The sequence below is a fragment of the Myotis myotis genome, unplaced genomic scaffold, assembly GCF_014108235.1.
Source record: "Myotis myotis isolate mMyoMyo1 unplaced genomic scaffold, mMyoMyo1.p scaffold_m19_p_16, whole genome shotgun sequence".
NCBI classification, from domain to species: domain Eukaryota; kingdom Metazoa; phylum Chordata; class Mammalia; order Chiroptera; family Vespertilionidae; genus Myotis; species Myotis myotis.
The window spans coordinates 27,466,692-27,754,137 of NW_023416320.1; the positions used below are offsets into that span (position 1 = coordinate 27,466,692).

Below are 287,446 nucleotides of genomic sequence, written 5' to 3' on the forward strand. Positions count from 1 at the left end.
ACGTCATGCTAATGGCTTTCTCACATTTCCTTAATGATGTTATAATCACCTATGGAAATACAGAAGCCATTTCCCATCTGCTCAACACAAACATGTTGCCTCCTGTTTTGCGTTTCCTCACAGTGACATTCAGGACTTCTCCGGTTTTCCGGACAGTCTTCAGTCCTGAAGTAAAAGTTGTTTTTTTTTTTTTTGTTTCTCCTTAGGTTGTGCTAAGGAGGGCCTCATACGTAAATCCTGGGCTGGCACCTCCTTGGAGATTGAAAACAACAATGATTAGTAGAGAGGTCTGGGGTTAAACCCAGTGCTCAGTGTGCCTCAGCTTTTATAATGCCCTCCCAAGATGTTCCTCCCAATGTGCTTTCCTCTCCTGGACAGGGCCCCTCTTCTCTACTGACAACCAGGGGCCAGCTCTCAGATTTACTCTATCTTTTTCCTATTCTTTATGAGAAAATCTGAAACGAGAAAGCAGGGTTTGTTTGTTGTTAGTTCATCCTCACCTGAGGATATTTTCCCCCCATTGATTTTTAGAGAGAGTGGAAGAGAGGGAGGGGAGAGAGAGAGAGAAACATTGATGTGAGAGAGACACATCGACAGGTTGCCTTGCTTAGCAGGGCTCCAACTGGGGCTGCACGTACCCTGGGTCTTTCCCTGAAATTCTGACTAGGAAGTCTAGGTTCCACTGCACTCAGATATCACACAGGTACACTAAACTCACTGCCCTCCTCTAGAGTGGCTTCTGCTCCGGGGCCCCTGTTCAGTGGCCACAATTCACTTTGTTGCGCAAGCATTAAACCCGGAGTCACACTCAACTCTCCCACCCCCCTCACTACCTTCTCACCCACACAGCTTCCACCTTGAACCAGTTACCTAAGTTCTGCCATTTCCTTATGGTTCAAATTTATCAAGCATTTTTATTTGTAGTGGCACTATCTTTATTTAAGCAACAATAACCATGTTACCCGAATTAATACAACGACTTCCAAGTCAGTGTCCTTGTCTTTAATGCCGCTGCCTTCCATCATTGTCTCCATGAGGCATCAGCTTGTGCACGTAGTTTGGTGATCCCACTGCCCAGCAACCTTAGTATCGTTTCATGGGCCACTGTTCTTTCACCCACCCTGTCCATCATCCATTTCCCCTATTTCTGGTAATAGTGCCTGACTTTCCTTGGGGAACCTCCTCACAGCCCCCCATGACTCCTTCATTTGCTTTGAATTCTGGCCATTCCTCTCCATCTTCTTCTGTTAAGCTACCTCTAGGACTGAGAGATAAGAGAATGGGGTGCCTCTGGCATGGTGATTTTAAAACCAGGTTGGCTATTGTCTAATATGTACATACATGTGGATTACTTTTACTTAAAGTACATTCCCAAAGAATAAAATTAATTTAAACCTTTATATATCTATTTTAAATACTATATGTCTTTTTGTTATTGAGTAGTAAGAGGTCTTTATCTATTCCTGATACTAGACTCTTACCAAATAAATGATTTGCAAATATTTCCTCCCATTCTGTAGGTTGCCTTTTAACTTTCTCTATAGCCATTTTTTAAGCACAAAATTTTTTAATTATGATACAGTCCAACATATATATTTTTCTTTTGTTGCTTGTGCTTTTGACGTCACATCTAAAAAACTTTGACCTAATCAAAAATCATGAAGATTTAAGCCCATGTTTTGTCCAAGAGTTTTATAGATTTTAGTTCTTACATTTAGGTTTTTTATCCATTTTCAGTTAATTTGTATATATGGTATGTGGGGGGGGGGGGCGGGGGCGGGGGCAGTTCAACTTCATTCTTTGGCAGATCGATATTCCCCACCATTTGTTGAAAAAGGATTCTTTCCCCATTGAAGTGTCTTGACATCCTTGTACAAAATTAATTGACCATAAATATATAGCTTTATTTCTAGACTCTCATTTTTTTTCCATTTACCTATATGTCTATTCTTTTTTTTTTTTTTTAAATATATTTTATTGATTTTCCACAGAGAGGAAGGGAGAGAGATAGAGAGTTAGAAACATCGATGAGAGAGAAACATCAATCAGCTGCCTCCCGCAAGTCCCCCACTGGGGACGTGCCCGCAACCCAGGTACATGCCCTTGACCGGAATCGAACCTGGGGCCTTTCAGTCCACAGGCCGATGCTCTATCCACTGAGCCAAACCAGTTTCGGCTATATGTCTATTCTTATGACTGTACCTCACAGTCTGGTTTACAGTAGCTTTTTAAAAAAATATATTTTATTAATTTTTATTTTATTTTATTTTATTTTTACAGAGAGGAAGGGAGAGGGATAGAGAGTTAGAAACACCGATGAGAGAGAAACATTGATCAGCTGCCTCCTGCACACCTCCTACTGGGGATGTGCCCGCAACCCAGGTACATGCCCTTGACCGGAATCGAACCGGGACCTTTCAGTCTGCAGGCCAACGCTCTATCCACTGGGCCCAACTGGTTATGGCTTACTGTAGCTTTTTAGAAAGTTTTGAAATTGGGAAATATTGAGTCTTCCAACTTTGTTCATCTTTTCTAAGATGACTTTGGCTATCTGGATCCTTTACATTTGCATATGAATTTTAGGATCAGCTTGTAAATGTGTGCAAATAAATCAGTTGGATTTTGAAAGGGATAGCATTGAATCTAGAGATCAATTTGGAGAGTATTGCCATCTTAATAATATTAAGTCTATCAATTCATAAACATGCAATATTTTCCCATTTATTTAATTGCTATTTTTACAATAATGTTCTGTAGTTTTCAGTGTACTTGCATTTCTTCTGTTAAATTTATTCTTAAGAACTTTGTTATTATTGACTAGAGGCCCAGTGCACAGATTTGTGCACATTGAAAGTAAATTAATTAGAAGGTGGCTGGTGGGGTGGGACTGGGCGAGATGGGCTGGACACACCTTGGAGCCAACCTCCCGGGGTCCCTCCCCGGCTGGCCGCAGCTGGGTGGCACCGGGGCTCAAAGGGCATCTGTGGGGTGAGCAGGGTCCCTCCAGCAGGTGGGGGTCTCTTGGCCTAGCCTGTGGGGATCAGGCGGAAATGAGCAGTTCAATATCCCCCCGAGGGGTCCCGGAGTGCGAGAGGGCACTCTGCAAAGTTGCTGTCACTCAGCAGCTCCTGCATTGAACATCTGCCCCCTGTGGCAGGTGCACATCATAGCTACCAGCTGGTCATCCAGTTGGCTGGTCGCTTAGGCTTTTATATATATAGATGACATTATAAATGGAATATTTTCCTTAAATTTTCCTTCATTACTCTTGTATAGAAATAAAATTGAGTTTTTAAAAATTGACCTTGTGACCTATAATCTTGCTGAAATCATTTATTAGCTCTAGGTCTTTTTAGTTGTTTTTGAAATATTAAGTTGTAGGTATCTAGCATGCTGTTGAAAACAAAGGTCCAAGGCTCAGGATAGTCTGGGATGGGTTTGGGAGTTCTTGGCATTCATGAGAGTAATTCACTGGAGTAGATAAGATAGAGCAGAAGGTTTTGTACAGTGAGAAGAGAAGACTGTGCCAGACCCTCAGAAAACACCAACAGGCAGAGGAAAAGAACTCTAAAAAAACAAAAATGTTATTTTCATCTAACAAGGTTATAAATTTAAAGATTTCCCCCCAGAAGTCTTGTATATGATGGGACAAAAGTGGTTTACAGTTGTGCATACACAAAACAAAGAGTTTATTCTTAATTATTACTTATTAATTATTGTATTATTTTCCATATGAACAATTGTAAACTGGCTTTTGCCCCATCCTGTATGTTTCTCTTGATTCTAGTAAATTTAGATGAAGAGTCCTCATATGAACTTTCATCTTAGCACTTCCTTTTTTAAAATAATATATAAAAGTATTTAGATAAATTGCTAAATATTTTTAAAACTAATTTTACTTTCCATAATATTATTCATTATTGATGGTTACTGTGAACATTTTAGGTTAAACTTGGGGGTTGAGGTCATATAGCTATTGATCTTTTTAAATATCTATAACCAAATTTTTAAGATAATTGAAAACTGAAAATATCATACTAGAATTGTTTTTGAGGCCAAATTTAACAAAATAATGTAATTAATGTCATATTTACAAAAAGGTAGAAGAATTTGGAAGTATCTACCACCATTTCCTCTTGATATTTTTCATACTTGACATTCCTTTTACCCCGACAGAGCAGGCTCACATCTGCTGTGTGTTTTGCTGTTATTGATATGGATGCTCCAAAGTCAACAGGTGTTTTCAGAGGGCAGAGTCTTTTGTATTTCTTTTGGATGTGTTCTAATGCAGGATAAAAACATGTTTGGCTGATCTGACCATGGCTAGAAGATGCCTGAGTCCCTGTTGCCAAGGAATTCTCCATCACAGTTTGTCTATACAATTCATCAAACCCTAATCCTAACACTAACCCTAACCAAAATCCTAACCCAAATCCTAAACTCTAACCTTCCTCCTCATCCTAAATAAATATCTAACCTAAACCTAACCTTGATCCTAACTGTAAACAAAACCCTAACCTAATCACTAATGCTAACTCTAATCCAAAGCTTACATCTAACTTCAGCCCTAACACACACACTAAAATATGTAATCCTAACTCTAACTTTCTAACTATAACCATAATTCTAACCCATACCCTATTCCAAACTTTAACCATGATACATTAAACCTATCCCTAATCTTTTATTTTTATCCTCACCCAAGGGTATGTTTATTGATTTGAGAGGGAGAGAGAGAGATCAATCAGTTGCCTCCCATACTCACCCTAGGGGATTGAACCCTCAATCTAGATATGTGTCCTGATGGGGAATCAAACCTGCAACTTTTTGGTTTACAGTATGATGCTCCAACTAACTGAGCCACCTGGTCAGGGCTATCCCTAACCTTAATCATCAATCTAAACCAAATCCTTAACTGTAACCCTAACCCTAAGACTAATTCTAAACATTTACCCTAACCCTAAAACTACACTTAACACTAACCTTAGTTTCTAATCCTAATCCTAAACCTAATTCTAACTCTAAATTTGAAGTTTGAATATATATTGCTGTGTGTAAGCATAATTTCAAAGCATGATATTTATATTGTTCATTTTAGAAAGGTCAGCCAATTTATTTATTTCTTCCATGAGCCAGTCATATTGAAAGTGAAAATCCTAGATCTACATAAAAATAAACAATTAAAATATTCAACTATATTAATACCTGTATATTCACTGAAATAATTTCTTGTGCTTAATTACCTATTTATTTAAAAACAAACATGTTTGGATTTTTTGCTACCTAAAGCTTAATTGCTCTAAAATCTTAATTTAAGTTGTAGATTATATTACTGTATTACTATTCCAAAGTCATTGAAGAAGATCTTTCCAAAGCAGGAAAATATTTTTGGTGAATTGCTAAAAGTAAAATATGGTCTATTCACAAAAAATGATTAGGGAAACTGAAGCATTTTTCTCCTACTCCAATTGGCCATCCCCCTTTGCAAGCTCAGCACCCTAACTCCCCCTTTTCACATCAGAAATTATTTTACTGAAATGCTCAATGACAAATTGGTTTTTCTTTTATAAACATAATAAAAAACTTACAACCTTCTTATAAATATCAAAATTAGAATGTATTTAAAAGCCCAGTTCATAGGCTCTGGCCAAGAGTTCTGCTGCGAGAACTAAGAGCACTGGGCCACTCTCCCTGGATATTTGAGCCAAATTGAGGCCAGTCCACACAAAACTAGATGGGGCAGGACACTAACACACTTATGGTGAGCAAAGATCAAATCAAGGGACATTTATCGGGGATAAGAGGTGACATAATCTATAGAATAATTTGAAGAGAGGGAAATGTTCTTGAGGTTTTTAGATTACCCTTTATGAAGTTTGGAGGATAAAGGAGTTTGGACTAAAAAAGGAAGAGAGTTCTAGCATTTTGGGATATATTTCAGCAAAAGGCAGGCCATACTTCCAAATTTGCTATTTATTTTTGCTGTGATCAGGACTATCCCTATCTGGGCGCCTTTAGAACAAATCAACAGAGAGAGAAAACAGCCCCTTGTGCTCAATGCTGCCTTTGGCGAGCAACCTCTTCGTCCTCCTGGCTGCCTCTTCCTAAGCCATGGCAGTCCACCCACAGCTCTGCCAAGTTCCCTCCCTCAGCTACTCTCACTCCCACCCAACCTAATCAGCTCTCTATACTGGGGCAGGGCAGCCTTTTGTCCAAGGATCATCAGGACGGTGGCCTCCATCCACTGTCTCTCCTCCCATTCTCCCTTGCAGGTGACACCTACAACACCCCTGGGGCTTTAAATGGAGTCCTGAGCCTTGCCATCTCTTGGTCTTAGTGACCTCTCTTAGTGTCTTAGTGACTAGCTCTGTCACCACCCATGCCAGTCTGGCGGTTTACACCTCTTGGAACTTTAACATGCCTCAGAATTACTTTGATGTTCAGAAAAGGTCTGTTTTAGCTAATCTCTCACCCAGCTGAATTGTGCAATTTGACTGAGTTGGTTGGGGATTATCTCTGATTGCTTACGTTAGAGAAAGTAGATCACAGAGTCGTAGGAAAAATCTATCCTTGTGGGGTGGGAACTGAGAGCCTCAGATTCCACCGCTACCACTAGTTAAGGGCTTCTTGGTTGGAAACCAAAGCCTTTACCGATTAAAATCATAAACACCACAATGAGGTTGCCAGTGTTCTTTAAGTGTGACCCAGATCCCTACCAGGGATAGTGTTCAAGCACACTTGCACCTTGTGTCTCCATGCTGTGTTTTGATTTCACGAACATGGCCCAGCAGGCATATTCCATGCTGTCACGTCCCTTCTGCCCTTTCCAAATATAGGACGCCCCACTCCCTGCCTCACTCTACTTTCTGCACTGAGAACAGAGACCCTCTGGTCTCCACAAGTTCAGACAGAGTCAGGCAAGGGGGGAAAACAGGCGGACTATCTGGCTGTCCTCTGATGTTAGAGAGAGCCCTAGCTGGTTTGGCTCCATGGATAGAGCATCAGCCTATGGACTGAAGGATTCTGGGTTTGATTCCAGTCAAGGGCACATGCCCGGGTTGCAGCTTGATCCCCGGTAGGGAGCATGCAGAAGGCAGTCGATCAATGATTCTCTCTCATCATTGATGTTTCTATCTCCCTTTCCTTTCCTCTCTGAAATTAATAAAAATATATTTTAAAAAATGATGAGAGAGGATCATTGATTGGCTGCCTACTGCATGCCCCACACTGGGGATCGAGCCCATAACCCGGGCATGTGCCCTGACCAGGAATTGAACTGTGATCTCTTGGTTCATAGCTCAACAATCAACCACTGAGGTACACCAGCAGGGCTGACTTGTAGTGACTTTTGGAAAAATAAGAAAAGACTGTGGAGAGTCTACTGAGAAACTACTGGACTGAATTTCCTTATCGATAATTCTTATCAGTCAATGAGGCCACTGCTCCCCTGACAGAGCTGAGTATTTTCAGGGAATGCCTTTTCTTTTTCGTCTTGTGGAGATATATATATATATGCAGGTATTTAAATATATGTATTTCCCAGTTATTTTATTTTGTGAAATAACTAAATAATAGGAGGAAGTCAATTAGCATTGTCTTAAACCATACCTAAAATATATTTCTGAGCCCCAAGTGTTCCCATCATTGGTGAGCTGTCCCAGCCCTTGGAAGTGGAATGGAAGGAAGGAAGAAAAAGAAAGGAATAAATCCAAACTGCCCTCAGAGAGCCTTAGTCACAGTTTAACCAGCCGCTGTTACAGACAACCGCCCCGCGAGCAGCTTTGATGTGGAGTTACTCATTCTGGTGGTTGCTGTATTTACTTTTGGGAACTGTGTTCCCTCCAAAGGGTAGCTAAGGATACAACAGAATGACTTGAAGATTTACCTTGTTTAGGTAGATGTTTGGTTTGAAAACTGCCAAAGTTAACATACGGGTGAGTATAATCAGTGATGGCGAACCTTTTGAGCTCGGCGTGTCAGCATTTTGAAAAACCCTAACTTAACTCTGGTGCCGTGTCACATATAGAAATTTTTTGATATTTGCAACCATAGTAAAACAAAGACTTACATTTTTGATATTTATTTTTTATATTTAAATGCCATTTAACAAAGAAAAATCAACCAAAAAAACGAGTGTCATAGGTTCGCCATCACTGGTATAAGTGCACAGAAAGTACCAATCCCGGTGAGCTTTACAGGGGCCTTGCTTTCCTTTGAGTGTTTTGCATCCATCGTCTCATTGAATCTCATCGCAATCAAATGAAGCAAGCACCATTATTACCTACTGCAGAGATGAATGGAATTTGCCCATCATCACATACATTAACAGCAGGGCCAAGGTTTGAGATCAGACTTTTAAATTTGAGGTTAGATTTTTAAACATTGTTACATAAATAATGTTGTTCTCTCACTGGCTCCTTTACCCCTGTGTTTATAATGCTTTATTTATTTATTTTGTTAATCCTCACCCAAGGATTCTTTTCCATTGTTTTGTTTTTGTGTTTTTTTTTTTTGTTTTTGTTTTTTTGCTGTGTTTTGTTTTGTTTTGTTGAGAGAGAGTGGAAGGGAGAGAAAGAGATAGGAAGAAACATCGATGTAAGGGAGACACATCAATTAACTGAGTTACATGCCCTTGACCAGAATCAAACCTGGGACCCTTGAGTTCGTGGGCTGACGTTCTATCCATTGAGCCAAACTGGCTAGGGCATAATGCATTATTTATTGAAACTGGAATGCACAGGAACTGAGTTGCTTCTTACTAAACATGATCTTGGTATAGGAATTATGGATAGAGGGTTGAAAACCATCCCCTGTCTCCATCTATAGCCGAGATGCCAACATTCCACCCTTCCAGATCTCCCATCTTGACTTGAATAGCACATAACGGGAATTACAGGAGCCAGTTCTCCCACATTAACCCTGCTTCCTCTGCTCCTCCAGTTACAATCTGTCCTGTTGGTGCAGATCATTCTTCAGGTGTTTTCCGTCATCCATATTTCTCTGGTCTACTCCCTTTGTGCTTAAATTCCCACAAGTGGAATTGCTGGGTCATAAGGCAGTTCCATTTTTAATTTTTTTGAAGTAACTCCATACTGCTTTCCACAGTGGCTGCACCTCTGCATTCCTGGCCAACACTGCTATTTGTTGATTTATTGATGGTAGCCATTCTGACAGGTCTGAGGTGATATCTCATTGTGGTTTTACTTTGCATTTCTCTGATGATTAGTGATGATGAGCATTATTTCATATGTCTATTGACCATCTATCTGTATGTCCTCTTTGGAGAAGTGTGTGTTTAGATCTTTTGCCCATTTTTTAATTGGATTGCTTTTTTGGGGGGAGGGGGCGAGTTTTATAAGTTCTTCATAAATATTGGATATGAACCCCTTGTATCATTGGCAAATAGGTTCTCCCATACAGGGGGTTGTCTTTTCATTTTCTGATGGTTTCATCTGTGGTACAAAAACTCTTTAGTTTGATGTAGTCCCATTTGTATATATTTTTCTTTTGATTCCTTGCCCAAGGAGATATGAAATTATTTTAACGATGATCATAAACCTGCCCATATTAAAATGAAAAAAATTTAAATTAGGAAATACTAAACATCATTTAAATTGTATTTGAAAACCTACAGGAAAGAGTGTGTTTCAACAAGCAAAAAAACACACCTTTACAAATAGGTCCTCCAACCCCCAGTTTTTTTCTCCTAATAATTAGTCGTATTGCTTGGTGCCATCATATGTAAACACAAATCCAAGCTGAGCCCTGAGACTGAAACTGCGTGGCAGTGATTGGTTATGAGGCTGTTAGCCTCATGACCTGGGAAAAATAAAAATATACTATGTATGACAAAAAGCAATCAAAAACAAAAATTATTATATTGAATAGAATTCATAAATCTCCAAAATGTCTGAGGTTTAAAGACCTGCAAATCCTACTTTAAAAAACACAAGATATGCCCAGCCAGACTGACTCAGTGGTTGAATATAGACCTATGAACCAGGAGGTCACGATTCAATTCCTGGTCAGGGCTTGATCCCCAGTGTGGGGTGTGCAGGAGGCAGCCGATCAATGATTCTCTCTCTTCATTGATGTTTCTATCTCTCTCTCCCTCTAGGAAATCAATAAAAATATATTTAAAAATAAAATAAAAAACACAAGATAGCCATATGAATTTATTCAGTCTACCTACCAAAGCTCTCCTGCCTTCAAGTAGTTTCCTCTGGTGTGATTAAAGTATGTAAGTATCCTTGGCATCTAATGGAGTCCTGCCAAGAAGGGCAGCAGTTTCTTATAAAGGCTAACTAATAAATTACCAAACCTGATTACTAAAGATGAGAAGTAAATTAAAAAAATAAACCAATAAACTTTTTAAATGAACCAATAAAATCTCACTGTATTTGATTGTAAATTAATTCAATTAAATTTACAATGCCCAGGTTTTATTCCTGGAAGGGAAAAAGTCTGTGAAGAAATTTCATGTATCACATTATCTGGAACTATTAAAAAATATTTTGCTCATCCTATTCCCATATTTTCCATTTAGTGATTGTAAACATAGTGGATACTTCCTACCGTAGAATACTATGACTGATATTATGCCAAATGATGTGTATGTGTGTGTTGGGGGTAGGAAGGAGATACATGTATCTAGCTTGGTAGTAAATTGCACTTCAAAGACAAACTAGACAATGCAAGGATTTTTACCCTCACCAAGTATGCTGAAAAATAGATGAAGTAACTTTGCTCTTTTCAGAGAAGCCTGGAAAGGTTTAACCTTGTACAAGGTCATCTGAAAAGCTGAACTGACTAGGACTAAGATGGGATTCTAGGACCAAAGATCCTTAGGTTCAATATTTAGCTCAGGACTCCGGGACAGTTCCCATACTATCCCAAGGTTATCCACAGCCCAAAAATCTACAAAAAGAGTTGGACCTACTCTAGGAATGGGTTCGAGAGTATAGGGTTTTTGTTTTGTGAGTTTATCTTCCATATTAGACTTCTGTTTGTACATTAAATGATAGCATGAGGTTTATTTATTTTTAAAAATTACAATTCCTCAATAGTAGAAGATAATACAAATAAAAATGAAGTTGGTTCAAAACACTATGTTCAATATATAATATTACTGTAATATGTAGGCTTTTAATGTAAAAGTTAGTTTGTAAATGATTTCTATTTTTGTTTCTAATGTAATAACAATTGACTGGATATGTGTGATTTGGTATATACAAAAATAGACATAGATGTATATCCTACTTAATTTACCAGTGATCATATTGACAACTATTGTAACAATACAGAAAAACAAACAAACATACAAATTGTTGAATTCTGTCCTGGTCTCAGTTATTTATTTGTTTGTTTCTATAGCTATTGACTTGTAATTGCATTTTTCCTTTCAAAGCTTAAAAAGAAATAAACACCTCCAAAGTTTTCCTGGCTAATTCTCAGTAGATTCCAGAAGGTCTGATTGTATCCTTGACCTCAAAGGTCATCTGAATACTGGCAGTAAATCCTTCTTTCTTTCTTTCTTTCTTTTTTTTTGGGGGGGGGGGGGTGTTGAGGCAATTAAAATCTATGAACATGTCCCCGTGGTACTAATTGAATTAAAAACTGCCTTCACTTATTGTCATATTGAGTGTGACTATGATAAAGACGGCCCATTTTCCCTCACTGATTTTTTTTCTCTCTAGAGAATATAAAACAATCTAGAGATTGTTTCTCTTTTCCAGTGGGAGACGTTACAGCTATGTATAGATGGGCAATGTAAAACTGAATGAAATCCTGACTAAATGTCTAGCGCCACCTATTGATTATCAAGTAAACATTGACTCTTGATGACTTGATATTTCCACTGAAGAAGTGGAAGTGCTTTTGATAATTCTTTTTTTATTTTCGATTCATATGTACATATGCATACTTTATGATGACTATTATATTTAAATATGATGATGATAATCATAATCATTACATTTTTCTAAGTTATGGTTTGTATTATTCAGTTTACAATTCCATCAAAGCAGCACATGCAGTGACAGTCTACTTTTCAAAAGTAAAACAAAAAAAAGTAGAAAGATTCTGGAGTACAAGGAAGAAAAATAACATGACATCTTCACATTTTGTTTTGTAGACTTGTCTAGAAATGCACATGGTCACTCACAACACAGAGTATCCTGACTATGCACTCACTATGTCTTTGGAAACAGCCTTTGGATTTTATCCCCCTGATTTTTAAGAGTTTGAAATAATAGTTATTTAAATTCAATTCCTTATCTGTGTTAAAGAATAGATGGGCCACAAATATGCTGAAACAACTGGATTTCCACATGCAAAAGGATAAAGTTGAACTTTACTTCATACTATAACAACTCAAAATGTGGTATATGCATACAATAGAAGAGTATGAATAAATCATGAGAGCATTATGCTAAGTGAAATAAACCAATTGCAAAAAGACAATTAAAAGGTAGCCAAATTCATGGACTGAAAGTAAAATGATGGTTGCCAGAGGCTGGGGGGAGGAGAATTGGGATGTTGTTTAATTGCTACAGAATTTCAGTTTTGCAAGATAAAGAGTTCTGGATATTAGCTCAGTGGTTCTCAACCTTCCTAATGCTGCGACCCTTTAATACAGTCCCTCATGTTGTGGTGATCCCCAACCATAAAATTATTTTCGTTGCTATGAAAATTTAGTAATTTTGCTACTGTTATGAATCATAATGTAAATATCTGATCTGCAGGATGTATTTTCATTGTTACAAATTCAACATAATTAAAGCATAGTGATTAATCACGAAAACATTATGTAATTATATATGTGTTTTCCGATGGTCTTAGGCGACCCCTGTGAAAGGGTCGTTCGACTCCCAAAGGGGTCGCGACCCACAGGTTGAGAACTGCTGTATTAGTTAAATGATAATGTCAATGTACTTAATGCCATTGAACTATTTAACACTACTGAGTATTTAAACATGGTTAAAATGGTAAATTTTATGTTTGTTTTTTTTTTTTAAAAAGTAAATGGGTCAATACTATATTCACCATCATTAACTTGTGAGATTGATTAAAAAATAAAGAAAATTCTAAGAAATGGATCAAACAAATATGAAAGCTAGAATTACAATGATAAAATTCATAAAAGAAAACACAGGCGTAAGTCTTCACAATCTTGAATTAGGCCATTGCTTCTTAGATATGACACCCAAAGCAGGAGCAGCCAATGAAAAAGTAGACAAAATGGACTTCAAAATGTAAAACTTTTGTGCTTCCAAAGACTCCATCAAGAGAGTGAAAAGACAACCAGGGAGGAAGCATTTGCAAATAATACATCTGATAAGGGACTTGTACTAGAATATAAAAAGAATTCTTGCTATGGGGGAAAAAAGAGGAACAACTGTAATAATCTGAACAATAAAGATTTATTAAAAAAAAGAATTCTTACACTCAATAAAAAGACAATCCAATTTCAAGGTGGGCCTAAGAGTCTAAATAAACATTTCTCCAAGGAAGATATAGAAATCACCAATAAGCAATGAAAAAAAATGCCATTCAGGAAATGCAAATCAAAATAACAATTGAGATACCATTCTTACCCATTAGGATGGTCATAATAAAAAAGATTGGTAATTCCAGGTATTGGCAAGGGTGTGGATAAATTGAACCCACATATATTGCTGGTAGGATTTTAAAATGGTGCCGCCACTTTGAAAAAACAGTTTGGCAGTTCCTCAAATGGTGAAACATAAAGTTACCTTGTGGTCTCACAATTCCACCCCAATAGAACTGAAAATGCGAGTCTGCACAAAAACCTGAATACAAATGTTCCTAGCAGCATTACTCATAATAGCAAAAAAAAGTGGAATCAAACCAAATGCCTATCAACTGATGACAAATGGGTAAATAAAATGTGGTATACCCATACAACGGGATATTATTCAGCTAGAGAAAGAAATGAAGAACTGATATATGCTGCAACCTGGATGAACCTTGAAAACATCTTGCTAACTAGAGAAGCCCATCATAAAAGACCAGATGGTGTATGCTTTCATTTATATGAAGTGTCCAAAACTGGAAAAACTATAGAGACAGAATGTACATGAATGATTTCCTAGGACTATGGAGGTCTGGGGGGCAATGAGTAGTGAATACTAACGATTTCTTTCAAAGGGGATGAAAACATTTTAAAATTGATTGTGGTTATAGTTACAGATATCTGTAAATATACTGAAAGCCATTGAATTGTACATTTTAAAAAGGTGAATTGTGTGATATGTGAACTATATCTCAAAAAGAGCTGTCAGTAAAAAAAGAAAAAAGAAAGTAAGTGGGTCAATACTATATTCACCATCATTAACTTGTGAGATTGATTAAAATAAAGGTTTAGAATGGGCCAAACTAGAAAGAGAAATTATGAACACCCTGAATGGTATTTAAGTATATAAAATGATTAGAGTTTAGATTAAATTAATGTGAGGTTACTATTAATGTGTTTTATAGATTGAACATTTATTTTGGCACAGTAAATAATTTCCACTAAGATTGAAAATAGACACACTGGCCCTAGGCGGTTTCGCCCAGTGGATAGAGCGTCAGCCTGCAGACTGAAGGGTCCCAGGTTCCATTCAGGTCAGGGCACATGCCCAGGTTGCAGGCTTGATCCCCAGTGTGGGGCATGCAGGAAGCAGCCATTCAATGATTCTCCCTCATCATTGATATTTCTATCTCTCCCTCTCCCTCCCTCTCTGAAATCAATAAAAATAAATTATAAAAAAAGAAAATAGACACATTTGTTCTTATAATTATTTATTTTCCGTACTCATTTTTTACAAGCAAGATGAATAAGTGTCTCAAATCTAGAAACTGTCCCCCAGCTATGACTACTGCCCTTCTTCCTGGGATTGTCTTTTATATATGTAAATTTCCTAAATACACAAGCTGTATTTTCATTCAATCTGTGAAAAATACCCCTAGGTAAACTCATTTAAAAAGTGACTTCTTCTGCATTAGAAACTTAAAAAATCCCAAAGGCAAGAAGGCTTTGCCAAGTCTGGGTCTTAAGAACCAACCAGGTGAGAATTTCCTCAATTGCTTGGTAAACATGCTATTCACGGAAGTTATCTTAAACCAACCACAGCCCCAGGTGATATTTTTGCATACTAGAATATAGAGGGTTAGAAAAATTCTACCTCCCAACTTCATCAGAGAGGTGGGAGTTGAGAATCTCATTGCCATATGGTGAATTCCAGAACTCAAGAATGTGAATATTGAGAGGCACCCCTCACATTTTATGGAAGAAGTGAGTTGATTAGTCAAAAGCCATACAGCTAACTCAGGCTCAGTTGTGGCAGAATTGGGTTGATTTGGCGCCATTGAATTACATGCAACAGCCATCCACCATTAGGTGGAACCTTGAATCTCAATTGTAAATATAAGGAGGGTGACCCAGAGAAAAATGGAGGAAAATAGTGGATGAGAAAGGGGTCATTGCAGAGATGTGTGTGTTTTTTTTAATTTTTCTTTGCCATAGCTCTTCTATATTCATCCACCTAAATTTAAAGTTCAATAGTTTCTAGGAGATTTCATGCTCTCAAAATATTATGCATGCATGTCAGTAAAAAAGCTTAATGCTGTATTTGTAGAGTTGACTACTAGTGTATCTCCTGTACTTGTTGGGTGCTTGTGGCTCCCTATTAAGATTTTCCTAAATATTGAGATTTTTCAACAAAACAATTTCATAAGATAGTTCTCTCTCTCTCTCTCTCTCTCTCTCTCTCTCTCTCTCTCTCTCTCTCTCTCTCTCTCTCTCCCCCTTCCTACTTCTGGATCTGGAAATTGGCCAGCAAGATTATTTATGGCTCTTAGTTCATAACACACCTTAATAATAAACAGGAGCAGTTCGCCTTTGTTTTCCAATTTCAACAGTACAGTAGTTAAAAATTGGCTCCCTTCAGAAAACTCTTTCTCTGAGTCTAATGTGCTATGCCATGTGTATACATGATTAACCAGTACAATACGTACAGCAAAGAAACCAAGTGAGAGATTTATTGATTCTGGCAGAAACAAATTGAAAAGTAACCTTGAACACTTTGTGAAGTCCATAATGAGTTCCACAAATCAACTTTGGAGCCAGTTTAGCATGTCCGTTTAGTTAAGGCAAAGAGCCTGTGTTTGATCTCACTTAATAAACTAATCCCAGTGTAAAACAGTGGATCAAAATGATAACATTCTAAAATTCAAAGTTGTTTTTTTTTTAACCAAGAGAAATGAGTTTATTTCAAATGGATTAATGGTGCTGGTAAAAGATGACATTTTGTTTGAAATTCGGGGGTATCTTCTAACGAATACTTTGTGATAGATTTTGGGATGAATGAGTGTCCCCATTTCAGAGCTGATTCCAAGCAAACTTGATGACTTGGTCCTTCTAGAAATCTCCAGTGAGTCAAAATTTGAATTGGGACTATGAAGTAGACCATAGAATTATTTGGTGTGGTTGATATTATTAAACAGAATTCTGTTCTACTAATATTCACCCCATTTGAGTTAAATATGTTACCTGACAGTATTAAGAGGCTATATCTTCTGAAATTAAGTGTAAGCTTAACAAAATCTGAATAATCAGAACAGCACAGAGAATAATAATTATGTAACCCTCCTCCACCAATTAGCTTCCTGAAATTAGAAATGGATTAACTGTCTGTATATAAGCACATATAAATAATTAGGATAGTAGAGACATAATTTTAAACTCATTTTTTTTGTTGGTTAGTTTGCTTTGTTTGGGAACCATATGGTGAATTCCAGAATCCAGAATGTGAATATGTGAACTTTTTGTTTATGGTAGGAATTATCTGATTCTATGGAAGTAAAGAATTTCATTTTTATGGGAAGACCAATTTCAGTTAAAGTGGCTAAAAGGTAGATCATCCATTTGGTTATCCAGAAATCTGATTTTTTGATGAGGTTGCAGCCCCTTTTTTGTCTGGCCAAAAATAAAAATGAGTAAGATCTCCAAAGTGTGGGGTAATTAAAAAAAGAAGGAAAAATAAGTAAAAGTTCTTCTTTCTGACTACAATAAACTACTTGTTTTGGTTAGGGGATGCAGATTTCAAAACTGAATAGTAAGCCCATGGTTTTGCTTACCAGTAGAATTCATTTTCTCTTCCAACGAAGGTTTTCAAACAGAAAACTTGCCACAATTTTAGAAAAATATTTCTCTTTGAGGCAGGAAGAACAAAAAAGATGTTCGAACAGCAGCTGGTAAAAGCATTTGTTCACCCTCTAGCTAGTAGACTGATGCCTCGCTTTACAATGAATCGACAGTGTTTTTGCACCCAAGTAGAATTCGCTAGGGATTTTCATGTTATGGTATGTTGCTACAGAAACTAGTGCTTAAATTTGGAAACATTCGGGTTAATACAGTGTTCAATTTGTGGAGAAATAACAATTGTCTTTGTAATTTTGACTCCTCAGGCACCCAAAGAAAGCACAGAATATGGTGATATGCCTTTTACTAGTAAACCATTTGTAAAGTTATTTCACTTCGTATGTAAAAAAAAAATGAATTACTCATTACTGATGATAATTTTCTCCTACACAAATATCTTTTAAACTCACTTAAACCACAACCTTACTTAATATCATTGAACATTATGCAAAATTTTTCTGAAATATTTCATCAAGTCCCAAAATGAATAAGTGAGATATAATATCTGTTAAAAATACACTAACATTAGTTAGTTAGTATTAGAGAAACAAAGGAGGGTTACATGTGAACATTTTCTTCTCATTCCTACAATTACTTAAGTGTCTTTTTAAGTTTAATTAAGGTAAACTCATCTTTCTTTTTAAAAATTTTATCAGTATTCCTGCCACAAATCTTAATTGTCATTTAATCTTAATAAGACTGAGAGAGAGAGAGTAAAAACTCATTTTTACCCATTTCAGACAGGAAGGTGGGAAGAGAGGAAATATCTAATTTAGGATTCTAAAGTAGATTTGTATAATGCTTTAAACAAAAGCTCTTTCAATAGTGCCCATGAATTCAACTCGAAAATAAGACATAAATTAGTAGATAAAGTTTAAAATCAAACTTGCCGGTGTTAAAATTATCCCATGGCTAATCATAAATCAATTAGTTTATGTGCTAGCACATTTTTCTATTAACTACTCTGGAGAGTAGATAATCCATTTACTGCTAATGTGGAAATGTGCCTGAGTGGAGGAAGGGGAGGAAGAGGGAATGATAGCTTGATTGGTGTTATCTAAAAGTGACTGCATCTTCCAACCAATTTTTAATTTCAAACAAACTTTTAATATCTGGGTCTTTTCTAGATTGTCTCTGATTTCTATTTTTTTAAATAACAGCTTTGTTGAGATTTCATTTACATACAATATAATTCATCCATTTAAGTGTATAATTCAGTGGTTTTTAGTAAATTTAGAGTTGTGCAATCATCAGCACAATCAAGTTAACAACATTTTCATTAACCTGAAAAGTAACCCCATACCTTTTAGCCATCACGTCACCCTGGCTCCTCTATACCCACACCACCTCTAAGCAATTAATAACTACTTTCTATCTATAGGTTTACCTATTCTAGACATTTCCTATAAGTTAAATCATGCAACTTGTGGTCCTTTGTGATTAGCTTTTTTCACTTAGTATGATGTGTTTTCAAGGTTTAACATCTAATTAAAAAACAAACACTTGCATTTGGGAATGATTTCAAACTTACCAAGAGTTACTAAAATAAAAATTGTACCAAAAAAATCTACACATCCCTTATCCATATTCATCTATTGTTAATTAAACATCTAAACGTTTTCAATGTCTTTTGCTGCAGCAATAAAATATTGTTTAATTAGATTTACATAATAAATGGTATGCTTATAAATAATTTGTATTGCCATTTTGAATTCTTCTTAAAATTACTTAAAGCCCAGGGGTTAATTCTGTGGGAGAAGGTATTTGATATAGACCAGATGATTTTTTATGTGTCCAGCAATGCATGAAATCTTAAGAGCTAGCAACTTAAGTGAACTGAAATAAACACACAGGAAACAGTCCTTTTCCACCATTCTTATAACATTGGAACAATAATCAGTTAGTATTTATTAAGCACCTTACTTTGTGTCCCAAAATGATATAAACAGGTACAAAGTGGTATAAAGAAGAATATAGCAGGAGGTCAATTTTAACAAAAATAAACAACTACAATATACTGTGGCCTGGACTGTTAATAAAATTATGGAAACTAGATATTAAATGCATAGTTAATTCTTTTCTGGAGGAAGACACTATGAGAGTCACAGAAGGAGATGTATCTCAAGAAAGCTTTGAGTCATAATTTTTGCCCTTTGGTGAAAGGCATTAAAGATGGTGCAGGCTAAATCTGTTTTGTGAAACAAAGTGATAAGATGAAGTTAAGATCCTTTCCTTTGAAAAAAAAATTTTTTTTGGATAAATAATCAGAGGCTAAGAACTTAAGATAGTTTTTGCTTATTTGCTTTGTCAACAGGTAAGTTGACACAACAGGAATCCCCAGTTTTGGGGTGCAGTGAAGAAGGAAACTTTATTCGGCACAAGACAGCTCAAATGTGGTACAAAAAGACTATGAGAACAGCACCGCTATGGAACAGTTCAGTAATGTTACAGCTCAGTGATGATACAGCAACAGCTGTGGTACAGCATAGCTGTGAGGTGGCCCTGGGTCGATGGCTCTCCAGCTAGTCAGAGAGGAGCTGATTTACAGAGAGGGAAATTGCTACCCCCATTCCTGACTGGCTCATCCTCATGCAAATGAGGATCCCAAGTCCTCACAGTTTGATTGGTCCAAAAAGCACTGTCCTGATTGGTCAGAATGGAACCACTCTGATTGGTCAGTGAAGATGCAAAAGGTGTGGGGGAGTTACCTGCACAGCTCTGATTGCATGGGGAAAGTCTCAGTCCTACTGATTGAAGCACAATTACAGAAACTTTTTTATGAGGTCTGGTTCGGACAACAGGAATAGTGCAGGTAGGCAATTCAGTGCAGGCTTCTCCCTGAAGTGTAGTTTCTGTGAGAGAGAAACCACTGCTAGGCTCTGCTTTTAAATTGGAGCCCAGTTAGCCTCCAGGAGCCCTTCTTGGTAGGTATTTCCTTTCTCAGGATCCGCAGCTTTTTTAGAAATAATAGCATTCAGTGTACTGTAAATTTAAATTGGCATACAGTACAGTTTTCCTCTATGGTGCAACAATTCTATTGTATATCATTAACAATTTACTATTTTTAACATGTTAAAGCAATGTTTGCCAGGACCACTAAGATGCTTGTGATACAGATTCCCAGAGCCTTCTCCAGACTGAGTAGAATCTTGTGAGGAGTTTGGGAAACTGCTTGGAGCATGCTCTCCTAAGAGTTTATGATAATAAACTAAATTTAGGATAATGTTATTTGTTATTCAAAGTTAGTCTATGGACATAGAAAGTACCACTGCAAAAATACTGACTAGCCCGGTGGGGTGTGGCTCAGTGGTTGAGAGTTGACCTATGAACCAGGAGGTCATGGTTCCTCCTGGTCACAGAACATACAGGGGATTGAGTGCTTGATCCCCAGGAGGGGGCGAGCAGGAGTCAGCCAATCAATAATTCTCTCTCATCATTGATGTTTCTATCTCTCTCTCCCTCTCCCTTCTTCTCTGAAATCAATAAAAAAATATTTTTAAAAAAATGAATAAAAAGCACATTGTCCTAAGTCCAAGCCAGGCCAGAATGTTCATAGTAACCTAAGGAAACTAGAGTCCTCCAAGCTTTGGAGGAACAATACAATGGCTAATAGGAAGGGGAAGAATCAGGCTTTTTGCAGAAAAATGGGAATGAAAGGAATTTTTGGCACAGAATTCCAAATGTCCTTACAAAGTTAGAAGTTAGATGAGTTGGGGATGGGTATGAAGAGAGTTTGACCAAAAAGTCTGATCTCATTGGGAAGACAACAGGCGCCTGGAGTGAGCCGACACCATTCACAAAGCAGCACACTTCCGCGTGTGCTGGCAGAGCTCTAAATGCTGTAGGTGAAAGACTACATCCTTTAGCTTTGGCTTCTGGCACCAGAGCCCCCAAACTAACTATTAGAAACTTCAGTTTCTTCACTGGTAAACGAAAACATATTTATGATGTGTAGGAATAGCTGAGGTTAATAATATAGGAATATAGGTTTAAATTTTTGTCTCATGAATAACCTCCTTGTTCACCAGTCAATATGTCAATAAATGGCTTTCTGTTGATGGAGTGCCTGTGAATGGTAGAAGTTTTCATCTATCGTCAGTTTGATATCTCCTTTACAAAAAATAAATAAATAGGAACATAAAATGAAAATGAAAAGAGGGCTGCTGTTTTAAGGCTCTGCTCTTTCTGCAAGAGGCTGAGACTGAGGCCTGGGCCCTGAGGGTGGGACTGCCTACTGCCTGTCTGTGCTGGCCTGCAGCAGAGGTAGAGAAACTGCAAGTAAATAGGTTGGAACTTTGGGACCAATTTGAGAATAATTTGATGTCTGCTGAAGCTTCTAAAAAATGGAAGCTTGTATTTTGCACAAAATACAATTTTTTTTATTTTTTTAGTGATTTGGGGTTTTTTTTTCTGTATTTTAAGTTTCATTCTGTGACAGATTGGAAATATCTGACCTTTCTCCACAGACAGTTTGAGAAGCCCTACCTTAAAGAAAATTTCATTTTTATCAGCACTTCAATGTATCACGTAGGAGTCATTTTCTCCCTAGAAATAGTGACCTGAGCATAGAGAGAGGGGGGTGGGGAAGAGACAAGGGCGCCTGCCCTCAGATCTCCCCATTGTTTGCCATGGGCGTAGGGACCTTTCTTAGTCAACCTGCAGGTGGCTTGACAGAGATTCCTTCTTCCCAGCTCCTGGCTCCAGGTGATAGCTGTGGTCTCATCCCCTCAGCAAACACCTTCAAAGAGCTGGCGGTAGATATGAAGTGGGCAGGAAGATTGGCTCTTTCCAAACAGAGGGAGATTGTGGAGGGAGAGTAGGTGAAAATCATATTCTTAATCACAAACAAACACAATTAACTGGCAACTGGATTAAGATATCTAATCAGTCAAAATTATTTAGAGGCTCTTATAACCATCACCCTTCTTTTGGAAAGTCTTAGTTACACTGTGAGATAATACTGTTAATGAAACACATGTCCATAGGGAACATTCCTCCTCTTAAAGTGACATAATGAAGCTTCAATAAAACCTCTAAGAGGGAAGGGTGTTTTGTTTTTAAAGAAAGGACATGAAAATGCATAGTAAAAAACTATCCAGCAGTCAAAAGTGTCCCCAGTTTTGGTCCATCTGAAGACATAGGGGAAATCCTTTAAGGTGCTCAGTTTCAGGCGATCTTTCATTCATTCAACCAATCTGTTGCGCCCTTATGACATAACAATCACTAACTGTTCTGGGCACAGGGATACAGCAATGCACGTCACAGAAAATGGAAGCTAGCATTTTAATGAGGAGAGGGCTAGACAGTAAACAAACACAAAATATGATGACTGCTAATAATGAGGGCTTTAAGAAATTATTAAGCAGGTGACAAGTTTGTGAGGGAGGTGGCAGACATTGGCTATTTTAGGTAGGGTGGTCTCTCTGAGTAGGTGTCATAGAATGAGGGAGCTAGCCATAAAAAAAATATTGGGGACCTTGGTTCTATGCAGAGGAAAGAGAATATATGCTTTGAAGGGGAAGGAGCTCAGCATGTTTTAGGAATATCCAGAGGCCAATTGTTGAGAACATAGTGATGGAGACAAAGAATACTGAGAGATGGGAGTAAATTAAGCCAGTTTATGTGGGACCACATGGGCTACCATAATGGATAGGATATTTGCATATGATTGAACTACAATTGGTGATTATAGGTTATGCATGTGAATCAGAAATGTTCACTATTAAGATATAGTCAAATCAAATGCTAGGCAAAATGTTGGAGTTTATTTACATTAAGCCCTGGTCTGGTAGCTCAATTAGTTAGAGCATTGTCCCTGATACGCCAAGATTTGGGGTTTGATCCCTGGTTAGGGCACCTAGAAGAATCAACGAATGAATGCATATATAAATGGAACAACAAATGAATGTTTCTCTCTCCCACTCAAAAAGCAATTTAAAAATTTTTAAAAAAATATTTACATTGATTAACTTTATAGATAGCTATTATAATTCACTTGTTAAATAGAATAAAATAAGAATTGGCAAAATCAAATTAGCAAAGGCCCTTCAACTATTGAAGACTTAATCTGCTAAAAAATTAAAGCTTCAATTTGAACAACTATCCTAAAACCAAATTGATCTGTTAGGTCTGTTTTGTAGGTTTTACTACATACAATGACCAATCCAGCTGATGCATACACACATGATTCCTATTTGTTAAATCATGCATGCTTGCAGCCTTTACTTAACCAGAGGTTGCTCCTTCTAGCTCTGGGATGTTTTATCATCCCCTTCTCTGAAGAACGGACCCCGTAAGAATTTTCTCCTTCAGTTTTCTAAAGGGAGAAAAGATTTGCCAAGGAGAGAAGAGCCTGGGATGTGCCCTGGGTTGTCTATTGCAAATGAACTTTACCTGTTCACTGTTAGGGTGGCAGAGGCTGCCTGCAGCGCATCCCCTGAGCTACGCTGAGAGAGAGGAGTCCTGGAAGATGCAGTTCAGGTAGGAGCTGAGCCTGATTTGGAGGCTCACGGGCTGGTCTTCATTTTAATATAGTTCCACTGGACTTTCTTTTCCTCTCTCACCCTGAAGATGGAAATGACTCATGGGAACTCAGTGATGCATAGAAGCAGTGTAAATTAGATTGGCCAACCTCTGCACTTTGGGCAAGTCATGAAATCTGATGTTATGCATTATTATTTTTTTTTTGGTGGGGGGAGGTTTAAGATCATGGAGAGTAATTTGTGTGTGGGTGTGGCTGACAGAGGGGAGAGGCAATACATTTATGAAGTATTTCCTCAAAGTTGCCACAAATTCTATGAACACTACTGGAAAATATTATTTGATACTTATTTATATTTCTTTCTTATACCTGGAGTGAAAGAAATACTGGTTTTGCTTTAGCCATAACTGAAACCCAAGGAACATTTTTTATTTGTTTTAAATGCACTATCTTATAATTTCAAAAGTATAGGCAGTCCCATACAAAACAAACAAAAATAATACCTTGTGATTTTGTTTTTAATTTATTCTCGAGGACTTTTCTAATAAGTAAAGAGAGTAAATAAGAAAACTTTGATATTTTAGTTTACGGTTACATTTTATACTTAAAATAATTTTAGAATAAATTTAAACAAGTAAGTATTTCCGTCCCTTGCTTCCAAACATGGAAAACATGGAGTGCTGGGGAGATCTGCACAGAGGTAGCAGTGTGCCTGGGAGCCCAGAAAAGGGGACCCCAGAGCAGGCAGGTAGCAGCTGGAAGACTGATTCCAGTGAGCAAATATGTGGACATAGTGAGGGTAACGAGAGCCAGGCTTCTTATGTTAGAAAAGGGATTTACAAACATGGAAAGGTAGCAGGCTAGCAAGAACCTGAGATGTTGGGTTGGAGTTATCATCAATTAACTCATAACTTTAATAGTTTTTAGAAGTAAATATAGAAATAGTTATAGATATAGGTGTGTCTCTGTACATGCACAATGTATGCATGTTTCCTAGCTCCGTCTGCTGAGGGTATCTAGGAGTGATGGTACCCCAGTGTTGATGAGAACCCACATCTTGGTTTCTAAAGGTCATCTTTCACTAAATGATCCTCTTGATTCCTTGGAAAAATCACTGAATCAGGGCACAGACACAAACAGTACAAGATGAGCCTGGAATATTATGTTAGTGCCAAAAAGAAAGGAATAATCAAAGAATGATAGGACATCCAGACACACATACTCATACACACACACTAGCACACTTTTTAAAAAAACATATTTTATTGATGTTTTACAGAGAGGAAGGGAGAGGGATAGAGAGCTAGAAACATCGATGAGAAAGATGAGAGAGAAACATCGATCAGCTGCCTCCTGCACGCCCCCTACTGGGGATGTGCCCGCAACCAAGGTACATGCCCTTGACTGGAATCAAACCTGGGACCCTTCAGTCCGCAGGCTGATGCTCTATCCACTGAGCCAAACCGGTTAGGGCATCACTAACCCACTTTTATTCGGCATTTTTACTTTGCAAACGTCTTTGTAATTTTTTACTCACTTCTTTATCTGGAAAATTTAGGAAGAGGTCAGATCTTTTCCCCTTCAATTTTAAAGAAAATAATTTTTTAAGAGAATGAGGCAGTTTAAGTGACTACAGTTTACCTGGTACCAAATTATTGAATAACCAAGACTAGAATTTAGAATCTTTTCATTATACTGCACTGAAAGATCGAGGCAAGGTTTGTGTATCTTGGATTACTCTTCCTTTAAATACATGTGTACCTGACACAGTATCGAAATTAAAGGTTGTTTCCATGACTTTAGAAGAAGAATCTAGTTCTAGTCCTACCTAGGAAAGTGCTGATTGCAAGGTGTCTGCATTGCAAAGGTTTTTCTAGTGGAATACCGAATGTTTTACAATTCAGTGTATTTTTTCCTTTTCAGACTTAACATTGGTTTAGAAGACTGACACGTAAAACAAAAAGTTTTTTTTACCAACAAAGTAAAAATGTTCACATTCAAATGCAATTAGAAAATGCACAGTAGTGTATAGGCCTCTCTGAAAGCTTTTGCTAATGCAAGGAACAATTTTTATTAAAGCATGACATTAGTTATTGCTAGTTATAAATAGATGCCACAATATTATCAAATTCCATTAATTTTTTTTCTTGAGAACATTTGTTTAGTTGTTACAATGCATTTACCTTCAGTAGTAGGGTAGCTTTTTTCTTATTTATTCACCCAAGATATTCTCAGATACTAGCATGCATTAATTTAAATTTCATTTTATTATTAAATACCTTATGCGCCAGCCCCTACTCTAAGCAGCTCATGAACAATTAACTCATTTTATCCTCATAAAACTCTCTGAGGTCATTTCTATAATTATCCCCCTCTTTACACAGTGAGTCCAGAGACATGAAGCAGTATGTTCAGGGATGCACAGCTGGCAAAATCCAGGCTGCACAGAGCCTCGGACTTACAGATGCTGGAGAATTATCTGTCGATTAAATGAATAGAGTATTCTCTTGTCTCTTAGACTGATTTGGAAGCACTAAGTGAATTATCCAATTGCTCTGTGCCTTAATTTTCCACTTTGTAAAAAAAAAAAAAAAGCATTGATAATATTTGCCACCCATTTCTCTTCTAAACAACAGTAAGAATGGAGGGAATTACTTTACCTAGCTGCTATGTGTATGTTTTTATGCCTTAAAGCAGTGGTTCTCAACCTTCTGGCCCTTTAAATATAGTTCCTCATGTTGTGACCCCAACCATAGAATTATTTTCGTTGTTACTTCATAACTGTAATGTTGCTACTGTTATGAATCGTAATGTAAATATCTGATATGCAGGATGGTCTTAGGTGACCCCTGTGAAAGGGTCGTTTGACCGCCAAAGGGGTCGCGACCCACAGGTTGAGAACCACTGCCCTAGAAAGTCATAAGACTCCAGGTCTTCAGATAAATCCTTGAAATGTGATCTAATAAAAATACCTAGTTGTAGATCTCTGAAATGAAAATGCTTTCTTGTTACAGCGCTGCATCACTGATGTTAAATATTTTATCATGACCTGGTTAGGGATAGCTCTAGCAATTTCTGTTCTAAGGATCCTTAATCTAGCTCTATCACTGTCTTTGTTTATTGACTACAAATTCCAGCAGGTTCTTCATTAGCTATAGACATGGCATGGAAAGAAATTCAAAACAGGACTCACTCCAGTTACCAGCAAGGACAAACAGGTGGCCCAAGTAAACAAGTCACCAATCTTTTTCAGGCTCAATCTCCCCTTTTGAAAATTGAGGATAATAGCAAAGGCTGCCTACCTCCAGGGCTACCGTGAAGATCAGACCAGTTAATGTATGTTGAAAATGCTTTGTAAACTGTACTCTATGATTATGAAGAAATTAATATTAAAGATGCTGGTGTTTAAAAATCCCCAAAGATAGAAATTTACTTATGCATTATATCTACACACAAAATTTTCAATGTTGTTTCTTGGCCTGGAGTTCCATGCCGAATGAGTTCAGAAAAGCAATAGGACTTAATCCTCAGAAGAGGTGGGTTTCAGGTGCTTAATGGTTGGAGGCTGAACTCCTGGTGAAGGAGAGGGTGAGAGAGAAAGTGCAGGCCTCAAGTCAGATGATCACATGGCCTGCACAGATGTGTCTGGGATGAAAACTGAGTCTTTGCTGAGGTTTATAGAGAAAATTCTTAGTGCCTTGCCTTGAGGGAGATGACCATATGACTCTATCAAAAAGGTCAACCATTATAGTATCCATAAACATTTATTGAATACCAACAGACTGCTGAAGGAATATAAAGATGAAATGGCCCTAACCGGTTTGGCTCAATGGATAGAGCGTCGGCCTGCGGACTCAAGGGTCTCAGGTTCGATTCCGGCCAAGGGCATGTACCTTGGTTGCAGGCACATACCCAGTAGGGAGTGTGAAGGAGGCAGCTGATCGCTATTTCTCTCTCATCGATGTTTCTAACTCTCTATCCCTCTCCCTTCCTCTCTGTAAGAAATCAATAAAATATATTTTAAAAAAGGTGAAATGAACCAAAGGCCCTGTGTTGCTGTTAAAGAGTATTGACAAAGTTGTTAGCAAGGTCCAAGGAATGGACAGAGAGGAAAATTCAGGTTAATAGAGGTCAACTGAAGAATGACTGCAAAGAAATCCAGCAAGGATGCCTAGCATTTTCTCTCCTGTTATGTGAAAGCAAATTCAGGTACTTTTAAAAAACCTGATATATGTTTGTGACTAAAGCAGCACAGAGCTGTCAGGAGTGGTCTGTCCTGTGATCTATTAACTTTGATCACTTCCATGGTCACAGAATGCACACCTTGCCCTAAGCAACCCCTGGCAAAATCCAGCCCTGCTGACTTGGGAAACTTGGCAAGCCAGAGTTCTTGGGGTGGCAAGGCAACCTATTACATCTACTAGAAAAAATATCTCAAAGAGCTTGACCTACTGATGTCAGCATCACCTTTACATGCGGGGGTGGGGGTGGAACAGGCCTTAGAACACCCAGCTGGAAGTGAAAAAGTCAGGGAGGCGCTGCATTGTACATTCCTCCGAGGCAGGAGCCGTGTCTGCTCTCCTTCGGGTGGGAGTGCAAGTGGACATGCTACTGATAAGAGGCTGTCTGGTCAGTTGAGAACACAACTCTACAGGGGAAGCCTGGCCTATTCCAGGGTGTGAATAAGGTGAGAGTCGGAGGTTAGCAGAACTGGGTGCATGGAAGCCATGACGTTATTGAATTTCTCTGTGAAGTGACAAGGCAGATGTGAAGGGACTGGGCTGGGCAGTGTGTGTGTCATTTGTCTCAGGGAATGAACTGGCTGCTTCTCCCTTACACCCAAGGCTCCCCCATCTCACACACACACACACACACACACACACACACACACACACACACACACACACACACACGAGTCAGAGGTTCCCAGAGTCAGAAAATAAAGGGAAGGAGCCCACACTTCAACCCGGGACCACAGCGGGGACTGGGGGGCGGGTATCTAAGAAACACCCCCGCGGAGGACAAGTTCTTTGCAGGGAAGTGGACCGGGAACAGCACATTTCCTGCTTTGCCTGTGCAAACCCCAGGCGGGGCCAAGCGGGAACAGGGTTACGGTCCAGTTGTCGCCCGCTGCCAGGAAGGGGTCCGGGGTGGCCTGGAAGGGTTGGCGAACTGGAGAGAGATGCAGGGGGCAGAGAGTGAGAGAGGGAGTGAACCCTGGACGCACGCCTGCCTCCCACCCTCTTTCGGAACAAGTGTCCCCAAAGACCCTCTAGCCGAGGCCCCTTTTCTGCTCGGGCGGGAGAAGCCAGCCGCTGCAGCAGAAGGGCAGAGCCGAGGCGCCAGGTGCGAGGGACGCGGGGATCGGACGCTCAGGGCCTTCCGGGGTGGGGGTGAGGGTGCTGAGCCACGTCGGAGCGGGCGGTCGCGATCTACCCCACCACTCCTTCCTCCTCACCTCTCAAGACCTCCGATCTGGCTTCCCGGACCCACGGGGGACTGGCCCAGGGACGGGGAGGAGACGCAAAAGGTATCCAGAGGCGCGGTGCGAATGGACGGCGTCCGGCTGCGCGGTCCTACCTGAGCTGTGCGGAGCCCCGACCGCACTCCGATGCGCCCCGCTTCGCGATCGGCTCCCGGAGGCCGCCGAGGGCGCGCGATTTATAAGTGCAAAGGTCTTATTGTTGTTCTTTGTCCAAAGCACATCATTGTTTATTGGAGGCCGCCCCGGCGTTTCCCCGGGGTTGGCGGCGCGCACTCCCCTCCCCGCCTCCACGGACTTACTCCTCAGGGCCAACCCGCATACATCTGGGTGCCCAGGGCCATTCCTATGGGCATAAGTGCCCCGGGTCTGGCTCCCGCTTCCTGAGCATCTAAAACACAGAAGCCTGCAGGAAGTCACCCAGCCTTTGCCTGGTCACTCAGGGGCCCAGGAAAAGCGCGGGTTTAACTCCGGGTCGGAGCCACAGCTCCTCACCTACCCGGGCGATTTCTGCGCTTGCAGGCCAGGCTCCCCAGTGGTAACGGGCACAATTCCTTGCCGCGCTAGTCGCTTCTTCACCCAGCTTTTGGAGCCTCAGGTGTGGCCTGGGCACCTTGAGCGCGATTAGTAGCCAGGAGCCCAGAAATCCTAGACTGTGCAATGCGAATGCACCCGGGTGTACAAGGCTCTTACTCGCGAAAGTTGCTTGAATCACCCCCTCCCTCCTGCTCCCCCACCCCCCCACCCCCGCCTGTAAATCTCTCGTGTTGAGAAAAGCAAGGCTTGCAGGAAGCCGCTCCGGATGTTTGCTGCGTTTCATGTGGCATTTGTGGCTGGCTCCGATAACGTCCTAGGCTCCACTTCCAACACCGCATTTAGAGACGGAAATAGGAGAGTCCACACAGGGGGGCTGGTTTGCGGTGCCGCAGCCCCCAACACCCTCCCCCCTAAATGTATGACACATGAATGATCAGTACGAGAAATTGGATCTAGGTAACGGTATGTAACATGGATTAGTCTTGGAAAGGCATCCTCATATCTTCCTGGCAACTGGGAGTAAATCGCTGCTTTATAACGCTCCGGGGAAATGCTATAAGAAGTAGGGGGAGGGGCGCTCACAGCTGAAGCTCCAACAGCGTGGGTGCAGTACTCTCACCTGGTTCTCAGCCATTTTGCCCAACAAAAACCAGCAGTGAGTCTTCAGGCACAAGTGCACATAATCATGGGGAGCCCCAGGTTTTCTTCGCGGGCAGTTTATCCACGCTCTTGGCACGTCTCCGTGCAAAGGAGTGCGGGAGGTAGAACCCGAGGATGAAGAAACTGCACAAGGGCCAATCGGTGCATATGCATTTTTGGACTCACACCTAGACTGTGTTCTCATTTTATTTTTTATGGAATCCGTCGAATAGATGTGACCGATAAAACGGATTCTGGAGTGGGCACTGTTTTTGTTTAGTGTTTAATCTTTATTCTAAGATAATACTTATTAATTCATAAAAAAACCACTTTGCACTAATAGAAAATTCTACATTGACATCTTTGAAAGGACCTTTATGACTATCTAGAAAATTAGAGAAGATCGCCCAGGAAACATCAAGGAGCAAGGCACTGGGGGATTGATTTGTTCTCTATATTCCTATCATTTCCTTACTTATATAACCAGTTGCAAGGCAATTATGCTTCATTTTCATGTTCCCCCATTTTTCCCCAGAAATAAATAAAGCTTTAAAGGAAAAGTATGTAATCGGTTAAATTTAAGTCACCCATCATCTCCCTAAGATTTTCTTAAGTAGATTAATTATTTTTTCTTGTCTGAACATGAGAGATCCAGGAACTAGAAATACTCTCTCGATTTGTCCCCAGAAGGAAGACTGGTTGCTACAGGTAAGGGGGGAGGAGGGGAGAAGGGGGAGGAGGTAGGGCAGACTGCACAAATCCTCACACAGTGAAAGCTGGCTTAAAATAAGTGTGTGGGACTTTTTCGGAGACCTGGCAATGTCTGTTTCCAAAGCTCTGTGTTTCTTTATTTTTATGGACGCCACTAAGAAGCAGGCTTGACCGATTACTCTGTCATGGTAATAGCACACAAAAAGCTGCAGCATTTACTTCCCAGGTCCTGACGGAAACCCTAGTGTTTCATTACCCCTTCACAATAAACAAAACAAAACAAAAAATCTGTTCGTGAGATTTGATGCATTGATTTCTTTGCAACGTTATCTAATTATGCAAAAGCTGTTTCCTTCTTTCTTTGCCTTAGAAAACAACACAAATACACAAATACAACGTAGTGACTAGGAATTCCAAGTCTGAAGGCAGACTACCGGAGAGGAACTCTCCTCCCCAATGCTGTGACCTCAGGCAAGTTCCTGAACCTCTCTGTGCCTCATGGGGTTATGAGGATAATTTGCTGTTTGGATGGCTCTAAGAAGAGTGTGACATGTGCCATATATGAGTGCAATATAAGGGCTTGTTCAAAAATTCCACTGGAAAGTTTTCTCAGATTTAAACACAAATTTAACAGCCATTCAGATTTTCATTTCTGTCTGCAGAAGCATATAAGAATTTTTAATACCTCCAGCAAAACGACCTTACACAGCCCCTAAGAGCTACAGTTATTTTGCCACTCAAAAGGATGGCTGTCTTTCCTCTACAGATGGGCATTTAGGTAAATATTGTGGTTTCTTTTTTATCACATTTTAGAAATCAGAACTAAGTCTTACCAATTTTACTGGATACACATGAGAAGACTTTGTTTACTCTACATTCATGTACACATTTCCAGTGGTTGGTTCTCCTTATGCACAAAGGCTTTAAGTTCGTCTGGATGACGGGATATTGGCTACAGAATGTCATTCCATATCTAACCTTGTTTTAAAAATTAAAATTTTACCTCGGACATAACATTTTGAATATAATACACCAAGCAAGTTGAGTCCTTTGGGAAAAGAATCTATTTTTTTTTTTTTATCAACAGTGTCTATTTCATTGGATAAAACGCATTTGAAAAAGACACCTGTGGGCTCCTTGGTAGAAGCGAGGTCCCCCACCACTGAAACAGCTTGGCTCCTGTAATCAAGAGTGGGTGCTTAGTGTGTTGATCCAAATTACTGTGCCCAATTACTTCTACCCAGCACCCCTGAAGGTTTAGCAAGAATCCCCCTTTCTGGGTCTGCGAGGTCGTGGCTCCAGCCAGTTTTCCCCGCAGGCAGGTGTAGGTTTGTGGGTGCGGGGATTGGGGAGGGGAAAAGGGCGGTTGTGGATTGAGCTGGGACTGGGGACTCGGAGGGCCGGCTGGGCGTGGGCCTAACGACTATGGACCGGCCCGCCCCCGCTGCTCTATTGGCCACAGCGGTGCAGAAAAGGCCCCGCAGCCCGGGGGTGGCCGCAGTGTCATCGGGCCGGCGGGGGCGCTGGCTGCGCGGTGGGCTGGGACTGGCCTGGAACGCCGGTGGCGGGTTCGGGCCCGAGAGACTCCAGCAGCCCGCGTGGCATCTCCCTCTCTCGCTCCCCACCCCCTCCCCCCCGCATCGGGGGAGGCGGCGTGTCTGGCCGAGAGTTGTGGGGCGCGGAGCAGGGCTGGAGCGCCATGAGCAGCCCGGATGCGGGGTACGCCAGTGACGACCAGAGCCAGAGCCGGATCGCGCTGCCCGCGGTGATGGCCGGGCTGGGCCCCTGCTCCTGGGCCGAGTCGCTGAGTCCCCTCGGGGACGTGAAGGTGAAGGGCGAGGCGGCGGCGAGCGGCGGGGCGCCGGCCGGGGCCGCGGGCCGGGGCAAGGGCGAGTCTCGCATTCGGCGGCCGATGAACGCCTTCATGGTGTGGGCGAAGGACGAGCGCAAGCGCCTGGCGCAGCAGAACCCCGACCTGCACAACGCCGAGCTGAGCAAGATGCTGGGTGAGTCCGACCCCGCGGCCCTGGGGAGTGAGGACCGCGGACCTGCTGGCTGGACCCGAAAAGGGTGCGGGTCCTGCGCCCGAGGCCGGCGGCGCACGGCGCCAGCCCTTCCCTAGGGCCGTCCGTCCTCCTCCCGTCGCGCTCCTCCGGGCTTTTCCACGGGCCCCCAGCCTCGGCCCTCCGGGTCCCAATTACTTGGGTGAACGGAGCGCGGGTACCAGGGCCCTGGAGAGGCGGCCTCCCGCGCATCCCAGGGATGGCGAGGGCACCCCTGGCGTCCAGCGGGGCTGACCCTTTCCTGGGGAGACTTTTTCCCGTTCCTCCAACGACCGGGCGTGGATGAGCCGGGCAGCCGCTCCCCGGAGGCTGAAATCGGGGGTGAGGGGGGATGGGGGTGCCCTTAGAAGACCCGAGATCTCTTGTATTCCCCAAGTGCTCGGATCCCGCCCCACCTCCGGAGCCCATACTTTCACTTTTCCCTTGGCCCCTTACCCCTCCAGCTGCACAGTTCAAGGTCGGAGAGGGGGGGTCGGGGGGCCCGGGAGAGGGAACTCGCGTAGTGAGCCCCGCGCTCCTCTCCCCCTCCCCACGACCCCGCAGGCAAGTCGTGGAAAGCGCTGACGCTGGCGGAGAAGCGGCCCTTCGTGGAGGAGGCCGAGCGGCTGCGCGTGCAGCACATGCAGGACCACCCCAACTACAAGTACCGGCCGCGGCGGCGCAAGCAGGTGAAGCGGCTGAAGCGGGTGGAGGGCGGCTTCCTGCACGGCCTCGCCGAGCCGCCGGCGGCCGCGCTGGGCCCCGAGGGCGGCCGCGGGGCCATGGACGGCCTGGGCCTGCCCTTCCCCGACCAGGGCTTCCCCGCGGGCGCGCCGCTGCTGCCCCCGCACATGGGCGGTCACTACCGCGACTGCCAGGGCCTGGGAGCGGCCCCGCTCGACGGCTACCCGCTGCCCACGCCCGACACGTCTCCCCTGGACGGCGTGGACCCGGATCCGGCCTTCTTCGCCGCGCCGCTGCCCGGGGACTGTCCGGCGGCCGCGGGTCCCTACAGCTACGCGCCGGCCTCGGACTACGCGGGGCCCCCGGAGCCGCCCGGCGGCCCGATGCACTCCCGGCTCGGCCCGGAGCCCGCTGGCCCCGCCATGCCGGGCCTCCTAGCGCCCCCCAGCGCCCTGCACATGTACTACGGCGCCATGGGCTCGCCCGCGGCCGGCAGCGGGCGCGGCTTCCAGATGCCACCGCAGCAGCACCCGCCGGGCCCCGGGCAGCCGTCGCCCCCGCCCGAGGCGTTGTCCTGCCGGGACGGGGCGGACCCCAGCCAGCCCGCCGAGCTCCTCGGGGAGATGGACCGCACGGAGTTTGAACAGTACCTGCACTACGTGTGCAAGCCCGAGATGGGGCTCCCTTACCAGGGACACGACTCGGGCGTGAACCTCCCTGACGGCCACGGGGCCATTTCCTCCGTGGTGTCCGATGCCAGCTCTGCGGTATATTACTGCAACTACCCTGACGTTTGACGGGCTCCGATTCAAGCCAGCCTGCAGGCCAGAAGCACAAACAGTGTTCCACACTTCCTGGAGGAGCTAAGGAAATCCTTAGCCTCATGTTGTTGTGTTTTGAAGTTGCCTTGGCATATAATTTATGGTAATTTATTTTGTCTGACACTTGAACAGTTGGGGGAGAAGAAAAAAATGTGAGGTTGTATGTTTAAGATTTGTTCCCACAGAGTCATTGCCAAAACCCTGTTTCCCAAGTTCAAGTTTACCAGTTTTGATTTGTCCCAGAACCACTTGCTCCATTTCCTGAAATGTTATTGATCACAGAAATTTTGTCTCGGGTGTCATTTTTCAATCTTAAAATAAAATAAAGCCTGGAATCCTACTTTTTTTCACTTTGCTAGTGCCTCTGTTGCAAACGCCATTTCTTGAGACCAAGGTTAGCTATTACTAGGACTAGACATGTTAATGGTGACATTTAGCACACAGTTACTGTAAATTTCTCATTCTCTTACAAGAGTAGCCCTAACCAACTTCAAAGAGAAGCCCTAAAAATGAACGTTAGGATATCCAAATCTGATGTTTTTGCTAGGAAAAGAACCCTTACTGAATGAACCTATTTCAAAAGTGATCATAGTCTTTAAAAAATAATGGTTAATCTTAACACTTTAAATACTTTCAATTTTAATGTATCACTTTTGGTTACTGGAGAGAACAGTCAAGTAATTTTGGTTTTCTAGTTCGGTTTTCTATATTTTTTGAACTGCTTAAAGAGGCTTTTGTTTTGTTTTTTTCTTGTCATCTGTATTTCACCAATAGTGTTTATATTTCCTCTCTACAATGAACTTGCTTTTAATAATCCTCACAAATCTACACCTTGGGAAGTAGTGTTACTGGACTGAAAATAATTTGAAGGAGTCACAGGAATAAAATGTGTATTTTGATCTCACATATTTTTTTTCATCTTCACTCAAGGACTTGTTTTGATTTTTAGAGAGAGAAAGGGAGAGAGGGAAACATCAATTGGTTGCCTCCGGCACCTGAGTGCAACTTATATATGTGCCCTGACCCTGCAACCGTTTGGGATGCTGCTCCAACCAACTGAGCCACCCTGCCAGGGCTTGACCTTAACTTTTAATGAACCTTACCATCTATCATTTCATTAGGATATTTTGATATTACAGGTTAACTGCATGTGTGGCCAATTACATTTGTTGGCACCTGCAGTGAACGTTGGAGGGATCCAGGGATGACTTGTATGTAGTGTACTGCCCTAGGACATCACTGCGCGGCCATTCTAGAGAGGAAACTGAGTCACGGGTGTGCAGTGCGGGCTCAGCCCTGCTATGTGCTGCAGCACAGATTGCAGTGTCCCTTTCCATCACATTTTACAGACTGAGACATAAATGGAAACAGATGACTTGTCATGGGCACTTGCTGTGCCAGGGGTGTTGTCCTTGCCATTTTGTACTGAGTCGGAGCCTGATCAATCCCGTGAGCTTATTCTCCCCATTTTGCAAGTGAGGAAAGGAGACACTGAGCCCTTGTCTGCCACACCTATGGTAAAAATTTGGTGTTTAAGTTCCTACAACCTTTGTTCTGTTTTCCTTTGTACCAGGGTATGTCCTTGGGCAATGAGAGAACTTACATTCTGGTGGTGAGAAACTATAACTTTCCACACTAATAACTTTCTAAGATAAAAGGAAGGAGAAAGAGGATAGCTTGAAGCATTTATGTTAAAAAGGGATACTCAGTTGAAATGGTTGGCTAGATTCTCTTGAGGAATGGCAGGGTATATGTTTTGTAGAAAAGGTTCCTGCAAACATTTTGTCTCGGGTGTCATTTTTCAATCTTAAAAAATAAATAAAATCTGGACTTCTACTTTTTCACTTTGCTAGTAGTGCCTCTGTCACAAACACCATTTCTTGAGACCAATGTTAACTATTAATAGGACTAGACATGTTAATGGTGACATTTAGCACAGTTACTGTAAATTTCTCATTCTCTTATAAGAGTAGGCCTAACCGAATTCAAAGAGAAGCCCTAAAAATGAACATTAGGGTGTCCAAGTCTGATATAATGCTTGGAACAGAAAGTTTCAGGGAGGAAAGGTAAGTCTTTTTTTTTGTTTTTACCTCTAGTGCTCTACCCTTTTCCACATGTTTTCTTTCTCTGACCCCAGACAGGTTCTGCTTCCAGCCTGAGTACCTTCTCCCAGATGCCTCAAGAGGCCTCACTTGCTCAGGTTCAAGGCTGAGTCACCAGTTCAGATCACACCGGATATTTTAGAGCATACTTAATTGTCCCAATGAGATTCAGTTGTATCTTTGGCTGCCACCTCTAAACAAAATTAATAGGGAAAAGGAAAGAAAGAGTGCTTAGGTGGAAGAATCCAAAGTCCCGTTAAGTTACATTCTTAAGTACTCACTAGGGACAGGTGGGAAAATAACAGCCAACATGTTAAGCATTCCCAATGCCTTTCACCCCAATGTAGGGGAATTAGTCTTTCCAATAAGTAGGGGGAGTGGGGGCTGCAGGAACACCCAGCCCACTCAGACTCAGATGAAGTGATCTCGGGTATTAGCTAAAGTTAGCTTTTGTTTTACTTTGGAAGCAAACACACAAAAGATAATATTGCTTCCCTCCCCCATCTCTGCTTCTGAGAGGCTTTAGAAGTATGTCAGGTGATAAAAACCCAGGGCAGCTCTCACTTAAGTTTTAGGCAGGACAGGAGCTCCCACCTGTCCCTATCCCAGGGCATTTCTTATTTGAATTCACCTTATATGAGGGAAGCTAGGAATTCCCTCCTGGGAGAATGCACACATATACTTGCACAATATTTCATGAATTTTAGGTAATTCATTACCCCTTGTCACTCCTTCAAGCATTGTAGGAATCTGAAGCCCTTGGATTTGGAAGCCCTAACAGTGAGGGTTTGTTGGGAAGCATGACACCCAAGTATCAAAAAGGCAATTTCCTATATTTAAAACCACACAGGGGTAGCTCAAGAACTCGCTCAAGTAATTCAGTTCTCCCTTTTTGAGACGTGAATCAAGGAAGACGGGGAGTAGTATGTCCCTCTCTCTAAGTGTAAAGGAAACCCAAGAGGCCCTGCCAAGATGAATAGATGGTCTTTTCCTGTGTGCAGTTGTGGTGGTGGTGGTAGCTAGTCTCCAAGATTGGCCCCATGAACCAGACCTTGGGTATTTACATCCTTGTGTAAACTCCTCCCACGCTGAATCTGGGTCGGTCTTGTGATTCTAACTCAATAGAACTCAGTGGAAGTGATGCGGTGCCAGCGCCCGGGCCCAACTCTTAGAAAGACTCAGCAGATTTCCTTTCTTGTACTCCTGGGAACCCTGAGCTATCCTGCAAATGGTCCAGTTACCAAGGTGGGGAGACGATGTGGAGAGGCCACTGTGACTCCCTGAAAAGAGAGAGGGCTCAGCCTTCCTGACTCCCACCTGCTGCCTGCCCGCCTACCACCATCTGACAGGAACTCAAGAGAGGCCAGAAGAATAAATGCCCAAAGGAGCTGTGGCAATTCACAGGTGGGAAAGATTAAAGAAAAAAAAAAAAAGATAGTTGTTGTAAGCCACTGAATTTGGGGGTGTTTTGTTATATAGCAATGGATTATTGAAACAGTTGTTCTCCTTAAATAAGCCCTTTATATGTTTAAGTATAAGGATGTGGGCACTGATGGAAAGGGGCTTTGGGGCCTGTCAGAGATACCAATGTAGTTTTTATGTGAAGGACAGAATGTAAAACTTGGGACTCAGGTTATATCATTAAATGCATAGACTCCTCTTTCCTCAAGCAGACAGATCACAGATAAAGTGATCACAGATACCGAGTGGTTTTTAAAAGTATTAAATTTGCCTTATTTTTAATGGTTTTATTTTTTATTTAGGGAACAAATAAAGAATACATTGCCCCCCTCCCCGCCCCATCTCTACTTCTGAGATATACTTTTGTTGTGTGACAGAAGGTGGGGTCCAGCCCTTTCATGGACTGAGATATCCTGACTCGATGAAAGCACAGTGTTTACACCTGTTTGAATGACCCAGAACAGTCAGGAAAAGGGCATTTTCCTTCCCACCAAGCCAGTGACTACTTCTCTATTAAAGCTACCAGGGTGGGTCTGGTAAATTACAAATAAATTTGTAAGTTACTTATGGAAGCGGCTGAGAGAGGATATCACAATGAAATTGTACCTTAGATTTATTATTATCTCTGAATATGACTGTGCTTTTGAATTATACTGCAGAAGACACCAGCTCCCTCTTTACATTTGTGCTGGTACCAGGAAAGGCACATTGAGTTGAGCACCTTGCTTGTCTCTCGGCACCTCAGCGGTTCCTGAAGTTCTCGGAGAAATCAGGAGTTCCTGAGTTGCCTCTCTTCTCCTTGAGACAGTTGCCAGCGGCTGTTACTCCTTTCTCTTAAAGAACGGGCCAGAACATCGAATTTAGCAAAAGAATCGGAGCAATGAGAATGACTGCATAATGCCACCGCGGCGCTATGCCAAAAGAGGAGAAGCCTTTGCGTTTTGAGTCAGAAATTCATCTGGCTCAGCAGCTTAGCTTTGTGGGTTTGGAGAAATTACTCATATTTTTCTAAACAGTCTTCTCATCTGTAAAAAAGTAGGGATGATGATAAAAGCCCTGACTCTCTCACTGGATGGTTGTAGGGGTTCAAAGAGATTGTGCTTAAAGGATTGCTTCAGTGCCCCAGCAATTGCTCTCTCCCCTTTGATTTTATGTATCTCTATGCACACACAGCAGACGTGGGTGGTTTAATTTCGTTATTCCATTGGGAAAGAGAAGACAACAGTATCTTGGTACTTGGATTAGTGGACTGAACATTTTATTAGCCTTGTAAGATTGTCCATATTAGCAGGAAACACAGACTGTCTGTGGACGAGATGGTCTCTTTGATTACAAAATAAGTCTAGAAATAACTGTAACTTAAAAGAATTTCATATCAAACGCCTCAATTCACACAAAATCCCTTTTACATGAAAATTTCAAGGTCTTTATACAGAGACAGTTAATTGGGACTCACTGAATGTGATATCAAGTCTGCTAACATTCTCTTTTCAGTCCAGTCTTTTTTCTGTTTTTCTCTTTCTTTCTTTCTTTCTTTCTTTCTTTCTTTCTTTCTTTCTTTCTTTCTTTCTTTCTTCCTTTCTTTCTTAATGAACAAAGTTGGAATTCTTGAGGGGGAATAACCAAAGTGGAATGGGGGAGGACAGGAAGTTATGAAATCATCTCTAGCTTGATATTCAGGTTTTTCAGTCATTCAGTCCTCAGAAGTCAATGGTAGAAGGATGAAGAGAAAACAATTCTGAGATATCTCTGAACTGAAGAAACAATTTTACAGTTGTTCCCAATTAGTGGGTTCTTCTGCTTATTTTAATAAACCTGTTTGGACATTTAAAAGCAATAGTAGGAATTGAAGGTGTACACACATACTACAAATATGAAACTGAAAAGGGCTTAGTGAGGTTGCGGGAGGGGGGGGGAATAAGAAAGAAGAAAATAAAAAATCAAGTTTGTAGTTTCAGTAAAGAGACTGTAGGTATGGAAAGTGTATAATTTTTATTTATTCATTTAAAAATAATTTTAAAAATTTAAATGATGCGCACACACAAAAAGGTAACATTGAAGAGGGGCTTGTGATATAAACTAAGAGTTGTAGCCAGATTCAACCCTCCCCACCTCCAGCCCATTCCCCAGGTCAGTCAATCCTTTTTTTTTTTTTTAAGTTCTATTGGCTGTTATCTACATTAACAACTTTCTTCCTCCGGCAGCTAATTAATATGCCTGAGCAGCTAATTCTGTTTATCAGTTTTGAGCATTGACTTCTTGCTATAATCACTAAGCATTTCCTGTGCTCCTCTATCTACCGAAGGTAGTTTAATCCTTATTTCCGCATCTTCTATGGATTATCATTGCCTTTTCAAGTACTAATATTACACACCCCTTTTCTTCATCCATCGCCAAGGCGAGTCTTTCCTCCACTGTGAGAAGGTGAGGATATTGGTGCCCCCATCTTCCCCAGGGCACACTCCTCTATTTTGAGAATGTGGCTTTTTAAATACATTTTTTTTTTCCGGCAGAGGGTGGGTAACAGCTGAAATACTGATGCACGCCTTATGTGGAAAGATATTTTTACAGCATTTCAATCAATACCAGACAACCGCGATTGCTTACTACCGTGGTTGGAATTTTAAATCCACTCACTTCTTACAGCCACCAGTTAAAAGAAATACTATCCCTAACGCTTTACACAAAGAAAAAACAACATTGTGTAAAGGACTAACTCTAAGCTCAGCGGTCGGTTTCCACCCGCCCCCACCTCTCCCTCCAGGCTCTCCCTGGTCCCGGGGAGACCAAGCCACTGCCCCCCCTTCTCGGGCACCGCGGAGCAGGAGAGGCGCTGGAGGCCGAGCGCGCCGCGCTCCTCCCGCCAGGAACCCGCACTGCAGCTGCTATTCATTCGGAGGAACATTGTAACAACACTTTGCAAGGATTTTAGCTTAGATACTTAAAAGATCTTTTAAAAGATCTAAAGTTTGGTGTAAATAATCATAAAAAAAAGAAACCGTGTGTCAAGGAGAGCCTGGCCACCCGCGTAACAAGGACGAAAAGACTGCGACGCCGCGCGTTCGTTTCGGGCGCTGGGTGCCCGCCTGGCGCCGGGACACGCGGCCTGAAACCCATCGGGCTGGGAGGTGAGAGCGGGGCTTCCCTGTTGAACTCGTCCCGGAGCCCGCCGGCCCTCGGAGAAGTCAGACGGTTCAAACGTGACGTCCCGGACTGACTTTCCTCCGAGGAGGGGAGGGGATTTGGGTCTCGGAGGCTTCTTTTCTGCAGGGGAGGGAATGAAAGCCTATAAACACGGGCTGAACTTCAATGAACGAGTGGCAGCGGGTCGCGATGCTCGGCGCCTGGGTTCTCGATGGGCCCCGTCGGTGCAGAGAAAGCCCAGCGGCCCATGGGTGCCCGCAGTGTCACTGGGCCGGCGGGGGCGCTGGCCACTCGGTGAGCAGGGCCGGGCTAGGGACGCGGGTGGCGGGTTGGGGCCCAAGGGACTCGAGCAGCCCCCGTGGCATCTCCTTCCCTCGCTCCCCATCCCCTCCTCTTCCCTTCCCCTCTTCTCCTCCCCCCGGGTTGGGGAGGCTCCCGGGAAGGGCTGGAGCGCCACGGGCAGCGGGATGCGGGGTACGCCAGTGGCCATCAGAGCCAGACCCGGAGCGCGCTGCCCGCGGCGGGGGCCGGGCTGGGCATCTGTCCCTGGACTGAGTCGCTGTGTCCCCTCGGGGACAGGAAGGTGAAGGGCGAGGCGGCGGCGAGCAGCGGGCCGCGGGCGGGGCCCAGGGCGAGTCTGGCACTCGGCATCGTCAAGGTGTGGCCGAGGCGGAGCGCGGGCGGCTGGTGTGGGGAATGTGCCCCCTGAGCCCGGAGCCCCGAGAGACGGAGCGCGGGGGGCGGGGGAGGCGCCGAGAACCCGGGGGGATGTGGGAGGGGGGCTCCCGCAGGGGAGAGGCGGAACCTCGGGAAAATTCGCGCTGGCGGGCCAGCGGCTGCATCTGGGGCCTCGCTGGGGGAGTTTCACCCCTGGGGGAACAATTCACCGGCAGGTGCAGAAGGGCCTTGGGGCCGGGAGATGAAATTAAACAGAAAGGTTCCCGACCACACGGTTGGTTAAGCATCCCCAGGTGTAAATGATAAGGAACACGACGTGAGAAAAGCCTTGGGAAAGGTTTTCAAGGTGTCGTCTAATCAGGGACGCCTCTCCAAGAGTGAAAACTCGGGAATGTTCTTATTCCAAGTTGGAAAAAAACAGTTGATTTCTCCTTCGTTTCTCAGGTAAGAAACCAAGTGACTTACTGCAGATAAAAGCGTTCGTTATTAAAGGAGCTGGAAATGCAGGCAACAGCAAGCCAGAAGGCTGTAGTCTTGAGTTTTTTGGGTTTTTCTTTAATGCTAAAGTTGGTGTTAGAAAAGAGGGAGATGGTGACTTCTGGTTGTGGTGAGTTCAAGCTTCTGACTCTTGCCATGTTTTAAATTGAGGGAGAGTTGGCTTTTTGTTTAAAGAAGGAATAAAATTGGCAGCCTTTATCTTCTTTAAATATAAAACCATTTGTCTTCGTAAATAGCTTTATTAACATTTTTAAATGTCATATTTTCATAAAAATGTAAGCAACACATTAAGGGAAAACTAAGTATTCCCCCCAAGGCCTCACCCCACCCCCAGTCTGAACTTCAGGCTAGTGACTGCTTACAAATCCGGTTTTCCCTTGGACGCATTTTCTCCGCATCTACAATCACAAAGAGGGTAGGGTTTTCTCTCTTCACCCCAACAGTGGGATCCCATCTCCCCTGCTCTGCTGCAGCTTGCCTTTCAGTTAACAGTGTCTAGTTGGCTCTTGTATTCCTAGAAGATGAACCTCTATTAACCTGGTTAGGGGTCCTCTTCACTCTTTGGTGGGGTCAGTTCTACTTGGTCCCATCTCCAGTCCAATGTAAATCTTTCTTCTTGACTTAATCTTTTCAGGTTCAGTTAAGAGTCCTTAAGACTCATGCAACTCCCCTCCCCCTTTTTTTCCACCCGAGAAGTAAAGGAGCAGAAACTGCGCATCCTAAGTGCAATCTTTTACAAGCCCAGTTCTTCCTGTACCGCGGACAGAAAACTCCGCAGGCGACACTCTCTAGGGGACTCTCCCTGAGTTGCCCACCTTCCTGGGGCAGGTGTTGGCCTACCGGGACCGGATGCCTCCTTGGCACTTCCAGGTCCCTATATTACAAGAAGCTGATTCCGTCTAGCTGATTCCGTCTAGGTGCTGAAATCTGCCCAGTCATCACTGGATGATGGAGTCACTGGTGATCCTGTTCTGGCACTAGGTTAATATTAACCTCGACTATCACACTGCCTTAATTTGGACGTTAAAATGTGCTCCTGGCCGGTTTGTGAGGTCTCTGAGCTCTGAGACTTGGAAAGCGACTAGATCCCTAGCCAAGCGGAGGTGGCGCTGCGCATGGCCCCTGCTGGACCAGACCAGGGGCAGAGACCGGTACCCCTCACCCCCATTGTCCCAAGCCACAGGCGGCCGCTTGGCCACAGATGGCCTGGGCCTGCACTAGGACTAGGGCTTTCCCGCGGGCCTGTCACTGCTGTCCTGCAGGTGAGTGTCCACCACCGCGACTGTCAGGGCCTGGGAGTGACCCCCCCATCCGCCCACTCAACCGCTACCCATGCCCCCACGGGGGACACGTCCCTCTGGATTGTGTGCAGCCAGATCCCCACTTCTTTGCTGCGCCTCTCAGCTGGTTGGGGACTGTTCGGCAGCCGGCCCCTACACCCCTCTGACTACGCAGTGGGGAAGGGGGGGCTGGAGTGGCCCGCTGGCCCCTGGCACCCGGGCTAGGCCCCCAGCTGGTGGACCCGCCCACCTCTCCCCATGCCCGCAATGCGGGGGTCTCCTGGCGCCCCCCCCCAGCGTCCTGCACATGCACTAATGCTCTATGTGCTCCCCTGTGGCTGGTGTTGGGGTGCAGCTTCCAAATGCAACCTCAGCAGCTCCCACCTGTCCCTGTTCCGGGGCAGCAGCCCCCACCCGAGGCGCCGGCGACTCAGGGAACGGTGGGACCTAAGCCAGTTGTGCTCTCAAGACAGCTCAGCTGGGGGTGTTGGCTTGAACCCCTCGCCTCTGTCCTCGTGAGTTCCATAGCCAGTTTACCCTGTATCACTATAATTGGCACACTAGATAAAACTTCCCTTTCTCCTCACGAACATGCATCCCAGTAGGAACAACTGGTACCATGGTTAACATCTCAAAGAAGGCAAAGCAAAAATGTGCTCTGCTTAAGTATATGTAAAGCCCATCTTTTTTCATTTTGTATATTCTACTTTTACAGTAAGGTTGAATTCTTTTTATAAAGTGAAAAATTCATGAACCGTGCTAGAAAGCACTTTTTTTCTCCTGACTTTTTAAAAATATATATATTTTATTAATTATTTTACAGAGAGGAAGGGAGAGGGATAGAGAGAAATGTGGACCAGCTGCCTCCTGCACACCCCCTATTGGGGATGTACCCGCAACCAAGGTACATGCCCTTGACTGGAATCAAACCTGGGACCCTTCAGTCTGCAGGCCAACGCTCTATTCCCTGAGCCAAACCGGTTAGGGTTCTCCTGACTTTCTGATGGTGCCTCTCGTTGGCCAAACCTAACCATAAAACTAGAGGACAGGGAGCCGTGGATGCTGCCACAGGGAAGAGGATGGAGAGAAGTCCAGGCTTCCTCATCAGCAGCTACTCAGGTGGCAGTTCAGCACAGCCCTTCAGACTTCACTGAATGAACCTGACTGCCATACTATGCGTCTGAAATGTAATTGATGGTAAGAAGGAATCTTAACTGCTGATCTTCTCAATCTCAGACATTTTGCCCATGATGGGGAGAGCCTAGAGGCCACCCAGTGGAGCATGGGAATGAAGCCATTGTGGTGGGTGGTAGAGCAGGGACATGAGAGAACCTGGAACCCGGGTGACAGTATCAGAGCCTGTGAATCAAGGCTCCTGGGAGGTGAGCCATATCTCTGAATTCTTCAGTTATGTGAGTGTATGCAAGTCATTTACTGTTTACACCCCTTCAAATTGATTTTCCTCTTACTTGAAACACAGGGACTCATAACAGATAACCAGAGAAAGAGCTGGCTGTAGTCATGATTGCTAATTGCTTTGGTTGTGAGAGGGAAATACCCAATGTGGGGTGTCCTGGAACCGGCAGCATTTGCATTGCCTCAATTCCGGTCTAGAACAGTACTTTTGGAACTTGAATGTGTGTGAAGCATCTTGGGGATCTTGCTAAAATGAAAATTCTGGCAGAGGAGGGCCAAGATTCTAACAAATTCCCAGAGGAGGCAGAGACTACACCTTGAGTGCCAGACCCTAGATCCCTTATCCACGCTGACTTCTTAGGCACTGCCCTTGGCCTAAAACACCCCCAGGTTAGGAACAAACACCAAAGAGTAATTTCAGAAGAGCCACTGGTCTAGACAGTTTTGGGTCATTTTTTCCTGCCAGCCACGTCTGCCCTGCTTTTCACCTCCACACAGCCCGACCTCTCAACTTGTCTTAGCTATCTTGCTTTTCTCTAAAGTCCTGTAAATGCTCAAGTTAGAACCACAGGTGTGATAGCACTAGGAAATGATGATGCCGGCTGAGAGGAGGAACTGGGGAGATGAACAGGAAGTATCTGGAGCCCCAAAGCTGAGAACTTGATGGACTTGAGGAGGAATAGCCCCAGTGTTGGCGCCAGGGAAAAGCCGTTGCCCCCAGTGCCCACTCACTGGGCGTTTCCACTGATCTCACCCCAACTTCATTTTTGTTTAATGTTTTACAAATCTATTTCTTGTTTGCTTGTCTCTCTTATTAGATTACAGTTAGGCATTTCTTGTAATACAACGTATTAGTATTAGATACCTTCTGAGTTTTATGAGTCTCTCCACCTTCTATGAGCCAGTGATTCTCTAAACAAGCTGCACACTACAATCAGTTAAAAAAAAAAAAAAAGCCTGAGGCCTGTCTCCCTCTAAAAGATTCTGATTTACTTGGTTTGGTTTGCAGTCAAGGTGATTGGTCTCCTAAGGTGATTTGAATTGCAGCCATTAAGTAGATGGACATATGACTTCACAGTTGAGAACTGAGAAGTCAGTTATGTTTTATTTCATCAAATGTTTATTGAGCATCTATTATATGCCAGATACTATATTGCTTCCACTGATACACAAGGCACAGTCCCTGTTCTCAAGGAGCCTGTGGTTTTATATGAGGAATAGGCATGCAGATGAATAATCATTAATGTGTGGTCAGTGCAATAAAACACAAAAAGTATTATTATCTGGCAGAAAGCACAGTGATAGATTCTGTGTGAAGGGGCATGGGATAAACATAATAATAGTTGACATTTATCAAGTACTTACTATGGATCCAGAAGGCCCCAGAGAAGTGCTGATGTTTTACCTGAGGCCTAGAAGGGGAAGGAGAGAGCCAAGTGGGGAAAACAGGTGGGGGATGGGGAAGGTAGTTCTGAGCTGAAGTTGATGGAGATGGGGGTGAACGGGTGAAGAGACTAAGGGAGGTTACTCCTGGTTTCTTTGTAAAGTCAGGGTGGAGTCATGACCTCAGAGAGGATAGTGGAGGGAGATGGAGGGGTGGAGTCCCTGACTAGAGAAGAGGAGCTCCAGGCAGAGAGGGCTTGGTACACTGTTGAAGGCCTAGATGAACTTGGGTTTCATAGATTGGTTTTGATCTTCAGGATCGCATACTCAGCAGCTCCAATGTCGAAATAGAGAGATGGGACTGTGGAAATGAGATTTTGGCTCAAGAGTTTAATGGAGATGGGTTTGAAGGAAATACGGTCTGGAGAGAACTGTTAGGCTTGGAAAAAACTGGGGGGAGAAACTGGGCTGGAAAGAATTCATCAGAGGGGGATTTCAGAGATGAAACTGGTCAGGGTGATGATAATGTACAGGTGTGGGTTGGGTAGCGTCTGCTGAAGAGGGGCATGAAGGGAAAGGTCACTAGAATTGTGCAGCCAGGAGACATGGTGTGGATTCCCCATGTGGATGCTGAAACCCCCGCAGTGGGAGGAGAGGAGGGAAGGAAGACTGCAATGCTCTTTGGGCATATTTTATGAGACATGCTGCTAGCGGGAGTGGATTCTATCAACTCATTCAGGAGAGGAAGGAGGGAGAGTTAGAGCAGGAGCAAGGGGCATGCCACAAAATACAGCACCGGTGAAACAGGAAAATCCCACTCAGAACGGAAAATATTGAGGAAGAAGTGGCAGAAATTCCTAGTGGTGAAAGTTTTGTGTATTCTTCTGCAAACCTGGAGATGGATTTTCTTAGCTTAGGGGTAAAAGCTCTAGAATTTGGAAATTTTGTTGCCGGTAACAGCAGCGGAAGGCCAAGGAAGAGATTGTCTCTTATCAATTTTGTCATCAATGGTAGGGTTTACAGATAAGTGTCATTAGCAATGCCCTGTGTCTGAGAACTTCCTGTTTAAATTGTTCTTGGTTGCTAGGAGCTACATTTTAAAAATCATTAAGAAAACATCCCCCCGCCCCCCCCCCCCGCCCCCCCCTCCAGTGAGCTCAAATTGATATCTTGAGACAAAGCCCCATTCACCTGGCATTAGAGTTCTACTCAGCCTGGAAGGGTCCCTGACTTCCCTCATTTGACCTTCTCCTACCTTCCCCCAGATCCTAGAGCTCCTTTTTTCCTAATAGTGAGCAATACTGATTAGGCGCCTTATCCGATGGCAAAAGGACAACGCCCCTTGTCAGGAGGGGCCCTATCAGACCCAAGGTGGAACTTCATCTGGTGGCTGGCTTCTTCAGAATTTCCGGTGAGGGGAGAGAGCTGCCCCTGGACATGGGAACATGGGTGCTGGGGTCCTCCTAGAACCCTCCTTTTCCAGAGAACATTATCTCCCAAAATACCGCAATAGAGACTCTGCGCCCCCAACGGAGAGAGATAGAGCTGCCCAAAGACCTCCAGAGAGAGAATTCCTGTTCCCCCAATCCACAGCTGGGGAGCATCCACACACCTTCTGCAGCCAGGCGCTTGTGGGAAGACAGGAGTCAGTCTCCCTTAGGAATTCATTACTAAGGGCTGAGACATACATGTTCGCAGCGGAAGGGAGGCCTTCCCCTTCCCAAGTGGGCTCTACATCCTGTTCCCCTAACACCACTCAGGAGCGTCCCCAAAGGGGAAGATGGAGTTCTCGTGCCCCCCACCCCTCTCTGGACTGTCCCCCCGCTGTGTCATTGGGTGGGTTGCCAATTAACAGGTCCTAAGACTATGTGGGGCAGATGGACTCTTTTTCCCTTGAGGGAGTCCTGGGTCCAGCTATATATAGTGAGGCCCCGCACACCCTCTCTCATTACTCATTTAGTTTGGCCCGGGTTTAAAGCATGAACAATCTCTTCCAGGCACTCCCTGTTTTCACTTCCCTCTGACCAGAGGGCCCCTCCTCTCGTCTGACCTGTGGGGGTCAACATCCTTTCTAGTTGGCCCACCCCACTTCCTCCCTCAGGCTGGGCTCCAGGCTTGTTTTCCAGCTCCAGGGGTTTCTGGAGATGTGCTTCCTCTGCCCCCTCCATCATCACATGAAACATACTGGACTCAGGGTCTTGAGTTATTGCAGATTTGGAAGCAGACAGCTCAGTGTGAACCTTGGGAAGAAACATTACGGGAGAGGGGGGACTTGAAAACATCTATGAAGGTAGGCGAAAGGGGGCTGCCCTAAGTAGGGAAGGCACAGGAGCCCCCATGTTCATCACAGTGGGAGGACCAGCCTGAGGTTTCAGGGAGGGATTCTGAGATGCTCAGAGGAGAGCTAATGAAAGCAGCATGATATGGGGGGTCAGGCATGGGCCACACAGGCTGAGAAACCTGAGTTTGCTCTCCAGGGAGACCACCAGTGACTCTAAACCTTGGGCCCTCACCCGACCACTCAAAACGTCTGTTTCCTCATCTATAAAATGTGGGTCATAATAACTACCTGCAGAGTCATTGCAAGGATTAGAAATATTTGTGCAGTGCCTAGCTGAGTGGTGGTATTAGGAGGAAATCTGTGCTCCTCTAAACTGGTATTTCCAGGGGTGTGTGTGTGCCCAGAGAGCGTCTGTCCAGCCTGAGCCTGTAGAGTAACCAGTTTACTGACCAGTCACTGGGACATAAACACCAAATGGTTTTGTGCTTTTAAGTATGGCTTTAACTAGGCTCTCTTTAATTTTCCTGTCTTGCTCTTTTTTAAAAAAAACATTATACAAGTGTAGTTTTTTAAAATATATATTTATTGATTTTAGAGAGGAAGGGAGAGGGAGAGAGAGAGAGAAACATCAATGATGAGAGAGAGTCATTGATTGGCTGCTCCCTACACTCCCTGGACTGGGGATCAAGCCTGCAACCCGGGCATGTGCCCTGACTGGGAATCAAACCAGTGACTTCTCAGCTCATGGGACAATGCTCAACCAACTGAGCCACACCAGCCAAGGCAATATAATTATATTTTGCATTTCAAATTGTTGCTACTTTATAGGAATATAGTTGATTTTTTAAAAAATTAATCATATCTTGTGGCTTTGTAATCTTATTAGTTCTAGGAGGGTGTGTTTTTTTGTAGATTATTTCAGATTTTGTTTATAAACAGTTATGTTCTCTGTGAATAAAGATAGCTTTATTTCTTTTTTCAAATGTGCATGCCTTTTTTTGTTTTCTTATCTTACTGCATTGGCTAAGACTTTCTCTATGTGTTGAAAAGGAGAAGCATCTAAGAGTCTTTCTTCTTTCTCTTGTGATGTGACTCTTGGGCAAGTCCCCTTCCAAGAGGGAAAATGGATATTTTGTTTCTAGGACCTGCCTCCATTACATCCCACTTAGTTTGAAAAGGGAGTAGAATGAATTTTGGTGGTTTGGGAGCTGAAAAAGAGAATGATTCAGCAGTTGTTATGGCTCTTTACCCTGGAATGGACTTCCAGTGATTACGGGTCCCTAATGGATAGACCCTAAATATGTCTTTGGGACAGCTGGGCTCAGAGGAGAATGGTCAGTCCTCTTGTAACTAAGGGGATTGGGTGGTTAGGCTACAACATGGTAAATATAGCTAGAAACTCTTTGAATCAGGCGTGCCTTTGAAGAAATGGAGGTATAGAGGGGCAGTATTTACCTTCCAAATCCCTGCCAGCCTAGGCTAGGAAATCGGGCAAGTCAGCCTTTGTTTCAGAAATAGAGAGGACAGCAGTTCATGGCCATCCTGGGTGGCAGAATATGATAATCCCAGTGGCAGTGGTTGAAAGACCCCAGGTCCCTTGTTCACTTAGTAGGGGATGTCCAAAGGCTCTTTCTTGGGACTGCAAAAGAGCCTGAAGTTCTTGGGTGATCCACAAAAGGGAAAGAGAGAACCCCTCAGAGGGTGAAATTATTCTTCCTACCACTCTCAGACATTGGGAGTTGAATTGGGTTTAATTTAATTGGGGAAATAAATGAAAAGTACTTGAATTTCAAGTGTTAAGGGGTGTTTATATTGCTTCCAATGAGTTGAAGTCAGATTATAGAAGCTTTTGAACATCAGGCTGAAGTGGTTGAACTGGATTTTCTATAGGCAAAGCAGAATCATTAAATGTTTTTGAAAAATAAAACAATGGGTATGCAAAGTACCCCCATGAGCAACTGTATACTCAGGCGTAGTGTGTGAAGAAGCATGGAGGCTAAGACAGGCAAGTCGAATGCTCAATGACAAGTCAATTAGTCTGTTTGGAGTAGAGTAGAAAGTAAGATATAAAGCACTAGGAAAGAAAAAGCCCTGAGCAACACTTCTTAAAGATAGCTTTTCCACAATTGGTTAAAAACAATTCAAGGATCAGAACATATTTCCACTCTTTTTCTTATCAGACTAAAATTCATTTCAGGGGATATTTCTTAGCATTATTAGGGAATAGGCTTATTGTTTACCCAGAGGTTGGCAGCCCATTTACCACAGAGAACCTATTTAAGAACTCATGGTCTTGGGCTCTTTTCCAAGACATTGTAAAATTGTTTGATAGTGTCTGATTTACACTAAAGCTGTTATTGCAGTTTAGAAACAAAATTTATCCTGTACACACTCTGTTTAAAACAAAATTTTCTCTTTAGTTAAGCATTAATAAAGAATGCAAAAATATGCATTTCATAGCATTAGTTAGATGAAAATGGAACCTGCAGTGTTAGATGAAAATGGAACCTGCAGTGTTTAATTATGAAGTTCATGGCAGAAGGAGGCACAAATCAAATATACATCTGAAAGTGTAATTTGCTTATGTCTTGAGTGACTTAATGAAGGTGGTGGTCAGTTCTCAAGAATATGGTGAGCATGAAACTAGCCACATCCAAGCCAGTAGAAATATTGGAGACACTTTCTCACTATAATTCTGCACACCCCCCCCCCCCCATATGATTGGAAGGAAACACTTCCTTGGGGAAGGTAGGAAAGAACTACACTATATGTCCAATATTCTGATTTTTTTGAGGGGATTGACCTGGTACTGGTTTCTGTCTTGCCTGCATCTGAGTACTGACAGGAAAAATCTCAGGTCAAGAGAACTGAGATAAAGATGGAGATACAAATTCACATGCAAGCACCCACATAACCCCCTCCAGAGTGAATGGGAAAAATACTCCAAATCCAAACTTCTCACTGGGGAGAGAAAGAGTTGGATTATGTGTCCAATGTTCCAACTTTTATGGGAACTGAAGTACTGGCTTGTTTCGCCTGTCTTGGAGCACTGAGGGGCCCAGTGTACTTTAGATGCCAGAGGGTCACCAGGAACCAAGGTAAAGATGTAGACCAGGACACAGTCACCTACCAGAGATCCTGCACCAGCTCAGTACAATGCCATCGGCAAGGCTCCCAGGCCATGGCTTACCTCTGGACAAGGAAAGAGGAGACTGAAACTAACACCTAATATTCAGACTTTTTAGTGGCTGCCTGAGACTGACTTTATTTTTGAGTCTCGGAATCCATATGAAACCTCGAATGCTATAGATGTCCGGAGGCTACTAAGAACAACAACAGCAACAAAACACCACCACCAACAACAAACAAACAAAGAGCTGAAGTTTTGCCACTGCTTCAAAAAATTCATTGCATAGCAGACCGACAGCAGAGGGAGCAAGAGATTATGAACTCCTGGGGGGAAAAAACCTGGAAAATTCCTGTAACTGGGAATTTACAAACACAAGTCCACAGAAGAGGCTACACAGAGCAGGCTTAAGAGGCCTCCAGTCTTTTTTTTGTCCAATAGTTCTGGCTAGAACGGCCAGTGCTATCTTATATAATAAAAGGCTAATATGCAAATAGACCAAATGGCGGAACAACGGAACAACTGGTCACTATGACGTGCACTGACCACCAGGAGGCATTCACGGAACATGGTGGGCATTGGCCGTGGCTGGATGGTGGAGCAGGTGAGCGGGGGCACCAGACCAAGGCAGGGTGCTGGTCACTGTCATCAGGGTGAACCTCTGGTGGTTACTGAAAATTCTTTGCTCCTGTGCCCCATGGTCCCACCCGGTGCTCGCACCTGCTGCCGGTGCCAGAGGTGCCACTCGCACCCACTGCTGGCACTGGCCCTGCTCGCACCCGCAGCCGGTACCGAAGCTGCCACTCACACCCGCTGCTTGCACTCACTGTAGGCACCCAGCGCTGGTCCTGATCGCTTGACGCCATCAGCGGGTGTGAGCGGGGCTGGTGCCTTTAGCACTTGGGAGCAGCAGCAACGGGAGTGGGACTGCCGGCAGAGAGGGAACCGGGGGCAACAGCAGGAGGGGCCGGGCAGGGGCGCAGAGGATGGGCTGAGACCCACCCCTGTGCCCACCACAGCCTCATGGCCCACAGTTCCTTTCAAGGTGCACAAATTTGTGCACTGGGTCCCTAGTTTATAATAATAAAGGCATAATATGCTAATTAGACCAGATGTCCTTCTTTCTGGACAAAACCGCAGCGGGTGGGGGCCACCGCAGATGTGGCACAGGCCCCCGGCCATGGCGGCAGTGGGTGGGGATGGTGGCAGAGGCCCCTAGCTGCAGTGGCAGCAGATGGGGGGTGGGGCCAAGGCCCTTGCATGAATTTTGTGCACTGGGCCTCTAGTGTTAAATAGAATTAGAGAAAGTGGTCATCCTTGCCCTATTCCTGGTCTTAGAGAAAAAGTCTTGAGTCTTTCACCATTGAGTACAATGTTTGCTGTAGATTTCTCATTATAGGTTTTATTATTTTAAGCTTATTTTCTTTTATTTCTATTTTGTTGAGTGTCTGTGTCTAGAAAGTGTGTTGGATTTTGTCAAATGCTATTTTTTTGCATCAATTGAGATAATGATTTTTATTTTTTTATTTTGTTGAAGTGGCATATTATATTGATGATATGTCAAACTATCCTTGTATTCCAGGAATAAATTTGGTCATGGTATAGCGTATCTTTTCAATATGCTGCTGAATTCTGTTTGCTGGTATTTTGTTGATAATTTTTTATATCAATATTTATAAAGAATGCCCTAGCTGGTTTGGCTCACTGGATAGAGCATCGGACTTTGGACTGAAGGGTCCCAGGTTCGATTCCAATCAAGGGCATGTACGTTGGTTGTGGGCACATCCCCAGGAGGCAGCTGATCAATGTTTCTCTCTCATCGATGTTTCTAACTCTCTATCCCTCTCCCTTCCTCTCTGTAAAAAAGCAATAAAATATATTTTTTAAAAAATATTTATAAAGAATATTGGTCTATAGTTTTCTTTAAAAATATTTTTATTGATTTCAGAGAGGAAGAGAGAGGGTTAGAGAGAATGAAACATCAATGATGAGAGAGAATCATTGATTGGCTGCCTTCTGCATGGCCCACACTGGGGATCAAGCCCGCAACCCAGGCATGTGCCCTAAGTAGGAATTGAACCAGTGACCTCTTAGTCCATTTGTTGACACTCAATCACTGAGCCACATTGGCCAGTCCCATATGAATTTTAAAATGAGCTTGCAAATTTCTTCAAACTAGCCATTGGGGATTTTGATTGCGATTTCTTTGGATGGGGATCCCAAAGTCTATGGGTTTATTTGGGAAGAATTAATACTTTAAAACTATTTAGTCTTCCATACCATGAACAAGATATATCTCTCAATTTATTTTAAGTATTCTTTAATTTCTATCAGCAATACTTCCTAGTGGGTAAAGTACAAGTCTTTCACATGTTTTATCAGATTCAGATTTATCTGCAAGTATTTCATATTTTTGATGTTATTGTGATTTTTACAAATTTTATTTTCTTATTTTCTATTGCTAGTATGTAGGAATACAATTTATTTTTGTATATTGATTTTGTAAACTGAAATCTGGCTAAACTCACTTATTGGTTTTCTCAGTTTTTCTGTAAATTCTGTCAGATTCTCTACATAAATGATTATGTCATCTGTGAATAAAGGAAATTGTACTTTTCTTTTTCTAATCTGGATGACTTTTATTTTTTTTTTCTTGCCTGATTGCTCTGGCTAGAACCTCAAGTATAATGTTGAATGGAAGTAGTGAGTGCAAACATTCTTGTCTTGTTTCTGACCTTAGACGACAAGCATTCTGACTTTCACCATCAAGCAGGTCATTCTGAAGTCCTTCCAACGGCTTCCTCCTTCTCATGTCTGGGCTGTTGTTCAGATCACCTATGCTTGACCTCTCCATATTGCAGAAAAAAAACCTGAATTTTTATTCTTTGTAACTAGGTAGTGATTTATGACTACTTTCATAATGAACTTTTTGTTCCCTTAAAGTCGCAAAATTCTAGAATTCAAGCTATCACTTGTCTTTTGATATAAAGAGTATCTTCTAAGTTTGAAGAACTCAGGAGTTTTCAAAGCACGATGTCACATTAAGACAAAATTTCCAAATATAAAGTGATCAGAAACACTAACAAAAATATTGCTGCCTAATATAATCCTATTTATTCAATTGGACATGACTTTATTGAGTTGTCTCATGTACAAGATACTGTTCTAGGAGAAGGAATAGACATATTTATTTTCATGGCTCCTAGAGAGGTTAGACATTATCTAGAGTAGTAATACATTTAAACTGGTTCTGCATTTCCTTGAGACTTAAACTCCAACTGCTGCCCATGGGAATTGTGTCTGGGGCAGGAAATGAAGCAAGAGCCTTGATAGAGAGCGGAACTTCCTCTAAGGCTACCTGCTGTGTTTGGCTCATTAAACTGCCTGGTATATTAGGCCAAGACCGGAGATAGCTATAAAATCATACAATCCCTGGGATGTTTTACCTTTCAGCATTGTAGGTTGGGGCACATATGCCCACTGCATTGGCAACTTTTGTCACTCACCTCACAGGCATGTTTTATTATAACATGATGCTAAGTGCTTTCAGCATTTTGGTCCAGTTAATCTCATCACTGGATAGACATTTTGTGCCTTTCTAGAAAACATTTTTAACTAGTCCCTAGTGAATAGATCATAAGGCAAAATCTGGATGTTTCAAGCATTAAAAGGAAAATTTAGTTAAGGGAAGAATAGTGATCGTTAGTTCTAATCTAATTATAGTTTCCAAATATAAGTTGATGACCAATGTCATATACCTTTTTAACACAGTCCCAATATTGATCCTTACTGAAACGAGTTTTTAAAAAGAGAAACTAGAAGTTTTCGTATATTAAATGGAAATAAGTCAACTTAGTAAAATGTAAGTAAGGCCAAGTGTGAATAACAATATTATGGTTTTTCATGCAAACAAACTATGTTGATTAATGCTTCTTATTTTTTTAAATTGAGAATTGCTAAAATATCTTAGAATACCCATTTTCTAGTGTAGAATGAAAAACATTTATGGGTTTTCATGATTCAGTTTAAAGCAAAGGGAAATGTGTTTCAGACATTTTCCTTAAACATTCTCCTCTGGACAGGAAGTGGGCAGTGTCAACTGAAAATGTGTCCATCAGGTGGGAAGAAAACTTGCCAGTGAGACAAAAATCTATGTCCCCTACTTGATGTGTTTTCTTCTTCTTTGATATTACTTTCTTAAAACTAAACCAAAGCTCAGTGACAGTTTAATATCAGAGAGAAAGCAGGTCAAACTACAGCTTACAGTGGTTAGAGAGAGGATTGGATGCTGAGGGCTGGCCCTTTAAGCCCTTCTGACAGATAAGATCTTGAAGAGCTGCCTTTCTATAGAAATGACAGACAGTCTCATCTTTAGGAGCAAAGGTCAAGCTCTGTTGTTCATTCATTGGGTGCCTTTCGGTAAATCTCATCTGAACTTTTCTAACTTTATAACGGAGATAATACTATTGAAATTTCTGTAACACTAAAATGAGCTAATTTATTGAAAATTTTCTTAAATTCTCAAAAAATACTGTACACATATAAGACAGTGGTATGAAAACCATCTTAATAGGAATGTCTTTATATTCTATTTGATAACAATACCCATATTTGCAAACATGTCATATAAATTCAGGTCTCTGAAAGCAATACATTATATGAGGAACACAATTTGGGTGTTTTATTTGCATTTCTTTGGATTCTTTTTTTTCATTTTTTAATTAAAAAAAAGATTTTAAATATAATAATGTTACTCTTTGCATTCTTAATTCTGTTTTTTTATTATGAGTTTCTTTTTTTATTGTTAAAAATACCATTCATTAAATAGATAATTATTTATTACTTATGTGTAAGGTACTTTTTGGAGCACACAAAAATGCTAAAACACTGTTCCAGTCCTCACTGAGTTTATACTGTTCTCATTGTCTTGGAAATTTACATTTTAGTATCATTAGACTGATTTGTGGATTTCATAGGTATGCTTCCTGAAATCATTCCTTGTGCAAAATTGATCATCACTTGAGTGTCAGCAGAGATTTTCAATGTAACAACTTTCCTCAGATAACATAATGCGTTTCTCAGAAAGGAAGTTCAAAAGGACCATTTCTGTTAGATTGCTGACCTTGACCTCCTGTGGCCAAAAATCCTGTTTCCCTGTGTTTTTAAAGGAAACACGTTTGAGAAAAGCTCCCAATCCCAGATTTGGTGGTTTTCCTTAAAGCCTGTTTGGAGAGACAACAATGGAATTCTGGGAGAGATCTGACATAAGCGGATTCATCTGATCCCTCTCAGGAGAGAAAAGTGTTTGTTTACTTTGCTCACAGCACTATATTTCTATGCATGTGCTATTATTAGAGTACTTTGAAGTAGAGAAGTCATATGTCATAGACCTTGTGATTAAAAACTTTAAGACTGTTTATCTGCTGTGTATGTCGAGTACATAGAAAAGAAGAAACACCTGTTTCTTGAAAATGTTCTCTGAAGATTAAGCCGCTGAAGTTTGCAGTTTTGATTCTCTATGCAATGTCATATTTGTTTATTTTACATCATATGATGCTTTTCAAATAGATGATTATAAAAAGGCAAATCTGATTGCATTGGGAACCCAGGAGAGTTATATAGAAAAGTGTGTGGCACCTAGAAACTGCGTCGAACTAGAACTTAACTCGGAATAATGCCTTCCCTGGCTATATATATTGTGAACATCAAATGGATAAGCCGTATGAAATTGCTTTTAGAGCATAGCTATTGAAAAACTAAAACATTTCTTATTTATTGGACTGAAACATCACTTACTTATTTTTAAAGATCTTTAAAAAATGTTAAGCTCTGGTGTGGGGAGGGTCTTGGTTGGAAGTGGAGGGATTGAGCAAAATATGAAAAAAAAGAGAACGCATGGACATGGACTTTTAATTCTTAAAAAAAAGAAAAAAATGTTAAACAGAAAAGCATAAAAATTAAAAGAAAATAATATGCAAGCTCATTGTTTTTATGCCATAGCAATATATCCTTGATGGTTTTATACATAAACTTATATTTCATTTTAAGTCGCTGCGTACAATTTCCTTGTGTGAAAGGGAAATATACGTCCTGTATTAATAGACATTTTATTAATTTTGTTAGACTATTAAAAAGTAAAAGCTGCAATGAGCATTGATGTTACATATTCTTTTACTCATTCTCAAATATCCTTTTATGAAGGCAAAGTGTGTGAAACAAGAGGAAAGACTCACACAAGATGATGTGCAGTTAAAGTTGTGTGCTAATTACACTTCACATGAGGCCAGGAGAGGACATCATTTCAAAGTTGTAAAAGACTTCTGTCTCCAGGACAAGAGAGTAGACAACCTTTTCCCTATTCTTCTTGCTAACTAAAAGCACTGAACATTAAATACAAAATAAATAAAAGAAGATGTTAAAAGATGAAGAACAGAAAGTAGACTGACTGGGGACCTTAGGACCTAGGCTTTGTTTTGTCTTATGTATTCCAGACAGAACATTAGAGAAACTGGCAACTTGGAAATATCAATAGACATAGACTAAAAAGCCTCAAGCCTGGCCTGCTTGAGTGATTGAGTGTTGACCTATGAACTGGGAGGTCACCATTGGATTCCAGATCAAAGTACATGCCCGGGTTGCCAGCTTGATCACCAGTGTGGGGCATGTGAAAGCCAGCCAATCAATGATTCTCTTTTATCATTGACTAGAGGCCTGGTACATGAATTTGTGCATGGGTGGGGTCTGGCCAGCCCACCCCCATTGGGCCAATCAGACTGGGCCAGTTGGGGGAAGGGGCCGTGGGCAGTTGGCCGGGCGGCCCTGCCCCTGATCGAACTCCCAGTCAAGCCCCCGGTTGAGGGGACAATTTGCATATTAGCCTTTTATTATATAGGATGTTTCTTTCTCTCTCTCTCTCTCTCTCTCTCCATTTTTATTTAAAAGAAAAGTTTGCACTTTCTGGCAAAAAACCCCCCAAAACACAACAAAACAAAACAAGAAAAGGACACCCAGCAAGAAAATTTTAGATAATATCTGCTCTACTCCAGACAAACACCACAGAAAAAAAACTGTGGTCTTATCTTTCCTCCGTTGTGCTCAAGCCAAGGCCAAGACTTCAATCCTTGCCATGTAGTAACAGGGTGCTCCCACCCCACTCACATAGCTTCAGTGAAGGCTGAGTGGGGAGTGGGGACTTTCACTCCCCCCACTCTGCACTGTCAGTAGAGGCAACATAGAATGACTGAACTTCCACCTTCCCCTCTTGCTGGGGTGGTGTCAGAGGAAGCCAAGAGAGAACCAGGGCTCTCACTACTGCTGGGTAGTAATGAGGTCATCCTCTACAGTGTACATGGGGAGCAGTAATGAAGAGCTCTTCTCTCGGGGTCTCAACAAAGGCCAAGTAGAAAACCTGGTATTAATGAGTGGTACCTGGTATTAATGAGTGGTACCTTCCTTCTTTTACCAGAGTGGTATCAAAGGAGACATGCTAAAACATAAGATTTAAGTAAGATGTGGGCTCTGTAATGTAATACCCCAAATGACCAGATTTATCTGAATATCACTCATCATAGCAAACAGACAATCAAGAAACCTTAACTAGAATAAAAGCAGCAATTAATGAAGGAAAAACTGAGGTGATACAGATATTAGAAATATCTAATAGAAATTTCATTCTATTATTTTTAAAAAAATATTTTTATTGATGTTAGAGGGGGAGAGAGAGATAGAAACATCAATGATGAAAGAGAATCAATGTTTGACTATCTCCTGCATGCCCCACAACCCGGGCATGTGCCCTGACCTAGAATCTAACCGGGACCTCCTGGTTCATAGATTGGTGCTCAACCACTGAGCATGCTGGCTGGGCTAACAGGAATTTTAAAGCAGCCATCATAAATATGCTTCAATGAGAAGCTATAAACACACTTGAAACAAAAAATATAGAAGGTCTCAGCAAAGACATAAAAAAAAATAAGAAATAGAAGATACAAAGAAGAAACAACTTGAAGTTTTGGAATTGAGAAATATGGTAACCAAAAAAACAAAATACAAAAAACAAACTTAATGGATGTAATCAACAGCAGAATGGGGAATACATGTGAAGAAATCTACGCATTTGAAGACAGAACAATGGAAATTATTTAATCCGAGCAACAAAGAAAAACATACTTTAAAAAATGAGCAGGGCTTCAGTGGTATTTGGGACTATAATAAAGATCTAACATTCATGACATCAAAATCCCAAAGTGATAGAGAAACTAGGTGAGGTTGAAAAGTATTAAAAAAAAATAGCTGAATGCCCTGACCGGTTTGGCTCGGTGGATAGAGCTTTGGCCTGCGGACTGAAGGGTCCCAGGTTTGATTCCAGTCAGGGGCATGTACCTTGGTTGCGGGCACATCCCCGATAGGGGGTGTGCAGGAGGCAGCTGATCGATGTTTCTCTCTCATCAATGTTTCTAACTCTCTATCCCCCTCCCTTCCTCTCTGTAAAAAATCAATAAAATATATTTAAAATAAATAAATAAATAAATATTAAAAAAAAAATAGCTGAAAATCCCCCAAATTTGGCCAAAGACATACACCTATAAATTAGAGGGGCTGAGCAATTCACAAACAGAATAAGCTCAAATATTTCTGTGCCAAGACACACCATAGTCAAAGTTCTGAAAACTTAAAAACAAACAAACAAAAAAATTGAAAACAGGCAGAGAGAAATGCTACATTACCTACTACAGGAGAAAAGCAATCCAGATGATGGTGGATTTCTCATTAGAAACAATGGAGGCCAAAAAGAAGTGGCACATTTTCAAGAGCTGAAAGAAAAGAACCCAGAATTCTATATCCAGTGAACATATCCTTCAGGAATGAAGGGGAAGACACGGGGCAAGCCACTGTGCCCAAGAATGGAGAGAAAGACAGATGACTACATAGTCACAGCTCCCCAGGAGCACTGACTTCGGAGCTGAGCCAGGAACACCTGAAATATAATTAGCAAATTGCTGGAGGCTCAGTGTGGACAATTCGGAGAGTTATAAACTTCAGGGAGACCCACAATTTTGTGAGATTTACCTCTAGGAGCTTGGTCAGATTCTCACAATCCAAGAAATAACTCCCCTGTGCTTCTGTCAGGGAAAGGGGGAAAGGAACCATTTAGAGCTACACCGGTTCTGCTTAGCAAGGCCTGCCCTCAGGGAAAACCAGTTAACTAGAACCTAACCTGTTGGGGCATTATCAGAGGCTGACTGACAAGAGCAGGGGTGGGGAACTTTTTTCCGCCAAGGGCTATTTGGATATTTATAACATCATTTGCTCAATATAATTCACTTAATATAAAGTCATGTTGCTATGAGAAAAGCTCCTAGATTTATTGAATTTTGAGTCCCACCTGATCTTGTCTTGGGAGGGCCAGACCAAATGATTTCTTGGGCCCAAACATTCCCCACCCTTGGACTAGAGGAAGTGATATACTGAAAGAAATGCTAGAGATAAAAAACACTCTAATAGAAATGAAGAATGCCTTTGATGGGTTTATTAGCAGATTAGATAAGATCAAGGGGAGTATCTACTCTGAGTTAGAAGATACTGTATATCAATAGAACCTTAGAAAACAAAAAGGAAAGAAAAAAAGATTGAAAAACAACCCATACAAGTCTGTCCCATGTGCCTCAGTGGTTGAGCTTTGACCCATGAATCAAGAAGTAACTGGTTCAATTCCTGGTCAGGGCACATGCCCGGGTTTCAGGCTTGATTCCCCAGTAGGGGGCATGCAGGAGGCAGCCAATCCATGTTTCTATCTCTTCCCCTCCGTTCCCCTCTCTCTATACTGAAAAAATGACAAACTAATAGAGAACATAGCACAGATTACTAAAAATTCAAAGATAAAGATGGTCAGTCATATATGTACAAGGAAGTACATTGCAGTACAGTGGGGCCTTGACTTAGGAGTTTAATTTGTTCCGTGATGGAGCTTGTAATTCAAATTACTCGTATGTCAAATCATTAAAGTGAATGAGTGAGACACGTGATGCTGGGCTGATGTTGTGGCATTCACTGTGACGTTCGCTGAGCCAACTAGCAGTGGGGTATCTGAAGCTGGCTCGTAACCCGAATTTTAGCTCACAACTCAAAGCAAAAAATCGGCCGAGAGATGGCTCGTATCTCGAAAAACTCCTTAGTCGGGACACTCGTAAGTCAAGGCCCCACTGTATTCCTGGTAATGACATAAAAATCAAAAACAGTTTAATTCTCAATAGGAGTCTGACTGAATTGTGTCCATGCAGTTACTATTAAAAGAGAACAAGATAGACATCTGCAGTGACATGAACAGATGCCCTGGATATAAAAGTGAAAAAAAAAAAAGAGATGTAAACTACTATGGACAATGTGACTATAATTTGGTGCAAAATTAAAATTAATTAAAAATTAATCATATAGATGATTGATACATAATGTAGATAAATAGATTAATAATCTAATATAATATGGCAAACTCAGGAAGAATATGGGCAAAACTTTTAACATTGTTTTTTTCTGAAAAGGATATATGTTTTACAAATTTTATACATCAATACATTTAAAATAAATATACTTTTTTAACATCTCCACATTTGCATTAAAAATTAAATTATGCTAGAATTAGCTTATTAGCAGTATTTATGCTGAATAATATAAATATGTATTTCTATCTAACATCTTATTGCATGCAGATATCTCACCATTTTGGGGCAAGGCAGCTGGATTGAGAGAAAATGTAAAACATGTCAGTTACATGTTTATTGTTTATTATTATTTTAAAATATTTTAAAATTGATTTCAGAGAGGAAGGGAGAGGGAGAGGGAGATTGAAATATCAATGATGAGAGAGAATCATTGATTGGCTGCCTCCTGCAGGCCCTCTACTGGGGATCAAGCCTGAAACCTGGGCATGTGCCCTTGACCAGAATGGAACCTGAGACCCTTCAGTCTGCAGGCCAACACTCTATCCACTGAGACAAACCGGGTAGGACTACACGTTTGATTTTAAATTCATACATCATGAAAGTCAGGGCAAAATATATATATATATGGAACACATTGTACTTTTTCTTTCTTTTTAAAATCTATGTAGTCCCAGAGACTTTTTAAAAATAATTCATATAGTTCCCAAAGTGGTAACTTGTATCTTTTTAAGTTTTCTGCATTGTTTAAATTTTTAAAAATCAATAATATTAATTAATTCACTAGTTAATTAATCAATCTACTCATCAATCCATCGCCTATCCATTCATCCACCGACCCATCTATTCACCCATCTATCCATAATTCCATCCATTCATCCTATCATATCCAAGCACGTTTAGCAAGTGCCCCTTCTCAGACATTTGTGTTTGCCATGCATATTACAGCTCACATTTAATTTAGCTTAGCTTGGAACAAGAAGAAGGATGCCCACATGTTTTTTCCTCCTTCTAGTTGACCATTTATTTAAAAACACACCAACAAAACATACAGAGTCTGGTCCCAGGCTTCTTGGACACACCATCTGGCTTGGCTTCCCTTGGCTCTGGCCTTTGTCTGCCCTGTACATGACAGATTAGTGGGGACATCCTTTATAGTAGGAAATGGAGGTCAATAAAATTTGCACCAGGCTTTCCAATTTTGTATCATCCTAGTCAGGACATCCCAAAATAAAATTTGTTTCAAAAATAGATCTAGGAGAAGAAAAAGTCAGGACTGAAAACAAACAATTAATCCTCTTATGTCATTGATTCTGTGAGAAAACCAGATTTTTTTTTTTAAAAAAAGGAGTTTCTTGTTCAGGTGCAATGATTTTGCTCGTAGAAAAAAAAAAAAAAAAGCAAGACCAAAATAGTGCAGTCAAAGGGTCTAGTGTGATAAATGATACTATAGACCAAAACAGGAAGTTGTTTAATGGAAGGGGATCATTGACCCCAGAGGCTGAGACATGAGTAGATCCTTGGATGCAAAGGTTTTTGCATTTGGGAAGTGCTGTATTGGTGCTTCATCGATCAGAATAGAATTGTGTACCATGTACTGTTTTGTGGCTTATCTGCCAGGTGAAGAGATAGAGCATCCCCAATGTTGAATGACAAAGCATTCCAAGGTTGTTATGCAAGGAAGAGAAACACATTAGTTCCTATTCTAATATCCGTACTTCCTTATACACATATTTTTGTGTGTGCATGAACATGTCCATGAAGTTTAGTACTATAGGGATTTTAGTTGATTTTATGAGAAATTGGATAGACACCCTAAATCAATCTAAATTTTTTCTTGCTATAATATTAAAAAAATAATAGTTTCATCATTGAAAAATATATGTACATATTCTGTTTTTACAAACTTTTGGGGAATGTATAGTCAAAGGGTATAGGTTCAAAAGGCAGAAAAAAATTACTTCTTTATACTCCATAGTTATTTCTTCTTATAGTGCTAATCTGGAAAAATGTCAATCTAGAGAAGTTTCAGAGAATTTGTCTCAATGCCAAGAAAAACTTACCCTTAAAAAAATTCTCTTCATATAGCAAAGAGAATTGGTTATTTTAAATCCATACTCTGATATATCAGGCAAAATTCAGAAGTCCTGAAGTAGTGGAGGAAACTCCTGGAACGCTCAAATGGAATTCTGTAACCCGTTCAAGGTAGCCAGTAAGTGGTAGAGCTGATTTCACACCAGGTAACACCAACCACCAAATAACGTTCAAATGCGCTCTTTACGTAAGACCCACAAGCTTATTTATGAGTCTGTTGACTTACTCTCCTCTGACCCTTGCTGTCTGTTTTGACTGACTCAGGTGCAGCTGTAACTCACATAGAGAGCAAGGAAATGATTCCAGCACTGGGGACTGAGGGTCCTTGGGAGAGAAGAGGGTTGTTTTGTTTGGTTCTATGGTAGTTGTTTTCCTGGGATAGGCCCTTGTCAACACTTTCAAACACACAGAGGCTGCTTCCTCTCAGTCGGTCCCTGAGAAGGCCCTCCCTTTCCACCCTGTTTCTCTGGGGCTGTGGACAGAGCCTTTGCCGGAGGGTGGGGGGAGGGAACGGGCATCTCTGAGGACCTGCCCTGCCCAAGGAGAGACAGCAGGACAGATGGCGGTGGACACGTAGAGGGCACTTTGTAGGGATGCTGGCCCCGTGCAGGCTTCCTGAGCTGCAGTCCCGTGTCCCTGCCCTGCCAGGGCAGCCCTGGGGAGTCTGATGACTTGGCCTGGGACCAGTGGGCCCGTAGCCAAAGGGCAGTAAATCAAAGTGAAAAAGAGGTGATATTTTCAAAGCAAACAAGGTTTTTGTTTGTTTGTTTTGGAGGGTAGAGAGAAATAAGTTATTGTAATGGTAAAAGGGTAGATATAGAACAACACTGCCATGGAGCAGTTTCAAGATATTTGTTTGGAAAAGCCCTTTCTTTAATGAGTATGCTCTATTCTTATTAAGTAAGATTCACAATCTTTTTCCAAATGGGGATGGGGAGTGTGTAAATTTTGGCTTTACCTTGAAATTTGTAATCCAGTGTTAGTGAGGTTCTTAGCGTTTTAAAATAAACAGAGTAGTTTTGTCCATAATCTCCACAGGGGGTTGAAATGTTTTCTGTGTAAAATTTCTGGCTCCAAATCTTTCTCTCTTATCCTGATTCAAGTCCTATTTCTTCTGTCCTCGGTCAGCTTTTTCACCTGGACACTCAAACATGAAAAAGTGTTTATAAATTCTCACCTCCTGCAATTAGCTGAAAATGGCTCTGTGTCTGCAGAGAAAGGCTCTTGGGAAAGTCAGAACTGGGCCTCAGCAAGCAATATTATGTGTGCAGAATGCTGGGGACACATAGGCATTCATTTGTTGAGGTGAGAGCTTTAATCGTTTTTACTTATAAGTGTAAAAAGTTTCAGGACTATAAAAATGAAAAAGATGCCCTAGTTGGTTTGGCTCAGTGGATAGAGTGTTGGCCTGTGCACCAAAGGGTCCTGGGTTCCATTCCAGTCAAGGGCATGTAACTCGGTTGCAGGTTTCTCCCCGGCCAAGTCCCTGGTCAGGGCTTGTGCAGGAGGCAACCAATCCATGTGTTTCTCTCACATCAATATTTCTATCTTTCCCTCTCTCTTCCACTCTCTCTAAAAATCAATGGAAAAATATCTCCCTCAGGTGAGAATGAAAAAGAAAAGAAAAAGAATAATATCATGAGCTTCCACTCACCACCCTAATCTATAATAATAAAAGCATAATATGCTAATTAGACCAGACATCCTTCTGGATGACCTTCTGGACAAAACTGGGGCTGTGCGGGAAGCCTGGGTCCTGGGTGCCGGAGGGAAGCTGGTGTGGGCAGCCAGGGGAAGGAAGGTCTACTCTTGCACGAATTTTGTGCATTGGGCCTCTAGTTAAGAAATAAGACATTATACTTTATAAGGGGAAAGAACGAAGTCACTAAAGCATATACTGAAAACAATGTATGACAGTGAGAAGGATGCTAGCTTTATTGTTCCTTTAAACTTTATCAGCAACATTTATTGAGCTCTTGTTTGTGCTGGGCACTGAGACTGGAGAGGAAAGATACCCTTGCTGACTCTGATATGACGGAAGACTTACAAGAAAAGAAGAAACACAACAACATAATACTCTCTGAATGCTATGGCAGATAGAAGCTCTGGAAACTGGGACCACAAAGGAAAATTAACTAAGAGTGGAAGGTGGGGATGGGAGTGGGTGGTCAGTAAAGGCTTCTCAGGGAATGTGATCCTTCAGCTGCTCTGGACGGAGAGGGCAGAGGGGCTCACCCAGGAGAGGAAGGGTGGGTCGGACAAGGGAAGCAGCATTTGCAGAGACTCCGAGGTGGGCCAAGCACTTGCACACAGGGCAGCTGCTGAAACTTTCCTTGGCTGGAGTAGGCTGTGCTAAGAGCTGGGACTTTTTGGAGGGGTTCAAGTGATCATATCGGCTTGTTAGAATAGGCACTCTGCTCAGAGACTAAGGTGGCCTGGAAGTGCTGAGGAGGGCTTCAGCGGCTCTGTGAAATTGTATGCAATATGGTGTGTGTGTGCGTGTGTGTTCCCCTGGGAAAGACCAGCTCTTTCCTTCCATCCTAAACTGTTGCATAACTCTCAGAAGGGGTGAAGACCTCTACTGAGACAGAAGGGGGCTGTCAGATGGGAAGGTTATTGCAATAACTGAGATGACAAGCAACGAAGCCCTGGACTGAGAAAGTTTCCCTAGGGATGGAAGGCAAGGGCAATTTCAGGAATGATGGAGAGATGGTGGTGACAGGATCTGTTATCTGATAGATTTGCAGGGGGAAGAGGAGGGAGCAGTCCAAGCTTCTCAAACTGTAATGTTCCCTGGGTGATCTGGGGATGCTGCTAATATGTAGATTCTGACTTGTAGGTCTGGGAGGAGCCAGAGCTCTCACATCAGTAAAAGTGATGTGATACTGTGCTCAGGGATTATGTTTTGGGTAGCAAGGGAGGAACTAACATACTCTAGGTCCAGGATTTTCAACCTCATTTAAAATTTTTTTCCTTTTATTAATTTCAGAGAGGAAGGGAGAGGGAGAGATAGAAACATCAATGATGAGAGAGAATCACAGATCAGCTGCCTCCTGCAAGCCCCTCACTGGGGATCTAGCCCGAAACTGAACCCATGACCTCCTGGTTCGTAGGTTGATGATCAACCACTGAGCCATGCTGGTTGGGCTCAACCTCAGTTTTTGACATTTTGGATCACGTAACTTTCTGTTATGGGGTGGGTGGGAGACATCCTGTGTATTGTAGGACATATAGCAGCATCCCCAGATGGCAATATCAACCCAGTGGAACAGCCAAAAATGTCTCCAGACAGTACCAAATTGGGGGGAGGGGGACATGCAGGTGGTGGTGGGGGCACTGCTCTCCAGTGGTTCATAGCCCTGCTAAATATTAAAATCATCTGGGCTACTTTAGGAATGATCAATACCTGGCCTTGCCCAGACTGATTATATTCTAATCCCTGGTGGGGGCAGAGGACGATGACCCCAGCAGCTTTAGGAAAGGTCTGCTGGTTTGAGGCTGCAGCACCTGGCCTGGTGGCAGAGCTGTGCCTTGATCAGGAAACTGCCCGAGAGCAATGTGGGTGGGGAGGCAGAGGTAGGGGTAAAGATAAGACTCCAGATTTAAATGTTCAGGAACTTGATGTGCCTGGAGGTCATTTAGATGGAGATGCTCACTTCCGATTTTCTTGGTCACTGACGAGGGTGGAGAAGTTGAATAATTGTGTCAACAGCTAGGGAGCGACAGAACCTGGATTCCACTCCAGTAAAAGTGTAGAAAAAAAGCATATTTTTCTATACGTTTACTTCTAACCTATTTATACTTTGTTGTTTTCTACTTGTTCTATTGATTTTTTGTTTATTTCTCTCTGGTTTTATTTGAGCACATTTTTTGTTATCCCATTTTATCTTTTTTTCATTTAAGTAACTCATGCTTCAAAATTTTATTTAGTTGTGACCTTAGGGTTTATAATATACATTTAGAAATAATTTAAGTTTGTCTTAAAAATAATGGTAATATTATTCAATGCGGTATAAGGAACTTATATAACAGTATATCCTCAATTCCTGGTTACTATAGCCTTTGTGCTATTGTTGTCATACATTTTACCTTTATGCAAGTCTTCAATACAGAATGCATTATTATAATTACTCAAACATTAAGTTTCCTTTTAGAGCAATTACAATAAAAACTTTTATTTTAATTCACATTTTCTATTATATCTAATTCTATTCATTTCTTTTTGCAGATCTGAGTTTCTGACCTATATTATATTCCTTCTGACTGAAGAGCTTCTTTAAACATTTCTTATAGAGTTGGATGCTGGCAATGGTTTGGACTACTGCTAACTCGCTGTCTCCCCCTTTCTGCAGCCCCCAGGGTTTCAAATTCTTTCTGCTTTTACACTTGGCCTTTAGCAATTCGTTAAATATTTATAGCTGAATTTTCTTATTGGCTTATAATGGCCTGTGATGACATCTGCCCTAGCTAAGGAAAAGCTCGAGTTCCGCTTCTTCTTGCCAGCACCTGTCTCTTTGAGGATTTCTTGTTAGATGTTTGATCTTCTGACCTTAGTTCTCTAAGAGGTTCAAGAAAAGTCATTGATTTGCAGTTTGTCCATCATTTTTCTTGTTATAAGGGTGGCTTTCTAGCTCTCTACATCTCCTTGCTGAATCTGGAAATTCAAATAATCTGTTTCTTAAATTCCTACATTTCTTCTCTTCCTCCGCCCCCAATATTCCTGATCTTTTAAAGTGCTGCCCTGCCTTTCATGATTGTTTATATTCCTTCTTTCATCTACAATAAGTTTAAGTGTATCTTTTTACTAGTGTATTTCAGATTTTTCTATTTCCTCTCATTCTTGAGTGCTAATTCTTCCTGTATTGATTCTGCCCATCTTTCATGCTGGCCCTCATATAGTTTAGATGGTGCTCGCATATCGAGTTTTAATTATTTTTAATTTAATATATACTAGTATATACTGATTTCAGAGAGGAAGGGAGAGGGAGAGAGAGATAGAAACAGCAGTGATGAGAGAGATTCATTGATTGGTTGCTTCCTGCACACACCCCGCTGGGGATCCAGCCCACAACTCAGGCATGTGCCCTGGCTGGGAATCGAACTATGACCTCCTGATTCATAGGTCAATGCTCAACCACTGAGCCACACTGGCAGGGCACATGTAGAGTTTTGATTATGTCACTTTGAATTTTGATTTATGGTTGGCTGGGCTGTCCTTCTTATATGCCCAGGGTTGTGCAAGTATTCCTATGAATCAGGGTCTCAACTATCCTGGCCAGTCTTTGTGTTTGATTCCCATGTTGTGGTTCCTGTCTGCTGTAGGTGATATACTAGTAAGTTCACATCTGCACATGATATAGTCTGAGGGTGTGCATTCTTGCAGGTTATTTATTTATTTTTTTAATGCAAGGTACCTATAGACTGAAAGTTTCCTTGATTCTCTCTAGGACCAGTGAACAGAATTTTCTTGCATGCTTTTCAGTTCTTCAACACATTTGCGTATTGAGCAGGTGACTCAGTCCAATTTCCTTCTCTCTTCTCTGCTGCTCCCCTGGGCATTAAAATTCCAGCGTTCGGGCCAAATCTGAAATCCCTGTTGAATCCCTCTGTTTGGAGTCTTCTCTTAATTTCTGAAGCCTAGGGATTTCCATCACCCATTGTTAACAAAATGTGATATTGTATACTACAATTCAATCATGATTATTTAAACTTACATCGAAGACTCATGCCTGTTCTTGCGTTTGAAAGGCCTCATTTGGTCGTGGCTGGCTGGAGGAAGGAAACAGATATCTGAGTAGCTAGGAAGGCAGCATCACCTGACATCTGCAGGATGTAGGGCCCAGCTGTGGACCAAGCAGGCCAGAGTGACCAGGGCGTCATGCTAGCCGCAGCCTTTTAAGATTATGAGGTAGCTGCTTGGCCAGCAAAATTGAGCATTCCCTCCTTCATCATAGATGCCCACCATTAAATCCAGGACTCCTTAAAGATAATTCCAAAATCGTGAGCAGAAGAAAAGGGAATATTTATATTTCAAATCTACAACTATGGATGAAAGAAGGTATTTTTAAAATGTTCTCTTTATGTGGCTCATGAAACATGTATTTTTTTCTGGGCCATTAATCAAATAGGTGTGGTGTTACATTCATTGAATTCACAGTGATGAACAGAAAGAAAGGGCCAGTCTGACTTTAATTTGAGACATGACGAGAAAAAAGGATTTGCTGTGCAGATCATGAGAGTGACACACATACTCTAGGCTCGCACGTGCTCTTAGGACCTGCTTCTCCGTAAGTGCCTCCTCCTTTTGGTTTGCCATCCAGATGCACTGATGCTTGTGCACCACAAGATGGAGCCTTCAAAGCAGTTTATTTCCTAGTGTTTTCAGTCCATTTCCTTCCCCTTTGGAAAGTGAAGGTCCGGGTTTGTGAGTGTTTGGGACAGGAAACAGAATATGCAGGCCTTGCGGGGAGCTAGAGCATTGTTCTCATTGTTACACTGAAAGCCAATCTGTCATTGACTCTATCCTGATTAACCTTGTATGAGTATTTCCATGGAGACACACAAGGCATGCTTAGCAGGTGTGTGGATGACACAAAGCCGGGGAGGATAATTGGTGCATTTGGATAATATTATAAAAATTGTAAAATGTGCAGTGGACTGCAATCTACAAGATGAACGTGAACAGGGATAAATGTACAAGTTTACCTTTGACCGAGTAGTCAAAAGGCCATTGGTCAGTGAAAGAGGAGATCTGAATATGTGTCCCAGATAATACTAACATGACCAGGATGACTGTGATGATTACAGCCCTGCCATCTAACACAGGGCTACTCAAGGTGTGGCCTACGGACCACCAGTTGCTTGTTGATGACTGTGCTCCTGCCAGGGTGTCAATGAACTTCAGCACAAAGCACATTGCTTAGTAAAGACAAACAACCAAAACTTTCCTGGTGAAGGAAGCAGGCCATCAACCTACCTACCAGCATGAACACTTCTTGAAGGCCTCCGTCCCCCTTTGGAGCGGCATTGAATTTTAAAGGTTCCTTGTGTCAGTACTAAGTACTTAATGTTAATTTGCTAAGTACTTTAAATGCATCATCATATTTGTATAGTGCAGTGGTTCTCAACCTTCTGGCCCTTTAAATACAGTTCCTCATGTTGTGACCCAACCATAAAATTATTTTCGTTGCGACTTCATAACTGTAATGTTGCTACTGTTATGAATCGTAATGTAAATATCTGATATGCAGGATGGTCTTAGGCGACCCCTGTGAAAGGGTCGTTCGACAGCCAAAGGGGTCGCGACCCACAGGTTGAGAACCGCTGGTATAGAGGCATAGTGTAGTTAGGGCCAGTGTAGTTAGTGGAATGTAAGTGCAGACACGTGGACCAAACTGCCTCCATTTCCTCCTGTGATGGATGATAACAATAAAGGGTTTCATAAAGGGTTTTTGTGGTAGATGATGCAGGTAAAGTTCATGTCCTGATTCCTGGCACATGGTCTGAGTTTAGGACCTGGAAGTGAGTGTTAGTGTGTGTCTCCTTAACACCTCTTTGAGGAAAACACTGTTGTCATCCCTTTGTTTGTAGATGAGCTGAGCTAAGTTTCAGCCATTCTTAATAGGATCCTGTGCTCATGCAATTTCTAAGTGCCAGAGGCCAGACTTAAAACCAAGGATTTTCTGACTCTAAATTGCAAACAAATGCTTATCCATGATAGCACAGGGCTAGTTCCTGGTTGGACTAGACAATAGACTTTTAATTTTTTTGACTGAAGCTCTATGGTGATCATAACCTGGTAGATACACACACACATACACAACCTGAAACAAAAGTTCCATGAAATAATACGTACCCTTCATAAATGCAGTGCACTCTGATATTTTCTATTCTATTTCATTTTAAAAGGAAAAGCTGGTGGTGTCCTATTGAATTGATTTCATGGCCCACGAATGAGCTGTAACCCACAACTTGAAGACACTGTACCAGCAATTTCTATGGACTCTTTAGTTCTAATGTTCTCTGATTCTCCTAAAAACACAAAAACACAGACAAGAGCCTTCAAACCCAATTTTCTTCGTTCAGAACCTGAACCATGTTCAGAGAAAGATCATCAAGGTAGGGAAGGTTCTGGAATTATTGGAGGAGCCAAGCATGTTTAATCTGATTTTGAAGGAGAAGCGTTTCTGAACTGATTTTACAAATTAAGCATAGCATGACCACTAGTCTCTAAGGTGGGAGCATTATTCTTCAGGACCGAATGTCTTGTCTGATGCATTATCTTACAGAAAGCTCAATTCTATTAGGTTTTCAGGTTTTGGTGTGTGAAGGGAGTACCTTGCAGAATGATTGTTCCTCCACTTCCCTCATGTGAAAGGCCGGCAGGAAACCGCCCCTCCCAGGGAAAGCAGAGGAGCTCTCAGGCTTGGTGTTGGCAAGACTTTTGCACGGCTTCAAAGTGATTTCCAAGGGGGGTGCGAATCGCCAGCCCGGGCTGTGCCTTGGAACACAGACGTTCGTCTGCCTAGAGATGGCCCGGCCTTGTGGGAAAGCCCCCTGTGCCTGAGCCGCTGGAGCGGGAGGAAGCACTTGTTCAGTTGTTTACCTCCCTTCTGGGCTCCAGCTGAGAGCTGGGCTCCGTGTGAGTCAGGTCGGGAGGGAGTGCAAGGCTGGAGCAGTTCCTCCCAGGTTTCCACTGGGGCCTCCAACTGCCTGTAGCTGGAATTCCCCCTGAAAGGGGGTTACAACAATAGAGGTTTGCACTATTGCTGCTGGGGAGGGCACTGCATTGCAACCAGTAGCAGCAGATTTGTCGGTAGTTTATTAAATTCAGGAAGGAAGGGGAAGAGAGGTGTCAAGAATGACTCAAAGGTTGCGTGGCTGGGAAACCTGGGAGCAAAACAGGACCACGGAAACAAAAGGGTCCCAACTGAAGTGGTATACATGGCGGGGAGAAGGGTTGGATGCTTCTGAGGATACTGTGTTTGTGGCTTAGAGTCACAGCCATGTTCATGGATGTTTGAAATGAAGCTGGAGTCGTTAAGAGCATATTGATCTTGCTGCTCAATTGTTTACTATCCAGTGTTATAACCAGATACTTGGATCAAAATTAGATTCTAATTGAGAGTCAAGTGTTGGAATGTCACTGTCGTCCTGGGTAACATTCACTCCTTTGTTATCTGTTGGCATCTCAGATTGAGCTTAACTTTTAGAATGCAAGGAACACATTTATTTTGGGGGGTTCTTTAAGGAGGCTTAAACAGGTCAATTCTGATTTCTCAGATGAGTAGAGTCCAGCAGCACCCAGTTATTCTAAATACAGTATCTAGTTGTTTGAAGTGAGCTGAAAGGAGGGGGTGCTGAGGCAGAGGAAGGTTTGTGCACCTTGGGCCTCAGGTTGGAGTGGGGAGAGATGAACTGAGAAACAGGAGGATGAAAGAGCAGCAGTTAATATGTACCAGGTGCTCACTACGCACTGGGTGGTATAAAAAGCATATATATATATATTTTTTATTGATTTCAGGGAGGAAGGAAGAAAGAGAGAGAGATAGAAACATCAATGATGAGAGAGAATCACTGATGGGCTGCCTCCTGCACGCCCCCTACTAGAGATCGAGCCCACAACCTGGGCATGTGCCCTGACCTGGAATCGAACCGGGACCTCCCAATTCATAGGTTGACACTCAACTACTGAGCAACACCGGCCTGAGTGGTATTCTTAGCCCTATATGTAATCATCTAATTTGCTCTTCAACAAGCCAACTAAATAATACCCAGTTATTAATGCCCTCCTTTATAATAAAGGAAACGAAAGCACAGAGAGGCGAGCAGGTTTGCCCAAGGCTGCAGAGCTGGGATGGCCTGGCCATGGAGCCGCACCCAGAGCATCCCTAAGGAGGCATTGTCCCTGCCTGGCGTGATAAGGTAGAGGAGACAGAAGCTGGAGAAAGTGTTTTCTAGGAGCTAGTGTTGCTTTGAGTGCCCAGGTGATAACATGTAATCCAATATCAGGGAGAGAGACATTCTCCTGTCATTTTCCAAAACCATAGGGAAGTCTGGGGCTTCTGGTGGCTTCCACAGTTTTGTGATGGGTCTGAAGTAGGGACTGCAATGTTTTCTGTTTATATTGCACATTGCATGATTCTTTATTGTGACACCCATTGAGAATCTGACTTAGTTGTCTGGTGATGTTGCTGTTTTTTAAAGACAGAAGTTATGCTTTATATAAGAGCACACTGAAGCGTTTTACTGGAAACTTTTTCAAATATTCATTAAACTACTAACTCTAATTCAGTGACAATCTAGTAGGCATACACTCCTTTTTTTTTTTTAAGAAGATGTAAAATAGATAAATAGATGAATAAATAAATACACAAATAAAAGTATGTTCGGTAGCTAGTATTTATTAAAATATCCTTCAGAACACTTCTGGAGGATAGGTCAGGAATATTTTCTTCATTCCATAGTTCCTGGGACAGTTTGGACAAGGTAGAAATAAAATCAGTTGCCTACCTGCATATCAACAGAAAAACTAGCCATTTGGAGATTACATTCCTCTAAATAATGTAGAAGAATATTGTTTCAGGCAGAGCTAAATGCTCCACATGAAATAAATCAGGGTGACATGCTATACAGTGACTGGGGGAGGGTGAGCCAACCTTAGCCAGGGTGGCCTTAGAAGGCTTCTGAGTGACATCAGAGCTGAGACTTAAATGAGGACAAAACAAGGCCAGTGGGTGTTTATTTGTAGCACTGGCACTGTTTGAAACAATGTCACCTGAGAAATTACATTGTCTACCGTGTTTAATTGCAGCACCTATCACACTGTCTGGCAGATAATAGGGATGTAGTAGTATTATTGAATGAAAGAAAAAGCATGCTAGGTGTAGGAAAGTCTCTCCAACCCAGCCCCCTGCCTCTGCAGGCGAGGTAACAGACACCCAGTGGAGGTGAACAGACTTCCAGCAGGAATGGGACCAGTCCCAGGTTTCTGGCTGATGGGCCCCTGATTTTTCCCCTGCACTATCCTGCCCTCTGCTGCTTAATTTGTCAAGAACCTGTAAGTGTTTTAAAAAGCACAGATTCTTCCAGATAGAATTTCTTGCTTTCTGGATTTCCCATTCTAAGGTCATATTTGAAAAATCTTTGCTTCTTGTGCAAACCAACTAAAAAAAAAAGAAAGAAAGAAAAGAAAATGTATTTTCTGCATCAAGGAAAAAACCAAACAACAGAAACAAAGGGACACAAGGAAACTCTGGGAGGTGCTGGATATATCTGTTACCTTGATTGGGGTGATGGTATGACAGATGCTTGCACATGTGCAAATTCACCAAACTGTACACATTACACATGTGCAGTTCCCTGTATGTCAATTACACCTCCATAAAACTGTTAAATAAACACAAAACAATGTGAGACCTTTAACCTGGGTTTCTGGTGACCAAAATGAAGCGAAGGATGATGACAAGTGATTTGAGACATTTTCACCCCCTGGAGCCCCCCCATCCTGGGCTGCTGGCAGTGCTCAGAGCTTAGCTTAGCCTGGCCTGCATAGGCACTTCTGTGGTTTTGAGAGAGTAAGTGAAGAGTAGAAACAATATGTGCATGTTGATAATCACCTAGTACAAAAGATAATTGGCTCACGAACACTTAGAAGTCAGAGGGTTTTCTGTTGGTTTGTTTGCAGGCTCACGTCTTAAATGCATCTAAACAGATGTCTGTTGAATTTAACAATGTACTTGTCATGGGACCATGACCTCCACTGCATGGCATCTGACTGAACTGAAACATACTTTTCATGAAAAATACTCAAAATACCAAAATAAGGTAAACAGCTCATCTGTTTGTATGTCAAATATTTATATGCCACAAAAGATCTATTGATTAGAATGAGAACAAAATGGGATTTTTTGGTCCATTAATAAAATGTAATTTTATTTATTATAGGTTATTAGAAATTATAGGGAACTGGAGAGATAAGGGAACACAGTTATATGTGCTATACTCTCTGTTTCTTTATCAGAATAAGATGAATTCACTCACCAATGCATAATAACAATCATGAACCTCAGACTAGCTCTATTCTTTGCCAGTGGGTGGTTTGGGAGTTACGTGAAGTGTTTGTTGTTGTTACAGGTAATACAGGTGACAACGCAAACATCGCTTTTCCCTTTGACCAGCACACACAGAAGCCAGGCCGACTCCTAAGCCGCATTTGAGCGACAGGCTCCCAGCAATGCCAGGTTCTTCGCTCTGATTATCCTAAACTTGAGTCCTCTGGAGTAAGCCATTCTGGAAGCATCTGAGGAATTTCTATATGCGTTTTAGAAATTACAGGTAAATTATATGCTTTTTTCCCCTCCTTGCCTTTATTATTGGGAGTGGTAATTACAATTTTTAAGTTTTATAATTAGGTTTCTAAGGGAGAACACTTAACTTTTATTTAAATGTGGAAGATTGCTTAATGGTGCGGAAAACATGCCAGAGATGGCAAAGAAAGCAGAAAAGGCCTGAGCTAAATACTTTTTAGTCTTGGTTACTATGGGGAAGGTGAGTGAACTTATGTTTCTTGCACTGGCATTTTTGCAGGTGTTTCTAAGATATTCTAGGTTTGAGAGGTTGTTTGGACAATTGTCCTCAAGTTCCATAGCCATGGGCCATACTCAGACTTGGGACTTGATCCTTAAAGCCGTGGGGGAGACCTGGAGGGTGTTAGGCAGAGGACTAGTATGATCAGTCTTAGATTTTAGAAATCATAACGGACAGGTTTTTACTATGGGGGCCAACAGGGGAGCGGCTGGCTCACGCTGGGGCAGGACCAGACAGATGCCTGAACGCCAGCTGGGAGGCTATTGAGACAGGCTGATATGAGATGACTTTTAGGGGTGAGAAGGGCCAGATCAAAGAATATGAAAAGAATATTCAGAGCATGAGGTGGTGTGGGACTGTATGTAGGGACTCAGTCCCCAAATTGGAGAGGAGGAGTTTAACATAGTTCTGTGGTTTCTAACTTGAATGACAATTTCTCATGTTCACTTAGTCACCTTAAAGCTGCTAACACATTCCTACTCTACAGACGGGCAAGTTCAGAGCAGCATCACTGGGGCATCATAGCAGGAACACGGGATGAGGAGCCAGAGGGTGTGGCGTGGGTCTGAGCTGGTACCCGGCTCCTCCCATGTGTGTGCTCAGCACTCCCTCACTCTATAAGCTAGTGCTCCATGTATGTTAGTTATTAGCGTGGATTTCTTTTCTTACCAGTTCAAGTGGAAGTTCATTTTCATTTTAAGTCAGTAGGTGTTCTGACTGCTGTGGAGCTGGCCAGAGCATTAGGGGACCACCAAGTCCTGGCTCATGTCAGAGGTGAGATAGGCCAGAACTCTTAGCGTGGGCGCCAAAAGAGTGCAGGTGGGAGCCTTGGTCCTAATCCACTTGTGCTGTGTTCAGTGAGCAGAATGCACTGGTCCCTAAGGTTTCTGCCTGGAGGCAGGAGTGTGTGGTGGCTCAGAATGCCTGCTCCAAGTCCTTCACGTGTGAGTGTTCTTTCACCTCCCTTCCTGTTTCCAAAATCTGTATATTGGAAATGATAACGGTAGGGCTGGGTGCAGACACTCTATACAGTGCCTAGTATGTTGTGAGCACTCAATATGTAAAACAATAGATGTTATGTGTTCTGAGCCTGACATGCTGACATGGTGCAGGGAGACCGCCATGGCGGTTGCACATTTGGTGTCATCTCTATGTGGGTGGCATTTGGTGGCTTTATGTGGGGCTAGAAGTGGAGCTTCCAGTTGTAGTGGAGTCAGAGGCTTCCAGTGGAGATACAGGCAGTGGCTGCTCTCGTGGTCCCCTCAGCATTGAAGACAGGGCCACTTGGCAGCCTCAGGAGGTGTGATACACTGTTTTGATGCTGGAGAGATCACAGCTGATTGGGGAGGGATATGCAGCAGAACTGCTTGGCCAGTAGGTGGCGTCACTAGGTGAGCTGTGTTACCCTGGGAGACGTGGCTCCTCAGAAAGGGTCTGTCCATCTGGCCCCACAGACTGAAAACCAGCCTGAGCAAAAGCTTCTGGTAATTTGAAATTAATGGCATAATATTTCCACAGGGACATATTATGAAATCACTTTCTTCTTGTTGGCTAACCAGAATTTCTATACTTAACATTGTTATTATAGATTCTGAGTAAACTCAAAGTGCTTGTTTAAATTACTTGCCATTGGCACCATAGCAATAGGGGTTTAGTTTCTGTTTGTATTTACTTTATTTAGTACCTTAGAATCATTTAATAGCAACACACTACCAAGGCCAGACAACACCCTTGGAAACTAGGAAACACAATGAAGACCTGGCCATTACCACGGCTCAAGGGTTCCTCAGGGTAAGGAATTGCTAGAGTAGTTTGGCAGGCATGACTTCACTGATCAGTCCTATCGAAAACACAGCTGGTCTGCTCTAAAAATAATAAATTATGGCCTTTCAGGTGATTAATTGGCACAATGTATAAATTCTGGTCATTGGATTATTTTATTCCTGTTGAATTACTTAGTCACGAAAAACATTTTAGTAACTAAACAGGAAAAAAGATCAACAGCAAATATCATTGCTAGAACATTCTACTTTCTATGCATGGTTGATGAATGCCATATTCCAAATAATTATATATTCTGATAATATGAATTAATATCATGATATCATGATAGAACAACTCTACTCAGATAATGAAAATCTACTCAAATACATGAAAATAAGTTTGTTTTTTCTCTGAGAAGGTATTTCAAATTTTTATAGCATTTCAAGGATATTGATATAAATATCACTTATCACAAAAAAGTACTGTGGCTACAGAAAATATGTAGATGGGTTGAATGAATGGATGGTCCCCTAACTTGTCCAGAGAAATATGAGATGCTAATAGTTAATATTAAGTAATCAAAAATGAATCTGCCTAAAACACTTGGCAGCTATTCTATTACTCAAATGATTCAAAACCCAGAATTTCAAATTTCTTGTCTTAGTTATGTTCATATGTGAAACCAGTGAATAGGAATGTAACATTTTTCATTAAGGAAGTGGAGACTGAATGATCATTGCTGTTTTAAAGAAAATTGCAGGATTCATATCTGAAGTTATCTGATGTTTCAGAAAAGGCATTCCTGAACATACTGAAATGATAACATTTGTCTATGATTTATAAACAAGTCTCTGAAATAAGTTAAAAGAAATAGTTTTAAGTAATATTAGGCTTGGTGAAGGGTTACTATAAATTTATAATGATCATCTAAAATTGCTTTCTTTCTTTGTTTTGCCATGTTATCAGAGCCAGGTGCAATTGGATTTCATGCTGTATTTATTGTGTTTAACCTGGTACAACAGGGCTATGGATGATAGGCAGTGTTTGCTGACCACTTTTTTTGGCTCCTGCATGCCCTGTGTCAAAACCCTCTCTCCCTCCTGTCCTGTCTCCTTGTCTCAGGCTGGGAGCCCAGGCCCACGTTTCCAGGCAGTCCACAGCAGGGAGTCTGTACTCTCTAAGACAGGGGTCCTCAAACTACGGCTCGTGGGCCACATGCAAATACAAATATTGTATTTGTTCCCATTTTGTTTTTTTACTTCAAAATAAGATATGTGTAGTGTGCATAGGAATTTGTTCATAGTTTTTTTTTTAACTATAGTCCGGACCTCCAACCATCTGAGGGACAGTGAACTGGCCCCCTGTTTAAAAAGTTTGAGGACCCCTGCTCTAAGATGTCAATATGAATTGATCAAAAAGCATTTCCATGGATGCTTTTTTAGGTGGCATCTTCTTCAACATTGAAGAGCAAAGCAGTTTTGCAAAGGTCTTTGAAGGTCCCCAGGGGAGTTCTGGCAAGGATGCAAGGCCAGGCATACCCCTTCTAATTCTACAGAATTTTCCCTGAATGGGTGATGCAGGGGCTGGCCCACCAGGCAAGCCATACGGAGGCACCTTTCACCGAGGCCCCTGGTGTCCCAGTAGTAATCGTGGTTTTGTTCCTATAAGTGCACACCCGACTTTCTGCTCTTTAGTCTTACCACTCTGATCGGGAAGGAAATCGAATCTAAAGAAAGAGGAAAACATAATTAGTTGTTCCTTAAGGCCCAGAACAGAAGGGTCCGGTTCTGGCTCCTGTGGGGCTTCCTAAGGTCTGAGGTTGGGAACATGCTGAGAGGGAGGAGATCCAGGGCCGCTTGTCCCTCAGTCATAACGGGTAGCTGGATTCCTGAGACACGCTCCTCCCAAAGAGAATGGCAGTGCAGAGTGTCACTTAACACCCTAGGTCACCATTTCCATGATGTGTTGCAGATAAAATACCTTTCTTACAGGGTTCCTTGATATTTAAGAGCCCAGCACATTTTAAATGCCTCACAAGTGTCAGTTATTATTATCATTATTACTGACACCCAAATCTTCACTTCCTGGCACCAAGTCCCATACAAATGGAAATAGCAAGAAAGAATTGATCTCTAAGCAGTAATACTGATTACTCCCGTAGAAATATGAGTGAACTCATCCCATGAGGAACTCCATCAAGTTAGGTTGATGAGAGAGGTTTGGTGGCCCAGGGCTTTCTGCACAGAAATGAACTCCTAGAACATTTCAGACCAGGTCTCCTGCGGGTGGGGCTTCGTCCCTGTCTTGGTGTTGGTGATGCCAGGAATGTCAGGACTGGTCAGCGCAGGGAACAGGTATCATTGGAGAGATTTAAAGCAGTGATCCTCAATCTCTGTTGTTCTCCCCATAAGAGAGGGACGTAGAGAGACTTGGATGCCTTCGGAGGGCCCTGAGCTTGCCCCCAGCTTTCTAGAGGTGGGCCAGGATGCTGAAGCTTCACTATAGGTCCTCTGCGTTCCTCTTTCCAATCACTCAGAGGACAGGTCACATTTTTTTTTTTTTTTAGGTTGGGTTCTCTGAGATGAGTGATGCCCTTTTCCGAGGCAAAGCCCCACCGTCTCCTCCTGGGGGAGGACTGGCCAGAGCAGGTGCTTGTCAGATCAAAGCCATTCACCTGGAGGAACTCCACCCATGGCTGCTTTCTTCTGGCTTTTTCTTCTTCAGAGTTGTCTTAGCACAGTCCCTTTTCTCCTGTTTGAGCTGTGGTTTGTAACCTGAGTTGGACCCACAAAAGCTGTGGAGGTTGGGGGGTACAAAGAACCAGTGCTGCCCTAACCGGTTTGGCTCAGTGGCTAGAGTGTCGGCCTGCGGACTGAAGGGTCCCAGGTTCGATTCCGGGCAAGGGCATGTACCTTGGTTGCAGGCACATCTCCAGTGGGGCATGTGCAGGAGGCAGCTGATTGATGTCTCTCTCTCATCGATGTTTCTAACTCTCTATCCCTCTCCCTTCCTCTCTGTAAAAAATCAATAAAATATATTTAAAAAAAGAAAAAAAAAGAACCAGTGCTGAGCTCAGAGCCACTTCTATTTCCCTGGACCCTGGGCCTCGGTCCCATTGTTCCAAAGAAAGAAAGGGATAAGATACGAGATTTACTGCTGACAAATTATTTACACAGGGCTCCAAACAGCAACCTCTTCCAGCCACAGGGACAAGACAACCTTACAGAGTGTGCTTAATTAACTAACAGAGTAGGAAGGTTCTCAGGACCTGAGGCCACTGTGGGGAGTGCAGGCCGAGGCAAATGGTGGCTGTGAATTCCTCAAAGCCTCACCCTGGTCTGACCTGAGTTCGAGGCCAGGGAATGACCAATTCTCCTGCTAGTGGTGGCTGCAGCTCTAGACCCATCTCAGCTTGGGTGTTCCTTGAATTTCTTATAGTTGATTTGAATACTTAAATCCCTGTAGCTCAAACAGCATTCTGACTTTGCTTCTCCAAAAATAAGCACTTAAGTAAAAGAAACAACAACACAATATAGGCAATTATTTTATCTCCTTAGAGTTAAATGGCTGTTTGACAAATTTTGTCAAACCTTCCTTTAGTCACAGAATGTACTATTGTTATTCATCAGTTAAGGTCTTTGGACATAGAGAGGGATGCCCACACTTTCATTATATTCTGGCAAAAGGGCCAATTTAATGCGAGCACCATTATCTCAGCAATATTTTACAGCCTCGGATCCAAATATCTTTCAGGAGACCACAAAAAGCTTTATTTTTACAGCATAACTCAAAGCTGACCCAGGTCGCAGGCATTTCACTTATTGTCAAGAGGCTTCCTGAGGGAAAGTAAAATGAAAATATAGGCATGCAGACGTCCATAACTTAAATTTTTAACAGGTGGGATGGAGAAGACAAAATGTTCCTACTGGTTTTGAGGTAATTATTTTTAGTGTAATGGTCTTTGACTGCAATAAGCAGTGGGAAGCTAGACCTCATTTTGTATATTCAGGAATAAAAATACCACCCTGTGTGGGAGAAAGATCAATGATAAGCTCATGGATGTGAGAATGTTTCATAAAATGTTGTGGTCCTCTGAAGCATTTCTGTCAAATCTTTAGGAGAGATGTTTGTGGTCGGTGTGATCTCATTATATTAGGCATTGCCCAAATACCCACACATACATTGCATGTATGTGGGTATTGGGGGTGGGGGAGGTGGAGGGAATTGTTTCTAGCCTAATGCCTGGCAGGTAGTAGGTGGTACTCTCAGGTCATTTTGGCTGAACATAACTGAAACATAACATATAGACTTGACTATGTTTCTTTCTTATTAAAATGTGAAAGTATAGTCCAGGTCTGATATAGTTCATCTGCAATGCCGAGACCCAAGATTCCTCCATCTTTTCACTCTGCTGTGAATGGGTACCATTCTCAAGGTCATCCTGTGGTCCTAGACGGTTGCAGGAGTTCCAGCCATTGAACCACATTTTAGGAAAGAAAAGAGGAAGAAGGGCTTGGAAAAAAAGGAGCCCTTCCCTGTTCAGGAGTCTTTCTGAAAGAACCATATAATCCTACTGCTTCCAGGTCGGTGGTTAGAACAGTGACATGGTCAAGGTGGCTGCAACAGAGACTAGAAAAATTTGCTTAGCTTACAAAAAAAGTCATAAACCTTTACTAAAAGGAAGTAAATATTAGATTTTAAGATAGAGCTAGCAATCCTTTGTATATGGCTCAAAAAATACTTGTTGAATGGAACTGGATCCATTGGCCAGAACTGGTGCACATGAGACATTTTGTTGATTGATATCGCTGTAGGAAGCTTCTATACCTCACGCTTTGATTCATATGGGAGTTAGGAAAGAGAGCACTGGTTCTGGACACATGTTGGACTGGCCTGGACTTACTGTGTGCAAGGACGTTAAAACCCTTGTGCTCTTTTATCCTTCAGGAAGTTGGGAGTGAAGATGAAGAGCGTGAGACAAATACTTCAAGTTCCTTAAGATGAAAATCTAGTGTTCTGATGATGAGTGAGAAGGAGCAGAGGATAGCTCCTTTCCTTTGTATAGCCAATACCTGGGATGAAACCTAGGGAAGACTCCTGATTCCTCATCAATTCAGAAGTCATTGACATTAGCAGTGGCTCCACCATTTATTTTCTGTGTGACAGAGGATAAGTTATTCAACAATACTAAGCCTCAGTTTCCTCATCTTTAAACTGGGGACCATAAACATTCTTACTTTCTGGACTGTTAGGAGAATTAAGAAAAAAATGAATGTAAGAGTGCCTGGCACATATTAAGTACATGGTAAACATTAACTGTAATTATCAATAATGCAAAGAGCAGAACCAAAATCCTAACAGGTGGAAAATTCATTGACCCAAATGCCTTTATTCCTGGGTTGTCTTGAGGGAGGCAAGAGGAAACCTGGTACATATCACAATATTAATCCTCATGGAATGTTGCCATCATTTTTCAGAAAACAATTTGCTAAGTACGTATATAGTGTTCTGGGTATCTTTTGTTACATATAGTTTGGACTATTTATCAAAATGTTCTTAGCTATTTTTCAAACAAATACGCAAACACACAACATACCTTTTCACAGAAACCTAAAGGCCAAAACATGTTGAAAAGGAAAATGGGCCGTTGCGATCTAGATTAAATAATATGTGCTTATTCACAAATTCTGTTTTCACCCTGCTCGACACCATTTTAAAATAGAAACCAGAAAGAATGCCATTAGGCCCAACAGAAATCTAAATATAACTGAAGTTTGGAAGTGACTCATGATGTGAGTCTAGGAGAGAAGGATTCCTTTGAAACTTGTGCTGCCGCTAATGCTGCTGCTGGAAATAGTACCTCCTCAGCCTCCTGTGGCCTCGACAGGTTGAGTGGCAGCTGTCTCTGTATTATGGAGGACATTTGTTGCTTTGTTTGTCAGCCCTCTATTCTCCCCTTTCTGCCTGTTGAGGCTGTCCCTTCCCTGAGAGAAGGGTTAGACTGTGGGAGCTTTGTGGAACATGCACACCACCCCCTCCCACCCCACCTTTCTTTGTTGGGGTGCTAATTCCTCACTCTCATTTCTGTCTCTCTGTAAACCTCATTTGCTGGTCTAATTGTCCCAGGGCGGTCTCTGCATTTCCACAGCACACATCACACTTGTGATTACTTGGTTAGAGCAGATCTTCCCTGGGAATTCTGGGTCACAGGGACTGTGTCTTCCTGTTCATGGCTGTGTCCCAGGCCCAGACTGATGCTGGACACATAATAGTTGCTTAATAAATATTTTTCACTGTCTGAGAGATGTAGCCCCTCCCCACCCATTACACTGAGCAGGTAGGTTCCCAGGACTCAGAGCCTCTGAATAGTTGCCTTTATGGAACTGCAGCTGTTAGGCCTGAAGGGCCGGTAAGATAAATTAGTTTACCCCATCCTTTTTTTTCTCTTTCTCTTTTTTCTTCTTTTTTTTCTTTATTGATTAAGGTATTACATATGTGTCCTTATCCCCCATTGCCTCCCCCCCTCCCACTCAAGCCCTCTCTCCCCTGGTGTCTGTGTCCACTGGTTATACTTATATGCATGCATAGAAGTCCTTTGGTTGATCTCTCCCTTTTACCCCCACCCTCCACTACCTTCCCTCTGAGGTTTGATGGTCTGATCGATGCTTCTCTGTCTCTGGATCTGTTTTTGTTCATCAGTTTATGTTGTTCATTATATTCCATAAATGAATGAGATCATGTGATATTTATCTTTCTCTGACTGGCTTATTTCGCTTAGCATGATGCTCTCCAGTACCATCCACACTGTTGCAAATGGTAAGAATTCCTTCCTTTTTTACTGCAGTGTAGTAATTCCATTGTGTAGATATACCACAGTTTTCTAATCCACTCATCTGCTGATGGGCACTTAGGCTGTTTCCAAATCTTAGGTATGGTGAATTGTGCTGTTATGAACATTGGGGTGCATATATCCTTTGATCCTCACCTGAATCTATATTTCCATTGATTTTTGGAGAGTGGAAGGGATAGGGAGAAATATATAGAGAGAAACATCAATGTGAGAGAGACACATTAGTTGGTTGCTTCTCACACATGCCGTGACCAAGGCCAGGGATAGAGCCTGCAACTGAGGTATGTGCCCTTCACTAGAATCAAACCCCAGACCCTTCAGTCCATGGGCTGATGCTCTATTCACTGAGCAAAACAAGCTAGGGCTAGCCCATCCTTTTTCAGATGAGGCAATGGTACTAGTTTGCTAGGTCTGCCAAACAGAATACCATAAACTGGGTGGTTTAGACAATAAACATTTATTGTCTCACAATTCTGGAGACTAGAACTCTGAGATCAAGGTGTCGGTAGGGCTGGTTCCTTCTGAGGGTTGTGAGGGAAGGATCCTGTCTCTCTCCTACCTTCTGGTGTTTGCTGGCAATCTTTGGCATTCCTTGGCTTGAAGAAGCATCACCCCATCTCTGCCTTCATCTTCACATGATGTTCTCCCTGAGGGCATGTCAGTGTCCAAATTTCCCCTTTTTACAAGAATACCAATCATATTGGGTTAGGGCCTACTGAAAGGACCTCATTTTTTTCACTTGATCATTTGCAAAGATCTTGCTTCCAAGTAAAGTTACATTCACAGGTACTGAGGTTAGGACTTAAACATCTTGGGGCAGGGCAGGATTTAGCCAATAACAATGACTAAATTCATAACACATTGTCCTCTCTACAAAAAGATGATGATAATTACCCAACATTTTTAGAACATAAGGGTTGCGTTATTTTCCCAGGTCTAGTCTTGCTGTCTTTTGTGAGCAAAAACCTTAAGACAGAGGACAACCTGGTTCACAGATTAAGAGGTTGGTTTGCTCAGGTAATGGCGCTTGCTTGCTAAGTTTGGAAAATTGTCTCCATATGATGTTTTGTACAGACTGACATTAGACCCACTTGGCATATCCAAGAAGCACAGTCACAGGAGTTCATTTATTCTCGTGAGTCAATAAACAATTATTTTAAGAAAGTGACTTTGTCAACAATTTAATGAAAGTCACCCACCGTTTGAAATTAGAAGTAACACAAATTTTGCCACCTATTAGCAGTGTGGCCCTAAGCAAGTAATGTAACTGGCTGGACATCCATGCATATCCATAAAGTTCTGGCACTGGCTTAGGTAACCTCAAAGGACCCTTCTGGCTGGAACCTTTTGGGAATTACGTGGTTCTTTTAGTGTGGAAAACAGAGAAAAATCTTCTAAGGAATTGGACCGTGCAAGTATAAAAAGGAATCAGTTGTTGAAGCACTTTTTCCATTCATTCTCATCAGTAGATATGAGGTGGTTCTAGTCTCAGCACAGAAGAAAGAGGTTTGATCCCTGCCTTCATCAACTTTTACGTGCTCAGTGTCTACTCCTTATATGCTATGGACCAGCATGTAGCACTCATGTTAACGGGAGCTATTCCCCTTGTCACCCCAGTGGTCACACTCTGGTGGGTTTGTGGCATCAGAATTCAAAGAGGTTGAATGTATCATTTTCACCCTCAAAATAACATGTTTTTTGAAGAGCTATTTCTATGAGTGCCTGACAACATATTTAAGAACCAAATCAGAGTTTTAATTATTTGGTACTTGTACAGCTGAGCCTCTGGCTGTATTTGCTCACTCTTTATAATCTTGGCATCAAAACTTCTGCTAATAATAGCATCTTTACTATAAATAGAGATTTTCAGATGCCCGTCCTTCTATTGTACTGCCTCTTACAATGCTCAATGTGTGTTAATTCTTTTTCTTTATTTTGTCATAAAACTGTGACCCTTGATTGTAGGGAGGATACAAAATAGACCAGATGCCTTAAACATGTTTGGATAAATCAGTCATCACCTTCTTTTTTCCAAGAAAAACGAGGGAGAGTAGTTTGAGTGAGGCGTAGACTCTACTTTCCATTCAGTCTTTCCAAAGCAAACAGAAAAAAAGAAAAGAAAAAAGAACGTCTGCTAATTGTGCTGTCTCAGTTGTGTGGTATTTGGTTTTAAGGATGCAACCCTCATTAATATGAATAAAGAAGGAGGTAAAATTGTCAGTGTTTTTTCTCATTTAATATTGAGACCAAAAATAACCTCTCACACACAAAAATAACCCCAGGAGAAAGAGAATTGATTAATAAACTTACTTCCAGTTTAATGATTGAGAGGAATATAGATTTGATATGAAGCTAGGGAGACAGCTCTCAGTATAATAGCCTTTCCCTGAAATTTAAAAATACTCAGATTTACATTTAAATGGCATGTGATTTCAGAACTTTGCTTTTTACCAAAAAAAGTCTCAACAATGTTACAATGAGGCAGAGTGGATTTGCAGCATTATCACAATCGAGTCAGTTACCAAAGTATTTTATCTCAACATTCTGTAGTCTGTTATGTATCGGTCCCTAGGTTAGGTGTTGAGCATACATGGTATCATTTAAAGCAAAAAAAAAAAAAAAAAAAAGAAAAGAAAAAGAAAAGAGAGAAAAAGACTTATGAGATTGGAAAAATGTCAATTTATAGATGAAAATAATGTCAAATTCATCCAAATATGAAATCGCATAGTTGGGATTCCAGCATGGAGCAGGACCATTTGCGTCAGACCCTGAGCTCTTTCCAAAAGTCTGGGTTTCTATTACTAGGGCCTGATTTATGCAAATGCTGTTGTCACACAGCTTCCCAGGTGTGAGATTCAGGTGAATACAAAGGCCTTGTTATGGCATCATTTTTTTTTTTTTTTTATTGCTTAAAGTATTACAAAGGGTATTACATATGTGTCCATTTTATCCCCCCGCCCTAGACAGTCCCCTAGCCTCCCCTATCCCCCAATGTCTTATGTCCACTGGTTATGGCATCATTACTCTAAGCCAGGCCAGGACTGGTGGGTTTAGGATTGGAAATACTAGGCACTAAGGGGCATGCAGAGATGAAGGAAACACAGTTCCTCAGAGTGCTTTTTGGAGGATCCTGAAAGTGCACGCTATCATTATGATAAAAAAGGATAGCCCAGCTGGTGCGGCTCAGTAGTTGAGTGTCGACCTATAAACCAGGAGGTCATGGTTCGATTCCTGGTCAGGGGACATGCCCAGGTTGCAGGCTCCATCCCCAATTAGGGGGCATGCAGGAGGCAGCCCATTGATGATTCTCTCTCATCACTGATGTTTCTATCTCTCCCTCTCCCTTCCTCTCTGAAATAAAAATATATTTAAAAAAGAGCGAGAGAGAATAAAAGTGCCATGAAAAAGTCTATGAGTAGAATATAATGAGCAACATAAACTGATGAACAAAAATAGAACCAGAGACATAGAAGTATTGAACAGACTGTCCAACCTATGAGGGAAGGCGGGGGGCGAGGGGGTAAGAGATCAACAGAAGGACTTGTATGCATGTATGTGAGCATAACCAATGGACACAGACATGGGGGGTGAGAGCATGTGCTGGGGGGTGGGAGTGGCCGGGGAGAGGTCAATGGGGGAAAAAGGAGACTCATGTAATGTTTTAAATAATAAAGAATTTAAATTAAAATAAAAAGTCTATGAAATAATGCTATGAGGAGCTTAAGAAGAGAGAGATCCTGATATGCAAAAGGTGTTCTGATCTCTAATCTACATGATTATTGAGGGAGGTGGCTGTATCACTGAGTGAGAGGATGTGGAAAGACCTGTTGGAGGAAGGGGCACATGGAATGGGCCTGAAGGATGGTTAAGGTAAGAAGAAATTTGGGTGAGAGATGGCATTTCGAGAGAGAATGGGAAGACAGTGGGGTAAAAGTGGAAGAGTAGCTTTGGTAGAGTAGCTTTGTTTAGAACAAATATTGGGAAATGCAACCCTAAGTTTTTAAGATTGGGGTCTGGGAGCCGGTCTCATGCTCTCTAAGAAGCCTAGGAATGGGCTTGAGTGTGTCTATGAAGTTTTATTTGTATGTCTATGTTTCAGTTTTCTATTGCTGCATAGTAGACTACACCAAAGCTATTTATTTAAAAAAAAACTGACTTAAAACAACAACTTACTATTTCTTGTGATTTTGCAATCTGGGCTAGTTCAGCCAGAAACTAGAAATTTGCCATAAACCTCAGCCAGGTGTTTGGGGCCTATTTCAGGCCTCCATTGTATTTAGTGTCTGCCCTCCCACCAAGAGTTTGAAGTAACAGCCAATCTCATCAAGGGGTTCCCCATCAAAGGCTACCTTTGCAGATATTTCCACAATTCACATGGAAACTCCTGTTGCTGTCTGTATAGAACTTATACAAAGGAGTAGACATCTTGAGGACCAGTCTAACTCACCATAAGTAAGAACTTTCTTATATCTGGAGCTAACTATGGGCTTTGTCCTAAACTAAGGAGTCCTCCACTTTTAGATGAATTAAAGTAGTGGATGCAGAGCTGTAACTCAGGGATTCTGCCAAAGCAACTCCTTCATTCTAAGACTATTACACTAGATGATGGTTTTATGATGACTTGGAATTTACGGGTCCTGAAGTAGTTGTTCCCTAATGTAACAAAGCTATTGAGATGGAGAAAAACCAATGAAGTGTCTGAAAAACAGTGCACTTCCTAACTGGAAATGCCCATTCCCATAGAACCGTGATTAACTGACGAGAGAGTAGTTCTTCCTCACCTGAGGGTGTGAGCAGAGAGAAGGAAAACATCACTTTTTCAATCACTCTTTGCTGCTTTAGGAAGCGCCCAGCCTGTGTGCTATTTACATGTCCTGAGGAGGAAAAGAATGAATGAATATGTATGTCATTCTTACCACTCATTAATGCTGGCAATGAGTCTTGCAACAGCTACTTGCTTAACAGCTTCATTAGCAGCTACGGAGGGTATGTTTCAGTTGCTTTTGCATTACTTAATGGTAACCTAATTCACACTGCGTTTCTTCTCATGCTTTAAAGACATTCCTCAAAAGTATGCTAGATATCAGAAAAGTCACTGACAGCTATGCTAAAAAAAGGATGCCCTGTGGGTCACAGTGAAGAGATTCTAAACTACAGGTTCCCATTTTAATTTGGGATCAGAGTGCAATTGATCATCTTCGTTGCAGACATGTAACAGTTGTTCACATTCTAAACTGCAGGGAAAGTTTTAGAAGTCTGGAAGTGAAAACACTGGGAAGTGATTTATTTTAGGGCAGGAGCTAATCTCTTTCCACTTTGGGTCCGGAAATTCATGGGCTCAGTTTCCTAGATAAGACTCCCTACAGCAGGGCCAACAGGGATGTGGTGGGGAGGCAATCCTAGGTGTGGCTGGTGTTATCAATAGCCCAAGGTTAAATGTGATAGACACTGATTGATCAGAATATGCTTTAGATTACTTATTATTTCTAGTTTCCCTAACTACTATTCTACAGTTTTAAATATGAAATGATAACTTCTTTAAGTAAGAGAAAGTTATCTAAGACAAAAGATTGCTTACATTTGGTAAGAAATGTCAATCATTTATGTGGGACTTCCATGGAAGGAGGAAAATGATAAATACTAGAAGTAACAAATCCTCATTCAGAGTTTATAGTCTATGTGGTTTCCCATGATGAATAAATGAATTGTGCTTATGCAATTTTGAGAATGGTGTTTAAATTCACATTCCTTTCTTAAATATGTTATGAATCAGTCACATGTGTTATGGATTGCTCGTTAATAATAAAATGACTAACATGATTTCTTACTAGTGTTACACTACTTTATTTCATTTAATCCTCAAAAGTAATATTGAAAGATATATACTATGGTAACCTCCCTATATTGTAGATGAGGAAATGGAGACTTAGGCTGTATAATTACCCAGGCCACACAGCTCGAAAGTGTAAATAAAGGTGGGGCTCAAATCCAGGTGTGTCCATTGTCAAACCATCCTTATTTTTTTTTTTTTAAAATATATTTTATTGATTTCTTACAGAGAGGAAGGGAGAGGGATAGAGAGTTAGAAACATTGATGAGAGAGAAACATCGATCAGCTGCCTTTTGCACACCCCCTCCTGGGGATGTGCCCGCAACCAAGGTACATGCCCTTGACCGGAATCAAACCTGGGACCTTTCAGTCTGCAGGCCGACGCTCTATCCACTGAGCCAAACTGGTTAGGGCAAAAACCATCCCTTTAATTAATGTGCTCCAATGGCTTTTCTTTTTTTTTTTCTTTCTTTTTTTTTTATTATTAGTTAAGGTATTACAAATGTGTCCTCATCCCCCCCATTAACCCCCAACCTCCCCCCCACACACACTCATGCTCCCATCCCCCTGTTGTCCATGTCCATTGGTATGGCTTATATACATGTATACAAGTCCTTCGGTTGATCTCTTCCCCTTACCCCCGCCCTCCCCTACTTTCCTTCTGGGGATTGATAGCCTGATTGCTGTTTCTCAGTCTTTGAGTCTTTCCCTTTTCATCAGTCTATGTTGTTCTCTATAATCCACAAATGAGTGAGATCATGTGGTATTTATCTTTCTCTGACTGGCTTATTTCACTTAGCATAATGCTCTCCAGTTCCATCCATGCTGTTGCAAAAGGCAAGAGTTCCTTTTTTTTTTACCGCAGCATAATATTCCATTGTGTATATGTACCACAGTTTTCTAATCCACTCATCTGCTGATGGGCACTTAGGCTGTTTCCAAATCTTAGCTATGGTGAATTGTGCTGCTATGAACATAGGGGTGCATATATCCTTTCTGATTGGCGTTTCTGGTTTCTTGGGATATATTCCTAGTAGTGGGATCACTGGGTCAAATGGGAGTTCCATTTTTAGTCTTCTGAGGTAGCTCCATACTGTTCTCCACAGTGGCTGCACCAGTCTGCATTCCCACCAGCAGTGCAGAAGGGTTCCTTTTTCTCCACATCCTCTCCAACACTTGTTGTTTGTTGATTTGTTGATGATAGCCATTCTGACAGGTGTGAGATGATAACGCATCGTCGTTTTGATTTGCATCTCTCGTATAATTAGTGACTTTGAGCAGGTTTTCATATGTCTTTCGGCCTTCTGTATGTCCTCTTTTGAAAAGTGTCTATCTAGGTCCGTTGCCCATTTTTTTATTGGATTGTTTATCTTCCTTTTGTTAAGTTTCATGAGATCCCTGTAAATGTTGGAAATTAAACCCTTATCGGTGGTATCATTGGCAAATATGTTCTCCCATGTAGTGGGTCTTCTTGTTGTTTTGTTGATGGTTTCCTTTGCTGTGCAAAAGCTTTTTATTTTGATGTAGTCCCATTTGTTTATTTTCTCTTTAGTTTCCATTGCCCTAGGAGCATTATCAGAGAAGAAATTTCTTCGGCATATGTTTGCGATTTCGCTGCCTGTGGATTCCTCTAGTATTTTTATGGTTTCCCGTCTTACGTTTAAGTCTTTTATCCATTTTGAGTTTATTTTTGTGTATGGTGTGAGTTGGTGATCTAGTTTCATCCTTTTGCATGTATCTGTCCAATTTTCCCAACACCATTTATTGAAAAGACTGTCTTGACTCCATTGTATGTTCTTGCCTCCTTTGTCGAATATTAATTGGGCATAGTGGTTTGGGTTGATTTCTGGGGTCTCTATTCTATTCCATTGATCTATATGTCTGTTCTTGTGCCAGTACCAAGCTGTTTTAAGAACAGTGGCTTTGTAATACAGTTTGATATCTGGTATTGAGATCCCACCTACTTTGTTCTTTCTGAGGATTGTTGCAGCTATTCGGGGTCTTTTTTTATTCCAGATGAATTTTTGGAACGTTCGTTCTAGATCTGTGAAATATGCTGTTGGTAATTTAATGGGGATTGCATTGAATCTATAAATTGCTTTGGGTAGTATGGACATTTTGATGATGTTGATTCTACCAATCCACGAACACGGTATATTCTTCCATCTGTTTATGTCTTCCTCTATCTCTTTTTTCAGTGTCCTGTAGTTTTCAGCATATAAGTCTTTTACCTCCTTAGTTAAGTTTATTCCTAGGTATTTTAATTTTTTTGGTGCAATGGTAAATGGGATTGCTTCTGTAGTTTCACGTTCTGTAAGTTCACTATTGGTGTAAAGAAATGCCATGGATTTCTTAGCATTAATTTTGTATCCTGCTACATTGCCGAATTCATTTATTAAGTCTAATAATTTTTTGATGGAGTCTTTAGGGTTCTGTATGTACAGTATCATGTCATCTGCAAATAAGGACAGTTTTACTTCTTCTTTTCCAATCTGGATGCCTTTTATTTCTTCTTCGTGTCTGATCGCAATGGCTAGTACTTCCAGTACTATGTTGAACAGGAGTGGTGAGAGGGGGCATCCCTGTCTTGTTCCTGTTTTTAGGGGGAATGGTTCCAATGGCTTTTCATGTGGTGCCTTGGTAACCTCAGACTTGGACAAATTCCTGATGAGAAGCTTGGTAGACATTTTCAGAAAGAAGATGGAAATGTGAGAAGCATTTTCTAATTACAGAGTAAGACATGGCTTAGAGGGATTGATTCATTTCTTAAAGAATATGAGCTGACAAAAATTAGTTGAAAATTTACAACTAATTTCATTTCTTTTACCTCTGATTTTTTGCTCTGGGAGTAAAATATTTTAATATTTCTCACAAGGGTGACGTGCTGCTTTTCAAATAAAATTATCTTATTTTTTTTTTTTTAAATGAGCTGTTGTGTTCTTTCATGCAGTTTATCAAAGGAAGGACTCCAGCATTTGCTAAGCACGAAACACTGTGCTAAGCAAGTCCCTTGATTTAATTCTCACCAGCACTGTGTCAGCAGGGTATTAGTGTAGCCATTTTTCAGCTGAGGGAACAGTTTCAGGGAAAGCGAAGTGCCTTCACAGAAGTGGTAAATACTGTAAGCCACAGGGCTGGGATTCCAACTCATGTCTGCCTCGGGCCCTTCTTAGAAATAGATTTATTGTCCTTTGAAAAGTGAGAGGAATAAAACCATTTCCCCAAATAAGCAGATTCTTCATTACCCTTACAGTTCTCAGTTCCAGGGCTGTATTCCTAAGGTTGGATGTGTCGTCCATGTGAGTTCCAATTCATGTTTGAAAAAGCTGCATCAGTGTGTTGTTTCAAGAACTGCCAATCTAATCAGCAGAGCTTTTGTCTAGGAAGCTGAAATCAGGGGCCTGAAGGGCCCAGATTTCCACTCTGTGTTATCTCAGTAGACACACAGCTGTAAATCAGCAGCTGCAGACAGGCTCCTTTGATGATTCTCAACATTTCCCTCCAAATGAGGGAGAAAACTAAGCAAACTGATGAGGAGCCTAGTCCAAGAAGCTAAAATGTAGGATCAATTCTGAAAGCTCAAAAGCAGGGAGGTATTAATGACTCACCTACCTGGGCAGATCTGCTCCTCCCTTGCCACTCTGGCTAAGGAAGGCTTTGGTGCCTGGTGGCATTTTGTTATCCTTTGTTAGTGTGGGGCATTGGGGACGACTGAGCTATAGGAATGAGTCCTGATATTCTTTTTAAGGTCCGGGTCAAGGAGAAGTTCTGAGTCAGGTTCTTTAAAACACCCGGCCCCATAAATCGGTTCAGACCCTGAATCAAAGCCTAGGATGGATCCAAAGTAGCTGAAGCCACAATGGGATGGTCGGAACTTAAATGTGTTTGCCAAGTATCAGGAGCTGCTGCTTTGTCCTGCTCACTCCCCACTTAGGCAAGCTTGGGTCTTTCTACCCCACTGCATACCCTGGTGTTCCCTAGCCCCAGAGTCTAGGTTCCTCATTTCTGCAACAGAGCTGCCATGCCCACCTAGTTCTCTCCGAGCTTGTCTCCAGAATGCTTAGAGGCAGTGTGTCTTCTGGGGAGTGTGGTGCTCTGCCGCATCCATCTCCTCACAGTGTACCCGGGTCAGGAGACATCATCTGCTTGGACGTGGAGAGCCCAGAATCAGGCGCTCACATTCTCCGACAAAGGTGCTGTAGAAATGGCATAGGCAGCGGGAAAAGCAAGGGTTTCAGCCAGACGGACACGACTGAACTATTTTAACTCCAACCCACAAGTCTCCGTGTCTTCATATGTAGGAAACGGCGAATAACTGCTGTGTAGGGTTGTTTATTGTAAGGTCAGAGTCAATGTATATAAAGTATCAGGGGTAATGTCTGGCAAGTATTAGCCATTTCATAACTGGTGGTGTTTATTATGCCTTTCAGTGAACTATTTGGACTTTGGAAAGAAAAATCTAAGTAGAGATTCTTAAGCCTCTGGATGCTTTGTAAAAGTGGCAATCATTGATCAGACCCTCAGCATAGGATGTTTTCTTCGTGAAAACAAAGTAGGACTCAAGTTCTCCTGCACCAGCCCACTGGTGATCTTTGGAGAATGCCTATCTTGGTTTTGATTAGATCTCACCTTTCTGAGGTATTTTATAGATAGATCTGACAAAGAAGAGAACATTTTCCCTCTAGCACTGTACCTGGGCATTGCAGCCAGCGAAGGCCAGGAGACCCTTGGAACCTATTGGAAGGTTGAAAATTTAGGCACAAGAACTAGAAGGATTGACAGATCATGAAGGTTTGTTAGACAGCAGAATGGTTTTACAAATGAAGTGCCTGAAGTCAAGACTCTCCGGCCATCTAAAATTAGACTGGATGAACCCTGGAGAATGAGCTATGCTGGCAGGGAAATGAGCAAGGTGGCCTAAGGACTTTTTCCATTTCTAATTTCATGTCTAATCTCTTCCTCTATCTCTCTTTTGTGTGTTTTCTCATGTATTTTTTTCTTTAGCCTTCTTGGAATTTTTTAGATATATTTATAGATTCTACTTAAAAAGCGTAAAATTACAACAAAAGTGCCATTTCATACACTGTTGAGTTTAGTGCATTTTAAATCCTGTCTTGCAGATTTCTTCTCCTACAAAGCGAAGCTGTCCAATCACGTTGCCTTATGTCTGTTGCTATTTTTGAATTACATTTACGGCAGAGTTAATCCATCTTTGATAAGGAATTTAATATTCATTGGCAGGTCAACTTGTGACTGTATGTTGTGAATACAGCTGCAAGTTATAGAACATTTTTCATTTAAGTTATTCCCTTGGGGTAGAAAAGCCAATCCAAATGCAGAAGAATACTTCATGCTATAAGATTAAAGAAGCAATCTTACAGAAACAATGCATCCATGGTGGGTAATACTATCAGGATGGAATGTTCTGAAAGAGTGTAGGTGGCTTTGGACAGATGGAAGGGAGCTGGGTGTGAAAGAGCAAAAGCGAGATTGGAGAAGCCATAGGAGAGGCCACCGCGGATTAAGAGGGACCCAGAGAAAGTTAATCATGGCGCTGAGGGTCAGAGTTAGGCCCAGAATCCGGACTGGTGCAGGAAGTGTTGTTTGAAGATTAGAGCAAGCAGTTGGGCTGGAGTTTAGGAAAGCAGCTTCAGTGTTTGGATCTCAGCACAGTGGGAAGCAGGACCCAAAAGAAGGAAGTGGATCACAGGCATTGGCAACAGAAAAGGCTCTGGACACTAAACTGACATTTCAGTTTAGCCTGGAGTTTTATACTTGTCATGTGAGGTCAGTAGCTGGTGTCAGTTGCCTGAAGGTGCCGGTGTAGCTAAGTGAGAATATTCAGGGGAAAGGTTATTGGGTCAAATTTATAGAAGGAAAGATCGTGGTTGACCTGATTACATATCCAGACACAGGTCTACCTTGGTTTCAGGATCCCTTGACTTTCAGCTTTTATTCAGATACTGGATCTTCCATCAGGGAAGTAAATGAAAGGAAATGAAACCAACACTTCTAGGATGTCTACTACTTAAAAAGTTTTTGGCTAGGCACTTTGTATATGCTACACATTGAGCTGTTAGAGCAGCCCATGAGACAGTTATTTTTACCTTTTCTTTTTTTTTTTTTACAGAAGATGTGGAGGCTCAGATAGATAAGTAACTCACCCTGGTGCACTCAGTTACTAAGTGGTGGCCTACAGATGCACTTCCAGCTTTGCAGGATTCTAAAGTCCCCACCCTTTTCACTCCACCAGGCTGCCTCCTACAGATGCCCAGTGACTCCAGGGACTGGGCCTGGCACACAGCAGCTTTCAGTAAATTGCATGCATTAGGTCCTGCTGACTTCCTCCCTCCCTGCATCTCTCTCTCTCTCTCTCTCTCTCTCTCTCTCTCTCTCTCTCTCTCTCTCTCCCTCCTACTAATCTCTTAAATCCATTCTTCCAATTTTTCCCCAATTAAAAAAAAAAGCTATTCTTTAAGAGCAGTTTTATGCTCACAGCAAAGCTGAGCAGATATTTCCTATTATTATTAGAGTAACTACCAAACAGGGCTCTGGCCTCCCCTCCTGCTGTTCGAACGCCCATGCGCCTCACAGCAGGTGAGCGATCTCTCTAAAATGTAAATCAGATTTCCTCGCCAGAATAAAATCCAAAATCCTTACCAGGGTTTAGAGAGCCCTAAACAACCTGGTCTCTTCCTATTCCTCTGATGTTATCTTTCGTCACTCTCCACTTTGTTCATATTTTTAAGCAATGCTAGTCACATTCCCTGTCTCAGGACCTTTGCAAACGGGCGGTTGCTTTTGTTTGGAATACATTTCTTCTATATCTTTAAATAGTTTTTGATTCTTCGGATTTAAGTTTCACCTTAAATATCACCTCCTCAGTGAGGACTTCCCTGAGAAATTGAGTGGACCTCATCACTTTCTACTAAATTATACTGTTTTAGTTTTTTCAAATCTTAAATTATCTTATTTACTATCTTATTTTTTTTATGCTCTCTGTAATTTTGTCCATTAGCTTAAAAATATTAAATTGTTTGGGGTGACATTGGTCAACATGAACATATAGGTTTCATGTGTGGGTTTCTATGTTACAAGCTCTGTATATTGCACTCCGTGCCCACTACCCAAAGTCACATCTTCTCCTGTCAACTTATATTAATGTCCATTAGCTTTTATGGTATAAAACATCACCCTAAACATAGTGGCTAAAACAAACATTTATTGAGCTTATACTTCTTTGGGTGAGCCAAGCAGATGGGGCTCAGATGGATGATCTTTGGTGTTAGGCAGGTTTTACTTATGCGTCTGCGATCAGGTAGGTGGCTCTGTTTCTGAGGGTTGGCCAGCTGTTAGCTGGGGTAAATCAGACACATGGAGTAAGTTTTTTTTCATCAACTAGCAGGCCAGACAAGGCTTATCTATAATAATAAAAGCGTAATATGCTAATTAGACTGGATGGCCAAACAGCAGAATGACCGTCCGGACGACCTTCCGAATGACCTTCTGGACAAAGTCAGGCACCATGGCTGCGAGGGCTGAGGCAGCCACTGAGGCTGTGAGTGCCGAGCCCCTTGCATGAATTTCATGCATCGGGCCTCTAGTTCATGAATAATAGAGGATTCTTAGGAGGACAGAGTATACCCATCCTCTTGAGGCAGGTTTAATTTTGTTGCTGGCATAATATCCCCTCTGCCTCATTCTATTGGTCAAAGCAGTCAAAATTCAGGGAGTAGGGGAGAAAAAAAACCAGATATCACCTCTTGATGGTTGGAGCTACAGATTACATAGTAAAGGGGTTTGCAGGGAATTGCAGTCATTTTTGCAAATCACCCTGTTTGAGTTTGGGAGATTATTCACCTTATGAATCTTCATAGGCCAAATACTATTTCTTCCTGAAGGAGCCAAATAAGCTACATATTTTCTTTCCATTTTTCCCCAAATGAGGGCACAGGTACTAGTGTAGGTTGGAGGTGGGCAAGGTGAAACAGCAGGCTCCCTGTGAAATTGATTTTCTGGTTAGGGTGACAGCAAAGGGGAATAGCTAGGTTGATCTTATTTGAAGTATAATCGTGTTCCTGGTAGAAAAGTGGCAAGGGTGCAAACTTTCACACCATGGGCTCTGGGTGTACAGGTGATTCCTCGTCAGGCCAGTTCTATGAAAGTTTTTATGTTGTTCCTAGAATCTTACATCTGAGCCTTATTCTTTAGAACTTTCAAAGATTCTGTGAGCCATTCACTTTTCTTTTAATAGACTCCTTTTTTTATGTAACCTCCCAGAGTCAGACAAGGTTGCTTGCCATAAAGAGTTCTATTTCAGCAGCTGGTATCAGGAATGGGGTTAATTTTTCTCATTAGAAGAGTTAGGTGGTTGCCCGATTAGTCCAGTTGCTCACATAGCTATCAGGACTCTTCTTCTATTTTTCTTTTCTTTTCTTTTCTTTTCTTTTCTTTTCTTTTCTTTTCTTTTCTTTTTTCTTTTCTCTTCTCTTCTCTTCTTTTCTCTTCCCCTTCCTTCCTTCCTTCCTTCCTTCCTTCCTTCCTTCCTTCCTTCCTTCCTTCCTTCCTTTCTTTCTTTCTTTCTTTCTTTCTTTCTTAATTTCAGAGAGGAAGGGAGAGGGAGAGAGAGACAGAAACATCAAAACATCAATGTTGAGAGAGAATCTTGATCAGCTGCCTTCTGCAAGCCCCCTGCTGGGGGTTGAGCCCCAAATCCAGGCAGTGCCCTGACCGGGAATTGAACTGTGACTTCTGGTTCATAGGTCCACTATCAACAAATGAGCCACACTGGCCAGGCTCTCCTATCTCTCTACTTGGCCATCCTTAGTGTGTTAGTTAACCTTTTATCTTCATACTTGTTGCCTCTTAGTAGTTCCATGTGTTAATCCCATATTCCAGGCATGAAGGCAGAAAAAGGGGTGGCACCATGTGTGTCTCTTATCAAGAAAGCAAAAGTTTCCAGAAGTGCTCCTTCAGAGCTCTCTTACATTGTCTTGGCCTAAACAAGATCACTTAGACTACTGACGTAGAGATTGGGAGGTGAGTACTTGGCTCTCTAACCTCTCTGAGGAAGGTATACAGGGAGAAAACTTGAGAATGTGTGTCAAATAAGGTATGAGTGGTGCCTATTGCATTATTAGTTTCCCCTTTATTTTTTATTTTTAGATATATTTTTATTGATTTCAGAGAGGAAGGGAGAGAGGAGAGAGAGATAGAAACATCAATGAGGAGAGAGAATCATTGATCAGCTGCCTCCTGCATGCATCCTACTGGGGATGGAGCCCGTAACCTGAGCATGTGCACTTGACCAGAATCAAACCCAGGACCCTTCAGTCTGCAGGCTGACACTCCATCCACCAAGCCAAACCAGCTAGGGCTTTAGTTTACCCTTTAGAAGGATGGTTCCTGTAGGGCAGAGATTGTGCTTCATTTGTGCTGTCTCTGTGGAGCCTAGAACAGTGCTTGGGAAATATCTTTTGCTTTCATTACAGACCACCATTTTATTCCAAGCCAATTCTTAAAGATTTGTTTCCATGCTGCATTTCTTTCCCCAGTCTTTTCCTTTTTCATCCTCTGTGTACATTTACTGAATGCTGCTAGTAGAATATCATCTTAAATACCATTTTTGTCTTGTCCTTTTCTTTCTCCAAAATCTGTGTTAGTTCTGTTGTGGTAAATCTCAGTCTCTCAGGCTGGGATTCAACTCATCCCATTAGCTGTCCATTACCTCCCCCACATCAGCAATTTGATTTGTAATCACTCACCAATCCAGCTAATCTCGTGGCCATCTGGCATGTGCTGCCATATCCACTATATGCAGAGTGATAGGCTGCAGGGCTCATTGGGGCAGAGGCAGAAGGCTGTAATGTGAAGGGAGTAAGTGAGACCAGATATAGTGAAGACCCTCAACATAGGATGGGCTGCCATGCTGCTCTGTTGGAAGGGATAGGGACATCATTATTGACTTTGAACCTGTGTTTAGTCTGCAGTCTCATCTGTGGAACTCACGTTAGGCCAGCGGTTCTCAACCTGTGGGTCGCGACCCCTTTGGGGGTCGAATGACCCTTTCACAGGGGTTGCCTAAGACCATCGGAAAACATATATATAATTACATATTGTTTTTGTGACTAATCACTATGCTTTAATTATGTTCAATTTGTAACAGTGAAATTGGGGGTCACCATAACATGAGGAACTGTATTAAAGGGTCGCGGCATTAGGAAGGTTGAGAACCACTGCATTAGGCAGTGGGTCTGACCAAGTTAAAGTCGGAAGGGGTAGCTCAATCTAATCAGTTTTCCCCTCTCCCTTTTATTAATATCAGAAATGAAGGTTTTATGCATTGCTTGCACGGTGACATTAATAATTGTTTTTATGCATTTTTGTTTTAAGTCATGTAAAAAAAACCTGGAGTTTTGGACAAAAATGATAACAATACTGGTTTTTATATAATTTACCTTTTACCCATTTACCTTTACCTGAAGCTATTTACCTTTACCAGAGGTCTTGCTTTCTTCATATTGATTACTTCACTTCATTGGGTGGTGTCTAGTAGTCTTTCATTTCTATGCTAAGAACTTCTTTTATAATTTCTTACAGAACAGGTCTACTGGTAATGAACTCCCTGACTTTTTTTTTATGTGGTAATGTCTTAATTTCCCCCTCATTTTTGAAGGACAGTTTTGCCAGATAGAGAAGTCTTGATTGAGGTTTTTTTCTTTTAGCACTTTCAATGTATCACCCTGCCTTCTGGCCTCCAAGATTTCTGATGAGAAATCAGCTGATAATCTTATTAACAATTCCTGTATGTAAAAAATTACCTCTCATTTATTGCCTCCCAATTTGGAGGTGGTAATGAGACCATTCATGCCTAGTGCTAGGCTGTAATCATAAATTTCTTTACTTACTTAACAGCCATGTCTTTGTGTAGGTAGTTATTATTATGAATGGAGGGTTGTATCATATTTAAATACTATTGTTTCTTGTATCTATACCTCCCCTGTTCTTTCTTTCCTCCCTTCCTTCCTTCCTTCCTTCCTGCCTTCCTTCTGTTTTTCCCCTTCTGTCTCTCTCCCCTCGTTCCTTCCTTCCCTCCCTCCTGCCCTTCCTTTTTTACTATTTTTTTAACGTTTGAATGGGTGACTTATTACAAAGTCAGTATTTATGAGGCAAAGTATATAATTTCATAATCATTTTTTGTGTGTGATCTGTTTGGAGACAACATTTGGTAACATATTTGCACCTGATCCTTCCTTCCTGAAGGGCCTCTTACCTTGTTCTTGTGATTCAGAAAGAAGGCAGGAAGCTTGGTTCGAAATCAGATGAGGTGAGGTATCTGCAAATCCGATTAGGCTACAGGTAGCCATCAGGAGCAGCAGGTGTCATCTGGGGACTTCATGGAAAGTCCTAGAACATGTTCAAATTCCCATCATGATTAAGCAAAGCAATGGAAGAGTGCTGTGTATGCAGAAGTGTAAAATTCCTTCATGTCCTCATGCTCTGCCTCTCTCATTTGTCCTGTGTTATGCTGAGCAGTGACTTTGTTCACCATTCCAGCCATTTTCATTAGAACTACACTGATGAGGTAATAAGGAGTGCTTACATTAAAAACAAAAAGGCTTAGGTCCTTTGCTTATTTAATGACTACCATGAGCAAATGTTACTCAGAATTACTTTTCATAGAATGATAAACTGTCAAACTATTTCATTTTTGGCAGCATAACAATTTTTTCTCTTCAACATAAATAAGTGAGGACTTAAGGTTGTCTGGGAGAGAAATGTTTATAAATTGGCAAAGTGTTTTCTCCTGAGAATGACACTAGGTAAGAAAGATAATACAAGGGACCCTCTAATTAGGCAGATTTCAGAACTGTGGAGCATGCTAGAAACTGATTTGTTTCTGGCTGTGGTCCCCTTTAAGGTGAATCCTGTCTGGTGATTAACATCACCTTGAATTAAATTAATTGGCTGTACTAAAGCCCTGAGTGGATGCACTAACAATAAACCCAAAGACATTCATTTCTTTGCAAGAAATGAGCAGGTTACATATCCAGGAACCGTCATGTGAATTATAAAAACAACTAAAAACATCTTTTTTTTTTTTTAAATAAGGAAGTTTCAAGTTCTGGTAAGTACAAAATTATTTGAAATCTTTATTTTGAAAATAAGCTATGCTTAGCTAAACTTTATTTTATATCTAGATTGCATATTTGTGTTCTATCTTTAACCATTAGAAAAGGAAGAAATATTCCTAATACCTAAATATACCACAAACCTTCACAATATGCTGATATTGAAGTAGAAGGGAACCTCACTCTCAGGAAATGAAGAAATTCTAGTGTAATAAAATATGAGTAACATTTTCTTTTTACTGATTATAAAATCACTATTTACTGATTAGAGAAATCTGTGCAACACATTATAAAGAAAGCTGCTTATAATTCAACAATGCTTCGACTACCATAGGGGACTCTTGTGTTTCCTTTCTGAACTCCCACCCCTCAGTTCCACTGCATGGTTATGATAATCTGTGAAATGAACCAATTTTTCTTGCAACATTAAATCTCTGAAATGCCATAGCACTAATACTATGAATATACCATTCTTCTTATTTTGTTTCCTGTTATTCTTCTTTCTAAATTCCTACTTCATGGTAGAAAATTACATTTAAGTTACAATTAGTGAAATGATGCATGGCTATTGTAAGTCTGCCATTTGTTTTGTCAAATGAGTAGCGTAGAGAAGGTACAACTCTCTTGGTAGAGGCAACCACTGCGTTTATCTCAGAGCAGCACAGATAGTTGAGACCAATCATGAACCCAGGGAACCAAAGGGTGGTTAAAAAAACCTCCTCAATCTTAAGAAGCAATACATGTACAACTATTCATGATAGTTCATGGTCTGACTTTAGGCACTGAAGAGAATGAATGGAAGAGGAGAATCTATTGGTGCAAGCTGCCAAATCATTAGAAGCAGATTTCAATATAATTTGGGCTGGAAGCAGGACAGTTTGTTACTTCTAGGGAAGTCAGGGGCGAGGAAAGTGATGGGCCTAAAATTCTACAGTTTCTCTTGTTACCTATTTCCTCTTCTCCTTCAGCCTAACCTGCTGGGAGAATTAGACTGCTTTAGGCTATGGAGTGTTTTTATTCCCTAGAAATCCCTTAAGTATATTACTGCCACATCCCAATATCAGAGGGATAGAAAAAACCTTATTATTTAAGACATATGTAAAGAAACATTTAAAAATTCATCCAAATTCTGATTCATTTTTATTACTGGTTTTAGAGATGGAGAGAGAAAGGGATGGAGAGAGAGAGAGAGAGAGAGAGAGAGAGAGAGAGAGAGAGAGAGAGAGAGAGATAGATTTGTTTTCCACTTATTTATGCATTAATTGGTTGTTTCTTATATGTGCTCTGACCCAGGATTGAACCTGCAACCTTGGCATATTGGGACAGCTCTCCCTTCATGCATCAGACTCAAAACCAGTGTTCAGGGCTGGGCAGCGGTGGGATAGGAATGATGGGGGCCATCCTTCTTTCCAATTATCCTTATCTTCCATGTTCTCCTTCCTGGTCCCAGCACAAAATCTCCTTTCTCTTTTTCAGTCAGCCCTCCACACACAAACACACCAACAAACCAAAACCCTTAGCCTATCAGCTCACATAACTGTGTTCCCATCATGATCACCAGGTCAACAGCTCTCCAAATAGTGAGATCCGTCAGAAAGCTATTGAAATGAAAAGCCTCACTGTACTTACACATAAATATAATTTTCCAAAATTAGGAGAAAAATGTATTTCAAACACTATTCATGAAAAATGTGTAAGTAAACCAACCTAAAAAGTAATTGGAGACAAGGAGTTCTGGAGTCTTTTATTTAAGTATTGAAGGAATTCCTCCCTCTTATGGTTAGTGAGGGCACGGAGATTAAGCAGGCGCTCAAGGTCAGACCACAGTTTATGAGCAGAGGATGAGAAGAGGCTGCAGTTTTGCTGACTCCACGGCAAAGCTGGATTCCCCAATCCTGATCCGCATGCCTGCTGCAGCTGCCTTTACTGTCCTAAGTACCATAATTACTTTAAACCCTGTGGGGAGGCAGAAGGGGAGACACCTAATTTATAGGTTGATCTTTACGTTCATTTTCCTAAGTTACATATAAGTAAGATTTACAACTGATACTGGATAATCTTAGATGACAACTTGCAAACATTTAGATAGGTGATTTGGGCCAGATTTATTATAGCTCATTTATAATTACAAACATGCTGTTGTCACCTCTATAATACTGATCACATTTATTTAGTGTGTTTAATTTGTCTTCAAGGCTGTAGAGTTTTTTTTGTGTTTTTTTTTTACCACGTCAAAAGACACTAATGATTATATTGATTTAAAACAATAGAAAATACCCATATATGCTACAAATGGAAAACAAGCCCCCAAACAGATAAACCCTTCCACAAGAAGCTTACTTGTCAATCAGATTCTCAGAGATTGGCTGACAATGGCTTAGAAATTCCTTCCGGAAGTTTTCATTTGAGAACCAGTAGTGGGAGCAGTACTGATCGCACCACTTTTAGCTGTCATTCAAAACACAGTTATTTACTGCAGTTTCTCCAAGTAGGATTAGTGATGTATTAGATAATTTTCCTGCATTCTACAATCTGTAATAGAAACATTTTACACAGTCTTAATGTGGCTATTTAAGGATTTATGTGATACTAGATTTATGTGATTCTAGAATTTAATGTCAGAAAACATTTTCCTCCAGATGAACTCATTTGGTTCCCTCCAACAGACAACTGAACTTTATAAATCTTTCCTATTTCCCCTCTTTTCCTTAACTGTGAGGGCATGCAGAACTAATTTTCTCACTGGATGGTTTCTACTTTGTGTCTCTTTATTTTTTTAATTGTTCAAGAATACCTGTTAATTTTAAAGATTCATAAAATTTAGCAATGTATAAAAAACCCCATTAATATTATCCCGAGCACTGCCACCCATAGATAACTGTCATAAATAATGGGCTGTGCATACTTTTAGACTTTTTCTACTAGTATAATAAATACAGGGGTGGGCAAAAGTAGGTTTATAGGTATGAGTACACAAAACAAAGTCTGCTCTTGTATAATCATTCATTTATAAGTTATTATATTATTATTAACCCACATTTGCCCACCTTTGATGGACAAGTTGAACGTCAGTATCCATGAGGAGATTGGTTCCAGGAACACCGCAGATAAGAAAATCCATGGATGTTCAAGTCCCATATATAAAATGTTATAGTATTTGCATATAACCTATGTGCATTCTCCCTTATACTTTAAATTACCTCGAGATGATTATACCCGACACAATGTAAATGCTATATAAGTAGTTATTATACTGTATTGTTTAGGAAATAATGACAAGGAAAAAAGTCTGTACATATTCAGTAGAGATGCAACCATTGTAGGCCTAACTACATAGTACACATAAGCAAAAATGTAACTTTTTTCCCCCCTGAATATCTCCATCTTCAGTTGGTTTTATCTACAGATGTGAAATCCATGTATAGGGAGGGCTGTTCAATACACTAGCAACGTCATAGCATATGTATTTTACAAACTGCGTGTTCACTTAGCAATGGGTCATGATCGTTTTTCTATGCCAATAAATACAGATCTACAAAGTCATGTGTAATGGTTGCCTAGCTTTCCATTGCATGAGCGCATATATCATAATTTATTTACCTAGTCACTTCTTAGTGTCTTTAGGTTGTTTTTATCTTTAAATGAGAAATATCATTATTTAACTGTTTCATTTGTGTCCTTTTACTATTAGGCCCTTAAAATTATCTTTCAAAACAGGCAGGTGTAATGAATGAATAAATGAATGAACGAAATCCTGGGAAAAGCCTGGATATCTACAACTATACTTAGTTTGCATTAACATGATCATTATCATGTATTCTTTATGGTGCTGTTATTCTGGAGATGAATAATTTTCTTCCCTATCTAGGTCTTGGCCAAAATGAGTGAAACGCCTTCCTCCAGTTTCTCCATGATCCATCCGACTTCTTCTGAAGGTCAGGTTCCTTCTCTTCGCCACCTGAGCGTCACTCACCCCGTGGTGGCCAAAAGGATCAGCTTCTACAAGAGCGGAGACCCGCAGTTTGGTGGGGTCAGCGTGGTGGTCAACCCTCGGTCCTTTAAGACGTTCGATGCTTTGCTGGATAGCTTGTCCAGAAAGGTGCCTCTGCCTTTCGGGGTGAGGAACGTCAGCACCCCTGGGGGAAGGCACGGCATCACGTGCCTGGAGCAGCTGGAGGACGGCCAGTCGTACCTGTGCTCGCACAGCCGGAGGGTGCAGCCCGTGGACCTGGACAAGGCCCGCCGGCGCCCGCGGCCCTGGCACAGCAGCCTGGCGCTCAGCGCGCATGCGCACCGCCTCCCCGCCGCCGCCGCTCCCGGCATGCTGCGCGCCCTGCGCCGGCTGCCGGTGTTCCGGAACGGGGACCCGGGCGCTGGGTGCGTGGTCCTTCTGAGCAGGAGGGTCACCCAGAGCTTCGAGGCCTTTCTGCAGCACCTGGCGGAGGTCATGCGGTGCCGCGTGACCAGGCTGTACTCCACGGATGGCAGGAAGGTAAGGGTCTGGCAGCTCCTCATGCTTAGCTCGTCCCGCGGGAAAGAAGGCTTAGGTGCCCGCGTGTGCGTGTGAGCTCCACCCTCGTGGGCGGTTGCTTTTTCTCCCCGGGAGGGTGGTTTTTCTCCCGTGCTCCCTCCCCTTGTCTGCCTTCCCTGAGCGCTGAGTTATGTAATGTGTTGGCATAGATTCTCATCCGACAGTATATTTACTTTATTTTTTTAATTGATTTCAGAGAGGAAGGGAGAGGGAGAGAGAGAGAGAAACATCAATGGTGAGAGAGAATCATTGATTGGCTGCCTCCTGCACACCCCACACCAGGGATAGAACCTGCTACCCAGGTTCTATGCTCTGACTGGGAATTGAGCCGTGACCTCCTGGTTCATAGGTCAATGCTCAACCACTGAGGCACGTGGCCAGGCTGACAATATTTCTTTTTTTTTTTTTTTTTTAAATATATTTTATTGATTTTTTACAGAGAGGAAGGGAGAGGGATAGAGAGTCAGAAACATCGATGAGAGAGAAACATCGATCAGCTGCCTCCTGCACACCCCCTACCGGGGATGTGCCTGCAACCAAGGTAAATGCCCTTGACCGGAATCGAACCTGGGACCCTTCAGTCCGCAGGCCGATGCCCTATCTACTGAGCCAAACCGGTTAGGGCTGACAATATTTCTTAAAAAGGAGTCCTCCAGAGATGTATTCTGTTAGGGAGAGAAAGACTTTTCCTGGGATCCCTGCTGAGGGGGCCAGGGGAGAGTTTCCCCTGCAGCTGCCCCTGTGTCCACAAGAGGCAGGGTAGACATTTGGCTACAGCTGGGTACTTTGGTGGGGGAGGCAGGGGCAGTATTGCATACCTTTTAAAGATTTATTTAGCTTGAGGGAAGACAGGTCTGTCTTTTTCCAGCTCAGGAAGGGTGTTGGTTTAACTGCCACCACCCACACTTTGGTATTTCGTTATTTTGCATACATCATTGGTACCTAACAAATATTTGGTAATTATCTCTTTCAAGCCCAGAGGTTGTTGAATTGATTCAGTCCATTGTACAGTTATCCTATGGAAAGAACAAAACTGCATGTTACTTATGTAAGGACCATACCTCTTTGGTTTCTTCTAGGTTCCCAGTCTCCAGGCCGTGATTGCGAGCCCGGGAGTTGTGGTGGCAGCAGGGAGGGAGCCATTTAAACCAGGAAATTATGACATCCAGAAGTACTTGCTGCCTGCTAGATTACCAGGGATCTCTCGTCGTGTGTACCCCAAGGGAAATACTAGGTCAGAAAGCAAAAAAAGTAAGTCACTTAAATATACAGCATTTCTGTTTAGCACTGAGATTTTTTAGCTCAACAACAGCAGCAACAACAACAAAAAATCCTTGCTTAAATGGCCAATTTTCTTCATCACAGAAGAAAAAATGGGATAAAAAACATTCTAAACTGAAACTGATTATATTTATAGTTGGAGAGTTTCATAAAAAGCTATCTCATTTTTTTAAAAAGATTTTTTCCAAATCAATCTGTGATATTTCTGTTTAAATTGAATTGATGAGGTATGGGTTTCTTTCATATAATACCTAGATTTAAAAAAATCAAAATGCCAGCAGTTCTTTATTTGGCGAGGAAGTCTCTGGAATATGTAGGTGACATCTCTGGTGGTTGCAAGTTTCTCTTAATTATATCATGCAGAGCTCAGTAGGTTAGTTGAGTGACTATATTTTTAAAAATCTCTAACTACATGCATTCTTTACTTATTGAAGGAAAAAACACAGGCCCTTAGATTCACATTTTGTTTATTTAAAGCAAAGGTTTATGTAGCCACTTCATGCTTGCTAACAATAATCTAGGTTGATAATTTCTTAGGAAATACTGCACAATGTGGATAGGGGAGGAGGAGGGCCTCTTGATGCTAAGGAGTGTGGGATAGGCTGTAAATTCCCTATGCAGGCATGGCTAATTTCATTATTCATTGTGCTAAGTATTTTAGCTCTCTGCTAGAGTATTGGTTGCCATTTATACTTAAATTTTAATTGGAGATGGATAAGTACTATTAATCCTCTACTTACTACTAAAGTGGATGAAATTCATCCGTTATTTATTGTTGTTTTTTAGTTATCTTATCTATGTATATAAAAGCCTAAGTGACTGAAAGACCGAACCACTGGTTGACCAGTTGTTACGACGTGCACTGATCACCAGGGGGCAGACACTCAACACAGGAGCTGCCCCCTGGTGGTCAGTATGTTCCCACAGCCAACCTCCCATGGCCGGCTGGCCAATCTCTCGTGGTCTCTCCCCCCAGCCGGCTGCGGTCCCTTCCCCTGGCCAGCCAACCTCCCACGGTCCCTCCACCCAGCCAGCCGGCTCCTCCTCTGCATCAGCCCCGATCACCAGCTATGTTGACAGGCAGCACCTGTGCACAAATTCATGCACAGGGCCTCTAGTTTTATATATAATCTCAATAGATAATTATTAATGTTTCTGTTTTGTACACATTAGCTGCTGAGTATTCATTATGTATACAGTACTACTATTTACCTTGGTCATTTTGCTAAACTGATTTTATTATTTTGTGTTTGATATAGGTTGTTGAGTATGATTTTTGATGGTTTCAGGGAATCTGAGGGCTTCCTTAAGTTTTACTTTAAAAAATTATGAGTTAGACATTTTCACTTAAAATTTTGGTAAAAGTACAGAGGGATAAGAGAAAATATTTCTAGGTTTATATTTTGAAAAGTTAAGGGTATTTAATTGATGGCAAGCATGTAAAAATCCATACAAATCACTAATAAGATTTGATTTAGTATGAGAAGCATGAATGCTAAGGTTGTTTCTAGAAATACACATTATAAAGATAATGAGATATCTGGGCCTTATCTCTAGCTCTTTTTTGTGCCCTATCTTAAATCAGATTCACTGATTATACAAAGTGAATGCTAAATTAATAATTATTATTTGATTAAGGTAGCCTTTAAATTATAAAAATGCTTTAGTTTTCAAAGTGCTATAAATGCCTCTCTTGGATATGCACAAATGGGAAAATAAATACCACCATAAATTATTACTTGCTTTGTTTGAATGAGCAGCACTTGGGTAGACTCCAATTTCAGTACTGGTAAAGAAAATCAAACAACAAAAGTAAAGGCCACAAAAATCTATTTTTGCTAGAATACTTGGCAATTTCTGCTTTATACTTTCCTTTTTAAAATTGCCTTATTCAACTGAAAATTAAAGTTCTATGAATTTCCTCATTGGATTATGATTAAGGTTCTTTTTAAAAGAAAAATTTGTAGAAATATACCAGATATTACAGTGAACTCAAATAACCAGTGAATACATAGAGATGAGAAACATATTAATGATATCTTACTATGAAATTTAGAAAAATTATATTTTTCATACTAATTATTTCCTTTTTCCTTTTCTTCTTCCTTTGCTGCCTCTTCTATTGGATATATGTACTTATAACTCCTCTATCTTCCACATTATATTTTGATGCGGGCCATCTTGTACTCTTAAAATCTTGAAAGTGAGCACACTTATGCCTTCAAGCCCAAGGTCTCAGATTTATTCTGCTGCTTCTGACAAAATGCATAATAATAATTGCTACTCAGACCATTCCTTTGCTCCTGAACATTACTTGGCCTTAGAAAAAAAGAATTCTCAGAATTTATTGATATATCCTTCTGAAGATGATGTTGAGAAATCAATTATTTTTAATCAAGATGGCACTATGACAGTTGAGATGAAAGTTCGATTCAAGATAAAAGAAGAGGAAACCATAAAATGGACAACCAGTGTCAGTAGAGCTGGTCTTTCTAATAATCATGAAAAGAGTGATATAAACAGTTTTCCAGGAAGAACAGATGATCTGAAATCTGGTTTAAAGATTGCAGCATGTTCATTGTCTGCAGATGTCTCACCTTTGGAGAAAAGCAATAATCAAGAGGACAGTTTAGCAGAGGAGATAAAAACTCAAATGACAGATCAAGGGGTTGAAACTTATATTTCTAACTGTGAGAATTCTGCTATGGACACAAATGCCACCCAGGGAACTCAGGATCAAGCAGAACATCATTTTTATAGGCCCCCTACACCTGGACCAAAGAGAATGAGACAAAAGAAATCTGTGATAGGGAGTGTGACCTTAGTATCTGAAACTGAAGTTCAAGAAAAAATGATTGGACAATTTTCTTATAGTGAAGAAAGGAAAGATGGAGAAAACAAATCTGAGTATCACATGTTTACACATTCTTGCAGTAAAATGTCATCAGTATCTAACAAACCAGTACTTATTCAGATAGATAACAATGAGCAGATGGAGTCATCTTCAGGAAAAAAGGAAAGCAGACAACTCAAATCAAGTTCAGTAAGTGCTGGTGTTATAGAAATTACAAGTCAGAAGATGTTAGAGATGTCCCATAATCATGGCTTTCCACACACTATACCAAAAAACGTAGTTGTGGAGGAAGATATAGTTGATAATGTAACACCAGACAACAAAACTAGTTTGAAGAACTCGAGAACTTATGGTAACACCAATGATAGTTTCTGTCCTATTTTAGCAGATGCAGCGCCTTCTTCAAGTACAAATTCTGAAACTGACAAATATATTTCTGAGACCCCAGCTTCAGTAGGATCCTCTACTGTCACCAGAAGAATTGACAGACTAATTAATAAATTTTCTCAGTGCAGTTTAACAAAACTTCGAGAAAATGAAAAGCAGATTTCATCATCTGTTGCCAGCAAAAAGATGATATCTCAGCAGCAAGTGAAAAGTTATAGGCATCAGGATGGAGAGACTGCAACTAAAGGAATCCCTAGTAAGAAAATAAACACAAGAGGTAGAATTGCACAGGAAACCATATTGCAAGATTCACACAGTCCCATTGAAGGAGGGCTACTTTGTGAGGAAGACCTTCATGCAAGTGATAGGGTAATTGAAACAAGTTATTTTTGTTCCAAAAGTAATCTCAATCCTGTGAATTCTAAGAATTTCCAAAAAAATAAATTAAATATTATTCAGAATCCTAAGGTTCAAGGACTTAGAGCCAAAAGAAAATCCAGACCCTTAAACAAAGTAAACTTAGGAGGCCCTGCAAAAAAAGAAGTTGGTCAAGGAGATAAAGCATTTCCCCATAATAAACTCAGATATTGCAAAAATACTTTTGAAAATCAAAATTTATTTCATGTGGTTAACTTTCTTGAGCAAAACCCCAGTGCTTTTTGCAGACAACAGGCTCAAGCAGAAATAGCATCTTGGTATTTGAGAGGAATGGAAAAGAAGAGTTTAGTTTCAAAAGTTAATAATTCACATATAACTTTAAAAAGCCAGAAAAAACAAAAAGGGGCTAAGTCAAAATCAGGAACTATTGTAAGTAAACAACGTGCTACAACAAGGGTAAATTCCTTACCATCTTTGAAAAACACTGTTTTTCCTGAGGATATTACCCATCATTCAGTTCAAAATTATATACAGAGATGGTTGCAGAACATAAATCCGCATTCAGCTTTGCAACCTAAAAAATCAGCACCAATATGCAAAAAGGAAAGGTGTGTGGTAAGTTGTAACAATGGTTTTGCAGGAAATAATTATCACACAAGTTCTGAAAAAGGAAATAACTGTGTCATGAAGAGTAATAAGCTCATAACTAAAAATGATAGTTTGACAGGAGATAATCTAGATAAAGAGGTAGGTAAATCTTTTGACAAAGATAACAGTGAAGAACTTACTGAAGATCTCCATGAGAGCCAGGTTGAATCTCTGAATGATGCTTACTTGCTTTCCCTGCATGAATGTTGTACTTCGTCACAGTCAACTATTGATGATCATAATACTAAAAGTCAAGGATCTATTGAAAAGTCAGGACATTGTTTACCAAGCCTTGTTTACCAAGAAATAAACCTAGCTACAAAAGGGCAAAGTGTAGAGGCTGCCATCCAAGTAGGTCCAATGGAAGAGGCCAGTCCAAAAGACCTCTTTCTAGTACTTTTGCTTCGCCAACTGCAAGCTTTAGTTTCCAGTATTCACCAGACCCAGAATGGTATTGTTCAAGTGCCAGGTTCACTTGTAGATGTGCCTTCCCATTACCCAATATGTGATTCATCCACTAATGTCCTTCTAGCTTGGCTCTTGGTGCTAAACCTAAAGGGAAGTGTGAATAGCCTCTGTCAAGGTGATGCCCACAAGACTACCAACAGAACTTCAGAAATACTTGCCTTGTTGGAGGTTCTAAAGCACGTTGCCATCACAGAGGAAGCTGATGACTTGAAGGCTGCTGTTGCCAATTTAGTGGAGTCAACTACAAATCCCCTTGGACTCACTGAGACAGGACAAGACCTGGTTCCAGTAGGTCTTTCTGCAAATTGTTCCACACCTAACATTCAGAGAGTTTCTAAGTGGATTGAAAATGAAAAAGCACAGAAAATCTTCTCTTTAAATGCCAGTGAGGACTGTGCTTCTGAAGTTTGTCTTTCAGAGGTGACTTACTCTCCATGTGAAATGTGCACTGTGAGTAACATTTATCCTCCAAAAGAGACCTGTAACCTCAGAGACGTTTTTTCCTATAGTGATGGCTGTACCATGGATCAGACCTCTATGAATCAGGCTTGTTTCCCAAGAAAGGTCTGTTCACTTACTGATGCAGTATCTTCCCATAAGGTTTGTGCTCATGAGGAAAAACATACTTTTGAGACAGCTTGCCCAGTTGATGGGGCCTACATTCCCATCAAAGTCTGCAATACCAGTGACTTTTTAAATTTCAAAGAAATCACATATACTGATAATTTGGAATTCACTGAAGAGGTAGAAAGAGTTGATGATGTTAAGAAAGACCTAAATATTTTGGCAGACCCTGGGTATAAACATGGCTTTAATGTATTGGTGCCACACCAAAATAGCAATTTGGGCCATTATGGTGTTTCCCTAAATGCAACTGAACCAGAATTTGATAAGGAACATAGTGCTCTAGGTGAATCTAGAGGTTGTTTATTAAAAAAGTCTCAGGATAAAAATTTATATACATCCTTTGAAAAGGAAGAATCAAAGACTTCTGAAGAATTGGGTTCAATAACCGAAAGCATAACATCAAATGAAAGACACATTTCAGAACTGGAATCCTTTGAAGAATTAGAAAAGCAGGACATTGATATCTTTAATAGAAAGCTAAATACTGGAGAGCAAACCACTGAAGAATTGATCCAAAAAGAGTTAGAGACTAGTAAAAATCTGGAGTTAATAGAAGTCTCTAGCAGGAACATTGTGGAAGAAGAAAGAAGGAATGGTGTAATTTGTAAGGCAAACAGTAGAGGGATGGCACCACCACCATCTTTAGTATTTTGCTCTGCTCCTGAAAAGGAACTCAATGAGGGAGAAACTAATATGAGGGTAAAAATGATGGTGAAAAGCATGGAAATTGGAAGTTGTTCAGAGTCCCCTCTTGATTTTAAAAACGGCTTCAAGAGAACAGTGACTTCTGATTGGTCAGACTATACACAAGACAGTGAGAATGATCAGTCATGGAAAACATCCAGTGGTGGCTCCAATGACAATGGTGAGGAGATTGCTCAAGAGAAAGAATATAATAAAGGACTTGTTAAGAGAACAATAGAAAAACTTTATGGTAAAGTGGAGATTGTTAAACCATCTTTTTTCCCTGGGCCTCCGCACAGATCTCAGGTTTGTCCTTACAATTCTGTGGAATTTCAGTGTGCTAGAAAAGCAGGTCTTTATGATTCTGAAGGTCAGTCATTTGGCTCTTCTGGACAGGTATCCAGAGGTTCATCTAAGTTGCAGAAATTTCAGGAGGGAAGACAAGATAAATGTGACTTTAATGACATGAAGGCCAATTATCATGGGGGAGACATTGTAGAACATAGCACAAAACAAAATGATCATAACATAATCCTCAGGGACAGAGAGGAAGGAGTACTGATTGACAAGGGCAAGTGGCTCCTGAAAGAAAATCATTTACTAAGAGTATCATCTCCTGAAAATTCTGGCATATGTGGCAATGTAGATACTATATCAGTGGATACTCTACTTGGGAATAGTAATGAGATACCATACTCACACTTTGGAAATTTGGCCCCAAACGCAAACATGGCTGAACTCTCCTCTTCAGAATTGGAGGAACTGGCTCAACCCCTTGAATTGAAATGCAATTATTTTAACATGCCTCATTGTAGTGACTCTGAGCCTTTTCAGGAGGATTTGCTAGATGTTCAAAATAAAACTTGTCCTAAGGAGAAAATACGAAATCATCATGCAGAGGAGAAGGGTAATCATAGGTCAGAAAGAGTATGCACCTCTGTTACTCATGTCTTTACTGCTGCCAACAAAGTCCATCCTGCCTCTGATGATACTATTAAACACCAGCCATTGCCTAGAAATAATAATACTCATGGTGCACTTCAGGATGGTGACTCTTTGGATAAACTCTATGCCCTTTGTGGTCAACATTGCCCAATACTAACAGTTATTATCCAACCTATAAATGAGGAAGATCGAGGATTTGCATATTGCAAAGATTCTGATATTGAAAATTCCTTGGACAACTATTTATGGATGAAAACACACCCCTGTTTCCTAGAGTCAAACAAGACCATGTTCAGAAATAAGAAAGAAAGTAGTAGAAAGGCATTTATTGATAAAGCCATTGGTGATATATTTGATCGACTTTATTTCAATAGCACATTTGACTTGGTGGATAAGAGAAGAAAATTAAAAAGAATTAACTTCTTGGACTTAGAGGAAGAAAATAAGTTAAACAGATTTCAATTATATTTAAAGAAAAGGTTTTGTGTGAATTTCTTACACACATTACTGTTAGTTGTGGGTGATGTGAACTCAAATACACAAGGTCCCAACAATCAGACAAACGAAATATTTGAAGTAGTTGATGAGAATAACAACTTATTAAACAACAGATTCCAGAGCTCAAGGACAAATCTGAACCAAGTAATAAGAGAAAATATCAACTATTATTTCTTCTTTGAAATGTTCAAGTCTACTTGCGACATCCTTAAATATTAGCAACAGAAATGTATTAAAAATATTTTATGGTTTTGAGGGTGAAATTTTTTTCATTTGGGAAGAGGAAAACCAACTAAATTAAATAATTTTGAAAGCAGGAACAGAAAGACTTACAATTTCAATATCACCACTGCTTTTCTGCATCATGAGTTGTTTTTTTTTCCTTGTAGTAAGATGGTGTACATGGGATGGGTATGGATTAGATAACCTCCAAGAATTTCCTACTTCTTCAAAATGATAATCCAATTTGACATATCATTCCTCTGTTCTTCATTTTTCAGACTCAGTTTCTATTCTATTATTTCAGAAGTGTGTGTCTTTCTGATAATGTATAATTTTGTCTCTTTGATTTTTCTCCTAGGATATTATAAATGCCCTAAATATAAGAATTATATCTTTTTTTAATGTTGTCACTCAGTGCAAAATGTATTGGTGAATAAATATATTAGACATAGTCTTAAAGCACTTCATTTATTACTGATTTGATAAAAGTTTGATTGTAAGATCTCCACAACAATCTCTAACGTTTCTTGTGCCAAATGTGTTGAATTTAGTTTTCCTCAGAACATCTGTTAAATGAACTTGTAAGCATTTCTGTGGAACAGGATTCACCATTTTTCTTCACGATTAGGAAAAGATGTTCTACTAAGCTGTCTCTCCAGTACTTTGCCTATAGATTATATTCTTTTAAATATTAGTAAAATGTCAAGAGATTCAAATAGGTCATACAAAATGGAAAATTTTAAGGCATACTCTGTGAAGAAAAATTGAAGGAACTGGAACGATTTAACTTGGAAAAGAAAAGAGGTGATTTTAGAGGTGACTAAACTTTTCAGAATTGGAAAAGTACTTCTGTGAAGAGGAACTTGACAGAATTCTTTCTGTGTTAACCTGCATTAATAAAAAATTATATATAAATAAAAACATGTTGCCCAGAGGATAAATTCAACTAGACTATGAACCATAAATTCTCTGCTTTGAATATCATGATATTTTGCCTGGGACTTAATCCAGGAACCTTTTAAGATCCCTTCTTCTTCTTCACTATATGATGGTATAGAAATGAGTCTCATAAAATGTTGAAGTTGTGTCTCTTGTCTGGAACTGACTCAAAGTAGAATGATTAATGTTTTGTGGAGTCACATGTAGAGGTGCTAAAATAACAAATTTGGTATTAAGAAACTAAAAGGTAATTGATTTTATGGAGAATACCTTTGGTCAGTTGAACATGAGTAATAAATCCATAAAAAAATTATGAGTTGCTATTTATTTCACCAGATGAAGACTGCCTCTACATAGAGTATGGTTTTTCTACATTGTGATACATATTTCTAATTGAAAGGTGAAAGCTTAATGTTATATAAGCTGCTATATTGAGCAATGAGTACTTTTGGTGAAATTGTGGAGAAATAATAGGGGAGAAGAGTTAACATTCATTTTGTGTCTACTGTTTACCAAGGACTATGATAGTCTTACAGATTTATTATATGTAGTCTTTCCTTGTAAAGGCACTGTTGGCTTTGATACTACCTTTTTGCAGATGAAACAACCTAGAAGCGGGGAGCCATAGTACTTTTGTCAGGGTGCACAGTAGGCATCATGTCAGGATTAGAACCCAGTCATTCATTCTTGAAAACATGCTGTTTTTTGCTGCATCTTTATTCTTTATATGAGGTAGATGGGATAAAATGAATAAAAAATTATGTAGTACTTTTCCTGGAGCAAAGAGACAAGGAAATTAACTTTGTCTTTAACTTGGAAAGAATGTGTTATGTAGATGTATCAAGAAGATTGGGGAAATCGCTCATAACAACCAGGAGTTTTTAGAAAATTTGGCATGGTAGCATATGGTTTTTAGTACTACTACATCAAACAATGGCCTAGGTAGCCCAGATGATATTGAGAAAAAGAAGTTGGGAATAATAAGCACCTAGTGAATGTGTGTTGATTGGACAAGAAGTGCTTTTGAATGCTTTTTCTTTACGTCTTACTAACTTTGGATACATACATGTGGAAGGATATGCAAAGAGGCTGAGGGGTAGATCTAAGTTTCTTGTATTTTATGAAGCAATATTTCAATCACCTTAAAAATGTCTGTGGAAGTGATTTTTTCCTTTTAAACATTCAAAAGCTGTGTGGTTTTTTTTTTTTTTAATTTTCACAATGATTGTATTATTAAAAAATCTTGTAACATCGTGAAATTCAGAAGACTAAATGAAACGTTAGAGGAAATTTAAGAATGTCACACAGACCTGGCTTTTGCTTTAGAGATATAGTGCCTCAGGGCTGAGGAAGCGATGCTAGCCTATTTATTGTGTTCAGGGGAATATAGTGGATTTCAGGATCTTGGGTCCTCAAGTGCAGGGGTGCAATTACAGTTCATGCCCACCAGGTGTCAGCTGTGCTGTGTGGCCAGAGCACAGGCTCCCCCAGAAGGAGGCCTGCAGGACTGAAGGGAGTGCCTCAGTCATTAGGGCCATCTCAGGGCTGCTTGCTCCTGCTTCAGAGAAAGCAGAGGACCCAGTTGTGCAGGCATCCCTAAGTCTTAAACTCAGAAGGTATAGCGGTGTTAACAACTAATGGAAATACGCTGTTAGTAGCCAGGAGCTAGCGTTCAAAAGGGAATAAGGAGAAAAATGCCAGCTATTAAGAATCCTGAGTTTACCCCCAGGAAAGCTGAATGTGGGAATAATGGGAGAAACCAGAAATCCTAACTTAAGTTGCAATTAAGTTAATGAGTGATTGGCTTAGTGGGGGAGGGGTTATTTTCACACGAAGCTTTCAGGTGTTTCACCTCCTAAACCTTTCAGTGACACAAAACATGGCCCCTGTTCCAGGTTAAATTTGAGGTCTCCATGCCACTTTGCGTGTTTGTAGTAGTCATTCGGTTAGTTTTCCATCTATAACATAGGGCCACCACTTTAACATCCTTATGAGGAGCTACCTTTATAAGGTTACTGGGAGAGGTTCACTCGAGAGAATGATTTTAAAGCTCTTAGCAAGGAGCTTGCCACATAGTGCTGAATATATTTGAGCTGTTTTTTTTAAAGCCATTAGTACTAGTGTCTTTGATATGCTTTGAAAAAGTTGGTGTTTGTCTAATCAAGAATTATTTCGCTCTCATGGGTATTCAGAAACATAAAATAGATATAATTTCAACATCTATTCCTATGACCCTTTATAAAAGTAAAGGTGACTAACAATTTGAGTCCTGCTTGGTGCCAAAATTATGCTAGGTGCTGTATGTATACTGTCTTAGTCCTCACAATAAACCCCTCAGATGGGCAGTAGTATCTCTAGCGTAGTTAGAGGAGACTGAGACTCATGGGACCCAAGAAAGGAGCACTTTTCCTTCTGTATCTGTATAGGCATACCTCGTTTTATTGTGCTTTGTGGATACATTTTAGATCAATTGAAGGTTTGTCTGTCAGCATCATTTTCCCAATAGGTTCAGATGATGGTCAGCATTTTTTAGCAATAAGGTATTTTCTAATTAAAGTATGTACATTGTTTTTTTAAAGACATAATGCTATTACACACTAGACTACAGCATAGTGTAAACAAAACTGTTATATGCACTGGGAAACCAAAAATTTGTGTGACTCTATTATCATTCATTTTTTTGCAGTAGTCTGGAACTGTTCCTGCGATGTCGCCTGTACTATTTCATCCTCACAAATAGCCCAGAGCTTTGTGGATATGCTGTAAACATCTCTACTTTAAAAACATAAAAATACTTTGTATTGCCTGTTTATTGAGGCTAAATGGGGTTTTGTAACTGCCCAGAGTAGCATAATAAATCAAAATTATTATAATGTAAAGTAGAATACTTTTTCCATACAGGATATAATATAAACACATGCCAAGTATTTTATTTAACTCATTAACTAGGGAACCAGTAATATATTACAGTGGACTCAAAGAAGAATTTAAAGTATCAAACAAAAATAGTGAGAAAAAGAATGCCAAAATGAATATGGGTCTGTCTAGGACAGTAATTAATTGCATTCCATTGGACACAACTAATTTATATTTCTATGGACAAGAGTAATTTACATTACTATTTTTTTTTTTTTTACAGTTTACAGGATTGTAAGATAATTAAGATAATGGAAGGCATATATCCCTGAGACTACTTGGTAAGGCATTTCAGTAATTTTTTTGGTCCATTTCAAGGTGTTTCATAATTTTTCCACACAGAAAAGTAGCACACAGTTTATGACTAGAAATTTTTTTGAAAATTAAACAATAAACAACAAAACCTCTAAGAGGGAGTCTTGGTATATTTGATGGTTTAAGGCAGATCTGTTCATCCTGTAATTCTGGAAATAAGCAGTAAACAATCCCCAGCATAGATTTTAAGGCAATATGTAGTGATAGGTGTTAATGATTAGAATTCTTCTCAAAGGGCATGAACATTAGCAGCCTTTTTTCTATGCATACATATTTTCAATTATCAATTTTTATATTCTGATTCATACACAGAGATTACCATAACAATAACAGCAACAACAAAAACAATAAAGGTGGATGGAGTAAAAAAAAAAAAAGAACCAGTCATGTAACTGCTTTTTTTCTTGAGAATAGTTCTTTTTCTTTTTTTTTTTTTTATTGCTTAAAGTATTACAAAGGGTATTACATATGTGTCCATTTTATCCCCCCGCCCTAGACAGTCCCCTAGCCTCCCCTATCCCCCAATGTCTTATGTCCACTGGTTATGCTTCTATGCATGCATACAAGTCCTTTAGTTGATCTCTTACCCCCCTACCTTCTGCCCCGCAACCCTCCCCGGCCTTCCTGCTGCAGTTTGACAATCTGTTTGAGGCAGCTCTGCCTCTGTATCTATTATTGTTCAAAAGTTTATAATGGTCTCTATTATCCATGAATGAGTGAGATCATGTGGTATTTTTCCTTCATTGACTGGCTTATTTCACTTCGCATAATGCTCTCCAGTTCCATCCATGACGTTGCAAATGGTAAGAGTTCCTTCCTTTTTAGAGCAGCATAGTATTCCATCGTGTAGATGTACCACAGTTTTCTAATCCATTCATCTACTGATGGGCACTTAGGCTGTTTCCAGATCTTAGCTATGGTGAATTGTGCTGCTATGAACATAGGGGTGCATATATCCTTTCTGATTGGTGTTTCTGGTTTCTTGGGATATATGCCTAGAAGTGGGATCACAGGGTCAAATGGGAATTCCATTTTCAGTTTTTTAAGGAAACTCCATACTGTCTTCCATAGTGGCTGCACCAGTCTGCATTCCCACCAGCAGTGCACAAGTGTTCCTTTTTCTCCACATCCTCTCCAGCACTTGTCGTTTGTTGATTTGTTGATGATAGCCAGTCTGACAGGTGTGAGATGGTACCACATTGTTGTTTTGATTTGCATCTCTCGGATGATTAGTGACTTTGAGCATGTTTTCATATGTCTCTTGGCTTTCTGAATGTCCTCTTTTGAAAGGTGTCTATTTAGGTCCTTTGCCCATTTTTTGATTGGATTGTTTATCTTCCTTTTGTTAAGTTGTATGAGTTCCCTATAAATTTTGGAGATTAGGCCCTTATCAGATATGACATTGGCAAATATGTTTTCCCACACAGTGGGTTTTCTCGTTGTTTTGTTGATGGTTTCTTTTGCTGTGCAGAAGCTTTTTATTTTGATGTAGTCCCATTTGTTCATTTTCTCTTTCGTTTCAAGTGCCCTAGGAGCTGTATCAGTGAAGAAATTGCTTCGGCATATGTCTGAGATTTTGTTGCCTTTGGATTCTTCTAGAATTTTTATGGTTTCCTGTCGTACATTTAAGTCCTTTATCCATTTTGAGTTTATTTTTGTGTATGGTGTAAGTTGGTGGTCTAGTTTCATTTTATTGCATATATCTGTCCAATTTTCCCAACACCATTTATTGAAGAGACTATCTGGCTCCATTGTATGTTCTTGCCTCCTTTGTCAAATATTAATTGAGCATATTGGTTCGGGCCGATTTCTGGGCTCTCTATTCTATTCCATTGATCTATATGCCTATTCATGTGCCAGTACCAGGCAGTTTTGAGAACAGTGGCTTTGTAATACATCTTGATATCTGGTATTGAGATCCCACCTACTTTGGTCTTTTTCAGGATTGCTGCAGCTATTCGGGGTCTTTTTTTATTCCAGATGAATTTTTGGAGAGTTCGTTCTAGATCTCTGAAGTATGCCGTTGGTATTTTAATGGGAAGTGCGTTGAATTTATAGATTGCTTTGGGTAGTATGGACATTTTAATGATGTTGATTCTACCAATCCATGAACACGGTATGTTCTTCCATCTGTTTATGTCTTCCTCTATATCTTTTTTCAACGTCCTGTAGTTTTCTGAGTAGAGGTCTTTTACCTCTTTAGTTAAGTTTATTCCTAGGTAGCTTAATTTTTTTGGTGCGATGGTAAACGGGATTGTTTTTATAATCTCTCTTTCTGAAAGTTCACTATTGGTGTATAGAAATGCCTCGGATTTCTTGGGGTTAATTTTGTATCCTGCTACATTGCCAAATTCATGTATTAAGTCCAGTAGCTTTTTGATGGAGTCTCTAGGGTTTTGTATGTATAATATCATGTCATCTGCAAATAAGGACAGTTTTACTTCCTTTTTTCCAATTTGGATGCCTTTTATTTCTTCTTCTTGCTGAATTGCAATGGCTAACACTTCCAGTACTATGTTGAACAGGAGTGGTGAGAGGGGGCATCCCTGTCTTGTTCCTGTTCTTAGGGGAAATGGTGTTAGTTTTTGTCCATTGAGTATGATGTTGGCTGTGGGCCTGTCATATATGGCTTTTATTATGTTGAGGTATGATCCTTCTACTCCCACCTTGCTGAGAGCTTTTATCAAAAATGGGTGTTGAATTTTGTCAAATGCTTTTTCTGCATCAATTGATATGACCATGTGGTTTTTTTCTTTCAATTTGTTTATGTGATGTATCACGTTTATTGATTTGCGGATATTGTACCATCCTTGCATCCCTGGGATAAATCCTACTTGGTCATGGTGTATGATCTTTCTGATGTACTGCTGGATCCGATTTGCTAAGATTTTGTTGAGGATTTTGGCTTCTATGTTCATGAGGGATATTGGCCTGTAATTCTCTTTCATTGTGTTGTCTTTACCTGGTTTTGGTATTAGGGTGATGCTGGCTTCATAGAATGAGCTTGGAAGTGTTCCTTCCTCTTGAATTTTTTGTAGTAGTCTGAGGAGGATAGGTTTTAGTTCTTCCTTGAATGTTTGGTAAAACTCCCCTGTGAAGCCGTCTGGTGCTGGGCTTTTGTTTGCTGGAAGCTTTTTGATGACTGCTTCAATTTCTTCCATAGTTATTGGCCTGTTGAGATTTTTAGATTCTTCCTGATTGAGTTTTGGAATGTTGTATTTTTCTAGGAATTTGTCCATTTCCTCCAGGTTGTCTAGTTTGTTGGAGTAGAGCTGTCCATAGTATTTTTTAACAATCATTTGTATTTCTGTGGGGTCTGTTGTTATTTCACCTCTATCGTTTCTGATTTTGTTTATTTGGGTCCTCTCTCTTTGCTTCTTGGTGAGTCTGGCTAGAGGTTTGTCAATCTTGTTTATCCTTTCAAAGAACCAGCTCTTGGTTTCATTGATTTTCTGTATTGTTTTTTTGGTCTCTATGTCATTTATTTCTGCTCTAATCTTTATTATCTCCTTCCTTCTGCTCACTCTGGGGTTTTCTTGTTGCTCTCTTTCTAATTCTTTGAGTTGTAGAGTTAGATGATTTACTACCATTTTTTCTTGTTTTTTGAGATAGGCCTGTAGAGCTATAAACTTCCCTCTCAGGACTGCTTTCATTGTGTCCCATAGGTTTTGGATTGTTGTGTTTTCATTGTCATTAGTTTCCAGGATGTTTCGAATTTCTTCTTTGATTTCATTGGTAACCCAATCAATATTTAATAGCATGCTATTCAGCTTCCAGGTGTTTGAGTATTTTGGGTTGTTTTTATTGTAGTTTATTTCTAATATTATGCCATCGTGGTCTGCAAAGACGCTTTTTATGATTTCAATTTTCTTGAATTTGGGGATACTTTGCTTGTGACCCAATATATGGTCTATTTTTGAATATGTCATATGAGCATTTGATTAGAATGTATATTCCCTGGCTTTCAGGTGAAGTGTTCTGAAGATGTCTATTAAGTCCATCTGATCTAGTGAGTCATTTAGGATTGCTGTATCTTTGCTGATTATTTGTCTAGAGGACTTATCCAGTGCTGTCAGTGGTGTATTAAAGTCCCCTACTATGATTGTATTGTTGTCGATCTCTCCTTTGATATCTTCCAGGAGTTTTTTTATGAATTTGGGTGCTCCTGCATTGGGTGCATATATGTTTACCAGGGTTATATCTTCTTGTTGTATTGAACCCTTTAGTATTATGAAGTGGCCTTCCTTATCTCTTGTTATGGCCTTCACTTTGAGGTCTATTTTGTCCGATATAAGTATTGCTACCCCAGCTTTCTTTTCCTTTCCATTTGCCTGAAAGATATTTTTCCATCCTTTCACTTTCAGTCTGTGTGAGTCCCTTCTAATGAGGTGGGTTTCTTGTAGACAGCAGATGTATGGGTCATGTTTTTTTATCCATTCAGCCACTCGATGTCTTTTGTTTGGAGCATTTAGTCCGTTTACATTTAAAGTTATTATTGAAAGGTACTTGTTTGGAGGCATTTCTGTTTTTGTGTGGCTGTTTTCTTTCTGAGCTTTTTATTTCTTATTTTTATACCAGTCCCTTTAGCATTCCTTGCATTGCTGGCTTGGTGGTGATAAACTCCCTTAGCCTTTTTTTGTCTGTGAAGCTTCTTATTTCCCCTTCAAGTTTGAATGATAGCCTTGCTGGATAGAGTATTCTTGGATTCAGTCCTTTGCTTTGCATCACTTTGTAAATTTCTGTCCATTCTTTTCTGGCCTGATGTGTTTCTGTTGAGAAATCATTTGACAATCTAATGGGAGATCCCTTGTATGTAACTTTCCGTCTCTCTCTTGCAGCCTGTAAGATTCTCTCTTTGTCCTGAACATTTGCCATGGTAATTATGATGTGTCTTGGTGTGGGTCTTTTTGGGTTTACCTTGTTTGGGACTCTCTGGGCTTGTGTGACTTTTTTCTTCCCCACCTCAGGGAAGTTTTCTGATATTATTTCTTCTAATAGGTTTTCTAATCCTTGTTCATGCTTCTGTTGTTCTGGTACCCCTATTATTCGTATGTTGTTTCATTTCATGTTGTCCCAAAGCTCCCTTAGGCTCTCCTCCTGTCTTTTCATTTTTTTCTCCAATTGCAGTACGTTTTGGGTGTGTTTTGCTTCCTTGTCTTCTAAATCACTAATTCGGTCCTCCGCTTCTCCTAGTCTACTGTTGATACTTTCAATGGAGTTTTTCATTGCAGCTATATCACTCTTCATTTCTTCTTGTGTCTTACTTAAGTTGTTGATTTTTTCATCTGTTTCTTCTAGCTTCTTCCATATGTTATCGATTTTTTCATCTGTTTCTTCTTGCTTCTTGCAGAGGTTGTCGATTTTTTCCTCCATCCGGTTTATGCACTCTAGGACCCTTATTCTGAATTCTTTATCTGTCATGTTGCATGCCTCTGTATTACTTAGCTGCTTTTCTGGAGAGTCCTCCTTCTCTTTCCTTTGGGGGTTTCTTTGTCTACCCATGTTTGATCTCACTGACATATCTAGACGTTGAGTTGTTCAGTGGCTGCTCCCTTGGTGGCAGTGACTCCTTAGTCTGCGGTTGCTCTTCGGACGGTTGCGGTAGCAGCTGCTCTTCAGTTGGCAGCAGCTCCTCTGGTGGGTGCTGTTCACAGCTGTGGTGGCTCTTCTGGCTGGTGGGGCGAGGTTTCACGTACAGCTGCTGTTCCTCAGCAGAGGGTGTGGTGCTCAGGAGGTTGCTGTTGCTTGGATCTGCTGTGTTGATTTAAAGGCACAAAATACAACACAACAAGGCACCACGTACCAGGCACTATACACAAATATATTCACGATATTAATATCCCCAAATAAAGGTGACCACCTGAATTAAGAGAATTAGGGGATAAGGAAGAAGGAAGAGAAAAAGAGAAAAGAGAAAAAAGAAAAGAAAATTAGGGACCAAAAAAAGGAGTGCAAAAATGAAATTGGGAAAAAGGAGGGGGGAAAATAAAAGCGAGAAAAGAAAAGAAAAGAAAAAAAAAGAGCGAAAAGAGAGAATGAAGTGGAAGAGACTTTTTTATATGAGGAGAATACTCCTATAGAACAGCCATTAATCCCAACAAATTCCAGCAACAGCTCCCTGGAGATGAATGCAAACTAGAAACAACCAATAATATAACGATGAAAATAGAATGGAGAACACTAATCTCAAAATAAAATAAAGAGAAAATAAAATGGCACTTTAAAAAAAAATGGTAGCAGTAATAATACTGGTTAAAAATAAGAAGGTAGTAATTAAAAGGGTAAAATCAGGTGATGGAAAAAAGAAGAAAAAAAAAGAAGAAGAAAAAAAGAAAAAAAAGAAAAAAAAAAGAAAAAAATTGGTTTCTTAGTTAAAAGGTGAAAAAAGAAAAAAAAAAATATTGCAGTAGTGAAGGTCCTTCGGTTCTTCTATTCTTCAGTGTGGCTCGCCTTAGACCTGCCAGGTATTCAGGAGAGTGTTGAGTTTCCCTGCGATACACTGTTCCTCTGTGTTGTAAACCACAGTCCTTATTTTAAAGCAAGCCGCATTTGTTTCCCAGACTGCCTTATTTTGTGTTTAGCAAAGAGTCAGTTTGTGGGTCAGCCTCTGGGTGGCAGTGTTCTGGGGTTGGCCTCTGAGGCTATAGGGCCTCTCTGTCCAGTGGAAGTTCACTGCCCAGAGCTGGCTGCGTAAGAGTTACCAGTGCTGTGTTGTTGCGGGGATTCGAGAATAGTTCTTATCTTTTGCAAGATTAGCCCCCCCTCCCCAGCTTTATTGAGCTATAAATGGCATATAGCATTGTTTAAGTTTAAGGTGTACAAGGTGATCATCTGATACACACATAATAGGAGATGTTTTTCACAATAAGGTTAGGTAATAAATCTTTCATCTCACATAATTACTATTTTGTTGGTATGGTTAGAACATAATATACTTCGATAACAACTTTTAAGTATACAATATAGTATTGTTAACTATGGTCAACCATGCTGTGTATAAGATTTCAGAATTATTTTATCTTATAACTGAAAGTTTTACCCTTTGACCAACATCTCCCCATTTCACCCACTCTTCAACTCCTGGCAACCACCATTATACTCTCTGTCTTTATGAGTTTGATGTTTGTAGATTCCACCTATAAGTGAGATAATTTATCTTCTGGTTTATTTCATTTAACATATTGCCCTCAAGGTCCATCCAAGTTGTTGCAAATGGCAGGATTTCCTTCTTTTTTTTTATGGTTGAATAATATTCCATTACAATTATATACAAACATACATATCACATTTTCTTTATTTGTTGATTAACACTTAGGTTGTTTCCATGTCTTGGCTGTTGTGAATGATGCTGGAATGAACACCATGGGAGTGCAGATATCTTTTTGAGACGATTATTCCATCTCTTTTGCATACATACCCAGAAATGAGATTGCTGCACATATGGCAGTTCTATTTTCAATATTTTGAGGATCCTCCATACTGTGTTCCATAATGGTGCTACCAATTTACATTCCCACCAACAGTGTACCAGGGCTACGGGTTCTCACCATGGGTGCATACAGGGCAGTAGAGGTTGGTGCTATAGTAGGCAGTTAGAGTGCAAGTGCAAAGCCAGAGGCATTGGCCTTGAGGGAACACAGTGGTGAGAGTTAGCTTCACGGGTCTAGGTAGCATCTTGCACTCATGCAGCCTCAGAAAACTAGGCATGAGCTGCTGGTGTGAATCCCAGCCTCCAGCAGGTGTGGGTAGGAGGGAGTGGGATGGGAATCCGGTGGCTGGTATCTTTGAATTTGAATACCTGTGTGGTAAAAACTGGTGAAATCAGCTGGGGAACTGTGGCTGCTGTGCTGACTATTGTTTTTTTTAGTGGTGAGAACTGTTGGGGTCCTCTGAGAGCACGTCACTTGGAACCAGGAATGTTCCTGCTGTGTGGTTTATACTGGGAACCCCTGCTCGTCTGCCCTGTCCCTGGACCTCTCTGTACGATTCAGCTTTGCCAGTCTCTGGGTGGGGTGAACCTGAGTGGGTCTTTCATGTGGTTTCCCGAAAGGCTGAGACAGCTGTTTGTTCACCCCTCTTTCCCATTCCCAGTGAGGGGAACTCTTTTTAGCTGGGGAGTCCCCCCTTGGTGCTGAGCTGTGCTGGGCTGGGTGATGAAATGATGTAGGGCAAATGAAGCTGTTCTTCTTCCCTTTTTTGTGTGTTTGTTCTCAGGGGTTTTGTTCCACTCTCTTGCTGAAGTTTCCTTAGTGGACTCCTGAGCTCTCCAAGAGCTTTTTTTGCTCATGGCTATCTGTCTAATTGTTGATCTCTGTTGGGGGGGATGGTGACTGGGGTCTCCTATACCACCATCGCAGTGATATCTCTCTTGTAAGACTCATATTGATGAGTGGCTAGAATCTACTGGCTACTATCTAAATAAACTGCCTAAAGTTCAGATGAATCAATATAAACAAGTTAGTTAAAATAGGATGTTAGATTCATTGAGAAACATGACTTGTGCATCACAGGAATTCCACGTATTATATTAGGATGATAATGGCTACTGAGAAATAAGTGACATTAAATACTATATATTCATGTAACATATCCCATTTGGTCTTAGTAATGTATTATAGAAAATCTAAAATAATAATTCCCTGTCATTTATATGATATAGGGAATTCTTTTAGACTCACATTCAAGTATACAACTATTAGTGGGAATTCTCAGTCAAAAGATAAAGTTATTATGTAAAGAATGACTTGCATCAACAGAAAACTCTCTAGATACGTACTTTTGTGCTTTTGCTTACTTTCTTCTTGTTAACCCTTTGTATACACCAGGGGTCCTCAAACTTTTTAAACAGGCGGCCAGTTCACTGTCCCTCAGACCGTTGGAGGGCCAGACTATAGTTTTAAAAAAAACTATGAACAAATTCCTGTGCACACTGCACATATCTTATTTTGAAGTAAAAAAACAAAACGGGAACAAATACAATATTTGTATTTGCATGTGGCCCGCAGGCCGTAGTTTGAGGCCTCCTGGTATACACCAATGTGTACATTGAACTCTGTCATATGTTTCATAGAACTTATCTTTGTCTCTCTCCTTCCCAGAATGTCTGGTGTAGAATAGCATTATGGGGATTCAGTCTGGTGCTCTATTTCTTCAGGAGGCTACTATTGATCTCAGTTGGATATGCCCTGTTTGGCTGTCCACCACACATAATTATAATGTAAGCCTTGACCTGGTCAATAAATTGGCTTACCATGATGTATATCTGGTTGATACGACATATGTGAGGTGATATGGAATGTTTTGATAGGACTGATTTAACCTTGTGTGCTCTTGAGTGGGATAGGAATAGTGTCTACAATGACTGCCTAATTGGCAGACAGCTGCAGACATCTGCAGACAGCTGGCCTACTAGTTGAAGGCATTAAGAACTGAAACCAGAGAGTGGGCCTGTACTGGCATGTTGTCCAGATCAGAATGATAGTGTGGTCTGAGTCTCCCACATGGACCAAGTCAACACTGATTCCCACTGCCCGATGCTATGTGGGCTCCCCTTCCCTTCTCTGCTGCTCCCTTTGGGGGACCCCTGTGTGGGGCTGAGACCCATTCTCTCAGGGCGGGGGCTGCACTGCTGTGCCTTCCCTCTGGCTTCACCGACTCCATCTTCTCAGTGCTGCCCTCTCACAGTATTTCAGATCAGCTATTTTTCAAGTTGAATCTTCTGCAGTTTGGCCACAAGTCTGTTCCGGTGCTGGGTGCAAGCGGAAGGAATGTCCTGAGACTGCAGCCATCTTGACTCCTCTCCCCTCCAGCACTGTTTTTATTTGTTGATTGATGATACATTTACTTAACATGTTTTGAACTCAGTTACTTCATATGTTAATTAAGGGTACTTAAAACAATAAATGAATAAATGGTAACAGATGACTCCTCGAATGCCTTCTAACATCTCTGATTCCAGTTTTTATGCTTATGTAAATTTTTGGATATTTTACTTTGATTTGGAAAATAAATATCTGAACTCAAATGATCTTGAGAGGTGTAATTCTGAATGCACAATTACATGTCAGAGCTAAGAATATTGGTGATATTTTGTCAAAATGCTTTCAAAAACTTAAGAGAAGTTATATTAGTGAGTATCTTGGAATCCAGGATGACCAACTAACAATGACAGGATAATGGTCTCTTTCTTACTTTATTATTAAAGATCCTGTAGGAAATATTCCCAGAGTCATATTGTAGGATGTAGTAATATTATTGAGTATTTAAACAACAGTCTAACTCTGTATTATAGACTTTTCCAGAGGAGGTGGAGAAGAGTGAATTATGTCTGTCCTGAACTCTCCTAGGTTATGATGACCTGCTCTTCTGAGTCTTCCATTTTATAAGTTGCTGTAACGCTGTGTGTTATTTGTGCTGCTGTAGGTGGTAACTGGAAAGTTTCCATAACCACCAGTGACTTGCCAAATGCAGGAACCAGCTCACAGGTTTATATTATACTATATGGACAGCGAAGAAGCTCAGCCCCCATATATCTTTATGGAACAGATGGAGCTCGATTTCAGGATGGCCATGAAGACATATTTACTGTAAGTAATAAAATCAAGTAAAACTTGATGATATAACTGATACAGTTAGTACTTTGGAATGAATGCAATCTATTGAATTTGGCACATTCCATTATGACTACATGTGTCCTGTAGGCAATCAATCAAAAATAATTCATGGCAGTTTTGCTCAATCATGCTTAAGCATATTAAACACAAATAAAACTGCAATACAACAAGAAAATACTAGGTAGCTAACATTTATTGTTTTTTATACTTGTGGTCAAGAGCAAGGGCTTATGCCTTTCTGGCTGAGGCTTTAACCGACAAGACTCTCAGCCATGGTAAAAAAGAGAAAAGTAAAATTGTCAAATAAAGGAGGGCAACAAAGCTGTCATCAAGTTATTAATTCATAGCTAGGCATATTGAGATCAAGAGCAAGGGAGAAACAGGAGGCAAAGAGAAACAGGTATCAAAGAAACAGGTAGCAGGAGAGACTAGTATTATGTTGTTAAACTAAAGTCAGAAAGATTAGTATGAAAGGCAAGACTTGAAATGAGTCAAGCACCTTGCACTTTATATATGTTTAATAAATATCTGTTGAATGAATGGATGCATAGAGGGACTGTTTTGAACTGGGTAGAGATAGAGAAGTCCCTGCCCCTGGTTTTTGATTGATCTGTCCTCATGCAAATGAGGACTCCAAATCCTCACAGTTTGATTGGTCCAAAAGACACTGTCCTGATTGGTCAGAATCGAGCTGCTCTGGTTGGTTGGAGCTATTTAGCTCTAAAGGGATAGGGAAAGCCTTAGCCCTATTGGTTAAAATAGGCTTCCAGGAACTCCTTTATAAGGGTTGGCTCAGATGGCAGAAACAGCATGCAGGTAGGCAGGTCAGTGCAGAGTAAGGCAGTTTAATGCAGAGTCAGGCAGTTCAATGCAGATTTCACCCTGAAGTGCAGCTTATATGAGAGACCCCCTGTGTAGAAGTGGCTGCTAGGCTCTGTTTTTAAATTTGAGCTCAGTTATCCACCAGCAGCCCTTCTTAGTAGGTGTCTTTGTTCTCAGGGTTCAAAAAGTACATTCAGATTTTATGGAATTACATCTAAAATTCCCCTATGAGTTATGTTTTCATTGAATTCCCTCAGTTTTTGTATTTTTTAAAAATCATCTCAAGGTATTTAAAAATATCTCTTGCATTTTTTTTTGATTTATGGCTTACTTAAAAGTATGTTAATTTTCACTGTTTGTGTGGATTTTTCAGTTTTTCTTCTTGTATTGATTTTTAGTTTCATTCCATTGTAATTAGAAAAGATAGATGATTTCAGTTATTTTTAATTTTCAAAACTTGTTCTTGTGACATAACATATAGTTTATCTGGAGAATGTTGCATGTACACTTGAGAAACTATATTCTGCTGTTGTTGAGTGGAATGTTTTGTACATGTCTGTGAGACTTAGTTGATGTTGTTCAAGTCCTCTTTTTTCCTTATTGATCTCCTATCTAGTTCTATCCATTATTCAAAGTGGGATTCTGCAGTCTCTAACTATAATTGTAGACTATTTCTCCATTTAGTTTGGTCAATTTTTGCCTCATACATTTTGATGCTCTGTCATTAGGTTCATACATGTTTATAATTCTTATATCTTCTTGATGGATTGACCCCTTTATCAATATATAATGTCCTAAGATTAGCTGTTTTTAATGGGATTTTGTAAAATTGCATTGAAAGATGTTCTCATGATTACTTTGTAGATCACGGTTGGAGACATTGGTACACTCTTTAAAATTCGTATTGGTCACACAAACTCTGGAATCTCCCCTTCTTGGCACTGTAAACAGGTAAAAACATATCAACACTCCTATCCTTTTCAAAGACTTTGCAAATTCTATTCAGGAATCAAACCTCAAGGGAACATTTCATGCCTATTATGAGTTGATGGAGTCAAACCTGGACCTTTTTAGTCAGTGTAATCCTTAAGGTGGTAGTATCACATGCCCTTGTTAGTAATTTAATTCCTAATTAATTAAGGGTAGCACCTCAACTAATAAATCCTCTCATTTCTTTGCAAAGAGAAGAAAATACTTGGGACTATGGAATAACACACTGCTTCTTGACATTGTTGCATTAGTAACTAGGTGGATTATCTGCTTCAGTAGAGTTGTAAAATTAGAACATTAATGTTGGCGAAATAATAATCTATTAGACCTTGACTTCCAGCTCTCAAATTTAGTCTGCTCATGCTAATCAAGATAATGCCCCCTGAATACTTTTAAGAGCAAAAGTCCCCACAGAAAACAACAACAAAGAACCTGTTTACATTTTACTTTAAAAATTTTACTTATTAGCATGATTGCCAATAAATGCAAATCTTGAGAACTGGAAATCATACAACTTGTCATTCATTTTTATATATGGTGTATTTCTATCTCTTGCTATTTCAAAAACAAATGATCTTTAAACAAGTTCTTAAAATGCAAAGAACATCTAATCAGACTCCTGATATTCTTGGCGAACTTGTTCAGTAGTTTTATAATGTGAGAAAAATAAATGAAAAATTATGTAAGATGAACATATTTTTTAATCCATTAGTGGAAATATATAGTCGTTAATAATGCCACCTTCTTTGCATCAAGTCATGAAAAATCTTGAGGCAGAATGAAGAAAAAAAATGAAACTCATAAAAGAAAATACAGAGTGTTGAAATTTGATTTCAAAATTCAAAATTACTGCCCGGCTTCAGTATAAAATAATTCTCTCTTTTATACTATGTAGAGCTTTTAAAGGATGATATTCAAATTAATAAGTGATTATATGTAATAATATCTTTTTATTTTCTCTCCTAATTAACTAACTTATGAAAATGATCATCAATCCCTCTGCCATCTCATTTGATCTATAACCAATAAACAATATTATATCCATTTTGAAGCTGGAATGCTAATACAGTGGTTGTTATCTGAAAAAGTTTGTATAATATCGCACAGGAAAAACAAAAAAATTAGGCTGCTGAAAATTCCTATTGTCTTTCTCTTTATGGCAAGTTCTTTCTCACTGCAAGGTAACTTGTTTGCCTGAGGTTTACCTCACCTGTCTTTGAGTACCAATGAAGAAGAGAGATATTCTTGATTCAAAGTTTTGTTCTGAGTGCATAAAACCTGTATATAATTTACTCATTATTTCAAATTAAGATGCTAGATAATTGGCTGGGAATTTCTGTTCAATTCTTATAATACAGTTTAGAAGCTTGAAATTTAAAATTTTAAGTAAGCCAACTTGTGTTTCTAACTTGAAGGGACTTGAATTAAAAGACAGTCCATTATAGCAATAATGATACAATATTTTCACAGCACATAAAATATTCACAATGCTCCTAGGACCTTAATCTTGATTCTTTCATGTATAGATAAGGAAGAGTACAAAAAAAAACGTTTCAATTGGTGATTTATTTTGTGTATTTCTCAATCTTCTTAAGCTTTAATTAAAATAATCAAATCAAACACTAGTGGCAGCAGTAGCAGCTTTGCAAGCCAGTGGTAATTCTGTGTGGTTCTTTGAGAGCCTTTCTAAAAGTATGATTACATCATAATTACACCTCACGTAAATTTATTAATGTAAATTTCTGTACCTTACCAAGACCCACAGAATTAGTTTAGGTCTTGAAAATCTACCTTTATAACAACATGATTTCTTAAACACATTAAGTAGAAAATCTCTGATTTAAGACATTTTATTTTATTTTATTTTATTTTATTTTTATTTAAGACATTTTAAAGATTAATTTAACAAATAACAATAACAATAATAGTACCCTACTATGAAATGCTAGATTTTAGAATTAGAAAACATAATTTCTACTTTTTGATGATTTTGGACATTTATTAACATCTTTGATTAACTACAGGATAAATGATTATATATAGTATGGTATAATAGGTGCTCAAATAAATAATTATTGCTTGAATTTCATTCATTGCTAAGACCCCAGAGAAGTAACTACCAGTTCAAATCTGTAGTGCATGAAATCCGAGCTCATGCTAATATTTTATAAAAATCACTTTAAAATAAAAATGTATTCTTAAATATTTTTACAAGTAATATTGTTGCTTTTGTAGATACAATTGTGGGACATGAATTCTGGAAAAAAGTTTTATATACCTGTACAACGATGGTTGGCACGAGATCAAGAGGATGGGGAAATCTGTCGAGAATTTCCTGTTTTAAACAAAGGACAACCCACTCTTCCAGGTAGGAAAAATACAACTCCAGGTAGCACAAAAAAACACTTGTTTCCCTAACTGCTGAAGGACAGGGGACTTGATAAATCCATATTGAGTAAATGAATAAATGAATGAATGAATAAGGAATTGCTAATTTCTTATCTCTGCTGGTGGTATATTTTTTAGTTGTTTCATATACTGGCAGTCAGAAATAGGTTTCTTCTCAACAGTTAACCTTGTAGGAAGGTCAGCTGAAATGCCTCTTAATCAAAACAAGAAAATGAATTGTGAGAGGGTCATGAGAAATTGAATGTCCAATGAATTTATTCCAGGACTAAGAAATGCAACTCAATGTATGCTTTTCCCACCAGGCTCTACCTTATTTTTGAAAATTTATCTGTTTGATTAGGAAATGAAAACAGAACTGCTCAATAACTTTGTAAGCATTTGATCAAAGGCAAAGGTGTGTTCAAGCCTTGTGTATATGTGGCTGAGAAGTAGGCTCTGCTCAGGGTTAGACTATCACAGCTCGACTGCCACAAGGATTCAGGGTGATTGTCTATGGCAGCTATTTGCTATTGTGTCTGCTGGTCTCTACTTTAGAAAAGAATAGGAAAAGGGTAAATGAGAATTATTAAATGGGAAATTGAAAAAAAAACACAGATTTTTCTCCGATCTAGAATATTTTCTACTAAAAATATGATATCTTAGTTTTCTAAAGAAAGAAATGATAATGAATATTATGTGAAGATTAGCAAGAGCTACACAATGCCATAGATCTAATGTTATGCTTAGGTACATAACTTGGGTATTGTTTTTAGGGAACATAGGTTGGTAAAACATTTGCAGATACTGATGATTCCTTTGTGGTTTTTAAATAAGGTGCATTAAACTGTTAAGTTGCTGAAGTTAAAATATTTTTGAAGTGATATGAATAGTTCCAGTTGCTACAAAGTGAAGGCTATGTATGAGCACTGTTCTCATCACTCCTAAGTATTCTCAACATTCTTTCTCATCAGCCCATTCTCTTCCCTAAGAGGTATTTGCTAGGTTCCCTGTTCCTATCCACTGTTAGTAATGATGCAGAGGTTACTTTTTGCTTCTTTGTTTCATTTTAATTGTATAATTCTGATCAAAAGAAGGCATATTCTACAAATACTTAATGATTTCCATTGTCTTCCCTATAGTACTTGGTACAATGGTTGATTAATGAAAAAAAAATTGTTTTAATTATTTTTAGTTTTTCCTCTTGGCTTGGAGAAACTTCTCAAGTGGTATCTCTCATGTGCTATCTATATCATCTCATATGCTATTTATAAATTTGGTAGGCCTTTAGTTATCTAGGTCAGTGGTAGATATAGCAAATGATGGCTGACAGCCATATTTTTGCCCAAAATTCTAGCAGAGATTGGTGCTGTGTATGAAATGATGTCATTATACATACAGTAAGGAAAGGTTGAATCAGTGTCTCCCCCCCCCCCCCCATATTGTATACTTTTGAGTCTATAAAGAAGTAGAATAGTATTTGTCATTTAAGGTAAAAGGAAGTCTAAAAGTGTTTGCCTGGTTAACCTGAAAAATATGTTTTAATTATGGAATTGTTTTCCTGAAGACAATAAGGGTTGCTAAGAAAACCAGGGAAAAAGTGGGCTCTCTCAGGCTGTGCAAGGTATTTTTTAAATTTTTTTTAATTGTAATGAACACATTATAATAAATAACTCATTTCTCCTGAGGACAGTCCTTATTAAGAACAGAATGTTCTGGTATATGTCAGATTGCTCCCCTTTCTCCTCTTCCTAAGGAAAGAAACAGGAGGAAATTTTTCTCTGATATTTACTGTCAGAATCTAGTTGAGCTCCTGGAGACAAAACTCACAAAAGTATGACTGGGTGCCCCTGGAGTTTTAAACACTCAGACTTGTCAGCAATGAGCCTCCAACAGTTGTTAATTACAGTTCAGATTTTCCTACCCCAGCAATGGTTCCTGTGGCAGTTTCTGCCTGTAAGTCTCTGCTACCAGGTGGGAGATAACAGAGGGTGAAAAAGAAAAAAAAATGGTAAAATCACTGCCACATCTTGGTACTTTAAATACTGGTCTTCTTCGCCAATCTCCGTGCTACTCTTTATTTTCAAAGTCTTCATATAGCTGTTCCATGCATTCTGTCAAGATTTTATAGCTGTATTCAGTGGGAAAGACTGGGTGGAGTGTGTCACTCTATCTTACCTGAAACTGGAACTCTTGATCATATATATGTATATGTATTATAATTTTTCTATCATAAAAGTAATGCTTGGCATAAGAAGCTTATTTTTCTTTTGTTGTCAGTGACAGTATATGAAGTGCATGTGGCAACGGGTGAGCTTTGGAATGCTGGGACAGTAGCAAATGTCTACATATCAATCTATGGGAAAAAGGGAGATACAGGATCCAGACAACTATTTCGATCGAAGAGCTCCATCAGTTTTTTAAGAGGACAAGTAAGTGATGAAAAGTCCTTTGTCTGGTTTAAAAAAAAATTTGGTAAGAACACACAAAATGTACCAGCTTAACTATTGCAAGTGCACAGTTCAGTAGTGTTAAGTATGCAGTCAAACCTCAGTTCTCAAATGTCTCCCATCTTGAACAATTTGGTTCTCAATCAAGTTGTTTACGGAAAAAATGTCTCGTATGTCTAACAAAACTTCAGTTCTTGACCCAGCAACCCTTTCATATTGATACCTGTATGATCAATCACGTCTCTCTCAGATGACAAAGGAGAGAATGCACGAGTATGAGTCAGTTTACTGCTAAACCTCATGTTGTTATCTCAGGAAATTGTGCTGTGAATATTTATTGAGAAATATCACCCTGACAAAGAACTAGCAGACTGTTCAGTGGCAATGCAATGTTTCACTTCAGGCAAGTGTTAAAATGTAGGCAAAACCAAACATCATTGGATAGGTTTTTAGTGAGACAGAGGCTCAGTGATCCTGAAGTAAGTTCTAGTGCAGCAAAGAGACAAAAGAGGGAAAGAATCCCAGAGAACAGCTAGTGACTTTTTACAGCCAATAGACATAGGGGCTTCTCTTCCCAACTCTGGGACTCTGGGCTTGGGGGTCTGGTGTGGTGCTGGGACCCCTTGCTCCTCAGGTGGCCTCCACAGAGACGATCTCCCTCCTGATTAGAAAAACAGCACAGGTGGATGTCGGACCAGCCCGGTCCGCACCTCCACCTTTCTTACCAATCTCAACGTGCTTTGAAAAATATGTTTGTAGGGAGACCCAATGTATGCTTTTGTAATGAAAAATTGGTAGTGAAAAGGAGTTGGGTATATTAGAAAATTGTTTATCACGTTCTATAAGTTAATATTATTGTTTTACTTTAAACATATTTGAATATTTACTGAATGAACCTAATTCTTTTCACAATTTTTACTATATCTAAATTTATACTCTTGTTAGAAATCAGACTCATAGTCTAGATCTAACTATACTTGTTTGATTTGTTGTAGACTGACACCTTCTTCCTAGAAGCTGTGCACCTTGGGGATTTATACAAAATTGTCATAGGACACGATGGGCTTGGCCCAGGTAAGAATCTTCCATAGGTCTGCTTCCATTATACTCATATGAAACTCTGTACAAATTTAGAGAATAATTATAGAAAACTTTTAATAGGCTGGTGTTTAAGTATTGACTGTCTGAAATTAAAATAGTGTCCACAGATATTCTTTAAATTTAAAGTAGATATATTTTTCATTGAAATAAGATAGGCTTGACTAAGTAGCTGTTCTGCCTAGAATGCTAGGAAATGTGATGCATAAATATTGGGGGAGTTTTGGATTAAATGCTATGGCAGTGGAAACATCTCAGCATGCTACTGGTGGATACAGCAGCAGTGACAGTCCATGAAGCACAAGCTCTAGTGCCAAGAGTGGCACGTTAGGGAGACTGTCCTGGCAGCAAGGTCTCAGCTGTATTTTCTGCTGCCATTTGTGTCTGCTTCTTCCTCAGTTTTCCCATCAGTGCTGAGAGGTGACCCACTTCTTCCCAATGAAGTAATTTTCTTCTAGTGTATGAAATAACCATATAAGATAAACAAAATCCTTTAACAAAAGGCAAGAGTATTAATGTGCATATACCACAAAAATGATAAAAAAAAAATAAACTTTTTCTTAAAAGTATCAATGTATAATTTTCAAAATGTTAAGAACAAAGTTCTCAGAGTCTCCAGAATGTCTGCAGCATAGCTGGAGACTGAGGTTCCTTCCTCCCAGCCAGGGACCAGATTTACAGCTAAAATACTTCACGATCAACTTGAAAAACCAGGTGAAGTGCAGCTGCCTAGACATATTATACATAAGGACCACTGAAGAAACCATGTAGAGACTAGTAAGAGGAGGGGAGTCTCAGAGAGGGGCAGCACCCCTCGAAAAGCTGTGGCAGCCCTCAGCCCCTGTGACATCTGCTGCAAAGGTCCCTCCCCTTGCGAGTGTGGGGTCTCAACTCCACTCAGGGATCCCAACCCCAGAGCAGGAGAGACAGGAAGAAGAGCCCACATGGTGGCATCTTTAGGGTTTTCTATGTACAAAATCATGTCATCTACAGATAGAGACAGTTTTACTTCCTCCTTTCAATTTGTATGCCTGTTACTTTTTCTTCTTGTCTGATGGCTGTGACTAAGACTGCCAGTACTATGTTGAATAAGGGTGATGTTCCTGTCTTTCAGGGAAACATATTGGTTTTGGCCCATGGAGTATGATGTTGGCTGTAGGTTTTTCATATATGGCCTTTATTATGTTGAGATATGATCTCTCTATTCCCACTTTGCTGAGAGTTTTGTCAATGTAAGAATCATTCAAACCTGTGAAGAATTTTTTGTGAGTTTATTTGAGCCAAACTGTTGACAATGGCCAGGAAGCAAAATCTCAACAAATTGAGAGAATGCTCCGGAAAATGGCACTTTTGCCCCTGATTTTATACATTACAACCCAAAGATGAAATGTATGTGGGTTACATGAAATCCATTGGTGATAGATTAGGGAGATGGGAGGAAGCAAAGTGAGGAAGCCTCTGGGATTGGATAAAAAGTAAAATGATAGACACATGCTTCTTTTACAATAGGTGGGTACAGGATAGTTAACGGTTGACAGTTAATGAAGGGTATTTGTGAGCTTTGCAGAGCAGTACCTATGCTTTGAGGGGTCTGGAGAAAGGAAAATTACTTTGACATTCCAAAGATATGTTATAGATGCAGAAAGACAATAGACAGGCTCAGTTAAGGTAATGATTGACCTTTGTCAGGGAAGATGTCGGTCTAGGACATGACTAAGAGCCATGATTTGCTTTTAGTTAAAAAGTTTTAATTTCAGCCCATCTGTTGTGGTTACTTTAGGTCTCTGAGTTTGCAAGGCCACCGCACAGGCCCTCCCTGAGCTAGCCAGGTTAACATGTGGCCCCTTTTAGTCCACAGACATATTTTGGAAATAGTTCAGATATATACTCTTTGGGAGATGCCAGGTCCAGGATTATAAATGCAGTTTATGAAATCAAGAGCAATTGCAGAATTGTTCTATTTTTAACTGTTAGGAAAAACATATTGAAGTAGGTAACAAAACACGAGGCCTTGAAATATACTGTGTTTTTGTTACATGTGTAAGAAATAGTTTTAAATGCTTTTTCAAGCTTCTCTTATGTCTTGCTTTATTTGAAGTATGAAAGCTTAAAGGTTCCCAAAGCCTTTATGTATGTCTGGAAACTAGAACCTCTTTCTCAAAACTTCACGTAAAACCTGAACCATACATACTCACACCACGTTTGTTTTTTTTTGTTTTTTAATTTGTGTATAGGAAATGGCTGGTTTCTTGATGATGTTGTAATCAGTGATCCCACAACCAATCATGAATATGTCTTCTTCTGCCACAGGTTTGTAGATGTGCTTTTACATTGACTAAATTCATTTCACATTAGTTCCAAGTTCTAGAGAAATGGATAATTTATTCAATTATTCCTGGTTAATAGTGCTTTGCTGGGTAACTTTTTGGAACATTAATTTTAGGTACTATTTCTTCTATTTAGAAAGATATCCATTATGTTTATCATTATTCCTGATGATATAAATTTAAATATTTCTTGGGAAATTAAGATAGATTTTAAAAATATAATTTCTCTCTAATAAGGAGAATGAAAGTCCGTTAAGAAAACTTATTCCCATTGGATTAGATCCCAAATTAGGTTAAAAAATAGATGTATAAAATAAATGTCGTATGTGGCTTTTTATACAAAAACTAGGGACCCAGTGCACGGATTCATGCACCTTGAAAGGAACTATGGGCTGCAAGGCTGTGGTAGGCACAGGGGTAGGTCTCGGCCCATTCTCCATGCCCCCTCCTGACCCCTCCCACCATGGCCTCTGGTCCCCTGTCTGCAGGCAGCCCTACTCCCACTGCTGCCACTCCCATACGCTGACTGTGCCGGCCCTGGCTCGCACCTGCTGACAGCACGGAGTGATTGGGGCTGGCACCAGCAGTGGGTGTGAGTGGGGCCGGCACTGTCAGTGGGTGTGAGCAGCGGCTGCTGCCCTGATCGCCCCTCAGGAGCAGGAGGAGGTGGAGAAGCCCTCAGGGGAGATCAGGGCCAGCAGCTGCCGTTTGCATTCACTGATGGCACCAAGTGATTGGGACTGGTGCCAGGCACCGGCAGTGGGTGCAAGCGGGGCCAGCACTGGTAGTGGGTGCAAGCGGGGTTGGCGTTGGCAGTGGGTGCAAGCGGGGTTGGCGCTGGCAGTGGGTGCGAGCGGGGTCGGCGCTGGCAGTGGGTGTGAGTGGCAGCTCCAGAGCTGGCAGCGGGTGCAAGCGGGGCCAGCACTGGCAGCAGATGCGAGTGCCAGGCGGGACTGTGGTGCACGGAAGCAAAGAATTTTCAGTAACCACCAGAGGCTTGCCGCAATGACAGTAACCAGTGCCCTGGCTTGGTCTGGCGCCCCTGTTCACCTGCTCCACCATCCTGCCATGGCCAACACCTGCCATGTTCTGCACATGCCCCCTGGTGGTCAGCACATGTCACAGCAACCAGTTGTTCGGTTGTTCTGGTTGTTACGCCGTTCATTCTATTTGCATATTAGCCTTTTATTATATAGGATGATATGCTGACCCACTGTCATCAGGCCTTGATTTTTGGGTTATTTTCCCAATAGTGATGATAGATTTGCTCTTTCTTTCGACATTTTCCTGTCTCTTTTCCCGTGGAACCAGTAACAGCCATTTATAAAATAACTGATACGGTTTGTACTCTAATTGGTGGCCAGAGAACAGGATAAAATAATTGGTCTAGTGGATGTAAAATGTATGACCTAGACAGACTGATTGAATAATGCACCTGTGAATTAGGAGAAACATATTTCATCCTTACCTGCTAGTAGCTTCTCCTACTTCACCTGTACTCTCAGTCATTTTAAGCATTTCCTTTTCCATTTTTTACTCTGCTTTTACCAACTGGATACCTATGGCTTTTTTTAATGTCCATTATCCATTATTTCTGACTGGGCTAGATAATTGCCCACGGTTAGTGTAAATATAAAGCCAGAATATACTAAGTACACTTTCTTTCCACAGATGGCTGGATCAAGGGGAAGATGATGGTAAAATTGTCAGAGAACTCTATGCCAGGGATAACAATATCATCTCTGCAAGTGAGTGTCATGTACACACATTTCTTGAAGAGCTCTATTCTATGATGATTGAGGAAGGCATGGCACTGCTGAAATTAATGGCCCTTTCTTTCCTTTATATCCTCAGGGCAGAAGCTAGAACGTAATAGAAAGGAAACAGTAAGATTTTACTTTTGGCTTTAAAAATTATTTGGTAGAGTGTTCAAATAGCTAATTGATGTGTTAAAAGAAAACAGTACATAATGTTTAGTAAGGGGTGTTTCTTAGTAATGTTCTTCTCTTTGTCTTTCATATTGATATTTTTTTTGGTTTTTTTTTCCTATTTAGTGGGCTGCAGAAAGCTGGAAGTTTATGAAGGGAAATACTCTTCAATTCTACAACAAGCTTACGGGAGGGTTTGTCCGTCTGCATCCAGATGGCATAGTTGATGCAGTTGGAGAGAAGACAGACAAATATGGTAAAATCACTGGGCAAAGCATGTGGTGCTGTGGCAGTTTTGGGAGCTGGAAAAAGGCAGATTTCTAGACCTAGTTTAATTTACAGTTTTGCTTCTTTTTCAGATGTCTTTATACCAGTATTGGGTCATTTAAATAATTCACTATCTGCATTAATACAAATGATCAATAGATGACAGGCTTTAAATCTGGGCAGAAAATGTCATTGACCAGAACATTACACCATGAAAATCATATTTGATATTACTAAATTGAAGATTAAAATGTAGGCAATTAACATTATAATTGTTCATAGAAAGCCACAGTGTAGCTCTTACACAGTGTGGCCATTTAAGGAATTAAGTTGGTTCTACTCAATACTGAGTGCCTATCCTGTTCAAAACATAATGTTAAATAATTTGACGGCCACAGAAATAACTAAGATAGTATTCTGAATTCCAGAGATTCAAAATGTAATGAGGAAGACAAAATTTAATAACATCCCACACCTTATAATGTCCAGGATTACCTAGAAATATGCATCAACATGATTTAATTTTATGAAGATCCTTAAGATGAATTTTATTAAGTAGACAAAAATAAGTTAGAGCTTAATTAGGCAGAAAGCCTTCCATTTGGAGTGATTTTTTGAACTAATATGCAAGTCCTTCACTTTTGGAAATATAACTTTAAATTAATATAAGAGAATTTCAATATACAGTGAAATCCTTTTAAAATTTGGAATAGTAGAATTAATCTCTTCATCAGACCTGATTCTTAACTAAAAACTTTTGCCAATGAATTAATTGAAATAAAAATATAAAGGTAGCCCTAGTTGGTTTGGGTCAGTGGATAGAGTGCCAGCCTGAGGACTGAAGGGTCCCAGGTTTGATTCCGTCAAGGGCGCATGCCCGGGTTGCAGGCTCGCTCCTCAGTAGGGGGCATGCAAGAGGCAGCTAATCAATGATTCTCTCGCATCATTGATGTCTCAGTCTCTCTCTCCCTCTCCCTTCCTCTCTGAAACCAATAAAAATATGTTTAAAAATATATAAAGATAGAATTCATTCATTGCACTTGTTAACTCTAGATGAATATACACATATAAGGTGAATAAGTAAAGCAAATATATAAATAATTCCATGTTAAAAATTAGGATTTAGGGAACCTAAATCACACAATAACTACCATAATTCTGCTTCATTTGTTATATGTTGACTAAGCTCAAAGTTTTGAGTTAATACAAAATGGGCTATATTGACAGTGGTGAAGAAGGAAAGATTGGTTTATTTTATTTTTATTTTTAAAATGTATTCTTATTGATTTCAGAGAGGGAGAGGGAGAGAGAGAGATTGAAACATCAGTGATGAGAATCATTGATTGGCTGCCTCCTGCATGCCCCCTAGTGGGGATTGAGCGCACAACCCAGGCATGTGCCCTGATGGGGAATTGAACCTTGACCTCCTGGTTCATAAGTTGACACCAGCCTGGCAGATTACTTTATTTTAGAAAATCTAACTTTGTAACCATGAAACCATTTTATAGATATTATATGATGTACATTGCATATTTTATATTAGATACATTATTTTATATTATGTATAAATATTTATATGCACATACACACCACACAGACAAACCTCAGCAACTCATTAGGAAATGAAATAAGTCATGGCTCAAGAAATCACCTACTTTAAAATCATGTTATGGGAGAGAACTTAGTGATGAACTAAAAGAAGGGGGTTGAACTCAAAGGAATGGTTAAAACTTGGGGCTTACATAGCATTTTAAAAAGAACAATAATTTTATAGAGAAGTGACAAGACAAAGGAAAAGGTCTTTGAGGTCCTAGGGGCTGCCAACTCTGGGAAGGATGTATCTGGGGAAGCTAATGCGAGGTAAGAGCTAATTAGTGAGACTTGTGTCATCTCTTTCTCAGTGCCACGTGTCTCCAGTCATAAGATTGTTATCCCCTTCTTGTTGGAGAAGTGGGGTTGGGAGATACCTTCACAAAATAAATCTATGTTCTGCTTTTAGGCTGATAGAGTGGGGGACAAGGAGTTCATACTGTGTCTTTTCTTTTCTCAGTTGCCTTCAGCTCAAAATAATCTTTGTGCCATAAGGGCATACTTTTGGGGTGGCATACTCTGAACCCTTTCAATAATATCCATATGCAGAAAAAAATACACATATTTTAATATGAATTTTTACAAACTGAACATGCCTATGTAACTGGAACCCAGATCAAGAAATAGAACATAACCAGCACTCCAGAAACAATCTCGTGCCTCTTTCTAGTCTCTCTCCCCGCAAAGGTAACCATTACCTTGCCTCCTAAGACCCTGGGATAGTTCTGTCTGTTTTTGTGCTTTATTTAATAAAACAAACAATGCATATTCTTTTATATCTGGCTTGTTTGACTCATCATTGAGAACCAGCTGTTTGTAAAAGCAAAAATGGCCTTCATTTATTGTTGTTACAAGAGTGGATTCCTGAAAATTTGTTGGCTGTAAGTCCTAAAGGAAAGATTATTGGTAATGCAAAGAATGTTGGACTAAGACCTGAAGTCCTGGTTCCATTTCTATTCTATGACTACGTAGGGGTCTTGGGAAAGTCCCTTACCTCTCTGTATCTCAGTTTCCTCACTTGCCAAATGGGGATTAACTCTGTGAGTGCGAGTGTGTGTAGTTTTGTATTTATAGGCTAATGGGGACCTAAGTTAACTAATATATCTAAAGGATATTTCTTGAGCACTCACTATGTTCTAGGAACTCTTCTAAGTGCTGCTATATAGCTGTGCACAGAGTAGACAAAAATTTATGCCTCAAAAGCTTAAATTTTAAGATAAAAGGTATATAAAAGTACATTGAGAACTAAAAACCATCAAATACATGATGAAAGAATCTTTGTCATCACAATCATATGAACCAGTCATTAATGCCCAAATCATATGTAATTACTTTGGTAATGCATAATTTTATTTTACCCCAAATCTCTGAGATTTATAGAAGGGTAAGGGTTTTTTTACACTAGCATTATTTATCTTCCTGGGACCACCAGTGGTTATTTTTTTTGGGAGGGGGGGTGAGGGAGGCTTGTCTCAGGAGTTTACCAATTAGCATGGGAAGGCATTGAAGATTTTCCATGAATATTCCACCAAATTGCCAAGCAAGATATAGATAATCAAAGGCTACTGGCATTCTACCTTTTCACTAATTAACAAAAATTTAACTGAGAGATATTATTAGGAGATTTCAATGTATAATTAAATAAGAAAAAATCCTTAAAACTATGAATTAATTGCTATACTTAAAATGTTTTCCAGGTCTCTTTGATGTTATTTTCAACAAAGGAAATATATGCATATTCCAAAGTCATGAAATAAGGCATCTTTCTCTTGCTGTTAACAATGGCTTTGTCACTGGAATGGTAGGTAGTAATTTTTCTTTTTGTCATACATCAATAGTATTGTATTTATATATAACATATTTTTGCATAAGGTACTTTTATAAGATTATCAAATTGTATTTCCTTTGGTTTTTACTTCCACTTTCTTCATTCTCACTAATTTTTGAGATTCTAATGCATACATGCTCCTAAATGTCTACAATTAGAATTTAGACCAAAACCCAAAAGTAGACCACTTCTCTGATAACATTCAAAATTTTGGTAAACCTCCCAAAGAAGACAATCTAACTTGTCAAAGACCCTTTCAGTGTTACTATTATTAGGAAACAGAATCCAATAATTTCATGTAATTATGCTTTGTATTGCTTAGTTTGTGCTTGAAATGCACAAATATAGAAAGCTATCTTTAAAAATCCGTGCATATTATGTATTTTGAAAAGTGAGACATTACTGTCATATACTGTCTTATGTGCTTAATAGGTGTTATAAATTTTAGTCTTTACATCTACCATATGAGAGAATCCATTATTACGCCAATTTAACAGAAGAGGAACCTGAAGTATAGGAGGATTAAGTGAGCTGCCTAAAGTCACAGAGCTAGTAAGTGGGAAAGCAGGAATTGAACACAGGCCATCGGACTCCAGCTCTCACGTGACAGCTTCCTCATATCTATATAATAAAGAGCCAGGGTAATAACAACCAAAGGCTCAACCAGACCAGAAGTCAGTGCTGGGTTACCCTGGCGACCCAGCACTGACTGGGGCCACTGCGGGCACCTTGACCCAGCACTGACTGCCTATGGGGCTGAGGATCAGGCCTGGAGAGAAGCCTGCAGAGAGAGTGGCAGGGTCTAATCCGTAGCCTCTATGGCAGCCGTTGATCAGAGCTTGCCTCTCTTTCTCTCCCAGCCTGGCCAATAGCTGCACCTCCATTTCTCTCCAGGCCTCCACCTGGGCTGCTTATCAGCTCCGCCTTTCTGATCAGGCCCAATTGATAGGTCCAGAGATGCTGAATGGCATAGAAACTGACCAGTCAGAATCAAATCTGGGTCAACTGTGAGGAACCAAAGGCTGCCAGGAGGTGGAGCTTTTGATGCTGACTGACATAGAAACTGACCAATCAGACCCAAATTGGCCGGCAGAGGAAGGCAGTTGGGGGCAAGATAAGGCCTGCAGGGGAGGGCAGTTGGGAGTGAGATCAGGCTGGCAGGTGAGGGCAGTTATGGGTGATCAGGCAGGCAGAGGCAGTTAGTGGCAATCAGGCTGGCAGGGGAGAGCAGTTAGGGGCGAGATCAGGTCAGCAGGGGAGAGGAGTTGGGGTGAGATCAGGCCGGCAGGGGAGGGCAGTTAGGGGCAATCAGGTAGGCAGGCAAAGGCAGTTAGGGGTGATCAGGCAGGCAGGCAGGTGAGTGGTTAGGAGCCAGCGGTCCCAGATTGTGAGAGGGGTGTCCAACTGCCGGTTTAGGCCCGATCCCACAGATATTGGGCCTAAACCGGTGGTCGGACATCCCCCGAGGGGTCCCCGATTGGACCGGTGGTCGGACATCCCCCGAGGGGTCCCCTCAGGCTGGGCTGAGGGATCCACCCCCCTCCATGCACGAATTTCATGCACCAGGCTGCTAGTTTACATATATAAAAGCCAAGCAACTGGAACGACCAGTCAGTATGATGCGCACTGCGGCTGGCCAACCAGCCCGATGCGGGCAGGGCCGGCCAAGCTCCCACAGCCCCTCCCCCCAGCTGGCTGGCTGGATCCCACCCATGCACAAATTCGTGCACCAGGCTTCTAGTAATGTTATGCAATATTACATGATGATTTTGAATTCACAGCATGTTATTTAAGGGTAATTAATAATTATTGAAAAAATCTTATGTAATTTGTGTGACTGAAATTTAGGCTAAGTGGTTAATTAGTCAAACTTCCTCCATGAAGTCTTTTCCCCTCTGCTCCAGGTTTAGCAAGGTGCCTTCTGTACTATATACTTCATAGCACGTTCTGCCCAGTACAGGTCCTGGTCATAGTAAGTGCTTAATAAATATGAATGTAGTGGATATGGAATCTACTCAATTAAATTGACTTTAACAAATGTTCTACTGCTTTATTTTTCTAAAATCAAATTAACTCTATCTCAAAGCTCCTAGGTTGATGAGATATTCCAGCTTAGTTATTATGAGAATCATATCGCTACACACAAGATTTCACATGGAATGGCATCTCAGAATGTCTGGACAGCCCTCTTAGCTTAGGGCCACACTGGTTGCTGGTAATGTATTTATCAAACAAGATAGTTTCTTGTTTTTTTTTTTTTTTTTTTTTTTTTTTTTTTTTTAAATATATTTTATTGATTTTTTACAGAGAAGAAGGGAGAGGGACAGAAAGTCAGAAACATCGATGAGAGAGATCGATCAGCTGCCTCCTGCACGCCCCCCAGTGGGGACGTGCCCGCAACCACGGTACATGCCCTTGACCGGAATCGAACCCGGGACCCTTGAGTCCGCAGGCCGACGCTCTATCCACTGAGCCAAACCGGTTCGGCCAAGATAGTTTCTTGAAGGTAATTAAGTCTGTTGCTAATCTACCATACCTACACACGGGAACTTAGCTTATAGCCCTAGTGTCATGGGTCAAGCCATTCAAGAGGCACCCAAGGCTCTTTTCTTTTCAGGCCCAAATGCTTTCTAGGATACTGAGGGGAGATAAAGTAAGCCCTCAAACAGTACCCCCAAACCAGGAATGTCTCTCTATAGCATAACCTCCTTGATATGTTTAGTTTTTTGAAAGTAAAACCTAGTAATGCATGTGTATTCATTTCAGCTTTTGGTCCCAGATAGTCTCTCTTGAGTTAGGAAGATGCAAATGAAGAAGTAAAAAATAAACAATGATGAAATACATATTAACATCTCATTAAATTATCCTGCTATGGAATTATTTTTATTGTTACCCAATAGTCTACCATAGGTTCTGAGAATCAAGAGAAAAAGAAAGTTCTTGGGTAAAGACACTGGGAATGATGCTGGGGAACCAAAACTATTGAATTACAAAGATATGAGATTATATAAATAGTTCAAGAGTGCTATAGAGTGGAGTAGACTTCTACAGGCATATAATGTCAACACATTTTAAATTTACTCTCTATTGTTAATGCAAAGGATTTCCCCCTTTTCTTTTAGGCTAGTGGTGGAGCCTCCACTGAGCTACGGGTGCGTTATCAGCCTAACCGCTGTGCACTTCTTGAGTCAGCACAGGTTCCTGGGCACACCGTTATCTTTGACTCCCATGGCAAAATAGCTGATGAATCATCAACAGGCTATGCAGGCCTTTCCAAAGAATTTGTTGTTTTTGTCAAGGTAAAATGGAGGAAAGTCATTAAAGTTTATATTGCTGAACACCTACTTTCTCTTGCTCTGTCAAGGAAAGCTCTTGAATGGAGTCATATGGGGTAATCAGATGTCTTCCCACGAGGTGGCATTGATGCCTATTGCCTTTTATTTACCCAGACTGAAAGGCCAGAGGGATCATAACAGCAGCAACAAACCAATGGGAGTAACATCCCATATCAATTGGAGGTTAAAACTATGGATGTGGGGATTCTTAATAAAAGTTAGAAAATCTTACATTTGGGACTTAAACAACTGTATATATTTAATTTTTCTGACAATTAGAATGTTTGCACCCTTTGAGTGTGGTATATACATGTAGTGATTTCATAATACTTGTGCTTCTTCCTTTATAGTATATGTTTGTGACCTTATTTTAAAAATATTATCATCATATTAATATAATGTCTATCAGTTATAAGACTGTGTATTTTGTGCCTTTATTGGAGGCACTTTATTGAGACCTCCATTACATACAAGACTAAATTTAACCATCATGAAAATATTGACAGATATTGTTATTTGTTTTTTAAATGGGGAGAAAAACATTTCAGGAAGTTAAGAATCTTGACTAGTATAGCATGGCTAGTCAATGATGGTTCATGAATCAAATCAAGGTCAGCTTCTCTTCCAAACTGTTTATACTTATAAAATAAACATTTTATCACATTATCATTTTTCAAAACAACAAGATTTTAATGGTTGCATAATATTTAAACATAAGGAATATATACATACATATATATTTGTTTATCATTGTACCTTTAATCTTTGTCTTTTCATTTTACATCTCTACATATATTACTGCAACATATACTTTGACAACAAATCTTTGACCACATATTTTATTATGTTCTTTTTTCTTTTCCATTATTTTTTTTAACTTAGATAATTTGAAACTGAACATAAGGATCAGAATACAAAATCTTTAAGACTCTAGAAACATACTGCCAAATTTTCTTTCAGGAATGTACCAATTTTTAATCCTGAGAAACTTAAGTCAACTATGAAGTTAGAGAGAACAGTTCATATACCACCTCACTGCTGATACAAACTTTAGAGTTCAGGAGTCTCTGAGATCACTAAAACAACTCATGGTTAAGGTTTTTTTGCAGGGAAGGATAACAGATGAAAATTAGCTAACGGAATAGACACAGAGGGCAGAGTCTAGGAGAAGTAGCAGACATTGTCCTCTTCCCATGGAGTCAGGACAGTGATACTTTCTCAGCATTAATATGTGATAGCCTGTATGGAATATTGCCAACCAGGGGAGCAAGCTCACCTGCGCCTTTACTTGGGTTCCAACATATAGGGAGTACACGTGGGCGATTTCAGTCTCCTGCCTCTCGGAGGTCAACTGGCATCTTGTGACTCAAAGTTCCTACCCTAAATCACATTTATATTATATGGCTTACCCAAGACCCTCAAGCAAACAAAAACACTCCTATCAGGTATTACATTAAGGGTTTAGATAGTAAAACTCTCTGAAGGCCACAGACCTCTCTATGTAATATTAAATTCTTTACTACCTAACTCCCATCGGCAGTGTAGGAAAGTATCCATTTCATCGACTCAAGTGTTGAGTATGGTCCTTAAAAAATAACACCTGACAATTTTCTAGGGGGAATAAACATGTAATTTTAGCTTTATTTATTTTTTAATTACTAGTGTGGGTACCTTTCTTTATGTTTATACACCATTTGTGTTTTGTCTTTTGTGACTTATGTGTTTATGTATTTTATCCATTTTTCTACAGTGTTAGTGTATTTCTAATTAACTTTAAAGAACTATTTATATCTTCCTCTTAAGCTGTTGATTGCATAAAATTTTCTTAAACATATCTTATATATTTAATGTCTCTTTTCTTTTATTCATTTATGTATTCTTACATGCATACATTTAACTAATATGCATACAATGCATTTCATAATTCAGGTACTTGGCTAGCAGAATATTCTGCTTTATATTAGTATTAAAACTATTTTTAATAGTGACTATAAATTTATTAAGAGAAGTGTTTGTGTTTTGTATCTTTTTTAAAAATTGAATTTATTGGGGTGACATTGGTTCACAAAACCATACAGGTTTCAAGTATACAACTCAACAAAACATCATCTGCACACTCCCCCACCCCTTTGCTCACCGCCACCTACCGCCCACCCCCTTCCCTCTGGCTATCACTACACTGTTGTCTGTTTCTATGTGATATATATATGTTTTGTATCTTTTTAAAATCTCTGTAGCATCTGATGCTTACCTTCACACTCTCAATAAATAATGATTCATGTGAATCAGGAGTCTACCAGATAACCTCCTTTATTTTTGTTCAGTTTTGCATTGCAATTAAGCTATTTATTATTTTCTTTTGCTCATTTAAAAAATATTTTTATTGATTTCACAGAGAAAGAGAGAAGGAGAGAAATAGAAACACCAGTGATGAGAGAGAATCATTGATGGGCTGCCTCCTGCACTCCCCACACTAGGGATTGAGCCCACAACCCAGGCACGTGCCTGGCCGGGAATCGAACCGTGATGTCCAGGTTCATAGGTTGGCGCTCAACCACTGAGCATGCTAGCTGGGCATTTTTTGCTCATTTTTAATCACCAAGCTTCTGGTAAGATCCTGATCACTGCAACTTCTGTAAGAGAGTGGCCTCTATTGCCATATTCCTCTAGCAATACTTGAGCTTGTTATTTATTGCTTTTCTGTTCTATTTGTTGCTCTGAAGGGTGTGTTCCTCAACAGTGCTGTGGTTCTGCTTGCCACAAGCCTGTGCCAAGCCCTGTGTCTCCAGCCGGATGGCAGCTGCACTGGAGTGGGAAACCAGTCTGAAAAATCCTACTGGAAAGTGCATAAAATCAGCGCTGGGATTTGCATGTTTGAAAGTGTGAAAAATGCACGGATGTATCTGAGGATTAAAGATGGCCATTGTGACGGAACAGTAAGCATCTGCTCTTATTTTTCTCAGCAGACGTTTAAGACATTTGCCAAATATAGATATGAGAATAGCAATTTCTTAATAATTCCTTTTTTAGTTTTAATCTATGAACAATCTGGAAATTGGGTGTTATATATGGTGGTCTCCCTTAGCTAGTGTTTTTAATGAGTGGGTATGATTGGTATGAATGCTTGGTATGATTGGAGTGGAATCCGGACCCTTGAGAGACACAATTTCTGAAACATAATGTGTGTACAAATCACCTGGGAATTGTGTTAGAAAGCAGATTCTATCTTAGACTGCAGTGGAATTGTGTGCCTGCATTTCTAATAACAACCAGCTGTTGATGAGCTGGTTTGCAAACCACACTTTGAGAACCAAGGTACTAGAAAGTCTCAGTTCAACAATATTTCCTAGCTGCTGCTTTTGGTGCCTGAATTTCCACCAATGGAAACCCTGTACTTTGAATAAGGAAGTGATTTTAAATTCCAAATATTAAGGGCTCTTCTTTAACACCTTAGGAGGGGAGGTGGGAGGCAACTAACATAACATCTTTTATAGATTTATAATTTTCCTATGGATTGAGTGGCAAAAGGATTATACATTTAACTTACTGATTAATGCTCTGTGTATCTGTTCTTGTTTGAAACAGTTTAAACTCTTTTTCAGATAAACTCAGAGATGCCCCCACTCCCCTTTCCCCTTACCAGTGTGGCTCTGGCTGTGTGGGAGAGTTTGCATGAGTTTCTGGAGGTGGGAAGAGGGAAGGCTTAGATCAGTGATGGCAAACCTATGACACGCGTGTCAGAGGTGACACGCAAACTCATTTTTTTGGTTGATTTTTCTTTGTTAAATGGCATTTAAATATATAAAATAAATATCAAAAATATAAGTCTTTGTTTTACTATGGTTGCAAATATCAAAAAATTTCTATATGTGACACAGCATCAGAGTTAAGTTAGGGTTTTTCAAAATGCTGACACGCCAAGCTCAAAAGGTTCGCCATCACTGGCTTAGATCATTCAGGGTTCTCTGGCTCCCTGTCTTGAGTGGACTGGTGAGTCTGCACTGATGTTCACAGGGCAAAAGAGGAAAGCACGTGCACACACACATTTAATTAGCGTCCTTGATTAACTCACCAGAGGGTTGTAAAGTGGGCTATATTCCATTTCACAGAAGAGGAAGTCATGCTTGAGAAACAGAGTGTCAGGCTTATGGTCTTTAAACTGGTAAGTGGACTAATTGAGATAAAAACAGGTAACAGGCCCTGGCTGGGTAGCTCAGTTGGTTACAGTGTCATCCAGATATGACAAGGTTTTGGGTTTGATTCCCGGTCAGGGCACATACAATAATCAACGAATGCATGCACAAGTAAGTGGAAAGCAATATTTCTCTCTCTCTCTCTCTCTCTCTCTCTCTCTCTCTCTCTCTCTCTCTCTCTCTCTCTCAAAAAAAAATCAATTAAGAAAACTAACAGGTAACATTGTTATTATCATGGCCAGACTAATTGAGAGTAAAATTTCATAATACGCAGTCACCTTAGAGAAGGAACATCAGGAAGTAGCTTTTCCTTCATATCACCAACATCCACAAAGTATACAAACCTTTCTCTTCTGGGACTCTTAAATCTTATAAGAAAACCTCTTTAAGGTCATAAAATGTGAACATAGTGACTTTTCTAATATTCAATTATAAATGGCATTAAAAAAGAGAGAGGTGATTTTGATTATCTGATATATAGATGACTTCTAGGCTTCTAAGTCTTGAATTTTTGCTATACAGTCTTTGAGCAATTTATGTGAACTCGATTTACCGGTGGCAATTCAATCCAGAAAATGTGGACTAGCACAGAAAATTAGTTTATGTTTAAATGTAAATAAACTTTATGGCAAAAATTTCTCTCTTTTCATCATTACATTATTTTCCAAAAGGAAAACTTCACAGTTCACTGTTCTCTATTCTCCTACAAATGGGCAACACTGAAATAGAACATAGCTTCTCTGTGATTCCGAGCTCTCCTGTCCAAGGTGTGCACCTTGCCTCAGCCACTCACCTGGTCTCTGTTTCTGGATCTTATGGAACAGGGTCGAGTGCCTAGGACAATTCATGTAACAGTTCCTAGATTTGGCATGAGGATTTGAAAATGAAGCAAAATTATATTCTTGTGAAATGACTGGTTTAAAATTCTGCCCTTCAGGGTTTGCTCATAGTTACAAAATCATGTTATGTTGATTGCAGGGTACAGGAGATATTGACTGTCATTTTAAAATTAAGAAGAACTTGGAAAATGCATCTATAAGCCTGGAATCTACAAAGAGCCCGGGATTGTTTGTTGGACTCCAGTCAGATGGACAGGTGAAACCAGTTATTTACACCAAGAATGGGAATGCTTTCTTCTATCCACAAGTCATCAAATGTACGTTTACTCTGAAATGTTTCATTGTTTTTGCTCCGTGATAGTTGTACACACTGATATTTTCATCATTTTTTTTCTCAGAAAATTTCTGCTGTTAGGCTTTTTATGGTTGCTATTCTAAAAGCAGTAAAAAACCAAAAACAAACCTATAATAACGACCACATACCTCAAATTCTGCTATTTAATGTTTGGTATGAAGATTTTGCTACATCAGTCTCCTTTATAGTTTTTTAAATTGGGTGTGTGCACTTGTGTGTGTGTGCATCTCTGTGTGTGTGTGTCTGTGTGCATGTGTGCTTGTATTTTATTTGAGGATATCTCCATATACACTGAGAGGGGATGGGGCTGTTAGAAACATTCTCAGCTTAATTGCTATGAATTTTTTATGATCATAGTAGGAAAGGAGATTGAAAAGATCAACACAAATGATATTTGAATTAAAAATAGAATTTGAAAAAAAGAAGTCTAAGGATAGGACAGAAATGTGAGTATTTTTAAACTGACTTTTTGTATCTAAGTTTAGGGTCTCTAGTAAATTGAAGTAAGAATCTGAAATCTTTACATAAATAATTTAAACTTAGAATGCATTTGCTTGAACACCACAGTTAATGAGGCGACTCTGTTGTGTTCTTAAATTATTTCAAAATATAGTTTGTAGTTTAATTTGTCCCTGCTGTAGTCCCATGTATTTGGGCTTAATCAAAATCCTGATGATTTTCTTAGTCAGTATGACTCTTATTTAACTTCTCTTTTCTTATCAAAGTCTGTATATATATTTATATAAAGTCTGTATATATATATATATATATTTATATAATATCACTATATGCGTATAGTGATATTATATCTACAGAAGATAGTTTAAAATAAGAAAAAATAGAGCTTGATGTTAACATGGTGGTCTATTCGGTCCTATTCTTTGTGCTATCTGCATTAATTCCTTTTTAGCATTTAGTTGCCATCTTTAAAAGTTTTCAAATGATTGGGCTAGTACACCTTAACTCACTGCCATCCACACCACCACTCCCTCTGTGCTCTGTGTTTCCACAGCCTGGCACAGAGCGGCACTCCTACTCAACAAAATGGGTATGCCATCTGTCTCAGCAGCTCTGGAGGGAAACAGATGACGAGAGAGAAAGCAGAAAGATGCAGGGTGGAGTAGAAGAAAAAGCAGTGAGAAATAGCTAGCAGGCGACAGCACACATGTGGGAAGAGCACAGGAAGAAAGGAAAACTCATACAAAGGAAAGGGTAGGGTGGTGAAGCAAAGATGAGGAATAAAATAGATAGCAATGATTAGAAAAGATGAGTAGAAGAAAAAATAATTTGTGACAATACATGAAAGAGATAATAAAAGGGTCAACCGAGGGTATTAGTACCAGTAGAACCACTAGAAACAAAAGAATTCTTTCTTACAGGCTCTACAATGTAGTTCTATTATAGAGCATGGATGGTCTGAGTTTTCTTGTCTACTTACCAGCTGTATTAATATCAAAGAACTTTGGTTTCTGTATCTGTGTAACCAGGGTAATAGTAACATCTTTTCTCTCTGCCCCACAGAGCTGTTGGGGACCAAGCCAGTTAAGAGTATGGGAAAGTTCTTGTTTCAGTGATAATAGCTAACTATTATGGGCAGTTATTTTGTGCCAGGCATTGCAAAGTACAGGTTACATTTTTCAACATGATTTTGAAAAGTAGGCATGCTATTTTTTTATTGTCTTTTGAGACTGCACTCTGATTATTTGATAATTTTTTTTTTAAAAAAAGAATTGAATATCTCCAGTGATTATGAAACTTTAAAAGCTTAGAGCAAATGGGGCTGGGGCTGATTTTATATTGATTAAACTGGTTGATAGGCACCTGTAAACTGCTTATGTAATTTTTTTCCTTTATTATTTTTATTATAAAAATATGTGCAATTGTGGAAAAATTTGAAAATATACCCATGTAATCTATCCAGCAGTAAAAACTGTATTTTGATGTATAGATTATCATGATTTTTTCTATGAAGGTATGTGTTGTATATATTTATCTACCATTTTATCTAAATATACTAAAAAGTATATTTTTAAACAAAAAATGGGTTGCGATTTTTTATATATGAAAACAATTTTCTGATTTTTGCTTAAAAATAAATGATTTAAATAAATACACATAGTGTAGTTTTGGCATTAGTCGTCAGTCCTATGGGTAATTGCCTAGAGGCGTCTGTTTGTCCTGCTGTACACAGCTTCCCCTTTCCTGACTTTGGACAAAGTATGCTTTAACCTCACAAGTTATCCTTATGATTAGACACAAATTCCTGTGACTAACAAGCTCTTTCTATTTGGATCAACCCATGAAGATAATCATGGAATTTTGTTAGTTAAATTAGCATTTATGAAAGCTCTGTAATGTTAATAGAAATTGGTATATTTCTTTGATTCTCATACTTTAGTAAAGGCACATGAAGTATTATTTAAATGATGCTTTAGTTAGAATAGTATTCATTGCAGGTGTCTCTTTCACTTGAAAACAATAGATGGGAAGATTTTTTTTTTTTAAATATATTTTGTTGATTTTTTTTTTTAACTTTTTTTTTTTTTTTAAATATATTTTACTGATTTTTTACAGAGAGGAAGGGAGAGGGATAGAGAGTCAGAAACATCGATGAGAGAGAAACATCGATCAGCTGCCTCCTGCACATCTCCTACTGGGGATGTGCCCGCAACCCAGGCACATGCCCCTGACCGGAATCGAACCTGGGACCCCTCAGTCCGCAGGCCGACGCTCTATCCACTGAGCCAAAGCAACTATTATATTTATAAAAAATGCTGACATTGTTTTTGAGGATGAGGTAGAATCTTGAGAAGCCAGTGCTGGGAGGCAGAGAGATGAGAGATGCTTATTCCCATGTCATCATTTGCTTTGGCTGCCCTACTGTGCAACCCTTTCTGAGCTTGTTTCTGATTTCTAGACAGAACATTAATTTTTTTCTCCTCTGTGCTCCATTGGCACTCCGTGCTATATCTGTTATAGCATTCACCAATATATACCATTCTTTACATGTTCTCCTTCTGGGCTGTATACCCTATTAATGTCCAAGGCATGTCTTATTCATTGACTTACAATTTATGCTGATGGAAGTGACTAGAAGAAAGTTTATCTTGTCTTTGTAGATCCTAGATTTCTACATTATTAGTAAACTAGAGACCCAATGCACGAAATTCATGCAAGAGTAGGCCTTCCTTCCCCTGGATGCTGGCACGAGCTTCCCTCTGGCACCCGGGACCCAGTCTTCCCTCACAGCCCCGGCTTCGTCCGGAAGGACGTCCGGTCTAATTAGCACATTATGCTTTTATTATTATAGATAATGAAAATCCTTAATTATGTATCTCTTTTTAAAATCTTTTTATTTTAAATGACGAGAGAGAGAGAGAGAGAGAGAGAAATCAATGTGAGAAACATGGATTGATAGCCTCCCATATATGCCTGGACCAGGCTCAAACCTGCAACCCTTTTGGTGTTTGGGACGACACTCCAACTAACTGAGTCACCAGCCTGGGCATTATGGATCTCTTATTGGGTCATAATAAAATGTACCCTAAATTATACTTTTTCTTTCTTCTCCACGAGTTAATTTATCCTCAGCATACACACTTCCTGTTTCCTGATTTTCCTTTTAATGTTTTAAAGTTGTTTTTTTTTTAACCAGCATCAATCTCTACTATCTAAGCATTGCATTATAAATAAACCATATGTAAAAACATGTTTTACAGGGTTTGGTGTTAAAAAGCTTATTATTGTCTGAATCTTTATCTTATAATCCTTTAAGGATATACATGATGATATCATCATGGGCAGTCTTCAGACAGCAGTGTTATAACTCCATAAGATTAAGTTTTGTTAATTCCTGTTAGCCATACCTCTGAGGTTATGCCTTCTCATGCTAACATATACTTTATGAGTCATCTTTACTTATTGACTGCAATTGTGGTATCAAGAAATAGCTGCTATTATTTCTGATTATATAGAATCAGACATCTGTATAATTTTTTTTTGTTGTTGCTGATGATCCCTCTATTTTCTGACAGTCATAGTTTGAATTACTATAATTTAAAAATGGCTGTACTATGACTAATCCCTAAGAATAAAACACAAACTTAAACTTTGAAGTTCTAAATACAAATAGTACTCATGAGCATGGACTATAAAAGTGGAGTCATTATTCAGCGAGGGTGGGGATATCTATTCCTGAACAAGACACCAAAACAACTTGTTTCAAAATAAAAGACAGTGCAATAGCGAATGTTTTCTTCATTTCTAGGTATAGGTATATTTCTTTGATTCTCATATTTTAGTAAAGCCACATGAAGTATTGTTTAAATGACATTTTAGTCAGTTTACCCTTTTGAAGAAGGCAAAGTAGCAGATTATCAAAGGAGTTCCTGTTAGAATCTATAAAAAATATCTTGAATAAGTCATTTGATTCATACTGTGACGTTAAATTATTGCTTTGATTTATAAAGCAGTGAGTAGATTTTAACGGAATACCATTCACGCACAGCCTGCTGCTAAGAGTAAAAAGTCATTTTCTGGTAACTGTGTAATACAGAGTAAAAGGATTTGACTAGGCATTGAAATGGAAACAATATCAAAACTTAAACTTGCATACGTTAAACACATGGTGAGTTTTCTGAGAAGAAACAAGTGATTTTAAAAGGATGATCTCTTTTAAAATCTTAATTTCAGTTGGCAGAGAAAACCCAATGGGTATGTCTGCAACACCCAGCCAAGAAGAGGAAAAGATCCAGGAGTCAAAACACCAGCAAGAAATACCACCTGAATCTGAGGCCAGAGGTTCCTCGCTTTCTTCAACTGCAAGTAAGCAGCAGTTTTGTCTTTTGTTTTTCTTCTTCTTTTGGTTTGTTTGTCTGCACTGGTTCTTTGTGAACACCTCAAGGAGAACACCAAGTTATTTTTATAATATAGGTTACATTGTAACACATGAACCTAGCTTTTAAGCTGTTATCTTACCTTTTTTATGCTTGGGCTCTATATTGCAAAACATAAATATATTTAAAAACTAGAGACCTGATGCACGAAATTCATGTAAGGGCCTTGGCCCCAGCCCCAACCTGCTGCTGCTGTGACCGGGGCCTCTCCTGCCTCTGCTGTGGCCCCCACCCACTGCGGCTTTGTCCGGAAGGAAGGATGTCCAGAAAGACGTCCGGTCTAATTAGCATATTGCACTTTTATTATTACAGATGTATTTATTTCTTTACCTTGAATTCAATTGTCACTCCTGAACAATGACTTGAAAAGAAGGTAACATTAAATTGTGACATCATATTGGACTATTACCTACAAAATATCTTACGAATATATTTTATAAATAACAGCAAATTCTCACCAAAGTCTAAACAACAACAAAAATAATCTCTTCCATTTCTCTGATATAGAAAATGAGGCATCAATAAAGTGTTCTAGGCCTGAGAGGTTTGGATTTTTAGTTTCTAGTTTTAGTCTGTTTGATCATTTTTCTCGTTCTTAAATGTATTATCTTCTATGGATATCTGACAAATTCTGTGCATCAGAATCTAGTTATCTTTGGGTAAACTGACATAGTGACCACTGTGTCTGAAACATTTTTTAAACCCATCTTGAGGAATAGATAAATGATCATGTTACCTTTAAAAAAGTGCTTTTTGAAAATCAGTTATTGGGTGTGCTTTCTTTTTTATTTCAGATAGCAACAGAAAATAGACGTCTCTTTCTGACAGCCCTATGATACTATTGTATCAACCAGAGGAAAGAGAAATGAGCCTTTTGAGTTTTGCTGTATGGACAAGGCCCAGTGTTGTATTTCCATGACATGTCATGAATCCATGGAGCAGTGGGACAGATCACATTGCGTGAGAAACATGTGCTTAGTTAAAATTTTTCTCAGAGGGAGAATTCAGTCTTGTGTCAGGAGGTATGGATCCTCAATCCAGGATGGCCACCTCAAGTTAAGATTGACTTGACTGAAAATAGCATGCTAGCTGAAATCTCTGGGAGTAGATACATTTTTATGAGTATCAAAACATTTAAGAGAAAAAAAATATGTATTTTATGAAAATTTGTTCTGGTGAAAACATTTAAAAAATGTTATCATTGTTAATTTTCTTTAAAATTTAAGGTACACAAGATATTGATTTGATACATTTATGTATTGCACTATGATGCCCCTCTATCATGTCACATAATGATCATTTCTTTTTTATGATGAGAAGTATTAAGATCTAGTCTCTTAGTAAGTCTGATATTTAAAATAAGATGTTGTCTATAATTGCTATACTATACATTAGATCTCTGGGTCTTATTTATCTACTAGCTTCAAGTTTGTATCCTTAAATATCTCTCCCTTTTCTCCCACTCCCAACCCTTGCTGTTGGTAACTACCATTTTACTTTCTGTTTTTACAAGTTTGGCTTTTTAAAATTTTATTCCACATGTAAGTGATATAATACAGTATGTGTCTTTGTATCTCACTTAGCATAATGTCCTCAAGTTCCACCCATGTTGTTACAAATGGCAGGATTTCCTTCTTTCTCATGGCTGAATAATATTTCTGTATATACCCAGAAATGGGATTACTGAGTCTTATGAAGAAACATCCAGGCCATACTAGGCACAAATAAAATTTAAGTCATTAATTCATTATAAAAAGGCACAATTTTTTTTTATTGTAATTAATGGCAATACTACATGTTATGGCAATACTAGTTAATGGCAATAGAAATGGAGAATGGGCCAGAAACTGAGAAAAAGGAGACTTAACTTTATTAATGAAGCTGTTTAATTTATTAACTATTTGAAGTATTGATATAGCATATACCTTGTGTTTAGACATTAAATCCTGAAAATCTAGGTGATAAAGCTTTCTTAATGCAAATGTCATCTACAAAATCCCCATGATTTGTTTAAATTTTGCCTTCTGTGATTGCAGTAGAAATGGTTTTTATAAGTATCCTTCATGTGGGCAAAAATGTCTTTACATATTAATATTACTTAGAAGACTGATTCATTACTGAGTGATCAGATCATGATTCTCTTTCTACTTCTATAAAACATCTGTAGTAGTTAAAACTTATTTATTGTGAAAAATACCTTCCTCTTTGTTTTGCTATTTAGCTGTTATGCTAGATAGATTTGGGTTACATTAATTCATATAAAAATAAATTAAATTAGTTGAAAAATACTTTAAAAACTTATAAAGCTTATTTTGTACTTTAAAGACATCAAAACCAACGATCCATTCCTGAAGAATGAGATTATGTTTGTCAGTCTACCTTTAGGATAGGGCAAGATGTATGTAATTTGGGGGTTAGGTATTATAGATAAAATAAACTCATCCTTTGTATTCAAAAGGCTCATGTATTAGAAAAGAAAGGAAGACAAAGATCTAGAACTTATAATACCACATCTATATATAGTATATATGTATTTTAAAGTGTGAGTCTAAATGGGAGACTGTCTTCTCATTTAATCAGGACAGTTAGAAAATTGGTATTTCTTTAATGTGGACTCCATATATCTGTCAGTATAATGTTGCTTGGAGCACATCTTTTTTGGACTCTTGGTATATACTAAGATCACTAGGATATTGTATATACAATATTCTTTCACTGAAAAAGATGTAACAGATTTTTAAACCAAATTTAGGCCTTTACCTTGATAACAATTATATTTTTTCTTCTTGGTATTAGTCCAATATTTTAGCATGTTGAGATAGCCTTGATTACTTGATCTTATTTTCTGTTAGCTATTCCTATCAGTGTTGTGCTTCCTGTGCTCAATATAAAAGCCTACTATACCTTACACCAAGAAACTGACAAATTAATGAATAAAACAAGACTATTTGTGTTAGTTTTTTAGAAATACTTTTACATTGCACGATACCTATAGAGAAAATGGTTTAACTTTTTATATTTTTTCCAGATTATTTTACATTTTAAAAAATAGGGTTAAATAATAATCATTTTTGTGACACTGTACTATCAAAATTAAGGGACATTTGATTTCAGTTTCTGCTTTACATTTTAGTGTAAATCAGCTTTCTTAAACACTGTCTTGAAAAAGCACACAAAGGTTTATGGGACTTGTCTTTTTATGCCCACACTTTCTGATAATGATTCATGCCTTTAGTTGACCTCAACTTTGACCAACCCATGAACTATGTATGGAATCAGCCTAATTTGTTATTTATGTCGATGTGTAATTTAAACATTTTTTTCAGAGCTTCAGGAGATCAACAGCACCAGAGGTAGCTTAGCTTTATTTTACTTTATATTGACTGAGTCAACTTGAGTGGTGCTAAATTAAAGTGTTCTCAATCAGACCGTCAAACCTCAGAGGGAAGGTAGGGGAGGGTGGGGGTAAGGGAGAGAGATCAACCAAAGTACTTATATGCCAGCATATAGGCCTAACCAATGGACACAGACAAAAGGGGAGTGAGGGCATGAGTGGGGGGGATGCTGGGTAATGTGGGGATAAAGACACATATGTAATAACTTAATTAATAAAAAAAATAAAGTGTTCTGTCACCCTCATGAAGAACATTTTTGAGACATCCGAGTAACTTTTAGGTACTATAGATTTTATTTAGGGAGCCCCTGAATGAGTCAGATGATGAAATCAGAATCTCCATAAAATATTCACCCATCTTAGAATATTTTAAAACTCTAGTCAACAAAAGCAACTGCTTTTATGGTTTTCAAATGGATAAATTTATTATCTGAGACTAATGGATTTTGGTTCATTTCCAAAAGATCAGGGTATTAGATGGAACTCATTTTTAATTGATAACAGCACAAACTTTAATTCATTGTTCTATATTATAAATTATACAATATTAAGTCATGAATTTTGAAACATGAGTGCACCCTGATGATTGTTATGTTTGTGCAAATGTGTTATGTTTGTGCAAATGTTATAGCAAGAAAAGACTTTAGAGACCATATCATGTTTGCAGATTAAATCAAACAAGCTACACACACACACACACACACACACACACACACACATACACACATGCGTGCATATGTTCGTATTTGGATACCCAAAAACTAAAACCAAGTAACCATGGTGTCTTGACCCCATTTGTTTTTTCATTTTATATTGTTCACTGGCCTTTCTGCTTCAGTCTTTCCCTACTCTATACAGTCCGCCCTGTTTCAGACAGATCTTTCTAATACTCAGAGCATGTCACCACCATAATTTAGAATCTTGACTTATTCCATGTTGTCTGCACAAAGGTATGCCAACTTCCAACTTGCCCAATGCCTTTCATGATCTCATTGTCTTGTTCAAGCACTTCTCCCTTAGTGTAGTTCTTTCATAATGCCTGCTACTACAAGTCTTTGTACATGCTGGACAGGTATTCCCTTTATTTGAAATACCCTTCCCTTCACTTTCTGAAAAATTCTAATGCATCCTTCTACATCCAGCACCCAGGTTACCTGTAGAAGCCTTTCTTGCCACCCTCTATAGTTAATGGCTCTGCTACATCTGAACTCTGTCCTGTTTCTTTTGTTTCCTATGCATGTGTTTGCATCTTTGAAATCCAAATATTTATATGTCTGCCTTTCCTACTAGATAGTGCCTATGTCCAGAGTGAGAATGTCATTATTTTTCTTTCAAAGTTTTAATCTCTGCCATTAATATTGAGGAAGCAATGAACCTAACACAGTGCCTAATGAATAATAGGAACTAAAAGAAATTTTCTTGAATTGAGTAACAATGATCCTTTTAGCTGAGCAAAAGAAATTCAAGTAGATAATTAGCATCGTAACGAGTGTCCTGCCGACCTAGATCACCAGTTACTCTCTGGGAAGGACTCATGGACGTCCTGTGGAGTTTTTATCAGTAGAGAGCTGACTGCTGTTTTCTGGGCTCTGACGAAATTCCAAGTGTGTTTGCAAGGCTCCTGATTGTGATAGACTACAAATAACAGTCAAGTGTTTACATAAAATATTTGGAAATTAAATTGTACCATAAAGTCTGGTTGGGAAAATATCTGTGACCTTTATATCAAAGGTCAGCTGCCTTTGATATAACACCCCGAATAACGTGGGATTTAACCTTGTTCTGCCTGGGTTTGAAGTTTAATTTTTTGTTACTGCCTGTATAGCTGTCAGCAAATTTCTTAACCTCTGAGTCCTGGTTTGTTTACCTGTCTCATAGGGGACAGTACCTCATAGGACTGGTGTGAGGATTGTGTAAGGTTGACATGGTATGAATACTAAGTTTTTAGGACAGTGCTTAGCACTGAATAAAATCTTCTGTCCTGCTGAACTGTCTTTAAATGAACACAGAACAGCTATCCAGCTCATTTAAGTACAGAGGCTTCGGATTTAGATATTTCATTATTTACTTATTATATGACTTGGGCACATTACTTAACCTCTATCTCTTTTTCTCATTTTAAAATGGACAACATAATTTGACTTACTTCATGGGATGAAAAAATGAATATGAAGCATTCAACACAGAGCCTACATATAATAGGAGCTTAATAAATGGTGATTATTATTATAATTGAAAAAAATGCTTGCTATTATAGTGATAAAGATGATCTAGGACAGTAAAGTGGAGGCACCTTTAAAAGATAAAGGTAAGTCCTTTCTTAGCAAATACACTTTTTGGCATAGTTTTTATTTTATTTTAAAATTTGTTTATTATAGCAGGAAGTAACTAGCCACTTCCTGGGTTTGTTGTCATCATGCTAATGCTGTACTAAGATCCTAGGTGCTTCCTAAAGTTGCCTATTATTTCATTCCATATAATTAAATGTAGGGAGAGTCTTGGCTTCCTTTTAACCGTTTGACATAAGGACATTTAATTTATGACCTAAGTCTGTAATATATGATTTCTACCTGGAAATCTCAGTTAAGAATTAACATGCAAATGTTGGGGCAATTTAGATAACCAATGCAGAGTAGCTGGGGCAATGCTCTTAGCACTACATTCCCCAGTATCTCCTTCATGAGGCAACAGGCTAAGCTGAGTGCAAAGAAGACAGCAAGTTGGGAACTTCCCTTTATCAGCATCTCTTACAAACAAGGAGCTGCTGTTGGGCTCCTCCTGGCTGATGGAGGCTGCCTTGGGACACACTGCCGCCATGTGGTCCCTGCCCCCACAGAAAACCTGCTCTAAGCACTTCAGAAACCACTTGCATTTGTGAAAATTCTGTCTGTGGTTTCTGATCCTTACATTGCTCTTTCCATAGGGCTCCCCACCCTCCCCACCCCCCGCCCCCCGCCCCCTGAACTATTTCAGAAAAATTTTCTCTCTCCTCAAAAATTGCTGTTTTTACATCTCATTTGAAAATGTGTTTTAATTCCACTTTTCTTTGTTACTTTATATTGCAGTAGCTCTGTCTAAAAACCTGTGAGCCAGGCAGGCAGCTTTATGAGAAATCTATGGACACAGACTGCAAATTCCAGCATGCATCCATGTTGAAGTGTTGAGGACAAGTGAGAGATTGCCAGGCATTTCAGATGTTTATTGTCCTCATTGAATTTTCTTCAGTTTCCGTTGACCGGAGCCTTGTTGAGAGGAGAGGAGCACAGATCAGCTCTCTGGAGTTTGGAGCAGTTCGGTGCCTCCCTGCCCGCCCCACCCCTCCCTGCTCTGTTTGATGTCCTTGGGCTCCATGAGACAAAGGATCCTGTCAGCCTGACATTGCACCTGATCTGCCACTAATGCTTTTTTACCCCCATAGAAGAAGTCAGACCTTCCCGGAGCAATGAGACTCTTCTGTCAGAAGATGAATGGAAGGTGTTAGTGCTGACAGGAAACACAGGGACTCGCGCCAATGCCACACTCTGGGTGTATGGAGATGAAGGAGTCACTGGACCAATAAGTCTTAGCAAGGACAGCTCAGAGCAGCTATTCCTTCCAAGACAGGAGGATGAGTTTCAGGTAAACAATATCGGTAGGAATATAGTTTTTTGACCATTTCAAAGGTATTTCTATAATACAGGAGGGTGTGATTGTGTGTGCATGTGTGTTCTGTATAAAATAAATCTCTGGCCTATTAGAATTCTCATAAGTTATCCTAATGCCTATTGTAATCATCAAAGGAAACATTTTCCCTTCACATATCTTATACAAACAAGGAAAGTTTATTTTTAAAAATATATTTTTAATTTCAGAGAGGAAGGGGGAGAGAGAGAGAGAGAGATAGAAACATCAATGATGAGAGAGAATTATTGATTGGCTGCCTCCTGCACACCTGCTACTGGGGATTAAGCCTGCAACCTGGGCATGTGCCATTGACAGGAATAGAACCCTGGACCCTTCAGTTCGCAGACCGACACTCTACCCACTGAGCCAAACCAGCTAGGGCCAAACAAGGAAAGTGATAGAAGAAATTTCTTTCTTTAAAGATAATTTTTAGGCCATTGGTTTGAAATTGCCCCCATAAATCATCAATTTCAACTCAAATTATAACCAGATTTAGAGATTCTTCTGATAATGAAAACCCTTTTTTCTTTATACTTGCACATACTTTTAGATGTCACTCAGCTGAGCTGAGTGAAATCATCTTTTTGGCATATTCAGAAGCCATGTTTTGAAGCTCTGCCAATGTCCGTTTGAATATCTCTCTATTTTAATTAGCATCAGAGAAAACTGGGCTGCATTGTTTTGAGTGTCACTGGTTGCCTCCTAGTTCCTCAGGGTTTTGGACAGACTTTAATTAGGACAATCACATTCCACTTCACTAATCCCCACCCCACCCCCATCCCCACAGGCTGAGAGCTGTTGAAAATCAGTTGTGTTCCCTAGAGAATATATCTTAGTATCCTAAGACTGGATAGAGAATGATTGAGGTCAACTCAAGTCACTGGAAGCCAAGGCTGTTTGAGGCTGCAGTACCTCAAACCCCCATGGTTTCTAGATCTCCAGATCAGAGCCTGGCATTCTGTTTCTGCAAATTTTAAGTTGAAAAAAAAAAGCTATTATGAAGTCATGAAGGAGCGCTTTTGCTCAATGCACATATGTATTTCAAAAGATTATTTGAAGGCGATTGTTTAGAATTCACTATATGTGTGCTATGGTTAGATCACTAGGCCAACCCACAGGCCTATGATTGCCCATACTATATCTTGTGGTATATGCACTCATGTGCTGGTAAATCCTCTCAATGTTTTTCTGGAAAAATTTACTCAGGGCTCAATCTTGGAAAGGATAATCAATGTTGATTGCACATTGGAGTCTCCTGAGGAATTTTAAAAACTACTGCTGCCTGGTTCCACTTCCAGAGACTGGTTATTTTGCCAGGTACAGCACTAGACTGTAAACCATGTGAGCTGGATTGGAGTCCTAGCTTTCCATGTCTTCTATATGTGAACTTGAATATATCACTTATTTTTCTCAGGCCAGCCTTATTTTTACATATAGAATAGAGGCAGTGATATGTGTTCCTTTTTTTCTAAATTTTAGGGTGGTCTGATGACCAAAAGAAAAAATATGTATATATTTTAAAAATTCTATTCACATATAGGGAATGTAGTAAATGTTAGGAATAGAGGTCTTGGAGTCACGAAGACCAGGTTCAAAGCAGATTGACCTTGAACAGATTGCTTATCCTCACTAATCTTTAATTTCCTTTTTGGTAAAGGTGGAGCATAAAACACTTACTAAAAAGTCTTATTGTGACTTTAAAAGAATGTCGGGGAATGTATGTGATATGCACTCTCCCTGGTAGATGGGAAATGCTCTATGAACATTAGTTACTGAGGACTCTCTCCTGGTCAATGGCATCAGAATATGTTTTCTTCTAGCTTCTCCTATTTACTGTGGAGTGAGAGCAAGGACTTAGCTCTAAGACACTACCTCAGTGTCTTAAGTGCCCACCACCTTATTATTTAATAGCTTAAGTAATAGCTATTAAATTAGAGATCAGTGGTAGAGATCAGGGATGGGTATGAAAGACCTGTAGGAGTGTAGGGCCTTGTGACCTCAGGCCAGCAGCATGGGCATCACCTGGGAGGTGGTTAGACATGCAACATCTCAGGCCCCGTACCAGATCTACTGAGTCAGAATCTACATTTTAAAAGACCCCCATGTAATTTGCATTTATACTGATGTTTGAGAAGCATAGTCTAGGGCTTAAGGCACAATGCAACTGGGACCTCTTGATAGTCTGAGAACCCTAAATTAGGACCAGCCAGCTCATTCCTATCTGCTCTCTCGTCTGTAGGCATTGACTTGTTTATCTTTTCCTCATTATCATTTGCCACTTCTGAATTAGTTTTTCATTCTCTTTTCCGTTCTTCCAATCCTGAAGTGAGCCATTTTTGAGGACAGTGGGATATTTCTGATCAAACAAGCTTCTTGTCTTTGAATTTTACTTTGGAACTCACCAGCTATGTATCCATCTGTGTATCCTTAGACAAATTACTTAACCTCTTTGTTTCTTCATTTTTTAAAGTAGACTCTTTAAAGAGCCTTACTCTTCCCAGGGCTACTCTGCAGATTGGAAGAGACAATGCATGCCTAGCACTTGCCTCCTGGCTGACATGTAGCTGATTGCATGGTAGTTCCATTCTCCAGAGTAATAGGCAGACAGGCATGAAGTAACATATGCTAGGTACCCTGACTGTTCAGTTATCCTTTTATTTTTATCACTTAGAATGTGTAAAAAGAGTAAGTTTGTCCTTAAATGCTAATAGATTCTTGGGACAAAAATAGTATATATAAAAGTTGGCTTACCTTGCAGAGAGAAACCAGACTCGGACTATGGGACAACTTTCTGTTACATTTGCTGGGAAGAGCTAGTTTGAGTTCTACTGCTGAGACTAACTCTGGGTATAAGAAAGTGGGGCAGAAGTTGGCTCTGCGGGGTTAAGAGCCCTCTGTTTCTTCCTCCTAGTCAATGCCAGCATATTCCTTCCTGGTGTTGTAATAGCCCCGGGGCTAGTCTATGGGAGGAAGTGATGGTGGTGGTGGACACTTAAGAAAATTTCTAAGTATGGGAAGTGTTATGAAAGAGATTATGAAATTCTGATGGTTCGCTATTACTTAAGCTATTAAATAATAAGGTAGCATTTCACCTTTTTAATCCTCAGAGTTCAGTGTCCTAGATCAGTGGTCGGCAAACTGCGGCTCACAAGCCACATGCGGCTCTTTGGCCCCTTGCGTGTGGCCACGAAGTTTCAATCGCACTGTATGTGCGCATCCGCATGTGGTATTTTGTGGAAGAGCCACACTCAAGGGGCCGCAGTTTGCCAACCAACTGTCCTAGATATATCTTATAATACAGAAAGTGTCAGCTTATAAATCGGTCTTCCTCACTAGATTATAAATATATATATGCTAAGTAGTGTGCCATTATTTTCATCTTTGTATATCTGTGGCCTTGCACAATGCCCACATTATTGTGTTAAACATTTAGTTGAACTGAAAATTGTATGCAGTCGATATTATGTCCATTCAACAGATAAAGAAATTGATGAGAGATGAAAACACCATATTTTACTCATATTATAACAGCCAGGATCCAAACTGAGCTCAAAGTTATTCCAAAGTCAGTTTTCCACAATGCTACCTAGATAAACAAATACTCTTGGACCATATAAAAAACTTGCCAAGTATACATACTGTGTGGACAGGTTTGTTTCTCTTCCTTGAACTTTGAACATCTGTGTCTTAGCCTATAAGATAAACAAGAGAATTTTCAGGGTAAAAGGAAGTTCTAGACTCATTGGTACTCTTCCTTAAGTTTATAGAACTCACCTCATTTAGCTTTGATGAAAGTTGCTTATTTTCTTAAAATAAAAACTCATGTTTATGTCATTGGAACTCATCTCAAAACACATTGGTTTCTAGTGAGAAATGTGGTCAGAGTACTGAGCATATGTCTGCTCTTTATCCTATTCTTTCATCTAACTCCTTTCGCATATTTTTAGTCAAGTCTCATGATATTTCTGTCTTATACTCCGTGTCTGTGTAAACCGCTGATAGCTTCTTGAGAGGGCCTAATTTTTAGACTCTGAAAGGGTCCTTGAGAGCTTTTTAAATATTAGGAACCAAAAAATAAAAAGTATTTGGTAGGAAGAAAAAAATTTAATGTGCTTAATTTAAAACGTTCTGCTATTTTTTTCTCCTTTGCATTTTATTCAGGTTGAAATAAGAAACATTGGAGAGATATATAAAATAAGGATAGGACATGATGCAACTAGTGAACAACCTGAATGGAACTTACAGAAGGTAATGTTTTATATTTTGCGCTTCATAGTTATTATGAAAAGAAATAAGCAGAAATCTTAACCAGTTAGAAAGATAACATATTTTCCTAATTGTTGTTATCAATGTGAACAAATTTTTTAAATTTTCCAATTGCAGTTGACATATATTAGTTTCAGGTGTACAACCCAGTAATTAGACATTATATAATTTACTAAGTGATCATCCCAATAAATCTAATACCCATCTGACACCATTTATAGTTATTATAATATTATTGACTATATTCCCCATGTTGTACTATACATCCCCATGACTATTCTGTAACTACCAGGTTGTACTTCTTATTCCCATCACCAGTTTTACCCATCCCTGCAACCCACCTCTCATCTGGCAACTACCACATTGTTCTCTGTATCTATGAGTCTGTTTCTGTTCTGCTTGTTTGTTTTGTTTTTTAGATTCAGTTGTTGAATAGATCTGTATTTGTTGCCATTTTATTATTCATATTTTTTATCTTTTTTTTCCTTATTCTTCTTAAAGAAGATCCTTTAACATTTTATTTAATACTGGTTTGCTGGTGATGAACTCCTTTAGCTTTTTCTTGTCTGGGAAGCTCTTTATGTGTCCTTTGATTCTAAATGATAGCTTTACTGGGTGGAGTAATCATGGTTGTGGGTCCTTGCTTTTCATTACTCTGAATATTTCTTGCCAGTACCTTCTGGCCTGCAAAGTTTCTTTTGAGAAATCTTATAGGAGTTCCCTTGAATATAATGAATTGCTTTTCTCTTGCTACTTTTAAGATTCTCTCTTTGTCTTTAATCTTTGCCATTTTACTACTGGTATGTCTTGGTGTGGGCCTCTTTGGGGTTCATCTTGGGACTCACTGCTTTTTCTGGACTTATATGTCTATTTCCTTCATCAGCTGTGCCTCTGAGTGGTTATGCTATGAACTGTGATTGGTTTACTAATGCTGGGCTTAGGGCCACTTAGCAATAGGTACAGCGCACACATGGTTTGCAGTTTGTGGACCTTTCAGAGATTTTAGGAAAGTCCTTATTGTAGTGGTCGGCAAACTCATTAGTCAACAGAGCCAAATATCAACAGTACAACGATTGAAATTTCTTTTGAGAGCCAAATTTTTTTAAACTTAAACTATATAGGTAGGTACATTGTTATTAACTTAATTAGGGTACTCCTAAGGCTTAGGAAGAGCCACACTCAAGGGGCCAAAGAGCCGCATGTGGCTCGTGAGCCGCCGTTGGCCGACCACGGCCTTAGTGCATTCCCTGATTGGTCACTTGTGTGGATTAGCCTTGGAAAGTGGTTACGGCTAGGTATGTGAATTGGGTGGCACAGGGTCCCAGAGAATCAACAGTGTGGAAAGAAAGTACAGTTAGCCTGGTTAATGGATACTCAGACTTGGCACTCACCTGTGCCTGCAGTCTGGTTTGGGGGAGGGATCAACAAAAGGACAGTGATTCCTGCTGATACTTTACTCTAGGCAAAAGCTGCCCTCTAACACTTGCCCTGAAACCAGATAATTCAGGTCCTCCTCGTATGTCCCTGGCACTTTTTGAGCTTCTGTCCCTTCTCTGGCATTTAAGGCTAGTGTCTGTGACTGAGTGAATCTGTTCTCAGTCCCTAAGACAATGCCTGAGTTTACAGCAGTCCTCCATCTCACTGGGATGAAATCCTTGTTGAATTTTACAGCCAGATACGGTGGGGACTTCGCTTCCTGGACTGGTGCTCTCAGCTGGGGAGCCCAGTGTTGTGCTGGAACCCTCGCTCCACAGGGGGTTCCTCCACAGATGAGCTATTCCTGCTGATTCTTAGCTGCTGCACAGGGACCAGCACATTAGGCATCTCCATCCCTCCTACCAGTCTTGACATGGCTTCTTAATATCCTCAGTTATAGGAGTTCTGTTCAACTAGTCTTCAGGTGGTTGTGAAGGATGGTTGTTCTATAATTTAGTTGTCATTTTTTTAAATTGTTTTATTGCTTAAAGTATTACAAAGGGTATTACATATGTGTCCCCCCCCCCCGCCCTTGACAATCCCCTGGCCTCCCTTACCCCCCAGTGTCTTATGTCCATTGGTTATGCTTATATGCATGCATACAAGTCCTTCGGTTGATCTCTTTGTCATTTGATGTGGTCCTGGGAAGAGAAGGCAGGCATAGCCTTTACCTACTCTGCCATCTTAACAGGAGGTCCTGTTGCTTTCTATTTTATATCCCACATATAAATGAATGAAATCATATGGTTCTTGTCCTTTCCCATCTGACTTATTTCACTTAGTCTGTTACTCATAAGATCTATCCACGTTGTTGCAAATGGCGATATTTCATCCTTATGAATGAGTAGTGTTCTGCTGTATATATGTACCACATCTTTTTTTGTAATCATTCATCAAAAGACACTTAGGTTGTGTTCATATCTTGGCTACTGTGTATAATGTTTCAGCAAACATAGGGGTATATATGTGTTTATGAAGACATTTTTTAAAGTTTTCATGTTGATACCCAGAGGAGGGGTTGCTAGATCAGATGGTAGCTCTATTCTTAATTTTTTGAGGAATCTCCATACTTTTTTCCATAGTGGCTGTACCAATTTACATTCCACAAAGGGTTCCCCTTTCTCCATATCCTCTTTAACAGTTGTTATTTCTTGTCTTACTGATTATAGACATTATAACAGGTGTGAAGTGGTATCTCATTGTGGTTTTGATTTCCATTTCCCTTGTGCCTGGTGAAGTTGAGCATTTTTTCATATATCTGTCATAGGGGCTATTTTAAAAACTTTAAAATTTGAGTTTGCTGCCAGTGGGCTTTTAAGCTAAGGGGTTTCAGTCTTCGGGGAAGAAATAATCAATGTAGGGGACAATATACAGAGGCCATCTTTGACTCATTTATATAATAGTTCCACATCTGGAAATATGACTAATGTTTGTATGAATCCAATAATAGTTATCACTTATAATTTATATTATTTAGAAAATGACTAGCCTATGTACTAATCTATTCTTTTGAGCTATCCAGAGCTATGGAGAGTTCTGGGAGAAGCTATTAACATGAGATTCCAAGGAACCATTTTAGCCTAAAAAAGCTATGTCAATTACTAGGTTATGATGTTATATCTAAGAGAAAATGAACTTGCCATAAGTCTGGCCTTAGCTTTTGCAAGGATATAAACTTAGAATCAACCATAGATTCTGCTTTCAATCTGGGTGAAGAAACAAAATCAGTTAGCAAATACAATAATTAGAGAGCAGTTAAAGGCTGAGCTGCATGTTCAGACCCTAATCACAGTAAATTTCTAATGAGAAAAATACATGTGTGCTCTAGAGTAGAGATTTTCAACCTTTTTCATCTCATGACACACATAAACCAATTACTAAAATTCTGTGGCACACCGAAAATTATATTTTTTGCCAGTCTGACAAAAAAAAAAATAGGTATAATTTTGATTCACTCACACCAGATGGCTATTGTGTTGGCTATTGTCATTTTTAAATTTGACAATGTAAGGGAAAAGAGATCAGTGCCCTGACTAAATAGCCAGGTATTGTATGTTTTAAAAATTCTTGCAGCACACGGGTTGACAATCACTGCCCTGGAGGAACTGGGAAGGCTTTGTGGACAAGGAGGATTTTAAAGAGCAGAGAGGTGTGAGTAAGGGCAGAGTAGGGAGGGATGGTGAATGGAAAGTAATTTGAAGATTGAATTTTTCTGTTTTCAGCGCTGCACATAGATTATCATGAAATAACTATGTATGAAAAATGATTTGTTTCCTAATGAGAGGGAAAATGTCTGTTTGCAAAGCTAAAGTAGATTCCTTGTATTTGGTCTTCCAATAGTCTGAAATTTATTAGATACAAATTGTGTAACCTTGTTTGGGTTGAGTCAGTTGATAAACACACTGACTTACAGGTCTATCAACATCATGTCTTCTCAGGTGTGCATTCTGTGTACATGATTACCATATTCTGTCTGATAATATTTTTTTAATTTTTATTTAATAATTCTTTATTGTTGAAAGTATTACATATGTCCCCCCTCCCCCTGTCTGATAATTAAACTTCAGTCATTATTTCTTTTTCCAGTATTTTACAATTTCACCTGAAGTTTATCCCTCTGCAAAATAAAGTTCAATTCATCTATATGTATTGCCTAGTGAAACAATTCAGTAATCTTTATATCTTTTATATATTCCTTTTCATCAATATTTCCCTTTTCTTAAAGGACTTTTCCCTTTTTCTTACTAGGACTAGTATGGTTCTATTCTAATTAACTCTATATTTTGAGATGGGTCAGGACCAAGATAATTTCCCTTTTATGTTTCAGTGTGCCTGGGTGGGAGGAAGAGAGCAACAGTTCTCTCCTTTGTGGACTTTGGTGTTAAAATATAGAAGAGCACAGATGCATAAAGGCATACATAATTATACTCATTGTCAAGGTACTTCATCAAGTATTGCTAGCGCACCCATTATGTGGAAGAGGTTCTGCTAGGAGTTTGAGCATGCCAATATGACTAAGATGTAGTTCTTTTCTTCAAAGAGTTCATTCTATAATTAACCCAACTTGAAACCAGATTATGGATTAGTTCTCCTTGGAATTTTAATTTTAATCGTCATATCTCAATGAAAATGCCTCTCTTACTGCATCTGTCCTTCAAAGGATTTACTGAAGGAGGTAAATTGATTTCTCCCATTCTCTCAGGTTCTAAGCAGACAGGTTGGGTAACCTGACTGAGGTATTATAACCTCAATGTGTTCATTCAGACATTGTAAATACCACTCTACTCTGTTGCAGTCAGCCAATTTTAGGAGTGTATTTAACTACTTGGTTGAAGTTTATTAAAATAACCCAGAAATTTGAGGCTTCTAAGAAACCAAGAGCGAGTTTTTATGGTAATGTTTAGTGTGAAATAACTAATATTTGCTGCTCTAAATCAGCAGGGGGAGCTCAACAAATAAACTTTAGTTTCTATCGAGGCCGGTCCTAAAATGGTTTCTATTCATTTAGGAAATGAAAACAAATGCTGAAGATTTTATATGAAAAAGACACTGCCATTCTTTAAATATTTTATTTATTTGTTTATTTGTTTAGAAGGAAAATGAGTATTTGTTTCAATGAAAATGTATTTTTGGAAACTCAACACTTTTTCTACATCTACCCCAACATAAGGTTTGGCTTTGAAGTTTAATTCGACTGCATTTTTTTTTTCCTCAGCCATACTGACTTTTTTATATTGCTCATATTTGGCAGCTCTGTGTCAGAGCTAAAGCAAAAGTCAGGGCTTCAGGTTGTTTTAGTCTAGAAGTATACTAGATGATGTCCGAATCTGAAAGCGAAATGGAAATGCCATTTTCAAAAAGATAATGGTCAGTTCTATAATGATCAAAGGCTTCCTTCTGTAGACTAAGAAAATCTAAAAGAAAGTCTGCCATTATTAGTATGTACACCAGGAGGATTTCCCCCCCCCCCAATAATCATGATGTATTGTTTATAGCCAAATAGTTTCTCATGATGAATAAGGAGAGAACTTATAGTATGTTATTGTTTGGGGGAAGCCAGTGCTTCTAACAAGTATTTGTTGAAATTATTCCTGGTGTCCCAAGTTAAAATAGGTGAAAACGTGTTTTTGTTTGTTTTGCTTAACATGTAGATTTTCAGCAGGGGCCTTTTTTTTAAACTACTACTTCTTGATATGATATAATAAGCTACTTGATATGAACTCCCAGCAGTCTTGAGATTAGCTAAACTAGGTAGGAAATTGTTTACTTTTGAAGTTTTAAAGCATCTTGTAAATATTTCCAGTTCCTGTTCATTTTCAGTTACTTCTTCACTTCAGGGTTTTAGAAAGAACCATGGAAAAGAAAGAGCAAGTTCTGAAATGCAGTGTGGAAAATAGTTTGTTTTTGAGGATTTTCTAGTTCATTGAACAGCAGGAAGCACCTGCTTCTTATTCTCCCCAAATCCCCAGTCAAATGTTTAATCTCAAAAGACTCCAGCAGTTTATAGAAATATTCTAAAAGTTGTGCCAGCTTATTTGAACCAAAGATAAATTCTTGCATTTGATAGTCCTTAAGTCCATTGTAGATACCATAATTGATCCTCCTTGTACAGTCCTTGTAACAAATAGGGTGTCATCACAAGGAATAGTACCAGAAATAAGGAGACTTGGAGTCAAGTTTTAACTTTGTATCTTATTTGTAAGAACACTTAGTGTGTTCTCTGAGAACACATTTAGACCTTATTTTCATATTTCCAACTCCAAAAAGAAAATACTAATGACTGAAATTAGTACTTGCTAACCTGACCCAAGTACCAGATTCTTCTATCCCCATAAAACTTTATTACTTTATTCTATATAATAAAAGGCTAATATGCAAATTGACCAAACAGTGGAACGACCGGTTGCTATGACAAGCACTGACCACCAGACGCTCAGTGCAGGAGCTGTCCCTGGTGGTCAGTGTGCTCCCACAGGGGGAGTGCCACTCAGCCAAAAGCCAGTTTCACAGCGCAGTGGCGGTGGCGTGAATCTCTCCCACCTCCATGGCAGTCGGACATCCCCTGAAGGCTCCTAGACTGCAAGAGAGTGCAGTCTGGGCTGAGGGACCCCCTCTATGAGTGCACGAATTTCGTGCACTGGGCCTCTAGTCTAGTGTAATATTTTAAATACTTTAAGGGCCCAACAAATGTGTTGGGGGCTATTTGCCTTTATTATTTTTAAAAGAAGCATTGGATAAATTGAGTATATAATAAGAATAGAAATGTTACATATTTTTTGTTTTGTAGAACAAAGCTTTATGGCATTTCAGAGTAGGATTTCTAAAAGTATTTTTCTCAACTTTTCTCATCCTAGTACACTCTTTGTTTTTATAGTCAGTGTCCAGCAGACAACTAGTCACAAAAATTTAGTTCTCAGAAAGTGTTTGTTTGATTTGGCTTTATATTATTTCTCCTCCAAGAAAAGATAAGATTAAATTTAGAATTAAATAATATATGTGAAGAGTATTTCATAAATCAAAGTAGAATATAAATGTAGGTGGTGGTAGTAATGATTTTTGGTTCTTAATTGCATTTAGTCTTGGCCGTAACAGGCAGGAAAGGAAGATATGGAGCTTGGGCCAAGGAGAAGGGCAGTTGGCTCACTCTGCCCTCATGATCCGGCCGGTGTGTTCTCTGGGCTTCCTGGACCTGATCCTTACTCCATTGGGAGTCCTGGTTGGCATGAAAAAATAGGCACTAAGGACAGGTAGGGAATGGCTACAGGGCCATCTCTGAAGGGCTAAATAGGGAGGACATTAGCAGAAGAGGTAAACATATGGAGAATAGAGACAATGCCAGTCCCTGGGGTTTAGAGAAATGGACATCTTTTCTCTAATGTGTTACTGCCTGATATTGCAAATCAGAATGGGGACCACCTCAGAAAAAGCATGCAAAGATTATTCAACTAGGAATGTAGGAGACTAGATATGTCAGGGAGCTCCATGGGGATGGGAGGCTTGGGGTGCGGTAAGTGAAAGAGAGGGGTTAAAGGATAGCTTTCCATTCCCAAAGACTTGGACGGTCTCTTTCTTTTGAAGTTAAGGGTTTTGCCTTTTGTTTATGGAGCTCTTGACTGGTGTAGAGAATTCAGGGTAGGGACCTTAGGAGAGGTAGCAGGAGAAGCTCTTTTAGATTGACTTAGGGGAGGAGAGGTGAAGGAGGCCTTTCTCTGTCTTCCTAAATTATACCTAGAACTCAGATTTAAAATAGAATTTATCTTTCTGTTATTAAAGAACTGATTGTTTGACTGAAGTTTTCTTTGTGTTGTCTCTAGACAGTGGTTCTCAACCTTCCTAATGCTGCGACCCTTTAATACAGTTCCTCATTTTGTGGTGACCCCCAATTTCATTGTTACAAATTGAACATAATTAAAGCATAGTGATTAATCACAAAAACAATATGTAATTATAAATGTGTTTTTCGATGGTCTTAGACGACCCATGTGAAAGGGTCAGGTCATTCGACCCCCAAAGGGGTCATGACCCACAGGTTGAGAACCGCTGCTCTAGGAGGCTATTGGAGAGTGAGGAATCACAAGCAATCCCAAATAACAGTTAAGAATTCTGATGTCTAAGTTCTGTGATTAAGTTTGATACTACTACTATTACCACCACCACCACCACCAAACATTTATTGAGCACTCAGGGTATAGATCATCACTTTTAATGTTTATGCCACAACAAGGTAGGTAATATTATTATCCTGACTGAGGATACTGTAGTTGGGTTTTGAATTGATGATAAGCAGTTCTCAATATCACATAACTGTCACATGGATTTGAAAAAAGTGGTCTGGCTCTTAGGTACACATACCACCCTTTTACGGCCAACCAGGAAAATCAGATGTTCTAAAATGAATCTCCCGTTCAATATCCCTTGGTATTGCAACTCACACTTGAAATTGCTCTGCTTTGGGAAATAATTTCCTATTTGTCTTTTTCATAATGTGTTTTCCATTTAATTTAATTTCATTCTTGCTCTAAAACATTCAGTCTTCAACCTGGTGAGGCAGGTAGGTATGATACCAATTTTGCAAATGAGGACCTGAGGATCACAGGTCATCATGTAAAACTTTCACCTAAGGACATACACCTGGTGAGTAGCAGGGCCAGGACATAAATCAAAGTCTTTTCATCCAAAGTCCAAGTTTATTCCAGTTGGCCATCATTTTAGTCCTGGGCTAATGCATTTTGGTCTTCCGGAATTGTGACCCCCTTTAACACTTTAATAATTGACATTTTTGTAAAAACAACAACAAACACAACCAACAATAAGGTCAATAAATGTATCTTTCTTTATCTATCTACATCACTCTATTGAATTATTGAGTTATCTACTAACCAACTATGTATCTTTCTATCCCAGGATTTTTCAACCTTAGCACTACTATTGACACTTGGAGCTGGATAATTCTTTGTTGTGTGTGGGTGTATGTACTGTACATTGTAGAATGTTTAGCATCTTCCCTGGACTCCATCATTAGATACTAGTAGCACCCTCCCCAGCTTCCCCAATTGTGACTACTAAAAATGTCTCAGACATTGCCATATGTCTCCTGGGGGTTGGGGGGCAAAGATCTCATTCAGTGGAGAACCACTGCTGCAACTCTTAATTGCTTAACCAAATAAACAAATTAACTTAGATTAATTTTTTATTTGAGGCATCATGACTGAGAAGGTAAATGGAACTCACTTAGAGTCCTCATCCCAAAGGCTTTTTAGTGGAGTTAGTAGGGTTTTGTTGTTTACGAAAAATGACTAAGACTCATCAGTGGGTACTTCTAAAGATGAAGGAATAGTGGCACCTCATAAACCAGAGGCTTCTTGCCAATTTTCATAGGTAGTTTGGTCTAGAGTTTCAGCTAGAATGACCTTGTAAAAACTGTGTACTTCCCGGGGAAGGCGTTACGTCCAGAATCTAGAAGACTTCCATTCGCCTGCTTATAATGACTCTCGTTTATCTGAAACATCTACTGGGTTCCATCTGATATTATTTTTATTAGATCCTAACCTTTGCATTATGCAAAATCCACATAGCACTTAGTGTGTATTAATAAGTGTTTATTGATATGCATGCTATAATATATTCTTATGTAGTTAAAATATTTTGTGTCTATACTTCACAGATAATCTATAAAATCTTCTTAGTGGTAGAGACAGTTTCTTATTGTTAAACTCCCGACCATGCCCAGTGCAGTGCTGTGAAAATCCACTGTAAAAATTGTCATTGTAAGGAGACCAAGCAATGACTTCATACTCAGTGTTCTTTTCATGTCTCTTTGGTTGGAGCAAGTAAGGATACAATCAGATATTGTATCCAATGAGGTGTACTGATTTAGTTTAATTACCTGTCTTGACAAATATCCATTTCATTTATTTAATCATTTATTAAACAAACAATTTAAGGACTTCCTTGTGAAAGCTGGTAGAAGTACCATGTTGAGTAGAACATGTTATGTCCATCACATTAGTCAAATATTAGGTATTAAGTCATAGTCATGAATAAGTAGGTTCCCATGGACACAAAATAAGGTCACCTAACCCAGATCAGGGTCTCACAAAAGGCTTCTTGGAAGAGGTTATGTCTAATGGGTAGATTCAACATGGTAATGAATCAGATGAAAGCTGTTCTAAGCAGATATACAAGTGTGTGTGTGAAAACTCTGAGATGAGCAGGAATGTGGCTAGGTTGTGGAATTCTGCCGTATGCCTGCTTTGGTGACTAATCTGAACACAGGCATCTCTTTTGGAGTTTCTCCTATAGGTTGCTTGTTTACCAGTTGCTATAGGTGAAATTGAGAGCTTTGAATCAGTCTATTTCAAATCTTCAAGCCTCCATTTTCTTATTTATAAAATTATAAGAATTTAAAAATTCTAATTGGCAATGGTTAAAGGAGATCATTAAAATAAGTCACTCAGCATAAGTCATTTATCTGGCAAAAAAATATTACCTTATAAGCAACAGCCACAGCTACAACGAATAATCATAATCACCACCACCAGAGTGTGCAGTGCATTTGGCAATCCCTGGGCTGCATTTTGAACTCTGAGTCTATGAGACATTGGAAATCACACAATTTGGTTATTGTTTCTTCTAATCTCAGGCGACCATGCAGCATATGAAGAGCAAGAAGACCCTAGATTTTGCAGCAAATGTGTGGTTATCTCGAATCCAAGCCGTTGGGAATGTTGTCTGTGAGCCTCCTGCCATAAAAGGAGGACAAGCTATGTTTCCATGTGTGTTATGATCTGCAGTAACATATCTTGCATATACAAATTGTTTTACAGTTGCTTAAATTTATTTCTGAACTATTTAGTTGCAGAATATTTTTTCCTATTCCAAGAGAGTTGTTTTACCCATTGAGAAGTGACTTTTTCAGCATCACAGCATGAGTCACTGGTGGATCTGGGATTCAACGTAATCTCAAAAAGGTTCTTACTGTCCAGCTACAGTCTCAGGGGCTGAGGCGATGACAAAGAAAAATGTCACATCTGTGTTTCCTCTGGCTTTGCCTGGGCCAGTGGCCACCTAATGTCATTACCTCACTAATGATCTATTTCCTCATCAAACCCTACATAATTTTAAACTTTAAGCATCATGCACAATAACATTGTCACCTTTGCTGTTAAAATACTAAGCATGAAATCTTTTCCTATGCCATGCATAAAAAACAATGAAAGCCTTTTAAAAATCTTTTATTTCTCTTTCTTAAAAAGCTATAAGCCTCCTGGGCAATTGTTCATGATGTGAAAATGTCCATTTAAAATTAGTAATTGAAAGATAAAAAAAAATCTCTCAGATACAGAAAGTCCAGATTAAGGGAATTCTCATGTGATTTTTGTTGTTGTTTGTTTTTACTATAGCCTAGCCCTAGCCCATGGGTCTGGGTCCTGTTTGCATGGACTCCCATGTGATGGATTTCCTCTTGTTTCTCTCCCCTTTGCTTTGCCGATAGAGTGATACCATGTTGACATCCATACTGGGCAACTGAAGAGAGCAGAAACAGGGTCAGAAGTTTCCTTGTGTCTCTACGGGGAGAGGGAAGACTCTGGCCTTAGATTGCTGTGCAGCTCCAACATGCCAGTCATATTTCAAAGAGGACAGGTGAGTCTGTGCAAATAACTCCCCCTGTTCTTCGCAGTCTCTCTGAAGGTGCCCATACATGATTGCAAGTGAAAGGTGCTCACAATGCTTCAAGTTTCCATTTTAGGACGTCTTTAGCAAAGTTTCCTGACTCAGCTTCCTAATGTTCTTCCTTTTAGAAGTTGTTCTCACAAGAAAAATGGGACACCCTATACTAGGGTTGAATAACAGAACAAAGATAAAAACACTCAAAATTAGTGATAGTCTTAGAATAAGAAAAAGATAAGTTGAGATGATATCAGAGAAAAATATACATGAACATGCTCTGTTGAGACTGAAAGTTACAAAGCTTGTGCTAAACAGTGAGGTTATAGAAAAGCCATTATAGTACATTTCACATAACAACACAATAGCCTTTCTTTAAACATCTTGCCTGGTGCCAACTATATCATTTTCACACATTAAAGTCCTTTATTATTTATTTTGTCAAATATGAGAATCTTTCTGTGTATTAGGTGTCTGAGGAGTTGTGCTGAGAAACATAATCAATCCAGTTAGATTTTTTTTATCCTCACCTGAGGATATGGGTTTTTTAAAATTGATTTTAGATAAAGGAATAGAGAGAGTGTGTGATAAAAATGTCAATGTAAGAAAGAAACATTGACAGATTGCCTCCTGTATACCCCCCGAACGGGAATTGAACACACAACCTAGGTATGCGCCCTAACCAGGAATTGAACCCCTAACCTTTTGGTGTAAGGGTCCATGATCCAACCAATTGAGCCACCCAGCCAGGCAATCCAGTTACTTTTTAAAGTTATTTTGCTATATATATAGAAATACAGAGCTATTTAGGGGGTCTGAAATTAAGAGTAGAGATTATGTAACCCAAGGGTATATTTTTAAAAATAAAGGTTCCCAAACCAGTTTGAGAATGCTGTTTCTCATACTTTTTTGTAGATATAGTTCATAAGATATTTTGAAACATCAGAGGTGTTAAAGCTCACCTGAGTTTTTATTTATCATGGCACATTATCAGAATGAAGAGGAAAACTAGAACTAGTATGAATGACGGGAAACACAAAATTATGCCTAATTTTTGCTGTGAAACTGAGTTATAAATTTTGAGCAAAAACACAATTTTATATACCATGATATTATTGTTATTACTCCAAGTGATTAGTGAGGTTATCCATTGGAGAATCTTCCCAGCTTTCCATCAGTCCCAGATGCTCACCCTACCCCTTCGTGATCAATTGTGAAGCTTCAGTACCTGCTAGTTGGTTGCCAGCATGCAGTGTTGTGTGAAGTTACATGCTCAGATTTGACAGCTCATCATTTACCACAGAGTGGAGAAGATGTATTATAGGTTGAAATTAAAGTTGCAATCAGTACATAAATAAGTGGCATGATTTTAAAATTTAAAACTAGAGGTAGAAAAGTGTTTTCTTCCCTGATTCATTATGGATCTCACATTTTTCTGTTATTTTCCTCACTGCTTAGAATGTAATGGAACTGCTCAATGATTGCAAGAATTTTGCATTCGAGAAACTGTGGCAACAATCTTTTGGTTTATCCACAGAGTAATTTCACACCAGCCACAACTCACATCGTTAGCCACTGATTGGGCTGGTTGTTGTCATTTTTTCTACAAAGTGTCCAGCGATGTAATCAAAAGGCAGCAACATACATAATAGACCGAGTTTAATTTTATCTTCAAAAGTTAAGTTACTTTAAGAGACAAGAAGAAACCAGAAAGCTGATTCAGGAAATCTTTCTGCACCTTGAGGTATTTGCTGTAAGGCAGGCCATAAGACAAAGACTGGGGTACAGGTAATTTATCTCGCAGGTGATCCCAGTGAGCACCTTTGAGGCGAAGAGTGGGGAAAGTGAGGCAGGAAATGGGGAACAACCAATATAGGGACATTAATGAGTTAATTACTCCTGGAACTTTTTCTTGTTAGGTACCTTTAGAGAAACTCTGCAGGACATCCCTCAAAATTGTCCCACCACGAGAAGTCCTCAGGCAAAGAAGCAGTGAGGTGTAGGGACTGAGAAAGAAAGCTGCCAGCACACCTAAGCCAGCTAGCAAAGCAGCCGATGACCCCAGAAATGGACTCAGATGGCAGGGGGTAGCAATTATATCTGCTACAGCAGGTGATGCATATTAAGAAATGTCCGTTTAAAGGCATCCCAGAGAACATGCACAATCATTATCTGATTTAAAGAATTGTCATGGGACTAGTCATGGTTTCTGTTTGGTCTAAACAAGAGATTTCCATAAAAATATGTGGACCCAACAGTCGACACCCAGTAATATATCATGAACACCAAATTGAAATTTAACCTGGTGGCAATGTAAGCAAAATAAGCAGCCCTGAATCAGCATTCCTACCACAAAGTAGAAAAAAGTGGCTAATAGTCAGATGGCATGTCTGGGAATGTCTCAGACATAATCAAATCCATGACCCTTTTTCTCAGATAATTTTAGGGTGGTTATTCCCAGCAACAATCTATGAGGAAGTAATGTGTGAAGGAGTTCTTTTTATTTTAATCAATGTAGCATTTACTTTAGGTCCTACCTCTCTGGAAATTCAGTAACTTTTTGACATGATAAAGCAACCCTATTTAGAAATGAAGACGCCAGGATGCTCTTTCACAACAAACCCAAGAATGTGCTCTATCTAATTTATGGAGAGAGGTGCAGGAGAGAAATTTTAGAGAATGGAAGGAAGAAGGGGGAGGTGGGGAGAGAGGAGAAATGTGTGCCTCCATGCCTCAAAGTAGATCAGCATTCATGAAAATGAAATGTGCTACATATGAGTCCACGTGCTGCAACCTGACCACCTAATAAACTGCATACAGGGGCAGAAATCCAAGCCAGAGAAAAGCCACGGACTGGAAGCCTTTGTATTAGGGCTTTTTTATTTGTTACACTGGATACTACCGCAAATGGAGAAAATAAAACTGCAAGAGAGAAAGAAGCACAGCCAGAAATAGATTTCTAATAGGTAAAAAAGTAATTTGCTTATTTTTCTTTCCTTATTACCCCTTTTGATGCTGGCTGTAGTAACATTATCTCTTTTAAAGTATTATGCCGCCTCTGGCCGTCCTTGGGCTATTATTATTACCTGCATTTGTCATGTGCTGGACTCAAGTTATTTCTGTGGGGTTTTCCTCTGTCTCCTGCACCAGACTGACACGTTTCAAATAGAAGCAGTGCCACTTGGCAAGCTGCAGAAGGTGCTGTTGCGCTGTGAGGCCAGTGACAAATCTCAGGACTGGTATTGTGAGAAGGTCATTGTCAGAGAACCTGGCACCGCATCCCAGTCCATCTTCTCCTGTGAAAGGTAGTGCTGGTCTCCATGGTACTTCAAGAGAGTGTGCTGCAATGCGGACAGTCCTGTGTGTGTGAGTGTATGTGTGTGTTTTAGGTGCGTGGATTTGTGTCATTGACTCAGTATTCCACAGCATGCATCACTCATTGTTGTTTAAGTAAATAACCTATTGGTAAGTATTGCAAGTAAAAATTACCTTGCACCCTAGCTGGTTTGGCTCAGTGGAAAGATAGTAAGCCTGTAGACCGAAGGGTTCATTTCTGGTCAAGGGCACATGCCCAGATTGCAGGCTGGACCCACAGTAGGGGGTGTGCAGGAGGCAGCCAATCAATGGTTCTCTCTCATCATTGATGTTTCTTTCTCTCTCTCTCTCTCTCTCTCTCTCTCTCTCTCTCTCTCTCTCTCTTCCTCTCTGAAATAAAAAAATATATATACTTAAAAATTATCTTGCAATTTCTCGGTATTTCAGTGTCACAAAAGGACCAAAAGATTAACACTGAAAATTATCACATACATTGTGAGGATATTTGTTTAAATGTTGGTCTCTTTACATTACTAAAATCGTCACGATATAACAATTTCATAAGGGAATTTAGTGAGGAAATTTTTAGAGAGAACTCTCTGAACAGCACATAAGAAAGACAAAGGACAACGATTAAAATCTAGATAATTTGGGCTTTCCCTTGAGCCCCATGATGACAAGTCCAGGAAGCAACTCCCTCCACTTCTGACCTGGCCCTACTGCCTTTAAGCCTTGCTCTAGATTCTTACCAAGTCTCTCAGGAAAACTCCCCGCTGGCACGGAGGCACCGAGTTTATTGTCACTTGGTCTCTCAGTCACAGGAAAGAGGATGGGCCCCAGACCCATGAATGCGGTTGAATAAGAATAGGTTTCCATGTGAAAACCCAGTCTATTGTGGACATGGAAGAAGAAACTTTGGGCTGTTTTTGGCATTTTGAATCTTTAATGTTGGGAACTGTCCAACAGTCTTTACAGATTTTCTTTTCCCTAAAGGAGGCCACTCTTAATAATTTCTTGCTATTCTGAGAGTGTATTTGTGCTGCTGCAGATTTCTGGTCTCGTCTTTGTCAGTTTGAGCCGATCCTTGGTACAAAAGTGACAAGTAGTGATGATGGGAAACTGACAGAATGCGGCGCAGGGATGAGTCTTGCTCGTTTTTTCGGTGTGGGGCTGGAGACATAGAGCCTTCTTACATGCTTTTAGTATTTCTTCTGCCATGTTGACTGTGAGTCAGGGGTTGCCATATGTAAAATGTATCATAGACAAGATCTATGCTATGTCAACCTTTTATGCCCTTTCCCACAGAAACAACCCATATTTTTTAGGGCAAGATCACTCAAACACATTTCATGGTTGTCTACTTTCATCTTAAAAGTCTAGAAAAAAATGTTTTTTCTAGATTTTTTTTTTTGTTTCTGCATTTGTATTTTCTACTTAGCCCATAACTCTGGGGTGATCTGGGCTGTCCAAGCATGCTTTTTGCTGATGGCTGCATAAAATGTATGATGTTCTTGGACAGTCAAGATCCTAGCTTTTGAAAAGTGGAAAGATGAGCAGCGCTGACAGCTCAGTAGAACTGTGTGAGCTCACAGTTCACCTTTATACCCCAACTCCAGCACCATCTGGTAACTCCAAGGCCAGTGTGGTGGAGTAAATCCCACAGCTCAGCCTTGGAATACCTTGGCATTTTGGGGTTCAGTAACCACCACATGTTTCTACCCCCCCACCTCTCATGTCTTTTCCAGCAGCTCCCGTGCTCCAGCCACATGGAGTTTCATCTCTGTACCATTGCCAGTGCTATTTTTCTCTCCCAACGGTGCCTTCCTGACATCTTGTTTGCCTGTCAAACATCTACTTACTGTCCAACTTGTCGCTCAAGTATCATATCTTTATTGAAATTTGTTTGTTCTTTATTCCTTTACTTCTCCATTCTTGCCATTAAGAAGTGGTCAGTCTCCTCTTCCCCTATAATATCTGCAATTATTTCTTACATCACCTACAGCACTTGGTGAATTGATACCTTTACACATCTGTTTTCTTCTTTCACACTGAAATTTTCTTCAGCACAGTTTCCTTGTCTCTCTCGTTCTTGAATTCCCCAGCACTTAGCAAAGTGCCTGCCACACAAAAGGTGCTTTCTAAATATTTATTGAATAGATAGAAGGATGGAAGGAATAGAAGTGTGTTTGAATGTGGAATTATTTGAATAACAATAACTGTGGTTATTGTGGTAAAGTAGTAACATTTATGTACCACTTAATAGTACATAAAATATTTTTACATGACTATTCATTTCAGCTTCACAACAGCTCTGTGAGGTAGGCAACTTAGTAAAGAGAGTAGTATTACAAAGCCAGCAAGTGGGAAGGTTGGCTTTCTGAGGTCAGCCTTGGCTTTTTCTGCGAAAAGGAACTTCTGACACAGGAGTTTGCTTGGTTGAGAGGGAAGCTGGTATGATTAGCTATCATTCATGCTGAGTACATTTTCCAAAGTGGTAATATTTTCACCAAATTTTAGGGTAATATTCTTTTCTAAAAAAATATATTTTATTGATTTTCTATAGAGAGGAAAGGAGAGGGACAGAGAGTTAGAAACATCGATGAGAGAGAAACATCGACCAACTGCCTCCTGCACACCCCCGTACTGGGGATGTGCCCGCAACCCAGGTACATGCCCTTGACCTGAATCAAACCTGGGACCCTTCAGTCTGCAGGCCGACGCTCTATCCACTGAGCCAAACCGGTCAGGGCTAGGGTAATATTCTTTTTGGAGACAATGAAGGAAAGATATTAAAGAAAGCTATGAGAAAGCAAGACAGAGGATGTTAGAGATACAGGTTGTATTAACGATTGAGGATTTATTAAAATGGTGGAGCTTATTTTTCTGTGCCAAGTTATCCTCAGGCCACACTTTTGAGCCTAGCCCACGTATCGGGTTCAGTCTTAGACCTGGCTTGTCTTTGTTACAGCGTGGTATGTGGCGTGTGCTCCCCAGGGGCCTCAGCTATGTTTACAGGTGTTCCTGATTGAGGACTGGTAAACCTGAAGAGATAGAGGGTTAGCAGGGCTAGTAATTTATGTGCTTTATTCTGCAAGCCACAGCTGTGACATCATTCTTACCAGTGATGAGTCCATAGTATATTGGATCATGTTTGATTTAAAGCTATTTTAATAGTTACCTTTTAGTATTCAAAATCAATGAAGAATAAGGCTTATTGTAAAAATTAAGAAAAACAAAAATTAATTCTCTCTCTTTTTTTCTTCTTTTTCTTTTTTCTTTTCTTCAGATGGCTTCCCTTTATGTCTCAGGGCATAATTCATTCAGAAATTGAACTTTATTTTCAAGGTGAGGATTAAAAAAATCTTCAGTACAAGAAAGTACAGGATGATTTTGATAAACTGGATGTCATGGAATAATCCCCAGTTGTTTCCAGAATGTCCCCTTTGATAGTTTCCCCTTTGCATCAAATTTATAATTATTTTTCACAGTGAAAATAAAAGCATATATAAAGATGTGTCTTGCAATGTTATATGCCCTCCTGTAAGTTACAAATTAGTCTAAGGATTTGCTATACTGTTAAAGAGTTAAACTCATACTTCTTTTTCTTCCGCTTATGTCATCAGACAGATCTATTATTAACTGCACTTCACTTTTATTTTTTTGCAGAAATGCAAATAAATCATCAACCTAAAATACAAGAGGAAGCAAATGGTAAATGTTATTACCACTTTTCACCTTTTAATCATCTGAAATAACTGGTTTCTTTTTCAAGATGACCTATCCTGACCAGTTTTTATATATTCTTATTATATATTATTAAACTATTGATAGAAAAATATTTAAAATGAATATAGGCACAGGCATTAAATTATTACTTGGTTTATAATGAAAGTAACATAAATGACCTTAGCTTCAAATGCTTTTTCCTTTCAATAATTTAAACGTAAGAGAAATAATCATTTTCAAATGATTAATTTCTATTCATTGTACTTTTTCTTTATTGAATTTGCATATTGATTTCTAGTTTTCTTTTTAAGTCTTTTGAAGTTAGCTTTTTCAATTAGGTCCTCTTTAAGTCAACCACAATTGTATTATTAGTATGTTTACATTTTAAAGCTGATCTGAATGTGATGGATAAATGCAGATAACGAATATGCAAAACAAGTTAAATACCAGTGTTTAGATAGTCATTCATCCTTCCTTGATTTTAGATCCTTGTTTTACACCTTTCCCTGACAGACAAAATATCCATATTTCAACATAGAAATGGAATGGAATGGATTTGACATTGAAACAGTAATACTATGATTTTAGCATCTTCAGAATGTCTAACAGCTATGAAGAAACATTGCCAAAAGAGTTTATTCTCAACCAGTTTAGAGATAATTCACAGAAAGCATAGTACGGTTTGGGGTAAAATATACTTAATGAAGTGATTCTCAACCTTACAACTATTCTTTGGGCTGAATAACGTTTTTTCTTGTGGGAGACTGTCAAGTATATCATCATCCCTGGATGCTAATAACACCTACCCCATTCCCTAACTTGTGACCACAGAATATATCTTCAGGCATCACCAAATGTCCTCTGGGGCAAAATCACCCCCAGGTGAGAACCACTGACCTAGAGACTAGTGGTCCTGATGGAAGAGTGGCTGAGAAAGGTTGAATGGCAGGTCTGGAAAGGGAGATGTGGCAGACCGTATTTGCTGAAAATGTCTATAACACTTCCTGTCCCATGTGCTCTTCCAGACCTTGTCAGTCTCCCATCAAAAGACAGAATCAACCTGGGCAGACCTTTGAGACTGCCTCCACTGTGAGTGCGCAGCAGGTGTCATGCTATGCGACATTTCCGCTGTACACTAGCCGGTCAGCAAAATCAACACTGCTCTGCCGGGTTGTTCCTCTCTTCATCTCTCTCTGGAGATGTTTGTCCTTAGAACCCAGTCATATACTATGACCGTAAGGGAGCACAGACCACATGGAGAGCTCTACATGGAGAGGCACAAAGGTATTTCCCTGATCCCCGGCTGACTTTCCAGCCAGCAGCCCGCACCAACTTGCCGGGCATCTGAGAGGGCCATCTCGGAGACAGATCCTCCTGTGGCAGTTGAGCCTTCCCAGTTGACACTGTGTGAAGCAGGGATGGTCCTTCTCTGCCAAGTCTGACCCAGATTGCAGATCACTGGCAAAATAAATAATTATCATTGTTTTAATCCACTACGCTTAGAGTGGTTTGTTACAAGGCAATAGATAATTACAGCCATAGAATTGGTAGAGGGTAGTTCATGTAGACCTGCTTATATATGTAGGTCAAGATTTGAATTCTGGATATACTGAGGACTATGAGTTGCTATCCTAATGAGTGGCATACCGTGAGGTGTATCTGAAGGTAGGTTTGGGTCTAGTAAATTGTTTGGAGGCTGGAAAATGCAGCACTTGAGAACTGTTAGTAAATACTCAAAGAGAAGCAAGAAATAGGTTTCTGTGTTCGCTAAGGTAAGGTGGATGATCAGTAAAGACAGGGATATGGGGGAAGTTTAGCAGCAAGTAGGAAGGATAAGCTTGAAGGGAATTTGGGGTAAAAGCAAGATGAAAATGCCATTGAGGAGAAGCTAGAATCCAGATTGAGGATGGCCACAGGGACTCTGGGGCACCTGGAAAGAACATGACATTTAGCTATCATGCCATTCTCCCTGACAAGGATCAGGGTTTGAAATGGAGTTGAAGGTACTAAACAGAGAGGCAGGGGCTTCATGGTAAACTGCACTGAAGAATAGTTAATCCTTACTTAATAGTGAGATACAACCAGCTACCAACAAGCAGAGAGGCTCCTGAGCATCCTGGGTGATAGTGCAGATTCTATCACTGTGTTTCTCCATGCCTCCTACTTTCTTATAAAATAGAGACAATAATAGAAACTATCAGGGTTGCTGTGAGGATTAGGTAAAATAATATTTATAAAATACTTAAATAGAGCCTGGTACATCTTGTGTACCCGATAAATGTTAATTTTTAGACTACATTTTTCCTTGTGTTGAAATGCATCATGGGTCCAGAGCACCTGGCAACAGTCCCCTGAACAAGCATTTGGGCTGGAGCAGGCAGCACACCCCACTATTGTCAACTATTTATACTCCTGTTTATCTCCATTCAGCCCTGTAAATTGGGGTGTCTTTTACTATGTCCCACAACAATAAATAATAATCAGAATCATTGAAATGACAAAAGATTTACTCTATAACCATGACATAAAATATATAACAGATTCATTTCATTTTTTAAATATATTTTTTATTGATTTTTTACAGAGAGGAAGGGAGAGAGATAGAGAGTTAGAAACATCGATGAGAGAGAAACATCGATCAGCTGCCTCCTGCACACTCCCTACAGGGGATGTGCCTGCAACCAAGGTACATGCCCTTGACCGGAATCGAACCTGGGACTCTTCAGTCCGCAGGCCGACACTCTATCCACTGAGCCAAACCGGTCAGGGCTAACAGATTCATTTCTGATAGTGTTTCATGGTTGTTTTCTGAACTTGAAGTGAAGAAAATTGAGCATTATTTGAAACCCTTTTATTCTAAGCAGCATAGCTGTTTCTAATTCTGTATCAAATGCCCCAACTCCTGTGCTATTCAGCACATAATTTCTCGATTGCTTTACATGTATACTAGGATTAATATTATTTGTCTCTTGGAAAAATAAAAGTTCTTCTGAAGTACTTAAAAAATTCAAAAAATGTCATGATCTTATGAGTCTATATTTGAAGGACTTGTGAATTTATTTACATAGATTTGTTTGGAGATAAAATTATCAAAGTTAGAATAAAGTAATAATTTGTCTGTTTATAGTATCTTTGCCAAATCTCATTTAGATATATTTATATGCCCTTCAAAATTTGGATGATACAAGGTCAATATTGTTTTATTATTATTGTACTAATAACAAGATGAATTATGAGGCAAATAACAATGTTCTTGCCCTTTGTACCAAAAATGACTCTAATGAAACCTCATTAGAAGGACTTGTTCTTTTTAAATTATGAAATAGTTAAATATTGTTCTGAAACATTTGTAATAATACCTTGAATATCCTTTCTCACACATGCAGTCTTTTAAAAAATACTCCTTAATGGATCCCAAAAGGTTTTATAAATCATTCACTCATTCACTTTTTGAGAGACTACTATGTGTGAAGTAGTGTACTAGTAATGAGGCAATGGGAATATGGAGACATTTAAGACCAAAAGTTGGCCTTCAAGTGGCTTACAATCTCGGTGGGTAGACGGGGGTAGGAGCGCACAGACGGATGGTGTTTATTCACATATCTAAGAATTGAAGTGTGCACAGGGTCCAACAGAAGCAAGGAGAGATGAGTTCATTCCAGTTATTGTGAGGGATGTCTGGAGGGGCTTCTTAAAGGAGGTAACTTGTGAGCTGAGCCTGAAATCAAAGGTGTTCACCAGATGGGAGGAGGAGAATAGAGTTAGAGGACAAACATTCTGGCAGAGGTATTTCAGACAAAGTCCTGGAGGTGGGAAGGAGCCCTTTAGGATAGATAAAGGATGGTGCAAGGGAAAGTGGCAATAGGGGGAATGAGTTCATGGGGGGCAGAGGCTGCTTGATGGGGTGCTGTGGGCATCAGTATCATGAACAGAGTTGCATTCAGCATTTGACAGGCATGCTAATCTATGAGCCATGTTGAAATACCACTAAGGACGTAAAGATGGAGGTAATTTTATTTATTTTGACCTCCCTCTGGAAACAAAGTGGATGTGGGTGGAAGAAATTCTTGGATTCACCCCCTGGAGTCTGAAGGACCCTCACGGGGCTTTGGGGAAGGGAGTGAATCTGGTTAATGTTAGAGCTTTTGCTCCCTAAGTCACCTGCTGTTCCCATTCTCCTCCATCTTCCTCTGCCACAATGCTCACCCTCTCCACCAAGTCAGAGTCAAATACACCAAGTACTCAGGAGCTTGCGGTTTGCAGAGGAGCAGTGGGTTTTGTCACTCTCACTGCATCTGACTGCGCCCTGCTCTTTAGGTAAGTGACTGTGCTTGCTGTCTGGTGTGCCACAGGCAAAGCATGCCTGTGCCATAATTTTCCCTGTGCATCGAGGTGACTTAAGCTTTGAGATTTTCCTCTGTCTGTTGAACTAACAATTACATGGGAAGAGCTTAATTTACATGCATCTTCCCTGCATTTCTTTGAGTACTATATTCAGTGGGTAGTTGCCAAGTAACTGAAAATGTGTCTAGACACAGATGTTTCTATATTCAACCACAGGGTCCATTTTCTGAGCTACAGAGTTAAATGCATGCCAGCTCTGTGACAGAATTCTGCACAGAATAAGAAAGATAAAATGTTAAGATCTAAGGAAGGGGCTATTCAACATCACTAGCTATAGGGACTTAGTTCACCAACAGAAACCATCTGTGCCTTCCTGAAAATAAATCTCCAATTAATAAGGAAAACTTTGGAAAGGAAAAGGTTAACAACAGGCCTGCAATCTGTTTTCCCTCTTTACCTGGGAAATGAAAGCAATGCCTCTGTCAAATCCCCTGGCGTACATGCTAATAATCAGACTTCCTGGTAAAAACACTAATGGTATTTTTAAGTAAAAAGATAATAGAGAGCTCTTATCTGTGACATGCTTTCAGCAGCCGTTCCAGTTTTCTGTTGCTGCACGAGAAATCACCCCCAAATTGAGTGACTCTAAACAATAATTTATTATTATCTTGTACTTTTCAGTGGGTTGATGTGGCTCAGGTAGGTGATTTTTTCTTGGAGACTCTTGGGGTCTAAGAGGGAGTGTTCTAACAGACCCAGGCCTGTCTAGACCCTGGTGTCTCAGAATGTCACTTGTTATGCCTTCTAATGTACAGGGGCAACCCGGACTCAAAGGGAGGGAAACAGACCCCACCTCTTATTAGAACAATACAATGGTCACTGCAAAAGAGCAAGTGAGTTAGTAGACATCAGTCAGGCCTTCTTTAAATATGCTCTCTGACATAGCAGGAGATGGCTGCTTTGTCCAGGTTGCTTATTGTGAATAAACCTGGTATTTATGGGTTGGTGGAAGCGTGACTGGAAACAGTTACTTAAACTGGAAAATCAATGGGGGTTAATAGCTTTGCATGCATTGTTTAAATCTCTCATCATAACTATTTTGTATTTCAGATAGACATTCTTAGAAGAGATAAGTGATCATATTTTATAAAAGTAAACTATACAAAATAGGAGAAAATACTTATTTTATTCTGGCAGTAGAAAAGAGAATCATGCCCAGGAAAACTTGAGAATCAACAAAAATCACCACGGAAGACATTTCATTAGTTACCCCACCTTTAAAGCTCCTGTCATGGTGACATGCTAATTCCAGATGGGACGATCACAGGAGCACTATATAATTCAATGGCTCCCTGCTGCTTGTCTCTATTTTATTGAACAAGATACGTAAGCCCATGTACAAAGTTATTCCTATCCTTCTCCTTGTGATAGCATGACAGGAAAATCCCAGGGTAGGCTCAGAGGGCAGCGGAAAGAGAGAAGGTTGAGGTAGGAAAGAAATTCTGTAACTTTTTGAACTATGCATCCAAGCACAGGTGAAAAGACTTTCTGTGAGAACTAATACCGCGATAGAATTCTCCATGGGACTGTAGTTAGAAATGCTTCCTATTTTCCCAGCTGAACTGAAATTCCTCAGAGCAAACTTGCCACAAGGTGGAGTGTACAGTGAACCACTTTGAGTTCTCCTCCTTTGGCTTTTGGATACTGAGGCTTAAGTTCTAATTTTTTTTATTTTTTATCAACTGTAACATCATGCAAAATTTACTTGTTGCAAGTTTTATTAAACAGCTTAGAGATAATCAAATGATCTTTGTGAATGTATTGGGGAGAGGGAATAACATTATGTATTAAAAAGAAAGATAACATCTTAGTGAAGGAGTTACTGAGAACTTGGGTGTCCAGAATGGTGGTGGGTCTTACTCATATTTGTAAATGTTAAAAATACTCACAAAGCAGTATACATCTGTGGAGCCTTTGAAAATAACAATAAAAACATCTTTAAGTTGTCCCTTCAATCCAGGGATAACCTGGATGGGTAGAGTTGCATGCCCTACATTGAGTTCTAGCGGAAAAGACTCTACCCTCTGTTATGCTTAACTACATGGTGTGGATTCAGCCTGAGCAGGTTTTACTGCTGTGGGGTTGATGGTATAATTTTCCAAAGTGCACAGAACAATAAAAGAAATCCTATCTCAATTTATTTTTCCAACTCAACCAGTCATAGTACAAGTTGTAGATCTTTTAAAAGATGTTTTCTGTCATGCCCTGCTTGCCTCAGCCTTCCTGTGCCTCCAGCATCACCACGGAGATCCAGTCTGCTTATAAAATACCTTTGTCTTTATTTCAAATACATCTTTTTTACACCCTCCCTCTCCCAAACCTAACTCCTTTTGTAAGTCCTGCTTTCAACATGTTGTTCCTTATTTATTGGTTCATTCCAACCCTTAGGGGACTCCAGCAATCTTTTTTGAAAAAATTTTTTTAGCTCTTTTTGCTTCATTTTTGGTCTTCTGTGTTCTCACTGTGATTCTGCTAGGACTGTATTACTAACCTCAACCTGACAGGGCATTCTCCTAGTACAGATAACAACTTATAGTGTCCGGTTATTAATATGTCCATCATTCTTCCCACTCAAAGATTTGACAGTGATGCCTAAATAAACTTCTAATTTTTCCAGCCAAACAATATTAAATGCCTCCAACACAGCATTTCTGCCCCAAATATATGCTTTCCTGAAAAGCTCACTGCTTATTTGCTTTGCAATTAAAATGCTATAATATTTCTACAATTTTTCCACATGTTAGTTTCAAAAGGAGTCCATGATTAACAATTATCTTAATACTTCTTGATTTCACAAAGTATTCATTTCACAACTAAGTAGATTATGTACAATTCTTCATTTCCTAATATTAATATGGTTTTCCTCCACAATTTCTTATTGATTTTCTTTTTCCTTTGCAGAAGGAGATTGGAAGGTGACTGTTGTCACTGGGGATCTTGAAAATGCGGGCACCACGGCAACAGTATCCCTTTATGTTTATGGAGAAGCAAGATGTTCAGGTCCAATTATTTTAGGCTCTGGGAAACACCAGCTGTTTAACCCCAACAGTGCAGATATGTTCAAGGTAAAATTGATATACTGTCACCTGCTTGTGAAGATATCTTCTGATCTACAGTCCCTAAGATGAAATAGAGAATTGTGTATGTTTTGCATTTATATGACATTTTTTTGGAAAACATGATTTTTTTTTTATCCTAATGAAGTTGGAAAACAGGAGTAATAATAGAAATAGAAGGTTTTGTTTGTTCCCCACTTTTTATTTGCATAAAGGCAACACAGTATATGAACTTTAGAAAATTTAAAACTTATTATGGAAAAATGTATTTCTAGTCCACCATCAGGTCAAATATTTCCATTTTGATTATCTTTTCTCATCCTTTTCATGTCCATGGAGTATGATGCTGTGATGGAAAGGTGGTGAGCCTCATGGCCAAGACAGGGTCGAAGGAGTCAGATGGCCAACATTTGAATGGCCAAGATTTAGCACTTACCAGCATGGCTACTTGTACAAGTTACTTAATTGCTATGTGCCTCAATAACTCTTACCTCAGAGGGTTATCATGAGGACTAAATGAATTAATCCATGTAAAGTGTTTAGTGTAGTGTCTAAAATGCTCAGTGAGTGATTGCTATGATTATTATAGTACGTAAACATTTTTTATTCCCTTATTTACAAAAGGAGATACATAGTCTACCTAATTATAAATTATATTAAATAAATGTTGCATATATGAAGTTTACCATTTCATTTGCTATTGATGGCTTTCATGATTTCTGATGAGAAGTCAGCTGTTAATATTTTTGAAAATCCCTTATATGTGATGAATTGTTTTCTTTTGCCCCCTTCAAAATTCTCTTCTTGTTTTTGGCTTTCAATAGTTAGACTATGTAGACTGTCTTCCTGCTGTTTTTCTCAGCTGCCATAGTTGCAGTGTTGTTGTTTTTTAGGATATTGTGGAGCTTGAGAGAGGGAAATGGAAATAGACCAAGTTATAATGCACTAACCCTTCTGTTCTTACTAAGGTTCATAGCTTTCATTGAATAAATGCTCCTCAGATTGTTGCGACCCTTTGATTAACTTCCAGACTTTTTGTAAATTTGATTTAAAAAGATTTGCCATTGTTCTATGGAGGATTGGATCTATGAAAGGCCTCAATATGCCATTCTAGCAGTCTTTCTCTACCTGTTTATATCTTTATTTTGTTCTATCTGAAATTTCTATTACTCTATAAAATCTTATAATTCTAGCTGTGATTTCTATAATTTTCTGAAGATAAGTAAGAACTGGCCCAATGTAAATGTGACTTTGGGCCTACAATATATCATGTGATCAAGTCCATGGAATTTAAGAGCCACCAGGCAAGTGGAGTTGAAACATTGACTATCCCATTACTGTCAGAACAGTGAAAAATTTCCTTTTGTATAACTGGTTCATGTTACATGTGGCCATGTGAGGCAACTCTAATGTTTCCCTAACCCAATCATAAGTCTTGAAGGGGAATTTGAGTGTAGCATGCTATAGGAGGAATCTAGTTTCAAAAAAGGAATTGCAAAGTGATGGAAGACCTTATATTAATTTTGGTAGCTACCTTCCATAGACTATAGGGTCAGCCCTATAGGAGCACCTGAAATGTCACTTAGATTTAGATGGAAGGAAATGAGACATCCTTAGAAAAATGACCAACCCAAAAATCAGAACAAAGAGTCCATCATAGCAGAAAATTTGAAGATAGTCAGCGGGGATTTCCTAGACTGCAGGGGCTAGATCTCATTCATTCGCTAAATCTTGAATTCTTTTTTTCTTTATGTTGACATCATTACAGATGTCCCCTATTTCCCTCCCTTTTACCCCCTCTACGCAGGCCGTCCCTCCCCTCGCTCTGTCCCTAACCACATTTTTGTCTGTGCCCATGGGATATGCATATATGCTCTTTGGCTATTCTGTTCACCTTTGTTAATCTTATCCATTGACTAGCATAGACTAGATACTCATGAATATCTGTTGAAAGCATGAAAGTTTAATGGAAGTGACTTTGCTGGAATCTGTTTAATATTTGTTACTTTCACCTGAGGCATTCATTGTTGAATTTTCCTGTGATCATTCTCACCTTGAGGGCATAATAAAGGCATACCATGTATCTTGTATGGTTATTATTTACTTATAAATCTTTCCAGAGATTTCGCTGAGCTTTTTATTGGATTTTTTGTAAATCAAAACATTAAATAGTATTCTCTGTTGCTTGGGAAAAGTTAATGGCTAAGCCATTCACTCTTAGAAAATAGTTTCCTGTTTCTGGTTCAGTACTATATAAAGTCAATTAATTTTGTAGATACATAGGTTTAATATTATGAGCTCATAGGGCACTTTCACAATTATTTGAATATCCCTTATGTTCCTAGAATAAAATGTAAAATACATTTTTTGCCTTTTAAAATGCAATTTAGATCAGCAGGAAATAGAGGACCTATATTTGAGTTCCACCTTTGACCTTTACTAGTTAAGGAAATATGGATAAATCACTTAACATTTTTAAGCTTTAATTTCCTCCTTTGTAAAATGGGTTCAATAATACCTTATAATATTATTGTACATATTAAAAGAGTTAAAAATCAAAATACTTTGTATAAAGTATAAAATATTCTTGTCTTTATACTCCTGCAGCTAACTCTGCCCACAAATTGGGGTAGGCTTCTTGATGGGGTGAAATTTAAAATAAGTTTTCAGATGAATGAAAGCAGGAAGGCAGCTTGGCAGATGGATGGTAGGTGGCTATTGCTGGCATGGGAGTTCTATGTAGAAACATGTCAGGAGGCTGGAGTAGGAGGAAGGAATAGAAGGAGCCAAGACTAGGTTGGCTGGACCAGAGTAAAGCAATGAATGCATAAGTAATAGAAAGAACGTTTATCTTGGGCCTTTTCAGTGTTTAAAGGTTAGATGACCATGTGGATCTAAAAATTACTAGCTATTAACTACATTGATGCTACTGTGTCATTTTGATTTTGGCACAACTCTGTATGGCTTTCTTTTTTATATTTTTCTTTTCCCCTCTCCTCCTCCTATCCATCCTCTTTCTTTATTTTTTCCCCTCCCCTTCCCTCCCATCTTCTCCCTTCCTTTCCTTTTCCTGGTGTACTTGAAATTTGGAGTTCGGTAATGGACTTTGACTCTATTTGGCAGCACTAAGCAGTGTCCTGCCAACACAGCCAACTTTCCTGTGGGTGGCAGATCCCAGGGACAATTTAACTTAATCTTTTCTTCAGTTACCAAAGTTGAAGTATTTTCTAAAAGCATATATATTTGGACCACCAAATTTTCACATATGAATTCTTATCCAAAGAAGCCAGTGGAGCTTCTCTACTTAAATATAGAATAAACTACCGAAACCAAAACCCCAATACAGAATAAATTACAAAAAGCAGTTTATCATTTTTTTAATAACTGAATTTTCTCAGAACAGCTAAATATTAAAACACAAAGGTTTTGGCCTCAGATAGCAGTCATTTTCATTTGTTTATTGGAGGATTACCAAAAGAGTTTGGCATGCCCACTCCTGAAGAAGCCAAAACTTTTGTAGGAAGAAAAAAATAGCATTTGCTGATGTCTACTCTGAACTAAATGTAAGATATTGAGTAAAGTTGATGATTCTATTTAACCCTTGCCTTCAAACTACCAACATGCTTACGTCTTCCCTATTCTAAAAATGACCCTTACTCTGCTCTTAAATTACTAACCATTCTCTTTCCCTTCTTTACAAATCTTTTGAAATATGAACTTACCCCGTTGCTTCACTTCTTTCTCTTCCCATTTTCTCCTAAATCGCTTGCAGTTTGGGATTTTCTCCTGTCACCCCATATAATCCATGTTTTCTAGGATCAGCAGTGAAGTCTTAATTATCTCATCAGTTGTTATTAACTGAAGTTGTTAATCAGTAACCAGTTGATATTTTAAGATACTATTTAGAAACATAAATCTACAATGCTCTATTTTCTCTAAGAAGAGAATAAATGCCCTAGATTGTAGCAAGAGAAATTAAAGTCATAATCAAGAAACAACTATAAATAAAGGTAAAATAGTCTTGGAATAATATTTATTATGTTTCCTTCTTCTCCAATAATATTAAACAATTGGGTAATTTTTTAATATACCCTAATTTAGATGAAAACAGCCTATAGGTAAGAAAATTTACTTTTTAAGTTAAAATTTTTCCCTCTAGTCATGATCTCTGGTATTGTACATGCATTAGATATTTAAGAACATGGGCTTTTTAAGGAGAAAAATAAGAAATATCTTCAAGTTGAAATAGGAAGACTAGAAAACCCCTATTGCAGTTCTTAGGTGGAATAGAATAAAATATAAACAAAAGCTTTGATCCAGTTTCTCAAAAATAATTTTAAGAAGACCAAATTGTTTCTTCTTTCTAAAGATAGGGTGTTCAAAGATATTATTTATTGTAATGTAATTCATCAAGTGTTTATAGAGCACACGATATTTTCAACACTGTGTTAAGACCCCTGGTAGGTATAGAACTATAAAATACAAAGCAATCACATTGAAGAAAAAGGACATATACACATGAGACAGATAGGACTCCAGAAATTTTATGAGTTGGTGCCCATTAGGCAATATAGATGAACATACTTTAGGGGCTTAGAGAAAGGATCTACATTCTCTCTTGGGACCAGCCAAAGCTAAACCCTTTATAGCTGTTGACTGGTGGGCCTTTCAGCTGGGATCAAGGTGAGCTGGAGATGTCATTCTATAAAAGCCAGGTAGCTTACTTAGCTCAAGGGAGCAAGGACATTGGCCTCCTTTTGGATTCCTGGCTCATTTTTCCTCCAGTCTTCTTTGTGTTTCCCAAATATAAAACTATCATCCCCAAATACAGCAGTAGTTATCCCTTTGCTGAGTATTCTCTACATCTTCCTAAACTTGCCAGGCAACCAAGACTACAAAATTTTATATTTAAAAAATATCACTATAAACTTTGGCTTATTCTTTAGTCATAAGTATTCACCTAAGAAAATTAAGGGTCCAGAAAAATGTATGAAAAAGAATGGAATTACAAAGTATCATCTCCCAAATGTTATTCAGAAAAAAGTGCTGTTGAATAAGTTCATTAATATAATTCCTTATTGTATTAAGGAGTAAGGTTTATTTTCATATACTATTATTAAGTTTCCAGGATATATTAAATAGTTAAAAGGTTAGAGAAAACATATATGCTACCATTTATTTAAGGAAAGGGATATTATGTGAATATATCCATATATATCCACATATACACACATATATTCTTAAATTTAAAAAATAAACATTTGAAAGATTAACTATAAGCTAATAAATGATTACATTTGTGGAAGGAGGGGCTAGGTCAGAGGGGTCAGGAAAGGCAACTAAACTTCTTTGAATAAACCTCATATTTCAGCCCTGACCGGTTTGGCTCAGTGTATAGAGCGTTGGCCTGCGGACTGAAGGGTCCCGGGTTCGATTCCGGTTAAGGGCATGTACCTTGGTTGCGGGCACATCCCCAGTAGGGAGTGTGCAGGAGGCAACTGATCGATGTTTCTCTCTCATTGATGTTTCTAACTCTCTATCCTTCTCCCCTCCTCTCTGTAAAAAAATCAATAAAATATATTTAAAAAAACACACTCATATTTCAGTTTTGATTTGGAAACATATAAATATTTTATGTAACTTTTTAAAAAAAAGTAACCCCTAAAAGTGAAAGGAAAATGAAACAACCTGTGTATCTGGATGATGTAAGGACACAGCAAATTATTTCAAGTTACATTAAAACCTAGAAATTTGACTACATAACCCTAGTAGGATATATAGTAATAATTTAGTTGGCAGTAGTTTTGATACTAAATCTGAGACTGTAATATATCTACTGTGGGATAAAACACACGAATGTTAGTATCTTGGAGAACCACTTAAAATTTACTGGTTCAAAAAGGCTAATATAAAAAAATGTGGACAAAGATTTACCAAGCAAAAAGGAACAGTAAGAAAACAAGGGCTGCCCGGCTGGCGTCCTCAGTGGTTGGGCGTCGGCCTATGACCCAGGAGGTCACGGTTCGATTCCCGGTTGGGGCACATGCCCGGGTTGCAGGCTCGATCCCCAGTGTGAGGCATGCAGGAGGCATGCAGCCGATCCATGATTCTCTCTCATCATTGATGTTCCTCTCTCTCTCTCCCTCACCTTTCCTCTCTGGAATCAAAAGAAATATATATATATAATTGTTTTTTTAAAAGAAAGAAAACAATGGCTGCAAAACTGACAACTAAAAGCATTAAAGCCAAAAAACATTAAATGAGATAAAAAGGACACTTTGTAATGTTAAAAGCTACATTCCACAAGGAAGATAAAACTGTTATGAATAGCAATGCATAAAATAATACAAGAAATACCCATACTAAACAAAAGCTACAAGGGATGCAAGAATTTAAATAGAAACCCACTAATATTAGGGGGCTTTCATATGTCCCTCTTGTTTCAAGACAGGTGAAGTTGACTCAAATTAATCAATTATATAAGAAAAGTAAACAACATAATTAATAAGGTTGATGTTTTGTTTATATATCAAGTGCTACACCCTACTAATAAAGAATATTTCCTCATTTCAAGTGCACATGGAATTGCTAACTAAATTTGGGTGCCAATAGAAACATTTGTGGAGTTTTCATATAGAGTTGCTCAATTTTCACCTTGGAGCATATGATTCTCCATGAGTATGAAAGATGCTACTGGAGCCTGAGAAGCTGCTAATGAGGTCTGAAAAGCTGCTCACATTATTCTGATTTTTATCAACATCTGAAGAGCCCTGACAAAGGAGACAGATTCCATAAGGTACACTGTCAGTGTCTAGAATTTGAGAAAATACAAAATATTTGTTACTGAGAATGTTTTAGATCATCCTGGATCCAGAGTTTTTATCAACATCGTTGATTTTTTTTTCTGCTCAGACCTTTTAAGCATCTTCTGAATGGTGTTTCAGTAAATTCATGCTTTTATTCTTGTGAATGTATTTATGCATTTTTATGAATTCATTATGCCTCACTGGTTATTTATTTCTAATGCTAAGCTGCCTTTCAGGTGAAATATCATATTACAGCAGCATTATTGTCCTTGACATTCTTCACTAAGTTTGAATATTGGGCTCTAGCATCAGAGTAAATAAGAATGGTGTTCGTGACTTTTCCACTAAACTAGAGGTATAAATTTGAAATAAAACAAATAATGGGTCAAGATAACATGGACCAATTTTGTGAAAGACGCAATTTGCAACACTCATACAAAAAGAAATAACTTTTATCTAATAAAGAAATGAAATCATAATGAATAACCTTCAAAACTGAAAGCAATAGGCCAAGGTGGGTTCACTGATAAGTTTTATCAAACATTTAAGGAAGAAATGATACCAATTTTCTATTATTTCTTTGAGAATATGGAAGCAGAAGGAATCCTTCCAGACTGATTTTTTGAGATCAACATTGCTATAGTACCAAAATCAGACAAAGACATCACAAGAAAAGAAACTACAGACTAATATCTCTGGTGAACATAGATACAAAAATTCTCAACAAAATATTAACAAAGCACCCTGGCCTGTGTGGTTCAGGGGTTGGAGCGTGGGCCTATGCACTGAAGGGTCTTGGGTTCTATTCCTGATCAAGGGCCTGTATCTGGGTTTCAGATTTGATCCCCAGGTTGTGTGAATTCAATTATCTAACATTCTGGAAAAGGCAAAACTATGCAGACAGTAAAAGGATTGCCAGGGATTGGGTGGTGGGAGAGAGGAAATGGCAAGGCACAGAGGGTTTAAAGGCATTAAAAATACACTGTATGAGATCATAATGGCCTTACACATTTGTCCAAAGCTAGCCTATATAATAAAAGCCTAATATGCAAATTGACCAAACCACGGACCGAATGGCAGAACAACCGGTCGCTATGACATGCAATGACCACCAGGTGGCAGTTGCTCACTGAAGGAGTTTCCCCCAGCCTGCAGGCCCCGACCGGCAGTGACAGGGGGCCAGGCCAGCCAAGGTGGGCGTCCGCTGGTCGCCCCGCAGATTAGCCCTGATTGCCGGCCAGGCCTAGGGCCCCTACCCATGCATGAATTTCATGTACCCGGCCTCTAGTAGACTATAAGATATCAGGAGTGAACTGTAATGTATACTATGGATTTTGGGTGATTATGAGTCAGTGTAGGCTCATTGATTGTAACAAATTTGTAATTCTGATGGGGAATACTGGTAATGGGGAGGCTCTGCACATGTGGGGACAAACGGCATAGGGGAAATCTTAATTTTGGTGTGAACCTTGAACTTCTCTGACAAAGCAAGTCTTAAGAAAAAAAAAAAGAGAAAAAGAAAGGAAAAAGAAACCCCAATAACATGTTTCATACTCATTACTTGAATCTTCTAATGTTAATGGCTTTACCTGTCGTGTATGATACCCTGTGAAACTATGCCAGGAAAATCAAACTTTGTTCAAAACAGTGACTGAGTTTATACAACTGGAAAATACAAGCAACCTAGTCAGACTCTTAGTGTTTTGTCAGGACATTAGTTGTGACATCGTTGGTCAGGGGTACGTACACCTGCTTGTATCTGTAGGTACCACAGAGGGCAAATGAATGTTGTCAATGGTTTCCAGACTGTTAGAGAATCTTGCCATTACATAAGACATCTGAAACATTGTGAATGATGGGTCCATATGGGTACCAGCACCTCCAGTATATATGTTACTTGCTGAAAGACATTAATTTCTCTGAGTGGAGACATACTGTTCTTGTGCAGAATGGATGTGTCTAGTATAATAAATGAGAGAAGGTAATGAATGTAGGCTTTATTTTGTTTTTTCTTAACCTAGTGTCAATTGTAGAGCTTAAAGATGGGCATTCTCTCAATGTAAAATCATAGACATCTATCGTAAGTATATGTGGTTAAAAAAATACAGAAATTTACCTCTCTTTACAAGGTTCCCTGGCTACATTTAGCAAAGAAGTGTAACTAGTTTTTGGCAAGCAGTAATGGCACTGGATTAAAATTTCAAATAGAGTTCTCATGTTTTCACCCCCACATTTGTTTCAGAAACACAATTCCTAAACTTTTACACCTTGCTGTATGCGAACATATGTGCCTTAAGAGCTCATAACTTATATACTCAGGCTTACATTTATTTGGTGATAACTTTGAAAATGGAATATTATCTGTCACAGAAATGGCTTGTATTTCCCCTCCATTTCTTTTCCTGTATTCTTAATAAAAATATTCTTTGCTTTAAAAAAATCGTTGCTAGGAATGGATAAGGAAGAACATTTAGTACCTCCACAGGAAATGGATGGGCCTCCTCGCCCTGGGACAGAACTGCTGTTAAGGTTACCAAATGTGGACTCTGTGGTGCCCTAAATAAGCTAAGTGCATGAATTTAAGCTACTGTTGTCTTTAAAGTCTGATTTGCCAGAGAATTAGGTTTTTGAGAGAAAAAGGAATAGAATAAGCAGGTTCCTGGTGGCAGAGGTGTCTCATTCTTATTTGTATGGTAGAGTGTTAAAATGATATTTATTGATTGTCTGAAAAGGGCCCTGTTTGTTTGAAGTATTCTGCATATCTCATCCAATTAAATTTTCTCCACCTGCTACAATGTAGGCTGCAAAAGAACAGGTAACTTTTTAAGAACAATGGGCAGCCCGGCCGACATGGCTCAACGGTTGTGGTTCGATTCCTAATCAGGGCACATACCTGGGTTGTGGGCTTGATCTCCAGTGTGGAGCATGCAGGAGGCAGCTGATCAATGAATCTCTCTCATCTTGGATGTTTCTATCTCTTTCTCTCCATCTCCCTTCCTCTCTGAAATCAATAAAAAGATATATTAAAAAAAGAAAAGAACAGTGGGCACACAACCTTTTTGGGGGCTCAGGTATATCAAACTCTGTCAGTCTTTCATTATATCATGTTGCCTACCAGGCTAGAGCCTGAGGTACACATCTCAAAGAACCGTGCAGGAGGGTATCCCCTGTCTTTTAAAGAGCAAACTCTTTTGAAGTGGGAATAATGTTTTCTTCCTTTTAGTGAGAAATAATCATGGTAGTACATAGCTAGAGACTTACCTTGCTAAAATGTGCCGTGAGCTAGGCCATCATTGCACTGTATCCATTTACTCCTTTGACTGCATGAGCATAAATGTATGATGTATGTGTATTTCATGTATTTCTGATACTTGTCTGTTCATTCATTTAGATTTGAGTTTATCCCTTAACCTAGAGAGCTTCTAGGTGTAGTGCATTTGCATGAGGGTTTTCCAGAGAAACCAATGGTATGTATGTGAGAGAGAGAGGGGGGAGAGAGAGAGACAGAGAAAGAGAGGGAGAGAGAGAGATTTTAAGAAATTGCCTCATGCAGTTGTAGAAGGGCAAGTCCAAAATCTGCCAAGTAAGCAAGCTAGAGGTCCCGGAACAAGGCATGGTTGCAGGTCAAGTCCAAAGGCAGCCTGCCAGCAGACTTCTTCCTACTCTTTGGATGCCAGCTTTTTTCCCTGTCCAGGCCTTCAACTGATTGGGTGAGACCCACCCATATTATACAGGACTATCTGCTTTACTCCAAGTCCACTGATTTAAATTTAATCCCATTGAAAAAAAACCACACACGTCTTCACAGATACAACCAGAATAATGTTTGGCTAAGTATCTGGGTACCATGGCCCACTATGTTTACACATAAAATTAATGATCATAGCCATGAAACTTCCTTAACAACCAAATGAAAAGTAGCTTATAGGATCTGTGGAGTTCACTGAGGTACAAAAAAAGCTCTTTTCCCTCCCAGAATCAGGACTAGCAAAACATTGGCCACTTGATCCTTCAAGAAGCCCCTGACCTTAGTAAACTGGGGTCGACTGCATGGAGGTTTATTCCATTCCACTGACTAGCCTGACTTCCCCACAGCTCTCTGCAAGGTTCTCTTAGGAAGCCTAGTGCGAATAGGTGCCATTGCTTTAACTCCTTACACAGCAGTCCTCAGCTGCCAAGAGTATAAATGGGGACATATTTGCATCCTCTCACATCCTCCACACATTAGACAAAGCTTTGAATGGTTTTGATTTAATGTTGAGGTTCTGAACTCGTGGAAGGGTCATCATCCTGATATTATTCCGAGACTGCATGGTTATATCATGGGTTAAGAATACCTAGTTGGCCATTACAGATAATATTTCTGTCATTGAGATTCTTAATCAATCAAGAAGATGTGAGCAAAGCTTTCCTTTCTTTTCTTTTTATTTTTTACTTAGATTCATTCTTTACCATTTGTTTCTTAAAAAATGTACTCCTGCATGGGTATAATAACTTTCTAGAACTTGGGTGGGCCTGTTGCACAGACATTGATATATATACACTTGCTTACATATTTGTCCTTCTTTTCTATCTGAAAATTCTGTTGTGTGATTAAACAGTCCTTGATGGCCACATCCAGTTCAACCAAGATCCACTTCATAGAGTCCACTAAAATGCGTAAGTTCTTTCTATCTGCCAATATTATGTCCTATAGCATAAATAATTAATGCATATTTTACAGTGTGAATGAAGAAGATGAGCTATTTATAAAGCTAAAAGTTCTAGTTCCAGAAAATACTTGAATAGTTTTAAATTATCCAAATGATTTCACTTGGCACTCTGACCTTCATTGCATAACAGTTTACCTACTCTTCCTGGGCATTTGCTTCCTTTATTGCCTTTACCTAGAAAGGAATGTGGGTCCATGCAGGACTGCATTTGCTTTTATGAAGCTGCAGATCTTTCTGAAGTGTAGGAGCACATACAGCTTGTTAACACCTTATGCTATCACAAATAAGCGACTCATATTCTTACTCCTCCATTCTTTTTCTTCATTCTGTGCTGCAACATTTGAATCAGGATCAGTGGGAGTTATGTAGATGCTCCCAGAGGAGGTCCAATTCTCCCAGGACATCTAAATAGCATGGGGAGACAGTGTCAGTGAAGGGAGTTCAATGGAAGAGATGGGATCTGCTGCTGACATTGATTTATGAAAAAAGATTCATGTAGGAGGCAAGTAGTAAGGGACTGAGTTGTTCATAAAACCCTTAAATTCAAACATATTCTCTGTATTTACTTCAACCTTGTTCCAGAAAGACATGCTGTACATAAAGATGACTGTTTCTTTCACAGCCATTGTGCCGTAAAGGAAATAAAAATCTATTTTGCTTGATGGCTTTCCTAGGAAAAATAGCACTGTCTCCTGGAGCTAATTGTACAACATACCTTGATACAGAGAACTGCATGCATGACATTTGCAGTTGTTAGGTGAATGCTGAAAATTAAGTAGCAACTTCAGCTTAAGGTGGGACTAAGAAAGTTATTTGTGATGCAGTGTGATAGCGAGAGCATTTTCTTCCAAAAGCAGTGTGAAAAAGAAAGCTGAAAATGTTTGACAGTATTCCAGTTGGCAAACAGTATGATTTTCATCAGTCAATACTGCTGAGTGTTCAGTGTAAACGCTCACCTGAAAATGCAATCAACTGAGGAGAGCTTAGACCCGAGCACTAGCCCCATTCTAAACAGTGTTACATATGTGTTTGAGCACATACATGAGTAACCTTTCAACAGAATTTCTCACATCTGACCATATGTTCTAGTGAATGCCATTAAAATCCCTGCCATGGTTTTCAGAACAAAATAAACATAATTTGCATTTGGCACCAACGTGAACTTGTAATTATCTTGGGATAAAAATGATACAAAGCAATATTTTAAAATGACTTGTATGCTGGAGTTCCCTGCTTCTCAAAAGGCATTCAGTAAGAGGGATGGGAACTAAGCTGGTTGTTTTGATTTTAGCATAAAGAATTTAGAGTCCTAGCTGGGTTGGCTCAGTGGGAAGAGCTTTGACCTGTGGGCTGAAGGGACCTAAATTCGATTCTGGTCAGGGGTGCGTACATCGGTTGCAGATTCCTCCTCAGCCCAGGCCCTGGTCAGGGCATATGCAGGAGGCAACCAAAAATACATCGATGTTTCTCTGTATCTTTCCCTCTCTCTTCCACTCTCTCTAAAACCAATGGAAAAATATCCTCAGGTGAGAATTAAAAAAGAAAAAAAAAGATTTTTAGAAAAGGCATTTTCTGAACATTTATAATACTTAGTCCTATTCCATGGGCAATTATTTTCTTGCATATATAGTAGCTAATTGTTTGTTAAAAAGATTTTCTAAAGTTTCACTATTCTACCTGTTGAATTTTGCTATTATTATTATTATTATTATTATTATTGAGTTTGATTGTCAAAGTGTTGTTCCCAGGAACTTTCAAATCTCCTTGATAAGCATAAGGTTCTATGCGTCTTGCTTTGTTGTGATGTGCAGATTTCATTGCAAATGTTACCTCTTCCAACCTCAGCCAGACTTTGTATTCTCATGTCTTCACTTCTGCAGCGTCTTTATTATATGCCACTCCTGTCAGACTTTTCTTTCTAACCGACTGTCCCAAATCCACCTTCAGAATATTGTCATCAACACTACTTATAATTTTAATGCTAAAATGGGATTCCTTGACACCCTAGACTGGTTAAATCAACAGTTTCCATTTCTCCACAGCCCCATCTTACAGTACTCATTGCATCTGTGACTGAGTGCATGTCTGACTTGTATGCTCCCTGAGGGAGGGGGTCATCTGTCATATGTATTGTTGCTTCCTTAATACTCAATACTGGCCAGACACAGGCCCTCAAGTATCTGTGTAGTGGGTAAACTTGAGAGTGACAGTGAATTCTAAACACACATTTCAAAGTTTAAGTATCTTCAGCCATTTTTTATTGGTAAGACTTAGGAATTCAAAAAGTTGGGGGTAAGGAACAATCTCTAAAGTTTCCAGATTTTAATCAATTGAAGTTTATGGCTTGATCTTGCAATCTTTCATTGCACACAGGATCGCATAAAAGCTTACAGCATATTCCTCTCTTCACAGTAGTCAGCAAGGCTCAGCTTCTGGTTGATCCTCAGTAAAAACCTGCATTGGGAGCCTTGGGGAGGGAGCTCAGTTATAACTGAATAAAAACGTTTTATTAAAAAAACACAGTACTTGTGAAGTCAGTTTCAACAGTTTGTATCCAATTCTTTGAAACTAGTCTGTGAATTACAGAGTGGGAACAACTGTGTTGTATTAAGACCAAGAGAAAAACAGATTCATCAATAATCATGAGAAATGTGTACATTTCCCATATTTTTGTTCCCTTAAAAATGCACATATTTTCTGCCAGCTATATTGGCTCCAATTATATGATAACATACAGATTATTGTTCAAATATCTCAGCCTCATATATATTCAAAATAACCAACCTTAGAAACATCTATCAGTTTATTTAATTTTATTTTAAGCCTCCATTTCTATTCATTTTCTTTTGTTCCTAAGTACACTTTAATTTTATTTTTCAAGTATAAGTTGATTATTTTTTACATGAGTCTAGGTACTCTCCCTCTCCCCCCTTCCATCTCTGTTTTACATCTATCTATCTATCTATCTATCTATCTATCTATCTATCTATCTATCTGATGTATCTATCATCTATCTATCATCTATCTTTATCACCTATCTGTGTATCTCTATCTATCTCTCATCCATCATCTAGCTATCTAACTATGTTGTCTATTTATCATCATTTATCTATTAAATTAGAAAGTAAAGGATGTAGGAATTATATTATCAACAATCCTCCAAAGATTCAAGCAATACTTATTTCAGTTTCTTAAATGACTATGGTAACTCATTCTTGATAATCCATCTGCCCAACAGATTTTATTGGGATCAACACTTCTATGCCACAAGTCAAAATTTAGTTTTAGCTCTCATTTTCTGTGAGAATCTTATTGTGGGTAATGGTGAGGAGGCGTTTAAGGGAAACCCAGTCCAACTTTTATAGCTTGCAGGCCAGGAAAATTAGTCACAGTTCAAGCATGAAAGAGAAGCCTTAGGCATTGAACTCTAATTACACCTAAATTATCTCTAGCAGGTGGTTTTGTTTTGGTTTTTTTTTTTTTTTTTTGGACATATTTATTTATTTATTTATTTATTTAAAATTTACCTTTATTGTTGAAAGTACTACAGATATCCCCTCCCCCCCCCCCCTCCGCCCCATTGACCCTCTCCAGCCCCAGGCCTTCACCATACTATTGTCTGTGTCCATGGGCTATGCATATATGCATATCAGTTCCCTAGTTAATTTCTCCCCACCCACTCACCGCCCTTTGAGATTCATCAGTCTGTTTCATGCTTCTATGTCTCTGGATCTATTTTGTTCATCCATTTATTTTGTTCATTAGATTCCACGTATGAGTGAGATCATGTTCTAGCAGTTTTCCAAGTCTGGTAACAGTAGGCAATGAAATCAATATGTACAGGGTTTCATGGAATATTTTCACTCTCCTTTAGCTGGACTCAGAGACTGAGTTAATTAGCAACCTAGCATGCTATGTGAGGAGCTCCAGACCTCAGGTTGTCATGCTGTCTGGAGGTCTGAATTTCATGAACAGCCTTCCTGGGTACCCCCTTGATGCATCGCTCAGTGCTTCACTTCGCGCTTTCCTCTATAGACGTCTCTGCCTTCAGCTCCTCCACAAGCTCAGTCTCTGGCCCAAGACAGAATGGCTTCTACTTCACTCATTTAGTCTTCTTGTGCAACACACCTGTGCTTTGCTGTTTTAAGTATGCCATAGTGTAGTGTTAGCATTTACAAATGATTAACCTTTGCCCCACATGCAAATAGAAGTACAGTGCCTCTATAAAACCAGGCCACTGCCTGGAGGGCACAGGAGTAGTTGAAGGGATGCTGTCCACCCACTCATAAGCGGGCAAAATGGGAAGAACTTTCCCATTCAGATGATGCAAAGGATGCATTAACTTATTCACTTTTACTCTCATGTAATCATTTGCTCTTGCAGACAAAATATTACTTAATTCCCTGGAAAATCCTGTAGAATATGTGAGAGCTGATCCCTCATGGGTGCGGTCATGCATATACACTCATGCACACAACGTGCACACACATTCATTTGGTAAGCACAGGGGGTGATTATGTGGGAAGTGAAGGGGTGGAAAGGAGGAAATGAGCAACTATTTGATTTACATATTAACACACCAGTTATGTTTGCCGTTTCTGTTGCGTTTTGTTTTGTTTTTCTGCGTGGACCATGGTCACCTCTAGGGATAGAACTGTCCAGGCGTTTCAGTGTGCTGATGGGGTGGAAAGGGCCGCGTGCCCTGGGAAATCCAGTTGTCTTGAGTTAAATTCCCTGCTCTGAAGCTTAGGGGACACAGGGCTTTGGGCAAATGACATAACCTCTCTGAAGCTCAGCTGTTTCCTCTTTTGCAAAATGGAAAGAATGGTATCTCATAGGATTTCCGTAAGGATTTGAAACCACATGTAAAGTGTTCGGCAGAGCCCTGTCCATTTTTGCTCAGTGGTTAAAGCATAGGTTTTCAGGTTTGATTCTGGTCAAGGGCATGTACCTCAGCTGCAGGTTTGCACCCCACCCCAGTCAGTCTGTCAGGGCGCCTGTAGGGAGGCAACCAGTGGATGTGTCTCTCTCATGTCGATGTTTCTCTCTCTCCCCACCTTTCCCCTCCCTTTCACTCTAAAAATCAATGGAAAAAATATCCTTAGGTGAGGATTAAAAATAAAAAAGCGTTTGGCGGAGACTTTCCTAACTTCAGCAAAAGTAGTCTGTGATCTCATCACTATTATTCCAGCACATACACAGCTTGAATCTTGACCTGATTTTGATGTAAGACATTTTTAAATGAAAATCCCCAAGCTCTTTTTATTGTAATTCTGAAAAATGGACAGACTTATGAAAAGCTTCAAGAAGTTCACAGAATGCTGGGACTGAAGAGAGCCTTAAAGAATGAGTGAGCACTCAGAATAACTCAAAAGTTAAAAAAAAGAACCAAAAACAAACAAAACCCAAACAAACCAACACTCAAAATAACTCAAAAGTTAAAAACAAAATAAACAAAACCCAAACAAACAAAGCTCAAAAGAACTCAGAATGACTGCACTGTCCCTGTGGAAGTATTTCAGACTTTGTACCAGGTAGCATGGCATGGGCTGTGGTTTCGTTGTCTGCAGAGAACAAGGTCCTTGATGGATGATCACGAGAACATGTAAAACCTGGTGTATTTTCTCAGAGCTGACGAAGTAAATTCTGCAGTGAACAGGCCCTGTAATGGAACTCTGCATGTGACGGGAGGCACTAGGCATGGAATTTAGTTTCCCAATTTGCCCCTTGATGTAAGGGCCCTGGTTATTGTGTTTTCAATGCACTCTGGATGTGCTGGTTACTTACCACTCTTTCAGTTGGAAGAATTTTAACTTTGTTAAGCTGACATTTGATGCTGCTCAAATTTCATCAGCTATTTTGTTCCTCTCTTTGGAGAGATTTGCTATTCCACCTGTTGGTCACAAAGTGATAGTGCCTATGAGCCCATTGAAAATAGTGGAAATTCTGCCTAAAAAAGAACCTCAGCACATGGTCTGGCATTTCTTTTGTGGCTTAGGTCATTTGAGAGGCTCACACAGCTCTCTCCTGCACTGACTCCACACACGACAGAATTCTATCTCTCGCGACCGAATCATACTTTTGTAAGTCAGGTGGTAAGTCATGGGAGAACTATTTTCAAAATACGTTACGAAATGTTTGTCGAATGGCTCTAAGCTGAGAAAAGCTTGTTGTCTAGTTCTCAAGGCAGAATCAAGCTTTAAAACTCTCTCCTTACCTCAAAAAAGAGAAACTTTTTGGGGTGAGAAACATGTTTATTACTTTGATTTTGGTAGTTGAATGCATGTGTCCACTCATCAAATTACGTACATTAAATACATACAGCTTTTTGTATATCACATATACTGCAATAAAGCCATCAAAATAAATTAATTAGAAACTCTCTTGTAATATTATTAGATGAAATAAATGGCCTATTAATAATCATTATTTAATATTTGCACCAATTCAAGGACAGTGTTCACTTTTAATATTCTAATGTATGAGCATGTCCAATATTGATTTATCATACTGCAGACAATGTAGTTTGATAACAGTATTCCTAACATTTGAAGTAGATTACAAAAGAAATCTGAAATTTTCTTCATAGTCTTGGGTGGTCATTTGTAGACCCCCCTTAACAGCAGACAAATGGACTAGATAGCATTGCAAGCTGCATTCCAGCCCTTTAATTCTTAAAGCATTTTTACAGCAACAAAAATGTGTGTGAGAGAGAGGAGAGAGGGGGGAGAGAGAGAGAGAGAGAAAGAGAGAGAGAGAGAGAGAGAGAGAAATGATGAATACCAATTTTAATACAGGGCAGGGCAAAAGGGGATTTACACTTGTAAGCATTCAAAATTCAAAACAAAATTTATTCTTGTATTATAACATTAATTATTGTATTATTTTCCATGCAAACAACTGTAAAGCTACTTTTACCCCACCCTTTATTTTTTAAAAAATAGATGCTTGCCTTGAAGTTATATTTGCTAATATTAATATTTTTCAGAGTGATAGCTCATATTTGGCATTTGAAAACTATGCAGAAAAAGTTGGTGACTCTGTGAAAGTGAAATATGTGTCTGTGTGCAGAATAAAACTGTGTTTAATACAGAGGGAATGGTCACAGTTAATTTTCGAAATAATTTCCTCACTTATATATGTAGGGAAATGTTTTTTTGTTAAATGACTTTAAAATACCTCATTATTCCACCTGTTAATTCTATTGATGCTCATACAGACATATTAATGTTTTCCTAAAAGTAATATGCACTCTTTATTTTAATTTATTAGACTTGGGTTAAAGTATTGCAAAATTCCACTTACAGAGAAAGTCATAATTAATATGTGGCCTACTTCATTTTACTTTCAGAAAAGAACTATGAACGCCGTTTCATAATTGGAAAGTGTGACCATTCCTTATAGAGCTTGTATTTTCTATCAGAAAGTTTGACCAACCTAAATGCTCACAAGCAGAATTTTTCTATAAAATAAGGAAAAAGATACAAATAAAACTCTTTGATCATTTTTAACATCTCAAAGATTCAGTACGTTAACAACACTTGCTTTGGTCATTTTCTCATGCCAAGGCCATGTTAGGCTGCCCTGGTTAGGAAATAATTTGACTGACAGTTTTGAACCAAATGTGCACTGCACCTGCATTTTTAATTTGCATGCTTCTTATGCAACCTTGGACCAGTTACTTTAGCTCAATTTCCTCAACTGTGAAATGGATTCAATAAGCAGTGTCTTTGCAGAAATGCAAACCGTACCTGAAATAAACCTTCTGCTAATGATGGCCTGTTCTGGCAGGACATTTCCTGTCCTCTTGCTTCTAAGAAATGCTATTTTATAAAAAGCCATCAGATTTATTTAGCCTGAGGCTTTTCAGAATAGCATCTATCTCCCAACACATTAAGATTCGGTAACAGTGAGAAATCTCAACATGGAAAACTAAAAGTAACCACAGACCTAGGATGCAGGGCATCTAAGAGGAGTGAGTCAGAGCTCGAGGCCCAGGTCCCCTCTAGGGGAGCCCCTGACTGGGGAAAGGTGGAAGGTGTGTGGTAGCACCCCGCCTTACTCAGGATGCATGCCACTGGGAATAGCCAGCCACTCTTCGCCCCCTTGAAACTACTTTCAGAGGCAATGACTGCCAGGATCTCAGAACAAGGCAGTGATACTGCAAATCCCAGAAACCACAGAGCCAAAGAAGGAGGAAATGATGGAGTAGCCAAAGTAGGAGGGCCATGAGGTGAGGTGGAATCTAAGAGTGAAGCGCTGGAGATTGCAGAGAACTCAAGAGGTGATCAGTTCTGACCTCACCACACAGGACAGAGAAAGGGCGGGCTGGACAAGAGGTGAGGTGCATGACTGTAGGGCCCAGAACACAGGAAGGAGACTGACGTCCGCCCAAGAGTAAAAGGAGCCCTGGTTCCCAGGAATCCACAAGAAGATCCATAAGGAGAGTGTACTCTGAGAAGAAGCATCAAGATAAGGGGGAAAGCGGGAAATGGCTTTTACTAATCTGTCACCATTCATTGTCCCAAAGGCAGCTGCATCTCCACATACACACAACCCACATGTGTCTGCTGGTGCCCACATTTTGTCTCGAATAATACTTACCGCTTAAAAGAATCAGGATACAGTCATTCTTTGTCTTCGATCAGGAAAAAACAAAACACAACAACAACAGAATTGGTCTGGAATAGCCTTCTGTTTCTGGAGTCAATGATAGCTTCAAAAATGTCAAGGGCGGTGTTGACAGACAGACGAGTGAATATAAAGGGGCTTTCACTGGCTAAGCTGGAAGTGCCATCTTCACAATAGTGATAATAATCATAACAGTTAATTGAAACAAGGAGAGACTGTGAAAAGCCATGAATTAGTAATTATATTCAAAAGAGAAAAGAGAATAAAAAATGTAGAAAATGCAGTCATGCAAAGAAGGGTATATATATATATATAATAGTTTGTTTTATTACTTATGGTTTTAATAAATAAAAGGGTGTTAATAAATAGGATTCCTGTAAAGCTTCATGTCATTTGAAATTTTAATAAATTAACTTCTATAAAGGACCTAAACAATTTGCAAATTGTGACAAAAAATTACCCAGTGAGTAGCATATTTGATTGTAGGAATGTTAGCTTTCAGTGTATCAACCATGATTTTGGATAGTTTTGATGTCATTCAACACAGCATAGTTTTCATTACCTGGAATATAAAAGAAAGAAATTAGAAAAGTGAATCATTAATAATTTAATTTAAATTATAAGTAAATTCTTTCTCTTCTATATTTTGCAAATTGTTTATATCTTCAATAGATACATATGTATTAAATTTAAAAAGTGAAAATTTATTGTGTATACCATGAATATATGCTTTGTTTCTTATTTTATTTATGTACAAAAATGTATTTGTTTCTATCTGTATGGGAAGGAAGAAAAAAGTACAGAGCCTTGTGAGTAATTCAAATAGTCCAGGAAGAAGCAGACACTGTATTACACTACGGTGAGGAAGGACTGCCTCCGCCCCATGCCATACACAATGGCTAAGTAGAGTGAGGTCATGTGGGCTCCAAAATGGTGAATTATCCAAGTGCCTAGAGGAAGAACTATGCAGACAGAATCATCTCCCAGGAGAGAAGACCTCTAAATGGCCTTTCTAATTATAATAAAATGCTTATAAGTACATTTTAAATATTTTTTTTTTAAAAAATGATTTTAGATTCACAGGAAGTTGTAGAAATATTCCATGTACCCTTCATCTAATTTTCTCCAATTGTTTCCATTTTACCTAATTATAGCTTAATATCAACTCAAGATTTTGACATTGGTACAATCTGTATGAATAGTTTTTATGTCATTTAATCACGTGCATAGGTTCATGTAACCACCTCTATTATCAACGTATGTATAGAGCTCTTTTCATCCCCCAAGGATTTCCCTGGTGCTTTCGCTTTATGGCCACAGCCCCCACCCCCAGCCATGTTCCACCACCATCCCTGGAAAACACTACTCGTTTTTAATCTCTATGATTCTGTCATTTTGAGAATATTATATAATTGGAATCTTAAAGTCTATGGTGTTTTGATATTAGCTTATTTCCCCCTTCATTTGGCATAATGCCCTTCAGATCCATCCAAGTTGTTGCATGTATCAATAGTTCATTCCTTTCCATGGCTGATAGTAGTCCATTGTGTGGCTGTACCACAGTTTGCTTAATGATTTACCTACTGAGACATTTTGATTGTTTCTAATTTGGGACTATTATAAATAAAGTTGTTAGGACAATTGTGTACAGGCATTTGCATGGAGCTAAGTTTTCATTTCTCGGAGATAAAGGCCAGCAGTGTAATTGCTGAGAGGTATGGTAGTGTATGCTTAATTTTTTATTTTAGGAAACTGCCAAACTATTTTCCAGGTGGACTACTATTTTACACTCTCACCGGCAATTTACGTATAACATGTATCAGTGATCTCATGAGTTGTGTTTTTTTTTTTCATCATTGCAAGCATTTGGTGTAGTCATTACTTTTTATTTTGTCTGTCCTAATACATGTATAGTGATAGCTCATTGTGGTCTTAATATACACTTACCTATTGCAAACATCTTTTCATGTGCTTATTGTAATCTGCATATCATTTTTGGTAAAGTGGCTCTTTATATCATTTGACCATTTCATTGTTTTTTTAAATGTTGATTTTTGAGAAGTTGGTTTTGTTTTTATCTACACATATATATCTATTCACATTTATTAAAGGATATATATTCTATAGGTAAATGTGGATATATGTGAATATATAAATAGTATACAATAGATATTATTAGTTCTCTTTCAGACATGTGATTTGCAAGTATTTTCTCTCATTCTGTAGCTTGAATTTTCATCCTGTTAGTAGGATTTTTTACAGAGCAAAAGTTTTGAATTTTGATGAAATTCAATTTATCAGGGTTTTTTTCTTTTATGGATTATGCTTTTTGTATCATGTCTAAGAATCTGATCTTTTGAAGATGGTCAAAAGGTAAAAACTTCCAGTTATATGGTAAATAAGTACCAGGGGTATAATGTACAAATGATGACTACAGCTAATAAATTCTATGAGTTCTCATCACAAAGAGAAAATATTTATTTTTCTTTCTTTTCTTTTTAGTCTATGTGTGAAGATGGATGTTAGTTGAACCTATTGTAAATCAAACCATCATGCTATGCACTTTAAACTTGTACAGTGCTGCATGTTAATTATTTCTCAGTAAAACTGGGGGAGAGGGACGGAGAATCACACTTTCCAATACAAAGTCACTCTGTTTCAGGGCTATTTGATTAGCCCTAGTTTAAACTCAGAAGCATATATGGTTTCTTTTCCTTGGGACCTCACTATAATAGGAAAAAAAACCATAATATATTATAGACTCCAGAAAGTTAGATTATTTTCTTTAGGTCTAACCACTGAATAAATAGTGGATATCAATAATTACAATAAAACATTTATTTTTCAAGGTAATAACAGTGAGTTGCTAAAAAAAAAAAAAGATGTAGTGAAAATTAGCTGGATTTAATACATTAGTTTGTCCATGGTCAATGAATTTATGCTTTGCCATAAGTACTAGCATTTACAAGTAACTAGTTTTAAAGGAAATTAGTAAGAAATATTTAGGGGGGGAGTAGATATTGAGTTCATAACTGAATATGAATTTGTAATTTGACAAATCAGATCAGAGATGTAGGAAATTTTATTTCCCCTTTCTCCTTTGTATTGCAGATTAATCTTAAAGATATTGGTGAAATCTATAAAATACGTATTGGACATGACAACAGTGGAAAGGACCCCAGGTGGTATCTGGAAGAAATTCAACTTGAAAACATAGACACATGTGAGCTGTTTTGTCCAACTGTTGACTCCTGGATAGCTGAGAATGAAAATGATGGCGATACATGGAAAGAAATGCCCATTGTGAGAACTAACAAAGCATCTTTGCCAAGTATTTAATTTTGCTTCCTTTGTGTTTGACATTAAAGATGAAAATAATTGAAATGATATAGAACAGAGAATAGGAACCTTTTCCAGTAAAGATCCAGACACAAAGAATAGGATATCATAAAGTCTTGAAACTGTTCAGGTCCGATGAATAATATGTAAAGTAATAGTGTGGCTGTATTTAAAAAAATTATTTTTGGGAACTGTAGTTATAATTTTATATAATTTCAATTTATCAAGGAATAATATTCTGTTTTTTAATTTTTTAACCATTAAGAAAAGTGAAAAGCATTCTTAGCTCCTGGACTGTACAAAAACAGATGCTGGAAGATTTAGCTTGCAGGCTGTAGCTTTCCTTATTTAGAACATCAGGCTTTAGGATTAACACTTGCATGGTTGTTCAAAGGTGAAAATGTACATACAAGGATGTATTATGTGTGTCGTCAATTCATCTTTCTGCAAATGGTTTGCTAGCCATTTCAATGTGGCTTTCTTCTTGGCTATACAGGTAGTCAATATTATCAATCATGAATTTAGGAGCACCTAAATTCCCTCACTCAGGTTTTTGTTTGTTTTGTTTTGCCTAAAAGTGAACTCACACACTGCCTTAATTTTTCTCTATCCATTCCATGTATCTCTGATAATCACCTTGTTTTCACTGCTGTGTTGAAGATATTCTCCCAGTAGATACCAATGGCCATTTGTCCTAAATTAAATGCGTGTCTGTGTGTTTTCTCTGTGTCCTAGAATTCTTTACTGCATTTGACACTGTTGATCTCTCATTTGAATAGGCAGAGACTTCTAGGGACTCTGGAACTAGACACATTGGTTTAGTTTTGGCTTGGTGATATATTTAGTTGTGCTATCCTTAGCCAGAATACCTCATCTGTGAAATGATGAAACTAGTGCCTATGTCACAGGATTGTTTTGAGTCATGAGACAATGCACTTAGTCTTCCTGGTACATAGACTCATGTAATAAATACTAGCTATTACCATCATTGTTATTAAATATGTCTCTCACCCTGACCTCAGTTATATGATACAAACATAATTCTTTACTGTTTCCTCCATTAAAAAAAATTTTTTTTAAATCACTACCTCTACGTGATTCTCTTTCCTTGAACACATGGATTTATTTTTCTTTTTTTTTTTTAATTAAATCTTTATTGTTCAGATTATTACATTTGTTCCTCTTTTTTTTCCCCCCATAACTCCCCTCCTCCCAGTTCCCGCCCCACCCTCCGCCCTCAATCCCCACCCACTGTCCTCATCCATAGGTGCACGATTTTTGTCCAGTCTCTTCCTGCATCTCCCACACCCCTTTCCCCCCCAGGAATAGTCAGTCCATTCCCTTTCTATGTCCCTGATTCTATTATAATCAACAGTTCATTCTGTTCATCAGATTATTTATTCACTTGATTCTTAGATTCACTTGTTGATAGATGCATATTTGTTGTTCATAATTTGTATCTTTACCTTTTTCTTCCTCTTCCTCTTCTTAAAGATACCTTTCAGCATTTCATATAATCCTGGTTTGGTGGTGATGAACTCCTTTAGCTTTTCCTTATCTGTGAAGCTCTTTATCTGACCTTCAATTCTGAATGATAGCTTTGCTGGATAAAGTAATCTTGGTTGTAGGTTCTTGGTATTCATCACTTTGAATATTTCTTGCCATTCCCTTCTGGCCTGCAAAGTTTCTGTTGAGAAATCAGCTGACAGTCGTATGGGTACTCCCTTGTAGGTAACTGACTGTCTTTCTCTTGCTGTTTTTAAGATTCTCTCTTTGTCTTTTGCTCTTGGCATTTTAATTATGATGTGTCTTGGTGTGGTCCTCTTTGGATTCCTTTTGTTTGGGGTTCTCCGCGCTTCTTGGACCTGTAAGTCCATTTCTTTCACCAGGTGGGGGAAGTTTTCTGTCATTATTTCTTCAAATAGGTTTTCAATATCTTGCTCTCTCTCATCTTCTGGCACCCCTATAATTCTGATGTTGGTACGCTTGAAGCTGTCCCAGAGGCTCCTTACACTATCCTCGCATTTTTGGATTCTTTTTTCATTCCGCCTCTCCGGTTGGGTGTTTTTTGCTTCCTCGCATTTCAAATCATTGACTTGATTCTTGCACTCCTCTGGTCTGCTGTCGGGAGTCTGTATAATATTTGTTATTTCAGTCCGTGTATGCTTAATTTCTAGTTGGTTCCCCAATATAAGATCGAGGGTCTCATTAGTTTTCTTGTAGATCTCATTAAGTTTATCGGCGGCTTCTAAACAGTTCTTGAGAGACCTTAAAAGTGTGGTTCTGAACTCTATATCTTCCATTGACAATTTTGTCCTGTTTCTTTGTCTCCGCATTTTGTTATGCTTCCTTGGTGCACCCCCTAGTGGTCTTTGTTCGCAGTCTTATAGTTAAATCTTGATTGTTGTAGCTAATTCCAGGGAGGGTTTGACCTCCAGGCCAAGTGGCTATGAGAATCAGCTGTGTCAGCAGTGAGAGAACTTCTGTCCTCTAGGGAGGTGCTAATCTAGCCTTTGCCTGAGGCTATCCGGCAAATGCCTGTGTGCAGGGCTTGGGCGGGGCGGGTCGCACAGGATCAACAGGGTGGGCCGGAGAGAGCAGTTATGGCGGCTCTCAGTCCTGTCCCCAGGGGCTCTGCCTCTCTGAGTCCCAGCACCCGCTGCAAAGCTCAGAGAGAAAGCTGCACTCGCTCTGACCGAAGCCAGACAGTCCCGCTTCTCCCGTTTGAGTCTGGGTCCCTAAAGACTCGCCCGGATCTGGAGCTCAGAGTCTGCGACTCCCTCCCGATTGAAAACGCCAACCGCCAACCGCGCCCTCCGCCGCCAGCCCGCTCCGCGCACTCACCTCAGAATTTGACTTCAGCACTGCGCCTCCTCTGAGTGTCCGTATGCGTTTCTCTTTCCTCCTAGTTGTAGGACTTCCACTCAGCCAGCGTTCCTGTGGTTCTGGGTGCTGTCCCTTCCGTTTTTTGGTTTCACTTTTGAAGTAGTTGTTCAAAGCAGCAAACTCCGGCGTTAACCTATGCCGCCATCTTGGTTCTCCTTGAACACATGGATTTAAATACTTGATTTGTCACTATCTTTTTGAGCCTCTCCCTAACTTCTGTTGCTAACTTTACACAGAGGACTAACATTTCATCTTCAGCTTTGTCCTCTTTCTTGCTTACAGCCCCCGTATTTCATTAGGCAATTCACCCTCATCATCTTTAATGCCTGTTCATGGTCTATCCTGCCATTCCACACAAGTAAAGGTAAACATATGCATACAATGGGCATTAGCTGCCTAATGTAATGGGAACCAGAGGACATAAGATGATTCAGACAGGGCTCCTGTTCCCCAGAAGCTGTTCAGTTTTCATGGCTTCAGTTAACATGAAACTGAACATGGTCTGTCTTCTCCCCTCTCTCTGCCCTTTCATCGGTTTCTTCTCTTCGGCTCTCCTCAGAAGGCTTCCCTCCACAGCTCACTGATGCTTTGAATTACCACATCCCAACCTGAGCATGTGGAGAAAAGAGAATCCTATGTGCTGTTGTTGGTAGGCATGCCATGGTGCAACCACTATGAAAAATAGTATGGCATTTCCTTTAAACGTTAAAAATAAAACTACCATGTAGTCCAGCAATTTCACTTCTGGATGTTTATTTAAAGAAAATGAAAACACTAATTGAAAAAGATATATGCAGTATCATGTTCATTGCATCATTACTTGCAATAGCCAAGGTGTGGAAATAATATAAGTGGTTATCAATTGAAATCTTGACATTTACAACAACATGGACAGATGTCTAGGGCATTATGCTGTGAAATAAACCAGACAGAAAAGGACAAATCCTGTATTATCATTCTTTTTTTTTTTTTTTTAAATATATTTTATTGATTTTTTACAGAGAGGAAGGGAGAGAGATAGAGAGCTAGAAACATCGATGAGAGAGAGACATCGATCAGCTGCCTCCTGCACATCTCCCACTGGGGATGTGCCCGCAACCCAGGCACATGCCCTTGACCGGAATCGAACCCGGGACCCCTCAGTCCGCAGGCCGACGCTCTATCCACTGAGCCAAACCGGCTTCGGCTGTATTATCATTCTTATATGTGGAAAAATACCCAAACAAAAAACAACCAGCTCAGATACAGACAACAGATTAGTGATTACAAGTGGAGAGGGTTGGGGTTTGGGAGAAATGGGTAAACTGTCTTTTTTATCTTGTTTAAATAAATTGAATAAAATTTTTTAAAGACTCAGAAAATGATCCATGCTCTGCTACATGAATCATTCTTAACGAATATAGGAATGTTAGAAATTACAGAGGATGTATGAGGAAAAAATTAGAGCTAATATCTAGCAGTCTAGGACCTATTTATACTATTCACCAAGTTGCTAACATCTGTCAAGAATCCATTCTTTCTAAAAGTGATATATAGAAGAACTTTTAAATCCATGATGCCAATAAGAAACAGAAGAAATCTTATTGGTCTGATATACTAGTTATTTCTCAATGTATTGTGTTTTTAAAAGCTGCATTATTTAAAAAAGAACTTTACTTAAACTCAATTGCACAACTACATTGCATGCAAAAACGTAGAAAGCAGTTGTGTGGGTTTTTAAAAATATTCAAGATACAAAAGAAACTCATTGTACTTTAAATGAACTATTGATTTTTGGGGTTCATTTAACTTGAGCAGCAATAAAAGCTCAGCATGTCTCCTCTGCATCTTTCTGTTCATCCATTTCCCAAACTGGCTAATGAAACTTTACCCATTAGCATCTCCCATTTAGAGGGGTAATTTCTTAGCTGAAGCACACCAACCCTTTCTTACAGCAATTTCTCCTATAAAGTAATATCATGTAATACATGACACCTAAAGCTAATCTGGTCCAGTCTTTTCATTTTATTCCAGTTCTGGCAAATCAATTCAGCTGCCCTTTTCCCAGACATTGAGGGGGAAATCATTAAAATAGGAAAATAAAAAAATAACGACACATCAATGTTCAGGAATTAATGAGGGATCAAAACCTACTGATGAGCAAAGGGCAGTCTGGTCATGCTTGGTATTGCTTTTGGAAAGTCATTCTTGGTGCCACGGACAGTTCACTTACTATTCCTGTGACATCAAGGGAGGCAGAGCAGACTCACACCATTGCGTTGGTGCTTCTCTGTTCTGGGTTTGAAAGGAGGGGCTGACCTTCATTTTGGGATATGTATGTCCATCTGTCAAAATGTTTTGAAGTAGCCCAGGGAAGAACACAAAGAATAATGTAGGGGAACTTTTTGTTTTTAATGAAGCTACTAATGCTTAGGCTTGCCAGGCTGGATAGAGTTCTAGTGACACCCTTGAGGGTTTTATTTATTTTTTAATTTAGTGGCAGAGAAAAGAGTCCTTTTCCTTATAATTGGCACTTAACACTCGAGCCAATTAATTTTGTGATTTTGCCTCTTCTTTTCAAATGGTAACTGGAATGTTTTCAAAAGAAAAGGTTTTTCGAAACTGTCTGTCTATAAATCACCACTCTTTGGGGGCTGAGCTAGATTGCTGGAGGGATCAGAGCAATCTCCTCCCAGGCGCTAGTATGCCAAGCTGAACTCATCCACATCAGCTCCGATTTGCTCACCGTCCGCCCTGTTCCTGGGGACAGGCACCAGGAGCTGCCGATCGCCCTTGGTTGGTTGTCTGTAAAAATCTTTAGTTAATGGCTGGTGGGGATGGCCCAGAGATGATAAGAATGTCAACTAAACTCACCATAGCTGCTTCACACGTTCTGGCTCCAGGCTCTCTTCAGGAGAGACAGATGATGATGCGAAGTGGGGTCTTGGGCCACATCTGTGTGTGAGGAAGTGTTGGATGCTAGGTTTCTGCAAGGGCACAGGTATGCTTAGCGGTTTGCTCTGAAATAGAAAATAACTATCTGTGACTGTAAGACAGTACCATCATAGTAGAAATGTGTCTGCTTCCAAATACGTGCATTTATCAGACTTTAAGTAGCGAGAAAATATGTGTGTTTCTGAAACACTTTCTGATATCTTACAGCAAGTTGTGGATGAAAATAACTGAGTTAAGATAAGTTTGAAATAACAAGCAGGCTTCCTTTCATGCTTTAGCCTTTACCACAGTGCCCAGGCTCAAGGGGGAAATGTGGGCTTCGGACAGAGACAGGCCCTTTCATTGAGGAAACAGCTGGAGCTCAGAGAAGCAGAGTCTGGATTCAAGTCTTGATCTCAATCACTGGCTTCGGAATGAGGGCAAATTGCACCGCTTTTCTCAGTCTTGGTTAGTTTGCCTCTGAAATGGGGCACATTAATCTTATTATTATATTAGATCGTGATCACCATTATAATTCACCATCCAAACCAGGACATTTCTTTAGAGAGGAGAAAGACTCTGTTAATGAGTATGTGAGAATAATAGGTGTCAGTCGGGACCATTCCAGGCACACCAGAAATATATGTCCATCAGGAGTATGTGAAAAGGTCTGAATACAGCATTTGTCACGTAGCAGGCACTCAGCAATGCCTTTGCATTCTCCCTTTGACTTGTCTTCCTTTGCTGCTTCCTTCATAGCATGGAGCTGCTACCAAGGTGGGAGGGCAAACGCAAAGAGCACGTTGGCTTTAGGACACGCTGTTCTCAGCCCCATAGCCAGTGTGGTCTCCAGAAAATAGCAGGCAGATGATGTCACTCTGTTACTTATAACCCTCCCAAGGTTTCCCCACTTACCAAGAGTAAAAGCCAAAATCATCACAACTTCCTGCAAGGCCTATCACCCTCCCCGCAACTCCAGCCTCAGTGCTCCCTCAGGGCACCAGACAAGCTGTCCCCTTAGCCCTCAGGCCCCTGATCTTCTATTTTATCTGCTATGCTGTACCTCCCCAGGCCTCTGCATGGCCAGCTCCTTTACTTTGGGTCAGGTCTCCTGGTGATAAGGGATCTTTTCACTAGGCCTTGTGGGTGACCTTCTACAAAATAGCAAGAAATTCCACTTCCCTCTCCACCCTGGGACTTCCTCCTATAGCTCAAAGGCAAGATAAATATTTTACCACCTAGAAGCCCATGAAGCTTCCGCACTAAACACCAGTGTATATAAAGTCTTGGACCACAAACCTTCAGACCTTCAGTGCAGACTGAAGTGTCGGCACATGCTTAGCACTGAATCCCATTTACCATCTGTTTCTGAGATCCGATTCCTTTGGGCAGTTTGTATCAACATGATCTCACCATGATGAGTGCTGAGAAAGCTTCATTCTTGGTGACTTGAGAGAAAGCACTGAAACAGTCCATTAATTAAATCAAATTAAAGATTCAGCCGAGGGGTTTGTCTTGGGAAGTTCAGTTGTGCTGCCTGTAGAGTTCCCCGGGTTTCGGCAGTGATGCCTATGCTCCTGAGGTGGTCGAGCAGCATCACAGGTGCCCATGTGCAGAGAGGAGCCGCATCACACAGCGCATAAGGACTCGACAGGGCATAAGAGCACGGCAGGGCAAAGTCACTGAGTATTACCTAGGAACATTAGAACATCATGATAAAAACATGGCACTAGAAAAGTCCCCCAAACATAAACAGTTACATTTCTTTTTTTCTAATTAGAAAAAAAATAATTAAAAAACCCCTTACATTCACTAAAGCTATTGTGTGCACTCTGACAAGGATGGGGGCACAAATGCAAAGTTCATGACCTTAGACTCAGTGATTATTTGTTTATGTCACCGCAGGTTGGTAGGACCTGAAATGTTTTGAGAGTCTGTCTCCATGAATGGAGGGAAGGGGACTGAGAAATCATGGCCCCATGGCCCCATGGTCATTTGCCAGCTGGAAGGAGTTGGGAGACTCTATGGTTCCTCCATCTCTGAATTGGGGAGCTAAATATTTGGAAGGCCCTGGGTGGAGAATTTTTCATTTTGGGCCCTACTTAAAATTTAAGGTCCCATGAATTTCACTGAGCATTAATGTGTTTGCTCCCAACTCAGGGCAGGGAGTGTGTGTGTGTGTGTGTGTGTGTGTGTGTCCGTGTGTCCACCTACACACATTTGCACAGGGGCACATCTCTCTAGGGTAAGTTCCATATGTCACTTCCTAATGAAAATTTCTACCATGTACCCTGGGAGGAGAATGAAAGCTTGCGACTTTAGGGATACAGCTAGAAGAATGATATTTTTTATGTGACTCTATTGCTTTTTAAAAAAATGGAGATTTTTTTTTCAGTAATAGATTGAGAATTCTTGGATGGTTTGAACCAAAATAGAATAACACCACTAGGCCATACTGCCTATAGTAGTAAAGAGGCATTTTAAATAAGCTCACTTAAGAGAAGCTTCTAGCACATGTCTGGCATGAAGTACTTGACAATGTAACTCCTTGCCTACCCCTTGCCTTCTTCAGTCACTCCTGTGTGGATGGTAGTCTTTAGAGTGGCTCAGTCTAGGAAGCCAAATTCTATTGTCAGTTCCTGATAGCACATGTAGATCTAAGACCAGGAGACAAATCCAAAGGGCCAGAAGCCATCTGGACCCTGAGATAAACTGGGCAATGAGAGCAAAGTTAGTAGCAGAAGGATCCTGGGAAGGTGGGGTGGGTTTGAGGTGCAGTCTGTTGATTCCTGCTTGAGCAGTTCTGTGGGCAACCAGCAGAGAGCAGCACACAACACTTTTCCTAGATGGAGGGAGTACTAGGCATTCACTTACTCAGTATTATTCAGTGAACATTTAACATGTGCTGGGAGGTAGGGGTTCGAAATGGAAAAAGACTTGAGCACTGCACTTAACGGCACATGAGGGTTAGGACACGGAGACCAAGACACTCAATACCCGGACAAGTGCAGTCCTGCAGGATACGCTCAGCATGAGGGTAGACAATGGCTTTGACAATAGACAATCCTGTGAATACGGCCATTGCTTTTTGATATATCATTGATAATTCTGGTGACATTAAGAACAGAATTACTTAACATTCTTTCATAATTTATCCAAAATCATCCTAAATTGTGAAGATGGCTTCCCTTTAGGACATTTCTCTGGCAATAGCTGCCTAAATCTAGGAGGAAATTTTTCTGGTCCAATTATCTGTATTAAACTTGTTCCTGGGAACACAGTGTTGAGAATTATTTGAGGTGTGTGCAGATAGCAGGAAAGGGGCATGAATTGATCATGGGGCAGGTACAATGGTTGAGGGAGGGCTGAGTGGTGCATTTTGTGCTACAAATATATGGTCTCTGTTCTAAATAATTTTTGGTGTATACTTTTTAAACCATGAACAATTAGTTTGTTTAACTTTGTGTTTTAATATTTTTAAAATATATTTTTTATTGACTTCAGAGAGGGAAGGGAGAAGGAGAGAGATAGAAACATCAATGATGAGAGAGAATCATTGATTGGCTGCCTCCTGAACACCTCCTACTGGGGATCCAGCCTGCAACCAGGGCATGTGCTCTGACCGGAATTGAACCGTGACCTGCTGGTTCATAGGGCAACTCTCAACCACTGAGCCACCACAGCTGGACTGTTTTAATATTTTTAATGTCCTTATTTTTTTTATTTTTTAATGTTGTAAACAAGGTCACTTATCACCTGAAATGAAGAAAAAATTCCAGTAAACAAAATCATGGTCTCCCTGTAAAGACTTCCAATCATGCTTGTCCACATACTTGTTTTCATGAAGCATTCCAGTGTCAGTTTCAGCCAGTTCAGCTCAGGTAGTTGCACAGGTTGTGAGACCAGATCTCCTTTATAGGTAGTTTAAAAGATTTCTTCATTGTCCTAAATTCATGAGAAGTATTCTACATTTTTTGCTTCAGCTCAGCTGGCTTTCACTCTGGGGTATTTTAGAATATGTGAGACTGCACAAGAAGCTGATTTATCTCCTCTGCTTACACCATTTCCCAATATACCACATTTGTCTTTCTAAAGGTCAGGCATGATGGAAACAGGCAATGTTTCTCACGTACCTTGTTTTCTTGTTGGATTTTTGTGTCTGAGTTTTTTTGAAAATGTTAATGTGGATTTCTATAAATGCAGCTGTTCAATTGCACAGAGTATGACTTACAAAGAATTCTAGAACTCGAAATAACAAGTACTCATTGTGTCCAAGATATTATTCATATTAATAGTACCAACTAGAAAAGTCTCTTTTTTAAATTTTAGTGACTTTTACCAGTGTCTTGAAAATTACCTTAATTCTAAGGTCAAATATGGTGGATTAAAATTTGCTGGTACCTCACTGAGCTCTTTCTTTAGAATTATATTTAAATTTGCAATTCTCTAGGGTCTTTGTATTTCTTCTCTATCAAGATTATTAAAAATCCTCACAGAATAGTAATCGCCATGAAGGAGCAGCATGAGTGACCAGCTGTGATTAGAATAGGCCAACCTCAGGGGGGAGGGTGGGGGGGGGAATGCCACTTTCATCTAATTAAGAGAGATAAGAGTTGTGTGTGTGTGTGTGTGTGTGTGTGTGTGTTTTAAGTACAACTTCTTATAATAACTGTGAAAGTGTAGTGGTTAATGGAAGTGCATAATTCTTAACAATAATTATTTTGAAACAGTAGTTGTGGGAATGGCTGGGCGTCTGTATGAATGAGATAAACATGAAGTGGTGGAGAGTATGCTTGAATAGGGGTACACATAAGAAGGAGTGGGCCCAAGTACCATAGAGAAAGTTGTGTCAACTAGATTAAAGAATAGTCAGATTTTTCTCCAGGGTATCTAATAAATTCAAAGAGAAAATAGAAATGAGAAAAATAATATGAGATTTCTGACATTTCAGAGGTGGTTTATGACATCTACATATGCACTGGCAGGAGGCCAGGTACCGGGACAGAGTCTAATGTATTTATCAACCTCATCGGCTCCAGGGGGATTCGGGGAATCGAAGTCTTCACCAGTCCAAAAATAACAAAGTCAAGTTTCAATAGGGACAGGTAACAGAAAGATCCTTATAAACTGTTACCCCACATACTTCCTGTAATTTCTTTATCTAAAAAGACACACACTCGGAAAATTCCTGAATAGTCATTTGGTACCAAATAGGAAGTAGAGAGGTGAGGTCACTTCTTGGTGTGCATCTTATTGCTCTGGAGTTGAGTTGAGGTGGGGCTGAACCAGAACAATGCAACCATAGTAAGTCCCAGTTTCTCCTATTAAAAATAAATAAAACAAAAATAAAACAATCAAGGTTCTACTTCCAGCTAGGGCAGTCTAACTTGTAACAAAATGGCCATCCTACTGAGAATTAGAAATGTTTGATGAACATCTTTTATTTATTTATTTTTGTTAATCCTCACCCGAGGATATTTTTCCATTGATTTTTAGAGAGAGTGGTAGGGAGGGAGAGAGAGAAACATCAATGTGAGAGAGTCACATCGATTGGTTGCCTTCCACACAAACCCCAACCAAAGCCAAGGGACCTGCCCTTGACCAGAATCAAACCTGGGGCCCTTCAGTCCACAGGTTAATGCTCTATCCACTGAGCCAAACTGGCTAGGGTGGTAAGCATCTTTTAAATATGTTTTAAAGGCATTGGAGAGCTGCCAAGGAAGACAAGGCTTAAGGGCCCAAGATTCTGGAAAGAAGAACGTCCAAAGGAGTAGCTGGTATTTACCATAGTTTTCAGCCATTCGTAAGTGGCAGCTTAGCAGCAAGAAGCCAATCAGAAAATGACAGTGAAGCCTGTGATGCCGACTGGAGGCTTAAGAGGTCTCATCAGGCTGGGATTCAGTCTGGGCCCCCAGTAAAGATAGGCTGTTGTAAACTCCCACTTGGAAAGTGAGACCTTCAGGTGAATTCTCCCAAAACACAGCCTAGGGCAGATCCTGGGCAGGAGGCGACCCAGGAAGCACAGAGAAGAAATGCAGAGAAGGAGAGAGCTGGAGACAATATAATCAAGATGTGTATTCTCGATGCCACTGCTGTGTGCAGCAGGGACTAGGTCCCTTTAGGACCTCAGCATTGTTTTCTTTATTTATTCCTTTTCCACCTTCTTATTGGCAATCAATTTACTCTAATTTAGGAAGGAATATTTACATGCCTAGGTTGGAATTGTTTTTTTAAAAATATATTTTTATTAATTTCAGAGAGGAAGGGAGAGGGAGAGAGAGATAGAAACATCAATGATAAGAAAGAATCATTGATCAGCTGCCTCCTGCACGGCCCCTACTGGGGAGTGAGCCCGCAACCCAGGCATGTGCCCTTGACTGGAATTGAACCTGGGAGTTTTCAGGCCGCAGGCCAACGCTCTATCCACTGAGCAAAACCAGCTAGGGCAATAAAATATATTTTTTTAAAATAAAGTAAGAAAATGAATAAGAAATTAGCAGTAGTAGACTTTGAATAAATGTTGTGATTAAATTTTAAAAATATTTTTATTAGACTGTATGATTGAGGAGGGGAAGAATTATATTACATGTTTGTATATTTTCCATAAGGCATAGCGTAGGCTTTGTGCATAACATAGTAAATGGTGATTCTTATAGTGGTAGTAATAATGATACAGTAGTAATATATAGCAATATAGTAATATTGTACTGTAGTTACTAATAATGTACTGATTGCAATGCTTTTTTTTTCTAGATAAAGGGAATGTCCTAACAGTCACTCCGTTTCTTTTACAGGTTGATATTTTTTCCATTGAGGCAGTGTCCCTTGGAAAATGAAGAAAGTTCTGATTGGTCATGATGGCACAGATCCCGGTAAGATTTGCTTTCTTGGTAAGAAGTTTGTTTTGAATATTTATCAAAAGTCTCATAAAAGGCAGGTGAAACAAACGATGGATGTACAATTCATGTAAAATTGAGATGAGAAAATTTTCTTTTAAGAAATTAGAGTTAAATGAAGTGTTGTTAGATTATATTTATTATAGGACTTAAAAAGCTCACTGGTACCTTATTATGAAGAAAATTTCCACGTGTGTGTGTGTGTGTGCGCGCGCGTGTACACGCGCGCGCAAAGTACCCAGACCTACTAGGTAATACTCAAAAATGCATCTATCATGTTTCCCTACAGATGTGTTCCTGCTGGGTTTCCTACCCCACACTCTTTTAGCAAACCAGTAACTTGGAAATCATCCTGATTCTCCCTTTCTTTCCTCACCTTCTACCCCTCCCACACCTATTAACTAGTCCAGTCAATTCTAATTTTTAAATATCTCCCTTATTTTCCTTAGACATATTAAATTCAAACATAAGTTTGTTTGACTCTGGAACCTCCATTCTTCACTGCTAAAATGCAACCACATATTTTAGTAACCATTTATTACATTTATTTCTATACTTTTTTCCCTTTTGCTAGACTTTTAGTTTTTTGATGTATGGTATAACATATTATTCAACTTTATTCTCCTCGTACCAAGTATAGTGCTTAGAGCTTAAAAATGGCCTTTACCAGAAAGAAGCATGGGTATTCTAGGTACAACCCAAAGAGAAAGGAAGAAGAAAAGGGAAGGCCACATTGTATAGGAAGAAAATAGATGCATGATAACATGAATTGAGGACTATATAGAGGAAATTATTAGAAAGAGGCGGAAATAAGATATTACATAGAGGAAGGAAAGACATAATATACTGTCTTCTATGCATGGTGTCATGAAGGATGGAAACCTATTGAGATTTAGCTTTTATCCCAAGTCTCCCTGGAAATTGTGCATGGATTTGCAGAAGCGCTGATGAGAGTCAAGACCGTAGACTTGGGCATGAATCAAACAGAACAGCTAATAGGAATTCCTGGCTTAACCAGGCTCTAGTTTTTAAAAATCATTTTGAGACTCCTCTTGGTTGTGAGAAACAGAAGATCTAACCCCAAATGCTGAAAGAGACGATGTTGAGGCACTGTGGCAACAATAGCAACAGCACCTACAGGGCAATCACCAGGGACTCTGCAGGTCAAAGGAGGAAGAGTTAGGGGTTTGTTTGAAGGAGCAGGCTGGACATTTGTAGGATAGGGTATTATTACCAGGTGGGTTGATTCAACAAAATAAAAATGATAAAAGGAAAAAGGAAAGAAACGTTATGATTTTTAATGTTTAAAGAGCTAAAAGGAACAAACGTCTTAATACTAGTTCGTTTGTTTTTCAGTGAAACACTGATTAACAAAATCTGTGCAGGTATAGGAAACACTTCAGCAAAACTTGCAAACCTTTAATTTCCCTCCCATTGTTAAAAATGAAGCTACTTAACATTATTCTTTTTCTTCTTTTTTATAAATCTTTACTGTTGAAACTATTACATATGTCCCTTTTTCCCCCATTGCCCTCTCCCACGCCCCTCCCCCAACATTATTCTTTTAACTTGAACAAAGTTGTATCTCAAATAGAATAGAGAGACAGCCTCAGTAAAGCCTCACATTTACAGCAAACTTAGAAAAGCCTCAAAATATTTAGGAAATACCTGTATATCTTAAAACAAGCACAATAGCCTCTTGGGCCTACACCCAGATATTCTGATTCATAGTTATTGAATCATCAGAAATGTGCTGTCTGGTTTTTTGTTTGTTTGCTTGTTTTTTACGAGCACCTGAGGGGATTCTGATTCATGTGGTCCTCAGACCATTTGTTGAAAAGCACTGCCTTCTGATGTAAGAGTGCTTTGTGGAGGACCTGCTATGCCTGGCCCTTTGCCACAGGTTGGGCATTCAAATGTGAACAAGGCAGGGCCTAGTGGGAGCAGACACAGAGGAAATAAGCAAGTATAATAAAGTATGACACATAGTGTTAAAGTGACACACGGAGTGTTATTATTGTACCACATGGCAAGGGGACCTCCCCTCGTCCAGAAAAATATGAAGCTCTCCTCCAAGAAACGATGAAAACATCATAGGCATTTAAAAAAACAACACACAAACAACATGATCGGCAGGCTGAAGGTGAGAGTTAGATTTTGGCAGGATAGTTTGGAATTTTGATGGGTTTCTCTGATAGGGTAAGGCAATTTGACCTCAGTTAAGAAAAGTTGAAAGTAATTATGATAGCATAATTTTCTTTTTAATTTTCAAAAAAATTATTGATTTGACAGAGAGAGAAAGGGAGAAAAAAACACTGATTTATTGTTCCAATTATTTTCGCGTTCATCAGTTGATTCCTTTATGTGCCCTGACTGGGAATTGAACCCACAACCTTGGCGGATGATACTCTAACCAACTGAGCTACTCAGCCAGGGCTCTAGAGCAGGGGTGGGCAAACTTTTTGACTCGAGGGCCACAATGGGTTCTTAAACTGGACCGGAGGGCCGAAACAAAAGCAGGGATGGAGTGTTTGTGTGAACTAATATAAATTCAAAGTAAACATCACTACATAAAAGGGTACGGTCTTTTTTTTTTTTTAGTTTTATTCATTTCAAACGGCCGGATCTGGCCTGCGGGCCGTAGTTTGCCCACGGCTGCTCTAGAGCATAGTTTTAAAAGTCTTTAACAAAACTCTCCTTCCTACATTCTGTATATTTTTCACTAAAAGAAAAGAAAATTATCATAATAGAAAATCTAGGCTATGAGTTTCAAAATCTGTATTATATAAGGTCTGATAACCCACCCCCCACTGTGAGCCTAGAAAATGACCAATACCAGTGCTTCTACCTGTATTTGCTATTCCTATCCTCTCCGCCAAAGTAGCTATTCTGAATTTTTGATTTATCATTTCTTGATATTTTTTATCCTTGCTTTTAAAAAAAGGCTTTACTAATTATGCAGGTATCCTTGAAAATACTTTTGACAGTTTTTGTATTTGTAAAAATCAAGATATGCTATTTGAAGCCTTCCACTTATTTTTCCACTCAATATTATGCTTCTAAGATTCACTCATTTTCTTATGTGATGCTATAGATAATTTATTTTCATATCTATCGAATATTCTATTGCGTTATTCACATAATTAAATTTTTATCTCTTGTTAATAAAATGTGTTTTTTCTAGTTTGACTGTCTCAAACAAACTGAATATACTTTGCATGTCTCCTAGTGCACCGGTTCTCAACCTGTGGGTCACGACCCCTTTGGGGGTCGAATGACCCTTTCACAAGGGTCGCCTAAGACCATCGGAAAACACATAAATAATTAAATATTGTTTTTGTGATTAATCACTATGCTTTAATTATGTTCAATTTGTGACAATGAAATTGGGGGTCACCACAACATGAGGAACTGTATTAAAGGGTTGCAGCATTAGGAAGGTTGAGAACCACTGCCTAGTCAGTGTATAAAAACAAGAGTTCCGCTAGGATAGGGGTTCCCAATGGAAGTGATTTTGCCTTCTCTGGGGACATTTGGCAATGTCTGAAGGTTAGGTTATTACATTGGATTGGGGGTGCTACCAGTATCTACTGGGTAGAGGCCTGGTTGCTGCTAAACAGTCTATAATGCACACGACAGTCTCCACAACAAAGAATTGTTAAGCCAAATGTCAATAATACTGAGGCTTAGAAACCTGGCAGCAGGGTAAATGCATAGAATTAAATTGCTGGGCCAACGAATATGATTATATTCAGCTTTATAAGCTCAAGCACTTTTCCCCCAAAAGTTATTGTACTGTTTTACTCTTACCTGCAGTGAACAAGAATTTCTGTTGTGCAATATCCCCTCAAACACCTGGAACACTTAATACTTGCCTTCTCTAAATGGGTATAAAATGGTATCCCATCGTGGTCTTAATTTGCATTTTTCTGATTTCTAAGAAGATTCGGCGTTCTTTCATTTTTTTGAATTTCTTCTTCTGTGGAAATACATGTTCTTGTCTATAATATTTAGGGTGAAGGCAAAAGTCATTTCAAAGCCAGTGAGGTGGAAACTGCACACACTACTTCTCTTCATGTTTTCTTGCTGAGAAATTAGTCATATGCTATACATAGCTGCAAAGACTCCTGGGAAATGTGGGCTCTAACACTGCAGTGATTGAAGAAGGGGAAAACAACTAGCAGTTACTACCACAATGTTTTGTCCAGTTTGTGATATATTTTAATGAACTTAAATTATTAACTTTAATGTAGTTGAATTTAACAGTGTGGTATTTTTTTCTAATGCTCAGCATGTTTTGAATTTTAAGAAGTCTACCCTAGGGTGTTCTAGAAATAAATGTTTACACATTTGTATATGCATATATAAACAGTTCATACATATGCACACATGTATACATATATTAAGTTGTATCTTTAAGCTGTAGATATTTACTGGATCTGTAGTTGATATTTGTGTATGACATGAAGATGGAATCCACTTTCATTTTTTTCCTGTATGGGTAATCAGTTGTACCACCACTATTCATGACCCACTCCATCTTTTCCTTAATGCTTTACAAAGTCATCTTTATCAAATTCAGGCAGTCCTTGCTTTGCATGGTTTCTGTATGCACAAATTTCAATTACAATTATTTAGTTAATTAGCACAAGTCCACCGACAACATGGTTCAAATGTCAGGTACCACGGTTTATTAGTTGTTATTGTATAAAGTATACACTTCCCTGCTAGTTCTTCAGTCCACAAATCACTACATAAATAATTGATGCACCTTCTGATCTGCAACCAGTCACTTTACTTCTTTCACAGTCTTTTGGTGATGTGTTCCTACCCATGTGTTACCAGTTCATGTACAGACAGCAAAGCAGGTCATTGTATTGACTCCATGTCTCCCAGTGATCAACCCATGTGACATTTTACAAAAATGTATACTTCAAAGATGAAAGCACGACAAAAAAAAATAATAGAAAGTGATAATGCTGAAGTTCAAATCAAACAAAAATGGGATGACTGGAGAAAAATGTGACTGTGAAAATGCTGCCACTGCCACCGTTTGAGAGACTTTCTAAGCAGCAGAGAAACTTAGTGAAGGGAGCTTTTGACCATAAGTGAGAAAAGTGGTTGTGACAAAAAGAATGAATATGTCCCAGAGGAAGTAATGTTGGTAAAAACTTTACCTTGAAGGAACTCTCAGAGGTATTGTACAACATTAACAGCACAGAGTGATAAAATGTTGGAAGCTGATTGTAACTTAGAAAGGGGTACCACAATTTGGAATAGAAAAGATACTTGCTCTTTACTGTACATTATAAAGAAGGCAAGTACCATTCAAAATACTTTTTTTCTTTTTTGCATTTTTTTAATTTGTTGTCTAAAGTTTTACATATATTGCCTCCCCCTCCCCACCCCCCCACCCCCTTGACCACCTCCCACCCCCCAGCCATTCCCACCCCAGGCAAGGCCCCACCACCCCAGTGTCAGTGTCCATTGGTTATGCTGATAAATCTCTACAGCCCCCCCCCCCCGCCACCCCCCCCCCCCCCGGCCATTTGTCTTTGGATCCTTTCTTGTTCATCAAATACTTTTGGAAAGGCTTTTTTTTTTTTTTTAATTTACAAAGAATTAGACCTTGTAATTCTCAATGTTTCTGTTTTAAATTGCGGTATACTAAATATTCATGTTGATATTTTTATTTTCTTTTATCTTTATAACAAGCAGTAAGAGAGTTTTTGATGTTTCAGCAAACATGTTCACAATGAACAATCGTAATTTTCCCCATTGGTTAGTAAGATGGCTTGGCAGGGCTTCAGCATGCAGTCTTTTATGTGGTTCTGCATCACTGCACAAAGCCAGGACTGCCTGTATCACATTTGTGTGAATGTGTAGATCAATCCTGAATTCTTTTTTCTGTTCCATCAGTCAACTGATCTACGCCAACAACAATTCTGCCTTGTGGTAATTAGCATAGATTTATAATGCATTTTGATAATCATTAGTCTGAATCTCTTACCTTACTCTGGTCAGTAGTGGCTCTGACATTCTTGGGCTTCATTCATCCACATACATTTTATCATCTGCTCATCAATATTCTTGTAAAACCCTGTAGTGAATTTGATTTAATTACACTAAAGTTTTAGATTGGTTTGAGTGAAATATATCTCTATAATTTTTTTGTACTTACAAATATGGGATAGCTCTTTGTTTATGTCATTTCTTAAATTTAAATAATTTTTCTACGAATTATACTACATCTGTCTTTAGATTTATCAATACATTCTTAAATTTTTACAGCAATTCAATACTGTAAGTTTCATTGAATTATGCTTCTTAACTCTTCCTTTCTGGTCAATAGGAATGTAATTAATTTGTATATATTTAGTACATATCTACCATTTTTTCACCTCTTTTAATTCCACTATTTTCTGAAATTTCTTTAGGTTTTTAATTTAGAAAGTCACATTATTTGTGAATAATGCAAGTTCTGTTTTCTCTTTTCCACCACATTGCTTTTCATTCTCTTTCTTCTTTCCTTTCCTTTTTTCCCTTTATTTAATCACATCGACAAGTGCATTAATCAGTGGTTACCTCTAAATTTTCGCCATTAAGAATGATGATTGATTGTGACTTTACATTATTATTTAAACATATCAGTATTCTATAAGTAATGTATTGACACACGTTCATGTGAATTTACTTCTCTCTTTATCGTTGGCCTTTAAGTCCTTCCCCCCCCCCTCCCCCCGAATTATTAGATTTTGTGTCCCTAATACAGAATCTTGTTTTCTCCTCTGCTTCTACTGCTCTGAGTTATTATGTCGTTACTCATGTTTTCATTTCTCCACTGGTATAATTGCAATGTGCATATTTTCATATTCAAATTGCCTGGTAAGTGTACTTAAAAAAGAACATTTGGGAGCCTATGAATAAAATCACAATACTACTATATTTTATGTTAAAGAGTCAAAGTGATCTCCTTTGTCAGTTTATCCAGGTAATGGATGGTTTCTTGAGAGTATCGCTGTTAAACCTGAAGAGGAAGGTGGCAATCAAGAGGTGCTGTTTCCATGCAACAGGTGTGTGGCAACTTACTACCTGGTTATACTCCCTTTTGTCCAGTTCATTCCAGCTGTGTCATCAGCATACCTCCTGCTTCCCTCTGGCTGCATTACTCCCTCCTTTGAGACCAGAATTGAAGGCCTTCTCTCCTCAGGAAGCTGGTCTTTATCAGCATTAGACATTTTCTCTTTATTTGGAATATTTAATAATTTTCTCTTCTGCAGTAAGCATGCTGAAATGGAAAGAAAACTGGAATAGGATTTAGAAAACAGGCTCTTGATTCTGTTCCTCAAACACTTGTTCTGCTCCCTGCTAATTTTGGAATGTGGGTACTATTATCGACTTCTCTGAGGTTCAGTTTCCTCATGTGTAAGTATCATGGGAATACCTGTTTTTATTAGTTCATATGAATTAAAATCAAACAAAGTTATGTGTATGAACTGTGAATGCTAAAGCATTATTCTAACATGGTGTAAATATAATCAAGCTATGTTAGTCTGTTCCATGGCCCCAGAATCTTTTTTTCTTAAAGCCACTAATTCCATTCATGAAGGATCTCCTCTCATGACTTAAGCACCTTTCAAAGGATTTCCACATATGAATTCTGGGGGTAGGAGGACACAAACATTCAGACCACTGCAGTAATATAGCTCAATAATTTTTATATTGATTACATGTTGAAATATCATCTTTTGAATTTATTAAAATAAAAATATTTAAATTAATCTTTACTCTTTTTTACTTTTTAAAAAATATATGCGCCTTGTGTTATATATCTCTGGAAGATTGCTGTTGTAGAGCCTGCCTTAGCAACTAAACACCAGTTACATGAAAGGAGAGAAATAAAGATTTCCCCTAAGGAAAGTCCAAATAAGAAATTTTTACTGATTTTAAGATATATTAGAATATTTGTAAAGTTATCATAGAATGTTTCTAAAAACTGACATTTTAGGATGTATCAATATAGCTTGAGTGTAGGACAAAGGTTTGCTGAAGTTGAATTCCTGAAGATCATTGGATGTGGCTTGAAATCTTAACTGATTTTTAAATTTCTGAGCCCCTTTCTGAAAGCCCCTTTAAATCCTTTAAGTATTTAATTTTTTTTTGTTCTAAGTAATGTGCCTTCTTTTAATGTTCTTTCATGTTAATTGTCTTCCCTCTTTCCCCAGCAGATGGCTAGATGAGTACCAAGATGATGGCAAGACTGAATGGGAACTGCTTGCAGAAAGTAGCTACTGTGCAGTAGGAGAGATTGGATCTATGGCCTTGTGAAAGGGCCAGCTTGGGTCTGTCGCTGTTTTGTGGCTTCAAAAAACTAATGATCTGACTCTAATAATATGTTTTCCCTTTCCTTGTGCTGGAGCAAACCCTTGGGGAGGATCACTTTGTGCTAGACACAATTATTGCTTTGAAAAACTGCAATAGTTGAGAGAAGTACCAGTCAACACCTGACCAAGATCAGCCTATATCTGGAGTACACATATTATTTCTTCTTTTTCTACTTCTTCTTGTTCTGCTCCACTCTCCTCCTCCTCCTCCTCTTCCTCCTCCTCCTCCTCCTCCTCTGCTTCCTCTTCCTCCTCCTCCTCCTCTTCCTCCTCCTCCTCCTCCTCCTCCTCCTCCTCCTCCTCCTCCTCCTCCTCCTCCTCCTCCTCCTCCTCTTCCTCCTCTGCCTCCTCTGCCTCCTCTGCTACATTCAGCAACAGGTTTCAGTGTAGGTTAAAACATCCTTATGTTGGATGAAAATGCCATCTAGGACTTTCATAGGTAGAGAGCTCCTTGAAAATCCTAGGACTCTTAAGAATTTTGCTAAATTTACTCTGCCTGTGCTTTATAAGTGGGAGAACAAAGCCTAGATGATAGCACATTTGTTTACAACATATAAAAGCCCACTGATGAAACCTATTGATCAGAAAAAATATTTATTTCAAAATATTACCACTCATTTATAATGTACCCTTGTTATCCAAGACCTGTGAGAGAGATGTACAGAATTAGTGTTCTTCTCATGTCTGCTGACTCAACCTCCATTCTGAAGTTGTGTCAAAGGGTAGTTCACTTTCAAGTCTTATTATTTAAGAAATACATTTCAGAAGGCTGTAACTTCCATAGATACTGATGCCTCTGCTGGATCTGGGCAAAGTCAATTGAAAATCTTTTGGAAATGATTCATCATTCCAGGTGCCATTAATAATATTTGTAATAGGTGGGAAAAGGTCAACATATCAACATTCACAGGAGTTTAGAAGAAGTTGATTCCCACCCTCATTGATGACTTTGAAAGGTTCAGCAGTTCAGTGAAGGAAGTAACCACAGAGGTGGTGGAATTAGCAGAACTTGGATTAGAAGAAGAGCCTGAAGATGTGACTGAACTGCCACAATCTCATGATAAAACTTTAATGGATGAGGAAGCGCTTTGTATGGATGAGCAAATAAAGTTGTTTCTGGAGATGGATTCTACTGCTGGTGAAGATGCTGCGAAGACCGTTGAAATGACGTCAAAGGATTTAGAATACCCCATAAACTTAGTTGATAAAGCAGCAGCAGGGTTTGAGATTGATTCTAATTTTGAAATGAGTTTTTACCATGCAATAATAAAATGCTATGAAACAGTATTGCATGCCACAGAAAACTGCTCATGGAAAGTCAATCGATGTGGCAAACTTTATTGTCTTATTTAAGAAATTGCCACAGCCACCTTAACCTTCAGTAACCACCACCCTGATCAGTCAGCAGCCGTCAACATTGAGATAAGACCCTCCATCAACAAAAAGATGATGACTTGCTAAAGGCTCAGATGATGAGCCTTTTTAAAAGCACTTTTTAGCAATAAAATATTTTTAATTAAGATATGTATATTGATTTTTTTAGACATCATGCTATTGTACTTACAGTATACTGTAAACATGACTTTTATATGCCCTTGGGGAAAAAAAATTTGTGTGACTTGTTTTAATAAGATGTTCACTTTATTGTAGTGCTCTGGAACGAAACCCACAATATCTCCTACGTTTGTCTGTAATCACTGATATATTGATCTTGTTGTGTTCTTCTTGTATTGACCAGCAATTAGAGTTCTTCAAAGATCATTGATTTTTTTTTTTACAGGTAAACAGATTCCTTTGTGCTCTGAACATTGAGGACCAGAATTTATTTTACATCACTAAGTAATGTGTCCAGAATTACCTGCATTGTGAAGTCTATTAAATACTGTTTATGGAACAGTGTTTGGGTTTATAATTTAAGCAATTGAATTACAAATGTACTCTTTGCCAATTTTGTGGAAAAGCAGACAGCCATTGGTGATACTTATGTTCGTTTATACTATTTTTTCCTTTCTACTTTAAAAGGTTTTCATCAACTAGACTGCAAAAGAATTACTAGGGGTTCTTGGTAAAATATAGATCACTGGTCCCTGCATCCTAGAATCTGCATTTTTTATACAAATGCAGTTCTTCTGCACAGTTTTTCTTGGAACTACTGAGCATGCCTTTTGATATCAACTTTAAATTAATAGAGTCTGTTCTGACTTTCTTTTCCTGTGTTACCTGGCAATTTTAAAGCAAAAATAATCAGAAATTCTCATGTTTAAATCTGAGGAGTTCATTTGTTTTTAGAAATAACTTTTTTTTATAACATAAGAAAAATTGTAATACATCAAGTGCTTTTTAAATTTTAATTAAGTGTATACACATTCAGTATTGTTAATTTAAAGTTCTACTGATCAATTAATATATATTTTTGTTAATTGAGAATTAATGAAACCATTAAGAAATTACTATATTGTCTTTTGTAGGATCAATCATTAAGTCTCAGGTTTCTAGAGTTCATTATGTTGAGTTACATTCTTTCTATACTAATTTGTTGAGAGTCTGTATCATGAAACAATACTGAATTTTGTCAAATGATTTTTCTGCATCTATTGACATGATTATATAATTTGAGAGAGAGAAAGAGAGGGAGGGAAGGAGGGAGGAAGGAGGAGGAGGAGGAGGAGGAGGAGAGAGAGAGAGAGAGAGAGAGAGAGAGAGAGAGAGAGAGAGAGAGAGAAGAAGAAGAAGAAGAAGAAGAAGAAGAAGAAGAAGAAGGAGAAGGAGAAGGAGAAGGAGAAGGAGAAGGAGAAGGAGAAGGAGGAGAAGAAGAAGGCGGCGGGAGAGAAATATCAATGTGAGAGAGAAACATTGATCAGCTGTCTCCCACCTGGGATCCAAACCAGAACCCTCCCACACACACCCAGACAGGGAATCAAACCACTACCTTTTCGTACGTGGGAGGAAGCTCCAGCCAATTGAGCCATTAGCCAGGGATGAACAAGCTTCTTCTTAATGCAACCAAAAATGAGACATCAAGGACTCCGCTCTTTGGCACTCAAAAGTTTCTGGCATTCAAAGATAGATTCTTTCAGTGAAGTTTACCGTTGTAGAAAATTTGGTATAAAGGGACCTGGTGTTCTGAACTCAACCTACCAAGGTTATCATGTCGACTGCTATTGCTTTCTCTGTATGTCAGATTGCTAGTCACACAAGATATTGAAACTAACAACAAACACCAGAAAAACTAAATGACCTAAGGGAGGAATATTTAACTCAATTCTAAAGTTATTTTTATGAGGGGGTAACTGTAGTCCTCTACTAAGAAAATATGTTTAAGTACCTCTAATTGTTGACTATAGCTCTAAAAATCTATGGGTTGGTGTTTGTTTGTTTTTAAATATTATGTTCATAGTTTAAACTCAATGCATATTTAATGTTTGTACCAAAAGAAGTTTTTTTAATGACACTAAAATTTTTTCCCCCTTTTATGGGTTTTGTTCACTTTACAATTCATAAAAAGTTAGAACATTGTTTTTTCTCTTATGGATTTATATCCTTCCAAGTATTATACCTTTATTAAGCTAAATTCTGGATTTAGCTTCGGCTCCCAATAGGGAGTATTTTTTTAATTCTAATTCTGACAAGACTATGCAAAATTGCCTTCTTCTCATTAGCATTATGCTCTTTTGGCATTTTTAAAAGTATTTTAAATAATGACTGCATAAAATGTCATAATATTTGGAATTGACCCCTTTCATTATATCATCCAATGTGAAAAGCTTCTGAAAAGAGCTGCAAGATGTTTAAAAATAAATATCTTCAAGACATCTTTCCTGTCACCTGTGAATCAAAATAGCTTAGGGCATCTTGTTTTTCCTTAGCTCTTCCCCCTCCTCAATTTACTAACATCCTCAATCAGACCAAGTGCCCCAGTCAGCCACCATTCTCTCACAGGTGTTGCATCTATCTGATTTAAAACGTGTTTTGTTTTAAACCTTTGTTTTGACTGGATTGATTAAAAATTATTTTGTGATCTTTACTAACCTAAGAGTGGATGTAATGCCATGAATTAAGTATATTGTCCTGTGATTCAAAATGCTTTTTCTTAATGTACCAAATTAAGCCAAAAAAAGAATAAAAACCTCAAAATAGGCTTGCCACTGGTTTTTTCCCCCCCAATAGTGATTGCCACTTTTTTCAAATTGTACCCAGACAGGAAGATTACTGAATGTACTGTTCTGGAGCAACAGAATCACCTTAAGGCAGGAAAAATAACAGTGATTTTTTTTCCCACTGGCACTCCTCAATCTATTGCCTTTTTCTAGTTCTGAGGGCATTGGCAACTTGAAGAGTGACAAATTATCCTTAGTAACATCCACAGTATAAGCTCCTAATTATTACCTTGATACTTATTAAGATGCTATTGAATTATATAAGACATATAAAACATTGCTCTGTCTTCCGTGTTGGCCTAATCTTTTGGAAGATAAGAGATGGACTCTTTTGTTAACATAATACATTTTTTGAAAAGTAATTTTATAATGAAAATATCTCCATGTGGTTTTGATCTATATTTTTTATTATAAGTGAGGCTGAGAATCTTTTCATAGGGAACCATTTTCAGATTTTAAACGACACAATCATTTTTCAGCCCATTTAACAATAACAACTTTTACTCTATTTTCAGATACTCTATATGTTTATGTTATAACGTTTTTTAAAAATATGTTTTTATTGACATTGGAGAGAGCGGAAGCAAGCGGACGAGAGAGAAATATCAATGAGAGAGAAACATCAACATTGATTGGCTGCCTCCTGCATGCCCCACACTGGGGAACAAGCCCAAAACCTGGGCATGTGCCCTCACCAGGAATCAAACCAGTGACGTGTTGGTGTATGGGTCAGTGCTCAACCACCTTGCCACACTGGCCGGGCATCAACTTTTTGTGTGAAATAAGTTACAGTATTTTGCCCAGTGTCCACTTTAAATTTTTAAAATTACCTTTATAATGATGTGATTATTTAAACTATATATTTATTGTCACTTAAATACTATAAAATTGGCTATATATCCATGTGACAAAATGGATGGACCTTGAGGGCATTATGCTAAGTAAAATAAGTCAGACAGAGAAAGACAAATACTGTATGATCTCACTTATATGTGTAATTCTTAAAATGGAATTCATAGAAATAGAACAGATTGGTGGTTGACAGAGACAGGGGTGAGGGTCGGGGGAATGGGTGAAGGTCCTTAAGAGGTAACAAATTCCAGTTATAAGAAAAGAGTTCTGAGGATGTTATGTACAATATGGAGACTAGCTAAAAATACTTCACTGTATATTTGAATGTTGATTAGAAGTAGATCTTAAAAGTTCTTAACACAAGAAAAAATACTTGTAACTCTATGAGGAGATGGGTGTTAACTAAACTTATTGTGGCTATCATATCACAATATATTCATAGATCAAATCACTATGTTGTACACCTAAAATGAATACAATGTTATATGTCAATTATAACTGAAAATTTAAAATTTCTGTGAAATAAAATATATCATATTTGAACTAAAATATAAGCCCTGAGAGAACATATCTGCAATTTCTACAAATAAAATATTAATGCGAAGATTAAACTTACACAACTCCTATAGCAAATAAGTATTAGCATCCAGATCAGAGAGACAAAATCCCGTAATAGGTCAATGGTTAAAGAGTATACACAGGTAATTCACAACAATGGAAAGCCAAGTATAGGTAAAATAAGTTATGTTTTAGTTTTGATAAGAAATTGGCAAAATAGGTGGGGCCGAATGAAAACTGAGAAAGGAAAATGAGGTGATGGAAAATAAATATTCACGTCACTGCCATTATGATTCAAGTTAGCTGGGGGGTAAAGTCAGACCAGCAGAACTGGTTAATGGTTTATTGAAAGAAAAAGTGTTAAGAAGATTAGTGGTGTGAGTGAGCAGATGGAGAGGGAAGAAATAAGCAGTTGGCTGTGTCTGGCCTGTAATGAGAGAATGAACTTTTACTGTTGAAGATTTCAAAGGATTGAGAACTCTGATAATGACTAAACCCCGAGTTTGTCCACCAAACTGTGGTTAAGTGGAAGGTAATGAAGATGGCTGGCTAGAGAAGGTCAAGGGGTTATAGATGGATCCATTGAAGATTGAAATTGCTAGAATGAGAGAAGGGTTTTAGGATAAAGACAATGGTGCTTATTACCATTTTTTAAAAATCCAGAACAGTTCAATTAGGCTGGTAGGTATAAAACCCTGTGCACTAGTAATAAAAAACATGAATATAAAATCTTGGCCTTTTGCAGATGAACTTATGCACATTTGTCCTTTTGTATTGACCTCTAAGTTTATACAACAAAGAAAAGGAATTAAGACAAATTAGCATTCTATTGGCCTTAAGAACGAAAAAATAATGTAGAAGTATCAGCCTGTCTATAGATTATTGGTAGTAATTCAATAGCTCTTACCCTAAGGTTAGTGGATTTTCACACATTTTCTCTTCATCCTCTATGAACTGCTGGATTACTAATAATTGATATTCCACTGTGTGTTTGTTGTTTGTTCGTTTCAGATTTGTTGCTTCTGAAGAAAAATACCTCTAGGAAAAGTTCACCTTTCTCCCCTTCTCTATATCCTGTTCATGGTAAGATTAAGCAGTGACCCAAGTGTTGGTTTCCTCCTGTGCCCTTTGCATGCTTGTTTTCAGCTCCTGAGACTTAAACTCAATTCTTAACCACTCTGTGTGGCCCCATAAGCTCCTGCAGGCTGACTGCTGAGTATTCAGAGGCTGTAATAATTGATGGGGCTTCTGGTTCTCCTTTAAGATGCACTGCCTGTCTTCCTGCACAAGCAATCATGTGTCATCTTAGCTACGTATGTTCCAACAGCTGACAAGCAATGATATGCTTAGTGGAACTTTAAACAGAGCATGGAAGCTTCTGGAAACACTGTATATCACTGACAGTGGCAGTGTTTAAATTCCTAATTATTTTTATACTAGTAGAGCTCAGGGTACCCGACCAAGCCTCACGGTAAATGAGTTCCAGTTCTGGCTTGCCTTAGCCAACTCCGTTCCCATGGGCAACTCAGAGTCACTGCACTTTAGATAGTTTTTTGTTTTGTTTTTACCTAGAAAAGATTCTTAAAAGCCACGAATATAATAGGGTTATTTGAACTGTGTTGATGTTATATTTTTAAGGAGATAAGGATATCAATACAAGTTAAATACACACAAAAATATTCACAAGGTGCCAAAACAGAGAAGGGAAGACATACTTTAAGTCAATTGGTGCCTACAATGTCCGTCTTCCCTTCAGCGTCCCCAAGGTGCTTGTTCTTTAATTACAGGTGGAGCAGAGCATTCCTCAGGCTGTCGCAGGTTACGTTGAATCCCAAGAGTTTTTATAAAGGTACAGTGTTTGGAATTGAAAATAATTACCGCTAAGCTGACCATACCACTTTGTGATATTTTAAATATGCTTAGGGACAGTTAATGAAGCATTACTATTTTAACGTCTTTCATTATTTTAGATTAATTACATATTGTCCTTAAGTAGTAACACATGCAGTAATTTTCAAAGTGGAATATAATTCTCTCTCTAAAATAATAAAAACAACACATTTTAATAGAACTGCATTGCTACAATGTAATCTATAAGTGTCTAAGCATTATTATTGAAAAATTTTAAAAAGTCCTTCATTTTGACAAAATTAAAAATGCTACGTTTACTGTTTTTATGTTGTACTAGTGGCCCGGTGAATGGATTTGTGCACCGGTGGGGTCACTCGGCCTGGCCTGCATCCTCTCACAATCCGAGACCCCTCAGGGGATGTTGGATTGTCGGTTTTGGACTGATCCTCGCAGGCCAGGCTGAGGGACCCCACCAGTGCACGAATCTGTGCACCAGGCCTCGAGTGTGCATATAAGATCTTTGGTTAATTGCTTCCCACCCTCTCCCTCCCGCCTTCCCTCTGAGATTCATCATTCTCTTCCATGTTTCCATGCCTGTGCATTGAGCGTCTATACCCTGGTGGTCAGTGCACATCATAGCTACCAGTCAAATGGTCGAATGGTTAAATGGTTGAACAGTCGGTCAGTCGCTTAGACTTTTATATATATATAGATTATTTAAGTTTATTATACTATATTCCTGTTTCTTAAAGCAAGTGTTAGGGAATGTAGTCCCAAGAGTGCATAGATTTCCAGGGATCAAGTAATTTAGGGGTTTTGGATTATACGCTTAGTTGGTGATAGATTTTCAAACATGGCAATTCTCAACGGCCTTATCAGAAAGTATCCATGTTCAATGAAGAAAAGACAACAGACATACATAGAGTTCATTTTTAGTAACAAATTAGGAAGGGAGAATCAGAGAGAAAATAGCTGCAATTTTCAACCTGTTTGTTATACTGTCCAGAATCTTTCACTTGAGTCTGCCCACATTTTAAATTTCAAGATATAAAAGAAAACGTCATTTCCATGTATTTGTTTTTATTTCAACTTAGAGGTGGCTTAGATTGGTAAGATGTGAGTCCAAATGTAACTGGTTTATCACCTTGACCCATGCCACTATTTCAAAACATTCACTTTGTGTGACTTTAAAATATACTCTTTGCTTCAGTTTGCTGGAATATTATAAAACATGAATAAAAATACTTTTTGAACCTGCTTAATAGTATTTAGAAAAAAAATCCAATTTGTCTAAAATCAAAATCCAACAGTGAATTAAATAATGTTTAGGGGGAAAAATAGAAGACTGAGAAATTGAGTTAATTTTCCAAGTTATTTTTTGAAATGTTTAATTCTAAAATGCATAGATGTGATATTTGAATCATCTAATTAATTAGAATATTAAAGTCAATATATAATGAAATGACAATTTAAAAAAAATCCAACAGTGTTGGAGCACACCATGAGTGAGAAACATACTTTGTATCCCCCATAGTGTCTTGATTCTAGCATTCTAGAAGCTTGTTGTGGAAGTGAATCCTCACCCACTCTCTCATCATGCATGCTAATATGCATCCAAAGGTGAGGAATACAGGGGAAATAGAATCTTATTTTCCCAGCGGATTGCCTTTCCATCACTTCACATATAACAGCCAAGTAAACGCCAGCTGGGACTTTTTGTGGCTATGACATGGGGTGTTTTCTGTATCTTCAGCACAGAGCTCCTCTGCTTTAGTTCTGGTTTGCATGTTGCATATTACTGTGAGAAGGTGTTTCGACAAAGGATTGATTCCATAGTTGGGAGGACTTTGAGGCAGTAGTATACTAATGCAAAAGTCCAAGAACATGGAAGAGGAAAGTGATACAAGGGTAAAAGTCAGCAAATGAGCCTTCTATTGTAATGCAAGTACACTTTTTAAGCTGCTTATTCACAGAGAATGGAGGTCAGTTTCTGTCTCCTGAGAAGGTGATTTCTTGCCAGTAAGCCTGTATATGTTGGTTACCAAGCAGGGTGGGGCGCTATCCCATGCAAGCAACATGTCCCACTATGAATCCCGGCTGAACTATTGAGACGAGCATGCTTCCCTGCTTTTAGATCTCGCTTTATATTTCAGGGTCACTGTGTAACTCTCGGCTTCAATAATACAGTCACGCACCTAGGGATCACAAACAGTAAAGACATATCACAAGCATTTTTCATAAATGTGATAAATTTTGAAACTTTTGCATTTATTTTTGCCAGCAAATGTTTGACTCATCTAGTTCTTGGCATTCACTGTCAGGATTTTGGCAAAGAATGTTATTTTCTATCAAAAGAAGAGATCTTTTCTTTCTCTGATCATGCATAGTTTGTAAATCAAAGACTTGTTTACCACCTAATGTAAAGAATTATTTTCCCTACTCGGATTTCTATCAAATGGGGACAGTGATAGACACTTACTGCCATTTGACTTTATGGTAAATCCCATAGAGTTCTTAGGAAAGCTACATAAAATCTGCCTTCTTACATATTTTCACTTTTATAACTTGTGTTTCTTTTGTCTGGCTTCTTTCAAATTTGTAATGATGCACATATTTATGATATAATACCATCTTATATTTAAAAATAGCTTTTAAGTCAAGCTTTTAGTCTTTTTTTTAATGTATAACTTTTTTGTTTCTTTTTTTGTTTTTGTTAATCCTCACTTGAGGATATTTTTTCCACTGATTTTTAGAAAGAGTAGAAGGGAGGGAGGGGGAGACACAGAGAGAGAAACATCAATGTGAGAGAGACACTGGATTTTATTGTGAGTTACAAAGTGCTGTGAGCCTAGCAAATACCATGTAATGCAATATGAAGGAGAAAACCCTATTCCACAAAATTATTTTCTCTCTGCATTGCCTAAATATAGTATAAACAATATTTACAGATGTGAATAATGATTATTTCAAAGATTAGGAGGAAATGGTTATCTTGCTTTAATAAAAGAAGAGGAAAGAGAAAGTCGGGGGGAGGGGTCAACACATCCTTCTGCGAGTGATGGGTCCCACAATGGTCTTGTCAGCGGTGGTCAAGGGGGTCTCTGTCTAGAGACAGTACTCTGTGACCCCAGTTCTTGTCTCGCTTGTAGGAATGAATTCATACAATAGACTACAAATGTCAGCAAAAACAAGTGAGGATTTCTTTGTAGAAAAGAAATATACTCAGATAGGATCTGAGCAGGCAACTCAGCTGGCCAAACCGAGTGCCCCGCTTGGGTGGGGTTTGGGACATTTATATCCTAGACTGGAGTGCTCCTCAGTAAGTCTCCCCCTTCCTTATTTCTAAAGAAAAAAAGTGCCTTTAATTTATAAGGCTCCTTCATCTAGGTATTATGCCATCAGATCACATCCCGGAGGCTCTGAATCTTTCTTGCCTGCATAGAGCCTGATGCCTCCATTGTCTATTTTCAGTTTGTCACGTCTAACACTTACTTCCTCCAAGCCCCAGCTGCCTCTCCAGCCTCTCCCAACTCATATCTTTCTCTCTGCCTACTCGAACAGTGTGACTGTGTTGGAACCAGAGGAAAGTCTGCTGCATAGAATATTACAAATCTGACAAATGACCCAGGAATTCCAGTTTCTGCTTCCACGTGCAAGGAGCTTGGAAGTCACCATTTTCTCATAACAACAAGTAAAAAGTTACTGAACAAACTGCACAATAAATAATATGTCTTAGATCTGTAAGAGAAGTAAGGTCATAGGACAAAGAGCTGCCCCCCAAATTAGAGACCAACAAGCAAAATCAGAGAATTGCAACTTCCTAGAGCATAAAGTCGGGAACTGAAATCTTCACGGGGACCCAGGCCAGGGTAGGAAGTGTTAAACTGTAACGGATGAGTTGCTGGAGGCCCAGAGTAGACAAGTTTGATAGTTAAAAACTTCAAGGGGACCCGGTCATTAGGAGCCCCACACTTCTGTGAGTTTTACCTCTAGGAGTTCTACCAGGTTCTCACAGTAGATATTGTCAGGGTTGTGGTAGGGGGTTCCCTTCACTGCACTAGGAAGAGGGTAAGGAGCCATTTTTGCAATATGCCAGAGCACTCTGTTCTTCTTAGCAAGGCCGACCCTCGGGAGAAACTCTAACCAGAGCCTACCTGTTGGGTTTTATTGGAACCTCTCTGACCTGACAGAAAGGGAAGTTCCTAGTAGTCAGTGCTGCCATCCTGTCCCACCTAAAGGGATGAGAGGACAACTAAGAAACACTTGTGAGGTTCACTCACTTAGAAAATGGGCCAACGACTTTAATAGACACCTCACTAGAGAAGACATACAGATCGCTGATAGATACATGAAACGATGCTCCGAGTCTTATGTAATCAGGCAAACGCAAATGAAAACAACAATAAGATACCACTACCCACCTATTAGAATGAACAAACACTAACAAGACCAGATGCTGGAGGAGATGTGAGCTCCCATTGCTGGTGGGAATGCTAAATGGCGCAGCCACTTTGGAAGGCAGTTGGCAGTTTCTTACAGAACGAAACACGCTTACCACGCAATCCAGCCATCGTGGCCCTGACGGTCAACCAAAGGAGTTGAAAACTGACATCCATACAAAAACCTACACGTGGATATTTATGGAAGCTTTATTTGTAATTGCCAAAACTTGGAAGCAACCAAGATGTTCTTCAGTAGGTGAATTAATAAACAAACTGGTACAGTGGAATATTATTCAGCACTAAAAAGAAATGAATTATCAAACCATAAAAAGACAAAGAGGAAACTTCAATGTATATTACTAAGTGAAGCCTTATTATTAATTGGCAATTCATACAATTAATCTGAAAGGCTATATACTATATGATTCCAACTATATGACATTTCACAAAAGTCGGTTTCAAGTCTATGAAGACAGAGAAAAGATCAGTGATTGCCAGGCATTAAGAAAGAGGAAGGGATGAATCAACAGAACACAGAGGATTTTCAGGGCAATGAAATTACTCTGTTATACTACATTGCTGCTTAGATGTCATTATACATTTGTCTATATCCAAGAGTTAACCCTAGTGAACCCTATGGTTAACCCTATAGTTAACCCTATAAAACACCAAGAGTTAACCCTAATGTAAACTATGGACTTTGGGTGATGATATGTCAATGTAAGTTCATCAGTTGTAACACATGTAACCATCTGGTGGGGGATGTCGATACTGGGAGAGACTGTTTATGTGTGAAGGGAGGGAGTATATGGGACATCTCTGTACCTTACTCTCCATTTTCCTATGATATTAAAACTGCTATTAAAAAAGTCTTTAAAATAATGACCCGAATTTGGTATGTTTACCTTTAAAAGTATTAATTTTAATCACAGTAGCTTTTTGAAGGGAATTTGGAAGCGTTGCGTGAAACAGGGTAAAGAAGCATGGCCTCAGATTTCATCCCAAGTGGGTGTGACTTGCTATCTCAACCCAGGCAGATAAAAAGTAACAAAAGCAAGAGATGTGAAGGAAAATGTGATCAGAGGAACGTTTGGAATCACTTCTCAGACATTTGGGTATGCGGCAAAGACCAGAATTGTCTAAGAAAATTTATTTTGCAACGTTCTGCCAAATCCCAAATGCCAGAGAGTCTTGGCAGACGCCTTGAAATTTCAGTCTAGCTGCTCGACATCATTTTCCAAAGGCTGGGCTTGGTGATGTTACATGCAACAGTGTTGACAGGAAGCAAAACTGCTCAGATGCCACCCTACTTTAGAAAAATGTCAATAACCAAATATGCTTTGAATTCTATTATGAAAGGATTCTTGTTTATAATGCCTTTTCCCCCCCAATTGTTTTTGTCATTTTATAGTTTCATGTTGAGGGCATAGTGCTATAATTCAAGTTCCTTTTCTGTAACCTGGCCTATGTTTGAAGAGAGAAATGAAGCTAAACAAGGTACTGCTCAGTATTGCATATTAATTATTACATTTGAATGGATACATGTAGCATCTAACTAATAGAAGGATAGAGAGTCAGAAATATCGATGAGAAACATCGATCAGCTGCCTCCTGCACACTCCCCACTGGGTATGTGCCCGCAACCAAGGCACATGCCCTTGACCGGAATCGAACCCAGAACCCTTAAGTCTGCAGGCCGACGCTCTATCCACTGAGCCAAACCGGTCAGGGCTGTTATAGCAGTTTTATTCAATAGCCAGCAAAGCAATTATGAAATGCAAGAAATACCACTTTTTTTTGTGTGGATCACTAAAGGAAAGAGGTAGCAGAGAAGATATACAAAGTGAATATATTATTAATAAAAATTGTATTTTGTGGAAAAGATGTATAAGTGTAACCACTAATGGAAAAGTTGTTTTGATTAGATTAAAAAATATCAGGATAAGGTACAGAGCAAGAACCTTTCATAATATTCACTGAATTATTCATTGTAGCAAAGAAGCTGAAACCAGGAATATACAAAGTCCTACAAGACAACATCTGTATCTATAGATGTATAGCTAAATTACAAAATATGGTCTTTAAAACATGGTAGAATATTTATAACATTTTGTAATGAAACATGGAGTGATCACTAAATATTTTAAACACACAATTTACTTATTTAATGGCAAAGCACTAAAAAGTTATTCAACTTAAAGAACTACTTTTTTCTTTTATAAAAAATGAAATTCTGCCCTAGCCAGTTTGGCTCAGTAGGTACAGCGTCGGCCTGTGACCGAAGGGTCCTGGGTTCGATTCCTGTCAGGGGCACGTACCTTGGTTGCAGGCTGCTCCCCGGCCCAGGCCCTGATCAGGGCTTGTGCAGGAGGCAACCGATCGGTGTGTTTCTCTCACATCGATGTTATCCTCTGACTTTCCCTCTCTCTTCCACTCTCGCTAAAAATCAATGGAAAAATATCCTCGGATGAGGATTAACCAAAAAAAGAAAAAAATGAAATTCAAAATTTGTAGACATTTTCTATAAGTTATTGTTACTATTAGAAATTATTATGCTACCCAATATAAACTTTAAAAAATTAATGCATTTAATTGCTCTCTAAAGATTAAAGTGACTTTTAAAAATGTATAAAATGTTATTACTTTTAAAAATAAATCTGTGTCATAGAAAGACAATTTTGAAAATGGCTACCTGGAAATAAATCCCCATTATATTAATTGCTGAAACAATATAGTGATAGTCCTTGACTGACAATGGGGGTTATACCTGGATAAACTATCATAAGTTAAAAATACTGTAAGTAAAAAATGCATTTAATACACCTAACTTACCGAACATCACAGCTTATCCTCGCCTGCCTTAAATGTGCTCAGAACACAATATCCAAAAAAATGCTGGCAACGCAATGCACTGTGGAGTAACCATTGTTCACCCTCATGATCACAAGCCTGGTTGGGAGCTGCCGCCCGCTGCTGGTCCCAGAATCACGAGAGAGAATGTACTGCCTATTGCTTGCCCAGGAAAAGACCAATATTCAAAATGTGAAGTGGAGTTTCTACTAAATGCATATCACTTTTGCACTTTTTTTAGTAAAGTCAAAAAATCCTAAGTTGAACCATTGTAAGTTGGGGACTGTATGTATGTGCTACCTATAAAAATATTTGTGAATATAGACTTAAAAATTTGGAAACAGAGTTTTCTAACCACTAAAAAGACTCCAAATGAATAGTTTCAATAAATATTAATTCTATTGTTAAAATATAAAGTGAACACCTTTCCTGTTAGTTTTCAAGAACAACCGATTGACATAATTACTAGCTAAATTTCAACAACAAAACTTTTGCAGCAGAAAAATGGCACTGAAGAGTAATTATTAAAATCCAGGAAGTGCAAACAATGATGCACTTCCTCCCTTTGGATTTACATATAATTTTGTGGAGTATCTTTCTCAGTTACGATGGCCATAAAATCCAAGTATCAAATCCACATGAAAACCAATACTTCAAAATCATATAAAAATAAGTGTTGAAAGTTTGAACTAACTATATTATTAAGAATCATTCTAGTTAAAGTTTCAAATAGATCAAAAATGTCAGTCTTCACAATATAGACCTTCATTTCTCTTACATTCTCCCCGCACAGAAGGTGACCGGGTGACCTACCTCCAAGCTGTGATTTAAGAAGCCCAGGCTTCTTCCATCATGGGACTCACCAACCCCTATGGTTTTGCATCATCTGTATGCAACCAGTGGAAACAGAAAGAGAATAGGAAAACATTGGTTTTGAAAAATATAAAATATTGATCAATGTAAAAATTTATGACAGTGAACAAAATATAACTAACATGAAATAACATTTCTATGGTGTTCCAAATCTTGACATTCAGCAAATAGCCTGTGATTTTAAAATGACCGGAATCAAACCCACAACCTGCAACATTTTGGTGTACGGGACGACACTCCAACCAACTGAGCCACCCAGTCAGGCTGTATTAGCATATTAATATTCCAGTTTGGGTCTTGGGAAAATTCAGAAAAAAATGACAGTATGTACAGTCATAAAAGAAATACTTAATGAAGTAACTTAATTCATAAATCCTCTCAATAAAGATTCCACCATTTAGGGGAAGCAAACAAGATTGACTTGTCCTATTTCAAGGAAAAATAACTTTAACAAAATACTTCCCAGTACAAATTCTGGATCCAGGAAATAATACACATCTGTGAATAAGGCTTCTTTCTTAGTATTTACACTAGTAATGACCATGACGTTGTTTCTCGTTCAGTTTATTGCTCTAAGTTCTTATGTGACATTGTGCTTTACTTGGCCAGTGGCCATACAGGGGTGCAGTGAGCATCTGGAACAGATAAAGACATCTTCCCTGCCTATTCGAGAAATAGGATCCGTCCTGTAAAATAAAAACTCAAGTTTGGCAACATAGAAGTACATTTTGGAAAAGGAGAGGTTAGTAGATATCTGAGGAGGCAGTTACTGCAAATGTAAATTCTCATGTCCTAGCATACTTAGCATGTAATTTACTTAACAAAGGCAATTTTAAAAATTTACTTGAATCAATCTATCTATCTATCTATCTATCTATCTATCTATCTATCTATCTATCTATCTATCTATCTATGAAAGCCTAAGCACTGACCACCAGGGGACAGATGCACCATGCACAGGATCGGGCTCCCTCCTGTTTAGATTGGGCCTACGGGGATTGGGCCAAAACCAGCTACCCGACATCCTCCAAGGGGCCCAGGATTGCGAGAGGACACAGGACAAAGCATATATATAGAAAAATTGAGAATTGAATTCATGCACCGGGCCTCTAGTATTCTAATATGTACAGAAGAGTGACTTGGAAAAAATAAGTCTTTACATGTATTTCATTAATATTTTAAGTGAAGATTTTAAAAATTGGTAGGGTTTTTCTTTTTTTTCATTTCTTTGTTAATGGTTCCTAAATATTAATATTGGGACTGACATTGTAGTAAACCTATAAAGTGTATGTTGCTTTACTGAAATGTCAGGTCTTAAAACATTACTAACTACATAAAGTACTTATAATCACAGTTATTTCTCTTTGTTTTTTTTAAATATATTTTATTGATTGATTTATTTTTTTTTACAGAGAGGAAGGGAGAGGGATAGAGAGTTAGAAACATCGATGAGAGAGAGACATCGATTAGCTGCCTCCTGCACACCCTCTACTGGGGATGTGCCCGCAACCAAGGTACATGCCCTTGACCAGAATCGAACCCAGAACCCTTCAGTCCTCAGGCCAACACTCTATCCACTGAACCAAACCGGTCAGGGCCACAGTTATTTCTCTTTGAAAAATTAAGTCAACAACTTAAAATACAGTAGACAGTATATCCGTAATGCAATACATAATTCACAATGGGGAAAAAAGTAAAAACATATAGATGTGCTGATATAAAAATAAAATCCAAAATTCTTTAAAAAGCATATATATAGAAAAATTGAGAATTAAATAAAACTTCATATGAAAATACTTGTTAATATTGAAAAGAAAATATAAGAAATATAAAACTGCTAATTACATCCATTTTAATCATACATTTGGGATCTGGAGAAAGGATGACTGGGACTCTGTGGGCTGAACTTTATTGCAGACTGTCAGGACTTTATTAATTTCACTCCTACATCCCCACCTTAAAGAGGAACCATGATGACATGTAAGGTCTCAGTTATAACATCAATTAAGACGCTTTGTCAAGTAGTACTCAAAATACTTGGGTGTTCACCTTTCCTCAGTATATATCACCCAACTAAATGGCCCTGCGTCTCTTTGGGACAGAGTGGGAGAATCATTGGAGTATATACTTTTGTGGCCTTCTGGGGTCCTTCTTCCTAGGAACCTGGACTCTTCTTTAATCAATGATTCCAAATCTGAAAGTCTGCTCAGGTCTTAGAAATCCACAGGGGATTGTGACGTTTTATTGGGGATAACTGCCCTCAGTCTTCTTACTTTTTTTGACTATAGATGCCAAGTAGCATGCTTGGTGGCTCTCCTATTTTTTGATCATAGGTGTATCATTCTCCGTGAAGCAGGTCTATAGCTCCTCGTGGGCCAAGCCCCACTGGATGCCCCTCTGACCATCCTAGTCATAGTAATTGTGGCCTGCTGGCTTCTGGGGGTCCAGTGCTACCCCCAGGCCTTTATAACTTTGGAGACTATAATGGCATAATGAGCCCAGTCTGGGACTGCCTCTCTTATGGTCAGCCCGGCTGCAGAGGAGCCACCACTGAGCTTTGGTGAATGATGTATCCTCTGGACCCTCTCATGGAATGTAATCCCCTGGCGGGTCTTCTGGCTGCACAAAAAATATTCATTCTAGCTCACCCACCTCCCTAAGGTTTTTCCATTCCTTCCTTCACCACTGACAAGGCACCTCAGGTAGTTCTGCTTTGCTTGGCATTGGTTGACATCTTTTCCAGGCTTCTAGGACCACTATAGCAGTTGCCAGGTATTAAGTCTCATTTCCAAAAAAAGTGTCTTCACCTTTAAAATAGTTGCTAACCCACAAACTCATTCCTGTAATACCAGCAATTTCCTAAGCGAAAACAACTTTTTATTCACCCCTGTAAAATAGTAGGTTGTTAGAAACAACAGGGGAAAAACCCAAAGCCACAACAGTAATTTCAAAGGCATCATTTGTAACGTTCCCTCAAATTACCTTGTCAAGCTCTTAGACTGATCTGCCTTTGACATAACAGAAGTTAAATACTTAGTATGGTTTGAAACGGAAACAAAACCATTAATTCCTTGCCTCTTTGTATTTTATAAATGTGTACAGCATGCATGTCAAATTCAAAGGCTAACACGGGCCAAATAAACGAGGCATGCGGCTGGTGGGCTGTGAGTTTGACATGCTTGGTTCCACTGTAAAATACAAGTCAAATGCTTGTGTTTGTCTCATGCAGAGCAGCAAGTTAAAAGTGAACAGTCAGGAAGCTGGGTCTGGCTACTTGCATTATATCATTTGAGCAACCAAGAATGCTCTTCCCAAAGGGGCTGCAGAGCCAGGACTACTTGCCTCCTATAGAGACGGGCAGGATCACTGCAAGTGTCAAAAGATCCGTTTCCCAGCTTCACCACTTCGTATGTGCGTGAGCTTGGGCAAGTCATTTACCCGCATTGAACTTCACGTTCTTTACCTGTGACGGAGTGGTAAAAATACCTGCCTTTTGGTGTGTGCATGATCACGTTAGGGGAAGGGTAAATAATTCAGTATGACTAGATCATGGAGTGTGTTCAGGGGCCTGGAAAGCAAGGAAGCTGGAACAGAGGGCAGAGTTCGGCAGATGAAAGGCACAGAAGGGACCTAGGACTGTATTCTGCGGGATTTGAATTAGGAGTTTGTGCTGAACTGTATATTTTTGTTTCAGACCTAAATCTTAATTAAGTTTTTGATGTCTTCATGTCCCCAAGCAAACAGCATCTTCGGGTGTCTTTTAGGAAAGTCACAGCTTTTACTTAATTGGGACTGTTTCAATTAGAGTATGTCACCTCTTATGAAGAAGGCAACAAACAGTTGATAAAATTCCAACTATCACCCCCCCCCCAAAAAAAAACACCCATGAGGAAGCAAAAACTTAAACAAATATAGTCAAAAATAAAAATAGTAACACTGGGATCAATAATACATAAAATACATGTGATCAAATTCATCACCTGCATCAACAGAAGTCCACAATTTACATTTTGCAATCTAGACCTGCCCTGTACAGTATAATAGCTACTAGTGACAAACTCTTGAAACATGGCTAGTGCAAATAGAGAGGTGCTCTACTTGTAACACATGCCACAGATTTCAAGAACTTAGTACAAAGAAGTAATATTTTTGTATTGATTACAAGCTGAATGATATTTTAGAGTAGTGTTGTATAAAACGTATTGTTAGAATTAATTTCACTTTTTTCTTGTACCTTTTATTTTTTTGTTACTCCTCACCCAAGGATATTTTTCCCATTGATTTTTAGAGAGTGGAAGGAAGGAAAGGAGGGAGGAGGAGGAGGAGGAGGAGGAGGAGGAGGAGGAGGAGGAAGAGGAAGAGAGAGAGAGAGAGAGAGAGAGAGAGAGAGAGAGAGAGAGAGAGAGAGAGAGAGAGAGAAACATTGATGTGAGAGAGACACATGGATTGGATGCCTCCCGCATGCCCCTGACCAGGGCAGGGGATTGAACCTGCAACTCTAACTACAGTGCACCACCAGCCAGGGCTCTTTTACCTTTTTAATGGGGCTACTAGAAAATTAAAACTGCATATGTAGCACACCTTCCATTTTGATAGAAAAGCATTGTTAAGTATTCTATAGCAGTATTAGAAGCAGAAGCAGCATCTCAGTACCATTATTCTCTTTTCAGGTAATGTCTGAAGAATGATTAATATGCGTGAAAACAGAGGTTATGCTCATCTTTATAATTCCTGGAGCAAGCGCAGTATGTATCAAAGGTCATGAGTGTAACTATTTTTTTTAAGTTGGGAAATCACAATGATGGTCCTACCAAAACCTGAGCCTTGAGCTGACCTTTGTCGTTGGCTGTGATCAGTCTTTGTGCTCTGGGTTGGTCCTCAAAGCCTCTCTTCAGAGAGCACAGGTGTATGAGAGAGCAGTGTGAACAGCTGGGAGTAAAGGAGCCGCCATAAACAAAGTGGGTCTGCACAGCAGCGACGCCACAGATGGAGAAAGCTGAGACTGCCATCAAGTAAAAATTCAAATCATTTGCATTCTCTTGTGTTTGTGCTTCACTTTTCCTTATCTATTTTGGAGAACAGAAAATATATAAGGGCCGAGCCCAGGTTCCATATGGGCAGGAATTTGACAGGTCTTTTTCAGAGAGAAAGGGAGCGAGGGAGAGGGAAACACCAATAATGTGAGAGAATCATTGATCAGCTGCCTCCCACACGTACCCCCCGCCCCCCCCCCCCGCCTCACTGGGGATTGAGCCCACAACCCCACAACCTGGGCATGTGCCCTTGATCGGAATTGAACCCGGGGCCCTTCAGTCACAGGCCAACACTCCAGCCAAGGCCAGATCCTTTTCAATGATAAAACTTTTAGCGTGATTTGGCTTGCTCTTTTACAATTGTGTTAATGACATGTGCTACCATGCAAGGTTCTTATTTTTTTAAAATATTTTAATTGCTAAGTTACAGCATTAAAGGTTTTATATGTGTTGGAAAATATACCTCTTGTGGTTTTTATTAGATTATTTGTAAATTGCAGAATTGTTTATAATTGGAGGAGAACAGCAGGTTGCCTGTGGAAATCAAGCTTCAAAGTCATCCCATATCAATCCATTTTTTCACCATTGTGAGCATGCAAGAGATCATTACTATTGTTCCAAATTTGCTGTTATGTGTTCGGAACATATAATCCCCAAAAGGTAATAAACTGAGTTTCTGGAAATGCTGTTTGACAAAAGTATCTGTCACTTTGGTTGACCTGCTAAAAATGAAAAGAATAGTTTAAGTATCTGAGATGCTGAAGATAATCCTCTGATCACATCAAAGTCTCTGTGCAAATCCCTCAGCTGTAAGCAGATTAGGTCCTGATTCATTTGTCCTGGCAATAAAGAAAAAAACAAGGGGAAAACTCTCCTTAAAGGTTTACTAGCCCGCACCTAAGAATATCTTGTTGTTTTTCTTTGTAAGAACAGAAAGAAAATCTCTTTATCTTTTGTTAAGTGTTGAAGCTGGTAGGATCATGAAACAAACAGCAAACATTAATCGGCAGGCCCGCCTGCCAATTTCACCGCCATCTTCCTGTGATGTAAGTGGTGGGCCAGTTGGTAAATTAATTTGAAAGTGATTTTAAAGAATGCACTCACTGGCTGGTGGATCTCCATAGCAGGCAGACACTCGGGGTTAGAACTTTGTAATTAGCTGCTGGCACAGGACCCTCAGTGATGATTCAAAGCTACATTAAGAAAGAGCTACTAGAGTAATAATAATAATTCAACCCTGAAGGTTCGCACAGCTGGCGTGTCAATTTGGCATTGCTGGTCTCCTGAGCTATTATTACGTTGGAATTTCTCATGACAAACACAGAGAGAGGGCCTCCCTGCACTGCTCATTCAGGTCTGAAGAGTTTACTGATAATCACACTCCGGGTTCTGTGCCTGCCCCACAGGAGCTACAACTAATTATCAGGAAAGCCCTTTGCAGCGAATACGCTCAGAGTCAGAATTTCCAAGTACAGGCTTCAACGTGATGGAATGTCAGGAATATTCAATCTCAGCCTAATAATACCAGGCATCAAATAATGTAGATGTATGCATATATATTCAGGTATATGATCATTCCTCACGCCAACAAAAGATTTCTTTTCAGTTTTTTTTTGTTTTTTTTTTTGTCTCCTCAACTAATTTACACAAGGAGCTATTGTCTTCGAAGTGGCATTATTGATACTATAATTTCCAACAAAAATCACCATTTTTAGCAGTTGTGTTTTGTGAATATGCCCTTGCTGATTTGATCTTCCTCTGACATTAAAAAAAAAAAAAGTAGGATAATCTAGATCAGCGGTTCTCAACCTGTGGGTCGCTAACCTGTGGGTCGCGAGCCCTTTGGGGGTCAAATGACCCTTTCACAGGGTTCGCCTAAGACCATCGGAAAACACATATATAATTACATATTGTTTTTGTGATTAATCACTATGCTTTAATTATGTCCAATTTGTAACAATGAAAAAACATCCTGCACATCAGATATTTATTCATAACAGTAGCAAAATTACAGTTATGAAGTAGCAACGACAATAATTTTATGGTTGGGGGTCACCAATACATGAGGAACTATATTAAAGGGTCGCGGCAGTAGGAAGGTTGAGAACTACTGATCTAGATGATTATCTGGAGGGGGTCTGGAGACACTCAGGCATTTGCTCAACGTGGTTGGGAAGTTGTGCAGGGGACTTGCATGGGATTTTCTGGTTCCCAATCTACTGTGTAGCACACATTGCAACAGGGCCACAGAGAAAATGAAACAAGAGCACTTAAACTGAGGGTTATGTCAGTGTGTCCACAAAGAGGACACTATTAAACCACAAATGTCAGGAAGCCCAATGTGACCTGGCCCAATATTGACTTGCACCTCTCTGGGGACCATATCCTAATGGTTTGTGTTGCTCCAGTGACATTCTAGAATGGAGGATATGTTCAGAGTTGCTTCAGCTACAGCATTTCATTGCCTCCAAAATAGAATCTGCCCATCTGGGAACACTAGTGTTATGAAAAGCAAAGGAACATGCAGAGAAGGAGACTATAGCCACAGGGTTCTTGACGGAGGCATTCCAATGCTTCAAGGCGTACCACTGGACAGTCATAAAGGCAGTTTGTGTCTTGTTGTTGTTGTTAATTCTCACCTGAGGATATTTTTCCATTGATTTTTAGGGAGAGGGGAAGAGAGAGGAAAAGACAGAGAGAAACATCAATGTGAGAGAAACACATCGATTGGTTGCCTTCTGCTCAAGCCCTGACCAGGGTCTGGGCCAGGGAGGAACCTGCAACCAGGGTATGTTCCCTTGACTGGAATCAAATCTGGGACCAGTTGGTCCACAGGCTGATGCTCTATCCAGTGAGCCAAACTGGCTAGGGCGGCAGTTGATGTCTTAGCTATTAAGCAACTATGTTATCTTTTCCAGTCCTGTTCTCTTATTCCTGTTCTTTGTTGACATACAGCTGTCCTCAGTAATTCTTCTTTTGTTGTTGTTCTTAGTACTTCTTCAAAACCATTTTAGTTTCTATAAAATAATTTATTTTTTATCCCCAATTTTAGTAATTTAAGTGTTCTGTCATTTTTGTTTGGTGGATTGGGCTGTTCAGGCTACCATAACAAAATACCACAGGCTGGGTAACTTAAACAGCAGAAATTTATTTTCTCACAGTTCTAAAGGTTGGAAGACTAAGATCAAGGTAAAGGCTGAATTGACTCCTGGTGAGAGCTCTCCTCCTGGCTTGTAGATAATCACCTTCTACCTGTGTTCTCATATGGGCTTTTCTCACTCACTGAGCATGCAAAGGAAGGGAGCAAGCTCTCTGATATCTCTTTTTGTAAGGACACTGATCTTATTGATCTTGAACTTCTAGCCTCCAGAACTGTGAGACATATATATTTCTTAATATTTAAGCGATTTTAAGCCACCCACTTAACCTAGCTAAAATTGTGTCAATCCTGTTTATCTATTCAAAGAAAAAATTTTTGGTTTTGTTGCTTCTGTATTGTTTGGTCTCACTCACCTTTGCACTCATTTATTTCATCTATGCTAAGGTTCTGGGAATATAGATAAAGGACTCATACTTTTTACCCTCATGGAATACGCTGTCTTCTACATCCTTCTCAGAGTTTAGTGCAAATAAATGTCTTCTTGGAAACTTACTTGAAAATGAATATTGCTAGATCATGTATACATAAAATATATTTTATTATATCTAGACTCTGACCTAGTTCAGGTCCTAGCCCACCTGAGGATAATTAGGTAATTATTATGCCCTCATTTATGGACCATACACTGAGACTTATAACTCCAGTGAGTGAGTAAACCATACTAAGCTGTAACTATGATACATGCAGGAAGATCTCTGACAGAGGTATGCAGAGGCAGCTGGGAATTATAGAAGCACTAAGAAGAATCAATAGGACTTAGAGGTAAAATTGGGGGTGAGCAGAGAAGGCTATTAAAAGTAAATTATAATTGAGCTAGGTTTAAAAAACATAACTAAGTCTTATCCAGCTAAAAAGAATGGGAAGGGAAAGGCTTAGAGAGTTGGAGGCCAGAATAAGATAGGAGAGGGAGGAGAGTGTTGTACGTACAGGGAGTCTGACGTTGCTGGAGAGTGAAGTGGCATTTCTGTATGAATGACCTACTTGGTTATGCCTTTTAAAATTCATACATCCTTGTTAAAAATCCTGGTCTAGGTCCAATTGGGTTGTCATCCTTTGAAGCAAATCTGTGTGGATTTAGGCTTTAATTTAGTTTGATTAGGTCAAGATACCATCACTGAGGCACTTCATTCTGGTAAAGATTTCTTACTAAGGAGCCCAATTGCTTCATTAGATGAGTAGACCTGGCACATCAGTGAAATGGTTTTCAAGGTATGTGAGCAGCCAGATGATGGTGGTTATATTAAACTTGACATCTATGCTAGTCAATTAATTAATGGCAAAAGCAAAAACAAGTGCCTTGAGTTGAAGGACATTATGTTTTCTGCCCTATTAACCAGAAGAATATTATATGTACATGTGGACAGTAAATGAGAAATAGTGGCATTGACAACCACTACATAAAACCAAAAATAAAAAAATACAGGAGAGATTTCACAGTCTTCGATATGCTCATCAAAGACGGAGAGTAACTTCTGGTGGGTATAAAATATTTTTTAGAAGTCTATTCTTTGCATTTCTATTTATAGAAGAACCATTTTAAAACCAGATCCACTGGATTTACTACTCCTTTCTTTGCTCACTTAGCATTATCCCGCTACTCCAGTTAAGGCGCTCTCTTCTCTAAAACTGGCCTGTAGAATTAATGTGAGGAAAAAAAACACCCAGAAAAAAAACAACAACACCCAGGAGTATCAATTTAGCAAATTCTCCTATTAGGTTCCCAGATATCCAAGGAGTCTTAAAAAATCATTTCCTTCATTTGTAGAGCTATGAACTTCCCTCTCAAGACTGCTTTTGCTGTGTCCCATAGGTTTTGGATTGTTGTGTTTTCATTGTCGTTTGTTGCCATGATGTTTTTTATTTCTTCTTTGATCTCACTGGTAACCCAGTCGTTGTTTAATAGCATGCTATTTAGTCTCCATGTGTTTGATTTTTCTGGATTGTTTTTGTTGTAGTTGATTTCCAGTTTTATGCCTTTGTGGTCTGAGGAGATGCTTGATATGATTTCAGTTTTCTTGAATTTGAAGAGACTTTGTCTGTGACCCAATATATGGTCTATCTTTGAAGATGACAAATGTGCACTTGAGGAGAATGTATATTCTGTGGCTTTGGGGTGAAATGTTCTGAAGATGTCAATTAATTCCATCTGATCTAGTGAGTCATTTAGGATTGATGTTTCTTTGCTGAGTTTCTGTTTAGAGGATTTGTCCAGTGGTGATAATGGGGTGTTAAGGTCCCCTACTATGATTGTATTGCTGTCAATCTCTCTCTTGATCTCCTCCAGAAGATTTCTTATGTATTTGGGTGCTCCTATATTGGGTGCATATATATTTACCAGAGTTATTTCTTCTTGTTGGACTGCTCCCTTTAGTGTTATGAAGTGGCCTTCTTTATCTCTTTTTATGTCCTTCACTTTGAGATCTAATTTGTCAGATATAAGTATTGCTACCCCGGCTTTTTTTTCAGTTCCATTGGCCTGAAAAACCTTTTTCCATCCCTTCACCATCAGTCTGTGTGCGTCTTTTTTTCTGAGGTGGGTTTCCTGTAGACAGCAGATATATGGGTCATGTTTTCTTATCCACTCAGTTACCCTATGCCTTTTGATTGGGGCATTTAATCCATTTACATTTAAAGTTGTTATTGATAGAAACTTGTAAGTCGCCATTTTTGTTCTTTACCACTGCGTTCCTTCTTTGTTTCCTATTTTTTCCATTTACAGCAGACCCTTTAGCATTTCTTGCATTGCTGGTTTGGTTGTAATAAACTCCCGTAGACCGTTTTTGTCTGTGAAGCTCCTGATTTGACCCTCAATTTTGATTGATAGCCTCGCTGGGTACAGTATTCTTGGATTCAGACCCTTCCTTTGCATGACTTTGTATATTTCATTCCATTCCCTTCTTGCCTGATGTGTTTCTGTTGAGAAATCGGTCGCTAGTCTGATGGGGGATCCTTTGTAGGTAACTTTCTGTCTCTCTCTGGCTGCTTTTAAGATTCTTGCTTTATCATTGGTGTTTGCCAATTTAATTATCATGTGCCTTGGCGTCGGACTTTTCGGGTTCATTTTGTTTGGGACTCTGTGAGCTTCTTGGATTTGTATGAGTTTTTTCTTCCCTATATCAGGAAATTTTCTGTTACTATTTTTTCAAACAGGTTTTCTAGTCCTTGCTCAGTTTCCTCTCCTTCTGGCACCCCTATTATTCGGATGTTGTTTCGTTTAGCATTGTCCCAGAGTTCTCTTAGGCTCTCCTCCTGCTTTTTAATTTTTTTTTCTAGAAGCTGTTCTGTTTGGGTGTTTTTTCCTACCTTGTCTTCTAGCTCGCTGATGCGGTCCTCTGCTTCTTCTAGTCTACTGTTGATGCTTTCTATTGAGTTCTTTATAGCAGTGATGTCATTTTTCATTTCTTCTTGGTTTTTCTTCATTTCCTCTTGGTTCCTACACATATTGTTGAATTTGTCTTCCATTCTTTTCATCCACCTTATGTCCATTTCTCTGAATTCTTTCTCTGACAGGTTGCTTGCCTCCATTGCCTCCATTTCGTTTACTTCCTTTTCTGATGATGCCTGGTTCTTTGTTTCACCATGATCACTCTTCTCCAGGTGTTTGGTTATGTAGTTCTCTCTCTGCTGCGTTGATTTAAAGGCACAAAATACAACACAACAAGGCACAACGTACAAGGCACTGAACATAAATGTATTCACGATATTAATAACCCCAAATAAAGGTGACCACCCAAGCGAAGAGAATTAGGGGATAAAGAAGAAAAAAGAGAAAAAGAAAAAACAAAAAGGAGTGCTGAAATGAGATTGGGAAAAGGGATAGAAGAAAAAAGAAAATAAAGTAAGAGAGAGAATGAAATAGAGGTGGGGAAGAAGCTATTTGTATGGGGAGAAAACTCTAATGGAACCGCAACTAATCCCAACGAATTCCAGCAGCAGATCCCTGGAGATTAATGCAAACTACAAACAACCACTAATATCAAGCGAGGCAAGGGAAAACAGAAGCACAAAAATAACCAGAGAAAGAAAAAATAAGCAAAACAGAAAAATGAAAATGAAAAACAAAACAATCTCCCAAACAAGCATAAAAAAACCCCAATATACTCAAAATCAAGCAAACACTAGCAAAACGACAGCGAGAGAGAGAGAAAAAATTGGATAGTGAAGAAAGATAAGAGAGAGGTGTATATGGATTTAGGGCAAGGGATTGGAAATTAGATATATAAGTAGGGTGAAATTTAGACAGTGGGAAAAAAGAAGGAATAGGGAAAATCTAAAGCAGGAATAAGGTAAGAGAAACAGGACAACAAAAGGGGAAAAGTGAGGAAGAGAGTTTTGGCTTAAGGGTAAAGGTGAGATAGAGAGAAATAATGCTAAAGGAACGATGGAAATAGAGTGTAGAACACTAATCCCAAAATAAAATAAGGAAAAATAAGAAAAGAAAAAAAAATGACACTTGAAAAACTGGTAAAATAATAGCAATAATACTGGTTTAAAAAATGTAGTAATTAAAAAGGTAAAATCAGGTGATGAAAAAAAAATAAAAAAAATAATAAAATAGGTTCTTAATGAAATGGTGAAAAATGAATTAAAAAAAAAAGATAAAAATGTTCAGTAGTGAGGGTGCTTTGGATCTTCTACTCTTCTTTTTGTCATGCCTTAGTCCTGCCAGGCATTCAGGAGAGTGTTGAATTTCCCTGCGATACACTGTCCCTCCATGCTGTAAACCACAGTCCTGATTTTAAGGCAGGTTGTATTTGTTTACCAGACTGCCTTTATTTGTATTTACAGAAGAGACAGTTCGTGGCCCTGCCTCTGGGTGGCAGTGTGTCTGGATTGACCTCCGAGGCTATACGTCCTCTCTATCAGTAGGGTTTATTTTCTTTATGGTATTTGAACCTGGTTTGGGAAAGTCCACTGCCCAGAGCCTGTTCTTTAATAGTTACTCCCCGCTCTGTTTCCCAGGCTCCCCCAAAAGAACTTTCCCCTACAGGCTCTGTGAATGACCCCAACTGGGGAATCCCATGCACTGGGTTTAATAGTCAAATGCACGGATCTAAGGGGAACTGTAACAACAAGAGCCTGATTTGTTGTGCGAATTCGCAAGCCTCCACCTTCCAGGTCTGCGCGCAGTCTCCGCGCGCCCACTCGCCCCTGGCACCAAGCAGCCGGCACACTGGCAAAATCCAAGGCTGCTTTTTTACATCCAGTCCAGCTATGGGCTTACTTTTAGCGTTCCCTTCTGCCAGCAGCCCTGTGGGGCCCCTTCCCCACTCACGGGTCATGCTGGTCCCAACGGCTGCAGACTCTGTGGGGCGCAGATTTCGCCCTGTGCACGCGCGCGTGCAATCCTCTCTCCAACCTGAATTGCAAAGCGCACCTTTAGGGAAGTCTAACCTTTCCGTGAAAAGAAGCAGTGCTCGTCTGAGTTCACGCAGTCACGCTGCTTGAGATCCCTTGTTTCCAGGTTAGAAGCTGATCTCTGGACGCCAGTAACAGCCACTCAAAATGGCGTTGTCTCCTCTGCTGCGCTGGCGCACCGGGAGAGGTTTCAGCCGCAGTCTCCAACCGTCCTTTTTTTTTTCTGGAAGTTCTCTGTCTTTCCCGACTGCAGACTGTCTCGCAGCTGAATATCCTCTGCCTATTCGGCTGTATGCTACCCGTTTCAGCTGCTCACCCTTATCTGCTCCAGGACAAGGCACAGGACACGTCTGTTTATACCTCCGCCATTTTCCTTCCTCCCATTTCCTTCATTTGTTATGAGGGTTGTTATTCAGAGCAAAAGGTGGACCATGGAAAGAGTTAGTACAAAAAAAAAAGTGGTGTTGCAACACCAGATTAAGCCAAGAGCACAATGTGTTTTTTTCCCCTTGAGCCACAGAATGACTTCTCCAAGGAGTAGGATCTTATTCTTAGAATTTCAGTGATGGAGAAAATCCTTAGATGCCTTGTCAATCAGAGCATCTCCCCCCCCCCCCCGCCCCCAATTGATTCTGGCTTTAATCTTAAAATAATATAATGTTTTGAGGACCATGTAACTACTTGCTACTTAGATTATCATGGGCCCAGTGCAACTATTTGTGATGGAAATTACTTTCCATCTAGTCTACTCAGTGAAACTTCAGCACTGGGCTAGTCAGTGAGCCTAGGGCAGTGATGGAGAAACTTTTGAGCTCGGCATGTCAGCATTTTGAAAAACCCTAACTTAACTCTGGTGCCGTGTCACATATAGAAATTTTTTGATATTTGCAACCATAATAAAACAAAGACTTATATTTTTGATATTTATTTTATATATTTAAATGCCATTTAACAAAGAAAAATCAACCAAAAAAATGAGTTCGCGTGTCACCTTTGATATGCGTGTCATAGGTTCGCCATCACTGGCCTAGGGTTTTGTTTTCTGAAGCTCTTCACCAGTGCAGAAGGAGGCCCAGCGGCTGAGGGTGCAGGTTGAAGGCCAGCTATCCCTCCCAAACACACTCATCATGCTTTTGAGACAAAATACCGAAAAGTCAACCAATGTTTGGGGTTGATAATACCTTAAATTACTTAAATAGGTACATGCCACCCAATGAGCTCTTGCTGCTTAGGAATGTACTGCCAGTACTTTTAGTACTTTTACTTAAATGTCAAATGCAAAGTCTATATTGGGGGGCATTAGGCCTTTCTAAATCTGTTTCCTCATCTGTCAAAAGAATGAGTTAAACAAATGGTCTCTTCTTTTCAGTTCTAAAATTCTACAACTGATGTCACAATATCCAAAAACTGCTCTAGTGAAGATAACAATTATTTAAGTTGTATTACTTATTGATCATTTACAGATGTATTCTCTGAGTAGTAGGTTGGCAGGCACAAGGTCACTCCCAATGCTATGCTGTGTCTACCACCAACTACAATGCGGTGCACCATAGAGCAAGATTTAATTTGCTAAATACATTTTCATTCAAATTAAAAAAGGTGACCCTTAAGAAATTGCTTTATCTCTTTGAAAACCTTGAACAATGCTCTTCGTTGCTCTGTTTCTAATTTTAGATCACTCCAAACGGGCCACTTAGTGAACACTTGTCCCCTGAACACAAATGATGGAGGAATGTTCAAGAGCCAGAGATCTCAGATGGTGTGAATAATTACAGGATCATTGTGAGCATCTGAACTAGATGCTGGGGTGTGCTCGCTTCGGCAGCACACATACTAAAAAATTAGATACTGGGGTTTTGTCAGCATTTTGCAAGCACTCTCTTTTTTCCTGCTTATATTTCTTTTGTTCTGCTCACAGAGACACTGTGAGAGACATGACTATTACCTCTTATCTATAAGGTAACTGAGGTCGAGGGACTTTAAATAACTTACATAGAGACACACAGATAGTGAGTGGTGCGGAGAGAAAGGGAACCCGAGTCTGTTTTACAGCAAAGTGGATAATCTCAGCTCACCCTCTCTCAGGTTTACTTTTTTTATAGAAGTGCAAAGTAAATACCAGGAAGCTGCTTTAGTAAAACTCACAGAAAGGTTACCTTTGTGATGGGAAAAAAAGTTGGCTTTTTATTGAAAATGACCCAGATTTCCCTTCTCAGGTTTTATTGACCACACTTGTTCTACTCAAAAGGACCTTATTTCTTTCCTTTCTTTAACCATATGTTTGCCAGACTATGGAACACTGCACACTTATCACCTCTGGCAGTCGGACGCTTACACACAGTGTTAGGACCCCCGTGGAGGCGTCACCTCTGGACGCAGCTGGAAACATCCCCATTTGCAATCTTATAGCTAATGTGAGTGCTGTAGCCTTCAGTAAGATTTAACCCCAAAGTTGTGGACCAAAGAACTTTATGCGTCATCAAATCACATGGTAAAATTGATGATGATGTCAAGGTCCTCGTTTGCTGTAGCTCAATCTTTCACTTAAAATGAAGATAAACCAGGTCAAGAGGTCGTATGAAACTCAGCTTAGGTGTGCACCAATCAAGAGTGTTCTTAGCTTATGATAACGAGTGCCTCTGCTTCAGGGAGAGAAGCCGTTCCTTCCATGGTTACCGGCCACCCCGGGTGGGCCTGTGGCAGACACACCTGGATACTTCAGGGTCCTCCACAGACATGGGAAAGAGGCTCAGCAAGAGGCAAGTGAGTGGTCCCTTTTCAGATTCCCTGACTTTTGATTCTATTTCCTTTCTTCTGAATTGTGGTTACATTTTTATGGACATTTAAATGTAGTATCTTAGGCAACATATTTTTTCAAGGAATCAGGTCATTTTCCTCCTTTTGATATTTTTTTTCAGCACAGACTATATATATATTTTTTGGGGGGTATAGAATTCTGATTTAATGCGAGTGTTCTTTCAACGTTTTCAAAATGGTGCTCTGGTGATGTTTACCTTATTTATGTTTAGATATCCCCTATAAACCATATTCTTGCTTATTTGGGCTCTGTCTTCTCCAATATCTTTTACATTCACTTTAGGTTCTTTTCAGCCATTTAACATAACTCCATATATTTTTTACATTCAATATTAGTTTATAATAGTTTCAGGTATAGTGGTTAGGCATTTATATAATTTAAAAAGTGATCCCCTCAGTAAGTCTAGTACTCACCTGGTACCATACATAGTTATTACAATATTATTGACTATATTTCCATGCTGTACTTTACGTTGTAAGTACCAATTTGTATTTCTTAATTTCTTCACCTTTTTAACCAAGCCCCCTCCTAACTAGCAGCCATCAGTTTGTTCTCTGTATCTATGAGTCTGTTCTGTTGTTTTTTAAATATATTTTTATTGATTTCAGAGAGAAAGGGAGAGGGAGAGAGAGACAGAAGCATCAGTTGTGAGAGAGTATCATTGATCAGCTGCCTCCTGCATGCCCCATACTAGGGACTGAACCCAAAACACGGGCATGTGCCCTGATCAGGAATTGCAAGGTGACCTCCTGGCTCATGGGTCAATGCTCAACCACTGAGCCATGCCAGCGGGGCATGTTGTTGTTCATTTATTTTGTTCTCTATGTTCCACATTTAAGTGAAAACATAGAAAACATGTGGTATTTGTCTTTCCCAGACTTTATAGGTTTTGATGACTGTGACTTGGTAAAGTCAACCGATATCTTGCCTTAGGAAGACAGTGCTGTTTCCAGACCTTACCTCTTCCAACTCGCACTCAGTGTGCACCCCACAGACCCTTCTCTTTCCTGGTTGAAAGCATCAGTCTTCCTCTGACCCTCCCTCTTATATGCCATCTGCTGAGGGTTCTCTCGTCCTCTCCTTTCCTTCCCTGCTCACTTACTGGCCAGTCATTGCAGTTCCGCCTCTTGGTTTGGGGCAGGAGCAGCACTTAGGAACATGGGTTTCATGGAGAGGTTGCCTTACTTCTAGTCCTAGCTCCTCCACACTGAACCACTCTGTGCCACCTTTTTTTTTTTTTTAATTTATAAAACAAACATGAAAATGACACCAACCCCCTAGGGCTTTTGTGAAAATACACTTGGGAGACACTTAGGACAATATCCAGCACTTAGCAGGGCTGGTTGTCATGATCACTGCCCTCAGTCACATCTGTGCTCAAGGTAAGAGTCAGAGACTACCCTGAACACTAACACAGAATCATGCAACTTGACCCTAACAGCAGAACGACCAGGAACAACCGGTCGCTATGACGTGCACTGACCACCAGGGGCAGACGCTCAACGCAGGAGCTGCCCCCTGGTGGTCAGTGCACTTCCACAGGGGGAGCGCCACTCAGCCAGAAGCCAACTCATGGCTGGCCAGTGCAGTGGCAGTGGCAGGAGCCTCTTCCGCCTCTGTGGCAGCACTAAGGATGTCCATCTAACGGGAGGGGGCCTAAGCCATTAGTTGGACATCCCCGGAGGACTCCCAGGCTGCCAGAGGGATCTCTCACTGCCAGCTTAGGCTCGGTCCCCCAGGGAGTGGGCATAAGCCATCAATTGGACATCCCCTGAGGGGTCCTGGACTGCGAGAGGGCACAGGCTGGGCTGAGGGACCCCCACGCTCCAAGTTTGAAATATAAAGCCGATAATTACTACCTACATCAGGAGCTATTCTGAGTGCTTGAACTGCACCAACTTACATCCTCTTCACCTTCAGAAGGTGAATGAATTCTTCAACACTGCCACATTCTTTAGGAAATAGTTCACTGCTCCATTAATTGAAATAGAACTTCACTGGCTTAAGTGAGACCATACTTTTTAAAAAGGTAATTGTCTTCCTCCCTGAGTCCTGGGATAATATTTTAAAATGACCTTGGGCTCCTTAGAAGCGTGTCCAAGTCCTAAAAGGAAACTTCCTTGAAGCAAATGCTCACCCTGTCCTGAGGGCCACTGATACTTCCAAATTCAAAAAGGAACTTCTCTCTTGAAGATGATATGTTGCCTCTGAAAAAGATCATTTGCACTTTGGAGGACAGTGCCTTCCCAGGTATATTATAATTGATTATAATTAGTTGACTTCACCCTGGCTGGTGTTGCTAAGTGGTTAGAGCACTGGCCCAAGCATCAAAGGGTCCGGGTTTGATTTCTGGTCAAGGGCACATACCAGGGGTATAGGTTCAATCCCCACAAATTGATGTGTCTCTCTCACATGGATATTCTGTCCTCCCTCTCTCACCCTTTCTCCCTTCCTTCCACTTTCTCTAAAAAAAAATCAGTGGAAAAAATATCCTCAGGTGAGGATTAACAAAAATACAAACAAAAATAGAACTAGATGGCATCAAGGACAGCTAAAGAATGCACAATGAATAATAGACTGACCAGCTTACCCCAATTTTTTAGATAAAACTGTGTAGGGCATAAACGTTATTTTCTTCCCCTTTCCTTATCTTGACAGACACCATTGTCTCCCTTCCCGGAAGTGACTTAGTTTATTCTCAGAAGTCCTGCCCTCCCACCCCTGTGTGAGAACCATAGGTGTAGATAATAAACGCAAATCATTCCCAAACCCTAGAAGGTCAATTAAAAAGACACTACAGGACCCAGAGGGCACTGTCAGAATAGGGAGTCTCTAGCCAGGAAAGATTTGACAACATTCCTGTACTGTTCTCTCTCTCTCTCTCTCTCTCTCTCTCTCTCTCTCTCGCTCTCTCTCAATCTCTCTCCTTTTCTCTCTGAAATCAATAAAAATATTTTAAAAATAAAATTTAAAAAATAAAACCTGTAAAATAATTACATAATTCAAGCACTATTAATATCCCCTTTTGTAATGACCAAGCTCAGGTATAATCAAGTTAAATACCTTGCTCTGGATACTAAAATATGACTAGAATGTAAAATTCCCAAAGTTTGAATTCTGACAGTAAATCTAACCCTAACCCCAACTATAACTCTAACCCTAAGCCTAAATCTAAACACAATCTTAATCCTAACCTACTGTCTACAGAAAACTAACTCTTTTTTTTCCCTCTATTGATTAAGGTATTACATAAGTGTCCTTATCCCCCCCCATTGACTCCTCCACCCCCCACTCATGCCCTCACCCCCTGGTGTCTCTGTCCATTGGTTAGGCTTATATGGATGCATACAAGTCCTTTGGTTGATCTCTCCCCCTTACCCCTCCCCTCCCCTACCTTCCCTCTGAGGTTTGATGGTCTGATCGATGCTTCTCTGCCTCTGGATCTGTTTTTGTTCATCAGTTTATGTAGTTCATTATATTCCACAAATGAGTGAGAGCATGTGATATTTAACTTTCTCTGACTGGCTTATTTCGCTTAGCATAATGCTCTCTAGTTCCATCCATGCTGTTGCAAATGGTAAGGATTCCTTCTTTTTTACCGCAGCATAGTATTCCATTGTGTAGATGTACCATAGATTTTTAATCCACTCATCTGCTGATGGGTGCTTAGGCTATTTCTAAATCTTAGCTATAGCTAACTCTTAATTACTATGCTATGATGAACTATTACATGTTCATCAGTATTATCTGGGGACTAATGAAATCATTCAAAACAAAACAAAATGTATAGAAATTATTATCTTGTGAAAAATAAGATAATTTTATTAACTAGATTGATAAATTTAGTGAATGGTCACATATTATGGCTTTGGGCTAGTGAGTTAAAGAAGGTAGTTAAAAGGTGTAGTTTCCAATTATGCCTAAGTTCCATATAGTTTTAATGTAGAAAAATGCTCCATTAGGACCAGACTATAAAAACATTTTTAAGGATACCAGAAATGGGATTTTTCATTTTTAGTTGCATTGGCATTCTTACAAAATACTCTTTTCTTGTAAGATTTATCTGTAAGACTTTATCTTGTCTCAAAGATTCTAGTAAACAGCAACTATATTTTATCATTGAAATAAAGTGCTGTCAAAATATTAAATTAGTTATACAACAACCCAGCTACCAAGGACACAAATATTAGGTCTGTTGCATTCAAAAGTTGGCAATGTACAAAGGAGAATGGAAAACATCAATATTGAAATGGATTTGCCATGAACTGAAAGCTCATTTAAAAAATGATAGACTTTTCCCCCTTGTGAGCCAAACACCAGCTGTAAGGTCAATGGAAATTAAATTTCACATTTAATTTTCTATTCAAAGATAGTAACAATGGACATAAAATTCCAGATCCACAAATAGGACAGGCAAACAAGGCAAGGAGATAATAGAAGAATGCATTTCCATAATATTGTCCATCTCCAGGATTTTGCTCCAAAAACATTTAGAATAGGTCCTTGTGAATCACATAGGTGTTTAATACCTACTTGTTGGTTAAAGGAATGAACTAAACTATCACAGCTGATCTGTATGTTTGAATAGGTGTGGAGGGAGACTTCAAGATATTGATGAACTATATCATATCATTTGAGCTAAGCTGCCCCTTTCAGAGCATATGGAGAGGATAATACACTTTTTAAATGTTTGTTTTTTCTCAACTGACAGAGAAATAAGTTATTTCACCTCAATAAAGAGTCTAAACATGTTAAAATTTCTTTTTGATAAAAAATTTCTCTTCAAAGTAAAATTTGCTTAGGAATAGTGATTGAACTCTAAATTTTGTAACTCTAGCCATCTATGTAAATTGACCGATTTATTTAAGTTGATCAAATTTCCTATAGAAAGGGGAGAAAGGGAGAACCAAGATGGCGGCATAGGTTAACGCCGGAGTTTGCTGCTTTGAACAACTACTTCAAAAGTGAAACCAAAAAACGGAAGGGACAGCACCCAGAACCACAGGAACGCTGGCTGAGTGGAAGTCCTACAACTAGGAGGAAAGAGAAACGCATACGGACACTCAGAGGAGGCGCAGTGCTGAAGTCAAATTCTGAGGTGAGTGCGCGGAGCGGGCTGGCGGCGGAGGGCGCGGTTGGCGGTTGGCGTTTTCAATCGGGAGGGAGTCGCAGACTCTGAGCTCCAGATCCGGGCGAGTCTTTAGAGACCCAGACTCAAACGGGAGAAACGGGACTGTCTGGCTTCGGTCAGAGCGAGTGCAGCTTTCTCTCTGAGCTTTGCAGCGGGTGCTGGGACTCAGAGAGGCAGAGCACCTGGGGGCAGGACTGAGAGCCGCCATAACTGCTCTCTCCGGCCCACCCTGTTGATCCTGTGCGACCCGCCCCGCCCAAGCCCTGCACACAGGCATTTGCCGGATAGCCTCAGGCAAAGGCTAGATTAGCACCTCCCTAGAGGACAGAAGTTCTCTCACTGCAGACACAGCTGATTCTCATAGCCACTTGGCCTGGAGGTCAAACCCTCCCTGGAATTAGCTACAACAATCAAGATTTAACTATAAGACTGCGAACAAAGACCACTAGGGGGTGCACCAAGGAAGCATAACAAAATGCGGAGACAAAGAAACAGGACAAAATTGTCAATGGAAGATATAGAGTTCAGAACCACACTTTTAAGGTCTCTCAAGAACTGTTTAGAAGCCGCCGATAAACTTAATGAGATCTACAAGAAAACTAATGAGACCCTCGATCTTATATTGGGGAACCAACTAGAAATTAAGCATACACGGACTGAAATAACGAATATTATACAGACTCCCGACAGCAGACCAGAGGAGCGCAAGAATCAAGTCAATGATTTGAAATGCGAGGAAGCAAAAAACACCCAACCGGAAAAGCAAAATGAAAAAAGAATCCAAAAATGCGAGGATAGTGTAAGGAGCCTCTGGGACAGCTTCAAGCGTACCAACATCAGAATTATAGGGGTGCCAGAAGATGAGAGAGACCAAGATATTGAAAACCTATTTGAAGAAATAATGACAGAAAACTTCCCCCACCTGGTGAAAGAAATGGACTTACAGGTCCAAGAAGCGCAGAGAACCCCAAACAAAAGGAATCCAAAGAGGACCACACCAAGACACATCATCATTAAAATGCCAAGAGCAAAAGATAAAGAGAGAATCTTAAAAACAGCAAGAGAAAGAAACTCAGTTACCTACAAGGGAATACCCATACGACTGTCAGCTGATTTCTCAACAGAAACTTTGCAGGCCAGAAGGGAGTGGCAAGAAATATTCAAAGTGATGAATACCAAGAACCTACAACCAAGATTACTTTATCCAGCAAAGCTATCATTCAGAATTGAAGGTCAGATAAAGAGCTTCACAGATAAGGAAAAGCTAAAGGAGTTCATCACCACCAAACCAGGATTATATGAAATGCTGAAAGGTATCCTTTAAGAAGAGGAAGAGGAAGAAAAAGGTAAAGATACAAATTATGAACAACAAATATGCATCTATCAACAAGTGAATCTAAGAATCAAGTGAATAAATAATCTGATGAACAGAATGAACTGTTGATTACAAATAGAATCAGGGACATAGAAAGGGAATGGACTGACTATTCCTGGGGGGGAAAGGGGTGTGGGAGATTCGGGAAGAGACTGGACAAAAATTGTGCACCTATGGATGAGGACAGTGGGTGGGTAGTGAGGGCGGAGGGTGGGGCGGGAACTGGGAGGAGGGGAGTTATGGGGGGAAAAAAAAGAGGAACAAATGTAATAATCTGAACAATAAAGATTTAATTTAAAAAAAAAAAAAAGAAAGGGGAGAAAGAACAATATACAGCATGTTGTGGTCTCCCCCAGAGTTTGTTCCCTTATAATAGTACAGGGTCATTACTGAGCATGTCTAGCTAAAGGTATTTCAGTGCTGAGTCAATTAATTTACCATTACTCTCTGTTCTTTTCTTCATGGGCTCAATAATAAACTTTATGCCTAAAGTTAGGCTGGTTGCTTGATAGTATTATGTGATGGAATATATAACATACTATGTCACTCTCTTGCTTAAATCCTTTCATTGGCCTCCTTTTTTCTCAGATTAACATCTTGGACCCTTCATAGTGACTTGTGAGACCCCCATAAGTGCCTTTCTGACAAGTTGTGCTACATCATCTGCTTTCAATCTCCTCCTCTATCACTAAGCTTCAGTCAGTGTTTTTTTGCTCATAATATTTGGTTCTTTTTCTTTTCACTTGTCACGATTTATCATATTTGTACGTACGTTTTTTGTTCAGTGCCTTTTTTCCCACTTGATCAGGGCAATGAACAATTTAGGGTGTGTGCTTGTTAAATGAAGAAATGACCACTGACTTCAAAGACATTGGAAGGCATGGGGCAGAGGGGGGGAGTAGAGACAAAACTATAAGCATAAACCAGGGGATTATATAAAAGAAGAAATATCAATTATTCTCTGACTATATTGTAAACATTATGGCAGTTAAGGAAAATGAGTGATCTGAAGTGGAGTGTTTAGGGGAAGGTTTTGAGTGGAATTAAGCCTGAATAGATATAACAAAACTGGTGGGGTGAGGTGGTTTAGATGAGGAAATGGCATAGGCAATGGTTCAAAGTAACAATGAGAACTTCCTGTGAGGGTGCCACACCTTAAGTGAAGTACTCAAAGGAGGAGTTAAGGGGGTTCAGGATTTGTGTACATCTTTACCTCATCACATCTGTGCTGTGGTCCCCATATTGAGCAAAGGTGAGGGTTCAAGAAATTTAATACACTATCTTTTGTTTCTCAGTGCCTCACATGTTGTGAGTTCTATCATGGTTCAAGTTGTTGCTCAATATTTTGGAAATGAGAAGGAACAAATTCTTTTATTGCCCTTTTAATAAATATGAACATTGTAATGGGTTGTCAGCTTGGCCGTTCCTAAACTGAAGTGTTCTGCAATATGTGGCCACAAAGTAATGCAGGGTCTCATTTCTCTTTGGGTTATGGTTTTGGATAGACAAATTCTACCCATCCCCCCTTTTTTTCTCTCAATATATATTTCCTCTTTTTAACCTAGATTGTTCTGAGTGATCTCAGGGAATTTCTTCTGGGTTATTTTCATGTGTGTAACACCTCCTTGAGAATTACTAAAATGGCCATTCTAAAACATAGTTATTTGTTCTTCACCACCCCACCACCAAAAAAGCTTATGATCTTTAAAAAAATCAAACTTCAATACAGCATCAATATGATAATGCAAAAATAACTTCTGAAATATAAATAAAAGCTATAAATCACTCTCTTTCTTACATATGAAAAATAATAGATTAAAAAGTATCCTGCCCCCCCCCTCAAAAAATGGTACAAGAACATTTATTTTTCTTTGCTCCTCAAATTTGTCTTTTAGTTGTTGAAAGCAGATGAAATCTTTTATCACTATATTTAGACGTCAACCAGGCAGGTCGGTGCCATGGCAACTGCTGAACAAAGAAATGTGAGCAAGAGAGGCTCATGCATGCTCTCAGGAGGTACTTACTTAGTGCCACTCCAGCGAGATTAAAGATACTGCCTGGCCAAGGCTGCATGGCTGGCTGTTCTTCACTCTTGCAACAGGGGAAGCAGGCTATCTGAGCACCACTGTCACCCCATATCTCTGAAGTCCAAGAGGTGGCTGAAGGAGGCATGCAAATGAGCTTTGGGACCCTCGCCTGAATCCAGGCCACTCTCTGGGCCCCCATAATGATGCCTTTACCTTAAAAAAATCCTATTCACCTTGAGTCCCAGATTATTCTAGATGCTCACTTTATAGTAAGATGTGGATAACATAAGGTTATTCCTTTGTATCCCAACCTCTTCCTGCACACTTATTGCATGGTTAGGGCTCATGCGGTTAACAAGTTCCTATTAAGAACTTGCCTTTTGCCCAGTACTATTTTAGACACTAGAGATGGAGAAGGGAAATGCCAGGTAGGGTCCTTATCTTCTCAGACCTTCAATTCACTAGGAGAGACACACGATAAAATAAAATAGTACGTAACAATAGTGCATATATAGTAGACATTTATTTTTATTTTTTTAAAATGTATTTTATTGATTTTTTTACAGAGAGGAAGAAGAGGGATAGAGAGTTAGAAACATCGATGAGAGAAAAACATTGATCAGCCACCTCCTGCACACCTCCTACCGGGGATGTGCCCATAACCAAGTTATATGCCCTTGACCGGAATTGAACCTGGGACCCTTCAGTCCACAGGCCGATGCTCTATCCACTGAGCCAAACCGGTTAGGGCTAGACATTTATTTTTAAATGCTGTACTTTTAAGTGATGTGAAAACTACCAACCAGGCAGGTTTCACACTTTGAGGCTGGTTTCAAGATGGATGGAGAACTCAGGGAGGGCTGCTTTGAAAGGCTGACATTTGAGTTGAGACTTCAGTGAGGGAAGGCTAGCCACCCAAGAAGAGAAAGCATTTTCAGCAGTCATCAGAGCAAGGGCACAGCAAAGAGAATGACCCTGCCATATTCCAGAATCAAATAGAAGTCCAGTGTGGCGGGAGAGTAGAGAGCGCCAGGCAACGTCAAAACTGTGTTTGTCTAATCTATCACCTGCACACCTTGCGGAAGCATTCACGTCTTCAGGCGTCCTCAAATGGGTCTAGGAGATCCCAGGAAGCCATGTCTCCTGGGAGCCAAAAGGAAGAGCACATGTCTACCAGCAAGGAACATTGTTTTCCTTCATTCTTGAGAGCTCCAGCTCACCGGCGCTGGGGCAGAAGCCCAGTGAGGCACGATGTCCTTCAATGTCCAGCTCAAGAGTCATGTCCCCTGCTGAGTAACAGGGAAGCACTGGTTGGTCGAGAACTGCACTGTGGCTTTAGAGACCCTCCCGTGACTGCCATGCTTCCCATGTGGCTTTTATCTCCTGTCCACAGGCACCCAGACTGCCCTCAGCCTCTTTGGGGCTGCCACGATGATTATAGAAAAGCTCTTTATTCTTTATTGCATGGTGGTCTTCTTTTCCTAGGACTTAGGACATTTGGAGACCACACCTGAAGTCAACCCGAGTAATAAGCAGCATGTCTGGTTTAAAATTATCCTTCATTCTCCATAATCCTTAGCTTGGAGCACATCAACTTTCCAGTTCCTTGAGGTGAATTCTTTCTTTCTTTCTTTTCCATGAGGCTCTCAGTTTCCCATGTGTGGTCTCCCTGCCAGTCTTCACAGATACAGATAGGCCTCATTATGAGAAGGAACTCAGCTTGGGTCTGAGTCTGTTTTTTATTTAGGAGAATTTACGTGTTCATCCATTTTGAACACCAACAATATTCAGAAGTGCACATGATTTGGGTGAGCCATGTGGACTGAGCCACAGCATTTTATAATGCTTCTGGAAAAGGGATAGAAAATCAGTAGTTTTTATTTCCTGGGCGTGAGGACTTTCTCTTATTTCATTATAGCAGAATTTATAATGATCTGGGCAGTTCTACATTATTACTCTCTCTACTTGATCAGGCTTATAAAGCATAAAGGAGTCTTAGAAAATATGATTTTACTGGCAAAATAAAGGGTCTTTTTTGACCCTTCTAATTTTTACTTAATCTGATCACAAATACTTGAAGGAAGAAAGGAACAGAATGCATAGAAACAGGAAGAAAGTACCAAAGACAAGCATTTCCCTGGACCAGTCATGCTGGCATATTCTCCATGTCCTAGTGATGACTAGGAACTAGAAACCAGAGAATTAATTTTCTTTAAAAAGAGGGTATGGTATGTAGGTCATGAACATATGAAGTTATAGTTGTGAAAATACATTTTCAGGTTAAAATATAATTCATTTTGTTTCATATGATCTTGCTATTAAAAAGAAGAAAATTACTCTTCCTCTGTGAGGTACTGACCCTTAAAATAGAGGTAAAATTTATTATGTCTTACATTTAGTAGGCACTGTGGAGAGAGCCAGGACATTTGGGAACATACTCAAGACATATTATGAAAAACCTATCAAGCAGAAATCACTGCACTAACACTTTTAAGTGGTTGAGCCCAAGCAAGGCAGTCCCATTATTTGTTCATTCACTCAACACATTGAGTGCCAGAGTAGATTGGTTCTGATCACTGGTGTCCAGTTTATAGCTATGTTAATAGCACATTCCCTAGGGTTTTCTGTGAGAAATAAGTGAGATAAAGTTGCTTAATGACACTTGTTAACTGGTAGGGGATTAGTAAATAATCATTGTCTTGCCCCTTTCTATCCTCTTTAAGATAAAACATTGAATTGCTTATGACTCTTGAAGAAATAAACCTCTCAAGCACCTATCTAGTTTATTTCCTATGACTTTCATGTCTGAAACTCCTATTACAACAATGGTATAATTTTCTCGTATTGCACACCGGGGGGCGGGGGGCATTTAAACAACTAAATTCTTTGGACCCATGGTTTTGGAGGCCAAATGTCCCAGGTCAAGGTGTCTGCTGGCTCTTTCTAAGAGCTGTGAGGAAACGATCTGCTCCAGTCCTCTTGCCTTGGTTAGTTGAAGGCTGTTCTCATATTCACATAACATTCTCCCATGTGTATCTCTATGTCCAAATGTCTCCTTTTTTATTTTAAAAATAAGGAAACCAATTATATTGCATTAGAATCCATCCTAATGATATCATCTTAAGTACTTATGTCTTCAACAACACTATTTCCAAATAAGGTTATATTTTGAGGTCCTGAAGGTAGAACTTCAACATATGAATTGGGGGGAGGGTAGGAAGGGGGAAATCAACTCAACAAATGGTATTGTTTTACTTGTAGCATTTGAACACATCTTAATCCCTCTACTCTTTTGTTCTTTCTTCTTTCCTAAAATCTCTTCCTTACCCAAATCTCTCTCATCCTTCAAGTCTAATTCAATGCTCCCCACCTATCTGTAGCTTTTCTTTAATTTCTCTAACTGGAGTTGACTTAATTTAAAAAATCTTAAATGCAGTTATTTTAATTTGTCTTTAAAATAATTTTATGCTGGTACTTATTTTCTATATCATTGACATATAGCACTATTCAATCAATAAATATTTTGAATAAATTAAGGTATTTATAAAGATGTTTCTTCTTCCTAAATAGGCTATAAACTCAAAATTTTTTAGGGATCAGATTTATACTTATTTTCATAATGAATATTTTTTCACACACATCCTTGTATGTAG

At 39.5% G+C, this 287,446-nt stretch overlaps 2 protein-coding genes and 1 long non-coding RNA gene across 3 annotated transcripts; all 3 read left to right on the forward strand.

Annotated features, from left to right (window-relative positions):
- Positions 1–32,559: 32,559 nt before the first annotated feature.
- SOX17 (SRY-box transcription factor 17) lies at positions 32,560–34,943 on the forward strand. Its single transcript, XM_036338240.1, has 2 exons — positions 32,560–33,062; positions 33,663–34,943. Exons 1-2 carry the CDS (start codon positions 32,756–32,758, stop codon positions 34,577–34,579), a joined length of 1,224 nt encoding a protein of 407 aa, XP_036194133.1. The 5' UTR covers positions 32,560–32,755; the 3' UTR covers positions 34,580–34,943.
- Positions 34,944–107,540: 72,597 nt separating this feature from the next.
- On the forward strand, positions 107,541–243,543 carry RP1 (RP1 axonemal microtubule associated). The gene is given in 31 exon segments (XM_036338241.1): positions 107,541–108,158; positions 109,277–109,448; positions 131,782–131,945; positions 133,659–133,745; positions 136,020–136,152; positions 138,450–138,601; positions 139,615–139,693; positions 141,952–142,027; positions 143,716–143,792; positions 143,899–143,930; positions 144,099–144,228; positions 147,527–147,630; positions 150,780–150,956; positions 153,716–153,928; positions 156,164–156,341; positions 161,072–161,203; positions 168,087–168,286; positions 172,493–172,579; positions 183,216–183,365; positions 184,070–184,216; positions 187,391–187,545; positions 190,842–190,900; positions 191,222–191,266; positions 198,587–198,750; positions 222,002–222,221; positions 232,980–233,060; positions 233,063–233,133; positions 234,823–234,859; positions 234,862–234,900; positions 241,916–241,997; positions 243,153–243,543. Coding segments are annotated over 31 exon segments (4,155 nt in total). The 5' UTR covers positions 107,541–107,546; the 3' UTR covers positions 243,253–243,543.
- A 6,383-nt stretch (positions 243,544–249,926) lies between these two features.
- Positions 249,927–259,627, forward strand: LOC118670500. Its single transcript, XR_004972356.1, has 3 exons — positions 249,927–249,958; positions 250,663–250,724; positions 259,501–259,627. It is a non-coding gene; the product is annotated as an uncharacterized LOC118670500 (long non-coding RNA).
- The last annotated feature ends 27,819 nt before the right edge of the window (positions 259,628–287,446 follow it).

Excerpts from the sequence above, each read along its gene's own strand:
- SOX17 (XM_036338240.1), top strand. The coding sequence starts at position 32,756 with ATGAGCAGCCCGGATGCGGGGTACGCCAGTGACGACCAGAGCCAGAGC. Across the intron at positions 33,063-33,662 it reads CGAGCTGAGCAAGATGCTGG|GCAAGTCGTGGAAAGCGCTG; the intron begins GTGAGTCCGACC and ends ACGACCCCGCAG.